Here is a 288,358-nt window from a genome sequence, read left to right on the forward strand (position 1 = left end):
GTTGCGCTGGTGACGCAACTCCAGTAATGCGCCTACTTATACGGCACAGATGTGTGAAGCAGCTGTGCCATTTTCACACCATAGTGCTCCACAATGTGAATGTGTCGCATCCGTGCTGGCATAGCTGTGGTGCACAATGACTGGTGAATCCCTGCTGATAAGCAGGGCTGTGCCAGTTATTGTAAATCTGCCCCCCATGTCAATGACTCTGGAGCACATATCAATTGGACCCCACAACATACCAATCCACAAGTCAATATTGAGGACAATCCAAAGCATGGACAACTACCAGGTGGAATAGTGCCAACTACATTGTGTATGAAAAATGGATGTTGCATTAAATGGCATTAACATTGTCTGTCGCTCACACCCACAGGGCAACGTGTGGAACCGAACCCCAATGGAGAAGATGATTCACAGTCCCAGGCTCTGCAGGACCCTGATCCCACCAACAGCGACACTTCCCACCACTCCACGGATGACCCCGATCGACCTGGCACATCTAGTGCCCCAACCCCTGCAGCACCTGGATCAGGGACATCTGCACAAACCAACACCACCATTCCTGCCTCATCGCAGCCGACAGCTCGGAGCCCTGCACACACTCAAGAACTGAGCCAGTCTGACAATGAAGGACAAGGTTCGGCGGGCACCCATGAGGGGGCAGACAACACCACCACTGCCATCACTCAGGGTTCCCATCGAGCCGATGTGCCTATAACCGCAGGTCAGGCTCGTGTGGCCAGGGGTGGTGGGAGTGCCAGCAGGCGGAGGCGAGAACTTGACCAGCCAGCTGCAGGTCCTGGTATGTCTGAACTCCGCAACATCATGGAGGCATACCGGCGGGACACCAGGGAGTTCAGCCAGGCAGTGGGGGCCCTCACGGAGATCAAAAACCTGCAGGCCGAACAACACGCCAGTCCACAACAACACCAAGGGTGGATGGAGGCAAGACTGGCTGAGCTCCTAGCGGTACAAAGGGACATAAGCCATTCACTCCGTCGTATTTCTGACAACATGCAGCACCCTCCCTGTGTCACCAGGCAAGACACTTCAAGGCAAAGACTGCCACCAGGCACAGGGAGGGAGGAGGAATTGTCCAATGGAGCGTCCCATGCATCGTTAAGGCCTGCATATGAGGGTTCCCCAAGGAAGGTGGGTCGTCCATGGAAGAGACAGTGAGAGGCAGCGGGCCATGAGCATCTCCCAGGTCACCCGGTCTGGCACCTGGACTATGTGTGCAACAGCATCATCTCATAAACTGCAAGGCATCATATCTCCCTCTGTGAACTTTGAATCCCCCCCATTTTTGTACAGCACCCAACACTTACTCACGTTTCCCGCACAAGACCGAAAAATAAACAAAACAAACACAAGTGAAATTGATGTTGCAGACAGGTATGTTTGTTGATGTGGGAGAACTATCTCCCGCATGCAGTTGTACTGTGGATGTGATGAATGGTGCCCAAGGCAAGGTTGGCCTGACGGAGTTGGAGCAATGGGGTGTAGGATGGGAGACATCCATGTTCGTCTTTGGGGCTGGAGTTGTGAAGTGCCACCTGAGTGTGGCTGAGGATTATGAAGGTGATCCTGCTGTTGAGAGTGAGCCCATTGTAGGTATCTCAGGTGGACGGTCATGAGGCTGTGGCAGGGAATGTTGAGGATGAGGTGTGCCGATGCACCCTGGCTGTTGTTCCTACGTAGAGGGTGTTGCTGTAGTTGAGCCGGCTGGTGTCGTGGACCTGGGTGACTGTCTGTCTTGACTAGGAGTGGATCTATCTGAAGATCATTTGCAGCATGCAGAGGGACTTGCAGCATGAGGCAGAGATGGTGTTGAGTTGCATGGTTATTGTGAGTGAGGAGTGTACGATGAGCACCTGCTTGCGTGTGTGGCCAATGTGTGCTTGTGCGATGCCCAGGCCGCTGTGACACAAGGAGTTGTCCCAGCCGTAAGGGGACATTCCTCAGGTGATGAGCTCAGTCTTGTACAAGTCCAGCCTCATGTGGCTGATGTTCATCCATTTGTCAATGTACCTCATTCTTTCTTGAATGTTGGATCTGGGAGTGGCTGGGTCTTTGGTGAGGGTGAGGAGCAGATGGGTATCAATGGCAGAGGACATGAGGATGAGGTCGTGTGCGCATGTGATGTTATAGAGGGGGGTCATGGAGACATTGTAGATTGTCACACTGAGAGATGAGGCCTGGGCCCGATGACATGATGTAGAATACTGTTGAGAGGTCGATGGGGTGAGGGTGGTAGTCTCACCATTGTTGAGCAGGGTCCAAGATGTCGTTGGTAGTGGCAATGAGGGCTGTTGCATTTGGGTGATTACTGTGGAAGATGGTTTGGGGCGGGTTGCCTGGAGATGTTTGCTTGGAGTGAGATGGTCAGTTGCTCGTTGACTGTCTTCTTGATGACATTTGCCGGGTAAGGAAGCAGGGTGATGTTCCAGGAGATCCTGCGGTACTGACGTTCGTCGTCAAAGAAGGGCCTGGGTTCCTGCATGCCTCCAGCTCCCATGGAAAGTGGCATACTCAAAGGAGACATTCATGACGTGCCGGAGGTGGGCTTCAAGGATGGTGTATGCTGTGATTGAGATGTTATGTGTAAAGGGTCTAATGGAGAGCCGGAGTGGATGGTGTACATGAGCCGGGTGGTGTCTTTGCTGCTGACGGGAGTCCAGCACCTGAGGGGGGTATGTCCTGTGGAAAATAGCACTGTCTGCCTCTGTGTGGTGAGGCTGTTGTATACGTCCATGAGCTTGCAGTGGTAGTAAGTTGCAAGGGATCTCCTTGGCCTTGCAAGGGTGGGATGTCTTTTGGATGGAGAGATGGGGTCAGATAGTTCACTCACAATGCCGAAGAGGTCATTCATGTTGTGTGTGTTGGTGCCTAGGCCATACCTGAAGGTTGTCCTCTTGTCCGTGCTGATGATATGGTTATGGTTATGTCTGTGTGGTGTGGGTTTCAGGACTGAAAGGTAACTGATGGTTTGTTTGTTTTACAAGGTATGCACATGAGTACGGCTAGACCTGTATGAGTCCAGTAGGTCTGCCTTATCCCTGGTGGCTTAACTGTTGTTGTGCTTCACAGGAAAGTCTGCCAATATTGCAAGAGTGTTGGATCAGTTGCTGATCCAGTGTGTGCGGTTGCAGGGTGTGGCGGTGTCGTTGGTTGGAGTGTCCTGTGTGAGGGTGCCACACAGCTCGTTTGTGTTGACTTAGGTCAAGCTTTTGGTGGATCTGTAGTGGAGTGTGGTGCAGTGTGTTGTTTTTTGGACAACTGGATGCAAATGTTGATGTACCAATGCAGGATGGTGCTGTGGTTGTCCTCCAGCCAGGAGTTGCTGTCCCCCTGACCCATGTAGTCTGTGTAGGTGAGGGCCTGCATGCTGATGTAGTCGTCCAATGTCTGAGGACCAATCAGTAAAGCCTTTTCCCAGCTCTGTGGTCTCAGCTTTTTACAAAATTTCATAGGAAGCCGCCATCTGGAACCTTTCCTTCAGATTGGACTCTAATCCGAATGTGTGGAAACACGTATTCCTCCTGCCCATCTTAAGGAAAGGCAATATATAGGAGGATATATTTAATCTTTTAATGGATGCTAAACCAGACGCTTTGTTTTTAACTGAAACATGGCTCAACGCCAGCTCGGGCCCAATATTGCTATAGCCCTACCATCAAACTATCTCCTAGTCAGAAGAGATAGGCCAAATCAAACTGGGGGAGGCATAGGCATCATTTTTAAAAAAGAATACACGTGAAAATGGGAAGAGTTATCATTTGCCAACTGTGAAGCCGGACTTTTCAAACTTGCTCTACCTCCGCAGTCCACTTTCTCAGGAATCCTGGTATACAGACCTCCGGGAGTTGCCAGAGATTGGGTGGCAGACTTTCCTGAATTCATTACCCCCTTGCTATTAGAAGTATCAATTTTCACGATTCTAGGAGATTTGAATCTACATTTCGAGGACAATACATGTCCATTGGTTCAGAATTTACTAACTGGACTTGGAAGCCCTTAATGTACATTTATGTAATTCCGGCCCCACTCATTTAGCGGTCCATCAATTAGACCCGATCTTTGCAAACTTTGAGGGCCTTATTTGCGAGCCTGCATTACCTGCCATTTGGTCCGATCACTACATGACCACTTTTTATGTCAGGCTAACAGATAAGAAAGCTATGTGTGGGCACAAGGACTCTTATTTCAGAAGCTGGAAAAGGCTGAAGATAGCTGATCTGAACTCCCAATTACATAGCTTGAAACCCCATCTTACCTTAGATGACCTTAAAGTAAGTGATCAGGACACAATTACACAATGCTTAACCAAAGCGGTAGAGTCAACTATACCACTCTCTAAGAGTAAACAGAACTCAGGTAGACCCCCAGTCCTGTGGTTTTCCGAAAGGCTAAAAATAGAAAAAAGAAAATGTAAAAAACTCGAGAGAAATTGGAGGAAAGATTATGATGTGGAAAAGAAGGAAACCTACAAACAAGCTCTAAAGGCATACCATCTGTTACGTAAAATAACTAAAGGTGATTTTACAAAAAATACTATTCTCGAAGCACAAAATAACTCTGGAAACCTATTTAAAGTTCTAAAGGAGCTAGCGGGGGCCGCTCATCAACTAGAACCACCAACGCTGTCTATATTACAGTGTAACGGCCTTGCACAATTCTTTAGGGACAAAATAGTTGAAATTCACTTATCCTTCGGTAGTGATGAGGTTTCATGCCTCTCCCTGAATAGAATCCCAAGTTCCAGGGTAAGGACAGAGCCTCCCAGGAATCAACTGTCGTGCTGCCAACCACTAGACCAACAGTCATTTGTAGAAACTCTTCACAGTATTAAATCGGGTTCCCCAAATGATCCCATTCCAGCAGGTATATTTAAACAACTTGACCCCGATATACTTAATGTCATCAGAGTATTACTAAATGCATCACTAGAGGAAGCGATAATGCCGGCTGTATGGAAACACGCAATGGTAGTACCATTGATGAAAAAAGCAAATAGCGATCCAGAGATACTGTCTAATTTCAGACCGGTATCACTGCTCCCCTTGTTTTCTAAATTTTTAGAAAAACATGTGAACAAGCAACTGGGGGAATACATAACCACCAACAAGTTATTACATCCATCGCAATCAGGATTTAGAGCAGGGCATTCTACTGAATCCACCTTACTGGGAGTCACAGAAGCAATTCGTTTAACATTAGACAATGGGGGCACGGCGGCGCTCATTCTTTTAGATTTGAGTGCTGCATTTGACACTATATCCCACGAAATATTACTTGAAACCCTAGAGGGAATAGGGATAAAGGGTACAGCACTGAGGTGGCTAGAAAATTTCCTAGCTGACAGGACTTACAGGTATTCTCCAAAAAGAATTACTCCGAGATCTTAACTTCCACACATGGAGTCCCTCAAGGGTCAATCCTGAGCCCCCTACTATTTAATATTTATATTGCCCCTCTTGCGTAAATAGCAGATAGATTTGATCTGACAATCTTTTCATACGCGGATAACACACAATTGGTGTTCTCCTTGTCATCAACTGATAATAAGACTCCCTCTTCCCTTCACTCTGGATTACAGAGCATGGCGCAATGGATGCATTCCAAAAAATTAAAACTGAATGGTGACAAAACCAAACTGCTCATTTTCGGTGACCAGAAAGATCTTTGGGGTCCAGCCCATTGGCCTAGTGAAATGAGGCCTCTCCCGATAGCAGTCACATCAGCTCGTAACTTAGGAGTAATAATAGATGACAAATTGACAATGCATACTCAGGTCACTAAAACAGCATCAGTCTGCTTTGCCATTCTCAAATGGTTGAGAAATATTTTGTGGCAACTCCCAGAAGGGGCACAGAGAACTATAGTGCAAGCATTGATTGGGTCAAGGTTGGACTACGGGAACATCTTGTTCATTGGGGCCAACAAGGAAATTATAGGCCGACTTCAGGTCGTGCAAAATGCGGCAGCTAGGATACTTCTCCATCTACCTAGGCAAGCACATGTGTGAGAACATCTTCGCAAGTTACTTTGGCTCAAGATGGGCAGCAGAATTAAATTTAAGGCACTATGTTTTATGTACAAAATAAATATAGGAGAAGCACCAGATTATCTACGCAAACTGGTTCATAAATACATCCCGACCCGGAACCTACGATCTATCCATCAGGGGAGATTTGAGGTTCCTAGATTTAGGCGAGCAAGACTAGGAGGACGCGCCTTTGGTTACTTGGCGCCGACACTATGGAACTCAATCCCGCTTAATCTGCGCCTTGAACCTAACTATATGAAATTTAGGAAAGGTGTCAAGGCATGGCTTTTCAACCAAGAATGATACCATGAATCTGTGACCCTACGGAATGTTCTGATCCAAGGCGCCAGGAAACCCTCAGGGTAGCTGTTGCGCCATACAAATGGAATAAATAAATAATAAATAAAACGCAGATCCTGAATCTCCTTTCAGTCATAGACCTAACTCTCTTTTACCAGTTCCGGCCAAGATTTAAGTGAAACTTTTCTGGCAGCAACTGATGAAGATAATAGCCTCCTTCACGACTTTCAATCCAGTTTCCATCCCGGATATAGTACGGAGTCGGCCCTCATTGAAATGACAGACTCTATACGCTGTGCGATCGACGGAGTTTCCAAGGCGGTGTTGGTTCTGTTAGACTTGTCGACAGCATTTGACACTGTTGCACATCCCATTCTTCGGAAACGCCTTAAGACCATAGGCGTGGGGGCTCAGTGCTAAACTGGATATCGTCCTTACGATATGACCACATACAGCAGGTCCGGACCTATCCATTCATCTTCACAGTCAAACCACTGAAGTGGGGCGTGCCGCAGGGCTCTGCTCTGAGGCCTCTGATTTTTAATATTTACTTAACCACGCTGGCTGATTCGATTGCCATGTCTGAAGTCAAAATCATATCATATGCTAATGATCTTCAGCTTCTATTCACCTTAAATGCTGTGTTTGCCGCAAATTTTGACCCACTCTAAAATAGTCTCAAGATTATTGCGGCCTGGATGTACCACAATTTCTTGAAACTTAATACAGTGAACACGGAGATCCTATTTTTTAACCACCCTTCTCCCCTCTCTTCAAATCTGTGGTGGGCAGAGGAACTGGCCATTGCACCGGGACACAAGGACTTGGTCAGGAATCTGGGAGTTAGATGGGACAATCAGCTATCCCTTGCCACACAGGTACAAGAGGCGGGTGCTGCTTGTTTTGACAAGATTAAAATCATCAAGAGAATTATTCACTATCTGCACAATGTAACCCGGAAAACGGTGGTTCACACACTGATTACCTCCCATTTAGACTACGCAACAGGCTCATACATGGGTCTCACATTAGGCTTGCTCCGCATACTGCACACGGGCCAAAACGCTGCTACCCGCCTGGTATGTGAAGTCTCACTTTGACAACATATCTCCCCGTATCTTAGACTACTCCATTGGCTGCCAATGGCTACACACATAGAATATTCAAGGCGCTTATACTTGCCTTCTGGGCAGGACAAGGACGTGGTCTGGCCTACCTTATGAGGAGACTCAGTCCCTATTGTCAATCGCGATCTTTACGTTCCAATGACAAGCACTTGCTCATTAGTCCTTGCTTTGCAACACCTAGATCAGGAGATGAAACCTATCAGGTCGGAACCACCCAATGTTGGTCTAAGCTACCTCTTCGTCTGATTCTGTCTGAATGTGAGTCTCGCAAAGCCCTTAACACTTGGATATTTAGCCTGCTTGATTAGTTGCTCCTCCGTATGCTGCCTCATTTTCGGCACACTACAGTGCTGGGACACCCCGTTGGATTAGATGTGCGCTCAATACATGACTATTATTATAATTGTAGATGGCTTAGCAGAATTGTGGGTATAGGCCTGGAGATCTGTAGATGATAGCTAGACTGAGGGTGGTCAGGGGGTTGGTGTGAAACCTGAAGTGCAGATGTTTGACAATGCTGAGTGTGTCCTTGGTTTTTTATGTAACTCTGAGGGGGTACTTTAGAAAGAATTGCAAATCATCGTCCTGGATTGTTGGTGTGGTCCCTGCGCGTGATCTCGTATCCGTCTGTGATGGCAATGTTGATGTAGTGTGCTGAGGATGCGTTCAACCAGGTTGCTGTGATGAAGGCGATGTGTGGGGCTGTTGTGTTGATGAGGTGACAGAGTCCAATGGCGTGCTGGTGGATGTAGCGGGTGTGCAGTAGGAGGCACATGACCTGGTTGTATGGACATGGTCTGTTACGCGGGACAGCGCAGTGTTGGCAGTAGGAGTTGCACACCCAGCCTGCAAAGCTGTAATGGGTGCGCTTAGGGGTTGCCTGATAGCAGGTGGATGATTGTCTGGTGTTCACTGTTTGGAGGATGGCTGGAGCATGAGTCTGTTGTGTTACCTGCATCATGGAAGGACCAGAGGGTCTTGCACTGTGCACGTTGCAGGTGCTGGTGGTCCTGCCTTTGGCACGGAGGTGGCGCAACAGTGGAACGGACAAGCTGCTGCCTGCATTAAGAATGGGTGGAGCGAGGGACGAGCATCTGGGAGGCGTGTGTGTTGCAGAATCAGGGCACTCGGTGGTGCGGTGCCGCAGGGGAGGCAGCAGCAGGAATGAGTGAACACATGACGGCGGAAGGGGTGAGACACCATGCAAAAACTAAGCGTGGAAGGGTATACTCAGATGTGAGTCCCTTGCTCATTGCACCATCAGGATTCAAGCAAGCCGGGCCGAAGAGGCTGAAATGCCAGAAACCGGTCCCCGGTAGCTTGTTTCCTTCCCAGTGTAAGAATTGGCTTTTGTAATTTGGTTTGCCCTGTTCCCATCATGCACTGGGACAGGAACAGACTAATTTGCATACAGCCAGGATCTGAAACTGGGATGGTGCAGTGAGCTAAAAAACGGTGTTGGATCTAGCCCTGATCTCTTGACTGGCCGAGAGTATTCTGTTTAATTCAGAGACTCTGTCCCTCACCACCCCTTGTTGTAAATACCATGCAAAAACTAGCACACAAAGACAAGGAGGTTTCAAAGGCACAATGTAAAATGTGTATGGAAAGGAAGGAGTGTCTGGTTACTCAAGGGTCACAGAACAAAAATGGATGAACAATCACCACAAATTACGGGCACAAGTTCAGGCACCAAAAGGCCAAGCTGTGCACAAGACACACAGCGTCAGCAGGTGTTGCCTGCCCATTGTGGGTAGCAAGCTGCAACAATACATACACAACCATGTACTTCATGCACAATATGGATCATTAGCCATGATAAACTGCATGCATGTTGCCACAGTACACATACTCCCATATGCACAATCTTTGTCAATTATGCCATAGATGACACATGCAAACTGGCAAGAGATCTGCGGTGGCAGTAATGAGGCACATTGTACTGTGGGAACACATTTTCTACACAAATTGATCAAGTTTATGTTGAGGCCATGCTGCTTGAGCCAATGACCGTTGCCAGTGCCATTGCTCAGAAGAAAATAACAGTCATGCAATGAGTTTACCTGTAATGCTGGTGAAACAATGTGAACATGACTGCCTGGCACTGTCAGTTCCTTGAATCCTCAGAAAGGTGCGATGCTCAAAGGGCTCCATCTCCGATAGCCCCTTGGTCTGAGTAGAAATGACTGACTCAAAAGGGTGATCAGGCGAGGGAATGATAGGAAGGGAACAGCAGGGAGGGAGATCTGAAACAAAGGTATACAACCATAAGGATTCAACACTTCTTGCCACTGAGTCACAGAATACCTCAGGAACTATACTGTAGCAGTTACACCTGTAAAGGAAAACAACAGCCACTGTATCCTAGTTGGGATCACAGTAATGAAAATGATACTAGATCTGAGGCTTCAACACGGACACATAAAAGGTAGCAGAGTTTTGCAGCTAAATGAAGGGGGCATAACGCTCTGCAGGCTGCTTCAATGCAAATAGAGCCATGCGATAATCAAGGAAATCACAGTGAATGAAAAAGGCTCCAATGAACAGAAATACTAATGCGCTGCAGTGCTACTCACACAAAGGCAACAATCCGTAGTTACCCCTGGGAATCAGTGAGAGTCAAGAAGGGAAATTACACATCACCCGCAAGAGCCTTAGGAAGCTCATCCAATGAGGGAGGAAATTATGTAAACACAAGGAAGCCCCACAAGAGAGTCATTGGCTTGTCTAACTGGGCTTTAAAATGCCTAACATAACAAGCTGCTGGGCCGGAACCCAACAGAGAGTAATGAGGAGCAATGCCACTAAACCACCCCTACCGTGACCAGGATATGCAGCACGTCACAAGAGAATCCTGGGATTAACATCACCCGACTGGTGCCACAGAAGCGTTTACATTTGCTGCAGCACAACGTTGTGACATCATCAGTGCAACATTCCTGGCATCATGGGAATAGAAAGTTAACATCAACTGACCGAGAAGGCTTGCAAAGCAGTGTTCTCCACCGACCCTGAGGAAGCAACGTGACAGTGACATGACATACTGTCACAAGGGGCAATGCATCCTTAGGAACAGACTCACAGGACACTTGACAGAACATGTGGGACATATGCTGGCCCACACCTTCACAACATGGTTGATTGGAAATTAAACTGTACTGGCACACAAGATTAAGTGGATGAGCCAACCACATCCTGCTGCACACAGTGAGGCTGCAATTCTCCATGGAGCCTGTGGTTGTGATGTCCCACACATAGTCAACCCGTGGTATCAGCAATGTGTCACGGTCAAGGTTGACACACATTGATGCCTTCACCAGAGTCAAAACTCCACCACAGATGACTGTCAAGAAGAGTGACTGTCCTGTCATGGGAGTGGTGCAACATGTAATTTGATCCATGGTGATGAGACATGTATGGATAGTTCTACAACATGCACAGAAACAGTTCCCACACATTCCCAAAACATACCAACCCCAAACAGCCTGTTTGGATCTCTTACCCGAACTGGCATTTACACATGTCCGTGCAGGGAATGCTGATTCAGCCCACGCTGCAATCATCATAAGGAATAGCAGGAGGACTGAGATGACACAAACAGGCAACAGGCACAGCAATCTGGGAATGACAGACACACAAGGGCTCACCATTAAAAATCTTTGCTAAAGACATGGGCATGCACAAAACAGGAACAATGTAGTACACATGTAAATTTCAAGCTAAGTCATCGCACATTTTTGTGTGGCATGACATCAGCACTTGCGTGACACATCAGAACACATATCAAAGTGACTTTGCATACAGTCAGCTGGACACACACATTGCAACACATGCCACTCAATGCTACAAGCTTGCACACTCATTTGCAGTGACTCACAATTATGAGAAGAAGTGGCATATGAGCTGACTCCGGATTTCATCCTCCTCCTCCTCATCACTTGCATCATGACCAAGCCCTTCATCCTCAACGGGTGGATGTTCCTGCTCCTCAGGATCCAGGTTGAGTGGCACTGCCTTGTCAACTGCCATGTTATGCAGCATGCAGCACATAATGAAGATGTTACAGACATTGGCCAGGGAATATGGGAAGTATCCGCCGGTCTTAACGAGACACCGAAATCGGCTCTTCAGGAGGCCAAACGTCCAGTCAATCACTCGCCTGGTCTGTCCGTGTGCATTATTGTACCGCTGATCTGCAGCTGTTCTTGGGTTGCGGAGAGGTGTCATTAGCCATGGCATGTTGGGATATCCAGAGTCAACTACAAATATACATCATGTAAATAAGTGGTTAAGGAGATGCGGTCAGAGCAAAAGACACTGAAACGCACAGGACAAACAGAGTTTACCCACCAACAATACATGCCTGATCGTTGCGCAGCTGCAGCATCATTCGTGGCACCCTGCTACGCCTCATGATGAATGCATCGTGTGCCGATCCTGGAAAACGTGCACAAACATGGGAAATCAGCATGTTAGCAAGACACACCACCAGGGCATTTATTGAATGATAATGTTTCCTGTTGCAGTAAGCCTGCTCCTGAGCCTGTGGTGCCACCAAAGCCACATGTGTCTCATCAATGGACCCAATGACATGTGGCATCCCTCCCAAGGCATAGAATCTACCCTTGTCATCTCTCAACTCTTCAGGAGTTGGAAATTTCATACATTCATCAATGTGCTTCAACATGGCTGCTAAAAAATCACGCAGGAGACGGCTAAACATGGTTTGTGACATTCCACCAACATCAGCTATGGTTAATTGAAACGTACCTGTAGCAAAAAAATGGAGGGCTGCCATCACCCTTAGCTTGGGGTCAGCGCAGTAGGATACCTGTGTTGTGGTTAGAGATGTGGTTCCATCCTGTTCGTCAAGTCCTGAATCAACTGTCGAATGAATCTGTAACGTCGGATGCAGGCAAATTCCCTCATGGTAGCCAAATCTGGAAATGGCCTTGGTAGAGGCGGTGCCCTTCAGGACATATTTGGGAAGAATGGAGAATAACTGTCAGCCAACATCGATATCAATGTACATAGCACATACAAAACTGCTACTACACATCAGGTCACTATGGAGTCTGGCGTGTGCATTACATCCAGGACACATATGCCAGCTTGCTGGCACTCCTACGAAAACCCATATACACCTGTTGATTGACAAATAAACATGACATGCACTCATATGAGCTGTTGGTCTGGTCTGAGTGAACAGCCCGAGATATCACTGGAGTGACACACGTCACCAAACCTGCAGTGGAAGGTTGTCAACCCATATAGACAGCTGACTGCAAGAAACTCGCACAGCTCACATGGAATGGCAAATGTACATATCAAACACATTGAGATTAAGGTCTGCATGTGACAACTAAAAAAACACAGCCATTGTCACCATGCAGACATGTATGCCTAGGGAAAAACGATGTCTGATGCCATCAGACCCAAAAGCCGTGGGAATGCACATGCGGCATGGTGTGCGTACATGTGAAACCATTCCCATCTCAACACAGACCCATGTTACATGCAGCAACAGCAGATGCAGTTTACGGAACACAAACAGCAAGCTCAATGTTTAACATGACACACACCGAACATAGTCACATAGGGTCATGCTGAGTGTGAAATGTCAAGTGACGAAGTGGCCCGGTCGCTGGTATCATGAGACAGGTGCCCGTGGTGATGACTGTGCCATCCCAGTGTTGATGTGCATGACAACATCTGCATAATGATACACATGGGACAAGTGTAGAGGTGATGTGTAACACATAGTGCCCTTTCATACATGACATGTGTCAACAGGTCATCACACATCGATTGTGCAACAAGATCAGATGCCCTGTGCTATGTCACTGCCTGCCACACTTAGGACCTGCACATGTAAGTATGCAATAACAAGAACTTGTGCCTCATTTCACTATTGTAATAGTGCCATACGTGAGCGTGTGAAATGCACCATGTGAAACGCACCGTATCCCTGCATTCACATCTGCGTGTGAAACACACCGTGTGAAACGCACCGTACCCCTGTATTCACATCTGCGTGTGAAATGCACCGTGTGAAACGCACTGTACCCCTGCATTCGCAGCAGCATGTGAAACCCACCGTGTGAAACGCACCGTGCCCCTGCATTGGCATCAGCGTGTGAAATGCACCTTACCCCTGCATTCACATCTGCATGTGAAATGCACTGTGTGAAACGCACCGTACCTCTACATTCGAAGCAGTATGTGAAACGCACTGTGTGAAATGCACTGTACCCCTGCATTGGCATCAGCGTGTGAAACGCACCGTACCCCTGCATTCACATCTGCGTGTGAAATGCACAGTGTAAAACGCACCGTACCCCTGCATTCGCAGCAGTATGTGAAACGCAGCATGTGAAACGCACCATACCCCAGCATTCACATCTGCGTGTGAAACGCACCATACCCCTGCATTCACCGCAGCGTGTGAAATGCACCGTGTGAAACACACCGTACCCCTAGTTTCCATGCATGTGTGCGCATCGTCTCACTATTGTAATCATGCCATACCCGAGCGCATCGTACCCCTACTCTCCGTGCGTGTGTGCTCATCGTCTCACTATTGCAATGGTGCCATACGCTTGCACGTGTGACGCACCATACCCGGACATTCATGGCATGTGTGCAGCTCATATCACTATTGTAATCCTGCCATACGCGAGCGCACCGTACCCCTACTCTCCGTGCGTGTGTGCGCATCGTCTCACTATTGCAATGGTGCCATACTCTAGTACGTGTGATGCACCGTACCCGAACATTCATGGCGTGTATGCGGCTCGTATCACTATTGTAATCATGCCATACGCGAGCGCACCGTACCCCTACTCTCCGTGAGTGTGTGCGCATCGTCTCACTATTGTAATTGTGTCATACGCTAGCGCGTGTGACGCACCGTGCCCCAACATTCAAGGCATGTGTACCGGCTTGTATCACTATTGTAATCGTGCCATACGCGAGCGCACCGTACCCCTACTCTCTGTGTGTGTGTGTGTGTGCATTGTCTCACTATTGCAATGGTGCCATACGCTAGTGCATATGATGCACCGTACCCCAACATTCATGGCGTGTGTGCGGCTCGTCTCACTATTGTCATCATGCCATACGGGAGCGTGTGAAACGCACCGTACATGTGTGTGGATCTCTAAAAAACTTGGGGGACACCTAGGGGGCGAGCAGTAGGCCCTGAATGCATCCTGGTTGTCATGGATACTGAGATTTGAGTGTGTGCTACAGGTGCCCTGCAAAAGTCAGTTGGTCAAAATTATACAATGTTGCAAAATGATTGTTGAGCTGAAGCTCAAATTTTAAACCATGGAAATGTGTCGGAGCCTTATGTTTAAAGGGATTGGAGGAAACATGGGATGCAAAGGAATCTGACCTATCATTCTGTACTCCTCAAACTGAAAGCCCCTCAGCAGCACTGATTTAAGGCAGCATGAAGCCCTGAGAGGGCACTTGCCTGCACAACTTTGGAGTGGACCACACTGCTGCTGTCTCTGCAACCTCTGGTATTTTATGGCTCGTACTATGGACAGGAACCCATCCTTCACTGAGGAGGAAAAGCGGGCTTTGCTGGACAGCCTCCTCCCACAGTACATTTTCAAGAAAAAACTGGGGTTAACCCTGTGTCCCTCAGAACCTGGGTGAATTATGATTGAAGAGAAAGTTGGTTCTGTCGGGTAGTGGAATAACTGATTTGTAAATTTTATTTGCATGTGATATTACCTCCTCCCTCTGACAGGAATACACAACAGGTTCTTACAATAAATGAAAAGAAAAGCCTGTATGGATCTATTTATATCTTTATATTTTCAAGATGCATTCAAAGTGATTCATAAAGGACTGTCAATATCATAGTAAAAAAGTGCAATATGTGGCAATAGTGAATAGTGCTCATGTGACATTAACAATATGTACAATAGTGATTTCCAATATAGACAATTTATACAAATATGCACAAAGTTGACTTTCAAAAAAGGCCGTCCATTAATACAGATTTATAGAATCCCAAGTGTTTCGTGTCAGTTCTATTGGGTTTCTGAAGTATTGGGGGCCAATTGAAAAGATGTTGATGTTTCGACCCTTCGAGTGCCAAGGTGAATAAGGTCGCAGCGGGTCTTTCTCAAGACAGAAGTACCAAGCACGACAGTCTGTAAATAAGTCAGAGGGATATTTTGTCAGAGGAAGGTAATGGGACTCAATAGTTTGACTGGTATTATGGGTGTTAATATTACTCACCCTGGAGTTCAAGTGCAGACGGGTCACCTGGACTGGACTGAAATGAAGTGCTCAAATCTGTAAATTAAGGGGAAGTGTCAATCTCATGTAATACTGCTGCGTATAACATAGCAACTTCAGCTTATAGTGGTTAGCGCTAAATTACAACTACGTGGTTCCCCCATACTGAAGTAAGGGTGTTGGCCTAACTAGCATGGAAGAAAGGCAGCACTATCAGTGTTGTAACATCATGGCACTTACATAATTTACTCAGTGCCTCGTTATAGTTACATCTGTGAAGGATTTCTCACAAACATGTAACAAGGAGTAAATATAGATTTCTCAATACAGTGCTGGCAGTATTACTACCTTTTGGTACATACAGGAATCACTCTGTGCCTCAGTATAAACACATGCGCGATTTGTTATGCAGCCACGCTGACAAGCTACATTGCTGCAATGCTAATAAAATGGAATTAATCCGATCATTTTTGTAAGCTGTTTTTTTAAAGCATCTCGCGTTACTGGCAATTAGTCATTGCATTCTCACAGGGGCGAGTTACAACTTGAGGCATCGGACGTTTCAACTGGTTATAGCCTTGACGTGCATCATGAAATTGATGCAGTATTTCTTATCAGCTACGTTCGAGAAGCAACTCGCATTAATTGCGATCGCGCTCGAACAAGAGCGCGTTGCAACTTCAGGACATCAGACATTTAAATTCGTTACAACATTTAAGAGTCGCCAAATTAACATCATTACGTGGCCATGCTTTTACAAAACCGCTACATTTTAATTATCTTTGGGCACTTACCCGAAGATGCGAAGAAAAACGTCCCTATGATTCACGGCTGTTTTCAGGATTGGTGCAATTACTCAGCTTACCGATATAGCCGGAACCGGAAGGTTTTAAAGGTCACTGATAGCTACCGTCCGAGCGTGACTGATGTCACGTGATGTTTGTTTATAGTTCTCCCTCTTCACTATCAGGAAGTGAATATTCCGGCAACTGTACACTGATTCAAAGTTGTGATGGTTCTACATGATTAGCCGTTTTACCTAAATGTGAACACGGTCTTCAATGGTAAGCCTTAGAGGTTTGAAACAATACATGATCCATTGTGCAAACGAACAAATATTTGTATAAGGTCCTCCTGATCTCGCCACATTAATGTAATACACAGTTTCATAATTGTGAGAAAGTAGCTCATAATCAGAACGGTTTACCTGTTTACATAAATGCATACATAAAAATGCATAAATATGGACGTCAAATGAAAAAGCATTGCAAATGATTATGGAATCACATATGTTATGCCTGATTCAATAGACGCCTATACACAGACACATGCTAGTCAGTCAAACTTTCGGCATAGGTCTTACAGTACAGACATATAAACGCAAACTCTTGGGTATTGATCATACATCACAGAGATCATAAATACAATAGTATGGTTAAAATTGTACTTAAAGGTACCCATGGTGTTTGTGTTCATGGCACGTAGCCTATATCAACAAGGCTTTGGAATGCATAAATGGTGTGTGTATGTATTACAGCTACAGTAGGCCCATTTGTTTTGCAATCTCTTCGTGTTCATTTAAGCCAACAGCTACCGAGTCTAAGGTGTGTATCCATTTGCACTCTTTTTTATTTAGCGCAATTGAAATTGAACCACCTCTTGGGTTAACCGTTATTTTCTCAAGTACTCTCCATCTTAAACTTTCTGCAGGATGGTTATTAGTCGTGAAGTGTTCTACCATTGGGGCCCCTTGTGTTTTCAATCGAATGTGGCTCATATGCTGTAAGATCCTCTGCTTCACTTTTTGAGTTGTCTGACCAATGTACGCCTTATTGCTGGGGCACAGGATGATGGAAATTACATTCAGAGTTGTGCATTCAGATCTGGTCGTTGTGCGTTTATATTCTCTATATCCTCCATGTATTGCCCACTGTTGTTGTTACTCGAAGTGTCTCCCTGGTGTTTTGATCCAACGGGTGCCGTGCATTCTGATTGGAACTTGAGGGTGATTGACTATTCAAATCAGATTGTCGTATGTTCATGTTTACCACTTCATCTGTAGTGCTTGTTGTATTCGCTACTACCGTGGTTGTTGAAGGTGCCTCTCTAATATTCACATTTCCCACTTTATCCGTGGTGCTTGATGTATTTGCTGCTAGTTTGGTTGTTAAAAATCCCACTCTGATATTCTGATCTGATTGGTCCGCTGTCTCTACCATCAATATGTTTGTTTTATTGTAGAGATCTGCCCATGAATCTCTGACGGGAAGAACCTCACTCTTGTTGCACCTCTCTTGGCGCCCCCTCCTCGGTTCCATCTCCTCTGGTTGCCCCAACCTTGAACGGCTGAACCACCTCGGCTGGGTTGGCGGTAGCCCTGGTCTAAAAAATGTTGCTGTTGTTGGTGAGGTTGGAAGGATTGCTTGCTGGTGGAAGGACCCTCATATTCCGAATCTGATCCACTCCCTGCAGAAGAGTGTGAGAATGTATCGTAGCATCTTGAGCCCTGTCTGTTCTTATTGGTCCCTTGTTGGTCTTGTTGGTAATGATCGTCAGATAAGTAGGGGTATGTTAGTTTCTTATCTTAAGTAATAGCTTTATTTCGATATAGTTCATATCATAAAAAGCAATACATGTACATTAAAAAACAGTAAAAGCCAGTGCATGAGTAAAAACATACAATTCAGACAACAAATTGCATGAGAAATTGCATAAAAACAATCTAAGATACATATCAAACAAGGTACGAAAGCCTGTTGGATCTAATACGCCATGCCCAGCCTAAAAATGTCGCCAGGCCACTTGCAAACAGGGGCTGAGGGTCCGTCTTTAAAATTCTTAAGGCCTCCTTATGGGATCTAGTCCCGAGTTCTCTGCAGAGTGGCTTCAGCCATCTGCGGCGAGGGACTACATAGGCCGGGCATTCAAACAATAAATGTGAAACTGACTCTATTCTATTCAAGCAACAGGGACAAAAAGGAGTTTTCTGCGCTGGGACCTTCCAACTGGCAGTGTGTGTCCCCACTGGAAGTACGCCTACCCTGAATTTAAAATATAGAGCCCTGTCCCAAGTAGTTAGGATGATATCCAAATATGGCTCGCAGAAATGCACCTCCTTAACCAAAATAAATTCCAGCGTGGACCTGCACAAGTTGGCATTACTATTCCTGCCATCAATCACCCAACTCCAGAATAGCTTCTTCAATAGTGACTTGGGCGGGGCAGTTCTAGTAATCCAGGCATCTTCAAGGCCTAGGTCTATAAGAAGGCGCTTGACTTCCCTTAACCAATGGATCTTGGCCCAGCCAGGCATTAGGAGGATCTCTTTTAAACCTTCTGCCCCGTAGAGAGCTGCACTGACACCACATGCGACAATCAGTCAATTGTACTAAAAGCAGCTGACAAGGGGGGGGGGGCAATCGTGCTGCAAAACACAAGCGATTACATCAGCGAAATCCAACAACATCTAGGAGTAAGAGAAAGCTACCAGCTAATAACAAGGGATCCAACAAACAGCATTAAGTCCCTCATCAGTACACTGGCGGAAGAAGGTGTAAAAGAAGGTTTCCTTAGCCAATCGGAGAAGGAATTCTTGATTAAAAAAGAGCCCCGAATTCCAACGATATACACCTTACCAAAGATACATAAACGCATGGATAAACCGCCGGGAAGACCGATTATATCCGGTTGTGGCTCAGTGATAGAACCACCTAACCAATTCATAGATTTCTTTCTTCAACCATTGGTATCACAGACCAAGTCATATGTACGAGACAAAACACACATAATACAGCTATTGGAAAATCAGCCATTTGACCCAAATACACATTTATGGTTACCCTTGATGTGTGTTCGCTCTACACGTCAATACCACAAGACAGAGCGATACAAGTAATCAAGGATGCATTGGATAAACGTCCAGCACCACAGTGGGTCCCTACTAATTTCTTAGTGGACTTGTTGGAAATTGCCATGAAGAGAAATTATTTTATATTCCAGCAACAGTTTTACTTCCAGTGCAAGGGAGTTGCAACGGGAGCAACATATGCACCAAGTTTGGCAAACATCTATATGGATAGTTATGAGGAAGAACATCTCTATTCCCAGGATAACCCGTACATCAGTTCTATAGCTGTCTGGAAAAGATATATAGACAATGTGATTATGATTTGGTCTGGGACAGAATCCCATTTAGAAAACTTCTTCATCTGGCTGAACCAAAGGAGTCAAGACATCCAGTTCACCACAACCCACAATCGACATACCATTGATTTTTTGGATTTAACGTTCGACATGGAAGATAACATAATTTACTGCGACCTATTCAGAAAACCAACAGAGAGAAATACTATTCTCAAATATGATTCCTGCCATCCTCGCAACTTGCGTGATAATTTATCCTTCGGCCAATACCTCAGAATGAGGCGCAATTGTACGAGAAGGATTGATTTCTTCAGGGAAACTGACACACTCACCGCACGTTTGCGAGAACGAGGTTACCCGCAGGGCCTACTGAAGCGGGCCAGAAAGAGGGCATGGTATTGCCCAAGAGAAGAACTGCTCAAACAGAAAGAAAAGGAATCAAATGAAAATAATCTTGTCTGTGTCACCACATTCCACTCAAGCAGCAATAACATCAAAAAGATTATCCAAAAATACTGGAACCTTGCGGCATCGGAACTCCAGACTGATGAAGATCCAATATTTGCCTTTAAACGAGGCAGAAATCTCAAAGACAATGTGGTCCAAGCCTATCTAGAACCCCAGAAACAACCCAACTTGAGAGACCAACTTGGATTACCTCCAATATTGGGTCATTACAAATGCTGGATGTGTAAAGTATGCCCATTGTGCTTGGAAGGGCCAGTACTAACTCATGAAAATAAGACCTATAAACTTCCCAGTCTGACCAATTGTAACACTCCGAATGTAATTTACATTATCCTGTGCCCCTGCAATAAGGCGTACATTGGTCAGACAACTCAAAAAGTGAAGCAGAGGATCTTACAGCATATGAGCCACATTCGATGCGAAACACAAGGGGCCCCAATGGTAGAACACTTCACGACTAATAACCATCCTGCAGAAAGTTTAAGATGGAGAGTACTTGAGAAAATAACGGTTAACCCAAGAGGTGGTTCAATTTCAATTGCGCTAAATAAAAAAGGGTGCAAATGGATACAACCCTTAGACTCGGTAGCTGTTGGCTTAAATGAACACGAAGAGATTGCAAAACAAATGGGCCTACTGTAACTGTAATACATACACACACCATTTATGCATTCCAAAGCCTTGTTGATATAGGCTACGTGCCATGAACACAAACACCATGGGTACCTTTAAGTACAATTTTGACCATACTATTGTATTTATGATCTCTGTGATGCATGATCAATACCCAAGAGTTTGCGTTTATATGTCTGTACTGTAAGACCTATGCCAAAAGTTTGACTGACTAGCATGACTAGCATGTGTCTGTGTATAGGCGTGTATTGAATCAGGCATAACATATGCAATGCTTTTTCATTTGACGTCCATATTTATGCATTTTTTGTAATTAATTTGATTTAGCTTAATGAGATAAGGACCTTGCTTATATATATTTATGTAAACAGGTAAACCGTTCTGATTATGAGCTACTTTCTCACAATTGTGAAACTGTGTATTACATTAATGTGGCGAGATCAGGAGGACGTTTTACGAATATTTGTTCGTTTGCACAATGGATCATGTATTGTTTCAAACCTCTAAGGCTTACCATTGAAGACCGTGTTAACATTTAGGTAAAACGGCTAATCATGTAGAACCATCACAACTTTGAATCAATGTACAGTTGCCGGAATATTCACTTCCTGATAGTGAAGAGGGAGAACTATAAACAAACATCACGTGACATCAGTCACGCTCGGACGGTAGCTATCATTGACCTTTAACCCCTTCAGTGCTGCGCGAATTCCGCTGCAGTGCTGAAGGTTCTAAAGAACCTATGGACTCATGACGGAACGGTTCCGTCATGAGCACAGGCCAACCGACGCTCATGACGGAACCGTTCCGTCATGAGCACCGAAGGGGTTAAAACCTTCCAGTTCCGGCTAGATCGGTAAGCTGACTAATTGCAGCAATCCTGAAAACAGCCGTGAATCATAGGGATGTTTTTCTTCGCATCTTCGGGTAAGTGCCCAAAGATAATTAAAATGTAGCGGTTTTGTAAAAGCATGGCCACGTAATGATGTTAATGTGCCGACTTTAAATGTTGTAATGAATTTAAATGTCTGGTGTCCTGATGTTGCAACGCGCCCTTGTTTGAGCGCTATCGCCATTAATGCGAGTTGCTTCTCGAACGTAGCTGATAAGAAATACTGCATCAATTTTATGACGCACGTCAAGGCTATACCCAGTTGAAACGTCTGATGCCTCAAGTTGTAACGCGCCCCTGTGCGCGTGCAATGACTAATTGCCAGTAACGCGAGATGCTTTAAAAAAGCATTGCAACAATGTAGCTTGTCAGCGTGGCTGCATAACAAATCATGCATGTGTTTATACTGAGGCACACAGTGATTCCTGTATGTACCAAAAGGTAGTAATACTGCCAGCACTGTATTGAGAAATATATATTTACTCCTTGTTACATGTTTGTGAGAAATCCTTCACAGATGTGACTATAACGAGGCACTGAGTAAATTATGTAAGTGCCAAGATGTTACAACACTGATAGTGCTCCCTTTCTTCCATGCTAGTTCGGCCAACACCCTTACTTCAGTATGGGGGAACCGCGTAGTTGTAATTTAGCGCTAACCACTATAAGCTGAAGTTGCTATATTATACGCAGCAGTATTACATGAGATTGACACTTCCCCTTAACTTACAGATTTGAGCACTCCATTTCAGTCCAGTCCAGGTGACCCGTCTGCACTTGAACTCCAGGGTGAGTAATATTACCGCCCATAATACCAGTCAAACTATTGAGTCCCATTACCTTCCTCTGACAAAATATTCCTCTGACTTATTTACAGACTTTCGTGCTTGGTACTTCTGTCTTGAGAAAGACCCGCTGCGACCTTATTCACCTTGGCACGCGAAGGATCGAAACATCGACATCTTTTCAATTGGCCATAATACTTCAGAAACCCAATAGAACTGACACGAAACACTTGGGATGCTATAAATCTGTATTAATGGACGGCCTTTTTTGAAAGTCAACTTTGTGTATATTTGTATAAATTGTCTATATTGGAAATCACTATTGTACATATTGTTAATGTCACATGAGCACTATTCACTATTGCCACATATTGCACTTTTTTACTATGATATTGACAGTCATTTATGAATCACTTTGAATGCATCTTGAAAAAATAAAGATATAAATAGTTCCATACAGGCTTTTCTTTTCATTTATTGTAAAAATCTGTTGTGTATTCCTGTCAGAGGGAGGAGGTAATATCACATGCAAATAAAATTTACAAATCGGTTGTTCCACTACCCAAAAGAACCAACTTTCTCATCCCACAGTACAGCAAGCTGTATGGGAGGCCAGGGGAGCAGGTGAGTGCTGACTCCACAACCTTTGACTGTGCACCTGTTGTGTGAGTGTCACAACAGGCATTGTGTATTGGTGGGAGAGACATACAATGTGGTTGTGAGTGAGTCCCGGGGGTATACATGGTGGTGTCTTCCATGCAGAGCATGATGTAGTTCATGTGTGTTCACTCCTCACTTGCATTGTGCTTACTGTAACATTCACTGCAAAGTGAATGACACATTCAGCCGTGCCACACCTTGGTGGCTTTATTCCCAAATGTCCGGAGGTGGAACAGTGTTCGCCATGGAGTGACAGGTGACTGTACTCACAGATGTTTATTACTTATGGGGACCTGTGGTGAGATTGTACAAATGAGGTATTTAACCTCATGGACATTGAAGTGTGAATGCTCCTTGTCATCTGGGTGAGTGTGTATGTGATGTGTTGCACTACTGCTGCATGGCGTATGCAGCAGCTCTAGCCATCGGATGTGACAAGGAAGCAGTGCTGTGTGCCTGACTTGCAAAGTTAGCATGACACCTTTGACACCCCATTGTCAAGTGGCACATGTGCAAAGTGAGAGTTGTATCCGCTGTTGTCAGTGACAGGCGAGTGATCTGTGACAAGGTGTGTCTGTCTGGTCTACTGAGGGTTCTTAAGTGGATTGGTATATGTGACTGCTTGATACGTGCTGTCTCAAACCCTGCAGTTGCATGTGTTGGCCAGTGTGTGCCATGATCAGGGAGTGTGTGGCATCTGTTACGCCTTCTGTTGCCTTTCAATGCCATGTAGTGCATTGGGGTTTTCAGACAGGCCTAATTCACATGGACAATGATACAAGTCCTGTTAGCATCCTATGCCCTGTTGACATTATCAATGGTGTGCAAGTGTGTGTCTCTGGGACATGGAGCAGGTGTAGTGATGTTGTTTCACTTTGTCTTCCTGACAGGTAACGGCCTACAAGAAGGGGGAAATCTGGATGGACATTGTCAGGGCTGTCAGGTCTGAGGGGGGCCATCGCTGGCGGCTGTGCAATGTCCAGAAGAGGTACCAAGACATCCACTGCTGGACCCGGTGTATCGCCCGGGTCCAGCTGAAGCTGTCACCTCCACGCCGGCATGGCGGAAGCCGTCACCGCACCCCCCACATGCTCCGGGTCCTGGCAGTGGTGTTTCCAGACCTCGATAGGCAGTTGCTGGATAGACAGCAGCAAGGAGGGGGTGGATGCATGGCTGTTTGTTGTGTTGTGTGTCACCTGCTTCTTGAGGTGCTCTGAAGCCTGGCTACACTCCCACAGTCAGGGTGTCTGGTCAGACAGGTTATATGTGCAGTGTCTTTTCGATTCTACATAATCACCTAGTGCTTATTTTCATCCCTTCCCCTCCTTCACATGTGCCCCCTGGTCTGTGTGTAACCACATTTCCACATGTTCATCTAGGGTGCAGGATAATTAGACTGCACATTGATTTGCGCATCATTTGGGAGGGTGATCTGTGACATGTGTTGGGACCTTGCCTGTGCCATGACCTGTGCACTGCGTTTGGGCTTCATATTTGTTTGCACTAATGATGAGTCTCAACATAGGAGTGTGAGGTTTCAACTGCACACCCTTTCAGCATGCATGACCCATGTAGTGTTCTCAGACATGATGTACATCAGTTGTGAGATATGCATAGTGCCATGACAGTTACTCATGGTACAGTCAGCTCATTCCAGACCCATGGATCAATGTGCCCATTACAGTCCCCTGAAACACCCTGGCCTCCTAATCATGTGTGTCATCCAACACTGTGCCCATTCTATGTGGGTTCAGCATGTGTCTGCCTCTGTGGCATTGGTCCCTGGCATAGTTTGTATTTTTCTTGTGTCTGCTACATGTATCCACTGGACATGGATACAAGATTTGGCTTGTGCATACTTACACTGGGTAGTGCCTGTGTGCCTATTCACATCAATCTGTTGTTGGTTGTTTGTGACTAATATGTATTGCCTGCCCCATGAGGTGAGCTTGGGTTAGTTTTGGAATTGTTGCTGCACAGTTTTTGTTACCCAGATTCTGAGTTATCACTTCTTGAGCTGTATCAACCACATCGAGTGTGGGATGAGGGTGTTGTGCAAGAGAGGTCTACATGGGCCTGCCTGATTTTGCCTTGCCAGGTCTGACCTGTGGGTGAGAATTGGCTGATCAATGTTTCACCATGAACTGCCCCTGTGATGGTGGCCAGTGCTTTCAGTTTGGGCTTGACAGGCTATGTCATTTGGTTCCAGACATAATTGTGCCTCATACATTTTTGCCACTTGTATGTAGTTCTGATGCAATGCTGTTTGGTCTTAGTGTGCACACTTCTGTGTTGACCTTTTGCCTGGGGATAAGGGTGTGTCCACAATGCAACAATGATTTTGTTCATCACAATTGCAGGCCCATTAGCTTCAGCATTGTCCTGATTTGGGACATGTGGGCCACTTCACATGACAGCCATTAGGTCTTATGTGCAAGAAACTGTGTCATCAGGGAATTGATGCCCCTGTGAGGACTGACATATTTCAAGTTGTCTCACATAAATGATTGTACCTTGGCACTCACAACACTTGTTAAAAGTTGTTCATGTTTTTAATGTGTTAATATGACGAATTGTGTAAAGGACACTTATGTGCCTGCATGATAGTTGTCTCACAGGGTAGTGCACACAAAACAACATTTCCAATTTTTTTTAAGAAGCAGGCAGCTTTTGAAAGAGGCCAGTATTAGTGATTAATGGTGTGCCTTGATCTCTATATACATGTCCCCACAGTGGTCTTGAGGTCTTGAAACTCCTTTGTTGTCAATTGTACACAGTAATGAGTGTCAAGCCATCAAGACCTCAGTTGGACCATGTATATGGCAAATCTGAAAAACCATTTGTTTCTAACAGTGTTTTATCTTAAAGGGTGCCAGCTGTTTCAAAGAATGTGTAAATCTTTTTTGTGTGCATCTCATTGTGAGACATCTGTCATGCAGGCACATACGTGTTGTCTTCACAAGGTGGCGAATTAGCACATTCAATACATGTCGATTGTGTGAAGTGTGGTGAGTCCCAAGATGGCAACATTTATTTACATTCATTTTTTGCCCAATGTACTTACAGGGCTCTGAGTGTGGTGTCACCTTGTGGAGTGATGTGGGTTAGTTTGCCCTGAGGGGCACTGCTACTGTTTATTTCTTTGTGAACTTGAGGTGGCATCACTTCATTGTATTGATCTGCTCGCCTGTAAACAAACAGTAGCTTTTCAGCGTCATTCTCATTCAAGTTGTGGCCTGGTGTGTTCTTTCGATCCTTGTGTCCAAGTACCATTGTGTGTATACCAACTGGGCAGTACAAGTCTCAAATCTGTGCAGAGCTATCTGGCTGTTACTCATGATGCATGCCATGATTTGCAGTGTGATCTACTGATTTTGTGCTCATGTGTCAGATGTGTACAGGTGTCTGATGCATTTCTATTTCTTCTCCTTGCCCACAGCATCATCAACAGAGACAGACGGACACATTAGCACGCACCAAGAGGAGGGACCCAGCCACAGTGCCACCATTGCTGAGGATTCGGAGGGAGCCAGTGGCAAGGAGGGTGAGGGGAGTGAGCCTGCAGACCTCTTGGAAGGCTATACGTCCTACCACGCAGATGGATCCGCTTCTGACTCCCAGGAGGAGGGGGAATACAGCTGCCAACATCACTGTGTTGGGCCCCGCCTCCTCCAGACCCATCTCCATCCTCCCAGTTGCTCCGGTCCCTTCTGTCGTGCTGCCCACTATGTCTCTATCGGCCCGGCACCGCAGCCCCTGCCCCTGTCTCCCCTGCTACCCTCAGTGCGGAGTCTGTGGATCTACTCTGCCAGATTCAGGTTGGTCAAACATCAATGCTGAATGTGCTCCATGGCCAGACTCAAATACTTACCCAGTTGTTGTCGTTCATGGAGGGCATGTCAGCTACGATGTCTGACCAACGTCAGATTCTCACGTCCATGGACTCCTCACTGACAACAGTAGTTGCCCTCCTGCAGCGGTCCGTCCCCCTCCCACCTTCGGACCCATCCACACTCCCCTCTCCCTAACCTGTCAAAGCACACGCAGGAAGGCACGATCACCCACACCAACGGACACAAGCAGCACACCACCAAAAAAGTCTAAGCACACACCTCCTGGCACGCAAACTCTGAGGGCTGCAGGCACACCCACAGGGATTGGGGTCAGACCGCAGACATGCAGCCAGAGTCAACCCTCACAGCCCTCTACCTCCACACCTATAGTGTCCTCGGGTGCACGGGTTGGTCTGGAGGAACTGGCAGCAGTGTGCAGCGCTGAGTATCTTTCCACATTTGGTGCTGCACAAGCCACTGATAAAAATACGTCCTCCCTGCACCCACCACACCTACCCTTCCCACTACTGTCCCTGCGGTGCCTGGCCCTGACCCAGATGATGCCCCCCAAGGATAAACATTATTAACAACAGGGGGTACCCGATAAACCAATAGGCATCTGGGTAAAATATAGGTAACTAAAGACAAGTGATGCTAACGGTATTTTACTTAAAGAATAGTTATTAGCAGGGACAGATACTACTAATCATCTGTCTCAAAATATTATGAATTGTACAGAATCAATCTATTATAACGTTCATTTAGTGGCTATTAACACCAACTGAAAAAAATATACACAAACAGCAGTTATGATTTGTTACTTTCTTTTAAAAGTCCTTTTTCATTTTTTATCATATGTACGAATCAACTAGTCACACAATATTTAATCTTGTGTAAAAACAATCAACAAAATCCAAGAAACAACATTTCTTATTGTTAACCCTTAATCCATGGGTTATGTATGAAGCCCAATTATTTATATACAAGGAAAATACTGGCAATGTCTTTTCTGGCCTTAATTCCTTTTCGAACACCAAAATATCAAGGAGCATAGGAAGCAATAATCAATGTCTTTATGGCTTCTAATCAAATTGTTCTCCTAGGGATTGTGTCCAAGAAATTTCAAAATCAAAAGGGTGTCGAAATTGGTGATAACTGTCGACGCGTTTCGGCCTATCAAGCAGTTTCATGCCTCATCAGGACAATGGGCAACAAAAATCATAATAATTTACCACAGGATAGTTTCACAAATCTCCCAGCCCAGTTCCAGCTATGGTGTCCAGGAGCTATAGTCTTGGTAAAGGATCTTAATCGCTCTAGGCAAACAACGAGTAGGAATTCCTCTGCTAAACACAGCCTGTGCTTGTCTGTATATCCTATGTCTCGCCACACCGGTAATCCAAAAGCCTTGCTCCAAACTCGTATTATTCTTCACGGTATCGCTGTGTTCGCCGGTGGATTAAGACGAAAACACGCAATCCAAAAATGCCCAAGTCTTCTACTGCTCGGTGCTCCTAAATGCTTCCTAAACAGCCCATTAAATCATTCCTGTGCAGGCAAGTTTGGCGTATACGACCTCCCCAACGTCTCCCTAAAAGACATTGTTATGGACTGGCCATTGGCCTTATTTGAGCTGGGACTCATTTTTCACTTCTTTTCATCTAAAGCTGAATAAAGCCTTTTATTTTGCATTCTACACTATTGCATTTCAGGTACTTGCTGTTGGTGCTGAGGGCCCTGGAGTTGGTGTCATGGTAATGTTTTGGGGTTCAGAAAGCTGTCTTTTGATGATGGTCATGAGGTGGACCATGGCATCTGTGTGCCAATACAATGTCTCTGCAATTAATCATTGGCTGTGTGGGTTCAGTTTGGCTACAGACATTGTCCCAAGGAGCGTTCCTTCCTCTGTGACACCTGAGATCTTCACTGCAGACAGTTGTACAATTGTTGTGCTGACATGTGTGCTTATTTCCATTTTTGGTGACAGTTCCCTTCAGCAATGGCCATGCCTGCTCACAGATGTGTACTGCCCATTAGTCTGTGCCATTCGTGCTATTCACTGTACTTGTGTTTTGAGTATGTACAAATGCCTTCATGGACACATTCACCCTTTTTACCACTATGCATGTGTGTTATCACAGCCTACCCCTATGTTAGAAATTGTTCCGCAGGGTATTTGGGCACATGACTCAGAATTTTGAGCATTGTATCTAAGGTTTTTCAACCCTATTCCTTCCAAGAGAGACTACATCTTGGTGGTCTGACCACCACCCAGACATTCATATCAGCCCCTGTTTGGTGGGCTGGTACATGACTATACACTATTGTGTCATGATGGTAGGGTGTGTGTTTCGCCTGCAGCCTCCATGGGTGGGTATGCATGTAGCATTTTACTTCACACCCACACGTGGTGTGTCACACAGTGTGTGACAGTAATCCATCCTCCAGGGAGTCACTGGTGTAAGTGATGTTTTGCTCTGGTACTGTCATTATAGTCACAAGTTAGGGATGTGCACATAGCCTCATGTAGTTGTGATATGCTGATGATGTAACCCCCATATATCTGGGCACTGCTGGTAGTCATATCCCCCCCCCCATACTGTTGGGCACTGCTGGGAGTCCTGTGGACCCACCCCTTACATGTCTGGGCACTGCTTGGAGTCCTGTGCACCCATCCCATACTGGTGGGCACTGCTGGGAGTCCTATCCACCCACTCCCATACTGTTGGACACTACTGGAGTCCACAGCACCTACCCCTCATATGGCTGGGCACTGCTGGGAATCCACTGCACCCACCCCTCATATGTCTGGGCACTGCTGCATCGTCAAAGAATTTACCAACCCCTCAGCCAACTCCAACGACATCACCCCCTCTCAAGCCCTCTGCGACTCCCTAGCTTCGTTCTTCCACAACAAAATTGCAGACATCCACAACAGCTTCGACAACCGACCCGGAGACCAACCCACCCAACCTTCTGCAGGACCTTCACCCCCATTGAACATCCCTAATAGCTGGAACCCAATCTCCACTGAGGACACCATCCGCCTGATGAACTCCATCCACTCAGGATCCCCCACAGACCCTTGCCCTCACCACATCTTCAACAAAGCTTACTCTATCATAGCACCGCACCTCCGAGACGTCATCAACTGCTCCCTCAACTCCGCCACCTTCCCGGAAAGCTGGAAACACGCAGAACTTCGCGCCCTTCTGAAAAAACCCACAGCGGACCCCACCGAACTCAAAAACTACCGCCCCATCTCGCTCCTTCCATTCCCGGCCAAAGTCATCGAGAAAGCTGTTAACAACCAGCTCGCCGCCTTCCTCGAAACCAACAAATCCCTTGACTCCTCACAGTCCGGCTTCCGAGCCAAACACAGCACGGAGACCGCCCTCATCGCAGCAACAGACGACATTCGAACTCTACCAGTAGCGGTCGGCAGTAGGTGTTTCTATAGGGCGGTGACGTGGGCAGGAGAAGGGGCAGGGTGGGGGGAAATAATGTATGGATTACGGAGTTTTACAGGTAAGTAAACATTTAAATACATAAAACGAATTTCGTTGCGCACACTGCATCACCAAATGTGATGCAGTGCGCGCAACGAAATTCGTTTTATGTATTTAAATGTTTACTTACCTGTAAAACTCCGTAATCCATACATTATTTACCCCCACCCTGCCCCTCCTCCTGCCCACGTCACCGCCCTATAGAAACACCTACTGCCGACCGCTACTGAACTCTACTGGACAACGGAGACTCTGTCGCCCTCATCCTCCTTGACCTCTCCGCAGCCTTCGACACAGTCTGCCATAGCACCCTTCTACAGCGCCTCAGAAACATCGGAATCCAAGGAAAAGCACTGGAATGGATCACCTCGTTCCTCACCGGAAGAACCCAGAGAGTCTGCCTCCCACCATTCAAGTCAGAGGCCACTGAAGTCATCTGGGGCGTACCACAAGGATCCTCACTCAGCCCCACCCTCTTCAACGTATACATGAGCCCCCTCGCGGCCATCGTACGCCACAATAACCTCAACATCATCTCCTACGCCGACGACACTCAACTGATCCTCTCACTCACCAAAGACCCTAACACCGCCAAAACTAACCTACATGAAGGAATGAAAGAAGTGGCCGAGTGGATGAAGCACAGCCGTCTGAAACTAAACTCAGACAAAACAGAAGTCCTTATCTTAGGTACCTCCCCCTCCTCCTGGGATGACTCGTGGTGGCCAGAGGCCCTTGGAAAAGCACCCACCCCGACGGACCACGCACGGAACCTGGGCGTCATCCTCGACTCCTCACTCTCCATGAACAGACAAGTCAACGCCGTTTCATCATCTTGCTTCAACATTCTTCGCATGCTCAAAAAAACATTTCGCTGGATCCCCACCGAAACCAGAAAAACGGTCACCCATGCACTGGTTACAAGCCGCCTGGACTACGGAAACACCCTTTACGCCGGTATCACCGCTAAACTCCAGAAAAAACTCCAACGCATCCAGAACGCATCAGCCAGACTCATACTAGACATCCCGCGTAAAGACCACATCTATAGTTACCTGAAAGACCTTCACTGGCTTCCCGTCAATAAGAGGATCACTTTCTGCCTCCTAACCCACGCACACAAAGCACTCTACGAACTTGGACCCGAATGCCTCAACACACGACTTTCCTTCTACACCACCTCCCGCCAGCTACGATCCTCCAACCAAGCCCTTGCTACCGTACCTCGCATCAACAAAACCACCATGGGAGGTAGATCCTTCTCCTACCTCGCAGCTAAAACCTGGAACTCACTCACCACTCACCTTCGTCTCACTCATAACCACCTAGCATTCAGAAAGCAACTTAAAACTTGGATATTCGACAAGTAATTCCCCACCCTCTTCAAGCGCCTTGAGACCCTCGGGTATGTAGTGCGCTATATAAATCTTTTGACTTGACTTGACTTGACTGTGCACCCACCCATCATATGTCTGGGCACAGCTGGGAGTCCTGTGCACCCACCCCCATAATGTTGGGCACTGCTGGGAGTTTTGTGCACCCACTACTCATATGTCTGGGCACTGCTGGGAGTCCTATCCACCCACCCCCATGCTGGTGGGCACTGCTGGGAGTCCACTGCACCACCCCTCATATGTCTGGGCACTGCTGGGAGTCCTGTGCACCCACCCCTCATATGTCTGGGCACTGCTGGGAGTCCTGTGCATTCACCCCATACTGTTGGGCACTGCTGGGAGTCATGTGCACCCACCCCATACTGTTGGGCACTGCTGGGCGTCCTCGGCACCCACCCCTCATATGTCTTGGCACTGCTGGAAGTCCACTGCACCCACCCTCATGTGTCTGGGCACTGATGGGAGTCCTGTGCACCCACACCATACTGTTGGGCACTGCTGGGAGTCCTGTGCACCCACCACTCATATGTCTGGGCACTGCTGGGAGTCCTGGTGTACCCACCCATCATATGTCTGGGCACTGCTGTGAGTCCTGTGCACTCACCCCTCATATGTCTGAGCAGTGCTGGGAGTCCTGTGCATCCACCCCCATACTGTTGGGCACTGCTGGGAGTCCTCTGCACTCACCCCTCATATGTCTGGGCGCTGCTGGGAGTACACTGCACCCACCCCTCATATGTTTGGGCACTGCTGGGAGTCCTGTGCACCCACCCTCATATGTATTGGCACTGCTGGGAGTCCTGTCCACCCACCCCTCATATGTCTGGGCACTGCTGGCAGTCCTCTGCACTCACCTCTCATATGTCTGGGCACTGCTGGGAGTCCTATGCACCCACCCCCATACTGTTGTGTACTGCTGGGTGTCCTGTGCACCCACCCTCATACTGTTGGGCATGCTGGGAGTCCTATCCACCCACCCCCAAACTGTTGGGCACTGCTGGGAGTCCTCTGCACCCACCCCTCATATGTCTGGGCACTGCTGGGAGTCCTGTGCACCCACCCCCATACTGTTGGGTACTGCTGGGAGTCCCGTGCACCCACCCCCATGCTGTTGGGCACTGCTGGGAGTCCTATCCACCCACCCCCATACTGTTGGGCACCTCTGGGTGTCCTCTGCTCCCACCCCTCATATGTCTGGGCACTTCTGGGATTCCACTGCACCCACCCCTCATATGTCTGGGTACTGCTGGGAGTCCTATGCACCCACCCCTCATATGTCTGAGCACTGCTGGGAGTCCTGTCCACCCACCCCCATACTGTTGGGCACTGCTGGGAATCCTGTGCACCCACCCCATATTGATTGGCACTGCTGGGAGTCCTATCCACCCACCCCCATACTGTTGGGCACTGCTGGGAGTCCTATCCACCCACCCCCATACTGTTGGGCACTGCTGGGAGTCATATCCACCCACCCCCATATTTTGGGCACTGCTTGGAGTCATATACACCCACTCCTCATATGTCACACACCATGCCCCACCATTCCTGGCATGTTTGCACATCGTCTCACTATTGCAACGGTGCCATACGCGAGCGTGTGTGACACACCGAACCCCAACTTTCATGGCGTGTGTGCGGCTCGTATCACTACTGCAATGGTGATATATGCGAGAATGTAAAATGCACCGTATAGGTACACTTCCGTTGTTGCGGTATGTTGTTCTCACCGTTTGCGCTGTTGTCGGTTTCTGTGCACCAGGTCGTAAGCGTACAGGACTGGGGTGACATGGACGATGGGGTTCTTGGCGTGTATTTCGCGTACAGGGGTTGCGGTTTGGGCCGGACTCTGCTTTTACAGTCGTTTTCGGGTCCCGTAGAAAAAGGCTTGTACGGAGTGTCGCAGAAACGAATCCTTCTTACTGGTCCGGAAACTGCTGCTTGTTTATGGACAGACTTAATGTACTTCGTGAATCAGATACAAATCGTATGTATTTTTTTGTCGTACGGTGTTTGGTACGATTCGTGCGGAGATCTGCTTTGGGTTTGGATCATACTTGATCGTACATTCGGGGATGTTGAAGGTGTACGATTCGTATGGGAAATACGCTCCGTACAACTATTCGTAGGGGATTTTACCGGATCGGAAGCGACCCCAAAATGTATGTAGGAATTGCTAAATGTATATTCTTACACAATCTGTAATTAGGAGTATAATATTTTGTTATATATCCCTATGGGTATAGAGGGTAATAGCAATCAATGGGAAATTATTTGTACTTTGATAGTACCTATTTTGCTATTGTGTTTTGGTTTGATGTATTTTAAAAGTAATTTTTTTGCTTACAAATGAGGCTATTTTGATAATTGGCTTGTTTGGGACCGGTATTAAGCTTGATGCATGTGCTAATTAGTTTTTATTTTAAAACATTTTGTAATACAAATTAAAAACTTTGAGGCCAATTAGGATGGCGGGCGTACGTTCGTCCGCCCCCCACCCTAGCAGTGCTGGGACCGGTCACCAGTGGTGCGGCGGTCCCACACCTGCATTTGGATGCTACCACCACCATGGCATCCTCGATTCCCAGCATTGTGGTGGGCGTTGCTCACAGCACCTCCCACCACAATGTTGGGAATGCACTGTGAGCATTGTCATGAACAAGGTGACAGGCACCACGCGGTGCCTGCCACCTTGTCCATGACAATGTAGGGGGTGCCATAGATACTCTCCATGTGCACCCCCCGTTTCTGCCACAGAAAGGCTGCTTCCTGTACCCATGCTTAATATGGAAGGCGGTGTCTAGCAGACACCACCACTGCCACCATATCTTGTCCCTTTTCCACCCGGTCGACTGGTCTTTCCATCCGCCGGGGTCCTCCCCGCCATATTAAAATTAAGGGGGGGGGGGGGAATGAGTGACGGGCAGAGGGAAATGTAGGGCGGATTGCCACCGCTATGCGGATGGTGGCGATCCGCCCTACATCATAATCAGCCCCTTACAAGTTTTCGTTGATGAAGTGGTTTTTGTTGATGTTGATGTTTAGTTGAATTTTGTGGCAGCTGTAAAAAGAAAAGTATTTGTTAGCTATGTTTTGTACTTGTTTTCTGTTTCAAAAATCAAAATAATGTAATTTTTTTGTAAGTTAAGTTCTATATTGACTTTGTTATATTTTTAATGATGTGGAGTTAAACAGGTGAAGTATTTATATTTTGTTATAAAGTTTTGTTCTTACCTGTGAAGTAGAACATTCGATTAGTTGTTTATGTAGATCTTCTTTCTTCTCTGTTCTCTCTCTTGCAAAATAAAGCTCTTCCCCCTTATTTGGCCGATATACGGTAACATTGTGTTAATTGATTCCTTGTTCCTATAGCGTTTATTTGATTAGTTAACATTTTCTATTGATTTGTTTTTTGTTTAGTTTAAATTTATTAATCGAGGCACCTTTTTCAAATTTTTGGGCAGTCACGATTTAATTAGTTTAACATGTATATAATGTTTATAATGTTTATTCAATATTTGTATTCATATTATTTATTGTTATTTATTATATATTTGTAAATAAATGTAATTTAAAATATTTATATTTGATATATATTCATTTTAGTTCATTTTCTTTTTATGGGATATTTATTTAATGTTGTATAGTTAATTAATGTATTTATTGGTTTTAAATAAATAAACATGTTTTTATATATCTTGTTATAGTTTATTTTAAGTAATTGGGCTATATAATTTAAATATATAATTTTAAATACTATTTTTAAATTTTAAATGTTCTCTTTGATGTAGTTTATATGTATTTAATCAATATTTGTGTAGTTGATATTGTTATCGATATTTTTGATGTATTTCTTTTATTTTAAATGTTATTGATATTTTTGTTACCTATAGTTATGTTGTCGATATTTTTGTTATCGATTTTTTATAGCCAATATATTTTTATAGATGTTTGTGAAATGTGTTATTTAAATATAGGGTGTCGATATTATTGTTTACTATATTTGTGAGGCAATATTTTTGTAGGTCGAGGATTTAGGATTGGATATTTTATCAGTGATCCGTTCTGTAGGATTCTTTCTAGTACCCACTATTTCAAGCTGTCTATTCGGTGCTGTAGGTGGTTGTAATGTTCAAATAAAGGTGCACCTTGTATCTTACACATATCTGCGAGCAATGTTGCAAGTTTCAGGTTTTAACTTGTTGCCTGGTTTGTCCTACATAACCCTTGGTTCATGTGTATTTGATAATGTAAATAACATCTTTCGAATTGAAGTTGCTGTGATATTTGAGTAAGAAATGTTTCCCTGAATGGCAAAAGTCCTTCTGCTCAACTGTGAGGTTACATGCCTTACAATGGCCACAGTTGCAGTGGCCCATTAGAGGTGGTAACAATAGCTGAGTTCTAAGATCTGGGACAGGTGCATTCATAAAATAGGAGTTAACCACATGATCACAGATGTTTCTACCCCTCTGGAAGGCAAACAGAGGTGATTCTGTAGTACCATTTCCAACCATGATCAGCGACCAATGCTTGTTAATGATTTTTTTTATTTCATTGTTTCTGTTTCCAAAGGTCGACACACAGACTAACCTGTGGTTCATTTTCGCCTGGCCATCTTTAACCTCAAGAAGTGTTTCTCTGTGGCAGTACCAGGCCCTTTTCCTGGCTCTCTTTAGTAGACCTTTGGGGTAACCACAGCCTTTCAGTCACCCTTGTTTGAGAAAGTTATTCCCAAATAGCAATGTTTTTGAACTGTATCCACCCTGGTACTGTCTATTAAAAGGGTTTTTGATTTCTTAGGTTTGAGCCACATACCATAGTGAATGTGTTTGCTTTGTTAATTAACAACTTTCTTCTGGTAATAAAAGCTCCAAAGTTGTTTGTCAGTCGCTGTAAACCAACCGGTGTTCTAGATAGGACCACCGCATCATTTGCGTAAAGCAGACTGGTATAGCTTGACCTGCAACTTGAGTTGCATCCGCTTGCACTGATTTAAGGGCTGTGTCAACCTCGTTTATAAAGAAAGTATAAAGCAATGGAGCTAGGACACAGCCTTGGCGGATGCTGCGTTTGACCTCGAAATTTAGGGTACAATCGCCCTGGGACCGTACCTAACTTGAGATGTTAGTCTCTCATACAGTCTCGCCAGAAAGAAAATTATAGATTCTGGGGCTCCCAGGTTAAGCAAAACTGGCCAAAGAATAGAATGGTCAATGAGATCAAAAGCGCTACTAAGGTCTGCAAACATAAATACAGGCTCCCTTGTTTTGCACACGTATATTTACCTATTAAAAGCGCTAAATTAATACATTGTTCTGTGGTACCTAGCCCTCTTCTAAAACCATATTGTACCAGTAATAAAATTTCATTCTCAGTAACCCACTCCTCCAACCTTACCAATAAAACTCTACTCATCACCTTTACTGCAGAGTCTAGAATCGAGATGGGCGGTAATTTCTGGCTTCCGATTTGTTCCCTTTTTTATAGATAAGTTAATTGTGTTGAATGTCTTTGATTGTCCATTGTTTTAGTACCTGTGTTATTCATGAGGCACATTTTTATATGTCACAAACATTGCTCACAATCTGTACTTTGCCTGGTTCTTTAATTATTTTTTTGCTGTATTAGTACATACGGTATATGATTTTTAAATATATTGATTATTCTTATTCCTTCCGACAAATAGTGTTGTCATTTCAAATGCCTGCCAGTAGTGGGTTTTTATGTATCATTAATTGGAAGTACCCAAAAAATGTTGTGGACAAAATATTGTGGACATACTTTGCTCACAGAAAGTAGTTACCCTTTTCGTGGCAGAACCACTGCTTCTATACTGCTATAAATGAGCATGGCTGCATTATTTTAGCACAACACAGCTTGTGCTCCACAGTGCATATTACCGTACTCATTATTGAGAGGTAATTTTTTTACCCAAAGTGTCTGTTTATTTATACTTACTTGGAAAAGCCTTTAGAAGAAACACAAATCAGGTGTCATTCTGCCTTAATACTTTTCTGCCACACAGTCAGTGCTCTCAAGGCATGTATGGGTAAAACAAAATTATCCTTGTGACTCTCCTAATCATAATCACATCAAATAGCACTTTCTGTAGGGAACCAGCAATGTACTGCTACTATGCCACCCACTAATTTAAAACATGTTCACAGAGCATTATTTACAATGTCTCTTATTTTGTTTTTCTCAATATAGCTACTCCTGCTGGGCCACCAGGCAGGAGATAGCAGCCCCTCTGCCGTGGCAGGGGCTAGAGCATATCCAGCAAGAGTACTTGTGGCTGGTAGTCCTGAAAGTGGAGTGGGAAATAAATGCCTCTCTGTCAGGCCCAAGTTTAGCTGGTCCCCCTCAGCCTCCAACCACCTGGCCATTACATTGTGAGTGCTGCAGCTAGCCAACTGCTGCCACCCCCTCCCACATTGGCACTGGGGATTGATGTGCTGCATCCAGCAGCGCCTGGACACCATCGAGAGCCGGCTCAATGCAATGGAGCAGAGCCTGGGCCAGCTCTGGACCAATATCAATAATAGCCTCTTCTAGCACTTTTTTAAATTGTTTGGTTCAGTGGGAGGGATTTGCTGTGGCTGGGTGGGGAGGGTGGGAAGGGGGTTGTGACCCGGTTTGACTTTCTTTGTACATTTGGGACATTGGGGCTTTAGTCAGTTAAGTTTGTTTGGGGAGAGGGGTGGGCATGTTGTGTGGGTAGAGAGGGTGGTTATCTTTGTAAAACAAAAAAACAAGCGGGAAATTGATAGTTTTGTCTAACTGTATTCCTCAAGTATTTTTTTAACTTTTACTTTGCACTGCTGCCTTCAGCTGTTACACAGCCGTTTTATGTGCTTGTATGAGAGAGTGTACCACTTAGTTATAGAGTTATACCCCTTTAACTATCTTGACCATTGAGGGATGCTGCCATGGCTTATATTGTCAAACAATTTAAATAACTGATTGTAGCAGTTAGTTACTTACTTACTAACTTAACTAGTCACTTCACTCCGTAGAAGTCTTACCAGAATATAGATGAAGCAATAGCAGGGAAGGCATCCCAACTTCAGAAGTGATGTCCCACTTCCAGTTCCACTCAGGTGAGCTCCAACTGTAGGATTAATCAGGATGATTATCCATTGTAGGCAACTGAATGGAAATAAAAAGACTGAGTTGGTGGGTTGCATCAAAGCTTTGCAAAGAATTGACAACAGAGTACTACACATTAATATCACAACAAGAATGTCTGATTGTCAGACCTCCAGATCAGTCAGCAGACATTGTTTGCACTATACTAACCCGCAAAACCTTTAAGAAGAGAAATGGTCAATTAAGGAGGCGCACCTGGAACAGATTATGGCACCAAAGAAATTCCAAGATGGCTGCCGAGCCTTTACACAGATGCACGGTCTAGTTGTTGTCTTGAGCGCCTTGGAATCCAAGTGAAGCGTGTGGTTCCTTTGAAGAGCGCACTTCACTGAAGCAATTTAACTCACCGGAACCTTGTCCCCAGTGCTCCGTTGTTAGCCATCGGGTTTCTTAGTTTTACGATGGTTTAGTTCGCGTTCGGTTTCACCATCCTAGTGCCTGTCGGGTCTAGGTATTTTCTGTCCATTCCAACTTGCAGCCTGCGCATTTAGCCTACAAAAGGAGAGAGGCTTTGTTGAAGTGTCGTCCTCATCAGAACTCCTCCTTTTTTCATTCCTGCATCCATAGTAGCCGTCTCTTGAAGGAGTCGAGCAGTGCCAGTCAGCAGAATTCTCAAGGAAAAAAGGAAATCTCTTGCAGCTAAGTGTTTTGAGCAATTCAGATAGCGAGAATACCAAAATGTATAACCTTAATGTTACAGACATTTAAAAACTGTTGTACAAATGTGTACATAAGAATACTGTTAAGAAAAAGAACCCAAGACTTACCTTGATGTATAACATTTAGAGTCCTTTCTGAAAAGGAAAGAAAAATGACACCTTCTTAAAAGGAAATTGGGAGTGCATTTACAGTTTCAGTGAATCAGAAGAATGTACTTAAAAGAGAAAGATTAGAAAGTCTATAGGAGATAGAGGTAGGTTGTTGTATATAATAAGAGTTAGAATAAAAGCTGACAGGGAAAAGGAAGTATGAAATATAACTATTGTGTGTTTAGTCTCTTTTCAAGCTCACACCTAAAGGTGACACAGAAGAATACTGCATAGCAGTGCAGGAAAATAGTACAGGAATAGAACAGAGGCTCAGTATCCAAGACGTTTGGGTAGGTTAAAGCATTAAGAAAGAACAGGGCTAGTAAGAAGATAGAGTAAAGTAGAATTGGAGTGACAGTAACTCTCGTGTTTTTAGTTTCCTAGGTTTTCCTCTACCACAACACCACTAAGAACGAGTTTTGGAATAGAGGGAGAAAGAATGGGAGCCAGAATTCCAGGACAGTCTCTTCTTTATTTGTTATTTTATCCAATTCCCCCTTCTCCTTTGGGGGGCTGTTGGAGATTAGATTTATATCAGTCTCTGAAGTATCTCTGAGAGGGAGTTGGGAAATAGCAACTTCTGTTCCTATGCAGGTTCCTGGTAAGAGCGCCTATCCCCATTGACACTGATGGGGAGCTAGTAGTAACTTAGTTATGAAATCCTATAGTCATAAAAAATTGACTCAAATGCTGGAGTGGAAAAGCTTAGGCATTTGCAGTTTTACAACACAAGGCCTTAATGATGCTGACGACTGATGTTCTTCATTCTATATCTAACATATGGATCCCTTTTCCTGTGTGGGTGGGTAAATGGGGGCAATATGGGCTACTGCTTAGAAGATCCTCCAATAAGTTGGTGATGCTTTCACCACATCTGCCCACCAAGTGTGTGATGCATTGATGGTGTAAATTAAGCCACAACTAAATGAATCACACAGCCTGAAGGAAGAGGGTTAGGGGTTTAATGAATGTATGGGAAAGGGGATTTGGAAAAAGGTTTGTTAAAACCAAACACTACACAAGGACAGAATTCATCTGGGCAATGAGCAGCACAATATTCATCATCAATCAGTTGTGGAAAGAAACAAATGAATGAGTATGACAGAGTACAGTCAAATCCATTCAAATAGTCCTTCTGTCTCAGAGACCCAACTTACCAGCTATCTAAATGGTTTGTCTTCTAGGTTGGGAGTGAAGTGAATCCACCCACCCAGTTTTCCAAAAGTTAAAAGAAAAGTGATGCTGTATTGCAAAATTAGGTGGTGCATATGCATTCTCCTCTAGAATGCCCATTATTCTTCGGTGCCTGTCTGGACTCGTACAGTAGGTAAGAAGGAGTGTTGAGCTCATCTTTAGCCTTTCATTCATGCAGGAGACTACATTTAAAAGGCCTGCTGATTGTAAAAAACAAACGGTATTTTAGAGTTAAAGAGAAGGACCGAAGGAAGGTAAACTTCATGACGAGTGTATCAAGACGACTCAGAGACAGATTAAAAAAGTAAGTGGGGGACTCAGAGTTTCACTTTTGCCACAAGTCCAACACACACAAACAGCAGTATTTCATAAAACGCACCACTCTTGATTCCACGTAGTTGAGTACTAGGCCTCAGACTCTTGGTTTACCTTTGAACTGCAGTCAATAATGTCTTGTTTCTTGCTGTTGATGAGGTAGTCATGTAGCCCCTGCCCTGAGTTCTTCCATCTTCCTATTGACTCTGAGTAACTCCGTTCCAGACCAGTCATCATGACACAAGCAGGATAACATTTAGTTAACTGATGTAGTGTTGAAGAAGGAGTAGAAAAACAGAATTGCAGTATTTTGCCTAGGCTTTTGTTTGTTAACTAAAGTGAGTGTTCTTGTCACCGAAGAACCAGAAAAAATTAGAGGGTCCTGCATTTAAACTGGTCTAACTGTGAAAGGGCCAATCACATCTTGGGAAAAAAGTATCGCCCATCTCTCAGGCCCTAAACACTGCAAATCAGTCATCTCAAGAAAGTTCACGCATTACAGTTCAACACCCCCTCCCTCACTGTCAGCCACCATATGAATCATTAATCATCACTCACATTTACTCAATAATCAGATCACTCGTTGGTGCAATGGTGACCTGTTCCATTCCAAGCACTGTAGTAGGTACACTACCTCCCCTTTGATGCAAGAAACAGATTGGAAATTGACAGTCTTGTGAATCAAATGATTACTTGGGTTAGCCATCCTTGATGATGAAAAAAACAGAAGCATCATTGGAGAAGACCATACAGGTTAATTAATTTTCGCTAAGCAAGTTTGTAAAGGCCAATCGCCTCCAGGGAAAAAATATCACCCATCATTTAGGCCCCAAACATTGCAAATCAATCATTTCAAGAAAGTTCCCATATTACAGTTCAACACACACTGTCAGCTGTCACATGATGAATCATCAATCATCATCACTCACTCACTGTTGCACTAGTTTAAGTTACCTCTCCCAACACAAGCATGGATAGTTTAGATATAAGGTATTCATCCCTGATGCAGGCAACATATTGGATTTTGACATTGGTAGGCACTCTTGGAAACCAGTGATCTTCTGGGGTAGACCTGCTAGTGCTAAGTGATGTAAAAAGAGACAGGCAGTAGACATGTGAGAGGGGCAGGCATTGTCTTCAATGTCATGAGGGAATTGTGGAGGCTTCTTCAATTCACACTGGTCCAACATCAATCCAGAAATACATGTGACTATAAAATAGTGGGGCAGCATACATCTTACACAAAAATATTAATTTTCAACCAACTATTTTTTTGTCGTTGCAAAGATAAAAGTTTAACGAGAAAGAATTTTAATGTTCTATAGGAACACTGGCATACTCAGTCCGAAAAGTTCATCTTCAATATCAGGTAATTCACCTAGAAGTTGATCAGCTAACCCACTTACTTCAATTTCTGACCAATCATCCTCCTCCTACTGTTCTGTTTCAGGAATTGTGTAATTGTGTGGTATAAAATATTGATTCATTTTGATCATAGTCACTCTCTGCAAGTTCTGAGGCGAGAGACTGGTCATTCTCACTGTAATAACAGCAATAGCTGCACTGAACACACACTCAGCAGACACCCTTGTTACAGGACAAAGCAGATACTTTATTGCCAGTCTGCTGTGCTCTTGCCATTGGCACGTCTTCCCATACCAATACATCAATGCATTTTGATACACAAAGCTCTCTTTTGGATCATCGATATTCCTCCAGCATTCTGGGGATGGTCATTGGTGCTGCCACTTGCTCAACCTGTTCCGCCATTGCCTCTGCACTAGACTTAGGCCTTGCCAATTCAAACCAATACAGTGCAGAGATTGTGTCTGGTCCCTCTAGTGCTGTTGTTGCTGGTGTTCTGGTTGATGGTGTTGTGGGCTGCTGTGAGACAAGACTGCCCTCTGAAAAGTTGAAGATGGCACCCAAAAAATGGAGGTGAGCCTCAAAGTTCCAGCCATTCTTCCTCTTCCAGGTCTCAAACTTTCTCTACAATTCACTTGTATTTTGAAACATCCCCTTTTGAAAAAGGAATGAACGTGGGCAGAATTTTTTGGATCATGGATTAACTAGTGTAGCACAAATGTGCTCTTTGGACGTGATGATATCATGTTGCAGCCTTGCATTTCAAGCCAAGCACAGGATTAAGCTCTAAACCAAGGCTCATGTTTCTGTGTTTTCATTCACACCTGTGGGGGCAAACTTTTCAGCCATCTTCTTTGCCTGGTCCTGTAGAAAAAGCAAGCATGGAATAGCTTGGCCTGTCGTACAGTCCTCCTTGCTAACTTCCCTTAGGAAAATCTCAAAAGGGATTAGCATCTGTGTCAGGCCCTTGAGTAGGACCCATTTGTCCACATCCATGGTCATAGCTTTCTCAACTGCATCCCCTCCTGTTTGAATAACAGAGTCATTGATATGTTTGTACTGCTCAAACAAACATTACAACACGTAATAGGTCGAGTTCCAACATGTTGGCACCTCCTGTATCTGGGCTTTAACTGGTACTCTATAAGTACGCTGAATAAACCCCAACTGCTTCAGAGCTTAAAAAGAATGGCTGAAATAGATGCAGATTCTTCAGCAGGTGGTCAGTATGTTGCTGACTATGTCTTCTTTTTTGAGGATTTCTTGCACCTCCAGGTTTATGCAATGGACCAAACACAGGACCTCGAATTAGCCTCCATCTGACATGTCATTGACTATGTTTTTGCTATTGTATGTGGCAACAAATCCAATTCTGAGATCTTTGAGTCGCAGCTATTCATATACCTTGATTTTAAAATCCTCCAAATTGGTAACAGCTGTATGTGATTTCTCCATGTCGAACATGGCCACTGTTGCATGCCGCCAACCGCTTTTAAAACTTTCTTCAGGGCTAATACCTATAGATATGCGTTGCTTTACACCCACAAAAGAGATGCAGTGTGCATTCATGCACAGTTAATCAGTCACCTGATAACTGGTCCACATATTTGCCGTTAGGTGAATGTATGAGCAACACTTTGCTGCAAAGCTTGTCCAACTAGCTGCATCACAACATGCTGCAGTGGCTGTAGAAGCAACTCTGGCAAAATATGTCAGGCACATATCTGCCATAAAATCTAAGAATCCTACTCCTTCCTCAAACGAAAAATGGAGGAGGTCCAGCGCTAACATTTTCGATAGCTTCGGATTGTACAAATGTGCGGTTGGATTGTTCCACTCATAGGACCCCTCATGCCTAAACATGCTCATAATAGCAGCCTGTACTTTCTTATTTTTTGGTGCCACTACCACAGGTGTCTTTCAAGAAATTGATGGTGGTGGTAGACTCAATGTGCATCGTGATGGAGCTCTCACTGTATGCTGTGGTGCATCCATCTCACTCAGAGTCTTCTGCCACTGTGAAGTCGCCGGGTGGGTGATTCTGCTGGTGCACTAGCGGGGACAGTGCTCTTTTGTTTGAAGATGTCACTCTCCTCTTCCTGATAATCACCTCCCATGTGATTGGACTTGTAGGTGATGTTCCCCGGCTCTCCTCATGACCATATTCAGCAATTTTTTTAAGGTGCTCCTCCCACTAGATTGTGTGGCATTTTTTTCATATGGGTCGTTTGGCCTCCAGTTCCATCATTTGTACCAGTTTACCTAGATGAACATTCATGTGGCAAATGCTGCATACTGCAATGTGCTCCCCCTCTTTGCTAGCCATACGAAATAAGTCCCAAACTGGAGAGAAGTATTTTTTGACTGTGCCATGCCTGAAGAAGAACTGGGGGTAGGTGGGTGTGCCTCTCTGCTTCTTTCAAGTTAGGGGTCAGTGCCGGTCTTAGCTGGGGCTTTGCAAATATGGGAGCTGGTGCCAGTGCTAGCTGTTCCACAACCTTTAAGTAGGTTCAATAGCAATGTCAGACTCCACTGTGCCACCTTCCACAATGACTGCCTCATCATCGTAATGCTGCTCATCATCCCCTTCCATAAGTCTAAATCTTTCAGGAACTTTTACCTTCCCTCTCCTGTTGTCTCCTGGACTCTGCCAGGGTCCACTCAATCTCCCTATCATCATTATCAAAAGTGGTGCTTGGAGAAGGTGGTAGAGTAGTATGCTTCTTTTTCCTTGCTGGTTATCTAGGAGCCAATGATTCTAAAAGAGAAGGTTCTTGTTCGGAAGGAAGCTCAACCTATTCTGCCTCAAGATCAGGAAATGTTACTATTTCTGGCTGTGGCTGCTGTCCACTTTGGTCTGTTTCTTGAAATTATTGTGTACTACTTTGCAAAAGGGAGGAATCAAATTCAATGTTAATACTCGTCGGCGTTGACATGATTGCAGTGGCTGCCTCACTGACAGATATGGTCCTGGGTTTAAGTTGGGGGTGGTACTGTTGATGCAGAAGTGTTGCCCCCAGGTTGCTCCTTGGCGGCCGGTGCAGCAGGCACAAGTTTTCTGAAAAGGTTCTGGGTTGCACTCCAGTGGTGGAAAGTTGCTTCTTCTCACCGGCCATTTTCTTGACAGAATTTTTCTTTGGGGCCATCTTCTTAAAGCTCCCAGTTGGCAGTTGCAAAAAGCTACCCAAGCTGAAGTGATTGGAGGGCAACAGTGTGACTACACGGACCTTCTGTTTGGAAGTACTGTGGGTGATGTCTCTTCTCTTGTATACCTAAAAGCAAACACCAGGAGGCTTTCTACCCGACATGTTAGGTTTAAAGTCCGACCACAATATTAGGATGACAGCGGTCAGAGTTTAAACCAGTGGGAGAAGTCTGACCGATGTATGAGGGTGACGGTCAGTTGGAAAGTCAAAATAATCCCTTAAAGACGGCGTTTCCGCCATCGGGATTATGATGTTGGTTTTCAACAGCCTTTCCATGTCAGCCTTTCTGACATGAAAAGACTGTCAGAAAGTGACACTGGGGGTCCTTAGCAGGACCCTCTTCCCCTGACCCTTCGCATATTGTCCTGAGGGCACCTATGGTGCCCCCCTCAACATCCCTACACCGTGTGTGCCACACAGTGTAGGGATGTTAGAAAACTTCCATTTTTCAAAGGGAACTTGTGCTGTAGACATGTTCAGCCGACTGCGCAAGCTCCCATTGAAAAACTGAAGTTTCCAACAGCACTGTGTGTGGTCACATCCTAATTGGTATTGGGGAACCTTTGAACCATGGTCGGGTGGTTCCTTTACTGCAATGGTCAACATCTTAATCAGGGCCTTATAGTGAAACACACCAATTTTTTGCAGTTTGAATTACTGGAGACAAAGGCACTATTAGTGTGGTTGTTTTGTTAACTTAGGTAACCACTTTAAAGTCAAACCTTACCATAATTCCCCTTCAGAATATCACACACAATATACAGAATATTAGAGCGTATTCCTTTATGTTCAATATATTCTAAAGGAGACACATGTGGCACCCAGAGAACTAAAAGGGTAAATGAAGTAGTAATCTTTTAAAAAATGGAGGTTACTGTATGCCAATGGCAGGCAATGTGGTCCGGGGGAAATGGAATAATAATGATCATCATTACAGAAATGAAAAATGCTAATGTCTATTCTAAAGTGCACCGCAGCCAGGGTGTCCAGAAGGAGATTGAATTATATATATCTAAAATACTTAATGCTGTTGCGCGGCTGTGCCCCTATGGTGGATTGATAGTGTAATGATAGGTCGATTAAGGCAAAATGGAAAAAAATGTACAATGCATTTTTTTAAAGTAGCATTTTAGAGAACTGTAAAAATGTAAATAAAAATGTTTTTTCTAAGAAAAATTGAAAAAGTAAAACATTTAAACTTAAAAAAGTAAAATAATTTTTTTAATTAAAAAATTCAAATTAAACAAGCACTGGCGTTGCCAATAGGTCTCGCAGTAGGAAAGTTTGAGCTATTGGTTGTGTAAATGACAAAGCCCTTTATGTATTCAAAATGATAACAACAGTGAAAGGCATTGTTATTTGCCATTGTAATAGTTCCACCTGTCGTACTGCGAGATCTATTGGCAACGTGTGTGTTTTTCGTGTGTGAGTGGCGTTGTGTGTGTGAGTGGCGTTGCGTGTGTGAGTGGCGTTGCGTGTGTGTGTGGCGTTGCGCGTGTGAGTGGGGTTGCGTGTGTGAGTGGGGTTGCCTGTGTGAGTGGTGTTGCCTGTGTGAGTGGCGTTGCCTGTGTGAGAGGTGTTGCCTGTGTGAGAGGTGTTGCCTGTGTGATTTGTGTTGCCTGTGTGAGTGGCGTTGCCTGTGTAAGTGGCGTTGGCTGTGTGAGTGTGGTTGGCAGTGTGAGTGGCGTTGCATGTGGCAGTGGCGTTGCATGTGTGCGTAGTTGAGTGGCGTTGCGTAGTTGAGTGGCGTTGCATGTGTGAGTGGCGTTGCATGTGTGAGTGGCGTTGCATGTGTGAGTGGCGTTGCATGTGTGAGTGGCGTTGCATGTGTGAGTGGCGTTGCATGTGTGAGTGGCGTTGCATGTGTGAGTGTCGTTGCATGTGTGAGTGGCGTTGCGTAGTTGAGTGGCGTTGCGTAGTTGAGTGGCGTTGCGTAGTTGAGTGGCGTTGCGTAGTTGAGTGGCGTTGCGTAGTTGAGTGGCATTGCGTAGTTGAGTGGCATTGCGTAGTTGAGTGGCGTTGCGTTTGCTATTACTTTATATTTACATCGGAAGGATGAACCGCCCAGCTGACATTACTTGAATTCAGAATTCTAACTGCAGAACGCATGTTGGTCAGTAGCAGCGTTTAACTTTAGCTCGTTGACCAATCTGGGTATTGAAATTATCAACACATTGTCAGCTTGTTGCAGTTTTGGCAATTCCGCCATGCCTTCCTTATAACCCACCCCCGTACTATTCACATTTATTAATGTTTTAATTGTGTGCATTTTTTTTTTATAGCAGCTCAGGTTGGAAGTATTTAGAACTGGATAAATAACGCACAGCTCTACAAATTGCGGCCACTTGAGCGTACATTAGGAGCTGTTAGGAGTGGCGCTGATGACTTCCTTCTCTGCTTGCATGTGCCGTTTCTTTTTTGAGCCCTCATAAAAACTAATCTGCGGTCGGAAGTAGCTCTGAAGTTTTATCGTGATTTACTGAGCCAAGAACCCGATGCTGAGATGGGTCACTTGTAGGTCATGGGTTCGGCTGCGCAGATGAAAAAATGACGCACTTTTTAAGTGGCTCTACGAAAGAAAACAAGCAGTGGCCAATGTAGAGCATGAAAAGAGGTAATTACTAGGCCGTGAGGGATGTTAATTAGGGGGGAGGAGAAGTAAGTGAGGCCGAGCCTGCTGGGGGAAGCAACAGATGGCTTTGGCACATTCCAATGAAGTCTGGTGGGGGGCGGGGGTGGGGAGCAGGCATATGGTGTTTGAGTGAGCAGCCTTTGATGTGCGAGCGAGATGTCTAGCGGAATGCTCCTATAAGAATGCTTCACATTTTAATAAAATCAAAAGGACTGGGCTAACGCCAGGCCATATAATAAAAAATAAGGTCTATTTCCTTGTTTGCTGCTGCTTGCTAATAAATTCCCGCCACATTGCTCGAGGCTCTTAATTATTTTTCAGCACAGAGTTGTATTTTTCGTCCCTTGTTCACATGGCAGGACCTTTCGAAGGCGGAGCCCGGGCACGCCCTCTCAGCACACCTGCCGGCTACCGGCAGGATGTGTGTGGGAGGTTTACGGACAGGCCGTCAGGAGGAAAGATAACGCCGGCTGGATTGCACTGTAGGACATCCCAACATCCAAGTGAGTCAGCCGACAGGGATGTGTGAAGGCCCTGCTGGCGGGGAGTGAGCAGAGGGGGTGGGCGGGGATGACGCGCCAAGCCGAGGGGCTGGGGAATTCTACAGAGGGCACGAGCACAAAGGAATGACGTGCAGTGCAACACGGAAACAAGTATTCCCGCAGCTTCCAGCTTCAACAGGCACTTCGCTCCTTTCTGTCCTGTGTTGATCCTCTGCGGAACACTATGCAGGCCTAGCAGGGCTGACGTGGTTGAGAATCTGGGCGATAATAGGTTTCAGTGTACCTTTGTCCCAGAGAGCGAGGCAGGCAGGAGGGGAAAGAAAGACTTGAGAGGGAAATAGATCACAGATAAAGAAAGAGATTGGAGATAGAGAGAGAGCGTGTTGGAGAGAGATCGAGGGAGAAGCATCATGCAGGGAAAAGGGATCGAAAGAAAGGGAAAGAAAGAGGGAGCATCATGCTGGGAAATGTCCACATTAAAAGAACATGAATGGAAATTTTAAAGCTTGGAAGTGTAAACGGGAGACAGATGTTTTTTGGTTGTTAATAAGTATTAATGGGGTAAATAGCACCTCATATGCAGGTGGGGGTCAAATGGGCAGAGAGTGTTGCGGAGCCATTGTACCTCTTCTACCAGTGGTACCTGCACCCTTGGAAATGTGGGGCAAAGACTTGGGGTGGGAAAGGCCTAAGGGTATGGGTTAAATACAGCAGTGATTTTGTTTGAGTGGATTTGTGTGGGGCCCGGTGCCACTGCACCAGGTGCATAGAAGGAAGGCGTGGAATGGATTAGTAAGTGTTGTTTCATAGGCTACAGGGGGAGAGGGGGGTTCAGGTTTTTTGCCCTGCAAAGGAGGTGATAGATGGAGGTGTTACAACAGCACAGGCACGAAGCACTTTATGTAGTAAGCCACGGAGCCTGGTGCAAAGTGCATGATAGTGCGCAGCGGGGTAGGCAGCGTGTGATGGCCTGTAGTGCTACATGGAGATAGGCTCCTTGGCTAATGTGAGAAATCTGAAATGAAGCAGTAATAGGCGCTCAATAGCTCCCAGCACCGCCAAGGACCTGGTGCAACTGCCCCTCCTACATGAAGTGTGTGTGCCTGCGTGTGTGTGTGTGTGTGCGTGAATGCATGCGTGCATGAATGCGTGTTTGTGTGTGTGTGTGTGCGCAAAGGAGATGGATGGGAGAGGGAGTGGTGTGTTAAAGGGCCCTAGAAGAGTGATGGTGTGTTGTTTCAGAAGGACATGTTCCCATTATTTGTAGGTCACAACGCAGCACCCATCAAATGTTTTACAAAGTGCCTGCTTCATTCAAAGCTGTTGACTGCAGGTTGTCTGAAATTCAACCTAGCTTCCTGTTTGTCTGGGTCTCCAGCTTTATATGTTTTTCCGGAAACACAATGTGTTAGGATGACTTTCAAATATCTTTTTTCCTGGGTAGGCTAATTTGGCTCTGTCCTGTGAAGAGGAGAGTAGGCGGGACTTACAGAAGCTTCTCCTGAATTTTTTAGGATGGAGTATATTCCTATGGAGCTGGTCTTACTGTAACTGCTGTTCACTCACCGGGAGACATGGTCAGACATTGCGGGGAGCTTTGGCACAGGGTCAGCTCGCATAAGTAACTTGATATATACAAGGGCAGACATATGAGAAGATAGACAGATATAGAGGGCTTGGATCAGATGGTGAGACAGTGAAGCTTTTTTGAGGACAGTGTAACGGTTCTGGGCTGCATGGATGATAATCTTACTTCACAAGAACTGATGAAGTGAGAAAGTTGATGCGCACGAGGAGTGAAATGTGGTGCTCACGAACAGAGCGTGAGAAGCTTTGGGCACACGAGCATTCACAGTGAGGAGTATGGAGTACTTGGTAGACAGTGTGAGCAGTGTAGGGTACATGACAGACCGACAGTGGGGGGGAGCTTCTGCACACGTACAAATTGAAGTTTTTCGGGAGCAAGACAACAGCTAGAGGCGCTTAGAACACTTGACCTGATGAAGCAGAAAGATTGATGCGCATGGATAAAAAACACGAGGTCCATGTTACTTAGTCTCAGACATATACATTTAGAGGTGTGTGCACATGGGCAGGCAGTGTGCTAGCTTGGGGCACCTTGAAAGACACTGCAAGGAGCTAATTGCATAAGACAAGAAGTTATGAATTGCTGTGGGTACATGATAGGCCACGGTGAGGTAATTGAGCAAAATGATAGAGAATGTGAGGAGTTTGCAGTGCCACGATCAAGGAATTGGCCTGTAACTCACTGCAACTAGCACTTTTCACAAGTAGCCCCAGGTGACTTTTCTACACGAGTGTAATCTCACGTAAATCATTATTGTGTTTAGTGTGTCTCTTAGATTTCGGGTGCGGGTGCTTGGCTCTCAAATGTAACAAGAAGCCAACATTTTAGAAGGGAGCGGCCGCGCTCGTAAAAAAAAAAAGAGCTGAGGCTGGAAGGGGTTAATATACCACAATGGCTGCATAAAGGTGAGAGGAAGACGGAGCCTCGGTGGGTCCGTAAAGTGCTGGGAGGGCGCTGGAGCAACAAAGCAGCAGGGCGTGTGGTTTGAGGAGGCCTGAGGCAGTATGGGGAGGCAGGGACATCAGACGCTGGGGCTGCCCATTCATACCTGGGTGAGAGGAGCCACAAGGCTGCATCAAACTCTGATTACCACTGAAACTGTTGGAGAGGAAGTAGAAAGCGGCACACACGAGTTTGGTGGGGGGGGGGAGGGGGGTGAATCAGATGTTGAACATGCATTGGCGGCCGCAAAATTAAATTAAAAGCATGCAGGCATGTGTGACTTTCTACGTCATGAGCTGGAGCAGTGCGTTCCTGCGGGGTGCAGAATCAAATCATGTTGCAGAGCTGGTTGGATTCAGCTGCCTAGGAAAGCTAATTATGTAACATGTTATGCAAGTGCATTCTCTGTTGTGGAACATTCTGTGGGATTACTTTGTAGTGCGATTTAGTGCATGGGGAGGGGGCATATTTACAAGGCCAGGAGAGAAAATAAAGAGAAACAAGCGGAAAACGAAAGCCGCCGGGAGAGCCTGGGTCGGGAATGCGAGCGAGGGGAGGCAGGCAGATTACGAGGGAAGCCGGATGGGGGCGGGAGAGCCTGGTGGGGGAGCCTGAGGGGGGAGGAGAGAGTGCGATGCGAGCAGCAGCAGGGAAGGCAATCAAGCGGAAAACGAAAGCCGCCGGGAGAGCCTGGGTCGGGAATGCGAGCGAGGGGAGGCAGGCGGATTGGGAGGGAAGCCTGATGGGGGCGGGAGAGCCTGGTGGGTGGGTGTGAATGCGAGAGAGGGGAGGTGAGCACACAGGAAGGTACCAATGTAAAAAGTAAAAAAATTAAACAGACAAGCGGAAAACGAAAGCCGTGCAAAACTAGATGGGCCGGCCAGCAGTGAAAAAAGTAATGTTTCGGGAGAGCCTGGTGCGGGAATGCGAGCGAGGGGAGGCAGGCAGATTACGAGGGAAGCCGGATGGGGGCGGGAAAGCCTGGTGGGAGGCGTGAACGCCGGATGGGGGCGGGAAAGCCTGGTGGGAGGCGTGAATGCGCGAGGGGAGGCAGGCGGGAGGCAGGCGGATTGGGAGAGAAGCCTGATGGGGGCGGGAGAGCCTGGTGGGTGGGCGTGAATGAGGGGAGGACTGGGCTGGGCTTGCATGCGATGCGCGTGCATGTACACGGGCACTGCATGAAAACCGCGGGGCTGAAAGCCCTTTGGTTTGAAGATGTTTTCGCCACATGAATTCTCGCTACGCTCGATGCGCTTGCGCGCATCGATAGGTCGCGAGACCTAAAAAACATTAAGTCAAATTATAATCAAGGATAATTGTAAAAGTGATAACTCATCCTTCCATGCAAGCCTATGGGAAATACACACTGGCTGGACATGCAAATGTCTGCGAGCCAGTGCCACATGATGAACAGAACACTGAGCAAGAACAAAGAAGACATGCAGGCCTATGCAAAGCACACTGGCTGGCTACACAAAATGGGCTCCAGCCACATGGTCTCACCAACAACCAGCAAGGAGGCATGGCCACAACAAAGAACACATGCAGGCCTATGGCTAAAGAATACTGGTTGCCTCCACAAAATGGCCACAGGCCACATGATCAAACAGAAACCAAGGAGGCATTGTCACAACAAAGATCACATGCAAGTCTATGGTTAAAGCACACTGGCTGACTACGCAAAATGACCGCCAACCACATGGTCACAACAACAAGCAGGTGGCATGGGGAACAAAGACGACATGCAGGCCTATGGCAAAGTACACTGGCTCGCTAAACAAAATGTCCATCAGCCACATGGTTACAACAACAACCAGAAAGGAGGCATGGCACACAACAAAAAGCACATGCAGGCCCATAGCAAAAGCACACTGACTGGCTAAAGAAAACGGCCTCCAGCTACATAGTCACAAAACCAAGCAGGAGACATGGGGAACAAAGAAGACATGCACGCCTATTGCAAAGCACACTGGCTGGCTACACAAAATGGCCTCCAGCCACATGGTCCCAAAAATAACCAGCAAGGAGGCATGACCACAACAAAGAACACATACAGGCCTATGTCAAAAGAATACTGTTTGCCTCCACAAAATGGCCATCAACCACACGATCAAACAGCAAGCAAGGAGGCATGGCCACAACAAAGAATACATGCAGGTCTATGGCAAAAGCACACTGGCTGACTACACAAAAGGGTCACCAACCACATGGTCACAACAACAAGTAGGTGGCATGGGGAAAAAAGAAGACATGCAGGCCTATGGCAAAGCACACTGGCTGGCTTCACAAAATGGCCGTCAACCACATGGTTACAACAACCAAAAAGAAGGCATGGCCACAACAAAGAGCAGATGCAGACCTATAGCAAAAGCACACTAGTTGGCTACACAAAAGGCCACCTCTTTCCTGTCAGAATTTTTTTTTTTTAAAAAGGATTCTCGCATAAAAAAACAACTTTAACAGCCAGTTGGAGAATAAAATGGACACAAAAGTATCTTGAGCGCTCTGTTCACATTATCGGAACTACATTGGCACCATTGCGGCTGTAAGTGGTGCAAATGAGCGTAAAGTATCATGTGAGCTTGCAAGTGGCCCAAGAGACAAAACAAATCAGAGCCTGCTTAAAGAAAAAAAGCTTTGCTTTGTGCCCAGGAAGGCAGAATTCAGCATCTTCATCGTGGAGCCCGGAGTGCTCATATTCTGAAGGCTTCCTGAGCAGAGTTTTAAGACCCAGGCCTAGTGTCAAGAAGTTCATGTGCATTCCTCTTCACACAGCCTGGGGAACAGTAGGCAACATGGCAGCACTGCAAGGTTGGAATCAGGAGCATTATGATCACATTTAAGTAGCCAGAGCTGTTACCAGGATGCAACCTGAATGTTCTACGCAGTCATATATTCATGTGAAGATTCCTGGGGCCTATGTGAAACGCTATTGTATTCCTTTTTTTGCCCAATATTTTTATTAATTCAATCTCACAAGCATCCTGCCATGGAATGTGTTACGGATGCAACACAAACTTAGGGAAGCCCAGGGACAGGCATGGCTCATCCTTACTGAAGTTTATGTGCCACCCAGCTTGCAGATTTACTGGATATTTCAAAAACATATGTTGTATTTCCAATATGGTACGTGATAGTCATGCAGCCATTTATTTGCATACAAAGCTAGGCATGGTCTGCTATGTGATGTAGTGGTAAAGGCACATCAGCACTCAGGGCTATATGTCTAAACCAATATGTGATGCCCCTTCATGCACACAAACATTCATGTCCACAACAGTTGAATCCCTTCTCCATGGTGCAAGTGTACCTGCATAGGATATAGGCAGCTAAAACAGAACTGGCATAGGGGAAAAGGCATGCTTGTATTGTATTCAGTTAAGTTCAGTGCATTAATTTCAATGTCCTTTCACACACAGCCATGCAGTAGAGAGACTACCTGTGCTGCACTATGTGGTTGTGCATATTATGTGCCCCTTCTATTTACAATCCCTGGACATTAGGGAGCTCTACTGTGATCCACATGTGTCAGACTAAACATCATTTTGTGCAGCACACACACTCAGCCATTGCACAATGTCTGGATATACACTTCCATTGGTGCGTTATTGAGTGTCAGAAGGTGAACACAATATTGCAGCACACAATCTCAGCATGTGCACATTGTTCCACATTGCAAGATTTCTGTTGTGTATATCTTGCACAGGCACTTGTGTTCTGCACATGGTGTTAACATACACACTTGTTTTATTAGATGTAATGTTGGGAAGGGGTGGGTGTGTCACACTGCAATAGACCTTTGAAATAGGTGATTAAGCCATTAGTCCTCACTGCAGTGAACCAGATGGACATGGTCTGGTACTCTACTGATGTTCAATGAATGGCACATCTACTCTTAGGTCCAGTCTTTGTGTGGGCCTCTTGGTCCAAGAATACAGCATTCCTTGACCCAGGCCTGTGTGATGGCTCACACTCAAATGCCATTTCCCCATTGGGGTAATACAGGATTAGTGAACCCCTTGATTGTTCCCTTGTGCACTCAGGGCAGGGGTAAACTACTCTAGCATTCTGAGCTAAGTGTGTATCCAAATTCCTCCATCACCCCATGTTCCTTGAATGTATGTGGGTAACCATACAGTTTTGACGGACTTTTCACATGGGCATATCACACTCTTAACATCTCTTTAGTCTTCAAGTGTTGAGATGTTTGCAATAAACATCTCCATTATCATGCGTCTCTATGTAATTACTCACAAAGCAAAGTAATCTGCTCATAGTGTTGTGTTACAGGACTTTGACTCTCATCACATGACTGTGCAAGGCTACTGAGTTGTGCATACTGATCACTGTGGCCTGAAGTGGTAAATATCACAATCTGACCAGGAACTGAGTCATGTGTGAAGTGTTTCTGAAGTTCCACAGACATACATGTATGCATTCTGTAACAACAACTTGTCATCTTGTACTTGTCTTTTGCCCATCACAACTGCCACTCATGATCTGTAAAGGTATGTGCTACAACATTCGCTCCTGCAAAGTGCTTCCACTCTGCATGTTCCCACGTTGGTGAGACACACTTCACTCAGTTGATTCTCTCCGGTATGACCAGATTTGGTGGTTTGTGTTCAAACACTCACTGAGGGCCATCTGAAACAGACTTTGCTGCTGCAGAATACAAGATTACTAGCTGTGTAGCACTGTACTGCTCAAGTGCACGAGGACAGAAATGATCATTTTGGATGTGGATATGTGGCATGCCTGGCCTGTTCCTTTAATGCAGTACACTGATCACATTGCATTCAATCATCGGTGGATTGATTAATGAGATCCCCGGCCCCATGTTGCTCAATGGGTGACAATATGATTGTTACATTTTGAGGCCTAATTCAAATAGAAAAGATGTGAGGGACTTCATGTGTACAGTGACTGTGGATACTATTTCCAAAACAAGGCATGAGTACAAACTTTTATTTACATTTTGGGAAATTCAGTTCATATCAGAGATTTTGTCCATCCACTAAAAGGAAATGTGCGCAAAGAAATTCTGCACAATATGATCGCGTCGCAGAGTACCAGCCTTTGTGTTTCATAACTCCTTCATTCTCAGACTCCTCCATCTTCACCATTGGTTGCTGCTCCTCATGGTCCACGTCCCATGGGACATTTGTCTATACACATATGTTGTGTAGGATGGCACATATAAGGATGATCTTGTACATAGGGGGCGAGTATAGCAATATATCCTGACATGTCCAGGCATCAAAACCAGGACTTCAGCACACCAAGGGTATGGCCCACAGTCTTCCTGGTCTTGGCCAGTACATGGTTGTACTGTCTTTCCAGTTCAGTCTGGGGTTGTGCAATTGAAGAAATGACCCATGGCTGTAGAGCTTAATATTGGTCAGCTGAAATAGAAAAAAAGAAATTCTGTCAATCATTATGGTGATTGTTACAGCCACATTCCTGGGTCTATGTGTGTTATTTGTACTACATTACTTATACACATTTTTTACAGTATTTGACCATTCATGTTACATATACATTTGTCCATTGTATTATACATGTTTCTTCCAGTTCTCTGTGTCATAGCAAAAGATTAGCATGTCCTGATACTTTGGATACTTCTACATGTGGACATTCATGTTTGGCCAATAGCTTACTGTGATAGGTCTTTTGAGAGGTTTTTACCACTCTAAGCTATGTGCACTCACTGCATATGCATATGATGTTGGGCCTCTTAGTTATCCCTAGGTAGGCTGTGACAAAACCAACATGTTTTACACTCACACATACAAATGTCCCTGTGGAACCACTGATATTCTTGGTGCCCTACATGACAAGGACAGAGCCTTTCAATAGATTGTTTACTTTAGCATTTGATTTTGGTGCATACATACTGTGCATTTCTAGCATGTTATATGGATAGTTGTATAATTTATTGTCAGCCTTCAGCTGTTGCTTTTCATCAGAGAATTTGTCATGGCACACTTGGATTGACACATAGGTAATGAGATGTGTGGTGTCACGATTGTTGCACCTTCCACTGCATTTTTAAAACTGAAACATAGAACGCTGCTCCTACCTGCACTTTGTTCCTCTCCCGGGTCTGACACCTGCATCCCGGTCCACCACTGGGTTTCCCGCTTATTATGGAGGGTGCTGGCATGTCAGAGTCCCCGTGTTAGGCAGCTGGAGGCTGTTTAGGGTCGGAGCGAAAGGTTAGCGCTCTAACGACCCCAGCCTATATATCTAGCATACCGTTCTCCTCATGCAGCGGACACACGCAGACACAAGTCAGTTACTGCTGCTAAAACTGATCATATGTTATGTTATGTTATGTTATCAGTTTTGTAAAGCGCAAACAGCTGCCCCCGCAACGGGGCGTCCCGGCGCTGGAACCATAACACAACCAACTGAAACAAGGGGAAGGGAGGGACCTAACAGGGGGGGAAGAGATAGGTTTTAGTTGCTCTGCGGAAAGCTAGGATGTTGTCAATTCATCGAATATTGAGGGGAAGGGAGTTCCATAATTTGGCCCCCAGTAGTTTGAAGGAGCGCCCTCCGATGCGGCAGAACTTAGTGTGGGGTACCATTGCTAGGTGTTGCCCCATGGACCTGAGGTTCCGTTTGGGAGTGTAGGGGGTCAACAGCGAGCGGAGTAGCTCCGGGCCTTCGTTCTTCATGATTTTAAAGGCGAATATGAGGGCCTTGAACTGGATGCGGGCTTCCATGGGTAACCAATGTAATCTGTGAATGGTCGCTCTCGCCGAGCATCTTTTTGGGAGACCTACTATAGCCCTTGCCGCCGAATTTTGTATCCGTTGGAGTCTCTTAACTTCAGTTTTATTCGCTCCTAGCAACAAGACACTCGCGTAGTCCAGTCTGGACAGAATGGTAGATTGTACGATGAGTTGTCGAGTTTTGGAGTCAAAATAGCCTAAGATGGGGGTGAGGCTTCTCAGTAAGCCAATGCAGGTTGCGGCAACTTTTTTTGTGTGCGACTGGAAGCTAAGAGCAGAGTCCAGCCACACTCCCAGGTTTTTAGCTAGAGTCTTTGGGGGGGGGGTGCTGGGCCCAGTGATTGTGGCCACCAGAGGTCATTCCAGTTGTCACTATTTTTCCCCATTATCAGCACCTCTGTTTTGCTGCAGTTGAGTTGAAGGCAATTAGCCGTCATCCATTTAGCAACGGCAGTCAGACCATCCCTGAATCTAGTGGCATCGGGAGAGGGGGCCTGGTTGAGGCTGATGACCAACTGGGTGTCGTCGGCGTACGACACCATTGTGAGGCCCCATTTCTTGGCAACCTCCGCCAGGGGTTGCATGTATAGGTTAAACAAGGAGGGACTGAGGGCAGAGCCCTGTGGAACTCCTTGTCCTATGTTTTGAGGTTGGGAGATAAACGGAGGGGCAGATACCCTAAACGATCTGTTGGTTAGGAATGATCTAAACCATTGAAGTGCCGCGTCTACGATACCTATGTTTTCAAGGCGTTTCAATAGGATGGCATGGGAGACCGTGTCAAAGGCCGCGCTGAGATCGAGTAATATCAGCGCGGCACTTTTGCCGGAGTCCATAATTTCCCGTAAGCTTTCTGTGGAAGTTAGGCGCGCGGATTCCGTGCTATGGCCCGGCCTGAACCCGTGCTGGGAGGGGTCCAGGATGTTGTTTTTCGCCATGTGCTCACTTAGAATTTTGTTAGCGTGAGCTTCCGCAAGTTTCGCGACCCATGGGAGCAGAGAAACGGGCCGGTAGTTCTCAGGTTTAGCGGGGTCTAGGGAGGGTTTTTTTATGATCGGTGTTACCCAGGCCTGTTTCCAGCAGGTGGGGACCGTAGCTGTGGCAAATGAAAGATTAAGGAGTGAGGTCAAGGGTGGGAGGAAGAATTCCAAGGCTTCCAGAAAATGAGTAGGCCTCATCGGATCTGTGGGTGCGCCCGATTTCACCTTCCTACAAAGTTTAGAGAGTTCTTCACCGGAGATGGCGGGTATGCGTGTGAGACTAGAGTCTCCGAGGATGGTAATGGGAGGGTTGATGTCCTCTGGACTATCCTGGGTGAAGGCGTTGTAGATTTTTTTCACTTTATCCGTGAAGAAGGTAGCTAGGTCTTCACATTATTGCGTGGAGGTAATGTGAGAAGCCGGCTTGTTTCCGTTTTGTAGTTTTTGCACGATTTGGAAGATAGTTTTCGTGGGGTTAGGGCTAGCATTTATCTCAGTGGCGTAGAAGGCAGCACGGGCTACCCGGATTGCCTTGTGATACGTTCTGAGAGTGGTCAAATATGCATTTTTGTCCTCCTGCTTGTACTCCTTTCTCCATTGTCGCTCCATTTTTTTACAGACTTTCCTCATTGTTTTGAGGTTCTCATTGTACCAGGGATTGGAAGGGGTGTTACGCCCTTTGGTCCACTTCCCTGGTATAATGGCGTCCAGTCCCTTGGTAATCCAGTTCTGGAAGGACATATATGATTTTTCAATGTCATCTATATCCTCCAGGTTAGGTCTCCCCAAACTAGCTGCTAGGTCACATTGTTGGAGTTTGTGCCAAGGTCGTTTTAGGCAGGAAGTTGGAGACTTTTTTATGGTGGGATGGTTATTAGGGATGGAGAAGGTTACTAGTGAGTGGTCCGTCCAGGCCATGGGTATAGGATCATCCGCTCTGGCCTCTGGAATGTTCGTAAATACTGGGTCCAGCAGATGGCCCGCAACATGTGTTGGGGTTTGGACGAGCTGAATTAGCTGAAGGTACATATATAGGGGGTCGGAGTCTAATGTAAACAAAATGGGAAGAAATCTCACAGTAGTACTTGTTTCCTCAGTGAAAATACTTTCATTCTTATCAAAGGCATCAATGTGGCTCAACAAGCAAAGAAAGAATTCAGTACATTCGGTGCATGTTTATTTAGCACATCTTATGTTTATAAACTGCATGAATTTCAACCCAGAGGGTAGGTGATATTGCAATTAATGCATTGGCAATATAAATTTAGAAACAACACATTTCTAAGTCCTTAAATCTACTCGAAAACATGTCAATGCGCTCGAGGTGCAAAGAGGAAAAGGGTTAATTAGAAGGGATGGGTGAGTGGGGGTGAAGGTGGGGACCGGGTAAAGGTGGTGTGACTGAGTAGAAATCACAGTGAAAAAATGAAAAACCTTTACAGCCTATATCGATCAGAAGGTTCCACAAAAAATCTCAAACATAGGTTACGTAGTCATCCATTATTTAGTCCTATGTTTGGAAACATGAGGGGTAATGCTAGTCGACGTTTCGACCCCTGAAAGGTGCGGGTGATTCAGAACCTCAGGATGGGGTCTTCATCAGGACGTAGGATTTGAACAGGAGCGCCTATAAGTAATGCAAAAGCCATAAATGTATATTGTACTTCTATATATTGATAGGTGCACTCGAAGTTAAACCAAAAAGTTACCTACTTCGCATGAGGCCCATTTGGGCCTGCAGCCTGGGGACCTTCAAGGTTCCTTAGTGATGTGTAAAATCTGTAATTAAGTGAAGGTGGTATCAGTAAAACTTGAGTTGATCCACCTGGGATGAAGCGGACTCACGCTACATCCACAATGGAAAACGATAGTTGGGGAAGACACTTACTGGTAGCTTGTCTCAAGGTTGTTCAAACTTGTGGGGTTCCGTCGTTCACTGGACCAGCCGGTCCGTGATGGAACACCGTGTGTCTCTAGAAATAAAGTATCAAACTGAGTTGGAGGTTGATCTGAAGTACCGCGCCAAAATGTCACAAGGCATTGATACATTAAGAGCGCTGTTGTTAAAAACATGGGCCATCTGTCTATACATGGATCAGCGTTAACATGCTCAATTTTATAAGGGAAGGGTCGACTAGCATTACCCCTCATGTTTCCAAACATAGGACTAAATAATGGATGACTACGTAACCTATGTTTGAGATTTTTTGTGGAACCTTCTGATCGATATAGGCTGTAAAGGTTTTTCATTTTTTCACTGTGATTTCTACTCAGTCACACCACCTTTACCCGGTCCCCACCTTCACCCCCACCCACCCATCCCTTCTAATTAACCCTTTTCCTCTTTGCACCTCGAGCGCATTGACATGTTTTCGAGTAGATTTAAGGACTTAGAAATGTGTTGTTTCTAAATTTATATTGCCAATGCATTAATTGCAATATCACCTACCCTCTGGGTTGAAATTCATGCAGTTTATAAACATAAGATGTGCTAAATAAACATGCACCGAATGTACTGAATTCTTTCTTTGCTTGTTGAGCCACATTGATGCCTTTGATAAGAATGAAAGTATTTTCACTGAGGAAACAAGTACTACTGTGAGATTTCTTCCCATTTTGTTTACATTAGACTCCGACCCCCTATATATGTACCTACTTTAATTGACCTAGGTCAAGGAGTTCTCAGGGTCTACCCCGTTGTAACTCACTACTGAATTAGCTGAAGAGCAGCTAGGTCTGCTGTAAAGTTGCTGATTTTAGCATCCGATGAATTGTCTATATGGAGATTGAGATCTCCTAAGATTGTGAAGTTGGCCGAGTCAGTAATCATAGCGTGAGTTACCTCAATGAGCTCTTCAGTGAATTTCGTGGAAGGCCCCGGCGGTCTGTAGATGAACAGGCCTGAAAAAGTGCAATTTGGATTAGTGGAGATTTTGAAGCGAGCGCATTCACAGTCCGCAATGCTTTCCTTTAGAAAGGAGCAGGTAAAGGAGGATCTGTGGATGGCGGCGATGCCCCCTCCTCTTGAGTCTCTATTGATACAGGTCATAGCGAACCCATCCGGTATAGCTAGATTGGGAATACTGGTTAGGTCATCTTTAAGCCAGGTTTCACTCAGAAACATTATATCTGGGTTCTCATCCATTAATAGCATTCTTACCTCCGCATGGTGTTTGACCAGGGATCTGACATTCAGCTGCATGATGGTAAGTGACGTTTCCTTCCTTTTGTTCTCTTTCTGGCTGATATGGCGTGGTACAGGTAAGACCAGGTTACAGCTTTTACAGTGGAGGGTGGTACGACCAATGCAGCCCTCTAGCTTGTCGCATCTCAGGCCAGGGTTGAGTGACCACAGTGTATTACTGTCGTATACGTATGACTTTTGGGCAGGGGGTCTGGCGAGAGGCGAGGACTTGGCGAGGACGGGCGAAGACGGGCTTGCCTTAGGCGCGCCTTCGGCGCGCGAACGGCGCGCCCGCTGCGCCCGTCCGCTGCGCGTCCGGTGATTGCACATCTTTAAAGGTGGGAGAGGGGGAGGGTGGGCGTGTCCTGCAGGTAGGCGTGGCCTCTGTTCCTCGCCGGCAATGGCGGCAGAACAGTTTGTTTTGGCGGAATCGGTGCAGCGAAGGGGTCTCTGTTTAGGCGTACTTCTAGCCCAAAAGGAGGTGCCTGAAGGGTGAGTGCGCAGTTAAAATGCAATTTTTTATCAAGTGACACAAAATACAAATTTTAAAAATATTCCGTCCTCTCCCGGCTTCCGCCTCAGGAGATTGCGAAGTTCTGGCTAGGTCGCGCTGTCGGCAGCGTTTTATACAAAGGTGAGTGGGCGTGGCCTGCAGGTAGGCGTGGCCTCTGTTCCTGTATCGCTTGAATACTACACTCTCACTTTGATTTTAGCTTTTTGTTTTAATACTAAACTTTTACAATTGATTGTTGCACCTTGCACTGCATTTTTAAAACTGAAACATAGAACCCTGTTCCTACCTGCACTTTGCACTTTGTTCCTATCCCGAGTCTGACGCCTGCATCCCAGTCCACCGTGGCATCTCCCCGCTTGTTGTGGAGGGTGTTGATGTGTCAGAGTCCAGGTGTTAGGCAGCTGGAGGCTGTTGAGGGGCAGAGCTGAAGGTTGGCGCTCTAACGCCCTCAGCCTATATATCTAGCATGCCTTTCTCCTTGCGTAGTGGATGCGCGCAGCAGGCGTGCCGCTGGCGCCAAAGGCATGCCTGTCTGTGCCCGTCTGTGGCCAGCTGGGGCTAGGGGCCAAACACTATACCCAGTTCTTAACCTACTCAGCTTCTGAGATGAAACAGTGGCAAGGTGATTGGCCTATTAACGTCTGTATCAGGTATTTAGCTAATAAGGCAGGGATCCTTACTCACAGGGTCTCCTATCCAGAGCTCTCTGATCAACCTAACCACCGGGAGGTACCTGTCGAGGAAAATGGCCTGTTTGACTCCACCACCTCCAAGCAACAGGAGGTGGGGGGACTCACATTTAGCTATTTAAATACTCGTTCAATGGTGAAACATCAGCTAGAGATTATCCAGCTAATATACTCTGACAACCCGATATCCTACTTCTTTCTGAAACATGGCTTACAGCAGAATCTTCTTCTGATATTCTGGCAGCAGTTCCCAAAGATTGCTATATCCTTCAGGCTAATAGGCCCTCGGGCTGGGCTTGGGGAGGGGTTGCAGCTATCATCCACCAAAAACTCCAGTTTACTCGAATAGGGATTACAGGCATACCCTCGGTCGACAGCCTCATATTAAAATTCGAATCGCCTTAGTCCTCCTTTATTTGCACCTTATTCTACAGACCCCCTATCACATGCATTCACTTGCCCAACTGATAGGTGAAATGATCTCCCAGCTAGTCATCAACCAGGCCAGAATCATTATAATCGGAGATTTCAACTATTGGCCGAATGACAGACAGGAGAGTGCTGGTTCCATTGAATTAACAGATCTCCTCTCTGAAATGAACTGTATCCAGCATGTGAACCCTGCTACCCACATAAAAGGATATCTCAAAGATGCTAATTTCCCCATGTACATGGTCAGACCATCACCTCATTACATTTATCATGGCCTGTGCTCCCCTAACTAAACCTTCCCAGAGGGGAAATCACCTGGCTAGAAACTGGAATCGGGCCAACCTTGGCAAGTTCTGTACATTTTTAGAGGCCACTATGCCTGCAGAGCAGGAGTCCCTCTGAAATCAGGCAATTAGTCTCAAGCAGTGGCTTGAATCTGCCAGCGCCAGCATCACCCCAGTCAACAAAATCAAGATCGAACGCCCCCACGATCCACAACGCTGGTTCTCCGATGACCTAAAATTAAAGAAACTTGCCTTGCCTAAAGGCGGCTGAACGTAGTTTGATATGGGACTATTCCCTAGAAAAAAAAGTCCATCTATGTATCCCAGGTAAAAAAATATCAAAACTCTGTCCTTCAGACTAAAGCAGCTTATTTCGCTTCAAAGATTATGAACTTGGCTAATAAGTCAAAGGACATCTTTTCTATAGTCAATGAGCTCGCACAACCGGATAGAGTGATGGTGAAATTGTTCCCTTGCAACCACTATGCGATTCCCTCAACTCCTACTTTATTGAGAAAATTTCCACCATCAAAGCTAGTATCCCCAGCCCCTCCCATTCATCAACCGTTCCTATCACATCTAAAAACTCACTCTTATTGGAACAAATTCCCCCTATTTCTAGGGAAGAATCCCTTGTCTTTAAGCATGGGCGGAAAATCCGTTTCGCTCGCGGATTTTGCGGATTTTCGGTAAATTATCAATCCGCGAGATTCGCAAATCTCCCGCAAAATCCGCAAATCCGCGAGCAGCTGATTTTATGGCTTGCTCGCACTGTTCGCGTGAGTTCGCGGCTTCCCAGTACAACTTCGCGCCCCGCGAATAAGCGCAAAATTGCAGAAATACGATCTTAGCAAAACTGAAACTACTTACCAGGTTCAAAAGTTCAGGCTCATCATTAGTAGCCATTTCCTGTAGTGCTTCCTGAGGGGCCCCTCCAGAGTTCAGTTGCCAGTTGCAACTATTATGTGACCCTGCTCTGAACCTCAGAATAGTTACACATATGCCACAAAGGTCCTGAATTACAGCTAAGGGAGACAAGCAGGAGCCAGGCTGGAAGTTCAAATCCATTAATCAGCCCCTAATTCATTATTGTCAGTTGGGGCAGGGCAGGTGTTGTAACTAATTTTGCAACAATGAAAGCACTTAGCAAGTGCAAAAGATCACTAATCAGGAAGCACTAAGGAAGCAGGTGCCAGCTAAAAAAATATTCTGTGACACATTAATCAGCCCCAAATTAATTCAGGTCACTTGAGGCAGGGAAGGTGTGCTTGCTTTGCCACAATAATGTACACTGACTGGACAACCAGAGGGTGCTGTGATGAAACAGAGGGTGGCATGGGTGGGCCAGAGGGTGGCATGAGTAGTCAGAGAGTGGCAGTGGTGACAGAGAGTGGCAGTAATGAAGAAGAGTGTCCCAAACAGGCTGGACACGTAGAAACAACAAGTTCGCGAAACTTGCGACCCGACAGGTAAGTTCGCGTTTGCGAAATTGTACAAAACCCTCGCGAACTGGCAGAAACCCGCGCGAACACAAAAAAAAATCCGCAAATTCGCGAGAATTAGCGGATTTTGCGAATTGCGAGTTCGCAAATCCGCAAAATTCGCGAACGCGAGATTCGCAAAATTCGCCCATGCTTACTTGTCTTACTCAAAAAAGTTGGATCTGGCTCCCCCCCGGACTGCAGTCCTCCTCATATATTACAGGCAGCTTTTGGCGCCTGTCCTGATCCCCCCTCTCACTTTTGAATAATTCTCTTAAACTAGGCATAGTTCCTGACACCTTCAAACGTGCAGAAATTGTCCCGATCTTGAAGAAACCCAACTCTGACCCTTTGGTCCTGAGCAAATTTCGTCCAATCTCCTTACTCCCCTATTTAGGCAAAATTCTAAAGGCCCATGTAGCAAACTGTCTTACCTCTTTTATTGAACACTCCCACTTCCTTGACCCCCACCAGGCAGGATTTAGACCAGCTCACTCCGGGGAATCAGTTATCCTAGCAGTCATGGACGAGCTTAGGAGAGGGACCAACAAGGTCCTCACCCAGGCCCTGGTACTCCGACTTGTCGGCTGCGTTTGACACGGTCGATCATGGTCTCCTTATCAACAGTGTCAGCAATGCCAGAATCCAGGGTATGGCACTTAAGGGGATTTCCTCTGTCCTATGTTACAGATTCCAAGCAGTCCACCTCGCCAATTTCTCTTCCAAGAAAATGAAATTGTCTTGTGGGGTCCCCCTGGCCTATTCCATTTCGCCCCTTCCTTTCAACTTGTATTCGCTACCATTGATCTGGGTCTGCGAAAAAGAAGGGTTGCAACCTTTATTTACACTGACGACCTTCAGCTGGTGTTTGATATTGACTCCTCCACCTCTTCAATATCCAACTTTCAATCTACCACAAACTTTATCAGCGAATGGATGTACGCCAATCATTTGAAATTAAACCCCGACAAAACCAAGCTGATTCTCACAGGTGGAACTGTCAACCCGTGGAACCCTCATTTCAGGCCTCCACTGATGGGCAGCCCTCCATGCCCAGCAGGCTCTGTAAAATGTTTAGGGGTCAAATTAGCAACAACCAGATCGGCTCAATGGTCTCCACTTGTGTTTATTTCACCTACGTAGAATCCGTAAGATCAATAGATTCTTGACCACTGAGGCCTTGACTCTAGTCACCTTAGCTCTGCTACTCTCCCAAATTGATTATGCCAACGAGCTATATGTTGGTATTCCATTAAATCAACTTCACCCCTTGCAGTTGGTACAAAACCAAGCAGCTAGGCTAATCTTTCGTCAACCCAGATACCATCATGTCAGTCCTCTGATGAAGAGTCTTCAGTGGCTCCTGGTGGCCTAACCCTGGGCCTTCAAGTTGGGTTGTACCATCTTTAAAGACCTTGCTGGGGACAGCCCAGCATTCATCTCATCAAGGATTTAGCATTATATCCCTCTTTGGGAACTGCGCTCTTCTCACCTGAACCTGCTGACCACTCCCGCCTGCAAACGCAAAAAACATGAAGGACTCAGATTCTCAGTCTTGGCCCCTGAATTCTGGAACTCGCTTCCTGCGGGACTGAGGTCTGTGACTACCTATACTCAGTTCAGAAGACAACTCAAGACCATGCTATTCTCTCAGGCATACGAGTAAGCTAACTGTCCTGTCAACACTGCCTCCCCGCTTATTTCTCAGCTCCATGAAACCGTTTGGTGTACACATGTTTAACTAATATCTTTAACATAGGTAGGACACACTGATGTTGTTGCAAGTGTCTGTATGCCAAGGGCCTGGACACAATACTTTGGTTTTAGCATGTATGGGTATGCCTGTAACTTGTAAGGGATTGTGTTCTTCTTTGCCTTGATTCTTTCACCATTGCTGTGTTGAATGACTGTTGAGATTGGTATCCCTAGAACACTGTAGTGCCTTGTCCAGGTTGCAAAACTGGTGTATGACATGCTTGCCAGCATTGCGTTGCACTTTGTGAGTTTCACATTGGTGGATGTATATACTTTTCATTTGGGCAACTTACACCACAGAGCAGGTGAGCCATTACATTGGTAACAAATATCAATGCAGCTGCAAACCTATGTGAATGTTGTACGTTGACTGAGACATATGCGTGTTTTGTACTGTTGGTGTCACAGTGTTATCTGGTATTGACATTTAAATGTTCTGGGGCCTATACTGACATAGCATGCCACACATGGACTTTCCAAAGACTTCTTTATGTGTTGCTCCTGAAACTTTGGTTATCATACAAGTATACTGCCATGTGTGAAACACACTTAATCATTTCCACATTAATTGTTATCATACCATTGAAATTGTTGAGCGTTGACTGATACTGACAATAGGTACGCCACTGAGGACAAACTCATCTCACATTTATCTCTTTTGTTTCCTTTTTACTCAAATTGATTGTCTGGCATACTATATGGCTTTTATAGTGATTTGTCACTCAGTGCTGATGATCCACTCACACAGAAAGAAATGACACATTACTACTCAAAAACGTTTTGTAGCTACTGCCATTGACAAACTAGTGAGGCTACGTCAATGTGGAGAATCATTGGCTACATGTTGCAGTACCTTGTTCCCACTATGTGCAAATGACACTAGGGCCCACCTATTTGGGAAAGTGGCACTGTGCAGCAAGTCACCCATCTGTGCTGCGCTATGTCACTGAGAATGGACAGTGATGCACAGTATTTAGGCCAAGGGCGTAGTGAACCTGGCACTATACCAGCTAAAGCAGGGTGCTAGTGCAGCAGATTAAAGTGATTTATTGCTCTTCTTGACATTTAACTTTGGCCGATAGGTTAATGCAAGTCAGAAGTTAAAACTAAGTCATTCAGCAAGTAAAACCTGTAAAAACAAAGATGTGAGATATGGGGACCCCCTCTTCACATTCTGAAAGATGGACACTTGGGTAATGGCAACTAAGAATTATGATAAATTAACTAAGCAATGCAGGGGCGCTTCTAACACTGCTTGTTGCACCTTCAAGAGCACTGACATCTCCCCACTTAGCAGAAGAACATCTTCAGAATGTAATGCATTCTAGTTTGTGTGTCTATGGAGCCTGGTGGAAATGCGACTTCTGTTTCCTGTGCTCTCTGGATATTTAATGTATATGCTGTTATTTAATGTTACTGTTATCAAAACCATTTGAGCCATTGTTGGGTAACCAATGCGTTTCACTTTGTCCTTTGACTAGAAAAGGGGCTGCAGAAGCTAAGAACCACAAAAACGAACAAAACACAGTTTAGGCAATTCAGATTTTCCTAATTTTAATAATATCAATACATTTGAGAGAGCACACGTTTTACCTAATTAGGTCTTGGTCCTCAAATTATAGAAGAATGAAAGCCTAAAACGGTGACAGAGAGACAGACAAACTATTAAAATGACAAACTAAAAAAGTTAGCCAATGGAGTTAGACAGCTCAAAGGAAAGTAAGTAAAATGTAAATAATGAAGGACAGAAAAAGGAAGCATTTAGGAAAGAGGGTACAAATGGACATAGCAAATAAGGAAAAAAGGCTTAAAGGAAGAAAAGAAGAAATGAAGATTGGAAACAATAAAAAGAAAGATCAAAGAAATGAAAAGGAAAGGAGAAAAATATAATAAAAAGAACAAAGAAGAAATGTGAGATGAAAGGATGGGCCATTGAAAGAAAGAAGAGAAAGAAAGAATTAACAAATTGAAGGAACACAAAAGCAAAGATGCAAAAACGGTGTTAAAGAATGCCAGGACCCACATAACAGTATGAAGAATGAGAGTAACCTAAAAACAGAAGAATAGGCAAAAAGAAAGAAAGATGGGAAGAAAGAATGAAAAACACATAAAAACAAAAAAGATGATGAAAGAAGAGAAGAAAGAAGCCTACAAAGAAAGAAAGAAGTTGGACAAGATGAATGAGAGAAATAAATCAATACAAGTAAATGCGTAGTTTTTGGACACATTTTATTAAAATCATGCTATAATAGTCATCATTTTGCATCATTTTCAGCAAATTTCCAATGTGGTACCATTTTTTATAACACTTCATAGGAAGGGTTGGGATTGCTCATGTTACTCATGCATTTATTTCTATATATGGGTGAAAGTAGGGCGCATTTTATTTTTCTGGCTCCTCTCCTGATTTAGGTCATACAGCGCATTACAGTCCTTTCACCCTGCACTGCCAGACAACGGGCTGCCAAGCAATAAATAAAGGCACACTTGCAGCATGGTGTCAGGGGTCTGCAGTGCTTGCAGTATTATCTTTGAGCAAGAGTGGGCACCTTTCTGCACATAATGAACACTTACAGGCATGATCTTCTATGTACGTGTGCCACAGTATGCAGTACACATAGGAAACAGGGGTGACTTGGATGACTTAAGTTATTTATTCTTGTTACACATCACCTGGGGGAACAATTGAATTGACTAAATTCCAGATTTACCTGGTGTTATATATGACATGCCTCATGAACCATGGGGGTAGCATGGAGACACCCACACAACGCCAATGGAACCCCATTCTTGCACACAGTGATTCAACACTGCATTTTGTGCAACGTTGCATTGCTCTAGATATTTTCTTCATTCAAAGACACACAAAGCGGACTTTGTGTGTCTGAATGTCTCTCTTAGGGGATTGTATTACATATGATGCACTTATTAGGTGCACTTCTCCTACATATGGCCCTAGCCCCATTGACAGATACTGTGATGGCTATCATGGGAAACTTCTCTTAACCCCTTCGACGCTCATGACGGAACGGTTCCGTCATGAGCGTCGGTTGGCCTGTGCTCATGATGGAACCGTTCCGTCACGAGCCCATTGGCTCATTAGAACCTTCAGCACAGCGCGAGAATTCGCGCCGCGCTGAAGGTGTTAACTGTTGTAGGTGAGTGAAGTAGTTCAGGTTTGCTTGCCAACATGTATGCTATTACCTATTCGCCCATTCCGGAAGAACTTGTTGATGATTCTGTGCCTGAAGATTTAGGCTTCATGCGCGCTCCTTGGGTATTTTTGCTAGCACATTGGTGAATGTTCCCAGATGGTCCACGATGGCCTGGATGTTGATGGAGTAGGTGTTCTTTCGGTTCCGGTACAAGAGTGATGTTTCTGCAGGGAGAACCAGTTGTAAATGTGTGCAATCCATGGCACCAAGCACATAGGGAAATCCCGCGATGGCATAAAAACCTAGCTTGATCTCAAACTTCTGTTTTTGGGTATTGGGGAAGAGGAGGCACTGGGGTATGAGGCTGATAATGGCATCCAGGACAGAGGGTATGACGGCAGTAAATGATGGCTGCAATATTCCTGCCACTCTCTTGTACTCTGGAAGGAACCAGATGCCAGAATGTGGAGGACTGCCATCAGCTTGCCTTGCAGAGGGATGTTAATGAGCGTGGCAGATGGTGGCTGTAGTCTTGGCATTATCTTGTTTAGCAGTTCTTTAATAGAGTCCATTGGGGGTCTGTAATGTCCGCGGACCTCATCCTCTCTGAGGTCAATTAGGGAAATTTCCTGGCAAAAACAGGCTTCCTTCTTCTGCCCTGCCTATGTGGTGGTGGACTCCCCGCGACTCCCAGCTGCAGAATGCCATAGTTGAGCTTGCCAAATTTTTTTGTATAGCTAGTTTTTTTCTGTAGCTCAGCCACTGAGTCATTTCCTATGCCTGGGTTGCCAATGCGCAGAAATCTTTTGGCTTTGTGAGCCACTTGCCAACGATACCTTACACATTGACAAACCCTAAATGTCACTGCATTCATTTTATGTTAGAATTTACGGGGGAATGCTTACCTTGCATATTTTTCTATGTGCGTGGTGCTGCAGGTTTTGCTGTGGGTATTATTTGACGCAGGCCTACAAAAGCAAACAAATTTGGCCACATGCATCAGCTTGCAGATATGTAGTACTGCCTGCGCCAAGTCACAATTAGTGACGCATAGGCAGCACAAGCCTCTCATAAATATGTCCCTAAGTTTCAGAAAGGAGGCAGTAAGAATTCAAAGAATTTCAGGAACTGTTAAAGATGTGGCGGTCATTTTCATTTGCAGTTTCCAAAACGTGCTATGCATTCTATAAAGAATGCAGAAAGTGAGGACATTTTCGCTGTATGTGCAAGAAAGTGGCAAGTTGCAAGTAGTGTCATGGAAGAATTTTAATAAAGCAGACCAGAAGACTGGGTGCTAAGCATGTATCAGGAAGGAAATGATGATGGATGGAGAATAAGACCTAAGGCAAACTTTGGGGTCAATGGCAGGGAAGTTGAGTTGATGGTGGATTTAGGATTCTTTTATGCCATCATTCCAAAAGGCATGTTTGAAAAGTAATGGTCACTTACAAAACTGAGGGGCAAAGACATTGATTCCAGAAGATATCAAGGAGAAAGAATTTAAATATTAGAATATTTTCAGGCATCAATTCAATTTTTGTTGAGAGATTGAAGGCAAGGTGTATGTTGTGGAAGATGGGCCACCGATTCTGGGTTGAGTGCACAAATATGATCTACACATTATAATCAATCCTCAAGCTCCTTGTCAGGTCATGGTTGTAGATGATATTGGTACTGATTAAGTATTGGGAGAGGTAAGTGAAGTTTTTAGGGCGATATTAGGCCAACTGAAGGGATATGTCCACAAAATATTCACAAAAGAAGGGGCTGTTCCAGTGAAACACAGATTGAGAATGGTGCTCGTGGAGGTTAGGAGTGAAGTAAAGAAAATGCTGGAAGAAATGATGAAGAAGGGCATTGTCAAGTCTGTTGAGGTTTCAAGTTGGATTTCCCCAGTTCTGACACAAAAAAAAACCTGATGGCCGTTTGAGATTCTGTGTATATATAAGGAGTTTCAATCAGATATTGTCACTGATACTTTTTTGAACATCAATTATAGGATTTTGTTGCTCAAGGGTGGCAAGTTCTTCCTAAATTGGTCTGAAAGAGTGCTTAGCACCAGATCCACATACATGAAGAATTGAAAGGTGTAATGGCTAGTTGGCTGGGGCAAGGAGCAACAAGATACAGTCAATGAAATTAGTAAGGAAGTGTGTAAGGCAGGCATCTTAGTAAAATGGCTACCCAGTAGGATTCTGTTTTGACGGTAGAGGCAAGAGCTTGTGGTGTGGGGGCTGCCCTATCCCAAATGCTAGGTAGTGTAGAGAAGACTGTGGCCTTTGCATCATGCTCTTGGACTAGTAGTAAGTGCAAATATTCAGTCATAGAGGCAAGGCATTGGCTGCAGCCTGGAGTGTTGAATATTTCAGGACATATCTCTGCAGGTTGAGCTTTGGTCTCCACATTGATAATAAACTTTTGTATAACTTTAAGCTTTGCAGGAAACATTAAGTATGCCTGTGCACCCTTTCCTTGAAACTGAGTTATTATCTGTCTTAGCTGCCATCTAGTCTCAACAGATTGCTTACAGAGATCTGGTCTAACAAAAAATTCACAACCAAGGGCCTTACATTTCTTATCCGGGCGTGCTTTCAGAAATAATACTTCATGAGCTTGGAAGCTATTAAAAGCCACTATAATAGCTCGTGGTTTCTGATCTCGGGTATTGGCCCTAAACGGGAATCTATGGGCCCGTTCCACCTCTCAATCCCAATCCCATTTCTCAGCTTCTGGCACCGCCACTTTTAAGAGCGAGACTATAAAGCCACGTATGTCAGACCCTTCTTTCCCTTCCTCAATCTGTAAAAATCTCAAATTATTCCTCTGGGACCTATTCTCAATGTCCACGAGCTTCCAATTGACATCTTCCTTAACAGCCATGTGCTTTTCTATAGTCTTGCGTTGCTGCGCCACTTCATCTTCTAGTGAGGAAATGCGAGATTCGGCCTCCGTAGCTCTAGTCAGAAATTCAGTGTGTGATTTAACCAGCCTTCTCACAGAATTTTGCAATTTTTTACACGAGTTCTGTACCCTCAGACTATCTTCTCGCGTTTCCTCCTTATGCTGCATCATAGTTTGGTAAATCAGTTCTAATGAAATATCCTCCATTTCCAAATCCAAATCAATGTGGCCAACATCAGCATTTGAAGTCTCTTCTCTCTCCTTGCCACTCGGATTCACTCGGAGTTTACGAACGGTACTGAGCTCTGTCCCATCTTTCTCCATTGCTTCATTCACACTACTATGCCCACTTTCTTCCTCTGGGCAGCCATCCTCCATACTCATACGCATAGCATATAATTCTGCTAGATCCTCGGAGGAGGACATAGAATGTTCTGAGAGGGAGAAAAAATCCGCTGAATCAGTCTCTCCTCCTGTAAATATCACGGTATCAGCATTCAAATTAAGATCACTCAGCACAGTGGAGGCACTAGGAGGAATATCCTCATATTGAAGAGCATTATTGGATACATTTGTAGCAGCACCAGCAACAGTAACTAAATTAGCAGTGGCATTCGGCTCATTTCTCTCTTCGAACTGTCCCAAACCTGACGTGGAAACAGTGATTAATGTAGCAGCTGACTGAACAGGCGCAGACGTTGTCCCCGTCTCTTGAACAACTTCAACTCCAGAGCCACCAACCACGTTCACCAGTTTAGGCTTTGCATTGCCAACCTCCTTATTTTTTGCAAACATGTCCGGTATCTTTTTACGAACACCAGCAACCTCCCCCTCCCGTTCTGAAAGCGTAGCTTCCTCCAATTCGATATTATTACTCACTGTGGGAGGGGGAGAGGTCGTCGCAATGGCCAGTACCGGTGCCGCCGAAGTTTTTGACAGGGGTGTAATCGTCGTGGTCTCCGCTCCAGTTTGATGCTCCATAGCCCCCTGTCCCCGGGCTCTCCTTCCTTTTGGTCCCATGTTTGTATTCCAACAGCCGCTCACTCCACGCAGCTCGCCGCAGTCACCGTTCTCTGCACTGCCTGATTCCGATCTCAAGCCGCGCCCTTCCCAGGTGTACCGGGGCAGCGGCCGAATCAGGTGCTGCCGGTAAACTGCCCAGCGTCCCGCGAGCCGAGTCCAGGCAATAGCCACACGAAACTCGATCATAGGAGGATTTAATTTTAAATGTTTCTAAGTTTCTCGTGTTTTCCAAAGTTAGCAGCGCAGTAGACTATCTAACGCTCGCCCAGTTTCGTTCTTTCACCACGCTTCCCTCAGCTCTGCGTGGTCCGGCAGGAGCAGCAAACTCAAGCGTCCAGCACGGGCGCCATCTTGCCTCTCACCAGATTTTTCATGACGAAAATTGCTACCAAAAAGTTTTTGATGTCCTTATAATTCAGATTTGACATATTTTTAATTGTTAGCTTGCATAAGAGTTTCTTTCACTTAAAATAGAGGGATTATTGTTGTTAGTAATGATTTGAAGGCTCAGCGTAGGGACGGCAGGGGGTCGGGGGCAAACCTACATCACAGGACTATTAGTCCTAAAGCCTCTATGAAGGGAGAAGTTTATGGTGGGCAAGGGTGGGTGCTGAGGGAGGTTTGGTGGCGGAAGGGGTCACGGGGGGTGTAAAACAGGGGGAAAAAAAGAGTTTACAACAAATACATGAAAAAAAAGTGGTAAAAAAGATATTTGAAATGAAGGGTTTCGTATTGCTTATTTTTTGTCTTCGCTGTTCAGCTAACGTTAAATATTTTGATTTAAAATGGGGCGGAAAGCATTAAGAATTTGTTTATTGAATGTATGTCGATTAAACAATTCAGTAAAAAGACATAAAATAGCAGCAGAATTGAAATATATTCAACCTGACATCGTATGTATTGAGGAATCGCACATTCCATGGTCAAAAAGAGAGGTGTTAAAAGACCTAGGATTTATATTAGCTGCCGCCTCTAGACAGACCAGTATGATAAGGGGAGTCGCAATTCTAGTTAAAGACCAATCTACAATTATAGGACGGAAAGCTGTCGACAAAAATGGTCGATGGGCCATTTTGGAATGTAAAAATGGGAATAGACATTTAACGCTGGTTAATATTTATGGAGCTAATCTGGATGACCCCGCTCCTTTGGCAGAAATTAATGTGGAGTTAGCTAATTTTCACAACCGATTGTTATATGTGGGGATATGAATATAAACTTGTCTAACAACGCTTTATTGCAGGGGCATGAAAATTATATAGGCCGGAAACCGAGAGTGTTTAAAGCTTTGGTTAATCTACTAGAAGATCAAGGCTTAGTTTATGTTTGGGGAATGCTCCGGGGAGTGGATAATGGTTTTACTTTTTACTCACATCCTCATAAAAAATTAGTTAGATTGGATTACTTTTTCGTCCCAGAATATTTGCTGTCCTAGAATTACTTCTGATCACTCCCCCATAGTTATTGATATACAGAGTTCAGTAAAGAGGGCAGCTTCTCCCAATTTTTCTTATCATCGGAAACTAGGTTTGAATGAAGAATTCAAAACTCACATGCAAAGTTGGATTCAATTTTTTTTCTTAATAACCATGGTACGGCGAATACTGGCATAGTTTGGGACACTTTTAAAGCGGGCTTCCGGGGAGAGTGTGTTAGCTTCTCATCTTGGCAACGTAAAAGATCAAAAAAAGAGCTTGACTTACTATATGAACTCCTGGATAAGGCCGAGACATTATTAACCAGGGAAGTAGCACAGGGTAAAACTGAGCTCTCCGAGGTTGAAAATGAGGTGGCGAAGGCTAGAACCAACATTCTTGGTTTCTGGGACAAGGAAATTGCTAGGAGATTTTTAACCTCTAGGATGTTAAGTTATGAGTTTGGGAAAAGATTTGGCAAAACCTTGGCAGTCAGATTACGAATGAAGCAGACAGCGTGGTATATTAGCTCAATGAAGGACGTACAGGGTAATTCACATACAGATCCAGAACACATTCTTGGCATATTTCATAGTTTTTATGCCGGACTATATTCTATGGATGACAGTTCAGATCCTAATATGCACTGGCACGATAGAATGTTGGTTGGTTTGAAAATCCTAGAACCCTCAACGGCGCAAGAATTGGATTTACCAATAACTATGTTAGAACTAGAGAAAGCAGTAAAGAGTCTTGCAGTTGGTAAAGCCGCTGGACCTGACAGAATACCTGCTGAGGTATACAAACTGTTTTTTAACATTTTAAAGGATGAACTGCTTCATGTAATTTTGATAGCTCAACAGGGGAATCCTCCTAGTAGTTGGTCGGAGGCCACTATTGCGTTTTTTTGCAAAAAAGACAAACCCCCTGATAATTTTGGGTCTTATCGTCCCATATCGTTATTGAATGTGGACAATAAGATCTACTCAAAGATCTTGGCCAATCGTTTATCCAATGTGGTAACATCCTTAGTCTCACGATATCAACACGGGTTTATTCCCAGAAGAGGAACTGTGGACCACATCAATGAAGTAATTACTTTGTTTGATTTGGCAGCGGTAAATAAACGGAAATTGGCGCTTTTTCTGCTGGACGCAGAAAAAGCGTTTGACCGGGTGAGTTGGGAGTATATGTGGATATTGTTGTCTAAAATGGGCTTCGGACAAAAATATATTAATTCCATACAATCCTTGTATGTCAAACCTATGGCTAAAATCTCAGCTCTGGGAGCGCTTTCTGAATCTTTTAGCATCAATAGAGGGACTCGACAGGGCTGCCCATGCTCTCCGTTATTATTTGCATTATATATTAATCCGTTTATAGAATTATTAAGTCAGAACCCCTTATTTCCCCCTTTTAGAGTTTCTGATTTTTGTTTTTCGGTATTCGCTTATGCGGATGACATTGCGGTGGTTACTGATAGACCTGATACCGCTATTTTAGAGATCGAGAGGTTGGCACTAGAATTTGGAACCATAACTGGTTATAAGCTGAATGCATCTAAGACACAGATTTTATGCTCAGGAGCTACCACTTGGGAAGATGAGAGAGAGGTGGGAGAGGTAACTTATCTTGGTATACGGATTAAGACAAATATGACCGAATTGATTGATGTAAATTGGAACAGGGTATACGATAATATTAAGGCTTCTTTGGAGAGATGGGATCGGTTATTTTTTACTATAATTGGACGAACAAACGTGATAAAAATTAACGTTCTACCAAAAGTGCTCTACCTGTTCCGCTAAATACCCTTGAAATTTCCAAAACCCATGTTAATGGCTTTACAAGCACTGTGTGGAAGATTTATTTGGAGTCCTGGGAAACCTAGAAGGGCTGTGAAATTTTTGATGTTACCGGTTGAAAGGGGTGGGTTAGGAGTACCTGATTTCTTTCTTTATTATATAGTTTGTTTTTTATTAAGAATGAGAGTGCTGACAACAGGTGAATCAACTGAATACATGTACAACCACCCATCTATATTTGAGATTTTGTTGGGAACACAAGTGAAACAAAGCTTTTTCATTGAAATAGATGGGAGCTACTATAAGCGGACATGATTTAAAATACTGATAGGAGCCCATAAGACCTGGAGATGGCTGACATGTACTGTTGGTTTAGGGAAGCTGTCGTATTATACTCCCTTCGGTGCTCCAAGATTATTAACTAACATATTTATGGATGGCATGGCCTTGAAATGGCAAAAAAAGGGAGTGACATGCTTGGGGGATTTTTTCTGGTGGATGGCAAGTGTAAATCTTTTTTGGAGTGGAGTGATCAATTTAGTTTACCTAGAAGTTATTTCTTTAAATTTTTACAAATTAGGGATTTTCTTATAAAACATAAACTTGGTTTACAAAAGCATCAGGTTGTTGAGGCTATAGATCGCCGGGTGAAGATTGGTACAATGTATAGACTGCTTGTGGAGGAGAAACCGGATGACTTGGAGAGAATAAGGGCAAAATGGGCTGATAAGTTAGCGGATACTGAGCTTGATGTAGAAGATTTGATTCTACTTTCTAAAGAAGTCTTAATGTCTGCTAACTTAAAGGCGCAATTTTTTAAATCATTGTTTGACTTATACTACACACCACACCGTATGTCTAAATGGGGAGCCAGCTTTGATGGAAAATGTTTTCGGTGTAAAGCAGATCATGCAGATAGCTTACATATTTTTTTTTCCTGCCCTAGACTAAGAGGGTTCCTATATGATATTGAAAAATTTATGTCTCTGGTTCTTAAAATTCGAGTGGTGATCACTCCCTCAATGTTGATGCTGGGGAACACCCCAAAAGACAATTGTGCTGATGGACTATATCGCTTTCGTTATTTTATCTTCTTCACTATGACTGTTGCACGGATTTGTATTGCCTCAGAATGGCTTCAGGAAAATCCACCTTTATTTCAGCAATGGCGAGCATGAATGTACAAATTATATAAGTTGGAGTGGGGTCTGTTCTCAGTTACCGGGTCCAGAAAAAAATTGGACAGAAAATCTGGGGGGCATTCTCAGATTATTACGAAGATTGAAATTGCCATTCAATGTTATGCAGTCCTATATCGTGCATGTTGTTATGTATATAAATGACATCTGGGGCTTCCTTTTTGGTATGCTTTGTATGAATGAATTAAGGTATTCCCTCTTTCTTTGATTTTGTTGTATAAGGTTTTGAGATGTATTATGTTGTGAACCAATAAAAAATTTTTTTTTAAAAAGATAATAAACTTTTGATCAAAGAATTGTCTCCTGGATGAGCTGAAAAGGATTGTGCAAGGCTGGCCAGATTGACATCCAGGTTACAAGAATATAGATACATGATTGAATACATTCCTGGGTGGCGTAATTCTCAGGCTTACTGTCTTTCACGTCTGTCATTGTATTGGGTTGAGGTTGATAAGTAAGTTGCATGGTTGGCAGAGGTGGAGGAGAGTGGTTATGATGCTAGAGAATGGAGTCACTGTACTGTACAGAAACTGATGGGGTCTTGGAAGTTGTGAAAAGAAGTACAGTTGAGGGTGGACGTAGGGAGAGCACTGTCTTGCCTTCCATGAGACCTTTTATAAAGATTCTGGAGATATTATCTTTGTGTGGCCCGGATGTTATCATAAGCAATGATGAACTTGTTCTGCCTGAGAGGACTTACAAATAAGATCATAGGGACGGTGTATAGGGGACATCTGGGATAGACTCTGACTAGGAGGAGAGTAACAGAACATGTCTAGTGGACAGGACAGGTCACTCAGTGGGTGGAAAAGTGTGGGGCTTGCGTGGAAAGTAAAAAGAGACTTACAAATAGAGTTCAGGCTGACAGTGGTCAAATTGAAGATCTAGGTAGGCCCTGAGCTACAATGCATGTGGATTTTATTGGGCCAATGTCTGGTGTAAGAGGAAAGCATAGAAATGTGTTAGTGATGACTGATGTACATTCCAAATGGGTTGGTGGTCAAACTCATGAGGGATGGCACTGCTAGGAGTACCATTGTGGTTCTAGAGAAAGTGTTCATGGAATAATGATTTTCTTGGGCAGTCATAACAGGCAATGGTACCCAACTCACGTCACATGAGATTAAATCATTCTTGGTACAAGGGGGGATTAGGCATACCGACACAACGTTGTATAATCCCCAAGCAAATGGTTTCGTGAAAGGGGCCTATTATTTGGTCAAGAGTGTGATTTGATTTGGAGGGCTATACAAGGTGGATCCAATGTTGAAGATATGGTGAACAAGATGATCTAGGATCATTGCACTACATGGAATGGAGTGTCTAAGATGTCACCTTTTAAAACCATGAGAGGAGGGAAACCCGGCATGAAATTGATACCTATGTCGTTTTAAAATCTTGATGGTAATGTGAAGGAAGTAAGATTAGGAACGGAAACTAATGGAGTAATTGATTTAGGAGGGCTGGTGAAAGTGAAGCATGGAATAGTGAGTGTGAGTTTGTCAACATTTTGGGGACCTTTCAATGTAACAAGGGTGTATGAGGAGTATACAGAGTTAAAAAATGGAGGTAACTGGAATCATTGCATTGTTGCATTGTATAAAACAAATGGTGGAAGCAAGAACGATTATAGCATCCACTAGAGAAATAGCATTTCATGCTGCCCGAGGATGGTGAATTATTGGGAAACTCTTGTGGTTGGTGTTGAGAGGTGAAAGTGAAGTGGAGATGTGGAAAGTAATGAATTTGGAGAGGGAATGCCACAAGCTAAGGTACAAATTTAGAGATGTTGATACTTGAAAAGACTATCTTCAGAGTAGATTAAGTGTCTTCCAGAGCAATTTCTGCCGGCATTGTTGTTAACTGCTCTTTGCTTTCTTTTGCATTACTTTGTGACATGTTTTGCTTCAAATGTTGATTGTTCAGATATTTTTATGAGGTGTTTATATTATTCAATACAGTAATATAATACAGTAGGCTTTTTTTCTACTACACACATTCAGAGAGATTCATTCATCATCTTAAAAACATTTAGGGGCATATTACCAAGGGCCATTATCGCCGCATTAGCGGGACTTTTTCCCGCTAATGCGGCGATAATTTCATCTCCCTATTACCAAGCTGTCGCTAACACCAGTTAGCGACAGCTTGTAGGCGATAGCGGGCATTTAGGGGCCCACTTTGCATGTCAGCGATAATCATCGCTAATGACATGCAAAGTGGGCGTGCCAAGATGTTAGCGACTGAAAACAGACGCTAACATTGCTATCTACTATTACCAACTTTTGGAAATATTCGCGCTAGGCGCGAATATCTCCATAAGCTAACTCCTGCCCTGAGCAGTTCTTAGCCATGTTATCCAAATTTAGGTGGATAACATGGCTAAGAGCATTAGCTCGGTAATGCATGAATATCGCTGACTTTTCAGCGATATTCATGCATTTCGGCCAATTTTTATCGCTTAGGAGATAAAACTTGATAATAGCAAGGCTCCTAAGCGATAAAAATAGGCGAAGCACAGCGATAAAATTATTGCCGCTAACCAAGCATAGCGATAATTATCGCTTATGCTTGGTAATATGCCCCTCAGTGTTTAGTTGTGTTAATCAGCTGTGGAACTATGATTGTAACAGCCAGGAGTAGCCCGAGCTTGGTAACAGCAAATATTTTGGCCCTCCATTATTGAGCAAATGGAAATGTATAAAGGTAGGAAAAAATTTAAGTTTGGGAAGCCCAGCTTGGAGAGGGTAGAACAAAGAGGTATGTATGAGTGGCCAATATAAATTGGCAACTGAGGGTGTAGAGGCCATACTGGTTGGGGGGGGGGGGGGGGGGCGCGTGAGTAAGTACTGTGAGGCCAGATCCATGCAATACTGTTTAGGGGGCTTTACGTAAGTAGAGTGAGGCCAGATCCACCGCAATATTGGTTAGGTGGCCATGAATAAGTAGTGTGGGCCAGATCAACTGTATGCCCTGTTATTCCCCATCAGACGAGGACACAGGAGGAGTAGACTGATGTGAGGTAGCAGAGGGATACTCTGCCAGAGACTCTTTGAATTGTATTAGCATGGTGTCCCAGGCAATTGCTATGAGATATTTTCTTATTCTTCAGGCTTCGTCCTAGTGCAGTGCAGAAGTTTCTGCTTCACTCCAACAGAGCGAGGCTTGATACCACTCAAGAAAGGATGGGGGCCGTTATGCACGCCAATGCATGGTTAGTATGCGCTTGGCTAAAAGAAGGGCTACATTTTTAAAGCGCACCTTGTCACAAACTGTAGCTTTGTGTTCCCATTCTTCACAGGAGCAGAATGGTGCTAGAACCCAATGCGCCCCTTGAGCCCCCACTAATCTCTAGAATCACCTAAACAGATTACAAAGGTCTCTGGGGGGGAAAGGGGATGGGGATATAGGAAGAGTCTGCCTTGTCTTTTTCTTAGGTCCTCTACGAATCACTTTGCCTGTTGGTCAAGACTACAATATGTTAAGTCAGTATTCTTATATTATGAGGTTTTCTTGGAAGCTCAAAGTTGTTACTGTTGTAATTTGCTGTTCTCTCAAAACATATATGATTATTAATGACTTTCTTATCCTTTGTCTTTTAGGTATACTTGCATGAAGGATATGGTGAGAAACGACTGGACCTTCACAAAGTTTACAGGTTTTAGGTAAGTACCTTTGCGTTCTTCTATTGATATTTCTTATTGTTAGATTTGCTAATGAATACTTTCTGTTTATCACTGAGGAGAATCTTTAAACTTTGACGTACTTTTTTTGTATTTATTAATAAATTCTGGAAACAAGAACCAACGCCCGGAACAGGGTTACTTAAACTGCACATCGAATATGCATAGCAAATACTTTCCCTCAAACACTACTCTAGAGAATACCACGCAGGCATCAGAAAAAGCTGCTATCTCTGGGAATCTCTTCAGTGAAGTGCACCGCTAGTGAAGCTGCACAAGCATTTCACACTTCACTGCTGTGCTCAAAAGCCTGTATCAGCGTTAGACTTCTAGAATGGTAACTTCCTTCATTTATGGCGGCCTCCATCTTGTGAGACCAATTTTGCCATTCTGATCTCTACGATTGGGTTTCTCTTCCTTTAGGCAGCAGCAAAGCTTGTTTTACCTGCTCTTTCTAGCATTGTTCACACACCCTGGGATGCAGAGCTCTGGTTAGTACTAAGATTCCTGACGCGCCCACACCATAAAGCTTTTCCTCCTTGGAAAAATGCCATTCCCATGAGTTGAGTATTGTTAGCTCTGTAACTGTGTTTAATAGGGTTTGCACCGAATGCCAGAAACTGGCAATATATGGGCACGCCCAAAGCCTGTGCCAATGCTTCCGATGTTGGCATAGTCTTTATTATTGTTTGGTGTTTCTTTAAGGGTTTTGTTTTTGTTCACTTTTTGGTCTTTATTAGTTGTACCTATTTTTATTGTTTGCAATATAAAAGGAGGGGATGTGTTATGAGGTACTTTCTTTGTATCTGCACAAATAATCTTTATGCTGTGAAGTTTTAGTCGGTGTGGTTGGTTGGTGCAGGATTTCATTTCTGGAAGTAGTTGTATGGATGGCAGGAGGGTGTCATGCTGGTTCACGCTGTGCATCAATAAAGAGAATACTACTGAGTTTGCTGCCTCCAGACCCTTTACTACAGTGTTCTTCACTCAGTTTAAGAAGGGAAAGATGGCGGGTAGTGTGGACTGGGAAGTACTTGCTAGAGCAAAGGGTATATGCTTTAGTGTTTACAAGTATTGGTACAAACAAAATGGTCCCAGACAGACAGGCGATAAACAAAGTTGTAACAGAAGTAAATACATACACAGGTAATTATAACAACATTGTTTTTAATCACAACGTGTTTTATATAAGAGTCTTTCATAAAAATTGGTACAAGTTAAATCACATATAATGGCCCCTAAGAATCTAACCAGCTATCAGCGGCAGCTAGCAAGAACCTTCCTTTTTCTGGACCGGACTCTGAATCACTCGATCACGTCCCTTCTGAGCTCAACAGGATTCCTAGATCACGCAATCTATCGGCGCTTGGGATATCTGCACCACGCCTATGACTGACCCCCACTGCCTTCAATGGTAACGCTTTGGCTAGATTTTTCTACGGCACACATTCCTGTGAATCATCTCCTCAAAATCGACCGTCCTTCTTTTTTGGCAACAGCCCTTGCCATGGGCAGATTGCTGTCATCTTGAAGTAAGGACCATTGGTTCATTGATCCAGTGCTGTACCCCACCTATTGACACTACCAATTTTGCAGCTGTGATCTACTCTGCCTTTGGCAGAACCCACATAGTACTTTGTGATCCACAATTTAACAGCCCTTCCTGTGAGCGAGTCTTGTGAAAGATCCTTTGCCCCATCCCCCACCACTTCTGTCCTGATGAAGACCCTCTAGCAAGGCTTACACCACGCCTGCATTTCACCTGGGTCGAAACGTCGACACGTTTTCTTGTGGTCAGCCTCTGTCATCATTCATCATTACTGATTTCTTCTGAGGCATGACTGTCAAAAATGATTGATTAAATTTATTATTCCATTGTGTTTTTTTCATATTAATTTTTGTTACATTGTGGTCTTTATGACCTTTTGTTTAGTCCTCATCTTTCACTATCCCAACACTACCCTTCCCTATTTCATTCTTAGGGGCCATTATATGTGATTTAACTTGTACCAATTTTTATGAAAGACTCTTATATAAAACACGTTGTGATTAAAAACAATGTTGTTATAATTACCTGTGTATGTATTTACTTCTGTTACAACTTTGTTTATCGCCTGTCTGTCTGGGACCATTTTGTTTGTACCAATACTCTGCCCAGGTCCCTTTGACTTTTTGGGTTAACCCGTGTTTCTGTAACACATTAGTGTTTACAAGTGACATAACAAAAACACTCCCAGGGTGCAAGGAACAGAACATGAATTCTCTTCTGCAGGAGGGTATACTGCCAAATCAGGAAAACACTAAGAATAGCCACAAGCTTGGCAAGAGCATGTGGTTTTGACTATTTGCTGATTAACAGTACATTAACACAGTCATATGATATCATGCTTTGTTTATTGGTTGCTTACTTGCTTGCCTTTTCTTGGGTTTTCCTTGCATCTTTTTCCTCCCAACTTTGTAAGGAAACTTACTATCTCTCAGTCAGTAGTTTCAATGTCTCCCTTCTGCTTCTATGGCCTACAAAGCTCTCAGGAGTTGTTGAGTGGTTTTGGTGTCCCAGTACACTACATGAGCATCTTGATCTTTGAATGGCTGGTAAGCCAGCATTTACTAACTATATTCTGTATGAATTACAAATGTGCATCTGTAGCATTGTACTAATAATAGGTAGCAGCTTTCACTTTCACAAACAACCTTCATCAATTCTAAACAGACAAGATGACTAACTTAAAGCTATCCCAGTTTTATTTAGAGGGAACTCTGTGGCTATCCTTCCCCCCCAGCTATCTTTAATTTACCCTTCTTTTAATCCCCATTCTTGTAACTAGTGAACAAGGGAAGAGCTAGTAGAAAGTGTTGAAATTACTTATCACCATTGATATTGTTATGTGGATACAAGTAACCTTGACACTATTGACTGCAGTAAAACTGTCTACAATAAACAGATGTAACCAACAACATTTTCTTTAGAACATCTTTCTCTTGGAAGTGTTAATTAGTTAGCATACTCCAGAAGTGTGATAACTATCCAAAAGGTATTATTAATCTCTTCAACTGCTACTGGAAGGAGAGGGCAGCACCACTTGTGGCTATAGCACCCTACACTGTAATCAATAGCGTTCTTAAGGATTCTAACATGAAAGCAGTTTGAGAGAAGGTATGTCAATAAATCATGTCCTCCATTTGAAATGTCACCTGGTACAGCTTTATTACCTGAACTGGGAAAGAAGATAGATGTTGAAGAGAGACAATGAGAGAGGTGACCCTTAAGGAATATAGCAAACACTGGTGTATGACAGTGCCTCTTTTGACATGGTTAGCCCCGACTTTTTGGCTGATGTTATTTCGAAATGTAATTTCACAGGGTCCTTGCTAATCAGGTCCCCAGTGCCAGATCTCTTTCACAGAACCTGTACCATGACTGGCACAAATTCAGTTACCCTTGAAAGTCCCTAGTACATGGTACCCCTGGTACATAGGGCACGGGTACTGAAGAGGGTTCCCTTGGACTGCAGAACGGGTTGTGTGACCCCCCCGAGACCCCTCACCAAGGCTGTGCACTCTCCCATTGCAGGCTGCCTGTCTTGGTGCAGACAAACCTGAAGAGTCAACATGGCACACATCCCCCCTGTGTGCCATGGCAGCATACACTGCATAAGATATAGGTAAGTCACCCCCACTGCAGGCCTTTAGTCCTAAGGTAGGGTGCAATATATCCCATGTGTGGGCATATTGGCATGAGCAGATATTCCCCTACTATTTCCAGTCTATTTTGAGATGTTGTAAGTGCACAGGGAAGCCAAGATGAGTACAAGGGCTGGATAGTTGTCAACACAAGTTTCATAGCTTCATGATGACTTCATTGATTCATAAGGTGTTTGATACCAAAATTATTGTCTTAACAAATCTTCACAGATTCCAGTGGTGGGTTTATTAATAAACTCACACAGGAGACCATTTTAGAGGGTCCCCATAGAACCTACCAAGCAATGGTGTGGTTTCTGACTTGTTTTCACCAGCCTGCCACTTACAGACTTTTCTAACCTTATGAAGTGTGAGAACCAGCCCTCTCAGAGGAGAAATACAAAGCCTGCACTTTTCTGCTCCACTTTTGGTGGGAGGAAATGTGGGAAAATTAGTTAGATTCGGAGGAGGGTCCCTACTTAGCCTATACCACGCCTAGAGTGCGGCAGGCAATGTGAACCCCTCCCATGAAATTCCAACATCTTGGGAGTTGAGGGAAGACATCCTATCAGAGCTAGGGTAGTGACTCTTCCCACAGGAAGTGGCCACTTGAGAGTGCAGATACACTAAAGGTAGGTAGCCCATTGGCTTATATCTTTCTCCCCATGTAATGTCCCTAATTTCAATATTTAGGAAGTATCCTGAGACCTGAACGTCAGGTTTGATAGATAAGAGAAGGCCAGGGCAAAGAAGACTCACTGCACCAAAACTGAAGCCCTGCTGCAGAAAATAGAAGAGCTAAACCCTACCTGCTGCTCCTAGGACTCTACGACCGCTGCTGATATGTCATCTTGAAACTTGAGACAACTCCAAGAACCGCAGAGCACTTCCAGACTTCAAGAAATTGCCAAGAAGCTCCCTTGGGGTGAAGGTATCACTCCTGTACACAACAAGGGCACCAAACCTGTAAAGTCGGGATAGATGACTTGCTGCTCGACAATGACGCCGCATCAAAGCAAGAGACGGTACAACTGTTCTTCAGGGTCATATCTGTCTCCCCACCAAACTTGGAGACACCAAGATTTACTGGAGCTGTAGCGTACCAATACTCGGGGTACCAGACCCCCAAAGGGAAGCACCAATAAGAGTCCCCTCTGGACTCCCAAAGCACCAGAAGCAAGCCCCCGTCAAAGAAGACACCCACGACCCACTTCCTATGTGGCCCATCTGTTCTGAGATTGCCTCCCCAAGTAGTCTGCTCCTGGCCACGAGGACCTCAAGACAGACCACACGTGTTCGCTCTGCACCCGGCTCCGCTGGCCCCAGAACCAGACAACCAGCTCTGCTCCCATGGTCCCCAGGCCCTTGTGACCTCCCCTCTCTAAGGGACCCACTAGACTTACCTGTAAGTACCTCTGTGAAGTGCATTTTCCAGTGGCACCCTTTGTCAGCTTCCAAAACCTCAGCACCCTGTTCCTGGCTGATCCTGGACACTGTTGAATTTCTCCTGCTTGAACTTTGGGCCTGTTCCCAACGTCAACCTAAAATGAGAAGGTGAAAGCATTGCCTGAATTTCAGGGCATTGTTATGCCTTTTCCTCATTGTTTCCTATGATGCTTAATTGGCATTGACATGTTATAATAGTTGAACTTTGCAAAATCGTATCTCCAACAATACTTTCCTTAGATCTGTGTTCTTGGTCTTAAAAATTATATAAAAAACAATATTTTTTTTACAAAATGGTCTCAAATTTATTCTTGAGGGTGTCTCATTCATTGCATCTTTAGGTACAACAAATGCTTAGCACTACCCTCTGAGAAGTTTAATTGCTCACCCACGCTACCACAAAGAGAGAGTTAGTATTATCTACTTCTACCTCTGCATATCCATTGGGGATTCCCCGGACCATCAACGTAATGTATCTCATTTTAGTACACCGTACAGAGACCCAGCTTCCTTCAACTGGTCATGAAGACAATTCAGATTCTTATTTTTTTTGCTGCTATTGATGAAAAATTTAAGGACACACAGGAGGCCAGGAATGGAAATGGATTGTATGTCACACAGTTAAAGTAGATGATGGAAAGTTCAAGATGTTCAAGGGCTGTTATATAGTGCTCCTTCAGGGAGAGGAAGACCTGCTGCCTATGTTAGCTAGGCTGTTTCTATTTTGCTTGATGGGAGATGTAGTTTTCGTTGGCCAATTTACTGTCCAAAGAATATATCTCAGAAAGACCACATTGCCATGCTGAATATTTGTGCTATCTAAATTTCAGTAACATTGCTTAACATATTGTTTCTCTCACATGGAGGATCGTGTACCATATCTCCATTAACCATTTTAGGTGGCGTCTTGGTGCACTGTATGGATATACATCATGATTTAATGCAGAAAGTTCAGCCAATGCAAACATCTTCGTAATTACTTGCAGACCAGTATGCATTTTGGCTTTTCTGAAGACTCCATCAATTAAGGTTAATTGCAATATCAGTTAATGAGACTCACGTATACTTTAGAAAATGGGACCTCAGAGAGCTAGCAGTGTTTTTTTCTACCTCTTTTGTAAGGACATTTTAGATATGGTCCTTTATAGAATGCTGATAGGCCACATTTCCATCACTTTGAAGTGCTTCAAAAATAGTAAATTATCAATCAATATTACCATTTATAACAATAATAGCATGCATACTCGAAAGTCCACTTATGAAGTGTAAAGTTAGTTACATGCATATTAACAGGAGCAAGTCTTATGTGCTGTCATTTGGTTAGGTTGATAAAAACCTTAACCTGTGGGATTTGACTTTATGAAAATAGTTTGCTTTGAAAATTCAGAAATATGCTGAGACCCAGAGAGATCTTACGCTGTATGCGCTTCACTCATCTGTGGTTTACTATAATGTAATGCCTAAAGTGGAACCGGTTTGGGCCTTTGGATGTTAGTATAGCGGCCCTTGCTTGTGATGTAGCGAAACCACATTTTAATTGTAGGGGTGCATTATAATCACACATTTAGAGCGCACCTGCATATAATCCTTTGTCGTGTTAGCATGAAGTGTTAGAAATTCGAAATGCAATAATGTGAAATGTGATGTGTAGGACATTGAATAGTAACATGGTGAATTAACATAGAAAGTGACTGTAACTAGCAGAAAACATTGACGTAAAGAACTTGTGTTGTGCAACTGACAATCGACCATTTATTAAATATGTTCATTAAGTGTGACATTTCATCTTTAGGTAATGTAGCAATCAAGTGTATGTTATTTCCTATGCAATTTCGTTAAGCTCATATGCCATTTTTCTTATGTTAGCTGAATTTGTTCTCTGGATTTCATTTTTTCTCATGTTTTGTTTGCAGGTGGAAGAAGCGCCCTTTTCAGCTAGAATAATGCCTTTATGCCATTAGTCAGGCAAGGAGAGAAGGATATAAATCCTAAGTTGAAGCAGATAAGGGAACATATTGTGTTTTCACACTAGAGAAGGCCTGGGAATCAAGGTCAACATGTTGCAGTTCAGGAACACCGCTATCCTGTGGAAAATTACCTTTGAGATCATGTTCAGAGTGGATGGCGTGACCTGCAAGAGCTGTTAGGAAAAGTACCTGTAATAATGAGGTGTTTGAGTATAATAAGTGCCCACTTCTTTTCTGCCTTCAGAGAGAGAGCCTCTTAGACGGAGCTCTGTCTTGGTAGCTTTACTATACATGACCTTGACAATTGTCTAGAAGAATTAGTGGAATTAGTGAACTCTCCTAAAGATGCGAGGCACGTTCTACTAGGACCTATGGCAAGGAAGGGTATAATAACATCAACTGTAAACAGCAGATATCTTCAGATGGATAAGGACCTACTAAATCAGCAATTTTCTGTGGTGCAGACTCCCTTGAGAATTGAGAGTAGCACTTATGCTACTATGATCTCTGGGAACTATATTACAGTCTTATGGTGGAACGTAGTGGAATGGCTAGAATTTACGACAAGTTTTAGCATTATGAAGTTACAAAAAACATGGGCCATTGAGCCCATTCATCTTTATGACTTTAAGGCCCACATGCATCAAGCATTTTTGGAGTCGCAAACGGTGCGATTCCTTAAAATCGTCCGTTTGCGATTCCAAAAATGCTTTTTTGGATGCATCAAGCAATTTTAGAAATCGCATCATTTTTGCGATTTCTAAAATTGCGATTGCTTTTAAAAAATCACAAATTTGCGATTTCTTAAAAGCAATGCATGATTACTTTCAAAATTGAGAAATCGCAATTAGGGGGTCAAATTTACCGAGTGGTTGAACCACTCGGTAAATTTGAAAAAGTGTTTAAAACGCTGAAAATGCATTTTTTTCAACATTCATGTTACGGACACACATGTCCTTAGGACATGTGTGTGTGAAACATGATGCGAAAAATACATTTATGGGGTGCATGGGGGGTCCTTTGAACCCCCCCCTGCACCCATGAAATGCATTAACAAATTGCGATTTTCAAAGTGAAAATCGCAATTTGCTAATGCCTTCCCATTGCTTCCTATGGGCCAAAAGGCCCATAGGAACCAATGGGAATAGCGAATTCGCAAATTGTATTTCGGTAATTTATGCGACTCGGTAAAAATTGCGATTTTTACCAAATCGCATAAATTTACCGTCCCGTTTTGCGAATTCTAAAATGCGAATCGCTATTTTTTGCACTTTAGAACTCGCAAAATTCCGGGATGATGCATGTGGGCCTAAGACTTTTCATTCTTCAGCCATCCCATCTAAACACGGAAGAACGAAGGGTGGCCTTTGCATATATATATGTCCAACAAATTTGCCTCCACTAAGGTAATTGTTAATTTGTTTATCTTTTTTTTATCAAAAATATTCAGGTATATTTCTCTGCTTCCTTTTCCATAGTTTTAGTTAATTTTTACAATATTGCATGCAAATCACGCAAATTGGATACCTTATGCTGCCTTGATGAGGAGTTGGAAGCAATTATGATATAAAATATAAATGCTAAAATTCTGATATGGGGGTGAATTTAAAATCCAACCCTGTCAACTGTTAGCAAAAAAGATCTGTGACATGATTTCCCCTACTGGGGATGATGTCAGTCACTTCTTCCATTCAGAGTACGAAAAGAAACTTAATGATTTATGGTTTAAATAAGATCAAGGTTTTGGGAACGAATTTGGAGAAAATCCAGTGGAAATTTCCTGTACATTTGATGGTAGTATGGATAAGAGTGTTATTGACTTCCTGCTCCTTACTAAACGTTGTTCTGCCTTAATCAATACATTTTTACTACATGATTTTGCTATGAGTGACCATATCCCCCAGAGTCTAATGCTGGAAACTAGTTCCCTAATTAAGCAAAGGGTAAGGAATCATAACTTGGCTGCAGAGAATATAGAACTCTCCCGTTTGAATGGTTTTACCCTGCGCTGGTCAAAGGTTGACGAGTCTAGTTTAATAGAACTGTTAATTAGCCATCAGAAAAAGGCTTTCAAGGTTTGTCTGGATGAGTCAGCAGACGCTGGTATGGTCATTGAGGTGTTTAAACAAATTAGCAAGGGCATTAAAGCAAGGCTGACCGCTAACCAGAAGAGAGGGGTCAGGAAAACCCAAGGTTGGTTCGATAACACCTGTACTCAGGCCAATAAAAAACTAAAGAGCGCATTGAAAGAGATACCTAGGAATACCATAGAAATACAGAACTGCAGGCGGACCTATAGGCTAGCATTAAAACATTTCAAAAAGCGTCGGGGGCGTGGCTTCGAGGGTGAAGATGGCGGACGCAGCTCTGTAGAGCTCCTGCCGGCCCGATCCTTATCCGCTAATTTATCCTTGCCCTAAACCCTCTTCCCTCGTCTCTACTGGTGCAGGAGTTTGCTGGAGTCCGGTGGAACACGGTGGTGTGGTCGTTGGTGCTTCGGACCTCCGCCGGCACGGCCGTTGGAGACCGTGCCTGCTGGGCCTACTTGCCGCGCGGTGAGCCGGGACCTCGATTTTTGTCCCGCCCGCCGGATGACCCTGGACGCCGGCCGGGCGTCGTATGTCTTGGCCCGCAGGGCTGGAGCAGAGTCGCCGGAGCTGTGGGACGGAGGGCCCGTTGGCCGTATCCTGCGGAGTGGCGTCCCGACGATTCGGCAGAGCAGACCCGAAGTTCATCCTGGCCGGCCTACCCTAACGGACTCGAGGGATCTGCTGCGCTGACTGAGGCGGACGGCCTGGAGGCGCCAATCCGGCGGTTCCTCCCTGGACCCCTGCCTTGTGATATCCGCGCCTTGGTGGAGTGCCTTTCCCGTGGTTCGGGCCTGTGTCCTGACAAGGCTGGGGGCAGACGTGTCCCGAGGGATTGGTGTGCTGTGGACGCCCTGGACCCTGCTCGCTGACCATTCACCCGGGTGCTCCCGTAGCAGGTACATATCACCGAACTACCCCGGCGGCGGTGATGACAAGAGGCAGGGGTGGCCATACTGCCGCCACGATGGGGCCCATCGACAAGTTCACAGCCGGTGGGGGTTAAGCTGCTGGCCCGGACAATGCGGCGCTGCTGACGGCCATCACACAATCTCGTGATATGCTGGATGCGAATATTGGCGCGGTGGGCGCCGATGTGATGCTGCTGCGCCAGGACCTTCGCAACGCGGTCGCTCGCATCACAGAAGCGGAGACCAGGGTCACGACGGTGGAGGGCGACGTCGGCGCCCTGAAGAAGAGAGTCGCCGACCTGGAGCAGACGCAGCGGGGCCTGGCGCTCCGTGTGGAGGATGCTGAAGGACGGGCGCGGCGGAACAACCTGCGCTTTGTCGGCTTCCCGGAGGACTGCGAGAAGGGGCCTATGGATGTTTTCCTATCCCGATGGCTGGAGAGCTGGCTGCCCCCGGACACCCTGTCACGCTGCTTTGTGGTGGAGCGCGCCCACCGCGCCTTGACACAAAAGCCGCCGGCTGGGGAGCGGCCCCGCCCGATCATTGCTCGGATCCTTAACTACCATGATAGGGACGTCATCCTCCGGGAGGCCCGGCTCAAAGACACCCTGCTGTTTGATAACTGTAAAATTATGATCTTCCCGGACTATACCAAACTGGTCCAGCAGCAGAGACATTCCTTACTGGCGGCCAAGGTGCGGGGCCTGAAGATCCAATACTCGCTGCTCTACCCGGCCCGCCTTCGCGTGATCTTCAACTCGAAGACCCACTTTTTCGATTCCCCGGAGGCCGTCTTCGCCTGGACTGACGAGACAGTCAGGCTTCGCCCGCATGCCCAGCCAGGGCTGCACTCCGGTTCCTCACGCAGTTCTTCTCAGGAGCGGAGCGACCAACCGAACAAGGGGAAGCGGCATCGCGAGTCTCGCTCGAGGCGGAGGTCCCTGTCCGGAGACCCCCTCTTGGGGGACACGCAGCCGGAGACGGATCACTCTGGCAGGGGGCCCTGACTACTGTTCACCGACTTTTTGCTCCTTGCTTTTCTTCTGTGGCCGTCCACTGCGGCGACCGCCTGCCAGTCGGCAGTACAGACATAACTTGGTGCAGTATTACCTGGCTCTTTGGCCTTTATTTGGGACTCATGTGAACTGATGCTCTTTATCATGCACCGTTTTTGATTGTGCCTTATGCTGGTGGGGGGGGTTGGGGCATGTTCTGAGGGCTGCCTCCTCCTATTGGGTCTGGGGGGTGGTGTTGGGAGTGTGCTTGGTTGGTGGTAGGGGGGTTGTTTGGGATCCTTTGGCATGTCTGACTTTTGGCGCTATGTTTTGGGCCTGAAGTACCATATGCCGCGACAGATACTTCATTGTTTCTTGAGGTATTGGGGTGGGGGAGGGGGGTCTTGGGATGTTGGGTGGCTAGATGGGGCGGGTCTGCTTTTCGGGGGTTGTGGGTTTTGGGGTCCTGTTTTCTGGGGTGCACGTGGTCTTTGTGAATTTTGCAACTGTGGGGTCTGGGGCCTGGGCCGGGAGCCGGGGATTGTGGGGCTGGGTGCATTGTGATAATGGCTGATGTCCCCCTCTTCGCGCCCTCTGGCGCTTCCATGTGTGTTCTTAGCTGGAATGTTCGGGACTATTGGACAAGATTAAGCGGGGGGCGGTGCTTAGCTGGGCTACGAGGGACCTGGCGGATGTGCTCCTTCTTCAAGAAACGCACATGCTAGGTACAAAGACCCCGAGTCTGCAGCGCTTTGGCTTTCATCAAGTGTTCCATGCCGGGTTTACTAGGGGCTCCAGGGGGGTGGCCATTCTTATTCATAGACGGCTGGCGTACGTTCACGAGCGTCAATGGATCGACCCCCAGGGACGCTTTGTGTTTGTTCAAGGGAAGGTTGGTGCGGAGCCTGTGGTGTTTGGCTGTGTGTATGCCCCCCCCCCCTGCAATGGGCCTTAGCTGAACGATTGTTTGCCTTATGGACTGAACTCCCCCACTCCTTGGCTGTGATTGGTGGCGACTGGAACGATGTGTTGGATGTGGCTTTGGACCGGCAGAGGAGGCCCGGGGTGGTGCTTGTGTCCTCCCCTACACGGTTGGGGGCTATGGTTGATGGTCTGGGTTGGGTGGATGTGTGGAGACACTTGCATGCGGAGCGGTGAGAGTACACCTATGTTTCGGCTGTCCATGGCTCCCTTTCGCGCTTGGATTGTGTGTTTGTTCCGAGGGCTTTCCTTGATAGAGTGAAGGGGGCGGCGATTCGGCCTCGCGGGCTCTCTGATCATTCCCCTGTGGCAGTCCAAATTGACTTGTGCAAAGCGCGCCAACCTTTCAGATGGCGGATGTCCACGTGGCATCTGCAGCGCCCTGATTACTCCCAACATCTTCGTGGCGCGATCGCCCACTATTGGCAGGACAACCTTACCGGGGGAATGGACGCGGTGACCGTCTGGGAGGCTATGAAGCCCACCCTGCGGGGAATAGATATTGCTTGGTGTGCGTCTGCTCGCCGGACTCGGCTGGAAAGCATTGTTGCTGCTGCAGCGCGGGTAGAGGAACTTGAGGCTCGCCACAGTGAGGCACCTGATGATGTCACGCTGCGGCTGCTCCTGCAGGCGCAGCAGTCTTACTCCTCGGTCTTATTAGACGAGGCTCGCCAGGCGTGGTTGGCCACCCGTAGCGGGGTGTACCAGTGGGGCGACAAGTCTTGCACTATGCTCCATAGGCTTTGCCAACAGAACTTGCAGCCTATTACACTGCCGGGCCTTGTTGATGGCGCAGGAGTGGCGATCACGGACCCGGCAACTCTTGCAACTAGCTTTGCGCGCTATTATGGGCGTCAATATGCCTCCCGGGAGACTCTCTCCCCTGCCGATATCGCATATTACCTTGCGTCGGTTCCCCCATCTGCAGTGTCCGATGAGGTGCGCGATGCCCTGGACCTTCCCCTGACGGCTGAGGAGCTGGGTGACGCGCTGGGTCAACTGAATGTGGGCAAGGCGCCGGGGCCGAGCGGATTCCCCAGTGAATTCTATAAGAAGTTCCATCTGCAGCTCGGGCCGCATTACTTGCGGGCCCTGGAGCAGGCGCGAGAACATGGCCGCCTCCCACCGGATTGGCGCCATGCCGAAATCGTGGTGTTCCTGAAGCCGGGTAGGCCCCCTGATCGCCATGAATCTTCTCGCCCCATATCCCTTATTAACTTCGAGGCCAAGCTCCTGGCCAAGGCGCTTGCGAACCGCTTGCTTCCACACATCTCGGCCCTTGTTCACCCAGATCAGGCAGGTTTTATGCCGCGCCGGGCAACGAGGCACAATATACGGCGGGCGCAGGCTGCGATAGAGGCGATCGGGTCTTCGGAGGATCAGGCGGCGCTGCTGTTGGCCGATATCGATAGTGCCTTTGATTCGGTCAGCTGGACCTTTCTTTTTACCCTGTTGCCGCTGCTGAACCTCGGCCCGGTCTTCCTTTCCTATATCAGGCTGCTTTATACCGAGGTCACCGCCTCGGTGCGTATCTCAGGGGCAGCATCGGCTCGTTTCCCGGTGACCAGGGGCACGCGTCAAGGGTGTCCGCTCTCCCCTTACCTCTTCGCGCTGGCCATGGAGCCACTGGCCACCAGGGTATGCCATGATGTGCTCTACCGTGGCTTCGTGTGGGGTGTGGATCACTCGGACCGCATAGCTCTATATGCGGATGATGTGCTGTTTTTCATGACCGGCCTGCAGCGTACGGGCCCTGGTGTCCTGGAACTGATGCAGGAGTTTGGTCGGGCGTCGGGGCTTTTCCTTAACCCGCGCAAGTCGACCCTATGGGTGATGGGGGGTGGCGCGGTGGACTGTCCTTGGGCTGCATCCCTTCAGGTGGCTGTGGAGGGTGTGAAGTACCTGGGTGTTTTCCTCTCTGCTTCGCCCGCAGTGGCGTGGGACCGGAACGTCCAGCCAGTGTGGGATCGGGTCCAGATGGACGTCAAGACATGGACGCGTATGCCTCTTAACATCTACGGCCGGTCGGCCATCTTTAAGATGGTGGCCTTGCCCCGTCTCCTCTACCAACTCCAGAATCATCCCTTTCAGATTGACCCGCAGTGGTTCCGTACTGTTAACTCTGTGCTGGGCCGGTTTCTGTGGGCTGGGGGTGCCTCCAGGTTGGCGCTACGCACATGCTTCCTCTCTACCTACTGCGGCGGCTTGGCGACCGCGGATATTTTGTCTTACTATCAGGCCTCCCATCTCCTTGTGCTTAACGAGTGGTGGTATGGGGACCGTAGTGATCTGGCCTATGCCCTGGAGCACTCTCTGATGGGTGGCGCCTCCCTCCACACCTTGCTGTATTCGGCCAGGCGGAGGCGACTGCTTCCACGGGTTACCCAGGTGGTTTTCGCGGTCTGGCGGCGGGCCCTGCACCGTATGGGTTGGTGGGGTAGGCTGACGGCCGAGACTCCTTTATGGCGTAATGGCCTGCTACCGGCGTTGGCGTCTTTGTCCGGGTTCGACGGCTGGGACGCGATCGGGATCTCATCCCTCGGCCATGTCCTCTCTGGTACTACCCTTAAGTCCTTTCAGGACCTCAGTTCTGAATTTAGCATGCCCAGGTCCCAGTTCTTCCGCTACCTCCAATTTCGCCACGCTCTTACTCCTAGCCTGGTGGGCTTGGAGCAGCTCCCTGACTTTAGTCCCATTGAGGCAAAACTTTTTATGGGAGACCTTGGTGACAAGAAGGTCTCTCAGATATACCGTTCTCTGGTCACACACTGCTCCCCGTCGCTCTCAACGCTGAAGGCCTCTTGGGAGGGTGATGTTGGTCCCCTGGATGAAGACGACTGGCGCGAGGCCCTTGAATCTCCCTGTGGTGCTGCTATAGCTATCCGCCTCCGCTTCATCCAGTTCAAATACCTCCACCGAGCTTATTATACTAGAGATTGTCTATGGCGGGCGGGCCTTATTGCAACTCCGGAGTGCCTGAGGTGTGGTTCTGAAAGGGGCACCCTTTTTCATACTGTGTGGTCCTGTGAGAGACTGACTCGATTCTGGGCGGGGGTTTGGGACTGCTTGTCCGAGGTGTTGGGGTGGGACCTGCCCCGTACCCCTAGGCTGGGCCTTCTTCATGTTCTAGAAAACGTTGGGGGCAATATTTACAAACGCCATCTGTTGTTGCTGGGGCTTGTGGTGGCGAAGAGAGATCTGGCGCAGGCCTGGAAGAGCAAGCGCGCCCCCCCACTCGGTGCCTGGAAGGCGGGCCTGGACTTCCTCATGGGTCTGGAGCAGCCTGTTTTCAAAGCCCGGGGGTGTCCCCGCAAACATTACAAAATTTGGAAACGGTGGGCGGACTACAGGGGCCTGTCCCTCGACCCCCCCATAGACGTTGATGATGCACTACCACTGGATGTGGATCCCGCACCCTAGGCTGCTGGCCGGCTCCACCTTTGTAGGCCATCTCATGTTGCTGAACTGTGATCACGTGCGCTGGGTTAGGGTGGGATAAGGGGTGGGTAGCCGCGGGCGGGGTTGGTTGGTGTTCTTGGGGTTGGGTGGGCGGGGGTAGTTCGACATCTCTCATTCTGTAACACTGGGTTCAATGCTGTATCAATGCTGTGTCTTTTCCTATCTGTCGTTGACGGTCTCCTCCTGACTGTGGAGGGCTGTACTGAAATTTGCTTGAACTCATAATAAAACTGGTTTTGAAAAAAAAAAACATTTCAAAAAGGGCCTAAAAGAGGAGGCGTGGGATAACCTCTATGAGGCAGGTCTTAATAAAGACATTATAGCATTATGGCGTGTCATAAACTCTCCATTTTCAAGCGATGATGATAAGCCCAGACTTTAGAACCTAATAACGGAAGATGACTGGGTAGAGCATTTTGTTAAAATTGTACACAGGCTCAAGCGAAAATGGTCAAAATAGTGCACGGTCCGGGCCCGGAGACATCCCCTATAAGTCTACATTCCTGCCGAAATATTTTGAGTTTAATTTTACATCGGGGAAGGTGAACCTGGCTCTGGGATCAAGAAAGGGAGGTAAAGCACCAAGTCCGGATGGGATCCTAATTGATATTTTAAATATAAAACTGACCTGTGGGGTCCGCTTCTGACCTTGATTTTTAGGTCCTGCCAGAGTGCTGGATTCCCAAGCTCCCGGTTCGAATCGCATATTGTGCCAACATTTAAAAAGGAAACGATTGGGGTGGGGTGGATCTGCACACCATGTATTTGCAAGTTAATAAATGTCTTTTGTCGCCTTTGTTAGTTTTAGCGTGCACTCTAGTTGATAGGGTGTGTGCCCAACTCCCTATATGTTAACAAAAGTGTAATTACGAGCCCGAGGGAAACCTCGGACTACTAGAGGCACTGCAAATGGGCCAGAGGCCTTTTGAAAATTCCAAACATATATTTAAATCTCTGATTCTGCTATGTTTATCAATCACATTTATTTCTGATATGTTCACTTCGTTTAAATTCTTTTCAAAAACATGAGACAAAAAAATGCATACATTATTCCATATCTGTATATTGTACATACATGACTAATTGAAAATATTCCCTTGCCATATCCCCAAGTCACATATTTTTTGCACTCCAAAATGAATGAATAAATCACATGTGTTTCAATTCAAAGAGGGACTTGAAGAAGTGAATTCTTTGGTCATCAACATCTCGTCCAAACATTTTACAAAAGAAGAAATACAGGTACTCAATAAAGGAACATCTTTCGTTCCATCCTACTCTTCCAATGCATTAGAGACGGAAGTGGCTCTTTTTAAATTTAGGCGCAAATTGAGATTAAGGTGGTTCTTTACCATCAACCCAAGCACAGAGGAACTAACAGAGGAACAGAAGAAATTTAGACCTAAGAGCAGATTTCTTTCACCAATTTCACATAAGACATTAGACAACTTCGAGACACTTGTCAAAAAAGATCTAGAAAGGATAAAATATGGTGAAATACAGCATCATAACTTCAGCTCTAAGGAACAACGGATCTTAAACAAACTCAGACAGGATCCCACAATAACGTTTCACCCGGCTGACAAGGGGGGAGCCCTGGTAATACTTGATACAGAGTTTTACAACCAGAGTGTGTGTGAACATGTACAGGAAACAGACACCCATCTCCTCATGGAACAAGATCCTACCAATGAATTATTGAGAACACTGGGCGACTTCCTTCAAAGAGCTTTTGAATCAGGTATCATCGATGAAAATACCAAAAAATTTCTTTTCAATTCCTCACCCAAGGTTCCAACACTATATATGCTTCCTAAGGTGCACAGGTATTTGGAACAAGGGAACCCGTATAGGTGGCAAAGGACCCCGGGTAGTACTAGTTTTTAGTTTAACAATGGTCCTTTAGCTTGAGAAAATTGAACAAGAATAAGCACATGCTAAAAATGAAGATTGTGTATTTTCTTCAGTGTCCAGCCAGACAAGGAAGCATTTATTTAGAAGAATTAGTGAATTAGCACTTTTGAGGTGAAACATGTCACACAGAAATATAACTGGGCACAAGCATGTACCAAGTCAAGAAAGGACAATACATGGGGGAAAGTAACAGGCAAACAAACAGGAGAAATGGCGGCTTACAATGCAAATAAAATTATAAGTAAGCTCTATCCCACAGTAACTGCGACATAAATCATAAATCGAAAAAGCAGCAGTACTATGTTAAACAGACACACAGGTCAAAGTATTAAACTAAGAAGCAATACAGACTGTACTACAGAAGGAGTCATATATGCAATCAAATGCCCATGCGGCTTGGTTTATGTAGGATGGACTGGTAGAAAAATCAAAACCAGAATAGTGGAACATAAAAGTCGCATTAGGAACCAAAATACCACTTCTCCACTAGCCAAACATTGGACAGAAGCGAAACACACCATTCCCCAATTAAGATACACAGTCTTAGAAAAAGTGGAAAGTATTCAAGGAATACATTTCAACACTCTCCTGGCTAGGAGAGAAACTCATTGGATAAAGTTGTTAGGCACTGTTTTTCCTGCAGGACTTAACGATCATTATGAATTATTATGTTTTCTTTAAACGCTAGACTGTTTCTTTTAGATTGTAAGGGAGTACCCATTCACGAACTTGAATTACATACCTTGACATGCTTCAGCACCTTTTCACTACTCTTACTAATTATAGCCTTGTCCTCATTTCTTTCACAGTCTCTTTTACAGTCTTTTTTGCACAGTCTTTTTTTCACAGTCTTTGGTTTGCACGTCTGCTGGTAGGCTTATCACTCATTATAAGTCCTATACCTCATCGTTTTGAAATAACTCATAAAGAAGGAAACGGATATTGTTTCTATTTGAATAGAATCGTTCACTTTCAAGAGGGTGTTCCATCCTCGGGTACCTTTTTTATATTTTGGACAATCAGCCTTTATAGCCTTCTGCTCGGACTATATGTGGGTTTTATACAGTAGAGCGGGGCGCTACAGTCAGTACGCATCAAGGCTTCCTTCAACACAGAAAGTCCTCTTTCTGTTTTGTACTTTTTCAATAGATACGGGCGAGTTCCGCACCATGTGACCTGATGGGCGGACTCGCGTTCATTGAGGGATTCTAGATGTCGGCGTCGATAACCACAGGTTAGTGCACGGACTTTTGCCCGTCTAGTAGATTATTTTTTAACTTATTTAGACTATTTTAGTCACCTATACTACATTTTCACAGGGTATACTTGACGAAGAGGCCAATTACGGTTTGAGCTCGCCGGTTGCATAGGCGGTGAGCGAGTTGATTAGGTTAGCATTTCGATTTCTGAGTTGAGCACGGGTTGGCACGATTAATTTTCTTATCACAGCACGGGTTCCTACTTTCAATCAATCAATCAATCAATCAAAGCATTTATATAGCGCACTACTCACCCAGAGGGTCTCAAGGCGCTGGGGGAGGGGGGTCCGTTACTGCTCGAACAGCCAGGTCTTGAGTTGCTTCCTGAAGGCGAGGTGGTCTTGGGTCAGGCGGAGGTGGGTCGGGAGGGAGTTCCATGTCTTGGCGGCGAGGTAGGGGAAGGACCGTCCCCCTGTGGTGGCTCTTTGGATGCGGGGGATGGCGGCGAGGGCGTGGCCGGTCGATCGAAGCTGGCGTTTGGGAGCGTAGAAGTTGAGGCGGCTGTTGAGGTATCCTGGGCCTTGGTTGTGTAGGGCTTTGTGTGCGTGGGTGAGGATTCTCTTGTTGACCGGGAGCCAGTGCAGGTCTCTCAGGTGTCCGGAGATGTGGCTGCGACGGGGGATGTCCAGGATGAGTCATGCTGAGGCGTTCTGGATCCGCTGGAGTCTCTTCTGGAGTTTGGCGGTGGTTCCGGCGTAGAGGGAGTTGCCGTAGTCCAGACGGCTGGTGACGAGGGCCTGGGTGACCGTCTTCCTGGTCTCGGTTAGGATCCACCGGAAGATCTTACGTAGCATGCGCAGGATGTTGAAGCACGACGAGAAGACGGCGTTGACTTGTCTGGTCATGGAGAGGGAGGAGTCCAGGATGAAGCCCAGGTTGCGTGCGTGGTCTGTTGGTTTGGGTGGGCTGCCTAGGGCGGGGGCCCACCAGGAGTCGTCCCAGGCGGAGGGTGAGGATCCCAGGATGAGGACTTTCGTCTTGTTCGAGTTCAGTTTCAGGCGGCTGTTCTTCATCCATTCGGCTACCTCTTTCATCCTTTCGTGAAGGTTGGCTCTGGCGGTGGCGGGGTCGTTGGTGAGGGAGAGAATCAGCTGGGTGTTGTCGGCGTAGGAGATGATGTTGAGGTTGTGCTGGCGTGCGATGTCTACGAGGGGGCTCATGTAGATGTTGAAGAGGGTTGGACTGAGCGAGGAGCCTTGAGGAACGCCGCAGATGACTTCGGTGGCTCCAGATCTAAACGGGGGAGGCGGACTCTCTGTGTCCTTCCGGCTAGGAAGGAGATGATCCATTCCAGTGCCTTCTCCTGGATTCCGACGTTGCTGAGTCGCTGCACTAGTGTACGGTGGCAGACACTGTCGAAGGCCGCAGAGAGGTCTAGGTGGATGAGGGCTGCTGTTTCTCCGTTGTCAAGCAGTGCTCGGATGTCATCGGTGGCTGCGATCAGGGCGGTCTCGGTGCTGTGGTTGGCCCGGGAGCCAGACTGCGAGAGGTCGAGGGATCCGTTAGTCTCGAGGAAGGTGGCCAGCTGCTTGTTGACGGTCTTCTTGATGACTTTTGCAGGAAACGGGAGCAGTGAGATGGGGCGGTAGTTCTTGAGGTCGGTGGGGTCGGCTGATGGCTTCTTTAGTAGAGCGTTGAGTTCGACGTGCTTCCAGGTCTCCGGGAAGGTAGCGGTGTCGAAGGAGGTGTTGATGATGTCCCGCAGGCGGGGTGCGATGACAGCGTCTGCCTTGTTGAAGACGTGGTGAGGGCAGGGGTCGGTAGGAGATCCGGAGTGGATGGAGTTCATCGTGCGGACGGTGTCTTCGGTGCTGATCGGGGTCCAAGCACGGAGGGTGGTGGTGGGGGGCGGTGGTTCGGTCGAGGCGTGCGTCGGTTGAGTGCTGAAGCTGTTGTGTATGTCCGCGATCTTGTTGTGGAAGTAGGAGGCGAGGGAGTTGCAGAGGTCTTGCGAAGGGGTGATGTCGTTGTTTCCGGCGTTGGGGTTGGAGAGCTCTTTAACTATGTTGAAGAGTTTCTTGCTGTTGTGTGCGTTGTTTCCAGTCGTTCCTTGAATGCAGTTTTCTTGGTGGCGTGGATGAGTTGGTGGTGTTTTCGGGTGGCGAGCTTGAGGGCAGTCATGTTGTCCGGTGTTGGGTCTCTGCGCCATGTTCTCTCGAGGGCTCGGCAGTTCTTCTTGGAGCTCTTGAGTTCGTCGGTGAACCATGGCGCTTTCTTGCTACCGGGTCTGCTAGGCGGGGTCTTCAGAGGGGCGAGGTCGTCTGCGCAGTTGCTGATCCACTTCGCGAGGTTGGTGGCCGCCTGGCTTGGGTTTGTTGCGCTGGTGGGAGGGTTCATGCTCAGGGAGGTCACGAGCTGGTCGGCTGTGATCTTGTTCCAGCTTCTGCGTGCAATCTGTTGCTGGTGGTGGTGGATCGTGGTCCTTCTGAAGCTGAAGTGGACGCAGCTGTGGTCCGGCCAGTGGAGTCCGGTGGCGTGGCTGAAGGCAATATCCTTGCTGGATGAGAAGACGGGGTCAAGTGTGTGTCCGGCGTAGTGGGTGGGGGTGGTGACCAGCTGCTTGAGTCCCAGGTTTGCGAGGTTGTCCAGCAGGGTGGTGGTGTTGAGGTCGTTGTTGTTCTCCAGGTGGAAGTTGAGGTCCCCGAGGAGGATGTAGTCAACGGAGAGGAGGGCGTACGGGCTGATGAAGTCGGCGATGTCTTCGCTGAATTGTGTGCATGGTCCCGGGGGTCTGTAGATGAGGGTGCCTCTGAGGGTGGTCTTGGGGTTGATGTGGACCTGGAAGTGCAGGTGCTCGGCGGGTGCGAGGGTGTCGTCGGTGTTGGTCGTGATGCGGATGGTGTTCCTGTGGATGATGGCGATGCCTCCTCCGGTCTGGTTGATGCGGTCCCTTCGGATGATCTTGTAGCCGTCTGGGATGGCGATGTCGGGCGCTGAAGAGGCGTTCATCCAGGTTTCCGTAAGGAAGGCGACGTCTGGTGAGGTTGTGTCGAGCAGGTTCCAGAGCTCGATGGCGTGTCTGTGGACGGAGCAGGTGTTGAGCAGGATGCATTTCAGGTGGCTGCTGCTGTTGCTCGTCTTGGTCTTGGTTGGTGCTGGAGTAGTGCTGGTCGGGATGCAGGTGAACTTTCAGGCGTTGCAGCAGAAGGGTCCGTGGGTGCGTCTCGGGGTGGCTCGGTAGCATCCTGGGATTCGGCCGGCGTTGAGTGCGTTGAGGGTGGCGGCGTCGTACGTCCGGCGGGTGGGCTGGGGTCTGCGGGGGCCAGGGGTCCTGGCGCAGGGTGTGGTCCAGGCGCGGAAGGGCGCAGACGGGCTTATGGTACCTTCTCATGGTACCTTTCACTGCTATATCTTATTTATTCGAATTCGCTTGGTTTTTCACTCGTATCACTTAAAGAATGCCCTACTCCTTTTTTCTCACGGAAAGGCTACAGTGGTTATTTTTCATAGGCATGTTTTTTCCTTTTCCTTTTCTGAGGGAACTCCCAGTGGCACTGCCCAGCTTTGTGATTATGTACATAATATTTTCTATGTGAACATCAGAAACAGTTTTTGCTTTGTTGCTGTTTTATAGATCCCGTATATTTTGAACCACAGGACGCTGATACTCACAAGACATTTGAATCTTCATCTACATATTGTTAATCCCCTGGCGAAGGGTTGAATGTGCAACCCGAAATGCATTGGGACTCTGACATTAATATTTTTTATTGAAACACATGCGATCTATTCATTCATTTTGGAGTGCTAAAAATATGTGACTTGGGAATATGGCAAGGGAATATTTTCAATTAGTCATGTATGTACAATATACAGATATGGAATAATGTATGCATTTTTTGTCTCATGTTTTTGAAAAGAATTTAAACGAAGTGAACATATCAGAAATAAATGTGATTGATAAACATAGCAGAATCAGAGATTTAAATATATGTTTGGAATTTTCAAAAGGCCTCTGGCCCATTTGCAGTGCCTCTAGTAGTCCGAGGTTTCCCTCAGGCTCGTAATTAAACATTTAAAAAGGGCCACCGAAATTGTCCTGCACATCATAGACCCATGTCCTGGCGGGATTCCCTAGTCAAGGTGGTTGGCTGTATACTTTTAAGTCGATTGCAGGAGTGGGCAGACTGTAACAACATCATGTCTGACTTTCAACATGGTTTTCGCCAGGGAATTGGGACTACCGAGCAGGCCAATAACCTGAATTTACTGGTGAGCAAATATACACATATAAAGGGGGGCAATTTGTTATTGGTGTTTGTGGACTTGACCTTCTCATTCGACTGTGTTGTCCATGACAAACTCTGGTCCATTATGAGCTCCATGGATGTTGACCGAGCCATTGTTAATTTATTAAGTATTTATGCTCATTCAGTTCTGCTATGATTCGTTTTGGTACAAGAGGTGAATGTAGAAGATCTGTTGATATCCAAAAAGGAGTACGCCAAGGGTGCCTACTCGCCATATTTTTATTTCATCTATGCATTATCAATTTGGGTTGCACCCTTGCAGATAAATGTATCGATGGGCCCCAAATCAGCCACTGGCCAATACCAGTTCTGGTATATGCAGACGATGCAGTCCTTATGGCCTGCACCAACATGGCCCTGCAGCATCTTTTAGACAATGTTGTTTATTTTATGGAGAATTTGGGGTTATCAATCAATATAAGTAAAACTTATGTTATGAAAACGAGTAGAAAATTTTATATGAGACGTAACATTTTAATAGGAGATACCATTTTACCTCAAACAGACACCTTCTTGTACTTGGGAATTTTCTTTGATGGCATGGGTAACTTTAGAAGCGCAGTAAAATCGAGAAGATGCAGTTTCATGAATCAACTATGTGTCTATGTAATTTCTCAAGGAAACCTGGCTGTAAACACCCTAAAGAAATGTTGACCATTCATAACGCTAAATGTAGGTCAATTGTGATGTACAGCTCCAAGCTGTGGGGGCATGTAAATGTAGACTCATTCCAGTTGTTAGAAAATGGGTTTCTTCAAAATTCGGCTCCCAAGCAAAAAACACAGTTGATGGACAGAATGCAGAACAATGTCTTACATTCACCCCAGTACAAAGATCTGGGCCTAAATCCATCGTTTTTTGCACTCCACACCACCCTAGGTCAGACAATGGCTATATGCAAATCAGCCTTGACACTGTGCCTCATGGGAACAGTCCAGCCCGAACTACCAAGTCATGTCTTTCCTAGACCGGAATCAAGCATCCAAGGACTGGTTTCTGGCTATCAGCCTTCTTCAGCCTGAATAGCTTGACTCCAGTGATGTGGAGAGCCTGGGACTCACGTCTGAGCATACCCAGCCCACTTGGGGTGAAAATTGCAAAAAACACAGTTGATGGACAGTATGCAGAACAATGTCTTACATTCACCCCAGTAGAAAGATCTGGGCTTAAAATCCATCGGTTTTTTGCACTCCACACCACCCTAGGTCAGACAATGGCTATATGCAAATCAGCCTTGACCCTGTGCCTCATGGGAACAGTCCAGCCCGAACTACCAAGCCATGTCTTTCCTAGACCGGAATCAAGCATCCAAGGAGCAGTTTATGGCTATCCGCCTTCTTCAGCCTGGATAGCTTGACTCCAGTGATGTGGAGAGCCTGGGACTCACGTCTGAGCATACCCAGCCCACTCGGGGTGAAAATTGCAAAAAACACAGTTGATGGACAGAATGCAGAACAATGACTTACATTCACCCCAGTACAAAGATCTGGGCCTTAAATCCATCTTTTTTTGCACTCCACACCACCCTAGGTCAGACAATGGCTATATGCAAATCAGCCTTGACCATGTGCCTCATGGGAACAGTCCAGCCCGAACTACCAAGCCATGTCTTTCCTAGACCGGAATCAAGCATCCAAGGACCGGTTTCTGGCTATCAGCCTTCTTCAGCCTGGATAGCTTGACTCCAGTGATGTGGAGAGCCTGGGACTCACGTCTGAGCATACCCAGCCCACTCAGGTGAAAATTGCAAAAAACACAGTTGATGGGCATAATGCGGAACAATGTCTTACATTCACGCCAGTACAAAGATCTGGGCCTAAATCCATCGTTTTTTTGCACTCCACACCACCCTAGGTCAGACAATGGCTATATGCAAATCAGCCTTGACCCTGTGCCTCATGGGAACAGTCCAGCCCGAACTACCAAGCCATGTCTTTCCTAGACCGGAATCAAGCATTCAAGGACCGGTTTCTGGCTATCAGCCTTCTTCAGCCTGGATAGCTTGACTCCAGTGACGTGGAGAGCCTGGGACTCACGTCTGATCATACCCAGTCCACTCGGGGTGAAAATTGCAAAAAACACAGTTGATGGACAGAATGCAGAACAATGTCTTACATTCACCCCAGTACAAAGATCTGGGCCTAAATCCATCGTTTTTTTGCACTCCACACCACCCTAGGTCAGACAATGGCTATATGCAAATCAGCCTTGACCCTGTGCCTCATGGGAACAGTCCAGCCCGAACTACCAGGCCATGTCTTTCCTAGACCGGAATCAAGCATCCAAGGACCAGTTTCTGGCTATCAGCCTTCTTAAGCCTGGATAGCTTGACTCCAGTGACGTGGAGAGCCTGGGACTCGCGTCTGATCATACCCAGTCCACTCGGGGTGAAAATTGCAAAAAACACAGTTGATGGACAGAATGCAGAACAATGTCTTACATTCACCCCAGTACAAAGATCCGGGCCTAAATCCATCGTTTTTTTGCACTCCACACCACCCTAGGTCAGACAATGGCTATATGCAAATCTGCCTTGACCCTGTGCCTCATGGGAACAGTCCAGCCCGAACTACCAAGCTATGTCTTTCCTAGACCGGAATCAAGCATCCAATGACCGGTTTCTGGCTATCAGCCTTCTTCAGCCTGGATAGCTTGACTCCAGTGATGTGGAGAGCCTGGGACTCACGTCTGAGCATACCCAGCCCACTCGGGGTGAAAATGGCAAAAAACACAGTTGATGGACAGAATGCAGAACAATGTCTTACATTCACTCCTGTACAAAGATCTGGGCCTAAATCCATCGTTTTTTTGCACTCCACACCACCCTAGGTCAGACAATGGCTATATGCAAATCAGCCTTGACCCTGTGCCTCATGGGAACAGTCCAGCCCGAACTACCAAGCTATGTCTTTCCTAGACCGGAATCAAGCATCCAATGACCGGTTTCTGGCTATCAGCCTTCTTCAGCCTGGATAGCTTGACTCCAGTGATGTGGAGAGCCTGGGACTCACGTCTGAGCATTCCCAGCCCACTCGGGGTGAAAATGGCAAAAAACACAGTTGATGGACAGAATGCAGAACAATGTCTTACATTCACTCCTGTACAAAGATCTGGGCCTAAATCCATCGTTTTTTTTGCACTCCACACCACCCTAGGTCAGACAATGGCTATATGCAAATCAGCCTTGACCCTGTGCCTCATGGGAACAGTCCAGCCCGAACTACCAAGCTATGTCTTTCCTAGACCGGAATCAAGCATCCAATGACCGGTTTCTGTCTATCAGCCTTCTTCAGCCTGGATAGCTTGACTCCAGTGACGTGGAGAGCCTGGGACTCACGTCTGATCATACCCAGCCCACTCGGGTGAAAATAGCAAAAAACACAGTTGATGGACAGAATGCAGAACAATGTCTTACATTCACCCCAGTACAAAGATCTGGGCTTAAATCCATCGTTTTTTTTGCACTCCACACCACCGTAGGTCAGACAATGGCTATATGCAAATCAGCCTTGACCCTGTGCCTCATGGGAACAGTCCAGCCGAACTACCAAGCTATGTCTTTCCTAGACCGGAAGAACAAGTTACTTACCTTCGGTAACGATATATCTGTAAGAAACATTAGTTAGTGTTAGATTCCTTACCTTAGAATATCCCCAGGCGTCAGTCTGGATCCGGAAACTTTTGCGTAGCAGTACCCCTGCGCGTCGGTAGGCGTCGTCTGCAGGCGTCCCCTGCGGCTCCGCGTCCGTCGTCGGCGTCGTGCGCCGTGATGACGTCGCTGGAGTATATAGACGCCGCCTCCGCGCGCTGGCGTCAGTTCTTTGTACACAGCTTTTCCGCGCCAGAAAACGCAGAGCCATAAGAGAACCAACACTGGTGCCATTTGAAACTAGGGCCCTGAAAGGAATGTCCTTAACCCTAGGTATCAGTTCGCAGAACGGGGAGGATGGGTGGGTTCGGTAAGGAATCTAACACTAACTAATGTTTCTTACAGATATATCGTTTCCGAAGGTAAGTAACTTGTTCATCTGAAAGAAACACGTTAGTGTTAGATTCCTTACCTTAGAATAGATACCCCAGCAATACCAACCCCGGTGGAGGGTCTGCGAACCAATACATTCCTACACCAGAAAGTCCTGGAGGACAGAACGGCCAAAGAAGCCATCCCTCCGGACTTGACTGTCCAGGCAGTAGTGCCTCGCAAAGGTGTGCAGCGAGGCCCACGTAGCCACCTGGCAAATGTCCTGCACAGGGACTCCCCGGCCCAGGGCAGTAGTAGCCGCCGTGGCCCGAGTGGAATGGGCCCTCAGCCCAACAGGAGGCTCCTTCCGAGCCAAAGAGTAGCACGCTTTGATGCACAGAACGACCCACCGAGAGATGATTCGTTTACACACCGCCCGTCCCTTCTTCGCACCCACGTAGCCAACAAACAGTTGGTCATCCACCCGGAACTGGCGTGTGCGATCCATATAAAATGAAAGCGCACGTTTTGGGTCCAGACGATGGAGCCGCTCTTCATCCTTTGAAGGATGCGGAGGCGGGAAGTAGGAAGGGAGGGTGATGGACTGCCCGATGTGAAAAGCAGAAACTACTTTGGGCAGGAAAGAAGGTCTAGTCCTAAGAACCACTTTGTCAGGATGAATGGACAGGAAAGGGGGTTGGACAGAAATAGCCTGGAGCTCACTCACTCTCCTGGCAGAGGTGATGGCAACCAGGAAAGCCGTCTTTAAAGTCAGGAGACGGAGAGGACAAGAATGAAGGGGCTCAAAGGGAGCACACATCAAAAAGGTTAGAACCAGGTTCAAGTCCCACTGAGGCATCACAAACGGAACAGGAGGATACATGTGTGTGATGCCCTTCAAGAATCTCGTTACAATTGGGGACTTGAACAAAGAAGGCTGATCAGGAAGCCTTAGAAAGGCGGAAAGGGCCGAAAGGTAGCCCTTGATAGTGCCCAGAGCAGAGCCCTGCTGGGCAAGAGAAAGAAGAAACAGAAGAACCTCTGAAAGAGGGGCAGAAAGAGGATCCACAGCCTTTGCTGTGCACCATGCCACAAATCTGTTCCACCGACAGGCGTATACCGACTTAGTGGAGGGACGCCTGGCTGCCAGAATTACATCACAGACTTCAGGAGGCAAGTCAAATGGCCTCAACTGCCGCCGCTCAATCTCCAAGCATGGAGGTGGAGACTGGACAGGTTCGGGTGGAGGACCGTCCCCTGCTGCTGCGACAGAAGGTCCTCCTGAAGGGGCAGGCGGATCGGGGGACCGACTGACATGCTGAGTAGCTCGGAATACCAGTACCTTCGAGCCCAGTCCGGAGCCACAAGGATAACTTGGGCCCGGTCGCGCCTGATCTTCTTCAGCACTCTGGGCAGAAGTGGTATAGGCGGAAAGGCGTATAACAGACTGCAACTCCACTCGCGCCGAAAGGCGTCGCCGTGCGAGTGCCGTCTTGGAAACTCCAACGCGCAGAACTGATGACATTGCACGTTCTCGTCTGTGGCGAATAGATCTAACCAAGGCTCTCCCCATTGCAGAAAGAGGCCTTGCGCCACGTCCGAGTTCAGACGCCATTCGTGATCCATCGAGCACCGACGGCTGAGTTCGTCCGCCCTGGCGTTCAGAGAACCTGCCAGGTGTTGAACCGTCAAAGTCACGCCCTGACGTTCCAGCCACTGCCAGAGGCGCAGAGCCTCCTGGCAAAGGGTCCACGACCCCACTCCGCCCTGTTTGTTGCAGTACCACATGGCGGTGGTGTTGTCGGTGAACACCTGCACTACACTCCCGTTGACAAAGGGGAGGAATGCCTTCAGTGCTAGACGAATCGCCCGTAGCTCCAACAGGTTGATATGGAGCCGGGACTCCGCCGGAGACCAGATGCCTCTGATCTCTGCCTCTCCCAAGTGGCCACCCCAGCCCTGGAGGGACGCGTCCGTCACGACAACGTGCTCCGGTTGGGGAAGGGAGAGGCGGTCCATAAGCCACCACTGCAGTTGTCTCGCAGTGCCCTCCGAGATCAAGACGTGGTTGGACAAGTTGCCCTGTTGCTGGGCCCACTGAAACTTCAGGTCCCACTGCAGAGCCCGCATCCGCCACCGGGCGTGATGCACCAGAAGGATGCAGGAAGCCATCAGCCCCAGCAGCCGCAGCGTCAACCTGACCGAAACCCAGGATAGCGGCTGAAAGATGGGAATCAAAGCCAGTATATCCCGGACCCGCCGTTCCGGAGGATAAACCCGAAACTGCGCCGAGTCCAGAACCGCTCCGATGAAAAGGAGCTTTTGAGAGGGACACAGGTGTGATTTCGGCACATTGATGGAGAACCCCAGGTCATGCAAGAGGTCTGCCGTCATCTGAGGGTGGTGGACGACTGTCTGGGGCAAGCCCGCCTTCAACAACCAGTCGTCTAGGTAGGGGAAGACTGAAACCCCTAACCTGCGCAGATGGGCTGCGACCACCGCCATCACCTTTGTGAACACCCGTGGGGCGCTGGTAAGGCCGAAGGGGAGCACGATAAACTGAAAGTGCTCCTGGCCTACCGTGAACCGCAGGTAACGCCGGTGGGCCGGCAGGACGGGGATGTGAAAATACGCATCCTGCAAGTCCAATGCTACCATCCAGTCTTGCGGGTCTAGAGCAGCCAAGACCTGAGCCAAAGTCAACATCTTGAACTTCTCCTTCAGGAGGAAGCCGTTGACGTTCCGTAGATCCAAGATCGGACGTAGGCCCCCCTTGTCCTTCTTGGGTACCAGAAAGTAGTGGGAATAGCAACCACACCCTACTTCTGGCCCAGGAACGCGCTCGATGGCCCCCTTGGCCAAGAGGGCCGAAACTTCCTCCTGCAGAAGTGTCAAGTGGTCCCCCGACACACGGTGGTTCTGCGGTGGCATGGCTGGAGGAGTAGTCTCGAAGGGGAGGGAGTAGCCCCTTCGGACGAGTTGCAGCACCCACCTGTCCGACGTAATTGTGCGCCAGTGAGCGTGGTGATGGCGAACCCTGCCACCCACTGGCGTCACATGGGGCCGAAAGCACGGACTAGGAGGATTTGGAGGCAGATGCTGCGGGGGGAGGTGTGGCCTGACCCCGCCGTTGACCCCGACCGCCGCCACGGCGGTTTCCACGGCCGCCACCGCGTTGAAAGGATTGTTGCGGCGCATGGCTGGCAGCACGTGTGGGGACGCCCCTTCCTTGGCCACGAAAGGAGCGAAACGAACCCGTTTGCTGGCGCTGGGTCGAAAGACCCAAGGACTTGGCCGTGACCCTGGAGTCCTTGAAGCGTTCCAGCGCGTGGTCCGCCTTGTCACCAAAGAGGCGACAGCCATCGAACGGCATGTCCATCAAGGCATTTTGGATGTCTGCCGAGAAGTTGGCGGATCTCAGCCAGGCGTGGCGACAAATCGCCACCGTCGTTGACATAGCTCTGCCCAGCGAGTCGGTCGTATCAAGACCACACCGTATGGAATATTTAGCTGCGTCTCGGCCCTCAGCCACAGCCTTGCCGAGCTTCGCCCGCACCTCCATGGGGCATTCTGGCAGCAGTTCCGCGACAGTGTCCCACACAGAGTGGGTGTAGCGGCCCAAGAGGCATGCGGTGTTGCAAGACCGCAGTCCCAGACTCAGGGACGAGAAGACCTTCTTACCATACTGGTCATACCTGTTGGATTCCCGATCGGGCGGGGCCGACGGGAATGCGGTCTGGGAGGTAGAGGCCTGGATCACCAGACTCTCGGGGGTGGGATGGGTGGACAGGAATTTGGGGTCGTCCGGGCAAGGACGGTGGCGTCTGGCCACGTTCCGATCAACAGGCGAACCTGAAGCGGGCCTGGACCACGTGCCCAACAGAACGTCTGACAAGGCTTCGTTAAACTGCAGCAGTGGCTCCTGTGGGCATGACTGCGGTTTGAAGACCTCAGTGAGGATGTTAGGCCTCACGGCCGCGACGGGGAGCTCAAGGTGTAAGGCCTTGGCAGCCCTCATCAGCACCACTGAATATGCAGCTCCCTCCTCCGACGCCACGGAAGGAGGAGAGACAAAGCCAGGGTTAGGAGAGTCGTCCAGACCACTGGCATCCCCCAAATCACCTGTCCAGTCCGGGTCATACTGGCACTCACGTGACAGAGGGTCCTCAGACCCCTCCCAACCTTCCCCGTACTCTTCATCATCTCCATACTCGGAGTCAACGATGTAGGCCGGCTCCTCGGGGTTCACAGGCCCCATCGGCGTCGAGCCCGGCGTCGATCGACACCAGTCCGACTCCCCGTCCGGATTCGGGGAGGGAATGGGGACGCCGCCGCCCGGAGCCGGCGCCGGAGCCCCGGCGCCGGCCGAAGCCGGCACAGGAGAACCGGCGCCGCGCGGGGGCGGCGTCGGAGGTAACCAAGATGGAATCGGCGCCGGACCAGCCGGTAGGCCAGCCGGCGTCGACCCCGAAGGCCCTTGCGGCGCCGGGGTCCGAGCCGTCGGCGACACCCGACCCGCCAGGGCCCCCGGACGGTAGCACTGGGCCCGAAGGCGCCGTAGGCCCCGTCGGAGAACTGAGCGCCCTCATGGCCATGAGGAACGCCTCAATCTCCTCAGGCGTCGCACCGTGCCCAGGGACCGGAGGGTATGGGGCAGACCGCGCCGGCGACTCTCGCGGAGCCGCGGGGTTGGGGTCACCCGAACCCCCGGCCGCGTCGCGCGAGCGTCGGGGGGAGTCGGGGGTACGATGACGACGCCCCGACTTCTTGTGTTTCTTTCCTGATGAGCCCGACGAATGGTGACGACTTCCGGAGCGCTCGGCGCGGCTCCGCGACCGCTCCCTCGAACGCTCCCTGGACCTCCGGCCGGACCGAGACCGCTCCCGACGCGGGGCCGACACACGGAGCTCCAGCAGCTTGCGGGACCGCTCCCGTCTAGCCTTGTTAGTGAGAGCCCGGCAGTCGACGCAGGCGTCCACGTCGTGGTCAGGGCCCAGGCACCGGAGACAGAGTCGGTGATGGTCCGTGACCAACATCGTGCGGTCACACCCGTCACAATTCTTGAAACCGGGCATCCTACTAGGCACCAAAAAGAGATAGAAGTTTAACAAAGTTGGTCAAAAGACCGGAGTACTGCTCTTCGGATCTGTGCTTACTGGCGCGGAAAAAAGAAGAACTGACGTCAGCGCGCGGAGGCGGCGTCTATATACTCCAGCGACGTCATCACGGCGCACGACGCCGACGACGGACGCGGAGCCGCAGGGGACGCCTGCAGACGACGCCTACCGACGCGCAGGGGTACTGCTACGCAAAAGTTTCCGGATCCAGACTGACGCCTGGGGATATTCTAAGGTAAGGAATCTAACACTAACGTGTTTCTTTCAGATTCAAGCATCCAATGACCAGTTTCTGGCTATCAGCCGTCTTCAGCCTGGATAGCTTGACTCCAGTGATGTGGAGAGCCTGGGACTCATGTCTGAGCATACCCAGCCCACTCGGGGTGAAAATTGCAAAAAACACAGTTGATGGACAGAATGCAGAGCAATGTCTTACATTCACCCCAGTACAAAGATCTGGGCCCTAAATCCATCTTTTTTTGCACTCCACACCACCCTAGGTCAGACAATGGCTATATGCAAATCAGCCTTGACCCTGTGCCTCATGGGAACAGTCCAGCCTGAACTACCAGGCCATGTCTTTCCTAGACCGGAATCAAGCATCCAAGGACCAGTTTTTGGCTATCAGCCTTCTTAAGCCTGGATAGCTTGACTCCAGTGACGTGGAGAGCCTGAGACTCGCGTCTGATCATACCCAGTCCACTCGGGGTGAAAATTGCAAAAAACACAGTTGATGGACAGAATGCAGAACAATGTCTTACATTCACCCCAGTACAAAGATCTGGGCCTAAATCCATTGTTTGTTTGCACTCCACACCACCCTAGGTCAGACAATGGCTATATGCAAATCAGCCTTGACCCTGTGCCTCATGGGAACAGTCCAGCCCGAACTACCAAGCTATGTCTTTCCTAGACCAGAATCAAGCATACAAGGACCAGTTTCTGGCTATCAGCCTTCTTCAGCCTGGATAGCTTGACTCCAGTGATGTGGAGAGCCTGGGACTCACGTCTGAGCATACCCAGCCCTCTCGGGGTGAAACTGGCAAAAAACACAGTTGATGGACAGAATGCAGAACAATGTCTTACATTCACCCCAGTACAAAGATCTGGGCCTAAATCCATCGTTTTTTTGCACTCCACACCACCCTAGGTCAGACAATGGCTATATGCAAATCAGCCTTGACCCTGTGCCTCATGGGAACAGTCCAGCCCAAACTACCAAGCTATGTCTTTCCTAGACCGGAATCAAGCATCCAATGACCGGTTTCTGGCTATCAGCCTTCTTCAGCCTGGATAGCTTGACTCCAGTGATGTCGAGAGCCTGGGACTCACGACTGAGCATACCCAGCCCACTCAGGTGAAAATTGCAAAAAACAGTTGATGGACAGAATGCAGAACAATGTCTTACATTCACCCCAGTACAAAGATCTGGGCCTACATCCATTGTTTTTTTGCACTCCACACCACCCTAGGTCAGACAATGGCTATATGCAAATCAGCCTTGACCCTGTGCCTCATGGGAACTTTCCAGCCCGAACTACCAAGCCATGTCTTTCCTAGACCGGAATCAAGCATCCAAGGACCGGTTTCTGGCTATCAGCCTTCTTCAGCCTGGATAGCTTGACTCCAGTGATGTGGAGAGCCAGGGACTCACATCTGAGCATACCCAGCCCACTTGGGGTGAAAATTGCAAAAAACACAGTTGATGGACAGAATGCAGAACAATGTCTTACATTCACCCCAGTACAGAGATCTGGGCCTAAATCCATCGTTTTTTTGCACTCCGCACCATCGTAGGTCAGACAATGGCTATATGCAAATCAGCCTTGACCCTGTGCCTCATGGGAACAGTCCAGCCCGAACTACCAAGCCATGTCTTTCCTAGACCGGAATCAAGCATCCAAGGACCAGTTTATGGCTCTTAGCCTTCTTCAGCCTGGATAGCTTGACTCCAGTGATGTGGAGAGCCTGGGACACACGTCTGAGCATACCCAGCCCACTCGGGTCAAAATTGCAAAAAACGCAGTTGATGGACAGAATGCAGAACAATGTCTTACATTCACCCCAGTACAAAGATCTGGGCCTTAAATCCATCTTTTTTTGCACTCCACACCACCCTAGGTCAGACAATGTGTATATGCAAAGCAGCCTTGACCCTGTGCTTAATGGGAACAGACCAACCCGAACTACCAAGCCATGTCTTTCCTAGACCGGAATCAAGCATCCAAGGACCGGTTTCTGGCTATCAGCCTTGTTCAGCCTGGATAGCTTGACTCCAGTGATGTGGAGAGCCTGGGACTCACGTCTGAGCATACCCAGCCCACTCAGGTGAAAATTGCAAAAAACACAGTAGATGGGCATTATGCAGAACAATGTCTTACATTCACCCCAGTACAAAGATCTGGGCCTACATCAATCGTTTTTTGCACTCCACACCACCCTAGGTCAGACAATGGCTATATGCAAATCAGCCTTGACCCTGTGCCTCATGGGAACAGTCCAGCCCGAACTACCAAGCTATGTCTTTCCTAGACCGGAATCAAGCATTCAATGACCGGTTTCTGGCTATCAGCCTTCTTCAGCCTGGATAGCTTGACTCCAGTGATGTGGAGAGCCTGGGACTCACGTCTGAGCATACCCAGCCCACTCGGGGTGAAAATTACAAAAAACACGGTTGATGGACAGAATGCAGAACAATGTCTTACATTCACCCCAGTACAAAGATCTGGGCCTAAATCCATCGTTTTTTTGCACTCCACACTACCCTAGGTCAGACAATGGCTATATGCAAATCAGCCTTGACCCTGTGCCTCATGGGAACAGTCCAGCCCAAACTACCAAGCTATGTCTTTCCTAGACCGGAATCAAGCATCCAATGACCGGTTTCTGGCTATCAACCTTCTTCAGCCTGGATAGCTTGACTCCAGTGATGTCGAGAGCCTGGGACTCACGACTGAGCATACCCAGCCCACTCAGGTGAAAATTGCAAAAAACAGTTGATGGACAGAATGCAGAACAGTGGGCCCGATTCACAGAATGAACTTACTACTTTTGGCATTCACAGAATGCACTTACTACTTTTGGTATTCACAGAATGAACTTACTCATTTCGGTATTCACAGAAGTTAGGACTACTAACTTTAGGACTCCTAAATGCCTTCTGTGAATACCGAAAGTCTTAAAATTAGGATTTTTCTCAATTTAGTAGTAGTAAAGTTAGGACTCCTAACTTTAGGATGCCTAAATGCCTTCTGTGAATACCGAAAGTCTTAAAATTAGGATTTTTCTCTATTTAGTAGTAGTAAAGTTAGGACTACTAACTTTAGGACACCTAAATGCCTTCTGTGACTACCGAAAGTCTTAAAATTATGATTTTTCTCAATTTAGTAGTAGTAAAGTTAGGACTACTAACTTTAGGATGCCTAAATGCCTTCTGTGAATACCGAAAGTCTTAAAATTACGATTTTTCTCAATTTAGTAGTAGTAAAGTTAGTAGTCCTAACTTTACTACTACTAAATTGAGAAAAATCCTAATTTTAAGACTTTCGGTATTCACAGAAGGCATTTAGGCATCCTAAAGTTAGGAGTCCTAACTTTACTACTACTAAATAGAGAAAAATCCTAATTTTAAGACTTTCGGTATTCACAGAAGGCATTTAGGAGTCCTAAAGTTAGTAGTCCTAACTTCTGTGAATACCGAAATGAGTAAGTTCATTCTGTGAATACCAAAAGTAGTAAGTGCATTCTGTGAATGCCAAAAGTAGTAAGTTCATTCTGTGAATCGGGCCCAATGTCTTACATTCACCCCAGTACAAAGATCTGGGCCTACATCCATCGTTTTTTTGCACTCCACACCACCCTAGGTCAGACAATGGCTATATGCAAATCAGCCTTGACCCTGTGCCTCATGGGAACTTTCCAGCCCGAACTACCAAGCCATGTCTTTCCTAGAACGGAATCAAGCATCCATGGACCGGTTTCTGGCTATCAGCCTTCTTCAGCCTGGATAGCTTGACTCCAGTGATGTGGAGAGCCAGGGACTCACATCTGAGCATACCCAGCCCACTTGGGGTGAAAATTGCAAAAAACACAGTTGATGGACATAATGCAGAACAATGTCTTACATTCACCCCAGTACAGAGATCTGGGCCTAAATCCATCGTTTATTTGCACTCCACACCATCGTAGGTCAGACAATGGCTATATGCAAATCCGCCTTGACCCTGTGCCTCATGGGAACAGTCCAGCCCGAACTACCAAGCCATGTCTTTCCTAGACCGGAATCAAGCATCCAAGGACCAGTTTATGGCTATTAGCCTTCTTCAGCCTGGATAGCTTGACTCCAGTGATGTGGAGAGCCTGGGACACACGTCTGAGCATACCCAGCCCACTCGGGTCAAAATTGCAAAAAACACAGTTGATGGACAGAATGCAGAACAATGTCTTACATTCACCCCAGTACAAAGATCTGGGCCTACATCCATCGTTTTTTTGCACTCCACACCACCCTAGGTCAGACAATGGCTATATGCAAATCAGCCTTGACCTTATGCCTCATGGGAACAGTCCAGCCCGAACTACCAAGCCATGTCTTTCCTAGACCGGAATCAAGCATCCAAGGACCGGTTTCTGGCTATCAGCCTTCTTCAGCCTGGATAGCTTGACTCCAGTGATGTGGAGAGCCTGGGACTCACGTCTGAGCATACCCAGCCCACTCAGGGTGAAAATTGCAAAAAACACAGTTGATGGACAGAATGCAGAACAATGTCTTACATTCACCCCAGTACAAACATCTGGGCCTAAATCCATCCTAATTTTGTGTGTCACGTGGAACTGGTAGTAACCTATCTAGCAGATCTGATAAGGGTACAGCCAGTTCTCCTCTGGCGCAAACTTTGGACATCGGACAGTACGTATTTTAATCGCACAATTGTACTGGATTGTTGTGGCTCTGAGCACATTTTGAAAATACCGTGGCTAAAATATTTTAGGAATTTTATGATTGACATTAACCACTCTGAATATTATGACAATCCGGAACTGGTCAAGCCAACTGTACATCACAACCAAATGGTTTTGACCAGTTTTTCGATGCAACCATATTTAATTAATGTTCTTAATTCCCAACAAAGGTTTATTTTGAGGCGTTTCAGGCTAGAGATATTGCAGCATTTGACGAGCTTCCCTAACATAAATAATTGGTCATGTCAACTAATAAGTTGTCCCTACAGTAAGAAGTCTAGCCAATCGACCATTCACGTATTGATTTTCTGTAAATTTTATAGTGATCTAAGAACAATTTTTATTAAGCCTCTATTTAAATCCCTAAAGTTTAATGTATTTAAATGTGTGGTATTAGCATGATATCTGAGGGCTGTGATTACTAGAAGAAAGACATTAACTAAAATATGTTAAATTCAGTTTTTATGGTATCTATTTTTACATTGTGATTCAATTTTTTATATTGCAATGCATGCTTATATGATTCTTTATCTTGAATTGAATAAAGATGATTGATTGATTGATATACATGACCCATTTTTGTGGAGAGACTTCTTTGGTAGACTCCACAGACTGAAACCTTTTATCTTTTGGCCCTGAAGATGTTTAAGTAGGGATGTCATTCTAATGTTAGAGTAGGGATAGATAGATTATTTATCTTCATTAAACCTCAATGTAGGGAAACCTGGACTCATGCTTTCTGATCCTCTGCATTCTGTTTCTTGAATTTGTTGTTTTGTTTATGTTACACCACCCCAACTTTAATGCAGGTTTGGCTTTATGCGGATTCCGATGTATTTCTACACTTTCATCTTAAGGTGTCACTATGTTCAGCTATTTTTGGCTTTGTAGTAACCTAACTAACCTAACATAGTCGGCTGTGATTACTATGTGTCCAGCTAAATTTTTGTTGAATTGATTGGCATTAATACCAACTTTCTCCCCTCTATGCTTACCTTCTGATAAAAAGAACAATATGATTGTGATTCTAGAACAGGTTCAGAACTTATGGGCCCGGCCCGTTCACCTGATATTGGTTTTATACAGTGCATAGGTCTTCAAATTTTACTCACCTGTTCACTTTATTCAGCTCAGGATTTTAGTGTATGATTGATGAATTCTGACACGTTTAACAAGAGGCTCATTTTGAAGGCCTGATTTTGTGATATTTGCTACAGTAAGTTGTTTATCTGGTGTCTAGTATTGAATGATTAAAGATCTGCTCAGTTTCAAACTATAGCTAATGTCATTTTCTAGGCGGATTCCATAAAATATGGAGTCAAAAGCACTATTTAGCAGTACATTCACTTCTCAAGTGCTTGTAGTCATTTATTGCTCTCAGAGTTTTCACTGATGTTTTCCAACGCGCTGCAACGTTTTTTTCCTCTTCCTTTTTCTATTCTATCTGTTGCTACTTTCAAGCATGAACACTTACCTATTCAGCCTTGCCTATTTTATAATGGGGTACAAAAGGGGGTGGTGACGGACTGAGCATCTGAACCAATCAAGCACTCACACCCAGTCAACACATCTGGGTTTAATCCATCATCGCTCTTTAGCCCACTCTGCCTTTCCAGTTCAGACATGGCCATATGCAAATCAGACTGACCCTGTGCCTCATGGGAACAGTCCAGCCTGACATGCCAAGCCATGCCTTCCCTGGACCGGAAACAAGATTCCTAGGACCGGTTTCTGACATTACAGCCGTCTTCAGCCAGGCTTGCTTGAATCCAGTGGCAAAGTGAGCAAGGGACTCACGTCTGAGCATACCCTGCCAACTTATGGCGAACAAAGCGGTACAAAAGGGGGTGGTGATGGACGGAGCATCTGAACCAATCAAACACTCACACCCAGTCAACAGATGTGGGTTTAATTCATCACCATTCTTTAGCCCACTCTGCCACCCCAGTTCAGACATGGCCATATACAAATCAGTCTGACCCTGTGCCTCATGGGAACAGTCCGGTCGAACTGCCAAGCCATGCCTTCCCTGGACCGGAAACAAGCTTCCTAGGACCGGTTTCTGGCATTACAGCCGTATTCAGCCAGGCTTGCTTGAATCCAGTGGCAAAGTGAGCAAGGGACACAAGTCTGAGCATACCCTGCCAACGTATGGCAAACAAAGCGTTACAAAAGGGGGTGGTGATGGACGGAGCATCTGAACCAATCAAACACTCACACCCAGTCAACAGATCTGGGTTTAATCCATCACTGTTCTTTAGCCCACTCTGCCACCCCAGTTCAGACATGGCCATATGCAAATCAGTCTGACCCTGTGCCTCAGGGGAACAGTCCAACCTGAACTGCCAAGCCATGCCTTCCCTGGGCCAGAAACAAGCTTCCTAGAACTGGTTTCTAGCATTACAGCCGTCTTCAGCCAGGCTTGCTTGAATCCAGTGGCAAAGTGAGCAAGGGACTCAAGTCTGAGCATACCCTGCCAACGTATGGCGAACAAAGCGGTACAAAAGGGGATGGTGACGGACGGAGCATCCGAACCAATCAAACACTCACACCCAGTCAACAGATCTGGGTTTAATCCATCACCGTTCTTTAGCCCACTCTGCCACCCCAGTTCATTCATGCCCATATGCAAATCAGTCTGACCCTGTGCCTCATGGGAACAGTCCAGCCTGAACTGCCAAGCCATGCCTTCCATGGACCAGAAACAAGCTTCCTAGGACCGGTTTCTGGCATTACAGGCGTCTTCAGCCAGGCTTGCTTGAATCCAGTGGCAAAGTGAGCAAGGGACTCACGTCTGAGCACACCCTGCCAACTTATGGCAAACAAAGCGGTACAAAAGGGGGTGGTGATGGACGGAGCATCTGAACCAATCAAACACTCACACCCAGTCAACAGATCTGGGTTTAATTCATCACCGTTCTTTAGCCCACTCTGCCATCACCACCCACTTGTGTATTTTATAATGGCACCTTGTGATTAACTGAGCTCTCATCTTCTACTATTTACTACATATGGGTGCCTCATACTCCACTTCTTTCTGCAATGTCTATGTTTGCTGAGCACTTTTTTCTTAGAGCAAGAAGGAGTCAGAGAATGCTCTTTCTGATTAACTAACATTCCTCCTGCGTCCTTGTCTATCCTTGCAGAGTGCCTATTTAGCATGTGGGCAGTTTGAGATCTCCATCCAAGGTTCTTCATCTTCCTTCTCGACATTTCGCAATGGCTAGTGAAATTCCAACTCCTGTAGTAGCTTCATCTTCTGGTACTAAACCCAAGAGGGCTAAAAATGACCCCCTCTACCATTTTGTCATCTCAAAATCCTGTTCTTGATACCATTCTGGATGGAGTAAGGGGGCTGGAATCTTTGATGTCCTCTACTAATGAGAAGCTCCAACAAATTGACGACAGGTGGATTAGTTTGGAAGTTAATTGTTATATATTTAACAACGCATCAGCAATATACATGATTTTTCTACCAAGATTCCTATTTTAGAACAGGAAATCCAAAGTCTCAAGCTTCATACTGAAGATCTTGAAAATCGTAACAGACGTAATAGCCTTCATCTATATGAATTAACAGAGAATAATCTGAAGGGCCTGAACCCCTTCTTTTCCTCAAGAGGATCCTACCAGAACTTTTAAATCTTCAACTAGAACCTTCATTAAATATCCAACGTGCGCATCGTCTTGGACGTTTTCATCCAAACTCTTCGAGACCTAGAGGAATTATAATGTTATTTCAGGAATTTATAGATCTCACGAGTGTTCTTAAAGCAGCAAAAGTGAAACGTTGCCTCATATGGTCACAGAATCTCCCCAATGACACTAATGAAAGAAGAAAGGAATTTTTGGCTCTCAGCCCTCAGATGACACAGTTGCATATTCGCTTTGGCATTTTGCACCCTTGCCTGTGTAAAATTACTCATGAGGGTTCTACTCCTTCATTTGATTTTCCTGTTAAATTGAAGTCTTTTCTTCAGAATATTTCATTGAGTTCTGTTTGTGGTTCTATTCAACGTCCTTAATTTTTCTTGTTGTTTTGCATTATTCTATACTTGGCTCCTTATGGCTGTTCATTTTCTTACTTTTTAATCTTTTTTTCTCAGTCATTCCGTCTGTTTTTGGTGCTGTTGCGCCCAATGCTCAGTTTGTTTACTCTTCATCTTAGATCTGGATTGCTTTCCTTGATCTATCCTTTTTTTCTTACTACTTCCTTTTCTCTATCTTTCCTTCATTGGTTTTTCTTTCTTTAAATTTTTAATGATGCCTGTGCTCATTTACATCATTTGTTGTTGTGTATATTGTCTTTCCTATCTCATTAATAAATGGTGTTTTTTTGTTTCCTGCTGTCATCCACACACACCCTCCCCTCGGATCGGTAAGGCAGTTTCTACCACCCCTGACTTCTCAACCTGACCACATGTGACACAGGTACCAAACTCTGGAAGCAGGGCGGGGGACAAATGTACTGAACACAATTATCAAATGACACTCTTCAGGAGAAGCAATAATGGAACTTCACCAAAAACACAATAATCCCCAAAAATGTGGTCATCTAAAATGCAGAGCTTTGTAGTGGCCAGTTGCCACTGTGGTACAACGCAAACACAAATCCTTATCCTCACCGCTTGCCGCCAATGTTAGAACCGGGACCCTGGCCGGCCAAGACTCGCGTCGAGGTCAGTCAGGGATCGCCAGTTCTAGGTGTCAGGGCAAGGGAGTCACACGCCAAGATAACCCCTCACTCGCCCTCTAGGTAACATGGCGCGAGCAGTCAAGGCTAAACTTGGAGGCGATGTAAGTTAAGTGTTTGCGCACGCACCCCAGCAACAACACCCAGGGCCCACCACAAAGAAACACTCCACACAAGGTTATGTAAAAATAGCCTTTGTATTATAATAAATATACATCAGATAAAACACACATCTTGTTACACTGTGCCAACAGGCACGGGCGGAATTTACAGGGGATATTTGTACAGGACAGGGCCACTTGAACCACTGTCAAGGGTATCAACACTTTTAGCAGCAATACTTTCAGTAATAAAGCAATACTTTCAGTAATAGCACCTTAGCAATACCTTCAGTAATAAAGCAATACTTTCAGTAATAGCACTTTAGCAATACCTTCAGTAATAAAGCAATACTTTCAGTAATAGCACCTTAGCAATACCTTCAGTAATAAAGCAATACTTTCAGTAATAGCACTTTAGCAATACCTTCAGTAATAAAGCAATACTTTCAGTAATAGCAATACTTTCAGTAGTAGCATACAACCAGTAATTACTGGTAACAGGGCCTCACTAGCACAACCTGTACTAGGGAGAAAACAACCACCTACACGTCACACTACCTGTAGGGGTGCAAAAGCAACACACATGATGTCGTAACATTCAGAGGTGTAAAAGGACAAAGAGAACACATGATGAATAATCTACCCATTCAGAGGTGTAAGCAAAACACATGATGCCGTAACATTCAGAGGTGTAAAAGGACAAAGAGAACACATGATGAATAATCTACCCATTCAGAGGTGTAAGCAAAACACATGATGCCGTAACATTCAGAGGTGCAGAATCAATAACACTTTCCCCAAACTCACCAGTCACCACCTGTGACTGTCCCGGTGTCCCAATGTCAGGGCCTAAACGTGGCAGTTGTCCACTAAGTGCTGGACAACTGGAGCAGGGAAAGTTAGCACAAAGTTGGAGCCTCTCTGGGCTCAAAGAACCACCACTGTGGCACTGCGGAGCCTCTCTCAGGCTCTCAGACAAGGGATGATCCCCTCAGAGCCTCTCTCAGGCTCTCAGACAAGAGGGGCACTCGAGCCTCTCAGGGCTCGCAAAGCAACAGGCAGGCTGGAGCCTCTCTGGACTCCCAGCCAATGGTGCAGCCTCGCTGGGCTGTGGGGTCCCTCTCTCTGGGGACCCGGGGTACAGACAAATGCTCCTCAAGAGCCTCGCAGGCTCTCGGCCGAAATGCCCCTCAGAGCCTCTCTGGGCTCTCCGTAGATGTGCTCATGAGCCTCTCTGGCTCGCTAAACAAGGAATGTGCGGGACGTTGGCGCCTCTCTGGGCTCTTCAATACACAATGCCCCCGAGCCCTCAGGCTCCAAAAACACAAAGGCGCGAGGTCGCGCTACAGAGAGGGGGCGGGGCGGACACCGGCAATGTGTCCCGACGCTCCCCCCCTCCTCTGCAGGCACCTACCGGGTTGCGCTGGTCTCTCCAGCGGAGGCGGGTCTCTCCCGCTGGTCCCGGGGCTCTCCTTTCCTCTCGGGGAGCCTCGGCAGGCTCTCTCGCGGCTCGGCGAGGGAGGCGGGACTTCCGGTCGGCCTTTCCGGGGCCGCGCTCTGATTGGCCGGCCGGCCGGAACACTTCCGGGTCGTCGCGGGCAGCGCGGCGGCCCGTTTTAGGCAGGCAGGCGGCTTCCCAGGATCCGAGGAGTGGGCTCCCTCGTGAATCCAATAAATCACGGACCTGGGCAAAACAATACGGCCATGAGCGGGGTGGCACCCGCGCCGTCAAACCACCACACGGGGCGATCGGAGGCCGGGTGGGCACCGGCCTCTGCAGACCACAGCGCTCCCAAGCGCTGCAGGCACAAATAAGCGCTCGTAAGCGCTAAACAGCAGCAAAAAGCGCTCCCAGGCGCTAGGGGTAAAATCCAGCGTTTCCAAGCGCTAGGCAGGCGATCTCAGCGCTCCTAGCGCTGAAGGGCAGAGAGCAGCGCTCTCAGGCTGTAGACAACGAAGTCCTCAGTGCTCCCCAGCACTGGAGGACAGGACAGGGCTCCAGCAGGGCTGGAGGCAGGCAGGGGGGGGCAAGGCTGGGCCAGAGCCAGCACACTGGGTCTCCAGGCAGGGAGACTCCCCAAGTGGCGGTCCTTCTGGCCCCAGCAGCGGCAAAAGCCCCCTCTGGCAGGATTCCAAAGTAGAACATTTTCAGTGGGGACACAGCCCCTTCTTATACCAACAAATCCTTTGTTACAATGTGCAGGGTGGGGGGAAAACCAGTCGCAGCTGGTTCTGGAGCACTCTTGATGGCCCAACCACCCATTCCTTTCACTGGGGAGGCTAGGGTCATTAGACACACCACAGGGGGGCGGAGCCAGCATTGTGTGGGGAAAACCCAGCCCATCCAGGACCCAGGTACACTCCTCCCACACATCACTCATGCTAATCTCCCACTCACCACCGGGCAGACCCATCCAGACTTCCTGGAGCCTGGCATGCCAGCCAGCTCCAGCCAATCACGCTCCAGCACCCTCACTGTACACATATCTCAATGTCCAGAAGTAGCACTTCCCAACTAGACACATACATGCCGCAGACACCATCTTGCAGCATTCACTCTCACGAGTTCAGGCATACCAAACTCGAGCCTGCACTCCCCACGCATCAGGAACTACCAGGGATACACACATTCCCCATGCATTCCTATGGGAGGGCAGGCCAGCCATACTACACGCACGCACTTTCACTCTGGGACTCAGGGGAAAGTGCGCAGAGACCCAAAAATCACTAACACAGGGTCACAAATAAGGCAAAAAGTCTAGGGGTGAACCTGCCCTGCGGGCCAAGTCCAACACTGCTGTATTCCTGAAGTGTATCCTCTCCATTCATGCACTTCCTACCCCTCCTCCCAATATGTGTAGTGTTGTCACATGGAACGTTTGTGGTCTGGGACACCCCATTAAAAGACAAAAGGTACTCTCTCATTTGTCTAGATTGAATTCTCATGTTGCGTACATACAAGAAACTCATTGTAATGATGTAGAATCTCTTAAACTAAAAAGACAATGAGTGGGTCGAGTTGTTTATTCTCCAGCTTCTAATCATAAAGGTGGTGTTGCCATTCTTTTTCATAAGTCTTCACAGGTACAAATTTTATCTACACAGTGCGATGCTGATGGACGCTGGGTAATGGCTAAGGTGGTCATTCACAATAAAGAACTTGTTTTACCTAATATTTATGGGCCTTTTAAACCAGATATAGACTTTTGGAATAGTATTAGGATTTTACTTTCCTCCATTGATAACCCCAACATTATTGTTGCTGGTGATTTTAACCAATGGTTAGACCGATTTTCTGGTATACAGTCTTAATGCAAATTTAATCCCGATTAATCCCACAGATCATTCCAATCTGCTGTTGCCTGGCGTCCATTATTTGATGTTTGAAAGACCTGTAACCCTGATTCCTTTGACTTTAATTTTTTTTCCTAATGTCCATCACACTCGTTCTAGAATTGATTATAATTTAGTTAGTAAATCCTTACTCCCTTCCATCCAATCTTCCGAGATTGAGTCTATTTTTATTTCTGATCATGCTACTGTCCTTTCCGTTTTTGACCTGTCCTTGAACACTCCAAAATTTGGTCGTTGGAAATGTAATCATTTTTTGTTGTCAGATGGTAACTTCATTTCTGAGGCCACTGGATTTCCCAATGAGTTTTTTAAATTTTATTAACTCTTTGGAAACTTTTTTCCTAACACCTGAGATGCCTTTAAGGCTTCTTTCCATGCCTTCATTGTTGTGTACTTAGCCAGAAAGAAGAAAACCGCCAAGGCCAAATATACTACTCTACTGCAACAACTCAAGTTACTGGAACACACTTACTTTACTTCTAAATCCCCCCTGACTCTTCGTGCAATATTAAGGTCAAATCTACTCTTAACAAACTTGCCACAGTTGATGCTTGCAATGTCCTCCTTAAAATTAAGTCCAAATATCATGGAGGCCAAAATAAAGCTGGCAAAATGTTGGCCAATTTTTTTAAAATTAAATCTGAATGTAAAAATATTGGTCCTATCCTCAATGAATTTACCAACAAATTGGTGTCCTCTGATGAAGATATTTCTAATACATTTCAAGATTATTACCAGTCACTCTATTCTGATGACACGAATTCCTCTAGTCAAAATGTACAAACTTTTTTTAATGGCCTTCCTTCATCTTTCTCTGACACATTTGATTAATTAGAAGATGCGATTACTATTCAAGAAATAATGGATGCCATTAAATCTTTAAAAAAATCTAAAGCACCTTGTCCCGATGGCCTCTCAGCTGAATTTCTTTCTACTTTTTCTTCTGTTGTTGCTCCTAAACTTCTTGCTCTATTTAACTCTTTTCTTGAATATTCTAAGGCATCTGGTTCCTTTACGGAAGCCTTGATTGTTTTTATTCCTGATAAAGAACACACCCTATTTAAAAATGATCGCCCTATTTCTTTAATTAACTATGACTGCAAGATATTTGCTAAAATCCTTTCCTCTCGACGAGAGTGTTGTCCCTTTATTAGTTAAAACTGATCAATCTGGTTTTGTTAAGGGCAGATTGGCTGCAGTCAATGATCAAATGTTTCCCAATGTTATCTCCTTTAGAAAAAAGTACCAGTCCCCTCTTGCAGCATTGTCCCTAGATGCCGAGAAGGCTTTCGATCATATCAATTGGCAATGCATGTTTAGCACCCTTCAATAGTATGGTTTTGGTCGGAAATGTACTTCTTATATTAAATTGTTATATTCTGCCCCTCGTGCCAGTATTTTTGTGAATAACCATTTCTCCAAATACTTTCCCTTGTATAGAGGTACTTGTCAGAGTTGTCCTCTTTCACCCCTGTTATTTGTCCTGTGTTTAGAGCCTTTGTTTCTTCATGAGTACCTCTGACTATCAGATGCAGTACAGCTCTATTTAACAATTAATAATTTCCCCTTAACCTCTCCCTCACTTATACCTACCACTCCCATTTATAGTATTGCTTATGACCTTATACCTAAAGCTGCTTCTATTTATAAGATGTTGTTAACACCTGTTACTGCACGTTCTAAATCACACCCTGAATTACTTCGGGAAGCAGACTTATCGTTATCTCTTCCTATTCCCTCATGGGATACATTTTGGCTCATATTATTTACAACCTTTGGTGCTGCCCATATCACTCAATCTTTATATTTTATGTATAGTAGAGTTCTCATTATTTCTGTGTGTATATACACGTTTTCCCCTTCCTCCTCTTCCTTTTGCTGGTCATGTTCTACGTCCACTGGGACCTTAATTCACCAATGATATGAATGTCCTAATGTATTTAAGTTTTGGCAATCTATTTGGTCCAAATGCATGAAAATATTTCAATGTAATATTCCATTATCAATGCAAAGGTTTTTGTGGTTACTGCCTCACTGGCTCTTGATGTTTCTTCTCCCATTTTTTTGTTGCTTGATCTTTTTATTGCCCTAGCATTTAGAGTAAATTTGTCCTGCTGGAAAGATAATTCTAAATTATCTTTGTTAACATGGTGGAATTATATTTGTGAGGACACAGAATTGCTAATGTTTCTGCTCTTTCCCTAGCTCAGAAAATTAAATCTGATCTACTGTGGTTACATTTTACTTCCTTCCTCTCCACAGATGCACCTGCATCTTAGTCTATATCTTAATCTTTGTATATTATTTCTCTTTCGTTTTTATACATTCATTTCATATTTTGGGCCTTTCTCCTTCCTTTTCTTTTTCATTCTCTTTTATTTTATTTTCATTTCTTCCTCTTTCTTTTCTCTTTTTTCTTAAACTATTCACACATGACTTTCTTCCTTATATTATCGTTATATCATATATTTATAATGTGTTCATTTGTTTGATAATGTTTTTCATTCTCTAAAATTCAATAGAAAATTATTAAACAAGAAAAGTATTTATAGTTGTAATTCAACAAATATTAATATAAAATGAACATTCCAAATGTAACAATGCACAGGTTATGATTAAGACATGTCATGGAGCCCAACACCATTTCATTTTCATTAGGGTGTTGTAAAATAGTAGGAACTGAGGAAAATGGGGGAGGGTATAATCTACCTACTTTTACTTTCACAATTTCTTCTAACCGTGTCACTGACTGATCATGTACCCTGGGACTCTATGTTCAGTGGCGCCAAACAATGATCACTACAGGCCACAGTTTATAGAGCCTTAGCACCCAAGTAATGGAAGTAGCACACTCAGGTGATTTTTCCCTGCTGACAGCATGGAGTGAAGCAACGAGTGACTCCCCATATGAGGCAGAAGAGGGGAGCAGTGGTGAGCGGTTATAGGCGATCTTCAATCGAATGGGCCTGAAATCTCTAAAACCCATATAGCTCCTATTTTCATAGATTGCTACAGCTAAAGTGGACTTGCAACAACATAAATCTCAGCCAGTATCCAATTAACTTTGCATAACACCTTCCAATCTGCATTATACCATCCTCCACTCTTTCTAACTGCTACCTCACCAATGATCGTATATTACATCCCAATAATGCATGGGCTCAGGGGCTGCCCTCAGTTGGCTTCTTTGCTGAAGAACATCAGGAACGCCTTGCAGTCTGTAATTACTCTGTCCTATCAATATTTAGTCAAGGGGTCTGCATCAGTATTGCTGCAACCAACATTAATGATATTGCAGGCCTCAGAATGCAGGAATACTGTGGTATACACGTATTTTTCTAAGGGTCCCAATAAAAGTATGAAATTACAGTTAAACACTTCACCTAACTCCTGTGGTAATTGCCCATCATTCACCCACAGATTTCACCTACTTTAAGCTACTGAAATATGTAGGCGGCCATAACTACAGGACACATGATATTCTAATTTTCATTTTCATTTTCAAGTTCAGGGCGAATTGGACACTACCCATGACCAGCGAAGGGTGGGGTAGGGGAGGGGGGAATGATTCTTCTATTCGGATAGTTTGCCTTACTGCAATACATAACATATTAATACAATTCATAAATGCAGTTCAAAGGACCTTGAGTCTTCCAGACAAAAAACTCTCTTACATGGTTCCACGAAAAAGGATGAGCAGCCTTTCCAACAATTTGCAGCTCGTGTCTCACCTTTCAAAGGTGAATCAATTTGCAATGTTGCACTTTGAAGGAAACCTCACCTTTTCACCCAAATGCTGCGAAGTAAGCATATAAATTCTACCTTCAGCTCTCTTTTTAAAAACATATGCGTATGAACAGTTTATTGAAACGCTGCTCCTTGATCTCACCTGCCTAATCGCGCTTAATCGTGTCTCGCAAACCTAATGTTTTCCTCTCCAATGAAAGTAGTTAATTATGTGTAAGAAACGCTCTATTAAATGAAACTATAACCACCCCATTATAGTAAATCCCGCCCTCTTACCTCACGCTGGAAAGAATATTTGCAGAAAGCATTTGGAGAATTGAATTACTACGCTGCAGGCCTGGTAAAAACGCAGTAGCTTGGAATAAACCTCACTATTGTATGATCTGTTGTATTCGATTGACTACAGACAAAACGGAAATGTTACAGGGACAGTTCAATGTTGTGGAGATGCCAGTGTGCACAAGATGTCGATTAACCAATGCATGAAAGGGGTGGATATGTACTGTCAACCGAAAATACTGATGGAATTCGGTCTCTCCTTTTTTAAACATTCATGGTTGCCTTTTCTGTGTCCACAGCTTGATTCTTCTTCTTGATTGCCTCTCTGCCCTCTACAGCCAGAAACCACTCCAGTGTATCACCAACATTAATATCCTTCCGGAAATCATTTCATTTCTACCATTCTTCAGTCCCTGCGGCATCTAGGATGAAATCACCTGTGAAAGTTATAAGATTCCCATGGAAGATGTATGCAAGTCCAAATGGGCAATCTTCCAGAATGTAGAAGATTCCCCCCAAAAAATGCTCCATGAAGTAGCAGGAAATAGACATTTAATAAATACTCAAGATTACAAGTTTGAAAACAGGCTGGGTCTGGAAGTCATCTTCACCGAACATCTAATTACAATTTGCTCAAATGTGCAGAAGGTCTTACTCACGGCCGTTTTGGGACTACCAAAATAAGATACAGCAAGGAGGGGAGTGATGCAGCACACCATTGGAAGGAGGACTGTAGAGCTAGTGTTCCACCTTTAATACTTTTAATGTCATGGAGGTACTTGCCATCATAGCTAAACCCTAGTGTGCCATGCAATGTATTTGGACTTAAGTGCTCTCCACCAGATTTCCCAGTTTTGAGTCCAAAAATTGTTGCGTCCTATCTATGCAAATGAACATATGCATTCATCATAGGCTGCAGAGCTACATCGCCAGACTGTTTTTATGCACACTTCAATATTTTTGTTTTTCATATTTTCGTCCAACAGAGAAAATGAATGAATGAATGAATTGGCTCTTGTAGAGCGCATGGCTACCAGAAGGCCTCCCAGTGCTTAGGAACAGAGCCTTCACAACAGACATTAAACAATAGGGAATAAAAGGTTTTTAGCTGTCTTCAGAAAGACAGATCATCCTTTTCAAGGCGGATATATTTGGGAAGTTGGTTCCAACGTTTGGATGTGTTGTAGGAGAACGGTCGTCCCCCGCTCCTAGACCTATATATCCTTGGGACTGCTGGCAGGTGCTTCTTCCCAGAACGCAAAGATCTAGTGGGACAGTAAATTGGTGGGCCCTTTGAGGATAGAGTCTTGTGTACGATGCATAGAGCCTTAAACTTAACTCTCTCCGCGACCGGAAGCCAATGGAGGGAAGCTATTGATGATCACGTGGATTCCCTATTGGAGTCTGTAGAAGGAGACGAGCTGCACAGTTTTGAACAGTCAGTAGCTTCCTAATCATTGAGCACAGAGAGCCTGAATAGAGTGCATTGGTGTAATCAAGGCGTGAGAGAATCAGAGCTTGAACCAACAATCTCTTGGCATTGAAATGCAACAGGGGGAGGATTTTCCTAATCATCGTTAGTATTCCATAGCAGGTCCCTGCTACCTTCCGAGATTTCTCCTTCATGTTTAGATTGTGGTCCAGCCAAATGCCAAGGCTTTTGATTTGCTCTTTTGGAGGAGGCATGACCCCCAAACACTTGGGCCAAAAAGAGCTGGAGTCCAGTGGGAGGGTTTGCCCAAGAACATCAGATCAGTTTTAGCTGCATTCAGTTTTGGATATGAGCCATCCATCAATGTGGACACTTTCTCCAGACAGCCGGCCAGATTAGTTGTCCCATTCTCCGATTGGTTTAAGGATCAATTTGGTGTCATCCACATAGGAAACATAATCTGTATGCCAAAGGGCTTGACGACCTCGGCCAGGGGGCTCATAGAAGTATTGAAAAGCGTGGGGCTAAGGGACAAGCCCTGAGGGACCCTGCAACTCAGCGGCATACTTTTGGAGGAGGAGTTATCCTCAAAGACTTGAAATGATGTTTTGCTGTTCACCCTATGTGGGAAGGGTATGTCCAGACGTGGGTCCCGTGCTCACTACGCCACTGGAGTCAAGCTATCCTGGCTGAAGACGGCTCATAGCCAGAAACCAGTCCTAGGATGCTTGACTCCGGTCTAGGGAAGGCATGGCTTGGCAGTTCGGTCTGGGCTGTTCCCATGAGGCACAGGATCAAGACTGATTTGCATATGGCCTTGCATGAACTGGGGTGGCTTGGTGAGCAAAATAAAAATGGATTAAATCCAGATCTGTGACTGGGGGTGAATATTTTGCCATTATGCAACATTCCGTCCATTGTCTTGTGTGTTTTGCTGTTCACCCTATGTGGGAAGGGTATGCCCAGATCTGGGTCCCGTGCACACTACGCCACTGGAATAAAGCTATCCTGGCTGAAGACGGCTGATAGCCAGAAACCGGTCCTAGGATGCATTACACGCAGGGTCAGTCGCTCCACTCACCGCACGGCCCCGTGTCCCCTGGTCACCGCTGTTGATTCTTCTCTCGCCACCACTCCTGCCGCCTGCCTCCCTGTGTCTCTCCCTGCTCAGCACCCTCTCTGCTTGGGCCACTCCTTCTGCTAATTGCTGCTTCTTTTTGCCTCTACCCTCGAGGCTTGACCCCTCTTGCCGCTACCCCCGTGTCTGGTTTCCTGCTCTCGCTACCCCCGTGATTGTTCCCGCTCTTGTCTCCCCCCGCCACTGCATCCCTGCGGCCCCGCTCCCTTTCCTCCTCCCGATCCCCATTTGCCACCCCGTTCCCTCCTCCCAGCGGTCACGCGCAGCGTTCACGCGCAGCGAGTGCACCAATTGCTCACCAAAGGCAAGCCCGTCTATGCCCGTCCACACCTGTACTGCGCCCAGCGCTAGAACCCCTGGACCCCGCCGGAGCCAGCCCACCCGACGGAGATATGACGCCACCACCCTCCACGCACTCAACACCGGCCGACAGGCAGCCTGTTACCAAGCCACCCCGAAACGCATCCACGGAGCATTCACCTGCTGCGCCTGCAAATTCACCTGCCCGGGGTCCTGCTCCGTGCCCGCCAGAACCGGCGCCAACAACAACAACCTTGAATGCATCCTGCTCAACACCCGCTCCATCCACAAACACGCCATCGAACTCTGGGACCTCCTCGACACTGCAGCGCCGGACGTCGCCTTCCTCAAGGAAACCTGGATGAACGCCTCCTCAGCCCCTGACATCGCCACAGCCATCCCGGACGGCTACAAGATCATAAAGAGGGACCGCGTCAACCAAACCGGAGGGGGCATCGCCATTGTCCACAGAAACACCATCCGCATCACAACCGACAACAACGGCACCCTCGCCGAGCACCTCCGCCTCCAGATACACACCGACCCCAAGACCACCCTCAGAGGCACCCTCATCTACAGACCCCCGGGACCACGCACTCGCTTCAGCGAAACCATCGCAGACTTCGTCAGCCCGCTCGCTCTCGCCTCATCAGACTACATCCTCCGAGGGGACTGTAATATGGACTGCGCCGAGAACTCCAAGATGGCGCCCGGCTGGGCGCCCGACAACGCAACACTCAGCGGTCTAGCGTTTCAGGAAGACGGGGGAGAGAATGACGGTTATCTCAGGTGGAAGAGATCGGGATCATCAGGAGGAGCGCGGGAAGCAACGAAGGAGGGAGACGAAGAGAGGAGAACGAAGGAGGAGGCATCGGAGGGTCCCCAGACGCGAGAGGAGGCGAAATGAACCCCAAAATACACAGCGCTAGTATCCGGTAGTTCCCTGAAGGCACAGGACGCCGAGATACCGACTGCTACGGTCACCAGGGACCATAGCCCCAGGCAAGTGAAGGGGAAAGAAGGGTGGAAACAGAGGTTGGAGGCAAAGGGGTGGTGGGGGTTTTGGCGCAAATAAGTGCATGAAATGATTCTCACCCTCCTTGTTACCTCCATCCATTCAACCCACTATTTTCCCTACCTCACTTGTGGTGATCCTAGAAAGCTGGTGAAGGGGAGCACCTTAGAGAATATAAGTAATTAGGACAGATAAGTGTCTGTATTGTCCTTTCTTTTCTCGGTTTGCCTTGCCTCTTGGGAAGTACCGGCCTGAGTAGCAGAGTGAAAGCAGCGTGGACGACGGAGTTAGCTCATCCTGAAAGACTGTTACTTAAAAGGAAACTACTGGATTAAGTAGTTTATTCTTCGTGGTGAACATTGCTGCACTCCAACTGTCTGTTCTGAAATAAATAGCCAATACTGACTAATTTATAGAGAACCATGTCTCAATGCAAGGCCATAAGCCCATTCTCTATCTGTCTTACTTTGGATAAAGTGGTAAAACCATCACAGTGGTTTCAGAAGTGGGATACTGTTGTCTGAAACAAGATGACTCAACCTGTAACAGTACAGGATATGATAACCCAATTGGCAGAGGGACAGAGACATTTGCAATTGGTATTTGAACAGCAGAATGAAAATGCCCGAAAAGAAAAAGAGTCTTTTCAAACCGCAATGAAAGAACAGGCTGCTCTACTAACTAATAATCAGAAAGTTCAGGATACAGCCATTCTTCGACTCGCAGATGTCATTTCTAATACCCGCGTACAACCCAACATACCCGGGAGTGTGTTACAGAAGTTTCAGGAAGGAGAAGATCCTGACTTCTTCTTCACTAACTTTGAGCGGGTAGCTGCCACTGCTACGTGGCCCCCTGAGGGGTGGGGCCAATATATAGCACCCCTCCTTTCGGGAGAATTACAAGCAGCATATCAAGCGGCTAACCCAGCTGGAGTGACCCCCTATCAGGACATAAAGAAAGCAATATTAGAAAGATTGGGTTGTGACCATGAGTATTATCGGTCCCGCTTTCGAAAGGAAAAGTGGGTTACCAGAGATAATCCCTGAGCCTTGTATTATAGAGTCCGAGACCTGGGAAATCGGTGGTGAAACCTCATGCTTCCTCAATGGAAGAGGTCACTGAACACATCTACCTTGAGCAATATCTGGAAGCCTTGCCCACTAATACCAGAGCGTGGCTAAAGCAGCATCCAGGACTGACAACTCAATCAGCCATTGAGCTGGCTTGTGCATACCATCGGTCCCCAGATTTTAAGGCTCCCCGAGGCAGAGTATCTATTGCTTTTCCCAAACCTACCCCGAGAGCCTCCACTGAGAGCGGAGAGAAACGTCCCATTTTTACACCCAAAATCAGTCCAAAACCCTTTCCAAAAGTCAATAATCCAGTTAACATGAGTCCCCAATGTTTCAGATGTGCCGAGTGGGGGCACATTTCACGTAATTGTCCTTTGAATAATGACGGTATCGAACCCATGGAGGTGGGGTGGGCCCGACGCAGAGTACTAGTCACTGGGGTCCCTAGAAGAAGATACAAAAAGACCATTCGTCTTAATGGTAAAACCATTGAAGCCCTATTGGACACCGGTTGCCATCAAACCGTAGTATTGCAAGATTTAGTACCCTTACAATCTATTTGTGAGGAGGAAACAGTTTTAGTTTCTTGCGTACATGGGGACGTTAAAGAGTATCCTTTAGCAGAGGTATTGTTGGAAATAGATGGAGATCCCCAAGTAAGGAAGGTAGGAGTGGTTCCCACATTACCCGAAACTATTCTGTTAGGTACTGACCTACCCAGGTTTGATGAGTATCTGACGGCGGTATCCAATCAAGAGGTAGGAACGGAGTGGTTACAGGAAGCTCCGTTTTCCAGTGAAAATATAACTAGTCCTCAAGATAGGGAAAAGAAATCTAAAAATGAAAAGAAAAGAGACAAAGAAAGATATACTTCTGCCTGTCAAAATTTTGCCTCATGTCTGCTCTCTTCTCCAGAACATGGAAATACTCCGGCTTGGAGTTTTTGTGCAGACCAGAAGCATGACAGTACTCTCACGAATGCCTGGAGTCAAGTGCAGGAGTTTGAAGCAGAAAAGGTAGGACCATATTTCTTTGTAAAAAGTGGATTGTTGTACAGAGTCAGTGAAGGAAAAGGAGTTAAGACGGAGCAGTTACTGGTACCCATGGCCTTCAGAGAACAGGTACTGCAGTTAGCTCATAACCAGGCAGGGGGAGGACACTATGGACAGGAGCTGACATTGAGGTACTTGTTAGAGAAGTTCTATTGGCCAGGGGTGTATCGAGAGACCGCAAGATTTTGTGCCACTTGTCCCAAATGTCAGTTAGTCAACCCCTCCACAGACAAAAGAGTACCTTTACAACCATTACCCATTATTGATGTTCCATTTCAACGGGTCGGGATGGATCTAGTGGGACCTTTACTTCCATCTGCTAGGGGACACCAATACATACTAGTCCTGGTAGACCACGCCACAAGATACCCTGAGGCCATTCCTCTAACAAGTATGACTATGATGGCAGTCGCCCAAGCTATGGTGTCTTTCTTTTCTCGAGTAGGGTTTCCTTCAGAGTTGTTGACAGACCAGGGTACTCCTTTTATGGCTAAGCTAATGAAGGAGGTATGTAGGGTTCTAGGAATTCAGCAAATTCGGACGGCGGTATATCACCCCCAGACAGATGGGCTAGCAGAAAGGTACAATAAGACTATTAAAACTACACTCAAGAAGCTAATAGGAGAATCAGGAAAAGATTGGGACCGAAAGTTGCCCTTAGTGTTATTTGCAATTCGAACACATGAACAAAGGTCCACTGGTTTTTCCCCGTTTGAACTCTTGTTTGGGAGAAAACCCCGCACGCTATTAGATATGGCAGCAGAACAGTGGATAGAAGAGGAAGATGACAGCAAACCTCTATTGGGTTACATACAAACTTTGAAAGAGACCTTAGCTACACTGTGGGGCGCATTTCACCAGAACATGGAAAAGGCACAAGATAGACAGAAAACTCAGTATGACCGCTCTGCCCGCATGAGAGAACTAGCAGTAGGGGACAAAGTTCTAATACTCCTTCCCTCCTCAGACAAGAAATTGTTAGCAACATGGCAGGGACCCTATACTGTAGTCCAGAAAGTAACTCCAGTTTCCTACAGGGTTGCTGTACCTCATACCAATACAATAGGGCAAACTTATCACATTAACCGCATCCGTGCGGCGCGAATTCCCCGCCCATGCTGACTCCGCCTTGTGCGGGCGGAGTCATGACGGAACAGTTCCGTCATCAGCACAGCTCAACCGACGCTGATGACGGAACCGTTCCGTCATCAGCATCGAAAGGGTTAACTTACTCAAGAAATGGGAAGAGCCCGATGTTATCAATACGGACCAGAGACCAGTCCAAACAATCAGTCAGGTGACCATTCATAAAAAGCTAGACTTACACCAAAGCTTTGAAGTTATTGGGAAAGACGACAAACCGACCATGGGACCTAAGCTGTCTGTTGAACAAAAACAGCAGTTAGAACAACTGTTGAACCAATACCAAGGGCTTAGTTCAGGCAACCCGGGGTTCACATCTTTAGTCACTCATGACATCATCACTCCGCCTGGAAAGGTGGTGAATATCAAACCGTACCGTATTCCTGAGGCTAGAAGAGAGGCAGTAGAACAGGAAGTGGAAAAGATGTTACAAGCTGGTATAATCGAACCATCCAAGAGTAACTGGCGTTCTCCCATTGTGTTAGTGCCCAAACCGGATGGAAGAATCCGTTTTTGCATAGACTTCCGCCAAGTGAATGCTAACTCTAAATTCAACAATTATCCCATGCCCAGAGTAGATGAATTGATAGAGAGAGGAGACGCTTCGCCTGAGAACTAAGGCGCAACGTTGGGGGGAAGAAAAACTTACTTTGCAGGTGCACTGAGGCCCAGGAGACGCAGGGCCAACACCGGAACGAGGCTCCGCCCCCTTTTCACCGGGGCATTTCAAAACTGCTTGCTTCGCCTGAGAACTGAGGCGCAACGTTGGGGGGAAGAAAAACTTACTTTGCTGGTGCAATGAGGCCCAGGAGACGCAGGGCCAACACCGGAACGAGGCTCCGCCCCCTTTTCACCGGGGCATTTCAAAACTGCTCGCTTCTCCCGCTCCTCGGGAGACGCTTCGCCTGAGAACTAAGGCGCAGCGTTGGGGGGAAGAAAAACTTACTTTGCAGGTGCACTGAGGCCCAGGAGACGCAGGGCCAACACCGGAACGAGGCTCGGCCCCCTTTTCACCGGGGCATTTCAAAACTGCTCGCTTCTCCCGCTACTCGGGAGACGCTTCGCCTGAGAACTAAGGCGCAATGTTGGGGGGGAAGAAAAACTTACTTTGCAGGTGCACTGAGGCCCAGGAGACGCAGGGCCAACACCGGAACGAGGCTCCGCCCCCTTTTCACCCGGGCATTTCAAAACTGCTCGCTTCTCCCGCTCCTCGGGAGACGCTTCGCCTGAGAACTAAGGCGCAACGTTGGGGGGAAGAAAAACTTACTTTGCAAGTGCACTGAGGCCAAGGAGACGCAGGGCCAACACCGGAACGAGGCTCCGCCCCCTTTTCACCGGGGCATTTCAAAACTGCTCGCTTCTCCCGCTCCTCGGGAGACGCTTCGCCTGAGAACTAAGGCGCAACGTTGGGGGGAAGAAAAACTTACTTTGCAGGTGCACTGAGGCCCAGGAGACGCAGGGCCAACACCGGAACGAGGCTCCGCCCCCTTTTTACCGGGGCATTTCAAAACTACTCGCTTCTCCCGCTCCTCGGAAGACGCTTCGCCTGAGAACTAAGGCGCAACGTTGGGGGGAAGAAAAACTTACTTTGCAGGTGCACTGAGGCCCAGGAGACGCAGGGCCAACACCGGAACGAGGCTCCGCCCCCTTTTCACCGGGGCATTTCAAAACTGCTCGCTTCTCCCGCTCCTCGGGAGACGCTTCGCCTGAGAACTAAGGCGCAACGTTGGGGGGAAGAAAAACTTACTTTGCAGGTGCACTGAGGCCCAGGAGACGCAGGGCCAACACCGGAACGAGGCTCCGCCCCCTTTTCACCGGGGCATTTCAAAACTGCTCGCTTCTCCCGCTCCTCGGGAGACGCTTCGCCTGAGAACTAAGGCGCAACGTTGGGGGGAAGAAAAACTTACTTTGCAGGTGCACTGAGGCCCAGGAGACGCAGGGCCAACACCGGAACGAGGCTCCGCCCCCTTTTCACCGGGGCATTTCAAAACTGCTCGCTTCTCCCGCTCCTCGGGAGACGCTTCGCCTGAGAACTAAGGCGCAACGTTGGGGGGAAGAAAAACTTACTTTGCAGGTGCACTGAGGCCCAGGAGACACAGGGCCAACACCGGAACGAGGCTCCACCCCCTTTTTACCGGGGCATTTCAAAACTGCTCGCTTCTCCCGCTCCTCGGGAGACGCTTCGCCTGAGAACTAAGGCGCAACGTTGGGGGGAAGAAAAACTTACTTTACAGGTGCACTGAGGCCCAGGAGACGCAGGGCCAACACCGTAACGAGGCTCCGCCCCCTTTTCACCGGGGCATTTCAAAACTGCTCGCTTCTCCCGCTCCTCGGGAGACGCTTCGCCTGAGAACTAAGGCGCAACGTTGGGGGGAAGAAAAACTTACTTTGCAGGTGCACTGAGGCCCAGGAGACGCAGGGCCAACACCGGAACGAGGCTCCGCCCCCTTTTTACCGGGGCATTTCAAAACTGCTCGCTTCTCCCGCTCCTCGGGAGACGCTTCGCCTGAGAACTAAGGCGCAACGTTGGGGGGAAGAAAAACTTACTTTGCAGGTGCACTGAGGCCCAGGAGACGCAGGGCCAACACCGGAACGAGGCTCCGCCCCCTTTTCACCGGGGCATTTCAAAACTGCTCGCTTCTCCCGCTCCTCGGGAGACGCTTCGCCTGAGAACTAAGGCGCAACGTTGGGGGGAAGAAAAACTTACTTTGCAGGTGCACTGAGGCCCAGGAGACGCAGGGCCAACACCGGAACGAGGCTCCGCCCCCTTTTCACCGGGGCATTTCAAAACTGCTCGCTTCTCCCGCTCCTCGGGAGACGCTTCGCCTGAGAACTAAGGCGCAACGTTGGGGGAAAGAAAAACTTACTTTGCAGGTGCACTGAGGCCCAGGAGACGCAGGGTCAACACCGGAACGAGGCTCCGCCCCCTTTTCACCGGGGCATTTCAAAACTGCTCGCTTCTCCCGCTCCTCGGGAGACGCTTCGCCTGAGAACTAAGGCGCAACGTTGGGGGGAAGAAAAACTTACTTTGCAGGTGCACTGAGGCCCAGGAGACGCAGGGCCAACACCGGAACGAGGCTCCGCCCCCTTTTCACCGGGGCATTTCAAAACTGCTCGCTTCTCCCGCTCCTCGGGAGACGCTTCGCCTGAGAACTAAGGCGCAACGTTGGGGGGAAGAAAAACTTACTTTGCAGGTGCACTGAGGCCCAGGAGACACAGGGCCAACACCGGAACGAGGCTCCGCCCCCTTTTTACCAGGGCATTTCAAAACTGCTCGCTTCTCCCGCTCCTCGGGAGACGCTTCGCCTGAGAACTAAGGCGCAACGTTGGGGGGAAGAAAAACTTACTTTACAGGTGCACTGAGGCCCAGGAGACGCAGGGCCAACACCGTAACGAGGCTCCGCCCCCTTTTCACCGGGGCATTTCAAAACTGCTCGCTTCTCCCGCTCCTCGGGAGACGCTTCGCCTGAGAACTAAGGCGCAACGTTGGGGGGAAGAAAAACTTACTTTGCAGGTGCACTGAGGCCCAGGAGACGCAGGGCCAACACCGGAACGAGGCTCCACCCCCTTTTCACCGGGGCATTTCAAAGCTGCTCGCTTCTCCCGCTCCTCGGGAGACGCTTCGCCTGAGAACTAAGGCGCAACGTTGGGGGGAAGAAAAACTTACTTTGCAGGTGCACTGAGGCCCAGGAGACGCAGGGCCAACACCGGAACGAGGCTCCGCCCCCTTTTTACCGGGGCATTTCAAAACTGCTCGCTTCTCCCGCTCCTCGGGAGACGCTTCGCCTGAGAACTAAGGCGCAACGTTGGGGGGAAGAAAAACTTACTTTGCAGGTGCACTGAGGCCCAGGAGACGCAGGGCCAACACCGGAACGAGGCTCCGCCCCCTTTTCACCGGGGCATTTCAAAACTGCTCGCTTCTCCCGCTCCTCGGGAGACGCTTCGCCTGAGAACTAAGGCGCAACATTGGGGGGAAGAAAAACTTACTTTGCAGGTGCACTGAGGCCCAGGAGACGCAGGGCCAACACCGGAATGAGGCTCCGCCCCCTTTTCACCGGGGCATTTCAAAACTGCTCGCTTCTCCCGCTCCTCGGGAGACGCTTCGCCTGAGAACTAAGGCGCAACGTTGGGGGAAAGAAAAACTTACTTTGCAGGTGCACTGAGGCCCAGGAGACGCAGGGTCAACGCCGGAACGAGGCTCCGCCCCCTTTTCACCGGGGCATTTCAAAACTGCTCGCTTCTCCCGCTCCTCGGGAGACGCTTCGCCTGAGAACAAAGGCGCAACGTTGGGGGGAAGAAAAACTTACTTTGCAGGTGCACTGAGGCCCAGGAGATGCAGGGCCAACACCGGAACGAGGCTCCGCCCCCTTATCGTCACTTCCTCATAGATAACAATATCCTCCCGCATCGCGGGACGCGCCCGGGCTAAGCCCGGGCAAAGGGCGGGCCCTCTTAGGCCCTCAAAGGCCGGATAAGGACGGGACGGGCCACCCCCCTTGGCTGCCACATTGTAGGTCATTAAGAAGGTAAAGACCTTTGCTCTATATTTATGGTGTTGCTGACTTATCGCTGCCTTATATCCCTTTATCATCATGACTTCTAAAGTGGATTACTTAGACAGCGTAGCAGGTACTGAACAAAAATTCTCTTGGTTAGACGAGTTAAACTTCTTATGTCAAACCACCTATGCTATATCAGAAACTCCCCTTCCGCCCGAAAGCGATATCATACAATCAGATAAGGCCACACTCACAGAGTACCCCACTTTATCCAACAAAACTTGCAGTTTGAACACTCCAGGTATTCCACCCCCTCAGGTCTCATCTGTGAAAAGGAATCAAACACCGTGCCCAAGCTCACTCACTGTTAATTCCCCAATGATTCCATCAATTGTTGAGCTTCCAGATGCCTTAACCCCTCCTCCACACCTGCATATACTACCGCTCATTGAACAACTGCTTAGTTCTCTGATAGCCCCGTTGTTGGAAAAAATTAACATGTTAGGGGAGAGGCTTACTGGAATAGAGTCAGCCATCAAGTTAAACCTGTTAGCTGACAAACGCTGTGACACATTTAACCGCCCAAAGTCACCTCCTACTCATCAAGGCTCTAAACCATCTGTGCGGGACAAAAGCTGCCAAATACAATTAACTGGCCCTAGTACAGTGGGGCAAAAAGTAACTAAACACCCTCCCAAAGTCTCCTCTCCCCAGTTGACCGCACCTAGAGTAGTTCATAACAAGGCTAACTCTATCCATTTACCACCAGAAGCGGCCCCATACGTATGCATTCTTGCGGGCGTCCCTGCTCTTCCACCTGGAAAAACTGAGAGTCAACATGACTTAGTTAATAAAACCAAAGTTTGGCTGTCAAAAAATAGGCCACTGCCTCGTCACTTATATGGAGCAATAAGGAGCGTCAGGAGGGTGGACTGGTTGGGTTCCCTTCCTAAGGATGTTCCTGGGGACCTGGTACTTGTTAGATTTAGAGCCAGAAACATTGTCCCTTACTTGAAATCCTGGCCGCCTCAAGAGAGAGACGGCCCAATATCTATATGGGACTTATATGACTTTTATCCCTCAATTCCTTGTTTTCCCCCTTTTCAGAAATCATACTTTACATGGTCGGACTCATAAAATAGATCATGACCTTTTTGGGAAACACTGGGATTTGTAATAACTAACTTTAACCCCTATGTTACCATCTCAACCCTGGGGTGGAAAATAACTATTTATGTTTGGGATCCTGCCTTACTGTATTTGGTTGTTTGTAATGCTGTATATACTGATGTCTTTTTTTTAAATGCTCCTTATTTTGCTTATTGTATTTGTTAGCTGACAAATTGATGGTTTTAAATTGAAATGATATGTTCCTTAAAATTATTGATATTTTTTTAATTTATTGCTATGTATGCTTATATGATATTTCTTTTTGAATATCGAATAAAGCTTATTTTGAACCTTGAACCTTTGATAGAGAGATTAGGAACAGCTAGGGTCATGTCTACTATCGACTTGACCAAAGGGTATTGGCAAATACCCGTAACCCAGTCGGCTCAGGAGAAGACAGCCTTCTCGACAGCCTCAGGGTTATATCAGTTTTGAGTCATGCCATTTGGACTACATGGGGCTCCAGCTACTTTTCAGAGACTTATGGATGTTCTACTACGAACACACCAGAAATATGCCGTTGCATATTTGGATGATATCGTAGTGTACAGCCCAGACTGGGAAACTCATTTGGAACACCGTAGGAACTTATTTGACACTTTGACTCAGGCAGGACTCACTATGAATCCAAAGAAAACCACACTGGGGACACATCAAATTGACTATTTAGGATACACTATCAGTGAGGGCACCCTGAAACCCCAAATAAACAAGTTAGAAGCCATTCAAAAGATTCCTAAACCTACCACTCGAAGGGAAGTGAGGGCTTTTCTAGGATTAGTGGGGTATTATAGAAGATTTATTCCCCAATTGTCAGAGGTAGCAAGCCCCCTTACGGATCTGTTAAGAAACAAACCATCCAGGGCCAAGATTCAATGGAGTCAAGCACAAGAAAAGAGTTTTGAGAATTTAAAAGCCTTATTATGCCAAGCTCCAATATTAACCTGTCCTGATTATAAGAATTAGTTTGTTCTCAAAACTGATGCCTCAGACAGAGGGCTAGGAGCAGTCTTGTCACAACCAGATTCCCAAGGTCTGCTTAAACCAGTGCTATTCTTAAGTCGAAAACTATTTCCACGAGAAACCCGATATGGCACAATGGAGAAGGAATGTCTTGCCATTAAGTGGGCCATGGAATCATTGCAGTACTATTTGTTAGGACGCACTTTCTTCCTGGTAACAGATCATGCCCCATTGACATGGTTAGCCACTAACAAGGACACCAATGCAAAGGTTTTACGCTGGTTCCTGGCCTTACAACCTTTTTCATTTCACACTTTACACATGCCCTGGAAAATAACAAGGAAATGTGGACTACTTATCCAGGTTCCCTGTGTCAGAATGGCCCGACCGTCCATCCCAAGAAGAGAGGCAATGTAATATGGACTGCGCCGAGAACTCCAAGATGGCGCCCGGCTGGGCGCCCGACAACGCAACACTCAGCAGTCTAGCGTCTCAGGAAGACGGGGAGAGAACAACGGTTATCTCAGGTGGAGGAGATCAGGATCATCAGGAGGAGCGTGGGAAGCAGCGGAGGAGGGAGATGAAGAGAGGAGAACGAAGGAGGAGGCGTCAGAGGGTCCCCAGACGCGAGAGGAGGCGAAAAGAACCCCAAAATACACCACGCTAGTATCTGGTAGTTCCCTGAAGGCACAGGACGCCGAGATACCGACTGCTACGGTCATCAGGGACCGTAGCCCCAGGCGAGTGACGGTGAAAGAAGGGTGGAAACAGAGGTTGGAGGCAAAGGGGTGGTGGGGGTTTTGGCGCAAATAAGTGCATGGAATGATTCTCACCCTCCTTGCTACCTCCATCCATTCAACCCACTACCTTCCCTACCTCACTTGTGGTGATCCTAGAAAGCTGGTGAAGGGGAGCACCTTAGCGAATATAAGTAATTAGGACAGATAAGGGACTGTAGTGTCCTTTCTTTTCTCGGTTTGCCTTGCCTCTTGGGAAGTACCGGCCTGAGTAGCAGAGTGAAAGCAGCGTGGATGACGGAGTTAGCTCATCCTGAAAGACCGTTACTTAAAAGGAAACTACTGGATTAAGTAGTTAATTCTTCGTGGTGAACATTGCTGCACTCCAACTGTCTGTTCTGAAATAAATAGCCAATACTGACTAATTTATAGAGAACCGGGTCTCAATGCAAGGCCATAAGCCCATTCTCTATCTGTCTTACTTTGGTTAAAGTGGTAAAACCATCAAAGGGACCTAAACTTCCTCCTGGAGAACAACAAGGACAACAACACCACCTCCCTGCTAGACAACCTCGCCAACCTCGGACTCAAGCAGCTGGTCAACACCCCCACCCACCGAGCTGGCCACACGCTCGACCCCGTCTTCTCCTCCAGCAACCACATCTCCTTCAGCCACACCACCGAACTTCACTGGACCGACCAGAGCTGCGTACACTTCAACTTCAGGAAAACAACGACCCACCACCGCCCGTAACAAGCCCCCTGAAGATGCTGGAGCAAGATCACCACCAACCAGCTCACCACCTTCCTGAGCCAAAACCCACCTAGGAACACCAGGGACCCCAACGTAGCAGCCCGCAACCTCACACAGTGGATCGCTGACTGCGCCGATGCCCTCACACCACTGAAGAACGCCCTAAGCAACCCCAACAGCTAAAAAGCCTCATGGTTCACCAACGATCTCAAAGACTCCAAGAAATCCTGCCGAGTCCTCGAGAAAGCATGGCACCACGACCAATCAGCGAAAACGCCATCCACAAACTCCACCAGCTGATCCGCACTACCAAAAGGTCATCTTTCAAAGAACGACTGGACAACAACGCCCACAACAGCAAGGAACTCTTTAGCATCGTGAAAGAGCTCTCCAGCCCCAACGCCAGCAACAATGACATCACGCCATCACAGGACCTCTGCAACTCCCTCGCCACTTTCTTCCACCGCAAGATCGCCGACATACACAACAGCTTCGGCGCTCAGACCAAAGACCATACCGCCGAACCAGCGCCCCCAACCACCACCCTCTGCACCTGGACCCCCGTCAACAAGGAAGACACCACCTTCACAATGAACACCATCCACTCAGGCTCCCCGGCCGATCCCTGCCCACACCACATATTCAACAAAGCAGACTCCATCATCGCGCCCCAGCTCCGGGACATCATCAACAACTCCTTCTCATCCGCCACCTTCCTGGAGAGCTGAAAACATACGGAGATCAACGCCCTCCTGAAGAAACCCACTGCAGACCCCACAGACCTCAAGAACATCCACCCCATTTTGCTCCTCCCCTTCCCCGCAAAAGTCATCGAGAAAACCGTCAACAAGCAGCTGACCTCCTCAAGACGAACGGCTTCCTCGACCCATCGCAGGCTGGATTCTGAGCGACCACAGCACCGAGACCGCCCTCATCGCAGCCACCGACGACATCAGGACCATGATGGACAACGGAGATACTGTCGCATTCACCTCCTCGACCTATCGGGTGCTTTCGACACGGTCTACCACCGCACCCTGAAAACCCGACTTCACCACGCCGGAATCCAAGGAAAGGCCCTGGAATGGATCACCTCCTTCCTCTCCGACAGAACCCAAAGAGTCCGGCACCCGCCGTTCCGCGCAGCTGCCACCAAGATCATCTGCGGTGTACCCCAAGGCTCCTCGCTCAGTTCTACCCTCTTCAATGTCTACATGAGCCCCCTTGCAGCCATCGCACGCAAGCACAACCTCAACATCATCTCCTACGCCGACGACATCCAACTGATCCTCTCACTCACCAACGACCCCGCCACCGCCAAAGCCAGCTTCCAGGAAGGTATGAAAGACGTCACAGAATGGATGAAGCTCAGCCGTCTGAAACTGAACTCAGACAAGGCGGAAGTCCTCATCCTCGGCCCCATTAAGACGCTCACATTTTGTGAACACCCGATCAGGACCGGGTTGGAAGTATCACCGTTCCACTGACCCCGCTCCTCATGACCTATTAACAGCCCTGAAGAGTCACGGGTTAACTCCCTGCTTGACGAAACACGTCGGCTGGTTTCATGTTCTCAATATATGCATTCCAATAAAAAAACGACACAAAAAAAACACATCTGTGTTACTCCATCCTTATCATTTGTTGGTGATCATTCATATCACACTGATTTGTTGTGTGCATCGGATTTTGCTTACAAACTTCAGAAAAGACTTCAGCGCATACAGAACGCATCTGCACGCCTCGTCCTTGACATCCCCCGACACAGCCACATCTCCGCCCACCTGAGAGACCTGCACTGGCTCCCCGTAAGCAAGAGGATCACTTTCAGACTTCTCACACAAGGCTCTCCACGACATGGGTCCCGAATACCTGAACAACCGCCTCACGTTCTACACACCCACCCGCAAGCTCCGTTCCGCCATCCTCGCCCTCTCCGCCGTGCCATGGATCTGCAGAACCACCACCGGAGGAAGATCCTTCACCTACCTGGCGGCCAAGACATGGAACTCCCTACCCACCCACCTACGTCTGACCTAGGACCACCTCTCCTTCAGGAAGCACCTCAAGACCTGGCTTTTCGAGCAGTAGCAGTCGTCCCCCCCCCACCCCCCCCAGCGCCTTGAGACCCTGAGAAGGGTGAGTAGCGCGCTCTACAAATGTGCTTGATTGATTGATTGATTGATTGATTGATTGATTCCAGTCCAGGGAAGACATGGCTTGGCAGTTCGGTCTGGACTGTTCCCATGAGGCACAGGGTCAAGACTGAATTGCATATGGCCATGTCTGAACTGGGGTTGCTTGGTGAGCACAATAACGATGGATTGAACCCAGATGTGTGACTGGGGTGAATATTTTGCCATTCTGCAACATTCTGTCCATAATCTTGTGTGTTTTGCTGCACACCCTATGTGGGAAGTGTATGCCCAGATGTGGGTCCCGTGCTCCCTACGCTACTGGAATCAAGCTATCCTGGCTGAAGACGGCTGATAGCCAAAAACCGGTCCTAGGATGCTTGATTCCGGTCCACGGTAGACATGGCTTGGCAGTTCGGTCTGGACTGTTCCCATGAGGCACAGGGTCAAGACTGATTTGCATATGGCCATGTCTGAACTGGGGTGGCTTGGTGAGCAAAATAACGATGGATTAAACCCAGATCTGTGACTGAGGGTGAATGATTTGCCATTGCGCAACATTCTGTCCATCATCTTGTGTGTTTTGACATGCTTGAAGTCGGCAGATTGGTGTCTGAAGGTTGAACAGGCATCAAGGTCTTGGGTGAAGGTGTCCAAAAGTTCTGGAATATGCGGAATTCGCTTTTGATAAGTAGAGACTTACTTTGGAGGGGCATGCGACTTGTTCCTCCATTATCTCTCAGAGAGAAAATTGTCCACTTGGCTCACCAAGGACACCAAGGCATTCGGTGGCCAGGCACCAATATTCTTGTGGAGCGCATGGTGAGAGACTGCACGGAGTGTAATGCCTGTGACAAATTTTGCAAAACTAGGGTCCAACCTATCATAATACGAGAAGCTCCCACAGGGTGTTGGCAACATGTAGTCTTGCATCTCTTAGGGCCTAGCTCCACCAGGGTTGGTCAATCCTATGTCCTTATTGACATGTACTCTAGTGGCCTGAAGTTAAGGTGACACAGAGTGTAGTGACCAGGGATGCTACACACTTTTTGGAGGATATTTTCTGCAGAGGCGGTCTTCCAGAATCCCTTCTAACTGACAGAGTTGGAAGAGATGGAAGAGTTTCTGGCCAAGAAAGGGGTTGAACACAAACGTTGTTCTCTCTATCATCCCGAATGTAACGGAATGGTAGAGAGGTTCAACCATGTACTGAAGGAGTCAATCCAACTGGCCAAGGAACAAGGCAGAGACTGGAGGTCTTTAATACTTGAGAGACTTATGGTTTACTGCTTGACTCCTCACTCCACCACTGAGAAAGTTCCCTTTGAGTTGTTTAGGGGCTGTACTCCTAAAACTTACATGTTTCATAATTGGATGAGAGGGAAAGGTATTGAATCTGAGGTCCATGAGGATGCTCAATGGCGGGCTCTACAGGACCTCAAGTCAGCCAAGAGAAAAGCCAACTTTGATACCAGACATGTGGCCTCTCGGCCATGGTTCATGCAGATGACCGTGTGAGAGTACGTTTTACCCAGAAGTGCTCTGGTGCAAAATTCTCTCCTCCCTTTAAGGTGGCCAAGCTTTTTCACCATACTGTTAAACTTGATGATGGGCGCATTTGGAATTTGGGTAGGATTGCTCCTTTACTTTCCTTTGTTTCTTTAGGTAGGCATAACCAATTGGTTGCCTCCAAAGTTGTTTCTCCTCTGCGCAGGAGTACTCACACTCCCAAAGCTCCAGTGAACTTACGCAACTATGTTTTGAAGTAATTATGAATCTTTGTTCTCTTAACTCACAATGTCATATTCCTTGGTAGCTTACCTATGTTTCTTTACTTCATTGTTTTTTCCTTGTGTAGGTTTGGGGGAAGGTGTGTGTGGTAGTTACCCCATGTGCAGCTGCGGTGACCTAGTCATCATTCCACGTAGAACATTCTTTTCATCTAGATCTAGAATGTCGAGTGTGCTTAGTCTCTTTTACTAGGTACTGAGAAGCAGTTGCTGTGGGGTGGCTGTGGGTAGGATGTTAATTTACTTCAAGCCTCAATTTAAAGAAGTTCATCTAAAGAAGCATCCTGCCTCCTAGTACTTCTTCACAGTTAGCTCCTTTCATCCAATGGAAACCGAACATCCGATGGTGTTTTCAACTTTCGATGCTTCTTCCCAGATTCCCATGGGAAACAATCTTGCCGATATAGTGTAAAACATTGCTTCAGGTCTTTGTTACATGGAGGAATGTTCTCATGAGAACCTTCTTACCTAAGCTAAAAAATGCGCTCTATCTCCATCAAGTTGGATATTATGGGGCAAACTAGCGATAATATTCTGGGAAACATTCATAAAATATATCTAAAACGATATGTGTTCAAGCAGTCAAAGCAAAGATCTTTGTATTAAGGTAGATAATCTAACATGGTGTGGTTAGTCTAAGGAAACATGAGTTTGAAGAGAGCACATTCTTAAGCAAGTTGCTTGTGATAGGATACATTTTCTAAATAAGAAAATATCCATCAAGATATGAGCATGAGTCAAGATAAAAGGCTTTTAGAGATAAATAAAGGGGAACATTTAAGAATTATAGGTTAGTACAATAAAGTCTTAACATTATTTCGTGTGCCTACAAGAAAACACATATTCTCTACAAGTTACCTATTTATCAGTTATTTTGTGATTATTATTAATAAATTAAAAGGAATCTGTCATGCTATAAAGCAGGCACAATTTCCCACTAGTCATTTTACATGTAGAAACATTCTAAGGTGTAATTCTAATATGGTCTGTAAGTCGAATGTTCATTGTCGAAATAGTTCCTCCACTATCAAGACAGCCAAAACATCACACCACCTGCAATTAATTTTGAATGCACATTGTGAAACCTCAAATGTTTATAAAATAATCTCCAAAATTCATGACCAAACTAAATCTGACTCTGTGACAGGCTCTCGGGAGCTCTGCAACCCACAGGTGAACCACTTCATAGAAAAAGCTAACACTCTTGAGACTTATTTTTAATCTGAATTGTTCGGCAACATCCCCCTGCCTTTCAAATTGAATATTGTCCCCACATTTATGCAGCATACACCCTGTTTATTCAACAAACTTTCCTTCAAAGTAACTACTAAATTAATGAGGGCAGTCACATCACTCCATCACCAACTGAGGTGCAATCAAATATATTCAAATAAATAATGTTGGCATTGTCTGCAGCTACGGCTATCATCAGTCATTTCTCTCAACAAATAACGTTCCCAACATACTAAAACATTCTTTACTACTAAGCCAATAGTAAAGAAGCATGGACTTGATCAGAGAAAGGGTGCATTTGCAATCAGAAAAAGGCGTTTAATACTTGCCTGTAGTTTTGTTGGGTCTGGTCCATGTTCTTGAACAAAATGACCTCTTCTAAGACAAACATGCCAGATTCTATCCCAGAAGAGGCCCTAGGTCTGCACCAACTGCAATATGGAATTACCTTTAGAGCATCATATGTTCTAATTGTGCTGCCCTTCTCCATGTCGTTCTGTCACCACCCTTAGAAATTGTCGATCATCAACTCCTACTCCAACAAATAAGTGTACCTGAATCATTCTAAGACTAGAAAAGTATTTAGACCTGGCATAAGGAGGCTAATTAGTCCGTAACTACAAGCACTAGAAACCTGGTTGTTTCAGAAAAACAAAGTTCACTTATCCAGAAAAATGAGGGTCCTCACTTGTGGAATGTAAGTACCCAAAGGTGAATATTAGTTCCTACCTCGCAACACTAACATCAGATAAACCAAAAGACCATAAAGGCATTTTTCACCACAAGACTCCTACACCAGGTCTTCTCGCATCAGGATTTTTCTCACAGAATTTATCCCTTCTGAACTCTAGCACAGTGACATCTTGACAATGCCAATAGGCTCTTTTTAAAAATGTATGTATTTTTGATAAGCGAACGAGATGTGGAGCAACTTACACGCCACTACCAGTCGCAGTGCTGCACTGCGCATATTTAGCGCCGTATCACATTTTCAACCGCCTCCTCAATATTAATCAATGTAATCCATAATTTTCACTTTTTCCACTTCTATTCAATCCACATGCAGGAACTTGATGCCATTTCCAATGTTTTCCCATGTTACTGTAGTGCCCATCCGAGCCTCTTTCAAAAACACGAGCTGATGCATGATTTGTTCCAAGACAGTGTTTAATAAAACCCAATGCATTTCAGGCTACTTAGAGCCCTTCTTCATGGGGTCACTAAAAATAACAATAAAACATAAATCATTGATACAGTCTTCATTTTAAATCTTCATTATCAATCTTAATGTAGTAGTAGATAAGCTTTATTTCGATATAAAAACATATCATAAAAGCTGCATTTTTACAATAATAAAAAGCAATGTTTAGCACATACAATACAGTAACAACATTTTCACAATATACAGTATAAAAACAATCTAAGTAGTCAATTTGGAATTTTTAAACGGGGGAAAAGAGGAGGTGGAAAGCATACTATTGTATCAACAGTTTTTTTGCAGTTCTTATGCGCCAGGCCCAGCCTAAAAATTTTGCCAAACAGCAGGCAAAGAAGGGTCTTGCGTCAGTGCACAATATGCGCAAGGCTTCTACATGCGATCTTGTTCCCAGGCTCCTACATAATGGTCTCAACCACAACTTCCTGGGTGCAACGTAGGTGTTACATTCGAACAACATATGTGCAACAGATTCAACCCTCATTTCGCAGAAGGGACAATATGGCACAGTTTGTAGAGGCGGTTTCCAGGATGAGGTAAATTGACATAGAGGGAGTACACCTAACCTGAATTTTATGTACAATGCTCTGTCTCCAGAGTTGTGGATGGAGTCCAGATAGAGTTCCCTAAAAGGGAGCTCTTTAATTAACAGGAACTGGACGACAGTTTTACAGTGATTAGAATTGCACAGTCTTTCATTGTCCACCCACGACCAGAAGGCTTTTTTTATTACTTGTTTTGAGGGCGAGGTTTTACTATCCCATGCATCTCCTAGCCCCAATTTAAAGAGAAGGGATTTTACATCTCTAAGCCAAGTGATCTTGTGGCATCCTGTAAGGGACAAAAGATCTTCCAGGACCTCTGCATAACTGTGGAGTTCAGGGACATTCCAGATTCTAGACCATAGTAATAGCGGGCGTAGTTTTGCTTGGTCACATATTGGGCGAGAACCCGCATCAAGCAGAATGGGGATTGTAGGAGTGCTGTGGGGCAGCCTCAAGAGATCTTTATGAAAATTATTATCAAGGGAGGCCAAGGTATCAATTTTCTGTGAGCCCCACAGTTCCGCGCCGTATAATGCCGCGCTTACAACCCTTGCCCTGTAAATGTCTAGAACTGCCCCGATGGGTTTCAATGGCGAAGCTCGCTGTTGTTTGAGCAAGGCTCCAGCTACCCTCTTGTGGGCAAGAAACACCTTCTGATGATGTGACCTCCAACTCATAGAGTCGGATAACCGAATACCCAGGTAGTCGAATTCCTTGACTCTCTCTAGATGAACAGAGTCTAGGACAGGGGTAACAACTGTTTTTTTAGGGGGGTTGAGGACAAGGAATTTGGTCTTTGCTATATTAATGGCCAGGCCTTTGTCATCACAAAAAGACTTGAAGCTGGATAGCAATTTTTGGATACCCACTGGGGTCTTAGAAATTAGAAGGGTGTCGTCCGCGAACAGGAGCGTTGGAATTTTCTTCCCCGCCAGGGTCGGCGCATCGGATGGATCTTGTAAGAGATGCTCCACCACTCCGTTAACATAAAGAGAAAACAGAGTGGGGGCAAGCACACAACCCTGGCGGACGCCCCTGTTGACCGGAATGCGAGATGTTTTTTCGCCCTGTGAACCCCATCTAATTTGGGCAAAGTTGCTATCGTGGAATTTTATCAGTAGGGCTAACAGGTAGGGTGGTAAGCCTAACTCATTAAGAACATTCCAAAGTGATGCTCGTGGGACCAAATCAAAAGCTGTGCGTAGATCAATAAAGACCAAATACAAACTCCCCCCCCCCAACACCACCACTTTCCAGTAGAGAATAAGGAGGCGAAATGTCTGCTCAATAGTGCCAGTCCCCTTTCTGAAACCTGCTTGGAGGTTGGACAGTATCTGGTTTTCCTCTGCCCACTGCAATATCCTAGTTAGGACAACTTTGCCCGCCACTTTTTGGGTTGAGTCCAGCAGGCTGATGGGGCGGTAATTCGCCGGGTTGTCTCTGGAGCCTTTCTTAAAAATAGGGACCACTTCCGCACCCCTCCAGGAGTCAGGAAAGGAGCCTCCTAGCAGGGCCTCATTTAGAAGGGAAGTGATCAGTCTGCTCCACCACGCCGGGTAAGCTTTTAATAGATCGCCCGGGATCCCGTCGGGGCCAGCAGCTTTGTTGGAAACAATGCCCTTGATTGCATTTTCTACCTCCTGTCTGGAAAAAGGGCCGCCACTGCTCATGGGAACTAATGTAGGGCGAAGCAAAGGAGCCAGAATATGATCACAAACCCCCAGTGGGATGGAATACAGCTTGGAGAAATGTTCCAACCATACGGCACCGGAGATGTTACAGGTTATTTGCTGATCAATAGGCTTTTCCCTGGCTCTCAGCAGATCCCAAAACTCCTTGGCGTTTTTCTTTTTACTTGCTTCAGCCAAGTCCCGCCAGAAGTTTAGATCGTGTGCTTCTTTTGCTTGGGTTACAACTCTTTTGTAAATCTTCCTTGCAGCCCTTACTTTATCTGGCTCCTTGTTTTTTACTGCCGAGATAAGAGCCCCCTTTGCTTCCCGGCATTTCGAGGTGTACCACTTTGTTCTGGACGAGTAAGCACCATTACGGGCCGCCTTGGAGCTCGGCTGGGAAACAAACAGATCACTCAAAGCCTCCATTGTCTTTACAAACAGGGGCAAAGTCCTTCCGTCCGTAGGGGTCAATGCATCTAGCCTGGAATCAGCCTCTAACAGAATAGACGCAGCTTGTAATAGCCTCTCTTCGTCCGCCGAGACTCTTGCCCACTTCAAGCGCCTACTACAGTTAGAGGGAACGATTTCACGGGAGGTTTTCCACTTGTGGTCTGAGCTAGCAAAGGTCCCCTCTTGCCATGGGCTAGTGATCAAAGTAGAAAGTGGGTTATGGTCACTGTCACTGGATACAATGACCTCCATGTCTTGGAGGAAAGTCCACAGATTAAAATTGAGCATGAGATAATCGATTCTTGAGGTTCGCCCAATTCTGTTATAAGTATGGGCTCCCTTGGGGTCCGATTTGGAACGGCCGTTGACTGATCTCAGATTGTGTTCCAGGCAAAGGGCATTGATATCTATTGCACTTTGAGTCCATTTGGGAATCGGATCGATGGTTAGGATAGGGATACCTCTCCTAGAGTCCTCTTCAAAGGTATCCAAAATGTCATCCCTAGACAATGGCTCAAAACAGCAGTTAAAATCACCCGCCAGCAGGACATAAGAATCAATATTACAAGAGGCTAGTTCATTGCTTAGGCCTGTTGATGATAATCGTGAAGGCCCACCATTAGAGCCCCTCAGGTAGATGTTAAAGATTTCAAGGGTCCTCCCTCCTTTGTGATGCAATGATAGCCATTGTAGGTCAGGGGATTTAGTAGACCTTTGGGCAACACCTAGCCTTAGCGAGATACTAATCCAAATCAATAGACCGCCTGAAGGGCGACCTTTAGAGCCAGGTTGTTGTACGGCTGGGACAAAGTAGGTCGTGAACCCCACTCTGTGCCTTGGTTCTTGGCACCAGGTTTCCTGAAAGAGGCAGATGCTATATGGTTCTAGGAAGGCAGTCCAGTCTGGATTATCAAGATTGCGATCAAGCCCAGCCACATTCCAGCTCAAGAACTTTATTAGCGATGTATCAGAGGTATGCTGTGAAGAGGGAAAAATAGACGGAAAAGTTTCGAGTACAACCTCTCTGGAGACATTTGGACTGGATTTAGAATGCTGCGGAGAGGGAGTCTTGATTGTGTCAGTCCCATTCACCTCTGCAGCACTCCCTAGGCTTAGTGGTTGAGAAGTCGTAAAGGATGGAACTGTGCAGCCTTCCCAGATAAGTGGGTCGGAAGTAGCAAGAGGCGTCAACCCTTCCTTAGTGTCTAAGCCATTGGTGTATCCCACTGGGACCGCTGGGAGATCTGGGGGTACGTGCTCTAATGGGCTTCGGGTGAAAAAGGCAAAAGACTTTTCGGAGTTATGTTGAGAATATTGGCTAGAAAGTCAATCCACCTCCTCCAGGCCACCATATCTGTTTGAGGTAGGAAAGCCGTTCCAAAGTGATTGGGATTGATTATAAGCTTTAGGGTGGCTTTTCCAAGGTTGGTGTTGAACTATGGACCAATCATCCACCGGGATATGCTGGATACGGGGTGGATAAAAGAAAGACAGGGGTCTGGGTATAACAGGGGACCCTTCAGAACCAGGCCAGGAGCAGATGAATTGTGCCGTATGCGGGTCCTCGAAGGTCACCACTATACAATCCCCTGGGCTAGATTTCTTTGTTGGGCCCACCCAGCGAGTTCTACGAACCATCAGTACTCTGCTTTTCCGGCCATTGGGGATAGGTCTGTTATTATTTAACCAATACATTATTTTATTTTTTAACGACCAGTGGTTCTCATGCTGGTCTACACCAATCTGGGGGACACCCGTTAATACCACCACATAGTCGTTGGCCTCAGGGGGAAGGTCAATATACCCCCCTCTGAAGTTGGCCTTTGAGGGCGGGTCCTGTACAGTACCAAGGGTAGATTTGGGCTGAGCGCCAGATTTAGGCTTACCTAATTGAGAGTCTGGGGCTCGTTGGGGAGCTTTAGTTTTAGTGGCAGGAGGAATTTGGTTCACTGCCACAGACCTTGGCTTGGGTATCGGTCGAGAGGGGAGTGGGGCTGGGGGTGGGACATCCTGACGTAGTGTGGCAGGGTTTTGGGGTGGGACATCCTGTGTTTGAGTTGTGGGAATTGATGGTGTCATATCTGGCACAAGGTGCCCCTGATTTTCAAGAGTTTTCAGGCCAAGAGTGGCCAGAGCGATAATACTTTTTTCCATCTCGAGCAAGTTATTCTCTATTCTCGAGAGTCTAAGGTCAAGAGGGGAAAGAAGTTTCTTTAGGGTTGCCCAAACCAAATCTATAAATGCCCTTTCGTTATTGCCTAACCCTTCAATCTGCAAGCCCTCAGTCTCTTGGTCCATACTAGGTGGAATGACTTCGGAAACCACTGTACCACCCTCCCTAGGGATTTGTGACCCCGTACTTTTTTCTTGGGAATCATTAGATGGCGCGTTAGATGATAGTGCTCTTGTTAAGATTAGGTTTTGGGGAAGCACAATTTTCGCTTTTTTGCGTGCATAAGCAGTGCCTGCTCGACGCTTCCTTTTGGGTGGTTTGCTAGTAATGGGGTTTGAGGATAACTGAGGGTTAGAAGTCGGGGTCTGGGCGCAAAATGCAGATGCAGATGGGGGTTTGGCTTCCTCTACGTTGGAATATCGCTCTAGGGATGGGGAGGGGGTGGAGTTAATTGAGATCCGATGGACAACAGCCTGTGTGACTACACATTTAGGGACAACAGGGCGTTCTGGAGTAGCCGCGGTGGCTATGTGGCCTAGAGAGGATTTTTTTGAGTGCGCTATCACTTGTGACAATCGTCTAGCAGCATCCAGTTCTAAGGACACCCGGGTTTGCAATTTGGAAATTTCATTGTCAATGGCGATGTTAGTACGGGTGATAAAATCGTCCATAGGGCCGCTAATTTGCGCAGCTGCCTTGGAGGTCTTGCTCCGAGTTGCCCTGGTACTCATTTCTTATGGAGCAAGTGAATGAATGCCTGTAGGAAAAAAAAAAAGCGATGGGGAATGGGCCAGTCCAGTCCTCTGCCGTCCTCGAACGGCCTAAAACGGCCCGCTCTTTGCCCGGTCTTCGCCCCGGTCGCTCCCGCGCGCTCCCGCGCAGCGTGGGCGATCTGTATTTGTTGGTCCAGGAGCCAATGAACAGGGTGAAAGGGGGTGGGGCGAGGCGGTCAGGGAGAGCGGGGCCAGGTGACTCGGCCACACGCACACCGGGACTCCTGGGAATGCGAGTACCGGATGCCGCTCGCAGCCCTTCTACCTTCCTCTAGCCTCCACGAAGACACCAGGCACAGGAGATCCGAAGCGGGACCCGCGGAGCGGGTTCCGCGAGGCGTGGGTGGGTGAGCGGTCCTTCCCAACAACAAAGTACGCCGTCCAACAGGTGAGAGGAGTGTCCCAGGGAGCTTCAGGTCCAAGCACCTTTTACTGCTGCTGATGGGGGTGGGGCGAGGCGGTCAGGGAGAGCGGGGCCAGGTGACTCGGCCACACGCACACCGGGACTCCTGGGAATGCGAGTCCCGGATGCCGCTCGCAGCCCTTCTACCTTCCTCTAGCCTCCACGAAGACACCAGGCACAGGAGATCCGAAGCGGGACCCGCGGAGCGGGTTCCGCGAGGCGTGGGTGGGTGAGCGGTCCTTCCCAACAACAAAGTACGCCGTCCAACAGGTGAGAGGAGTGTCCCAGGGAGCTTCAGGTCCAAGCCCCTTTTACTGCTGCTGATGGGGGTGGGGCGAGGCGGTCAGGGAGAGCGGGGCCAGGTGACTCGGCCACACGCACACCGGGACTCCTGGGAATGCGAGTCCCGGATGCCGCTCGCAGCCCTTCTACCTTCCTCTAGCCTCCACGAAGACACCAGGCACAGGAGATCCGAAGCGGGACCCGCGGAGCGGGTTCCGCGAGGCGTGGGTGGGTGAGCGGTCCTTCCCAACAACAAAGTACGCCGTCCAACAGGTGAGAGGAGTGTCCCAGGGAGCTTCAGGTCCAAGCCCCTCTTAATGAAAACTAATCACATGTTTCTTTTTTTTGCATGCAGCAAAGTCAGTTCCAAAACAAGTTTAGATCATGCATGATCCCGTACGTTTCACCGCTAATGAATCAGGAATACACTGCCACTGCTTAGACCGTACCACTCTTTTGTCACTTCTATCCATCCAATGTATTTTATCACCTCTATCTTCCCTCATCTTTCTGTCTGCTACTTTCGCTAGTCGCCACGATCATGATGTCCCTCAGACTCTCTCTCTAGCGTACTCGTGTATACACTGTCCCCTCGAATGTGACAAACTTTTTTTGCACCCTACTTACCCACACTCACATCCACCACTGTCAACGCACGCAACTATCATCCATTCAATACAAACACTTTCATTATGTATTTTTGATAAGCCAATACTTTAAAGAACAACAGATTTCAGCAAGCAAACAGTTCCGGAGTCAGAAGGAGGGAGAGAAAGAAAAAAAGGCAAATAACAAATATATACTTATTGAGATTATATACAGTTGTACTGTTCTATACTTCGTCATTTCTATAGGCAACAGAAATACATATATATCAATTCACAAGTAATAAAAGAAAAGAGGGCACAAGGAAGGATATGAAAAAATGTACGCCCACATAGCAAGCTAAGTCGTAGCAAGCGCCATATGATCGCCTAATGTGCTCCATATCTCTTTACCCAATCTCCATTTTCGCAGCCCCTTAAGAGTGTATAGGCTATGCTCTAAACTACACATGGCATATAACCTTCCTCTCCACATTTCAAATGATGGTGGTGCTTTCTGCTGCCACAATGATGCTATACATAATCTAGCCAATGGCACTGCTATAAATAATAAATACCTGAATTTATACATCTTGTGATTAACCATTAAATCTTCAAGTACCCCCTAAAGCATAATACTGGGTGTAGGCTGTGCGGCGGTAACCTCTGTTAAGAAGACCTCCATCCTGCTTATCAGTTGTTTCAGCTCTGGACACGTGAAAAATATATGCAGACTGTCGGCCTGATCCATTTCACACCATGTGCATTTGCCATCATTTAACCTGTCCCATCGTACAATTTTAAAAGGAATATAGTATAAGTTAAACATAGTCTTGTAATGCTGTGTTTTGAGACTGGAGGATACGAGGAGCTTTTCAGCCAAAGCAGTCGAGCAGTCAGAGCGGTCTCCTCAATCAGGCATCCCTCCTGTTTGGTACTCTTTCCTTTTCTGGAGGGCAGAAAAATCGCAGGGATTGTTTTCTTTCCCGGAATGGCAGACTGGCTGTTCTTGTGTCCCGAACCATTTCCACTATCTGCAGCTGCTCCATGTCCTAGTTTCTCCTGGGTCATATCCAGGACTTTCACTGAGCCGGAGAGATCTCCGATTGCACGTGTCTTGGCCCCACGGTTATTTTTCGGCGACATAATTATTGCAGCTACTGCGCACTGACTCTCAGCTCGACAGCAACCCCGAGGGAGTCATCACACCAGCCGGGCAAACGGGACCGCAGACCAGCGAACAGTGACTATATCCCGCAGCATTCCTTACAAACTTGGGTGGAGATCGGTTGTGTATTCCAAATATCGAAGTTAATTGTAGATCAAAAAGCTCATCACCGTGCTCAAGTGGGTAGAGGAGAGAATGAACGCTCACTCAGCCACTGAGGCGGCCGCCATTTTGCCTTCCTCAAAAAAGCTCATGCCAATAGGCTCTATGTCAGGCTCCAATGACATCTACTCACCTCTCTACCATGGAACCAAAATGTTGCAGCTAAGCAAGTACTTAATTTGAGCTTATGTACCCACTTCGTCCTTGCACTCAAAGGTCGGTACTGTGGTGACGGTCTAGTGTTTCTCCCAGACGGGAAGACCGGAACCGGAAGGGCGGCCATTTTAGATAGCGGCCGAGCCCGATGTGAATAGAGCGTTTTCCCGGCGCTCTGAGAATAAAGAGAGTTAATCAACTACACCTTGGCTCCAGCGTAATTTATTCTATATAAAAGCTTGGTTTTCACAATGGCGACAAGGCGGGATGCACAGGAAGCGTGACGACCCACAGAAAAAACCACACGGTGATAGAAAAGTGAAAACGAAGGAGAAAGGGGAGCCAACCCACGTGCACAACCAGTTCTCGGAGCGTGGCAGAGGATTTGCTGAGAGCAGGCCATCGGGCAAAGGTACAAAAAGGATATAAAGCACCTTACACACACCTGTTGGTGCAAACAGAGCAGGCGGAGGGGGCACCAATAGCGCCTAAAGACCGCGGAGCAACCCTATTACCCGAGCCCAGAAGTGAGAAGTCTGAGGCTGAGGAGGAGAAAAGGCAACCAAAGCCAGGCTACGACCCCACTCTCAGAGTCACGAGAGTAACCGTGGGCGGCCGCACAAAAGGCGGAAACAGAGGCATGCGGCAGAAATACGCGCCGCTTGCGACGCCGACACGAGGAAGAGCCTGCTCCACTCCTGAGGAGTCAGGAATAAAGCAAACCTGGACGCCCGAGAATAGGCAGATAGCGACAACAGCAGCCATACTCAGGAAGGTTTGAGAGAGGAAGGGCAAGCGCCGGGGAGTCCACCCAATAACAACGGGCAAGCTCTAGTTCCACCAAGGGGCAACGACAGGACGGCGACTCCCTCCAATTCACTCACCAGCATGGTGCCGTTCCTGCCCAAGAGAGGTGACCCCATGATGCCATGGGAAGATTGGAAGAGGTACTTTCTCAACTACCTATCGGCATTAGAAGAGGAAGGTGATGCGGAATTCTCCAGTCCAAGGAGGAAGAAGATTCTCCTGCACAACTTGGGACAGGAAGGACTAAGAGTGTAAGATAACATAGTCAAGATCACTAGGCCGGCCATGGACACAGATGTCTTCCAACACGCGATAGAAGATATAGATGCGCACTTCAGACCGGTCGTATGTGTGGCCATAGACAGATGCAATTTCTTCAAGAGGAAACAGGAGAGCGGTGAGACGATTGATGAATATGTCGCAGCACTATAAAAACTGGCACTGACATGCAAGTTCGGAGACGTACATGACGAACTGGTGAGAGACCAAATCATTATGCACACATCGAACGCAGCGGTGCAAGAAAAATTATGGGTGAATGGTGAAGCACCCCTCAAAGAAGTGTGGGCCTTGGTGAAGAAGGCAGAATTGTCCAAGCGATGTGCGGAAGCAGCAAGGAAGGAGCAAGGGAGCAAACAAACGGTGTGCAGAGTGATGGTGAACAGCAAAGGAGAGAGACCAAAACAAGGGGGTCCATCCAGAAACCAATACTCGGAAAGGAACCAGCCAAACGCAGGTGCGCAACAGAAGGCGAGCAGCACCTCACACGTGGGCAATGACAAGGTATGCCCAGCATTCAGGGGGAAATGCTCGTATTGCGGCATATTTGGCCACTACGAGAAGGTCTGCAGGAGGAAGCCCTGAGGGGATGCAGTCCGGTATGTCGATCAGATCAGTGCCGACGAAGAAGAAGGGCAAGGAGGCGAGGATGACCTGGAGGAATTCCTCTACATAGCGGACCAAGTGCTAGATGTGGACTGCAAAGGGTCCAACAAACCGGTGCTGAAAATGAACATTGGTGGAGTGGAAATCGACATAGTGGCGGACTCGGGATCACCCATCACGATTGTGCAAAGGAAGATATGGGAAGAAGAATTTCTGGCAACAATAGGAAAGGAACTGCACCCCATGGATTTGAGACCGGTTACCTACACAGGACAGAGAATACCGATGTGGGGTTATTGTCCCCTGATGTTTGAATTCCAAGGTAGACAAGCCTACTGCAAGTTGTGCGTATCGGAGAAGGGCCCCTCAGTGCTCGGATGGAAAGACCAAGGAGCACTGGGCATACAACTCAATCCAGGAGGGATAGAGAAAGTGTTGCTTACGGAAACTGAGCAGGTGTACGAAGGAGAAGCATGGAAGAAAGAATTCCCGGAAGTGTTCAACGGTGAGATAGGGAGATTGACAAAATTCACTCACACGATAAAATTGAAAGAAGGAGCAAAACCTGTAAGCCACAAGGCCCGGAACATACCGTTCAGAAGCAGAGAGGCAGTACAAGAAGAACTAGAGAGATTGGAGAAAGCGGGAGTAATAAAGGCAATAGAAAGTGCTGAATAGCTATCGCCATTGGAGGTTGCTCAAAAGCCCAATGGAAAGGTGAGGCTGTGTGAAGAACATACTGGTTGACAAGTTCCCATTGCCATGCGTAAGTGAGATGCTCACGAAAACTAAGGACATAAAATGGTTCTCCACGGTGGACTTGTCCTCAGCATACCACCAGGTAGCGCTGCACCCGGCATGCAGTCACCTCACCTCATTCATTACACCATTTGAGTGTTACAAATTCGTGAGGATGCCATGTGGACTGGTGTCTGCGGCAGCTGCATTCCAAAAACTGATGCATAAGTTGTTCAGGAAAGAGGATGGAGTGCAGTACTTCCAGGATGATATTCTGGTGATGGGGAAATCTAAACATGAGCACAATGACAAACTACATGCAGTTATGGAGATACTAAAGAACAACGGACTCACAGCAGAGTGGGGAAAATGCAAATTTTGAGTACCATCGGTAACATACTTGGGGCACGAAATCAGTGAAAAAGGGATTGAGCCCAAGAAAGCCAATCTCGCAGCCATAAGAGAAGCGCCAGCCCCGTCCAAAAAGGAAAATGTAAGATCGTTCCTCGGAATGGCTGAATTCTGCAGCGAATTCATCCTGCACTTTGCCATGAAAACCCACCACCTGAGACAACTACTGTAGGAAAGGAACGGGTTCAAATGGGACAAGGAGGAGCAAGAAGAATTTGAGACACTAAAAAGGGAGATGACGAAGCCATACCGCTCAAAGGCTTTGATCAAGCTGCAGCGTCCATATTGACCACGGACGCCAGTGACAGAGGGCTCGGAGCAGTGCTGATGCAGAAACTGGACAATGGAGAAGTCTCTACTATCTCATTCGCGTCAAGATCTTTGGCGCCCAATGAAGAAAAGTTCAGTGTAATTGAAAAAGAGATGTTGGCCGTGGTATGGGCGATGGAACGGTTCCGCCAATTCCTATGGGGGGCCAAGTTCTTAGTACGAACGGACCACAAACCTTTAGTAAAGGTACTGACCTCGACCGGACATGCCCACGCAACACTGCGCATAGCCAAGATGACGCTGAGGCTGTTAGACTATGTATATGAGGTAGAATACATCCCGGGACCCAGAAACAGGGTGGCGGATTTTCTAAGCAGGGCCACAGCAAAGGAAAGTGCGGAGGAGCAGGAACCTCCGGGATTTGAAGGATACATGGTAGCTACCATGCAGGATATGGAACAGGTCATCAGTGAACAGGAATGGACAGAAGTTTACAGCCAAGATGAAACCTTGGAATCGATTAAAGGATATGTCACGCACGGATGGCCGGATAAAAGACACCTGGACAGCCATATGAGGAAGTATTGGGAAGTGAGAGAAGAGCTGTCAATTGGAGAGAATTCCACATTCCTGCTGAGGGGGGACAAGGTCATTCCGCCCCAGAAGTTAATTGAACATTTATTGGCCATTCTTCACGAAGGGCATCAAGGTATTCCGAAAACCAAGGCATTGGCCAAGTAGGCATACTGGTGGCCTGTGATCGACGCTCAAGTGGAAAGGTATGTAAGGATGTGTGAATCGTGTGCCAAAGCAGACAAATCACAGACATTGGTAAGACCACCGTTGGGACGATTTCCAATGCCCAGCAGCCCGTGGGAAATGGTATCCATAGACATCATAGGACCCATTCTCTACAGGGAAGGAGTACAGAAGTATGCCATTGTCATGGTGGACAGGTACTCGAAGTGGCCAGAAGTAGAAGTGGCAGAAACTGTAGAAACAGATGCAATATTGAGCTTTCTGAACGCGATTTTCGTGAAGGAAGGCATACCAAAAGTGATAACTTGTGACAATGGACCGCAATTCGTGTCCGCCAAATGGGAGGCGTTCATGGCCCGGAACGGGATAGAGATAAAACACACTCCCATATACCACCCAGCAGGTAATGGATTGGCTGAACAGTTTAACAGGGTTATCATGAGGAATATTCAAGCAGCGATCAGTGCCGGCCAAGACTGGGAGAAAGAACTACCCAAAATGCTGTGGGCATATCGCATCACACCCGGGAGTACAGGATACAGTCCCTTCAAAATATTAAGAGGTAGAGAACCGTTCACCAAGGACAACATGGCCTGGAAACACTTACAGCCTGATTCATCAAAGATCCGTTTTGCGAGTCTATAATAGCGATTCATAAGGAATCGCTATTACAGACTCGCAAAACGGGATTCATGTAGGAATCGCAAAAAGAATTGCGATTCCTACACATTCCTTATTTGCGATTAGCAAATTGCTAATCGCAAATAAGGAATAACTCCCCATTCATTCCTATGGGCCAAAAGGCCCATAGGAATGAATGCGGAGTAATCCTTCTTTGCGATTAGCAATTAGCTAATCGCAAATAAGATAGCGATTTAAAGGGTGCCGGGGGTGTCCAAAGGACACCCTGTAGTACCCCTTAAATGAAAATTGAAACAGGTGTTGCGCACACACATGTCCAAAGGACATGTGTGTGTGCAACATGCAACTTAGAAAAATGCTTTTAAAAGCATTTTTCTAAGTTTTCGCTATTTACCACGAGGTTTGACCTCGCGGTAAATAGCGGGCCGAAATTGCGAATTCGCAATTTTTAAATGGATGATGAATTGCATTTAAGGAATCTCAAATAGAGATTCCTTAAATGTAATTCCTCGCAAAATAGCGAAATCGCTATTACCGATTTTTGCATTTGGGATGATGAATCCCAAATGCAAAAATAGCGCTCGCAAAGGGCCAGATTCTCAGAATCTGGCCCTTTGCGAGCCGATTTCGGCTTGATGAATCAGACTGTATGTGGTACAAAGCAAATGGTCACCGGCAATAGTGAAGAGAAACCAGGAGAGAGCACAGGAAGTGTACACTGAACACTACAACAAGAGGCGAAAGGTTAAAGAGGTGACTTTAGAGAAAGGAGACTGGGTGAGGGTGAAGACAGCAACGTTGAAAAGGAAGGGAGAAAGTAAGTTCACGCCGCCCCTCAAGGTCATCGAACCGTACGCCCGTTCTGCTCTGTTGAGTGACGGGAAGGTGTGGTCACAGGACAGGATGGCCAAGTGCAACAAGATACTAAAGTGGGAGACTGCGACCGAAGAAGGGACAAACCAGGAAGTAGAAGAGGATGAGCGAGGAAGTGAAGACAGAGCAAGGGAACAAGGAGAAGAAAATGAGATAGGAAATACGTGGGAAGGAAAGGATAATGTGATAGGAGGAGAAAGTAACATGAGACAAGTGGTGAAGGAGACGGACAGGAGTACAAGTGAACGAGAGCAGGGAAACGGTGGTGATAGACAGACTCATTTCCACCGAGATAGCGGTGGAGCAGGAGAGAAAGAAGCAGTGAGAACAAGAGCTGGCAGGCTTGTAAGAGCTCCCAAGAAATTTGAAGACTTTACAATGAGCATCAAGTAAGACTGAGACGTTGAATTTTCTATATGGGGTGGTACTAAAGGTGGGAGATATGTGGTGACGGTCTAGTGTATCTCCCGGATGGGAAGACCGGAACAGGAAGGGCGGCCATTTTAGATAGCGGTCGAGCCCGATGTGAATAGAGCGTTTTCCCGGCGCTCCGAGAATAAAGAGAGTTAATCAACTACACCTTGGTTCCAGCGTAATTTATTCTATATACAAGCTTGGCTTTCACAGGTACTGCCTACAGGTGCCACTAAATCCATGAGACAAGATTATTTTATTGTCAAAAAAAGGAACATCAAGGCACTCTGTAAAAGCATGGCATAGAAGGAAGCAGTAATAACGACAATAACACATAGATACAATCTGTATAATTCCAGGTCATGGCATGTACAGATTTAAAATATGTGACCTTACTACTAATGGGCCCTGTTCTAGCAAATAGTCCTTTTTGATCTCATACTCTAGGCATCTTCGATTAAACCCCCATATGGAGTCACATTTCTGCAGGGATCAAAGTCTGCTTGATCTAGCCAGGGCCTTCTCCCTTTCAAAGGTTTCTCTCACAATTGCCCACCATTCGGCTACTTAAGGAGGCTTAGATGAAATCCAGGCCCTGGCTATAGCAAGTAGAGCTGCCGCCAGCATTATTGAGAGAATAAATCTGTGACCATGGCTATCCTTTTTGTAGGCCAACATGATTTCAGCCACCAAGAGAGTGTAGTCAACCCCTGATCTAAGCTTCATGGCATATGTTATCTTCTGCCAGAATGTTTCTAAGTCAGGAGAAGTAGTGAACATGTGCACAATAGTGGCTGTGTACAAGTCGAATTTGTGGCATTTACAGTGGTCCCCTCATTGCCACCCACCTTGTCCTCCCCCCATTCAAGCCCATCTAGCAATCCTCTCTGGGGTATAGTATAGTTTGCAAATTGTGGAGAACTGCTGCAATCTAAGACTGACAGAATGTATTGATCACTCTATTGCACCAAACGTTGTCTTGATTTCTTCAGAGGTGACATTTATCCCCAGAGTCTCTCTCCATCTTGCTGCTAGTTTTTCACAACCATTTACCATTTACTCTATACTGCCACAAGCATTGGTACATCATACTAATTGCTGAACTCCAATTCTCCCCGTGCAGACATTCCCATACCGCAGAGCTTGATACTGTTAGAAGTGTGTGGTGGTATTAAAAAGAGCATCTGACGGGGAATATCACATGCGAGTTGCATGCTTTCAAATGACCGAAAGCCATTATGGTCATATAACTGGCCCAGATGGTCAATGCCATATCTTGCTCACCACCGCGAGGCCACATCTCCGCTGCTTTGAAAGCCCTGTATTGGTTACCGGTTGCCAGAAGATCAACGTGCAAGCTGCTTTGTGTCACCCACAAAGCAATACATGGAATAGGACCACTCTTCATCAGGAATAAAATCGCCCAACACATTCAACAAAGGAACCTCCGCTCTAAAGAAGCATCTCACCTCAAAATCCCATCATTCAAGAAAAAAACCATGGGTGGCACATCCTTCTCTGTTCAAGCAGCCAAACTATGGAACTCTTTACCCCCCAACATAAGGTCTACCGACAACCACCTTGTCTTCAGAAAACTACTCAAGATTTGGCTCTTCCCCACATAAGCACCATACGCAAACAGAAATTTACAGCATATCCCTCTGTATACAAGCATTTTTTTCACTATAGATATGTACCTATATTTGTGTATTACTTTGTATAAACATGTAAAATAATTATGTTGTTGAGAAAATAATAATAATAATAATAAATAAATAAAAATCATCTTTGGTCTACATGTACATAATTCCATTGTGTATCTATGTACCTTCTATGTACTTGAATCGTGTGTCTGTTAATTTTCTCCTGAAAAAGCACATGCAATGCACTACCCTATTTCTCATCCTGTGTCTCTATCAATATAGTTAATCTACATATACTAACCTCCTTTATGTATCTATATTCTTTCAATGTAATTATGGATCTATGTATTTATCACTTTCTTCTAATTTAGCATTTCCAATGCACTATCCTATTTCTCAGCCTATACTTCGCTCAATATATCTTCTAGCCCAACCTTCTGACTCATCTCAAAGTTCTTCCACTACTCCTTCCAATGCACTACACTATCTCTCATCCTATACATCTATCAATATATCCTCTACATCCACTATCTCATTTATACCAAACCCCATACCACTACTATGATTGCCAAAATAACCCTTTCTAGACTCTCTCCTACTCTACCCCTCCTTGCATCATCCGACACCTCTTTTACTATTCTGATCCCCTAAAACAAACCTTTCTAAACTCTTCCCTCTGAGTCCTCCCCTCCAAAACTCCTTTTTACTCATCCAAAAGCCTCCTCCTACTGCTAAGACCTAAAAAAAATCATTCACTCTTTTATCCCTCCACTATCCTTTTCAATCAAAATTAACCGACGTACATGTTCACTTCTCAAATTCCATATTAAACTATACTAATATACTACCCAAATAACTGAATAACATATCCACTACTCAAATTACTTCTTATTTTTTTTTTGTTTTTTACTATACTCATTTTCAATAGTAATCCTTTATGGGTTCTGGATTGGGGTGCTACTCACTAGAAAAACGCTTCAAAACCCATCAGGGGTAACAAGTGCTATATGAATGCAAATCTTTCTTCCCCTTTTATCCCTCCACTATCCTTCTCACGCCAAGTAACTGACTAATTTGCACCACTGAAATTACTTCATATTTCACCACTAATCCTTTGTAGGCTTCCTGAATAGCGTGCGTCAACAAGCGCTATATAAATACAAACCTTTGTCCTCCTCTATCCTTCTGCTATCATTCCAAATCCAATTAACTGACTAACCTATCCACCACTTAAAATGTACTAGCATGTTTCACTATACTAATTCAACACTAATCCTCTATGGGTCCTGGAGTTGCGTGCTACTCGCCAAAAAAGGGCTTCAACGTCTCATCAGGGGTAGTAAGTGCTATATAAATACAATTACAATACAATTAACCAGAGAGAAGACCAAATGTATTTGCTTCCATTTCAATAGCTTCTATCGCAGATACTGGTGCACTGGTAAAAACAGCTATGATGTCAGCATATGCGGCGACTATCAGCCGCCCTATGGTCAAAGTGAGTATCTGTGCATTACCATGCAGCGCCTTAATGAATGGTTCAATATATAGTGCAGAGAGGAGAGGAGAAAGAGGACAGCATTTTCTGGTGCCACACTGAATTGGGAACAGAGCCGTTTCCAAGCTGTCATAATACAATTTAGCCCGAGGTCTACTATACAGAGCTTGTACCCATTTACAGTGTCTTCCTCTTAATCCAAATTATGTACGTGTTGCCCATAAGAACTCCCAAGCCACTTGGCATCTAACAAGACAATCCCCAAGACCAGTGCTGACTTCCCAGCAACGTCAAAAGACCAAGCAGCGGTGTTAACATTAGCGGTGGTATTTCTGCCCTGTATAAAGCCATGCTGCTGGCCAGAAACTAAGCCTGGCATCATGTGAGACAACCGGGTGGCCATGATTTTAGCAAATATCTTGTCATCCTCATTTATGAGGGATAGCTGCGGGTAAAAGTTGCAGTCACCAGAAAGTTTGTCCTTTTTCAAGAAAAATACTCTATTCATAATATTCCTTGACTCAGGAGCCCGGCCTATTGATCCTATAAGTTGAATAACCTCTCCCAGTAGGGGAACCAAAACACTCTTACAGGCTTTGTAAAACTCGGCTGGGATTGAATCTTCTCCAGCTGCTTTCCCCAATGGTGACTCAAGGATTGCTTCACTGATTTCCGCATGCTTAATTTTTTGCTCCAAGAAGGCTGAGTCCTCCTCCCTCAAAAGCGAGAGCTTACTCCAGATTAAATATTCCTGAATAACTGTCTCATCCCACACCACCTTTTCTGTATAAAGTTTCTGATAGAAGCTGGAGAATTGCTCGACTATAGCTTGGGGATGCTTCTGTAGTATGGTGTTCTTCCCTTTGATGAACTTTATCGGTGTCTTAGCTTGATTGTCTGCTAGCTGATGGGAAAACACCTTCCCTATTCGATCCCCGTACTCATATTGTAATGGCCTGTGCTTGTTGTATCTCACAGCAACTTTCTCCCTGAAAATCCTGCTTATAGCTAGTCGCTCGTCTATTAGGGAGGTATACAATTGGTCCTGATCTAGTGAGACTTCTTGGTCGGTGGATAGTGTAGGGTAATCCATCATGATGTGGTATAGTAAAACCACTCTTTGGGCTCTAAGTGAGTCCCTCTTGCCAGCAACCAAGTCTTTGCTGGCGCAAATGCAAACCCACTGTTCAATAGCAGGGCTGCATCTGGCGTGTTCTGCGGATTTCTGACTTATACACACAAGATCCACACTTTAGAAAATAATTCTGGAATACACTAAATCTTAGACACAGTAATCGCTGTTGCCCATTACTGTGCAAATATCACTGGAGTACTAGAACCCATTCCGGGTCGGAAATACAACCGGAACTGAGGATCCATACCAACAGATTAGAGCCCTGAAGAAGAGGCTGTGCACATCAATTAAGCACGATAAAACACGTGTTGGCTAAGGATCTCAAGATTAAACTGAAGTGACTGTTTCAACTGAGGTTTTTTTTTATTATTGTCAATGATACATAATATATACTGTTGGCGTGTGCAAGGAATTGTTGTTTAGGTCCTGATCTAGGGTGCCTCGTCGAATTGCATCTGCATGGCAAAGTTCACTGGCTAGTAGAATTTGAAGAGCAGCTCTATCTGCAGTCTCTCGCTCCCTGTTTTACTGCCATATGCACTGCTGGGTATCTCCACTAGAATACGCCTTCATCGCACCCCACAATATACAAGGAGAAACCGAGCCACGTTATTCTCAAGGAACTCTGCTAATTTCTTATGAATAAGACCTAAGTAGTCATCATTGGTGAGTAAGTAGTGCGGGAATGAAAAGAGCAGAGGTGTGTTAAGCCTTGCCCTAACCTGAAAAGATAGCAATATGGGGTTATGATCAGATGCGATCCTAGGGCATACTTCCATGTCAGCAGCTGACAAAGTATTGTCAGAGACCCAAGCCATGTCTATTCTAGAATATTGTTGATGTGGGGCAGAGTAGTAAGTTTACTCCGGAGAAGATGGATAGAGTGAGCACCAAGTATCCCTTAAAGAGTGCAGCCGCCCCAGTTCAAGGGTTAAAGCTTTCACTTTCACCATTCTAGGAGTGGCCACCCGGTTTTTGGAATCAATGGCATATTTCCCTTTGCAGTTAAAATCACCCATGATTAGTCGCTCCCCTTACCAGTCTAGTAACTCCAAGCTCATAAAGTCAAAGACAGCAGGTTTGTCGACATTGAGGCAATATGTTGCCGAAAACACGTACTTCATATCCTGAATTTTTAATTGCGCCAGTGCCCATCCCCCCTTTGATCAGCCATGGTCTTAACGACTCTGTAATCAAGACCCTTACTCACCAGTATAGTAGCACCCCTTAAAGACACGTTCTGAGATGTGTAGATAATTATTTGTACCCAAGATGCTTAAGAAAGCCTTGGTCTTTATAAGCTAAAGACCTCATATTGTCCTTCTCTGTGAGAAGGACAATATGAGGTCTATACGCTTTAATACATTAATCAGTGCCATAAGACTTGGCAATCTCTGCTGCTACCGTATATTTTACGTTTGGACCCAATATTTATCCTCAAGTCATCTTTATGTTCCCTAATCCTGCCCCCTGGTACCCTCCTTCCCCACTCATGTGTGCCCCTATTGACATTTTCATTAGCAACCCCACCCCGCCCCCTTATCCGCTTTCACCCTTCCCCCGCTCCCCCAGAATCATGAAGAAGGAATTATCCTCCTTATAGGTTGCCATTTGAATTGGCAGCAATCAGCCAGCAGTACACCAACAGCTGCCCTCCATCCACCCATCACCTGCCACCAAAGTGCCCTGTGAAAAAGAAAGGTAGAGCCATCCCAGAATCAAGATAAAAGTGAGAAGAGGGAGAAAACAGACATCAATGTATTGATTGGCCTCATTTGAAAACTAAAGCACTTAGGGCCTAGATGTAGGTAATTTAATTTTACCACTTCATATATACCGAATTGTACCAATTCGGTATTTAAGAAGTGGTAAAATAGAGGGGGGGGGGGATGTAGGTATTACAGAATCGGTAAATACCGAATCATTAAGATTCGGTATTTACCGATTCTGTAAATACTGCTTTGGTAATGCCCATTGATTCCTATGGGCATTGAAACCCATAGGAATCAATGGCCATTACTGAATCGGTATTTACAGAATCGGTAAATACCAATTCCAGCAAGGGTGCAGGGGGTGTCTCTTTTACACCCTCTAGCACCCCAAATACAGGCATGTGTGCCATGTGGCACACAGACATGCCCTAAGGGCATGTCTGTCTGTCACATGGCATAGGTGTGCATGCACACATGTGCATGCACACCTGGATTCGGTATTTTACCACCCAATTGGATTGGGTAGTAAATACTGAATCTTAAAGGCCTTTGGGACTCAGAAGAGTCCCACCTACATCTGGAAGTTACCGAATCGGTAAAAATACCTATTCGGTATTTTACCGAATCGGTAAATTTACCGATTCGGTAAAATTGGCCCCCTACATCCCAAAAACCCATTTACTGGTCGGTAACGGCCGAAATCGGCTGTTACCGGCCGGTAAATGGCCACCTACATCTGGACCCTATTGTCTTTAGGCTTCTAGGTCTTATTAGGAGCCCTCTCTAGCTGCCATTGGCTTTAGGCTTGCTTAGCCCCCCAGTCCATGAGAAAGAACTGCGGGTGTCTATTTTTTATGACCCTTAGTCGGGCTGGCTCTTGCAAAATCACCAGGGCGCATTACGCCTTTATAGGGTCAATAAGTTGTCTCATCTTCCAACGTCTGTCCATGGTGGCTCTGCATAGGTCTGATCTAGCATAGATAGAGAGGGAGTTAAACCCTACTGAGGTACTTGGCCTAGCTTTAATAGATATCACCTGCCTTAATAAAAAGTTGCCAAAAAAATCTGAAAAGGCCCGGGATAACTAGAGTTTGGTTTGTGCAGTTATAGACAGTCTATCTGCTTGCTAGACTTGACAATCCCAGTCCCAGTCCCAGTCCGGCAGTTCAGGGAAAGCCCTTTGGAATTGCTGAACCATATAGGCACGAGGGTGAGAGGCCTCCTTGTCTTCAAGGACCCCGAAAGCCTTAAGTTGTAACGGCGTTGCTGGTTCTCCAGATCCACTATTTTAGTTTGCATGGCTAGTATTTGCTAGTCATGAGATTGTAAAATTCTAGTGGTTGCTGTGGAAGCCTCTTCTGTCTCAGTGACCCATGTTTTCAGCTCAGTGATGTCTCTCGTTAGTACCCCCACCATGCTGGTCACCTCATTTAAGGACTGATGGATACCGAGATTGTCTTCCCTAGCCTGTGCATAGTGATCTTGTGCCTCCAGCCTTTGCTCCTGGAATGCCTGCGGGATTAGAGAGAGTGATGGCTCTTTAGTGCTTGAGGAGCAAGTGTCAATTGTTTCCCAGCAGCATCCTCCCCTTCACTGACAATGTTGGGATTTAATGGAGACTCAGGTGGTTCGGCGGTATACGCTTGGTAGGCAGGCATAGCCGATGCATCTGGCTGGAGGCCGATGAGTAAGTAGAGTGAGTCCCTTCCAGAGACTGCTGGAGCCTTAGGATCCAGCCCAGATCTTGTGCCTGAGCTTGATAACTGAGAGACCAGAGATTTCACTAACTCTTCGATTGAACCCATTTACGAAGGGGGCTACCCTCTGGAGTGACCTTTGTACGAGTGCTAGAGCTATTGTATTTATTAGTTCTGTACAAATCTGTACCTTTCTTCTCCAATCTGCTCAGTTTGGGTTTCTCTAGCTTACTCCCAGGGAATGGAGTGGACCCCATCCTTGTGCCGGCTTTTGGTTTTACTGTCCCCAAAGAGGGTGGCCTCCCGGATCTTGCCTCCATGGCTGATGTTGAACAGTTGCTGGCCTCCTGTACCTCGTAATCAGTAAGCCCCTCATGTCCTCCTTCATTGGTCTGAGTTCATTTCTGAGGTGCTGTTTGAGTGAAAGAATCAGGGCTATTACTAGGTGAGGTAAACCTCACATTACCCCCTTCCCATCCATCATGAGCCATTAGTGCTGCCTCTCTCAAGCCACCCAAATCCAAGGCAGGTCTCTCTATCCCAGCAGAACATAATGCAGGTGCAAGTCCCTCTGTTAAATCCCTCCCCTCAGCCTGCGAGTCATTACAGTTGCGACCAGCATTGTCTGCAGTGTTGTTGGCTCCCTCTGCAAGCGCGTCAATTGGATACATTGTGTTTCGAGTTTTAACATCCTTCCGTGTGTGGCCTTCACCCCCTGCTCGCTCAGCACCCTCTGTAAACCTGAGACAGAGGGTGCACCCCTTGTGGCTCCCCATTGTGCCTGTATGGGCTGCCAGTAGTGCACCCATTAGTGTGTTAATCATTTTAGTTCCCTCAGTCTGCTCTGTAACATCGGTAGCTCAGAACAAATCTGCCGCCTTTCTCGATTGTAGCAGCCACATCACTGGCTTACCAACACGTGATGAGTCTCCTCTTACTGCAACTCCCCTCGGCGCTCTCGTTCCTGGATACGGAGCCCTCCACCTCGCTGGCAGCTTTCCAGCGGCTGCACAAGGCCCCTTATTTCAGCTCCTTACCTCTGTTGTCTGCCAGCTGAGGAGAACTGCCGACCGGACTGAACTGCGGGCGGGTAAGATGACGGCCGCCAGACTCTAGCTCGGAGCTAATACCCGCGCCGCGAGAAACCTCCCAGTCAAACTGTGTGCAAAAGGACTATAGCGGGAAATATCTGATTCCATATGCCGCTATAGAAAATTTTGTTGTGAGCAGTGAAGCTAAGCTCGTTGTAAGCTAATTAAGCGCGAGGCAGCGTTCGACTATACCAAGAGGGCGGCGGACAGTTAACGACTAGCAGAGACTACTCGTACTGAAATAAACATTGTGAGCCCTGATGCCTAACGCTGTCATGAACTGCACACGGTGCTAAACTCTGTATCTCTGTGCTGCTGTGGAGGCAAGCTGCATACTAAAGTCGCACGTCCCAGAGAATCCCAGACCTGTAAAACTGCACTAAGATGGCGGCGCTGGCGGGTTTGAAAACATCGGCAAATTGGCGCGAATGCACACCGTAAATGATTCTACAAACAAGTCTAAGTGGGAAGATACGCTGAAGTGCATAACTATCCCAAACAATACGGTACATGGTCAACCAAGATGAAGACGGTGTACGGCACACATACTAGCCACACCACACTAAAATGACCTTTCTAACCAAGTACACAGAGTGCTAATAATGTCAATGCTGACAGCAAGTTCGGTGACTGGTGTATTCGCGACTCCACCTTGCCAGAAGCGGTTATGACTACCGTTTTTACATAGCAAAAGCACACTCACAGGCGCAGATTCTGCTGTGCCCTCCTCCGCACATGCCAAGACGGATACCAGAGACTATTAACGTGGTAAGAGGCCCCCGCATTTATTTCATTTGTGAGGGTTCTGGACCTCTGGCTCATGCGGTCCGTCTAGCTGGAGTGTTCACTGGTTCGGGGCGCCGCCATCTTGGTTTGGGCTACCTCACTGAACATTGCACGCGTGCATATGGCTGCATCGCGGCTCCTAAGCCCCTCGGACTGTGGCGACACTGTCAGCCCTGTATTCTGAGACTGCGATACCTATCTAACACAGCCAGCTCCTCCCGGCCGCATTAAATCTACTGTGCATATGGGAAATAGGTGCACGGAACAGAACCACACCAGTGCTATCCACGGCAGCTCACGCGAGATGCGTGAGCTTTGGTAGGGGCCGTCCATTTCTCCCGTTCGGAGCGCACAGGAGCGCTACGAAGCGTTCACCTGCCCCAAACTTGCTTAAAGTAGCAGAAACGCGGGGAAAAGTAATTTAAAGGACAACAACATTTGCCAGATTGACACGCTTGGAACTGAGGTGCCAGCGCTTTGATCCTAAAATGGCGGCTGCAATCTGAGGATGAGAGATGCCCGTCGGTTCAACAGCAAGTAAAATTAATCGAGTGTCTTGGGTAAGCGCGTAACCATTTGATTTGGTGTGATTGTAATGAGCGGCTGAGCACAAAGGTTGAAACAGACACCAGACCCAGCTGTGCTCTCAGCCTACTACCTATGCCTGACCCCGTCATGGCTGCCAAGTAAGACCTAGGTTAGCATTGTTTCTTGAGCGTCGGATCGGCGATGAAGTCCTGGTGAACTTGTTGGGCACAGCGCTTGAGTGATAAAACCCTCGCTGCCAATCTACTGCTTTGGACAAGCTTAGCCAAATGGCTGTCGGAAACAGTTTTCATTCCAGTGCCAGATGCACCAATTATACCTTCTACAGCTGCGCAGCAAGTAGTGCCAGCTGCACCGTTTAGGCCTTTTACAGCTGCGTAGCAAGCAGTGCCAGCTGCGTCGTTTAGGCCTTTTCACAGCTGTGCAGCAAGTAGTGCCAGCTGCACCGTTTAGGCCTTTTCAGCTTTTTCAGCTGCGCAGCAAGTAGTGCCAGCTGCTTAGTTTAGGCCGTGAACAGATGTGCAGCAAGCAGAGCTGTTTACAGCTGCACTGTTTTTGACCCTTTTCAGCTGTGCCGCTATTAGCCCACTGTTTTTGACCCTTTTCAGCTGTGCGGCTATTAGCCCATCTGCACCCATTTTTAGTTGCTTCTCCTTGGGGTCAGATCTGAATAAGATGGAATCCTGCTGCAGGGACAGCACCATTTACATTATGGTTTTAGGGCATTTGAGTCCCCATCCGAGATGGCCAGTTGGACAAGGAGTCTGCAAGACTTGTAGGGCGCCAGGCCAGTAGATATATGTTGGTGCTAAAAATTGCTTTTCTTGTAGTATGTTCTCCGCACCCTGCTCTGAGCACCTCTACTGATAGTCTTAAGATGTTGATGGCTGTTGTGCATACCTAGGCTTTGCTAGTCCCAAACGGCACATTAGCTCTGATATCCTCACATTAACGTCTGGATTATGTGCCCCCTTTATGCCCTTCTATTTCTCTTCTCCACCGCTTTCCCAGTAACACCTTCCTCTTATCCCCCCCCCACACTCCTTCGGCCCATTTTACCATCATGGCCACCCCTCGAGTTAAGGCTGGAACTAATTGCTACGAAATCATTTATCCTCCCAGCCTGTCTAAAGCTGCAACTAAACGATGGAAACATAACACTATTGAACGTTTCCCAGATTCCCTTTATGTTGATCAATTTTACAATAGTCGTTTTGGGAGGCTTAAAATGATTTCATTTCTTCACTCACGACATCCCCTATTGGTCCAACAGTTTTTACTATTCCCTTAACGTCACCTCCTCCTGCTCCATCCCCCATGGGAAAAAACTAAAAATTTCACCCTCTGCGTGCTTCAAAGGTAACCTCACTATCTCACTCCATAATAACGGTACTGTCTTGATCCAAGGCAAAGACAACTGCCTCTCGCTCTTTGACCGCCTCTTCCCCTCCTTACTCCCCTCCTCTGCAACCTGGCTTCCCCCTGACTCTCCTTCCAGCTCCACCCATTACTCCCTTTCTCCTCCACCGACACCACCTCACTCCAATTGGCTGCTCTCTCGAGAAGCACAGGTCAGCCCCCTTCCCTCCCCCTCCCTTGTGACCTCCCCTCCTAATCCTCCCCCCTCACAGTATGTCCCTTCACACATCACTTCAGCCTTACCACTAGCCAATACGCTCCTCGTCCCATCTGCACCATCCCGATTCTCCAATCTCTTCTCCTCCCCATATTCCTTCCCATCACCCCCCTTTTTAGTCCACCTCTCCTCCAACACTCTCCTCTAGTGAACTTTCCCTATGCCCCCTTTATCCCTTCCATCCCTCCTCCCCACCCCCTCCTCCCCTCGTTATTCACCCCGTTTTCTCCACAATCCCACTGCATCTCTCTCCTCCCTCCTACTCCTCCAGTAATGCTTCACTACTCCCCTTCCCCACCCAGTAACCCCTTCCACTTCCCTCCCTTGGGCCCTGCAGAACCACTTCCTTTCCTCAACTTCCCTTTCTCCCAACCCCCCTCACTCTGCCAGATGCCAGTTCCCTCACAGCCACCTCTCCTAGCTGACAGGTCCTCCACAACCTCCGCACCTCTTTTCCTCCCAAACCTCCTATTTTCTCATCACTCCACATAGGCCTCCCCTCTCCTTCTACCCTACCGCAGTGTTCCGCACCCTTCTCCCCATAAATTAGTCCTTAATTCCTCTCCCTCTTGCAACACCAACAAAGACAACTCTCCCTTAAACTCTGATTCACTAACTCCCGCTATCAACCTCCACCCTTCCCCACTTATGAACCCCACACCCCAAATTACCTCCTGTCCTGCCACCTCTCTCTGCCTTCCACCACCAATTCCACCCCCCTTGTTTCAATCGAGCCACCCAACTTTCCGTGCTCTGCCTCATTCTCACTGGAAAACACGCTAGGTGCTCTTACCACCTCCATCTCATAGCTTACAGCTGCCATTTCACTTTTATGCTCTAAGATTGCCACCCCTTCTTGCAAGGCTACTCCTTACCAGCTTCCCACGAGATGCACCTCGCCCCCTCACCCCAGTACAGCCAAGCTCAACCTGTTGTCTGAAAACTCTGTTAACTCACTCAAGCCCTTGAACGCCACCCTTCCTCAACCGGCATATCCTAGCAACCCCACTATCTACACCATTCCGATCATCACCTCTGTCAGAACAAAGCATCCACCTAAACCCTCCCGAACACCCCCTCATAAGTACAATATCCCGATCACCCTTCAGAGCCCTAGTGCCCCCGTCACCAAAACAGTCTTGACAGAGCTGCACTGCATGCTTCACAATTGCAGATCTGCAGTAAAACACAAACTTGAAATCTCCGATACCATCACCCTTCACAATATTGACATGCTCTTCCTCACAGAGACCTGGTTCAAAGATACATCTCACTCTATATTTGATCTCCTATTACCCACAGGCTATTCTTTATTTAGGAGTGACAGAACTGACAACACGGGGGGAGGTGTTGCAGTCATCTTTAGAAACGCCCTCCAACTTAAGGTCTCTCCTAACAGCTCCTCCAAAACCTTTGAATGCCTTTCTCTTGAGCTTCAATTGCAACACCGTTCATCCCTCAGATTCCATGTCATCTACCGCCCGCCTCGTAGTGGCCCTTCGTTTATGGATGAACTCATTGACTTCATCAGCGAGCAATACTCGCGAAGTGACAATCAGACCTATGTTGGTGACTTCAATCTCCACTGGGGTGTACCGCAAGACTCCTCTGCAAACTCACTGGCCACTTTCCTCTATGCAAACGATCTTATCCAACACTGCACTGAATCAACAAACTCTAAGGGCGCAATCCTGGACCTTGTTATTTCTAAAGCAGGCTTGCTTTCTACCACCACCCCAATTCATGTAGATTGGTCTGACCACCTCCTCATCCCATTCTTTCTTCAACTTTCACACTCTATAACTCTGGGCCAACCCAAGAGGGCCATCACATGGTTCCGTGATGCCAAAAATATTGATGTTGGTCCCCTCTTGAATCAGCTTTGTTATCACTTCCAAGGCTAGACCCGAACCTAGATGTTGACGAACTCACCTCCCAATGCCTCATAGTTCTTGCAGCTGAAATTAATAACGTCGCTCCACTCTAAAGCAAAAGGTTAAGGCCCACTCCCTCAGCACCTTGGTTCAACAAATCCCTTTATGAGGAAAGGAAGCAGCTAAGATTCCTGGAGAAACAATGGAGGCAAGTGCCCTCCACCGACAATTTGGCCATGCTTCGCTCAGCAAGATCCAAGTACCACAAGCACATCTTCCTTGGGAAAGCGGCGCACTTCAAAACCCTCCTTGACTCCGCCAAAAATAGACCCAAAAAACTATTCGATCTCATCAAAATGCCTAACTGCTCTCCCCCAACCTCCAAGGTGGATGATTCTACAAAGAGAGCAGCGGATTTCGCTATTTTCTTTGATGAAAAAGTGAAATCACTTGTGGATCAGGTCGCTCATCCTACCCCTCCAGAGGAGCGCAAATCCTTAGCCATTTGGCAGAGCTTTGACCCCATATCTGTAGATGCCCTTCTCAAGTGCATACGAGAAACGAAACCCTCCAACCATTCTCTCGACCCTATCCCCAGTGCCATTGCCATTGACTTCTATACCCATTCCCTCTCCTATTGGACCACTCTGATCAACCTCTCCCTCCGACAAGGCTCCCTTCCTGCCTCCTTCAAAACTGGGCAGGTCACCCCTCTTCTTAAAAAACCCACTGCTGATGCGAATGACCTCAACAACTTCCGCCCCATCACTAACCTTCCCTTTCTTGCGAAGATCACAGAAAGATGTGTAGCAAAACAACTCTCTCGTCATATCAAGGACAATGATCTTCTTGACAACTGTCAGTCCGGCTTCATCCAAAACTGCAGCACTGAAACAGCCCTACTGCAAGTGATTGATGACGTGTTGAGGATTCTCGATTCAGGGGGGTCCTGTCTTCTAATTCTCCTTGACCTTTCCGCAGCTTTTTACACTGTCAATCACAACACCCTCCTCAATATTCTTAAACAGAGAATGGGCATGGAGGGCACTGTGCTTAAATGGTTTGCATCCTTCCTTTCTGACAGATCCCAAATGATCAAAATAGCGAGCAGTCTTTCACCTCCTGTGGCGGTAGGTCAAGGTAGGTAGGCAGGTAGGCAGGTATCGAAGCCCAAGGCTCGATACCTGCTCCCACATTGTTCAATCTCTATTTAGAACCACTGGGAAATCTCCTAAGTAAATCCGGGATTCACTATCATCTCTATGCTGACGACACTCAACTCTACCTCAAGATTGCCTCTATGCACGATCTCTCTATCCTAAGCTCCACTCTCGACTCCATTCAAAACTGGATGTCATCTCATCAACTGATTCTGAATCCCTCCAAAACTGAATTCCTCCTATTCTCCTCCTCACTCTCTCCTCCCCCGGTTCAATCATGGATGGATCAGATGAATCTACTAAACAATAAACCCACCATTGTCGACAGCGCCAAATCCCTTGGTGTCATACTAGACAAAAAACTCAATCTAATTCCCGACATCAATTCCATTGCAAAATCTGCTCGATACCAACTGCGCCTTCTTTGGGGAATCCGTCGCTTCTTCCCGGAGCGGGACCTTATAACCCTGGTGCAATCACTGGTCCTCTCCAGACTCGACTACTGCATTTCTCTTCTTACTGGCCTCCCCAAATCCCACTTGTCCCCACTTAAGTCTGTTTTCCACTGAGCAGCTTGTTTCATTTATGGGGCCAAAAGAAGCGATCACATCACAACGATGTTATCTACCCTCCGCTGGCTTCCCTTTGAGGCTAGAGCTATCTACAAGACCGCTTGTATCACCCACAAAGCCTTGCACTCCTCCTCTCCTCGCTACCTGGCAAATAAACTGAAACTCTCTGGAGGCTCTAGACCTTCACGCAATGCAGAGAATCTACTGCTTGAACCTCCCACTTTCAAGAAGGAAAGAACGTTGGCCCAATCCTTTTCAGGCAACGCAGTGAGAATCTGGAACTCATTCCCCCCTCAGCTCCGGACCACCGCCTCCTCCCAGGCCTTTAAAAGGGACCTCAAAGTTCTCCTCCTCCAGAGACACCTCCAAAAGTAACTCACGTCCTCTCTTTTATCTGAAGGAAGACCTCCCACTACTGAAGATTTCTACTTTCCATGACCATGGAAGTGCCTTCCCAGTGTGTTCTTGTGGTTAGAGTGTTTGCCTTTTATTGCAGTATTATCCATGTACTTGTGTTTGGTACCCTCTTGCAACTTGCACACACCACTTTGCCCCTGTAACACACGGTTTGCTTCCTCTTACATGTTTTTTACCTTTGAGACTTGCACAAGTGCCACCTTTGCCTACGTAACGTTTGTTCTTGTGCCTGAGTGTCTAGCATATATTGCAGTATTATACCTCAAATTATACTTTGTTTTCTCTTGTAGCCTGCACACTTGTCACTTTTTCCTCCTGCGCACTTTTTACTACCTCATGTATTTTTGGTTGCTCACAATTTTTTCTACCTCATGTATTTTTGCTTACTCACAATTATCACTTTACCGTATGTAACGTAATGTTTGCTTTTGCAATCTTTTGTTCGTGTAATGTTCTCAGTTTGTATCATTTCTGTTCCTATTGTGAAGCGCTCTGACGCCTTCGGGTAAAGTCCGCGCTATAAAAAATTGCATAAATAAATAAAAATAAACAAGCCAGCAGGCTAGTTGAGATCAAAGCCAGAGCCATTGAGTACCCTTCGTTGCTGAGAATAGTATTTACTCGTGTAGCCAGTGGTAAGTCCGCCTTATTTAATTTCCTTTTTTTTCCCTATTTCTTCCTCGCATCTGTACTCCCCTGTACTCTGCTCTCTCTCTTCTCTCGCGCACCTCCATCACATTCTTATTCCAGCTGCATGTGGAGGACAGGAACCACTCTTAGTGCCTGCGAGCCGTGGTGGCTTCAGTCCGCCATCTTACTTCCACTGCCCACTGTCATTAAGTGGAATCTCAGATTTAGAACAGCTCCCTTATTAATTATCACCCCTTTCAAGTAAACATGATTGAGTGAGCATCCTTCTCTGTACAAACATAGAAACTTTGAAATACCCTCTTAGAAAATAAACATAATCAAAGATTTTCTAGAATTTACAAAGGAAATAATGACTTTGCAGTTTCCTGCAAGATAATTTCAACTATGTGCAGTTCACAAGAACTACTGGACAGTTTATCTAAACTGTGATCCTACCTCTCAAACTCTTAGGGCCCACTTACAAGTCCATTGCTCTGCTGTTGAATCACTTTTGCTGACGCCCTGGCAAACGCAATAGGCTTCACCATATTTACAGGACTATGTAAAGGCACCCTGCATGACGTTTCATGGCCTTGTAAATATGTTTCCCTTTCAAGCATAACACTGCTGTTTGCACTCTGGCGCTGAGGAGAAGGACAGGAATGCGCCATATCATGTAGATACGGCGCATTCATGCCCTTTTATTTTGACGCACAGCAGCGCAGCAGGAAGGCTTGCTGCTCTGCGTGCGCCAAAATATTGTAAAAGAGGCTCCTAATTCATTACTTGAACAAATTATCAGGCTGTGACATGTAAATTGCAACATGATTAGAGAGCAATTCTAATCCTCATCCTAGAAATCAATACAGGTCTCTCATGGGCAAAAAATGTCAGGAAACATTATTTTAATCTTGCATAAGAAATGGAGCAGATACTCAATCACCCACCTCAAAAGCATTAGTGGTCTTAATGGGTTAAAAAGCACTATATAATCGTCAATACGATACCATGGGGATAATATACAAAAACAACACTATGGCTCACCCAGTGTGAAAAATCATCAGAGGATTTTCATTGACTATTTGCTGTAGTGTTTAGATTTCAATATTCTTTCCCACAAATTCCTGTTAATACGTTCTATTCCTTTCGATTCTTATTTTATATTCATATATAAATAGGTCTGCTGCATGAAAGGCATGGAAGACATTAAGCACCCATTACATGACGTGCACATAACCATTTACAAGAACACAGTATACACATAATTACAGACCAACTGAAAGAGGTTAAGACGGTATGACTGAGAGCTTACCATTCAGCAGATAAGATCCGCACGCAGGACTGTTTGAATAGCACAATTATTTCCAGATTTTGCAACAAGAATAGAAATTATATGTTTTGAGAACTGAATAGTATTTACCTTTTTGAAGTGTTTTCACAAAGCAAAGCCTTGAAGATGAGCATTAAAATAATTCTTAGAAAATCTATTAAAGGTTGGATACACTTTTGTTGGGGGCCTTCACTGTTATGTGTATAAAAGAAAGGTTTGGACTTCCCAAGGGCTTATCTTGCCAGGTCGACATGGTAGTTCAAACTGCAAACAGAGCCTCTGCAATGGCAGGTCTGATTCATGTTTAAAGGGCTACTTAAGTGGATGGAACAATCAGTGCTCCAGGCCATCTTGTAGCATGAAATTTACAAGCCCTGTGCACATGGAGTGCACTTTACTAGGGACTAAATGAAATGTGCGTTTGGGCATGAGCCAATGTTACTATGTTTTTGGTAAAGAGTACAAACACTTTAGCACTGGTTAGAATGGTAAAGTGTGCAGAGTCCAACGGCCAGCAAAAACGAAGTCAACAAAAACAGGAGGTCTGAAGGAAAACAGTTAGGGGGAAACCTTGCCCAGTATGCCAAGTCTAACGGACAATTATGCTGTACTAGGAACCGGTACACTGGGTGCTTCCTCAGCGACGACAGACTCCAACCAGGAGGTCATTAAAGAAGACAAGAAAGAAAGGGAACCATTCCTGAAAGACATCATAAAGGTGATACATGAAGTTAAATCCACAAAGGAGCTTAACCCTTTGTGTGCTCGTGATGGAACCGTTCCGTCACGACCTCGGGTGGGCTGTGCTGGTGACAGAATGGTTCCGTCACGGCCCGCTCGCCGCACCTGCGCTGCACGAATTCTGCGCCTGCGCTGACGTTCTAAAGAGCGGGCGGACGGAATAGCCGCCGCAGCTAAGGGGTTAAAGCAGACTTTGGTTGTGGTTGTTAAGGTGATGATGAATGAAAGAGTCTCTAATACAGAACAGTAACTTGATTTAATGAAAGGATAAACCATGGTGCTATGAGAAACAGTTGACCAACTCCAGAAAAAAGATGAACTTATGTAAGCAAAACTTGATGATCAGGAGGAATAATGTAAGAGTTGGGGGTTGCCTCCAAACCATAATAGCTCACACTTCAAACATCGATTTCACTCTCAGGCAGCCAAATGTCAGGAACAAATGCAGTACAAGAATACACAATTAAGGATCATTCTAGGCTTTAATCTGAACGTAGAAAGACTGAAACGCAATTTTGGAGATGTTAAGAGACTGTTGCAAGGAAGAAACATAAAATACATACTGCTATTCTTTGTGAGACTGCTTCTCAAGACTGCAAGCCTTAACTTCATGATGCCTTTACGAAGTATATGAGAATACATAAAGGGATGGAGACCAGCTGGGAGGAGGTGTACAACGGTGAAACAGAAAACAAGCTTTGGCATAGCCAATAGGTCTCGCCTTTGGGACCTTACAAGTGTTTAGTTATCCTGCACAATATCCTTGGTGCAACAACATCACTGTTGCATGGCTAAATACTTATAAGTTCCCAAAGGCGAGACCTAATGGCTATGCCAAAGCTTGTTCTTTTTGCTCCTTTCATCTCTGCATGGGGACTTCTCAAACAAACGGAGAAGCAGCCCTCAAAGCTTCAGACAGTCCGCTCCCAACCTCTCAATGTTCCCAGTTGCCAAATCCTGAACAGTTTTTGCTAATCAGGGATGCAATATTCTTAGCAGGGTGCACTTGTTGATCACCTGAGGTGCAAATAAAGCAAGGTGTCTACTTTCAGGGCTTGTTTGCTTCATTTCCATGGCCTGTTGAAGGTATTTCAAGTACCCAGAGCAGGGCACCCTATTCCTCGGCTATTTTTATCTCTCAATCTTAGTGCACCGGAGTAAATACAGTGCAGTGGCTACGACTGTCCATCACTAGAGGTTTCACCAATCCCAGGGTCCAGCCCAGGGCTGAGGCATCTCAAGGGGTGTCAGTTGCCCCAAAGCTTTGCTTAACCCGGAGGCTCGAGGTGTCCATCACAAGGGGATGTCGATCGTCCCTGGCACGTGAGACCTGGACGTTGCCAGGCGAATAGCAGGCCCATTCCAGCATCCAGCACGCCGCCATGTTCTATTCAAGTCGCAGAGCCAGATAGGCATATTTCAGGGGCGGTCTCCGCATACTAGCCTGGAACGGAGCAAAAAGGAAGGCGACAGATGCTGCGAGGGCACGCAGGTGAAGATGCAGTCTTATTATGAAAAATATGGCGTGCTCTGACAGGAACGCGCAACAGCAGGTGCCAATTAAAATGGCTGCTCAGGACGATTTGTGAATGAAGACACGTGTTTCTGTTCTTGTGCCTGGCTTACAAGCAGCAGTGGGGCAGGAAAAAAGCAGCGATTGCCGGGGTAAATGTGACATTCCTGATGCATGACTAGATGGGACAGAGTCCAGGCAGCGATGACCTGCCCGCTCGCCTCTTATCCTGAGGATAAACGAGGCAGTAGCAGGTAAAAGCTCAGAAAGAACCGCGTGGTTAAAAGGAGGAGCGTGGAGCATGACAAGATGGCGCTCTTCACACCTGCCCTTACATAAAATTTGTTGTCACTAGCAGAGCCGGGGTGGCCAGTCTGCTACGCTGGCTTTTCCCAGTGGCTGTAGACCAGGGGGCAGCTTGCAGAGCACAATGGGGTACCATGGGCCAAGCCGTGCATGAATACCTGCAGTAAACTCCTCCTACACGATATGGCTGCCTTCAAACTTCCTAAACTAGTTTTCCAATCCGGCCCTAGCTAGGGTGAGAAGCATGGCACTAGGAACATAGGTGTAAGGCTGGGGAGTAAAACTAGTGGGTCTGACAGGGTGTGGAATGGAACTACTGGAGCTCAGAAAAAAGGTGTCAGTGTGGGGACTTAGCGGAGGGAATAACTGGAGCCTTGAGGAGGCACAAGTTGGGAATGGAACTACTGGATCTGGGAGAAAATGTGCCTAAAGTGGGGAATGCAACAGCGTTTGTTCAGAGGCAGAGTGAGGAATGGAGGTCCAGGAGCTTCTTAAAGAGATGCAAGAGAGTGGAATAAAATCACTGGAATTGGGAAAGGAGACGCAAGGATGAAGATTAGAAATACTAGAGCTGGGAAAAGAGATGCGGGCAAAGAAAAGAGCAACTGGAGCTCAGAAGAGGGTGCAAAAGGCAGGGATGGAACTGCCGGGGCACGGGAGGGAATTGCAACAGTTGAATACAGAACTAGGGGAGCTGGTTGAGGGCAGGAAATTGAACTACTGAAACAGGGAATGAGGTGCTAAAAGCAGGAAATGGAGGGTTATAATACTTTTAAAAACCCTCAGCTTGTGGAGGAGAAAAACAGGAAGCATTGAGAGTCCTGGAGAGGGTAGAGGAAAGGGGGCATGGCAGAGCTTGTCACTTGAGGGCATGGTATAAGGTCTGACAACCCTTTCTGATGTTTAAAACAGCATCTTGGAGGGGGCGGCAATACTTTAATACTCTGACACGTGTCCTGGATGACCCGAGGGAGTCGTGGCACGAGCGTTAGGAGGAGAGGAAGCTTTGTTGCGCCCAGACCCGGCCTGCAGTAACAGGCCTAAAGCACGTGAGCGAATCAAAACAAAAGACCATCTTGAGACAGCAACAAAAGACAAGCACGGCCGCGCTGACGCGCAAAAACAGATGGCCCAGTCAGCTCTTTCCAAGCACTCGTGCTTGTCGCGGCATCCACCATGCGGGAGCAGGCATACGCGCTCACAGGCACGCTAATTGGAAACTGATGGCCCGTGCGCACATCTTCTCGTTCCCGCGAGGTGGATGCCGCTACAAGCACAAGTGCTTGGAAAGAGCTGACCGATTGCAAAAGGTCATTTCCTAGGGCAGCGCATGCACGCTGACTAAGCGAGACCTAAAAAGGAGAGGTGCCCTTGGAGGTCACCGGAAGAAGCAGGGCATTTTAGAGATCATCCTCATAGAAACAGTAGTTCCCTTTCATCTAATTCCCTGAGGTTGAACAGATAAAACTGGAAGATGGAATAGACAACCACTGGATTGAGGGGGATGGAAAGAAACAGCATGTTGGAGTCCCTCCTTCTAAGATCTAGAGGCGGGGAGACTTCAACGACTAGTGCATGATGTGAGTATGAAACCAGGTTATAAATGGCTAGTTTAAACAAATACAAGGGACCCCGTAGGTAGCTAAGGACCTTGAGTAGCAGTTTCAGTAACAACAGTGATCCTTAGAAAAAGGTATAGGAATATACAGATAAAATATAGCCTTCAATGAGTCCTATATTCATTGGTGTCCAGCCGGACACAAATTTAATTAGTTAAATAAGAGTAATAAATGATCAAAGGAATAAACAAACAATACAGTGGGACACAATCCTGCATCCGATTTACAAGAAAATCATACAGGAAAAAAAAGGTTTGTTTAGGGCAAACATGAAGTTGTTCAAGCATCAAGTCGACAGGAGCTTAGGTCAATGATAATGCAAAAAGAATCTATCCCTGATAGTTAAAAAACTGGTAGAATACATTGGTTGACTGTGTGCAACTATACAAGTGGTCGACGGCGGTTTGATCCCTTTCAACATATATTGGGATCATCATCAGGACTTTTGGATATCACATGCCTGAATTGTAATTTTGCCTGTTGTGAAAATAGAGGATTTAAATTGGCAGAAGAAGGTTTGAAAGCAGGATAAGAACACAGCTTGTCAGGACCATGCATCAGAACCCATGCAATGATCTTTTAGAGTCATGCATGGTGGCGCAGTTTATTGTGAGTATGGGAGCAAAGCAAAAAGGGTTTGTGACAGAATATTGCACATATAGCAATGCAGCTGACTTTCAAAGGTGTGCCTAATAAGGCTTCAGTATTCCGGAGGGGAACCACTGGACTGAAACATATAGGCTGTGATTAGAGGAGCGTCAGAAACAAGTGTTACGCGGTCGGGCCGATGAAGTGGGTGATACGACAGGTGAAACAATTGGCCCTCCGTCGTGTTGGAACTCAAATAGTGTATACCGCAGTGCAAGGTGTTTGTGGACAACAGTAAAGCCGGTTTTGCGCGCCAAAACACATGTGAGCGTAGGATCGCCTATGGTGTATCAGCCGTGGGCCGAAATAATAAGTGGTGCAGCTGATGTGCCTTGGGCGGACATGGCCTTGAAAGGTAATTGCACTGCTGCAAATTGCGAGAAGAAGGATTTACCGAGTCCGTGAAGCCCGGACATAAACGCGTGAAGTGGCAGGTGGTCCCTGCTTGCATAAGATTGACGACATCGTAAAAGTAGTTCCGGCCAAGTGGCATGTGAAAAGCTAGAGGTTGCCAGGTGTAAAACTACAGAGACCAATTATTTATAGCGCTGGTGAAAAGCATATGCTATCCTAACTGTACTGTCCCATTGAAAAGTGCTGTGTGAACACTTCATGAGTGCGAGATGGACAGAATCAAAGGGCATGATTCCACAAATGGTGATCACTGATGTACCAAATTGCTCCATGGAAAATCATCATTTACCCCATTTATATGGGTTTTTAATTAGAACACCTATATCTGTTCCCTTTGTAATAAGGCTGATTGATCAGTGTCACACACATACACTTTCAAGATGATCCACTCCATATCATCAGGGGTGTGGTTCATCTCCAGGATCATCTTTGTAGTTATTTTTTTGCATATGATCCAGCTCCTATGTTCATTAATGCATGTTATCATCCCTGTGGATTTTAATTTGCAGGGGAATATGATCATACATACACAGTTCTTCACTTTGCAGTTAGTGTGCTTGTAGAGGGATAGGTTTGTTTCTTCATCCCTCTAGTTTGTTTAGTCAGACTACAAACACTGCATTTCCTAAATGGAAAATGACCAATTATGGGTGATAATCCCCAAGCATGTTGTGAACGAGCATATCTCTAAGGTTCTTAGTGCATTTAATGTAAAATGGAGACAATTAAAATTAAGTGAGCCGCAATTAACAATGTTCCACATTTAATTTCTTTAATTAATAATTTTTGTGACCTTTTTGAATTAGGAGTAAATGTCGTCACTCAGGTTAATGTTTTTGTCAGCTCTTGCGATCTGTATTCTAATAATGCATACCGGATGTTGTTCCTCTGTTTTTTTACGTGCCTTATTGATGATGTTCAGGGGTATTTTCTATTCATCAATTTTTCTTTGTATGTACTGGATTGTTGATCAAACTCCTTTAGGTTGCTACAACTTCTTCTTATCATAAGAATTGTCCTGATGGCTGGTTATTCCTTAGTGACCTAGGGTGATGGCTGTGAAAGAGTAGTAAACTGTTGTGGTCTGTAGTTTTTTTTGTCAGGTTTTAGCTTTTAACAGGCCATTGTGGATGGTGATCCTTAGGTCCAGAAAAGAAAGTTACTTATCGGATAGGCACAGTGTAAACCTCAAATCTCGGTTAAGAGAGTTATTCCATAATGTGAATTCTTCATGTTTCTCATTGGCGTTTCCCCACTATAAGGATGTCATCAATGTGTCATTGTCACAAGTGGATATTGTTTCTATAAGGATTGTTGTCACGTAAACATTTTCAACATTGAACATATACAGACAGGCCAGGCTGGGGGCAAATGTGCTCCTCATCAAAGAGCCTTGTATCTGTAAGTACATTTTTACCTCAAATTGAATAAATGTCTTTTTCAATGCTATTGATGCACCTTCAGTGATGAAACGTATAGGTGTAGAGGAGGTGAATTGCTAGTTCTCAATATTTTCTCAATTACTTCAAGGCTCACATCCTGAGGGATATTAGTATATAATTAAAAACCTATAATAAGGCGATGTGTCAAGACCAAACGCCTTACAGACTGAGCTCTATAAAGGCATGACTAGCATACTCTCTGCCTATATCTTATGACAGCCTTGATTGAAGCCACAAATTGCATTTGAACAGTACTCGACAAAGACAAGATGGCCGTCCTCATTCTACCAAAACTCTCTGCAGCCTTCAACACTGACTCACACCACACCCTCATCCAAACACTCCACCAGATCAGAATCACATGCAAGGCACTCAAGTGTATAGAGTCCTTCCTCACAGGAGGCATCCATAAAGTTCAACTCCCCCTTTCTTTTTGCCCCCTAAACATATCATCTCCAGAGTACCACAAGGCTCCTCCATGAGCCCCAACCTCTTCAAAATCTGCATGACACCTCTTGCAGACATCATCAGATCACACACAATCAACATTGTTTTCTACATTAATAACACCCAGCTCATCATCTCACTATCAATGAACCCCACGGAGACAAAAATCAACTTCCAAAAATGCATGCAAAATATTACAACATGGATGAGAGACAGCTGCCTCACATAAAACACAAACAAAACAAGTTCTGGTCTTCCACAGAGACAACACCCTTTGGAACAACTCCTTGTGGGCCTCAAGGCTTGGACACACCCCCATACCCAAAGGTCACGCACCCAACTTAGGCATCATTCTGGAGAACAAACTCACTATGAAATGCCAGATAAACACAGTTGCCTCAGCCAGCTTCCACACAATACACCTACTCCGCAAGAACTTCAGATGGCTCCCCACAAGCACAATGAAAAGAGTCATTCAAGCCTTCATCACCAGATGACTTGATTACAGCAATGCAATGCAGGCACCTCCACCAAGTCCATGGAAACGGATTGATTGACTGATTGATTGACTGTATGTCAACATGCAGGGCCAATTGCCATAAGACCAACACCATGTCACAATAGTGGCAATACTGAAAGAAGGCAAACATCCTGATGATTTTACCTCATACAATTCCATTTCTTTGCTGAATGCAGAGGTGAAAACGTTTACAAAAGTATTAGCAACTTGACTGACGTGGGTATTTGCCATCTGTATGCATCCTAATCGGTCTGACTCTACCATTCCAATCAAAAGCGAGGCCTTTTAATATTTTTGTCCTCTTCCTTCCGAGAATCATAATCTATTGTGATTTTCAGGTGAAGTATTTACTGGGTCGACTGTTCACATTACAGATCTACATACCCATGGGGCCATGGTATCACATGGTTGTGGATATACTCTCTGTTTTTAGGACGAGCCTGGCCAGCGCATGCGCTGCTCTACGAGGCAGGCTGTATTGAGGTAGGTAATCGAAGCTCCACCCACATTTCTCTTTGACTGGTGTCATTGTCCACTGTAAACTGTGGCTGTTTATGATCAAAAGGCTTAGTAGTCCCTCCTAGGTACTGCCTTGTCCAATTTTGTAACCTCCCATGGTGACACTCCCTGTTACATGTGTTGATGCTCGGTAGTCTTTAGTTAAAGTCTCTGAGCACTATTTTCTATAGTTCTCCTGACTGCTGTTGTAGGTAGGACACGCTCTCTCCTAATGCTTTTTTTTAGTTTTTACTTTTTTTTTGCACTCATTTGCAATGCAATAGCTCTTGCATTTGCGAGAGTTTAAGCTATTGGCATTGTAAACGACAATGCCTTTTATTTATCTGTTTTAAAAAACAACACATTAATAAAAGGCTTTATCATTTACAATGCCAATAGCTCAAACTCTCATAAATTTGAGACCTACTGCATTGCAAATGTTTGCTATACATGCTGCGTAAACAAAACCAGGCAGACTATTGTTAACTTGAAGAATACTCAAAAACCACAAAGTGGCGAAAAACGATTCTATTCCATAATCCAAAAATATGAGTATTTGCTGTGCAGCCAAACTTAGCGGTCAACATTTTGCTCCAAGAGAATAGGCATGTCTTCAACAATAAAAATTAGCAACTGGAGGTGGTAATATATGCAAGCTGTAATCTGACAACATTTTAATTTGTGAACGAGACCTTTAATTAAAATATGCAGCAGAGAAAGTATATTCTGTGAGAAAACATTAGGAAAAACTGCTGAGCCTTTTGCTGAAAAAAAGCAACTGTGAAGTAGGAGAGTGATATAAATTTATCACGTGCAAACAGGCAGATGCCAGTGTTGTTTGCAATGATCAAACTTAAGAAAAGAAAAGTAAAGAAAAAAACTGTTTGAGGCTTATCTAGAGCTTTACCTAAACTAAATTGGAGGGAAATACCAAACGCAGCCTATCGGCCACATTGCTTTCAATCATGTACTCTAAATAATCAATCATTCATTTTTCAGGTTATCTTCAGTAATCTCTCAATCCATCATCTTTCTTTAGTGTATAAAAATTCATATCAAGACTCTTTTGGCATATGTTTTTCAGATCATTACCTACTATCTACACTGTGACAGTGAGCAACAACCAATCTGAACGGCTAACACTGAAACAAGCAGAAGGAACAAATTTAATTTCCTCCGTCAATAAATTGTCACACTGTAACAATGCAAAATTTCTAACAAGCACATGCATGTATACATGCACTCCTATACTCGCAGCTGCAAGGGAAACTAGAATGATGTACAATCTCAATGCATGATGTTTAGGATAATTTCAAATTAACAGCAAGTGTAACCAGAGGAGGCTGTAAACAAAAAATTGGACTTGGCAAACATGTTTAAACTGGCTCCACATTCATGAGAGCCGGTTCTGCTCTATAAGCAGCCACCTAGGGCCTCATTTATGAAAGCCTTGCGCCACCGATGCGTCACTTTTTCCCATGTTAAAAGTGACGCATCGGCAGCGCAAGGCCTTCATAAATAAGGCCCCTAGACTGCAGCCCACCAGGAAAATGCCAGAGTGGCAGTATGACCAATCCTGCACGATTTACCTACATAAAAAGTGTTGCATAAGCATATTACACTGGACAAAGTCTAAAGTATGAACTGACAAAAGAATCAACAACATCACAAACTCTGAAGTGTCAAACCCCAACAGCGAAGTAAACAAAACATGTGCCAATACAGTTTCTTGCTCTCTACAGTCAACTAGAAACCATATGAATGAAACGTACCAGTCTGTGTAGTATAACGTCACTAGTTTAACGGTTTATTTATTCCACTAGTTTGAAATTATTTTAAACTTTTTTTTAGACAAGAACTTTTTTTGTACATATACAAAAGTATACAGTTGAATACGATCTATAACAATAACAAACAATCACTATACATATTTACAACTCATCCTCTCTAAATTTACAGTCGGATGCATTCATTCTACAATCATACCGTCCTCACACACAAAAAGAAACAATAAAATGTGGCTTTGTGTAAAAACAAAAACGTTATTCTTGATGTGCCCTAGAGGCCGTTTCAGTGCAACCATGTTACATACAAATGTTCAATTGGAAAAAATATCCTAAATTTTTTCGTAATGGCGTCCTTCTAATCCTTATTAATGACACTAAACCACCTACAGTCGACACGTTTCGAACTCCCTAATTGCGGAGTTCTCCTCAGGACCATATAATTCTATAAGACAAGAGACAATAAGATTTAGTCACCTATTCCAATGTATCTGATTTTAGAAAAAAAACATGCCGCCACCGGCCAACTACAGTCCGCCTACCTTATTGCTAACAGGGTACAAATCCCAATTTGGATGTCGTATGGTGAGGTAACCCAATTCTAAACACAAAGGAGACATTTATATATACATAAGACTTTACTCACATATTGACATTAAACCGCTTAAAATAACAGAAGTCGGCAGTTTTTTTCGGGGACTGACCTTTTAAACGTAGTATGATGGCAATAGTCTGGATGGAAGGAGAACGAATGGAAGTTAATGGGGGCAGTTGTAGGGGTAGGTCACATAAGTTATGTGTGCATTTCCGACTGACCTTTTTCCAAGTTCGTAGCCCCGGTGCCTGAAAACAAACCATGGTGCCATCACTAGTAATAAAAACTTTGCTATGAAAACCTGTTTCCTCGACGATGGGAGTTCATGACTTACCCGGTATCATTCGCCGCAAACGTTGCCCGAGCTTTAAGGTTTTTCCGGCGGCCGCTATTTCCTATAATCCTACGGGGTAAAGAGCGGAAGAGATGGTTACTTCTTTGATTGTGCCGGGGGGAGAACAAAAAGGTTCTAGCGATGTCCTGTCACTTTTCATATTCCTTACATTCAGCCATAGTTTCCCATCAGTAAACAGGTCCGAGCGTTTTCCTGCTAGTGAGGCACGTCTTCCATTTCTACCTAAACTCCCCGGTCATGTGATCATCTTCCTCTTAAAGGTTCAGAGTCCATAAGGCATTGTGAAACTTTATTGATTCGGTGTAATTATGGTGTAAACACAAAAGTCCTCCATATTTTAGCGATGCAGATGAATGTAATGCATCTAAAGATTTTTTACACAAATCGAATCTTTAAAAACACCATTTCACAGGTGAGTTTCTTAGAAAGGCTCGGGCTGCATTGTGGTCTAAATATTCATGGAGAATCAACATAGTATTTCCTGCTTGAATTGGACACTTATGGAATATTCCTAAACATTTCCGAAATCTCATTTAGGCCATTTATAGCAGTGTTATACTTCATTATCAATAAGGCTTCTCTTTGCCCCAGCCGTGCCTCTATGTCACCTCCTCGTGGGTCATGGTCAATCTTTGAGATTATAGTCCAGCGTAGGTCATCCTCTTTATGTTTCCTCAATTGCCAATGTTGGACCAATGGCGCATTGGGAACTCCTCTCCTCAGTCGCGATTTATGTTGTGTAATGCGCTGTCGTGCCTCTTGTGTGGTTTTTCCAATGTACAATTTTGGGCACGGGCAGACTATCCCGTAGACCACATTCTTAGTTAGGCAGTTCGTGAATTTGTCGTGTCTCCAATGTATCCCATTAAAAGAAAAAACGGCTCCTTCCTCTGTTTGCTAACAGCATGTGCAATTACCACACTTATGATGTCTCAATATTTGAGGCAGTCCTAGCATTCCTCTCAGAGTGGGTTTAGTTTCACGAGGTAGGGCTGCCCGAACTACATGATTCGCCAAACTTTTTTCTTTTTTATAGGCAAACAGTGGTGGTTCCTGTAAGTCACAGTGAAGATGTTTGACCAAGTGCCAATTTTGCATCACCATTTTCCGCAGTCGGTGTGTACTGGGACCGAATGTCGTGACACACACAATCCTTTTAGAGTCAGCATGTTCCCTTTTCTGTAGTAGAGTTTCCCGTGGGACACACCATGCTCTTCCTAATGAGTTTTTTATTAATTTCTTTGGATAGCCTCTTTCTAGCAACCTTCCCATCAGTCCATTTGCATGTTTGAAGTACTCATCTTTGTTGGAACAATTTCTTTTTGTTCTTGAAAATTGCCCAAATGGCAAATTTTGCTTAAGACTTCTAGGGTGATGGCTTGTAAAGTGAAGTGCTTTGTTTCTATCAGTTGGTTTGCGAAACAATGTTGTCCCTAATGTGCCTTCCGTGGCATAAACATCCACATCTAGAAAGGTAATACTTTTATTCGATGCTGTATGACTGAATTTTATATCTTCAGTCCTTAGGTTAAGCAATGCCACAAACTCATTCAGTCTTTCTTGGGTAGATGAAAAATACATCATCAATGTATTGCATGTATTTGGTAATGGACTCTGCAAATGGGTTATTATTATAAATGAATCTGTTCTCATATAGACCCATGAATAATACGGCTAATTCTGGTGAAAAGGGGCAGCCCATTGCTACCCCTTTAGTCTGATAAAAGAATTCCGTGTCGAACTGAAAATAGTTTTTTTGTAGGGCAAATTTAGCTAGTTTGACTATAAAACTTGTTGGAACTCTAGTTGGTCGCTCCCTTTTATCCAGGAAAAATGTCAAAGTTTCTAATGCCTGTTTACCTGGGGGATTTGGGTATACAACGAGACAACGTCCATCGTGACCATTAACTGGTTTGTCTCATCGAACTGAACAGATGATATTGCATTAAGGAATGCTGTCGTGTCCTTAAGGTGTGCCAGTACTTCTATGATAAATGGTTTTCAAAACAAGTCAATGTACTTCGACACCGGTTCCATCAGTGATTCGCAGCCCGATATATCGGGGCGACCTGGAGGGGTTTCCGCGTCTTTGTGCATTTTCGGGAGTACATAAAAAACTGGTATCCTAGGGTTCTTATTCTGAAGGAAGCACAATTCCTTTGGTCCTAGGATACCTACATCATGACCCTCCTAGAGAATTGAGAAAAGCTCATTCTGTAGTTCCTTCGTGGGGTTACTGCCAATCTTTTTATAGCAGATTGGGTCCTCTAGTTGGCGTCTCACTTCTTCCTTGTATTTATTGATGTCCCAGAGAACCACCGCTCCCCCTTTATCCGCCTGTTTGATTACTAACGTCTTGTCATTTTTTAAGGAACTAATGGCGTCCTTCTCCATTTTTGTTAGATTGAAATTAACATATTGTTTTCTCTTCTCCAGCTCTGATATTCCTGATAGTATAGTCTTTTCAAAAGTAATCACCTATTTTAGGGTCTTGGATACCGGTGGACAGAATCGCGATTTTTTCCAGAATCCGGTAACTTCCGTGTTGTAAGTCTCAGGTATGTCTTTGAAAAATGTTTTCAGACGTATTTTCCGGCAAAATTTAATCGCTTCTAGTTTCATCTTTACTAAATCTGTGGGTCTGACTGGGACGAACGAAAGCCCCTTTTCCAAGATAGTTGTTTCTGAAGTAGTTAACAAACGGTCTGACAGGTTAAATAGTGGTGATAATTTTAGCTCCTGTAGTGCTGTCGTCTGGTTCTCATTTCCCATGGTTGGTAATTGGGACGTGACCGGCCTCTTGTTCGCTGCTGGCCTCGGCCTAAAAAAGACTGGGGATTTTGTTGTTGGTTATGTTGATTGCCCCTATAGCCTGAGTTGCTCCTTGACTCACTTGTATCTGTGTCTCCACCTGAAGAGGAGGAGGTATCCGAGAAGGTTAAGAATTTGTTCCTAGATCGGCCCTGGTTGTCCTGAAAGAACCGTCTTTGATTAGGTCGTGTAAAAAAATCTTGTTGAAGGTATGGGTATACTAACTCTAAGGAAAAATTATTTTGATCTAAATCGAACTTGTTTTCTTTCTGAGTTACAGAATAGTCCTTGAATTCTAATATTTCTTTCTCGATTTTCTCAAGGAGTCCCTTGGCGTCCTTAATAAGTTGATTATTTTGGATTTCAGTTTCCAGAGCTGAGATTTCTTCCAATTGTTTTAAGGAAATTCTGTGTGCTGTTTCAACAGTTAGGACCATAAGGTCCCTACTGCACTTAGTCTCAATTCCACTGAATCCTTTTTTATAATCTGGATCATTCACAAATACCATAGGAGTATTTCTGATTTGCAATCCTGAAGGGATCGTGCCTGCCCCCAGGTGCTGAAGCAAGAAATGCCCGTGTAGATCTGTTCTGATCTGTTTTTTACGGAGCCTAATTAATCTGTCAGACTCGTTTTGGGTTTTTGCTGTTAGGCTCAAAGTCGCAGACGCAAAAAACGGTGGCGCACAGATTCGTTTTTAAATATGTTCTTCGCTATATGCGAATGTATCCCTCTCTGACATATTCTTGACAATCAACACTTAGGACAAACACAACTTGGACAATATGCACACAAACACAAGACAACACTTAGTACAAGATTCCCCTAAATGTATAAGGTCTAATTCCACCCTAAACAAGACCTCGCGAGCCGGTGCTCGCCCTATAACCAATTGAACAAAACAGGGTCTTGGCTCCTACCACAGCAAGGTTAAGCCAGATGTATGAAGTAAACAAAACATGTACCAATACAGTTTCTTGCTCTCTACAGTCAACTAGAAACCATATGAATGAAACATACCGGTCTGTTTAGGATAACGTCACTAGTTTAATGGTTTATTTATTCCACTAGTTTGTAATTATTTTTAACTTTTTTTTTGAGACAAAATCTTTTTTTGTGCATATACAAAAGTATACAGTTGAATACGATCTATAACAATAACAAACAATCACTATACATATTGACAACTCATCCTCTCTAAATTTACAGTCTAATGCATTCATTCTACAATCATACCGTCCTCACACACAAAATGAAATAAAATGTGGCTTTGTGTCAAAACAAACGTTATTCTTAACACTTGATGTGCCCTAGAGGCCGTTTCAGTGTAACCATGTTACATACAAATGTTCAATTGGAAAAAATATCCTACATTTTTTCGTAACAGCGTCCTTCTAATCCTTATTAATGACACTAAACCACCTACAGTTGACGCGTTTCGAACTCCCTAATTGCGGAGTTCTCCTCAGGACCATATAATCCTATAAGACAAGAGACAATAAGATTTAGTCACCTATTCCAATGCATCTGATTTTAGAAAAACAACATGCCGCCACCGGCCAACTACAGTCCGCCTACCTTATTGCTAACAGGGTACAAATCCCAATTTGGATGTCGTATGGTGAGGTAACCCAATTCTAAACACAAAGGAGACATTTATATATACATAAGACTTTACTCACATATCGCTGGTTTTTCAGCGATATTCATGCATTTCGGGCGTTTTTTATCGCTTAGGAGATAAACCTTGATAATAGCAAGGCTCCTAAGTGATAAAAATAGGCGAAGCACGGCGATAAAATTATTGCAGCTAACCAAGCATAGTGATAATTATCGCTTATGCTTGGTAATATACCCCCTTGATCTCCTAAAGCAGTTCCTGGATAATTGTAAAGAAGATTAAATGGAAGTTGCCTGTTTATCTGCTAATTAAATATCTTGTTAAAATTGTAATTATATATATATATATTTTCTTCTTATGTTTTACTATTGTCCTATGGTATTTCTTTATAATGTATTCTCTTTTTCTCATGTTAGGTGCGGTCTTCATGGTTTCTCATGGCGTGATTGTTATTTCATCTGGTTGATGTCTTCTCCTCCTGCTTTCATCCTGGAGTTTCCTAGTTGGTTGTGCTGTCTTCCTTATGTGGCTCCACCACCCCCGTTTCATTGTATATCTTTGGTATGTCTTTTAGTTTATTCCTTATATTTTTTCTGCCCTGATCTTTTCCATTTTCTTTTTCCGATTCTATGTTTTTGTTATGACTCACTTTCTAGATTCTTCATGTATATATTATATATTTCTCATCTCTTTGTTTCTGACTCCTTTTTCGTTTATGTTTCACCCCTTTTCTCTTAATGTACTAAATATTTTAAATTTTTCATCACACACCTTTCTCTCATATACTATCCACATCTTCTGTTATATTACTGTTTCTTCTGTGTTAAATCTTATTGCTTATATGATATTAATGCATTTTGCTTATTGTTGTTATTTGCATAACATTTTAGATGTATTATTGAGAATATAGGTGGCTTTAGGGTTTCTATCTTGGAACGTTAAAGGATCAAGATCACCTATAAAACGTCAAAGGGTTTTATAACATGTTTCTGGTTTGAAAGGTGACATTGTTTCATTACAAGTAATTCATGTAACCCTGAAAGACATATTTAAACTTAAGCGCCAAGGGTTTGGTCATATTTTTGCTTCTTCTCGTTCGGGGAAACGTATAGGTGCAGCAATTCTGTGTCACAAATGCTCAGATTTTAAAATTATAGGTCAAGATGCTTATACTGAAGGTAGATGGGTCTTAGCCTCCATATTAGTCAATAAAATAACTTTGACTATTTTTAATTTATATGCCCCTACTAACCCTGATAGATTGTTCGGGCTACAAGTTTTATCAAAACTAATGATGTAAGGTGATGATTATCTATTAGTTGATGGAGACTGTCACATGGTTTTGACCTCAATATTGATAGATGTTCTAAATCAAAATGTATTCCCTCGCATGTACAGTCTTAATTTACATCTGCTATACATTAAAGATCTTTTGTTTATTCTTGGATATTATGTAACCCCACCCTTCAAGAATACACTTTTTTCTCCCCTGTTCATTCTTCTCAATCTCAAATTGATTACTTGTTTATTTCTAAAGCCCTTATACAACATGTATCCCACTCTGATATAGGTTTCATATTAATTTCAGACCATGCTCCCATCTCGTTGGACTTAGATATACTTCCACCTATTGAGGGAATTAAGAGATGAAGATTCAACAACTCTCTTCTTTTGGATCCTAACTTCACTCATGGTTCGCAGACACATTTGTTCTAGAAAATGAAACCACAGAGAGTTCTCCTCAAATTATTTGGGACATCTTTAAAACTGCCTCTAGAGATTTAATTATTTCGTTTGTAGCCCAGAAAAAAAGTCCTCTTCTAAAACTATACAATTACTTAAATCCCATAGCAAACAATTAGAGACCCTTTTTATTCTACCAAATCTAAATCTGGCCTTGGAGAACTTATCAAAGCCAAATTTGCTTTTAATAGACTTTCCTCTGAAATCGCTCATTTGTATTTGCCTAAATCCAGTGCTAAATATTATGGCGATAGGAATAGTGCAGGGAAGCTTCTTGCTAATTATGTGAAGATTAAAAACGATCGTACTAAGATTGAGTCACTTCTAACCACTACAAATATTATTTTATTATTTATTATTTTGAAGTTTTGTATAGCGCTAGCTGGACCCGGGGGTATCAGAGCACTTCACAACAGGTACAATTATGAGCAGCTTTTGGCACAGACAAACAACTGCACTTTACCAACTTAAAGCATTAGGAAACAAAATTACAGTGTTGATCTTCGGGCTGAGGGGTAGCAGGAAGAGGAGTTAGTTACCCTTCCCAAAGTCATTTGTGGGTTTCTTGTTATGGTCGGGAGCGCTCTAGGAAAAGGGCTTTGAGTAGGATCTTGAATTTTGGGAAGGAGGTGGTCATTCTGATGTGGGGGTAATGGAGTTCCAGATCTTGGGTGCATTACCTGCAAAGGATTTATCTGCGGTGTTGTGTTTCGAGATTTCAGTGGTATGAGTAGAAGTGTGTTGGAGCTTCTGAGGTTCCTGGTCTGGCCAGCCTTTTTGAGTTTTGCGACCAGGTATTCTGGTTTACCTGTGTGCAGGGCTTTGTGCGTGAGACTGGCTGTATGGAAGCTGGCTCGTTGATCAATGGGGAGGCACTTCAGTTCCATGAGTGCCAGGGAAATGTGTTCGAATTTCTTAGTTCCTGTGACCATTCTTGCTGCTGCATTGAGGGTAGAGGTCAGGGAACTTAGGTGGGATTTTGCTGTTCCGGTCAGGGTTGCGATTCCATAGTCAATTCTGGAGAGCACCAGTGCCTGAGTGACTTGTTTAAGATCTTTTGGGGGGAGGAAGGCCTTATTTTGTATAACAGTTTCAGATTTAGGGACGCGCTTTGGCGGTCTTTGCAATGTATATTTTCATGTCCAGTTTGGGGTCAAGGGTAATGCCTAGAGATTTCACAGAGTCCGTTGGCGCAAGGGCTCCATTAAGGGTGTCAATGGCTTTGAGCCATTCTTCGATTTGGGGGTTTTCATCTCTGTTCGAGATGAGGAGGACTTCTGTTTTCTCTTGGTTGAGTTTAAGGTGGTTCGCTGAGAGCCAGTGTTGGATCTTTTTGAGCGAGACATTTCGTCTGTGTATGTCTGTGACCAAGGTGGTTTCCAGATAAAGTTGTGTGTCGTCTGCATAGAGGTGGAATGGGATGTTTGAGTTCCTGAAAAGTGTGGTGAGGGGTTCCATGTAGATGTTGAAAAGTTGGGGAGAAAGTACTGACCCTTGTGGAACTCCTCTGATGATGGGAAGGGGGTCTGATTCGACATTATTGATTTTTATTCTTTGCGTACCGTTGTGAAGGACAGAGGAGAACCAGTTTAGTACCGTCATTTCAATGCCAGCTCTTTCCTGGAGGACTTTGAGGAGTAGGGTGTGATTAACTGTGTCGAACGCAGCCGATAAATCTAGGAGAATGAGAAGGTTGCATTTGTCCGAGTCAAGTGACTTGTGAAGATCATCTAAGACGTTTAAGATTGCGGTTTCGGTGCTGCATCCCTTCCAGAATCCTGATTGATGAGGGTCTAGTAGCTCGATATTCTCAAGGTGTTGGGTGAGCTGTGGAAGAACACATCTTTCTAGGATTTTGGACAAAAGAGGAAGGTTTTATACCGGTCTGAAGTTGTTCATGTCCTCAGTGTCGAGCCCGGGTTTTTTTAGTAACGGCGTGACTTGCCCTACTTTGAGGCAGTCTGGAATGATTCCCGAGCTCAGTGAACTATTGATGATCTTGCACCAAATCGGGGCTAGGGTCAGCTTCAAGTCTTTAGCCAGGCTCAAGGGCAGCTGATCTAGGGAGTGGGATGGGGGTTTAGTGGAGGCGATCAAACTGACTATCTTCTTGGATGAGGCGGACCAGTGAGTAGGTATGTTCCCTGGGGTGGAGCCATATGTTGCTATCATTAACAAAAAATTAGGATGCTCTTTTGGAATTTACTGAGTACTTTCAAAATCTCTATACTCCTGAATCTCACCCTTGTTTGGAAGATATTCTTCAATACTTCTCCTCCATCACTCCTCCCTCCTCTCTCACTGTGCATTTTTCTCCATTAGATGATGACATTAAAATTAGTGATATTCCTATGGCTATTCATACTATAAAGAAGGGAAAGGCTCCAGTTCACTGTAGAGTTGTATACAGATTTCTCTAAAATCCTTATTCCTAAACTACAACAGTTATTTCTCTACTTCATCTCAACTCAGAAATGTGGTGGATTCTTTCAAGAGGCTTTAATTTGTTTTCTCCCTAAATAAAATAAAGATCAGAACTTGTGTAAAAACTACAGGCAGATTTCTTTAGTCAATTTGGACTATGAAATATTAGCAAAAATACTTGCCCTTCTTTTTTTTTTTTTTTTGTCCTCATATATGCCACCAGTAGATGTTAGCTCTAAATGGGCGTACTTCAGGCCACTGACACAAACTTTCCTTTCCTGCCCTTGTGTTTGTGGATAGCCAGTGAAGGTTGCCCAGAGGTAGGGTTGTTTCCAGTCCAACTCCCTCTCGCGATGTTACTTGCTACATAGGGAGGACAGGACCACCTAACCTCTGGCATAATCATTGGACTTTTGTTATTATCTCTCGCTCCATGTTTTTAAGGCAGACCAAAGCTTAACAGACTTTACCCCTCCACATAATGTATCTAATCTACTCACCACCATGATGTTTTTGAGACAGTCAGCAAATTTTGGAGGGAGTTCTGACTTCCACTCTTTACAAATCTCTCTTCTGGCCATCACAACCACATAAAAAATAAACTGTGATATATAGATGTTAATGTCATAATCAGATTGAACATATGATTGGTAATAACAATACCTCTTCCAGAAAACCACACACCTGTCTCCAATAGTTACCTATTTCAGGGCATTCGACAAACATATGTGCATCATCTGCTGCTGGAAGCTTACATCTAGGACAAGAATATTGTACCGTTGAAATTTTTGAGAGTTTCGCCGGGGTCCAATAAGCCCTATAGAATTTAAATAAGTGGTTTCTTCTCAAATTCGATGGTTTAATAATTTTTTGAGACATTATGAAAGAGCCTGTCCAAACTTTTATTATGTTATCTGAAATCTGAACTGTGGAGGTATCCCATAATTTAATAATTTCTGCCTCCAGATTATCTTTACTTTCCACTAAGATTCTGTACCACTCAGCAATCTCACCCTTCCATCCCTTCTTCCTACTATTAGTTCAAACGGAGGGCTCTCTTCTTCTGTATTCCAATTTTGACTCCCCCACCAGGCAGACAGTTGGTAGAACTTGAATCTTGTAATGGTACCCTCTGTTAAGCTTACTAGGGTTTCCCAACTTAATAATGTCGAAGCATCACAAAGGATCCATTAAGCATTACAGAGTGCCAGGGGAGTCCCAAATTGGGGCTTGAGAGTGGTAGTAAGGGATGCCTAAAATTTTCCGTATCTGTTGCCAATTACCTAGGGCTGTCCGTAGGAGCTTCAGGCGAATTTTAAAAAAAAACTTTTGATCACCAAACTTAAACAAAAAAAAGTCTGCACTATATGGGAGGTCTAATAGCATAGCCTGAAAAAGTCTGCCGTGTGAAGTAGAGTCCTGCTTATTAGCTAGAAGTCTAAAATGTTTGAATTGGAAGGCGTAGCAATAAAGAAGTAAGTCTGGAAGTGCCAAACCGCCGAGTTTTAGTCCTCTCCTCAACTTCTTCCAAGCTATTCTGGGAGACTTTGTAGCCCAAATAAAAGAACCTATCCTACCTTGCAGGTTAAAGATATCTTTTTTATTAAAGATTAAGGGAATGGAATTGAATAGAAACGTTACCTTTGGCAAGATTATCATTTTAACTAGATTCACCCTACCGTAGATGTTTAAAGGTAGGGTGTTCCATCTAGTCAGGAGTTTTTTGACCTCTTTTTCCACGATTAACCAGCTGGTCTTAGGAGTATCTTCCAAATTTTGAGTAAGATGAATCCCGAGATATCTGATTTTGGATTTTGCTTCTGGGATAGGAACAGGGTTATTCCAGCTCATTATATCAGTTTTGTCTCTGTTGATACTATACCCAGATACTGTACCAAAATCCTCGGCCAATTTAAATAATCTTGGTATTGCTTCCTCTGGATTAGATGTATAGAGGAGGAGGTCATCTGCATACAGGGCTGTCTTGAGTACTAAGTCTCCTATTTTAAATGGTTTGATTTCTGGATCTTGTCTTAGGGAACATACAAAGGGCTCAATATATATATCAAATAAAAGAGAAGACAGGGGGCAACCCTGCCTTGTCCCTCTAAAAATGCTCAGCCATTCGGACAGACTGCCATTAACCAGAATCTTGGCTCTAGGGCCCCTATACAAAGTTTCAATTCCCCTACCGAAGATCTCTGGGAAGCCAAATTTTATTATTGACTTCCATAAAAAGAGCCAGTTCACTTGATCAAACGCTTTAGCCGCGTCTATTGCTACGATGGTAAGCGGCACCTTCTTTTCAATTGCAATATCTATTGCTCCGATGACTTGAAAAGTAAGTTCATTCAATTGACGGCCTGGTATAAATCCCCTCTGGTCTGGGTGGACAATTGATTTTATAACTTTAGCAAGCCTGGACGCCAAGATACCCGAGTCTATTTTTGAATCTGAATTTAAAAGAGAGATAGGGAGGTATGACTATCTTTTCCGGGTCTTTGTTCGGTTTAGCTATCAAAGAAATTGTGGCATCTAGCCAGGAAGACGGAATTTGCTCTCCTTGGATGAATATTTTATTAAAGAGTCTCTGTAATGGGGCTAAAGTTTCTTCCACCATATCTTTGTAGACCTCTGTCGGGAGTCCATCAGGGCCGGAGGCCTTATTTCTGGTCATCTTTTTCAGTTGTGACCTAATCTCTCCCTCTGTTATCTTCGCGACCAAGAAAGCTTTATCTGTATCACTCAACTGTGGCAACTCTCTTAAAGTCCACCAATTATCCAATTCTCCCACCGACCGATTGATCTTCTCCTGATATCATTCTTCATAGAAAGTTCTGGCTTCCCTTTTGATCTCTGTATCCTCTGTTAAGAACACTCCAGTCCCACGCTGTATTAAGGATTTAATATTGTTCCTGCTCCTCTCCGTCCTAGCCTTCCATGCTAACAGTGACCCACATTTCTCACCGTATTCAAAGTTGCGTAGCTTACTTACTTTCCTTTTATCTTTGAGTATTTTTTCCGCTCTTGTTCTAAAGTCTGTTTGCAATTCTAGTATTTCCTTCTCAAGTCTTGGAATACTAGTTCTATCATCCAAGGCAGCGGATTGAAGTTGCTGTTATTTTATTTTAATTAAGTTGAGCTCTTGAATATCTCTTTCTTTTTTAAGCTTCCTGTTTAAAATCATTTGGGAGCCATATATTCCTCTTATGTAAGACTTAAATGTGTCCCATATAATATGATCTGAGGCGGTGTTCTCATTAAACCTGAAAAATTCCACTGAACTTTCCTTAATTTTAATTCTAAACTCATCATTTAATAGGATGGTCCTGTCTAGTGTCCACCTGTATTCTGAGATATTGTTTTTGAAAGTTATTTTTAACTCGACCACAGAGTGGTCTGACAGGCCCACCGGGATGTAGGAAACAGAAGTAATATTAGCTAAAAAAGACTGATCTAACAAAAAAAATCTATTCTTGAGAACTGGCGATATTTTTTGCTATAAAAAGAGTATTCTCTTAATTTACCATGTTTGACTCTCCAAGCATCTCGTAATGTGTAATCTTTCATGATATTTTTTAAGGCTAGAAGGGATTTTTTTGGAGGGTTATATTTGGCTTTCGAAGTGCGATCCACTTGGGGATCTAACAATAGATTGAAGTCACCCCCTAATATGACTGGAATTGTATGCTGTAACATATTTTTCTAGCTTTTGCAGGAAGCAAGTATTGTCTTCGTTAGGATCATAGTATACCCTACACAAAAATATAGTATCACCAATTGAAACAACTGCGGACAGCCACCTTCCTGACTGGTCTGTACTCCAGTCATGGACCCTAATCCCTTTATTAGCACTTACTACCATTGCTACCCCTCTAGTAACACCAGTTTGTGTCGAGCACAGAATTTCCTGAACCCAATTATGCCTTACAAATATTTTCCTACATTCTTCTGCTTCCAAGTGAGTTTCCTGTAAAAGAGATATACATGCTTCAGTGTTTTTCAAAAACTCGCTGACATTTTGTTGTTTCTTACGGCTCCCCAAACCGTTCAAGTTCCAGGAAAGGATTTTACTACTAGACGAGGCCATCATGTGATATAGCTACCCCTTCACCTAGAACCAATAGTGTCCTGTAATTACATTTGAACTTAAAAGAATAAAGATTTATGGCATATGAGGACATTTTTATCTGTTTTTTCTCCTCTCCCCTGTGAACCCTCCCAACAATCCCCCCAAGGAACCCATCCCTCCTGTTTGGCGTAGATACGCCTTTAGAGGCCCTATACCCTTAACACCCCCATTACTTGTAGCTAAACATTGGTCTTCTTCTTTTTTTTTTTAAATTTAACGGTGATTACTGCTATTTCTTATGTAGTTCTCTCTAACCTCTATTTTTATTTGATCCCCTCCCTTTTTTCCCTTTCCCTTTTTCTCCCCCCCTTTCTTCATTTTATTCTATTCTTTTTTTGCCCTTATTTCCCTTCCTTTCCCTCTCTTACCCCCTCTCTTTTTTTGTTTTTGTTTTTTTCCCTTTCTTTCTCTCCCCACCCTCCTTTTCCCATTTTTCCTTTATTTTCCTTTTTTCTCCTCCTGCCCTTTTCCCTTCCTTTTCTTCTCTCTTTTTTTCCCCTCTTTTTCCCCTTTTCCCCTTCCTTCCTTTCTTTTCCCTTTTCCCCCTCTCTCCCCCATTGTGTTATTTAAACACTCTCTAGGGAATTAGTTTAAAAGGGATTGAAAAAAAAAGTACTAATCCTAATCCTTCATTTTAGCTAATATCTCATCAACTTCTTCTGGGAAGTGACAGGTAAACATTTTATTATTTCACATTATTTTGAGGAGAGCTGGGAACTTTATTTGTACCTGCGCTCCCATTGAACGCAATTCTGGCATCCTAGAGCCAAGCTCCCACTGTCATTGAGCGGTTTTTCCCCCTATATCTGATCTTATCTGATAGGGGTTAGCCCGAAAATGTAGAGAGGTGCGTGACAGACATCTATTAAGGATCAGCTCTTTGACACTATATGTTTGGAAATACACCAGAATCTTCCTGGGTGCTTTACGGTCAGGGTGTAGCCTAAATGGATCCCTATGTACTCGCTGGATCTCAGCTTCCAGGTTAATATCCGGTCGGTCCTTTAAGATATCCACACGGAGCAGTCTTCACACGAACCCCTTTATATCTTCCACTTCTACTCCTTCAGGAATTTTGAGGATCCTCAGATTATTGCGTCGACTTTGGGTTTCCAATCTTTCCAGATCCATTGTTAAGGTACGATTCTGCGCTTTTAAGGCTTCTATATCTTTAGAGTTTCCTTTAGAGGTCTCTGAGAGTGCCGTCACTTTACCCTCCAAGATGCTAGTTCTAGCATTGATACCTTCAATTTTAGCCTCCAGGAGGTCAAATCTATCATGTAGACCGCTCTGATTTTTCTCAGAAATCTCGAACTTTCCCAGCAAATCATCCCTCAGTGTATGAAATATAGAACCAAGTCTATCCTCCTCTTTTTCCATCCCAGATAATCCAACTGCCCCGTCAAGATGAGGGATTGTGCCATGTATATCCAAGGCTGGGTGAGGTAGAGATATTTTAGCACTACTGTTTAGGGGAATTTCAACAAGATTTAAAGTCTCTGACTCTTCCAATGAAGGAGGGACAGTTTGTACAACGTTCAATGGGATGTCTGCGTCCGATTCCAGATTCTGTCTTGAGATGTTCTGCGTAACTACCTCTAAGCCCTCCCCACCAGTAGTTAAATCCAATATAGCATACTTATTGCTTAAAGGTAATGTAGAATGGAGTGAGGGAGCAGATACTTTAATGGACTTAGTATTTTCATCTATTGTGGGGATCTTAGCTACATTAGAGCCTGTATCAGCCGCCACAATTCCTGTGGCACTCTCCTTAGAGTTCATCGCCTGTTCCATTATTTTAAAGTAGCTTTTAACGAAGGAATCCCTCTGGGTACTTGCGTTTGCTTTGTCCCTTTGGCTGACCTACCTCTTTTGACCCCCCCTTTCCTGTTTTTTTTGTGGGGCGAAATGGGTATCGGACCACTTCTCTCAGCGGTATCAGTGAGATTCCAAACCCCTTGTTTCCTAAGGTCTTTTTTTGATCTCAATAGATAACGGCTCCTTACTTCTCCCAATTTTTCTTTAACAGTGGTGTCCTGTTTTATGCCTTGTTTTATGAAATGATCAGCAGAAGCGGCCCCCTATGTAATTTCACTTTTCTTAGTATCTTCTATTGCACTAACACTCTCACTTTGGGGGACTATTATACATCTGTCTGCCTCCATACAGTCTTCCCCTCTGAATGCCACCTTTCCGCTTTTAAACACTGCTGTGCAAATCTCACGGCATACTGGAGCTCTTACTCGAAACGGAAGTGCTAACATGGAACGCAGCCATAGATCGCAACAGCTTACCCGAAGTCCACTGGATTCAGTTTTCCCCTCTGTAAAGCGGCTGCTACTGCTGACCTGTTTCCGTGACTCGCCGCTCTCACCGCTCGAGATTCGAAACAGCTGTCCTGTCTCTGACTCCGCTGCGTACCGCCGTTCACGCATCCCAGCAGGGTCCTAGCGCTTCCGTGTTTGCCTCCACAGTCCCGACCTCCAAAGCAAGAAACTGGAGAAAACTCAGCGGCACACACAGAAAATCTATAGAAGAGGTACTCATCCGCCTCACCGTGTGTTTAGACGTAATCGTCCATAGTTTCAATGTAAAAAGACCGGCCAAAACATTCGTCTCGGGGTGCTCAGGTGCAGAGCCTCGCGGCAGCCGTTAGCCTGCCGCTGCCATGTTCCTCCCCCGCCCCACCTTAAGCACTTAACGTGCCCTTCATTTGGACTCTTTATTGTCTCACTTGCATGGCCAGGAGCAATGTGGTTTTATTAAGGGTAGACATGTATCTGATAATACTAGATTATTTTGTAATGTCTTAAATAAATCTAATGTTTGACGCACTGTTCTCTCGAGAAAAGTGTCTCCCCAGAGCACTCGATGCCAAATGTTCAATAAAAATTCAAAAGCGTGTAAATAGGTTCAAGAAATCTTCTTTAATTGTTCATTTTAGTTTCATTTCATGATTCGTCTCATGATTTATAAATTTTCAACTTGTTGGCCCAATGCATTTCGGGCTAAGCCCTTCTTCGGGGGTCCTGTACAATTCTTCAAAGATAGTTGGGTACAGTTTCAAAAGCAAAATTCGTAATCATGTCATGTTATGCAATTTTAAACATTTATCAACTCTTGTGAACATGCAACGGAGGAGGGATTTCAGTGTAAGTATTAGTTGAAAGGGGACGCTTAAGGTAATAGAAAGGTGTTTTCTATAAACTCTAGGTGTGTACCACATGGGTGTGGATAGAAGGAGTGCGGTGGTGAGGGGTGTCGACAACTGCGGTGCTTAAAAAGTGCTCTAAACAACGTGTTAATCAAACCTGTAGTAGCGCTTTGTTCACCGCACTAATCTTGGGAAAAAAAGTCTGCCACATAAAAATAGAAAACGTCAAGTGACGTGTCTACACGGTAGCGTATGACAGTTTGGTCTGTCTGTGATCGCTTCGTGTCACTAAAGCTAAGGGGCTTACCGGGTAAAGTGTTCTCGGCGTGTCCTCGAAGGAGTCCGAATGAAGAGTAAGCGCTCAACCGGTGTTCCGCGTTCTAAATGCGAGTCTGGAGTCACGTGACTCGTATAATGTAAAGGCGATGCTGATTCGCGAAGGAGGCATGGTACGCGGCGATTCTTAGTAGGGTGAATGCTATAGGCTGACACGTAGTCACGTGTCATAACAATCGGCTTACCGGGAGAATTTGTATTCAATGTTTATGCTAACTGTTAAACACTGACGGTCTAATACATCTCGTTAAATGCCCCTAATCACTTGCATCATAGGAATATAACACAGAGTGTGATGCGAGATAGTGTTCCGATATTGGACATTCATTGTAAAAAATTCCTATTGGCTGACGCGTGATCACAGGTCTAGACATGTTCGGATCACTATACCATGATGATGATGGTATACGAGGGGCGGTTAATTGTAGTGTGTATAAAGAACATTCAAATATGTAATGAGATTGTGTGCGGTAGAGGTGGGTGACAGAAAAACTGGTGTATAAAGAGTTCATGGTGAGAAAAAAAATGGTAACCAAAAACCTGTATGGATAATGTGAACACATTACAAAATTCTTAACATTGTAAACGTGAACATGAAATACGGGTAGTAATTTTCCATCTGGTGACTGTATGATTCATCTATGAATGTAAGTCTATAGGTAACAACTGAATTCCAAGCGTTCATTAAGCCCTCTCGGAGCTGTCGATGACAGTTTATTAATCCAGTAAAGTTCTCGTCTTAGAAGGTATTGGTCATTGTCTCTTCCTGGAAGTAGTGGTACCATTTCTAAAATACAGAACTTGAGTTGATTGGGGTTGTGTTGATGGTCGTTAAAGTGTACTGCTACAGTGGATTTGGTGGATTTAAGTCAGATGTTGCTGCGATGTTCTGTTAATCTGGTTTTTATTTTTCTGGAGGTTTTGCCCACATAGAGGAGTCCGCATGGACATTTCAACATGTAAACTAAGTTAGTACTATCGCAAGTACCATTCACTTTATGTTTGATTTTGCTTCCACTCGATGGATGATTGATTTCATTCCCTTTGATGATTGAATTGCAGTTTCCACAATTGTAGCAAGCTAATGTACCTTTGTATGATGTTGAGGGCTCTGTGGGTTTGGGTTTCAACAGTTCCTTTAGATTTTTCGTTCTTTCATATGCAAATCTGGGATTTGAGGAAAAAATTCCCTTAAAGTCTTCTTCAAGGGCCAGTAACGGCCAATGTTTTAAAATGTTTTTTTTGATATTGTAGCTTCTTGTGGAGTATTTTGAGATGAACACTGATCTCTGCTCCTCCCTTGAAATGGATGGTCTCAAAAGTTGTTGTCTGTTCATTTGTTTTATCCTGTCTACAGCTGGTTCCAGTACGGCTTCTGGGTATCCTCGATCCTTGAATTTCTTGATCATATGTTCCTTTTGTTCTTCATATAGTTTCTGAGAGGAGGCAATGCGCTTTACGCGTAGCAATTGAGAGTATGGAAGGTGATTTTTTTTAATGAAGGTTGGTGAAAACTTCGATAGTGCAGTAGATTATTTTTGTCAGTTGATTTCTGGAATACTGTGGTAAGTAATTTATCGTGATCCTTGATAATTAGTACATCCAGGAATGATAACTGTTTATTGTTGATGTTGTGTGTGAATTGGATTCGGTCATTGACGTTGTTGAGTTCTTGAATAGCTGACATTAGTTGATTAGTTGATCCTTTCCATAATAGGAAAATGTCATCTATATATCTCTCGTACAGTATGAGATTGTCTTTCCATGTTTGATTGGTTAGGATGTGCTCTGTTTCAAAGTGATGCATAAAAATGTTGGCATATGCCGGAGCGGCACAGTTTCCCATGGAAGTTCCGTTGCATTGTGCGAAGAATTCATTCTTCCACTGGAAATAACTGTGGAATAATGTAAAGTGCATTAGTTCCATGATCAACAATTTCAAATCTTCTTCTGATTCACTGTTTAGTAGGATGTTCTCTAGCGCTGTTAGTCCCAAATCATGAGGAATCGAAGTGTATAATGACTTCACATCAATGCTGGTTAGGATCATCTCGGTGGTGAATGAAGTCTTGTGTTCTTCCAGAATGTTCAAAAAATGGGTGGTGTCCTTTATGTACGTAGGAATCTGTTGTACAAGTGGTTGTAGATGTTTATCGATGAATTTTCCTACAGGTTCATGAATTGTATTGATTGTGGAAACGATCGGCCCGAATGGGGGAACTGTGGGGTGTTTGTGTATTTTCTGAATCATGTAGATGTAGGGTATGGATGGATTTTGTTTGATCAAGTATTCTTTTTCTTTGTTGCCAATAGTTCCTGAGTCAATGGCTTTTTCGATGATTGTCGTCAAGATTTTCTTGTATTCGTTTGTGGGGTCTCCCCTCAATCTCATGTAGGTGTTAACATCATTGACATGCTCATTGACGTTTTTGTCGTAAAACTCAGTGTCCATGATTATAAGGGCACCGCCCTTGTCTGCCTGTCGTATTGTTATGTTTTTGTTTTCCCCCAAGCTTTGGATGGCCTGCCTCTCTTTTTGAGTGATATTGGTTCTTTTTGGTCTAGGAACTTTGAAGATCTTTATGATGTCTTGATTAACAACTTTTTCAAAAGCATCAAGTACCTTGTGACTCACTGGTGATATAAAACGGCTAGGGTTCCTTAGTCCCATCAGTTTGTCTGATTCTGTGTCTATAATTGGTCTCTCTACTACGTTTGAGAAGAAATGTCTGAGTCGTAAATTTCTTAGAAATTTGTACACGCAAATTTGTATTTCTAACACGTTGGAATGGTAAGTGGGGACAAATGATGTACCCTTCTGTAAGGTTTTCAATTGAAACTTGTCGATGTTATGACTGGAAATATTGATCACCAAGTCCTGTGACTCCTGGTGTTTTGTGCTACACTTTCTGGTTGTTGACCTTTTGTTGTTCCTACTTCTCCCCCTCCTGGTTCTTTTGAGCGTCCATGGCCTCTCTCTAAAAAAGGAGTCGCTGTGGTGGAAGAAGTTGCTGCTTGTTGTCCGTTGGAGTCTAGTGTTTGATTTTCATCTCTTGATCTTGGAGCATTTCTTGAAGTGGTAGGAACTCTCCTGTTTGATTGTGAATCGTCTGATGCTGTTTCGTCTGATGATTTGTACTGGGGTTTTTGTTGGCGCCTAACGGCGTATATTTCTGCCCAATTGTATACCTCTCCTGTACGGTAATCTGTAGTGTCCCTCTTGAACTTTCGGATTTTGCGGTCATTTATCTCTTTGGTGTAAGCATCCAATTGGTAGTTAATGTCTGTTATTACTTCATCCCATTCCTCCTTGGATAACATGGTGTTCAATTCATCTTTCAGTAGAGCCGTCTCTTTGTTTAAGTCTTCAATAAGTTTTGCTAGTTCTTCGATAATGAGCAGAATTAGGTCTAAGGAACACTTATTAAGTATTGCGAACCATTTCTCTGTGAAACGTGCGTTGTTCTTGCACAAAGTTGATTTTAGTGATATCTGTAGGCCTCGTGGAATTCGCTGTGCCTTGTGATATTTTATTAGGGTACTTGCATGTAGACGTTGATTGACTATCCGTTTGGACATGTAAATTAGTTGTTTGATGTTTGCTTGTGTTGAACCTGTACTGGTACCAGGGCTTTCATCCTCCTGAATTAGAGCATAAATGCGTTTAGAATCATCTTCAGTGAATGCCAGAGTTTCGGCTCTTTGATCTGTTGGGTGTATCATGTCGTCGAATTGCATTTTGTTGTTTGGGTGCTGTATCTGATGTTTTTGTACAGAAGTTTGATAAATTGCCAATCCAATTCCGGTAGTTGGGATACGTATCCCAACTACCGGAATCGGATTGGCAATTAAATAAATCTAAGACATATAAAATGTGTTGGCAGCAGTTGTCATTAGATTCTGAGAAAGCTTTTAATAGAGTTAGTTCTCCCTTTATTCTTTCCACACTTTCCTGGTTTGGTTTTGGTTTTGGTTTGAAATGTATTAATTATGTTTCTCTGCTATATTCTTCTACCAAATCCTCTATTTTAGCTAATGGACTTGTGTCTTCATTGTTTTCAATTCACAGAGGAGTCAGACAAGATTGCCCCTTGTCTCGTCTATTGTTTATTCTTGCCCTGTAAGCCTTTTTAATCAAAATTTAGCTGAACACAGATATTAAAGGTTTTCCTTATGACAACAAACATTTACAATGTTCAGTTTATGTGGATTACATTGTACTTGTTATCTCACAACCACAGACTTATTTACAGAATTTTTGAAAGAAGTGGATAACGTTGCTCTCGTTTCAGGTTACAAGCTAAATGTTGATAAGTGTGAAATTCTCCCTTAAATAAATTATTTTTCATGCAGATTTAATTTCTTCTTCGTTTAATTAGAACACTGATACAAATGTAATATCTTGGGCTATGGTTCATTGCCTCTATTAAAGAAACAGTTACTTTAAATCTGAAAGAGTTACAATTAATATTAATGTTGTCTACATCTCAATGGCACTCCTTGTATTTATTATGGTGGGGTTGTTTAGATATTATAAAAAATATGTTAGTTCCTATAATATTGTTCTATTTATCCAACATTCCGATCAGTATTCCTAGATCTTATCAAGGTTTTTATGGCATAATAAAAAGGCTAGAATATCTATCTGTAAACTCAAAAAGCCTAAATACATAGGAGGGGTTAACTTTCAGGATTTCCATTCTTATCATACTGCTTTCTTTCTTAAACAATCTTCCTTTATTTTATCAGAAAATGACTCTTTAAACTACCCTTTATGGGTAGATCTTTAGAAATCTTTGTTTCATCCTTTTTCTTTTGAAGAGTATATCGCCCTGCCTCATACTCCCTTAGCATTTTCTTTTCCTATTCTTAAGAATACTCGTAAAGTCTTCCAGCCCCTATTCATTTCTTCTCAAGATGAGCATACACAGTTTTTAAATTCATCAATGTGGTATAATAAATAGATTATGATCAATCACAAGTTTGTTTTTTTGGAAAAGATTGGTTAGCCAAAAGACTGAGACAGACCCATCAACTTTTTCAAGATGGGAACTGTGTTCCCTTTTTTGGTAGCTCAATCTCGTTTTTCTCTTCCTCCCTCATTTAAATCCAAATATTTGTCCTTAATTGCAGCGGTTCAATCCTCTTATAATCAATTATCCTCTAATCTTACACTTAATCCCTCACTACCTGATTTAAAGTCAATCTTACATAACTCTCCTTCTGCATCTCAAATTTATAAACATTTAACTTCCTCTTCCATTACTTGAGATAATTCAGATGTGGAGGGTTATTGGGCGTCTGATTTGCAAACTTCTTTCTCAATTTTGGTATGGGATAAAATTTGGACTAAAATAAGGAAATCTTCTAGAGCAGCAAACACCTGTCAAACTTTGTTTTTTATTTATAACAAACTCTTGATTACCCCAGCCAAATTACATAGAATTGCCCCCAATGTTCCTTCTACATGTTGGTCATGTACCGTTTTTCCAGCAGATTTTTAACCTATGCTATTTGACTGTCCCTATATTCATACTTTTTGGATAGTAATCTGGCAACAGATAAACACTATTTTTCACACACACGTCCCCTTTTTCTTGAATTCATATTTTCCTGGGGAGCATTTCCGAGGCTTGGTCATCCTGATTCAGTGACTTTACTCCTTGCTATTGCCTTTCAACAGATTACCAAGTCATGGAAAGACTCATATCCTCTATCCTTTCAGGCGTGGTGGTATGGAGTCTGTTACAGTCACAAATTAGATAAAGCATATGTACACCTTGTTCCTCTTGCTAATAAAAGGGTTCTTCTCTGGTTACCTATAACTAATTTCTTAAATTCTTCTGCTAGAAAGACATACTCACATAACCCTTATATTGAAGTATCCCAGCTTCCATAAATTTTATGCATTTTACTGTCTAATCATTGTATTCTATTGGTTCATTCTCATATTTACGCATTTAGAAATATTAATATATATTGATGTTTTGCATTGTTTGATGGTACATATTTTTTTATTTCTCCCTTCCCCTTTCTTTTTTAGTTTTTATCTCTTATGTCTTCACATTACCACTTTACTCTTATTGATTATGTCCTATCTTCTTGTAATATGTACAGAGTATCTACCAAATAAAAGTCTCTTTAAAATCTTTTTTTAAAAGGCGTTTCTTGTTCTAATGCATATCACAGGAAAATTGGATTAATAATAGCGCAAAAAATAGGTAATGTAGGATTTGAAATACTGTAATTTAAAGACAGATATCAAGCACACAAGGACGATTCCAAAAATAAAAGGGTAACAAACAGAAAGAAGAACACATTGGCAAATTAGAGTATTGGTTTGCCAGCCCTGTTTTTCAAGTAAACTTTTCAGACAGAAGTGCACTTAATTTTATGTTGTGATCAGGAATAATGCTGACATTCACAGGCCCAGGTGTCATGATCCTAGGCTCGTGCTCAGTTGATGAATGGAACAAAGACGTACTCCGAAACTTCTTTGGTGCTTGAATTCTCCATTATGGAGGTTGTCAGCAGTACATGTTAAATATGAGCATCACTTGGTGTGAAGCTTCATTGCTGTGATGGTAGCACTACATGAAATGCACCAGTCCGAACCGAACTGGGAATCAAAAGCCACCCAGGCAAATTTTGTCAGACCAGCTCTCCAACTCCATATAGTGAGGGAGAGCCTCACCACAGCAATGGGGTTTTCGGGGATTGCTCCCCAAAATATTTCTTTTAAAAGCATGTTTTTCATTGTAGAACTTTGTCTAGTCATTGAATTGATAGATAAAGATTGGAGGTTGGATACTTCTGCATGCGATGATATTACACTGGTTTGCATGATCTCTAAGGCAGATGTAGCCTGCATAAGCCATGGGCTACATCGTTACAGCAATGACTCATCTGAGTTTGAATTTTGACAATGCACCTAGAAAAACAGTTAGTAGCCTGTGCCAGATGGTTGGCGGAAAGGCCTAATGCATCAAACCTCAAAATGTGCTGGTGATATCTATGTGTTTGTGCTGAGTGATGCTCTTGCATGGTTGTAACAACTCTATATGAATAACTGAGTCTTGCAAACCTATTTCTCATCATGATCTGACCATCCTCAACTGTTTTCCTAAGACTCTATTGTCTATTGAGCAATTGTGAAATTGTGAGATTGATACATGTAAGTTTTTGATTTACATTTGTAATATTTTTGGTCTGCAGCCACTGCACAGAGAGCATAGAGGCCTCTAAATACCAAACAACAGAGATATCTCAGAAGCATTTTCCACAGCAAGGAGACCCGCATTATGAGAAGCTATGGCATGAGGATGCCTCTGACAAGACCTGCAACGCATCTGTCTGTCTCTCAAAGGTGCCCCAGTGCTTTCCCTGGCTGGAGTTGGTTCATCTGCTACATCTGGAAAATCAGGGGGCCTCATTTATGAGGCCCCTTGCGCCATCGGAACTTCACTTTTCATGAAGTTCCGTGGCGCAGAAGCCTGCGTGGTATTTATCAGGCAGCAGTACGCCAGTTTTTGTGGCGTACTGCTGCCTGATAAATATCAGTCCCTTTAACGCAGTGTTCTGCGTTAAAGGGGCGTGCAATGGGTGTTGCTGGGGGCGTTCCCAGCAACATCCATGGCCTTTTGACACTGCCCCAGATTTATGAGAAATCGTAACTCTGAAGCAGTGCCAAAAGCTTACGCCTCCCCAGGGGAGGCGTAAGGGAGGCGCAACAGGAAGAAATGTCTTTATTTCTCCTCGTATTTCCTTTTTCTATGTGTGCTGCATTCTACAGCACACATAGAAAGAGGAAAAGCCTCTTGTGATTATTTTTGTACAGAAAGGTTTCCCTTCCTGTACAAAAATAATCATCCCCGCAACGCAGGCACCCTTGCACCATTGTGCAAGGGTGCGTGCGCTGGCGCAGGCAGCCCATTGTGCGCCGGCGCAGGGAAAAAGGACAGGAATGCGCCGTATCTTATAGATACGGCGCATTTCTGCCCTTTTATTTTGCCGTAGGGAAGCGCAGCAGGAAGGCCTGCTGCGCTTCCCTACGGCAAAAAGTCATAAATGAGGCCCAGGGAGTGGTGAAACTGTGGCTCTTCTGGCTGTTACTTGCTCTGTCTGTGTGACAGGTATGTCTGTGGATTGCTCAATTTAACAAGGACTTTCATAAGTGCTATCTTGCTCTGTGTCACGCTTTATCTCCTGTGATACAGCTGAGAAAAATATATAGTTGTTCTTTGCTGCTTTTTTACATGAAAATAGAGGAATTTATGTAACTCTAAGTACCCTTTTTCTCAATATTAGCTTTGTTTAATTACAATGCTTTTGGGAGCAAGCCAATTTACATATGTTACTCTATATATGATAAATTGATGATTTTTGTTACAATAACTCCCACAATGCATTTGAAAGTTGAAAAGGCAATTTTTCCTATTGGCAATTTCCTAATACCGATTTGCAGATTTTGCGATTCTGTATTTGGAAATCGCAAAATAGGGATTGAGACTCTTATCGAATTGCTAATTGTAGTAGCTGTACTTTTAACATTTTCAAATAGTGATTTGGATCGGATTCCATTTTTGGAAATTGCTAAACAGAATATATATACATCTAGGGCCAGATGTAGATCGCCAATTACTGGTCGGTAACGGCCGATTTCGGCCGTTACCGACCGGTAATTGGTTTTTGAGATGTAGGGGGCTGAAATTTTACCGAATCTGTATATTTACTGATTCGGTAAGATTACAGATTCGGTAAAATACCGACTCGGTATATTTACCGAATCGGAAATTCCAGATGTAGGTGGCACAGTTTGCACTGCCACAGGCCCTTAGGAATTCTTATTTTACCACCCAATGCTATTGGGTGGTAAAATACCTAATTCCAGTGTACATGCACATCTGGGCATGTACACCTATGCCATGTGACACACAGACATGCCCTTAGGGCATGTATGTGTGCCACATGGCACACAAGCCTGCAATTGGGGTGCTACATGGTGTCAAAGTGACACCCCGTTACCCCTGCCAGGATTCGGTATTTACCGAATCGGTAAATACCGATTCGGTATTTACCATTGATTCCTATGGCCTTCAAGGCCCATAGGAATCAATGGGAAATACCGATTCGGTATTTACCGATTCGGTAAATACCGAATCTTACAGAATCGGTAATTGGAAAATAAAAATTACCTTCATCTGCCTACTTCCAATTTACCTACTCTTAAATACCGAATCGGTATGAATCGGTATTTAAGAGTAGGTAAATCGGAATTACCTACATCTGGCCCCTAGTGCTTTGACTCTTACTAACTATGACTGGAATCATCCTGTCCAAGATTTACTAATCTGATCCTCTTAGAGTCTGCAGCTGAATAGTATAAATAATCTTTGCAGGCATCAGGAGTCGAGACACCCGGACCCAAGACATGAAGCCCTTCCATCAAGTACCCTCTCTTTCCCTCCGCAGCCACCGATAGCTGTAGAGCGAGAAGAGCCAGAATCGGGGCTGGAGCCAAGCTACAGCTGGCCCTTTAAAGAAGGCGGATATCTACCCGGATGACGAGCAGGGAGGCGTCCACTACCGGAAGGGAGAAGCCGCTTCCAGCCCAGCCCACGAGGACTCTGAAGGGAGCCTGCCTGATAGCCGGAGCGGAGGCCACCGTTATTGAGGAGGAGGACGCTGCGCCCCGCCACGGCCCAGGAGGGTAGTGGCTACAACAGGTGCGTGACCGGTTGTGGGGACCCGGGTGTGGGGTGGGTGCACCGACGTCCGCTCTATCTCACAAGCCTTGCACCACGCTGAGTCCGTGACTTCTGGAGACCGGCTGGGCGTGTGTTTTGTTGTGTGCCTTCCTTTTTCCCCCTGGTGACGGATAGCCCCACTCCACAAAGCCTTCCTGACGCCGGTGATACGTCCTGCACTTCCCTTCCCTTTTTGTTCTGGTCCACAAACGTTGCACTAATATCAGTGCTTATCTTTTGTTTTCTTTGAGTGACTCGAGGGTGTCCCTCATCAAGGAGCGGAGCACAAGAGGCCTCAGCTTCCGGATACCGTCCCGAACTTTGGCCAATTAGCCGGTGTTAGACGGACCGGGAGGGTCGGCCGAGGATAAGGGGAGAGGTCTCCGGGGAGAGCCGTCTCCGACGATCGTACAGACAAGTAACTTCCCCCCCACAGACGGACACCACACAAGGGCAAAGTTCAACGATACTTTATAGGCAATTCTTTAGGTACGATGAATGGTACAAGGAGGTCTGGACTCAGGGGTCCCCTCGATTCTGGTCTCTGGTTTGGGAGAAGGGTAGCGGGACAGTCTTGTTACCAAAAGGTGGAAATAGCTCTCAATCCTCGAGCTCGGCGTTCTAGATGATCGGGCCGCGGCGGAGCCAGCAGGTCCCGAGATGGACGAAGGAAGCGACGGTCCGCGGCGGAGCCAGCAGGTCCCGATGAAGATGGTAGTTACAAACGGTCCGCGGCCACGCCAGCAGGTCCCGACGACGATGAAGGATTACGAAGGTTGCGAAGGTTGCGGCAGCGCCAGCAGGCAGGACGATGATGCGCAAGGCAGAGCTACGGCAGCGCCAGTAGTCCGTCAAGGATGAGTTCTTCTCTGCGTCTCTCGACTCCAGGATACAACTGCCTTCCTGCTCTGGAGCTGCCCCAGTTATAGGGCTGGTGCCCTTTGATGTCCGGACCCTCGCACTTGGAGGTCGGGAGGTCCGGGATGAGGGAGTCCAGACACCCAGCAGGGGGGTGGAGCCAGCGCCCGGGGAGGCGATGGGCGAGCGGCACTTGGCGGGGGAGAGCCATCGACGCCTCTTTCTCCCATTGACTTGCCAAGTAGCCCGCTCACCTCCTGGGTTGATGGTGGTGCCGGGATGTCTGAGGCCTGGCTAGGCCCAGGGTTGAGGTCGATCGGGGGCCAGGCGGCCTCGTGGTGGAGTGTCCAAGATGGCGCCCAGGCTGGGCGCGTGGGCCAGTAGTGGGTCGGGCCCACGAGGTCGATATGTTCAGGGGCCGGTGTCCCGGAGGGGACGGAAGACGAGCAGTGGTGGTGTGTGGCACTTGTGTGACCGGGCTCGGGCCTGGTCGGGCCGAGGGGGGAGCGGCCCTTCATGTGGCCTGTCCAACATGCGTCCCCCCCAGCTGAAGGCGGGGAGAGTCACCCATCCTCTTGGGGACTCTCCTCGTCGAGGCGGAAAAACCGGGACAGGCCATCCGCGTTGGCGTGATCTGGCCCAGGCCGGTGCTCAACAGTGAAGTCCATCCCTTGTAGGGAGATGGACCAACGTAGTAGTTTCGGGTTTTCCCCCCGCATCTGCATCAGCCACTGCAGGGGTCGATGGTCGGTCTGCACCCGAAAGTGTGTGCCAAAGAGGTAGGGCCGGAGCTTTTTGAGGGCCCATACCACAGCGAAGGCCTCCCTCTCTATGGTGCTCCAGCGTTGTTCTCGGGGTAGGAGTCGCCTGCTGATGAAGGCCACTGGCTGATCAAGGCCTTCGGTGTTCATTTGAGACAGGACTGCCCCAATGCCATGGTCGGAGGCATCCGTCTGGACGACGAACTCCCGGCTGTAGTCGGGGGCCTGGAGCACAGGGGCGGAGCACATGGCGGCCTTCAATTGTTCGAAGGCTGTTTGACAATCCGGGGTCCAGTTGACCTTCTTGGGTTGATTTTTGGACGTGAGTTCTGTGAGGGGCCCCACTATGGTACCATAGTCTTTCACGAACCTTCGGTAATAGCCCGTGAGGCCCAGGAAGGCGCGTACCTCGGTCTGGGTGATGGGGGGCTGCCAGGACTGGATGGCGGCAATCTTGAGCTGCAGAGGGGCCACCAGGCCGCTTCCCACCTGGTGTCCGAGGTAGGTTACGGACCCCTGACCAATTTGGCATTTGCTGGCCTTGATCGTGAGGCCAGCCCGCTGGAGGGCCTGTAGCACCGCTCGGAGGTGGTGGAGGTGCTCGGGCCAATGGTGGCTGTATACAGCGATGTCGTCTAGGTAGGCGGCGCTGAATCCTTCGAGCCCTGCCAGGACCTGGTTGACGAGTCGCTGAAATGTTGCTGGAGCATTCTTCATGCCAAAGGGCATGACCTTGAAATGGTAATGGCCATCAGGGGTGGAAAAGGCAGAACGTTCTTGGGCCCGGGGTGTGAGGCCGATCTGCCAGTAGCCCGCCGTCAGGTCGAAAATACTGAGGTAGCGGGCAGCTCCCATGCGGTCGATTAGTTCGTCTGCCCGGGGGATGGGATGTGCGTCTGTTCGGGTGACCGCATTCAAGCCCCGGTAGTCGACGCAGAACCGGAGTTCTGGTGTGGTGCCGGGAGCGGCTGCTTTGGGGACCAGTACTACAGGGCTGGCCCAGGGGCTGTCTGAGGGCTCGATGACCCCGAGCGTGAGCATTTTGGTTACTTCTTCCTGGATGCAGGCCCGTACCCGATCTGGCACGCGGTAGGCCCGGTGGCGGATAGGGGGGTTGTCCCCCGTGTCCACGTCGTGCACACACCAGGAAGTGACACCTGGGGTGAGGGAAAATAGGCTGGCGAACTGCAACAGAAGGTCTCGACACTCCTGGCGTTGTTCCCGGGTGAGGGCCTCCGAGAGTCGGACCCCATCCACGGAGCCGTCTTTCTCCCGAGTCCGTAGGAGGTCAGGGAGGGGTTCGGAGTCTTCTTCGGCTCCATTGTCTGTGGCCATCAGGAGGCTGAGTTCTGAACGCACAAAGTGGGGTTTCAGTCTATTGGCGTGGAGGACCCGGAGGGGGTTCCGGGCAGATTCCATGTCGATGAGATAGGTGGCAGGGCCCTTGCGCTCGACTACTTTGAAGGGCCCCGTCCATTTGTCTTGCAGGGCGCAGGGTTCGGTGGGGGACATCACCCATACCTGTTGCCCAGGTTCAAATTCGATGGAGGAGGCATTCCGGTCATACCACTTTTTCATGTCCTCTTGACTGGCCTCTAGGTTGGCTTTTGCCAGCTCTCGGAACCGCCGGGTCTGGTTGCGGAGGGTTAGGAGGTATCGGAAGACATCTGGGGGGTTCTTTAGAGGGGGCATCTCCCAGCCTTCCTTGACTAGGCTGAGCGGCCCCCGTACTGGATGTCCATACAGCAGTTCAAACGGGCTGAAGCCGAGGGACTTCTGGGGGACCTCCCGATATGCGAAGAGGAGGCACGGCAGCAGCACATCCCACTGGCGACGGAGGGGCTCTTCCAACCCCCCAATCATCCCTTTGAGCGTGCGGTTGAACCGCTCAACGAGTCCGTTTCCTTGAGGGTGATAGGGGGTCGTGAATCGGTAGGTAACCCCACACTGTTGCCAGAGGGACTTCATATATTTGGAAATAAAGTTCGTGCCTCTGTCACTGACGACTTCTCGGGGGAAGCCCACACGGGAGAAGATTCCCATCAGAGCCCAGCCGACTACCGGGGCTGTCACAGTCCGCAGGGGAACAGCCTCGGGGTAGCGGGTGGCGTGGTCCACTAGCACCAGGATGAACCTATGGCCTTGTTTTGTACGCGGGTCCAGGGGCCCCACAATGTCTATCCCGACCCTCTCGAACGGGGTGGTGACCACGGGAAAAGGTTGCAGGGGGGCTTTTAGTTTGCGGCCGCTCTTTCCACTGGCTTGGCACGTGGGGCAAGATCGGCAATGCTGGTGGACATCGTCCCTCATTTTAGGCCAGAAGAAGTGGGTCACCAGGCGGCTGTAGGTTTTATCTTGACCCAGGTGTCCAGCCAGGGGGACATCGTGGGCCAGGTTTAGCAGAAAGTCTCTAAAACGGAGGGGCACCACTAGCACTCGGCTGGCCCCCAACTCCGCGATTCTTTGTTCACTGTATAGCAGATCATTGTCCCAGTAGATCCAATGTGTTCCGGAGGTATCCCCTGCGCTTTGGGCGAGGGCTTGTTGGCGGAGTCCCTCGAGGGAGGGACAGGTCTTCTGTTCTTGGCGAAACTGTTCTTGCGTGGGCCCCCCCTCTTGAGGCCACTGGTCGAGGTTAGCGAGGTCTGGAGGTTGAGCTGGTTCTGGGGGGACGTCACGGTCGGTGGTTTCGGCTGGGGCGACCGGAGGCGGAGGCGCCGGCCATTCGGGTTCCTCGGGTCGGGGTTTGGTACGGGCGGCCATGGACCGGGTGGTGACGCATGCCCAGTCCGGGATGCCTAACATCCCCAGGTGTTCTCGTCGTTCTACGGCTGCCCACGGAGAGCTTTCAAGGTCATTCCCCAGGAGGCAGTCTACGGGGGCATCGTCTCGGACCGTTACTTTCAACATGCCGGAGACCCCTCCCCATTCGAAAGGGACGCAGGCCATCCGACACAGACTCTCTGAGTTATCGGCTGAACGGACAGGGCAGAGAATGTTTGGTAGGAACTGTTCTGGGGCCACCAGGTGACAGCGGACGGCTGTCACACTGGCCCCGGTGTCACGGAGGGCTTCGGCCCGGCGTCCATTGATGCTTACCCATTGGCTGTACTTCTGGGTGTTAGCGGGTAGGGGGACCCGCAGGACCATGTCTTTCCCCCCTAAGCAGGCTAGAGCCATGGCGGCTGGCTCCCATTCTTGATGCTCCTGCTCATATTCTTCTTGTTCCTCTGAGATCTGTTCCTCCCCCAGAGCAGCAGCGGCTACTTGGCGGGGCCTTGGGCTCTGATACTGGGGGCAGTTTGGGTCGTTTGCATAGTGGCCGACTCGTTGGCATCGATGGCACGTAACATTGGCTCGATATCCCGGTCGCGCCGGGGTGCTGCCCCGGTTGGCCGGGGGGGTGGTGCTGGTAGCGGGGGCGACCGGAGCGTTGTCTCTTCCGCGTCCTTGGCCTCCTCCTCCTCCTCGGGGACGGTGCTGACCGTTGTTGTTCCGGCTCTGTTCATAGGACCCATTCCGGCCCACTCTGGTGATTTCCCACCGGTCAGCTTCGGCTGCGAGCTGCCGGGGATCGGTCAATTTGCTGTCGAGGAGGTGCTGGCGGAGCTCAATGAAGCAATTGTTCGATAGATGCTCCCATACCATGAGATTGAAGAGTTGTTCGTAAGTTGTGACCTTGCTTCCTTTGATCCAGCCCTCGAAGGCTCGGCTAAAATAGTTTACATAGTCCACCCAAGTTGTACCCGGGATGCGGGTGCAGTCTCGGAACCTCTGACGGTACATCTCGGGTGTGAGGCCATAGCGGGTGAGGAGTGCAGCTTTCATATGGTCATAGGAGGTCATCTGGTGGTCCGGGAGCTGTAGCAGGGCGTCGCGGCCCTCATTGAGGAATCTCCCCCATAGACCGGCTCCCCAGTCGCTTCTATCGATCCGGTGGGCGGTCATAGCGATTTCGTAGGCCTTAAACCATTGCTGGATGTCGTCCTCTCGGAAGTATTCTCGAACGACATCCTTGGGGATGTGTACCTTTTTCTCTGTTGCCCCTGGGGTGTGGGGTTGCTCGGGCACCCCTCCTTCTTTATTCTGCTTGCGTAGGTCGATCTCCGCTAATTTTCGCTCGTGTTCATATGCCAATTTCTTCTCCTCGAGCTCCCTTTGTCTCTGTTTTTCCTCTCTTTCTTCTCGGAGACGCAGGTGCTCTAAGTTTATTTTTTGTTCGGCCAACTTAAGTTCAACATCCATTTTGAGCCGGGCCATTTCCAGCTCGTGTAGTCGGGTTTTTTCTCGTTCCTGGATCTCGTCTTGCGAGAGACCCGTTCTTCGCTCCTCAGGGGCCGTGGTGTTTTTTTCTATTGCTGCGATGTTTTGATCGGGGGTTCCGGCAGCCCCGGTTTCTGCCCAAGACTCTAGGGCATGCTTGAAATCGTCTTTGGTACTTAGACCGGTGGTAGCGATACCTAGTTCGATGCAGAATTGTTTTAATTCACGATGGCTGTACTCGTCCAATTTCTCCATCTGAAATTTCTCGGTGGATCCGCTTTCTTTGTTTGACATCGTGATTTGGTCGTGGGGTGAGCTACTCTCTGTACGATTATGCGGTGATTCGGATCGCGCCGCTGGCCACCAATGTTAGACGGACCGGGAGGGTCGGCCGAGGATAAGGGGAGAGGTCTCCGGGGAGAGCCGTCTCCGACGATCGTACAGACAAGTAACTTCCCCCCCACAGACGGACACCACACAAGGGCAAAGTTCAACGATACTTTATAGGCAATTCTTTAGGTACGATGAATGGTACAAGGAGGTCTGGACTCAGGGGTCCCCTCGATTCTGGTCTCTGGTTTGGGAGAAGGGTAGCGGGACAGTCTTGTTACCAAAAGGTGGAAATAGCTCTCAATCCTCGAGCTCGGCGTTCTAGATGATCGGGCCGCAGCGGAGCCAGCAGGTCCCGAGATGGACGAAGGAAGCGACGGTCCGCGGCGGAGCCAGCAGGTCCCGATGAAGATGGTAGTTACAAACGGTCCGCGGCCACGCCAGCAGGTCCCGACGACGATGAAGGATTACGAAGGTTGCGAAGGTTGCGGCAGCGCCAGCAGGCAGGACGATGATGCGCAAGGCAGAGCTACGGCAGCGCCAGTAGTCCGTCAAGGATGAGTTCTTCTCTGCGTCTCTCGACTCCAGGATACAACTGCCTTCCTGCTCTGGAGCTGCCCCAGTTATAGGGCTGGTGCCCTTTGATGTCCGGACCCTCGCACTTGGAGGTCGGGAGGTCCGGGATGAGGGAGTCCAGACACCCAGCAGGGGGGTGGAGCCAGCGCCCGGGGAGGCGATGGGCGAGCGGCACTTGGCGGGGGAGAGCCATCGACGCCTCTTTCTCCCATTGACTTGCCAAGTAGCCCGCTCACCTCCTGGGTGGATGGTGGTGCCGGGATGTCTGAGGCCTGGCTAGGCCCAGGGTTGAGGTCGATCGGGGCCAGGCGGCCTCGTGGTGGAGTGTCCAAGATGGCGCCCAGGCTGGGCGCGTGGGCCAGTAGTGGGTCGGGCCCATGAGGTCGATATGTTCAGGGGCCGGTGTCCCGGAGGGGACGGAAGACGAGCAGTGGTGGTGTGTGGCACTTGTGTGACCGGGCTCGGGCCTGGTCGGGCCGAGGGGGGAGCGGCCCTTCATGTGGCCTGTCCAACAGCCGGATACCTTTTCTTTTATTTTGTTAATTGCAAGAAATAAACCCCTATTGTGAAGCATTCCAACAAGTTGTTTCTGGGCTCTCATTGGCGAACGCCGACAGCAGGGTATGCAGAGACAGGGCTCTCTTGCTCACTTTGCCACTGAATTCAAGCTAGCCTGGCTGATTAAGAGTGAAACCTTGAAACTGGAACCAGGGTGCTTGTTTCCAGTCCAGGGTAGACATGACTTGGTAGTTCGGGCTGGGCTGTTCCCATGAGTAACAGGCTCAAGACGGATTTGCATATAGCTGTTGATATGGGTATGATATCTGTGAACTAGAACATGAATGCTCATCACAAACTATTGATTCAATTCCCTATGTTGATTCATAGGCTGGGAAATCTCAAGTCCAATTACACAGTAAGGAAGATGTCCATCCTATTGCTCAAAGACACAACCTAATAGCTTTTTACTTTCAGGAAGCTGTTGAAACAGAACTTGAATCCTTACTCACACACAATATCATTGAACGTTTCACTGGTCCAACTCCATGGGACAGTGAAGGATCAGTATACATCTGCGTGGATATGCATCAAGCGAATGAGGCACTTGAAAGAGACCAACATCCAGGTCAGCACATTACCGATATGATAACATGTGTTGAAGGATGGACAGGTATTCCCTTGCCTTGTTCTGAATAATGGATATCATCAGCTGGAACTTGAGGAGGATTGCAGGTTCATTACAACATTTTCTATACACATTGGTCCGTTCAGTTACAAAAGACTATGCATTGGTGTGTCATCAGCTGCAGAGCTATTTCAAGATGTCACTTCATACAGCCTGTCATTAATGCTTTCAATTATAGTGATGACAAGGTCGTTTTTGGAGCTAAACAGAATCAGCACGACAAAGCTCTCCTGCACATGTGTCATTTGCTCGCTGATGCCAGTTTAACTTTAAATGCCGAGAAATGTGAGTCCATGAGGCAAAGTTAGAATTCTTTGGCCATATCTTTTCTGATTGGGGAATGACACCTAATCAAGCTAAAGTGCAAGCTCTGTCCACTGCCAGTCCCCCCACAAGATGTTTCCATGTTACATCAATTCTCTGGCATAGTCAGTTATTGCTCTAGATACATATGAAGTTTAGCTACTGTCAGTTTGCCAATAAGAGGCTTGAAAAAAAGAATGCTTCTTTTCTGTGATTACATGAATGCAAGCAAAGTTTTCAGAAAATCAAACAAGCAATTGAGAATGGTACTGAAATGGCATCCAACGCTTCATACTGATGTTGTTGATGCTAGCCCTGTCTGGTTAGGTGCCATCCTTGCACAGCACAGCAGACAGCCAAGTGTTTGAAGACGTATTGTGGCATATGCAGGTCAAAGTTTGTCCCAAACTGAACATGTTTATACACAACCTGAGAAAGTGGTGTGGGCTTGTGAACATTTTCACGTATTCTTGTGGGAGGTCCTTTTCTCTGTGACAGATCATCGAGCATTGTTGACTATCTTTGGCAATGCGAGGCAAAAAATGGCTCCTTGCATTGAATGTTGAGTCTGCGATTGCAAGACCACAACTACACCATTGTGCATCAAAGAGGAAAGGTCACAACCCTGATGAATACTTTTCAAAAGTGCCTTTACAGTGCCCTGGGACCCATTCTAAGATGACTAAAGCCTACATATATTTCATCATGAAATCAAGAACCCCAGCTGCCATTTCATTGGAACAAATTGTCAGTTCCACAAGTCAAGATAGTGACATGCTCAAGGACATTTTTATACATCAGTCTTAGTACCAACACTCGGGACCTCTTACCAGTGACAGTGAATACCAGACATTTAAAAATGTCAAGATTAATTGTCCAATACTAAGGAAGGTATTATTCTAAGTGGTTTAAGAATTGGCATTCCAGATAGCCTGCAACAACAGACATTTGAAATGACCCATGATGGACATAGTGGAATTGCTACTGCCAAAAAAGCTCTCTGAGACAGTTTCTGGTTTCTACATTTTGACAAGAGATTTGACAAAGAATTGAAGGTCTGTCATACATGCAACTGCCTGTCATCGAAAACCACTCAACACTCCTGAAACATGTCAGGGTTGCCAACTTATGCATGGGAAAGAATTGCTGTTGATTTCTTCAGTCCTCTTGACAACGGACAACACCTGATAGTCATCGTGATGAATACTCCTGTTTTCCATTGCTAGATGATCTCTCATCTATCACTCAAGAACGAGCCATTAACTCCTCCCATGCTCGTGACGGAACCGTTCCGTCACGAGACTCGGGTGGGCTGTGCTGGTGACGGAACGGTTCCGTCATGGCCCGCTCGCCGAGCCTGAGCGGCGCGAATTCCGCGCCTGCGCTGGACGTTCTGAAGAGCGGGCGGGGCCATGACGGAACATTCCGTCACAAGCACAGCTCACCCGCGGGCCGTGACGGAGCGGTTCCATCACAAGCACGGGACCGCCGCGCGGCCCCGCCTCCCCCTTAGTGCTGTGGCGGAATAGCAGCCGCAGCGAAGGGGTTAAGAGATTAGACAGCATGTTCGTGACATAGGGTGTTCCTGACAACAGCCCTTCTTTCAACAGTCGAGAATTTATAGACTTTCTCAGTCAGTCATCTTAATGTGAAGCATTTGAAGAGCACACCTCTCTGGCCATAGGCCAATGACCTTGTCAAACCCTGGTCTGCCTTTAACTGCTTTCAATTGTACTTTGTGCCTCTGTCTGTTAATTAGTATTTGTTTGTATTTGCACTGTTTTTCCTGTTGTCCCGGTCGTTAGCTCCCCTGGTCTGACCCCCCCCTCCGCTCCCCGCTTCCCACCGCCATGACATCGCGGCCCGCCCCCTTTTCTTTTCTGTCCTACCCCCTCCCGCCTCCCAGCTGCTCCTCCCTCCCACTTCGCCTTAAATGGAGACCGCGCCGTACGCGCAGCGGTCACGCGAAGCGGGCGCACCGATTGTGTGCCAAAGGCAAGCCTGTCCGCGCCTGGACCGGGCCCAGCGCCAGAACCCCTGGTCCGCACTGGTGCCAGCGCACCCGGAGAATCTACGACGCCGCAACACTCCACGCACTCAATACCGGCCGGAACCCCGCCTGCTACCGAGCCACCCCAAAACGCACCCACGGACCATTCACCTACCAAGCCTACAAATTCACCTGCCTCCGGACCTGCACCGCACCTGCCAAGCCAAGCACCAGCAGCAACCACCTCAAGTGCATCCTGCTCAACACCCGCTCCATCCACAGACACGCCGTCGAACTCTGGAACCTCCTCGACACAACATCATCAGACGTCGCCTTCCTCACGGAAACCTGGATGAACGCCTCCTCAGCGCCCGACATCGCCATTGCCATCCCGGACGGATACAAGATCACCCGGAGGGACCGCGTCAACCAGACTGGAGGAGGCATCGCCATCATACACAAGAACACCATCCGCATCACGACCAACTCCAACGACACCTTCACCGCCACCGAACACCTCCACTTCCACATACACACCGACCCCAAGACCACATTCAGAGGCACTCTCATCTACAGACCCCCGGGACCACGCACACAATTCAGTGAAGACATCACAGACTTCATCAGCCCGCACGCCATCTCCTCCGCTGACTACATCCTCCTAGGGGACCTCAACTTCCACCTGGAGAACAACAAGGACAACAACACCACCACCCTGCTGGACAACCTCGCCACCCTCGGACTCAAGCAACTGGTGAACACCCCCACCCACTACGCCAGCCACGCGCTTGACCCAGTGTTCTCCTCCAGCAAATACATCTCCTTCAGCCATTCCACCAGACTTCATTGGGCTGATCAGAGCTGCGTCCACTTCAGCTTCAAAAGAACAACGACCCACCACCACCCGCAACAGGTACCTCGCAGGAGCTGGAGCAAGATCACCGCTGACCAGCTGACCACCTCCCTCAGCCAGAAGCCTCCCGCCAGCACAACGGACCCCATCGTGGCAGCCAACAACCTCACACAGTGGATCACCAACTCCGCAGACGACCTCGCACCACTAAAGACCCCTCCCAGTGGACAGGGCAGCAAGAAAGCCTCTTGGTTCACAGATGAACTTAGGGACTCTAAGAAGAACTGCCGCTCCCTCGAGAAAGCCTTGCGCGATGACCAGACCACAGACAACATGACAGCCCTGAAGCACGCCACCCGCAAACACCACCAGCTGATCCGCACCACCAAGAAGACAGCATTCAAAGAACGACTGGACAACAAAGCCCACAACAGCAAGGCACTCTTCGGCATCATCGAAGAGCTCTCCAACCCCAGCGCCGGTTGCAACGACATGACTCCCTCGCAAGACCTCTGTGACTCACTCACCTCGTTCTTCCACCGCAAGATCGCCAAGATACACCACAGCTTCGGCGCACCAACCACGCACCCAAATACCGAACCAACGCTCCCCACCACCACCCTCTGTGCCTGGACTCCGGTCAGCACCGAAGACACCACCCGCACGATGAACACCATCCACTCCGGATCCCCTACCGACCCCTGCCCCCACAACGTCTTCAACAAGGCCAACTACATCATCGCACCCCAACTCCGGGATGTCATCAATGCCTCCTTCAACACCGCCACTTTCCTGGAAAGCTGGAAGCACGCCGAGCTCAGCGCCCTCCTGAAGAAACCAACAGCAGATCCAACCACCTCAAGAACTTCCGCCCCATCTCGCTCCTCCCTTTTCCTGCCAAAGTCATCGAGAAGATCGTCAACAGGCAGCTGGCCGCCTTCCTCGAGACAAATGGATCCCTCGACCACTCGCAATCCGGCTTCCGAGCCAACCACAGCACCGAGACCGCCCTCATCGCAGCCACTGACGACATCAGATCCCTGCTCGACAATGGGGAAACAGCGGCCCTCATCCTCCTAGACCTCTGCGCGGCGTTCGACACTGTCTGCCACCGCACCCTAGTGCAGCGCCTCAGCAACATCCGAATCCAAGAGAAGGCACTGGGGTGGATCATCTCGTTCCTCACGGGTAGAACACAGAGAGTCCGCCTCCCCCCATTCAGATCCGAGGCCACAGAAGTCATCTGCGGTGTACCACAGGGATCATCACTCAGCCCCACTCTCTTCAACATCTACCAGAGCCCCCTCAAAGCCATCACACACCAACACAGCCTCAACATCATCTCCTACGCCGACGACACCCAGCTGATCCTCTCCCTTTACCAACGACCCAGCCACCGCCAGAACCAGCCTACACGAAGGGATGAGAGACGTCGCCGAATGGATGAAGAACAGCCGCCTGAAACTGAACTCAGACAAGCGGAAGTCCTCATCCTGGGGTCATCGCCATCCACCTGGGACGACTCCTGGTGGCCCCGGGCCTTGGCACCGCACCCAAGCCAACGGACCATGCACACAACCTGGGCTTCATCCTGGACTCTTCCCTCACGATGACCAGACAAGTCAACGCCGTCTCATCATTGTGCTTCAACACCCTGCGCACGCTCCGAAAGATCTTCTGATGGATCCTCACCGAAACCAGGAAGGCGGTCACCCAGGCACTCGTCACCAGCCGACTGGACTACGGCAACTCCCTCTATGCCGGAACCACAGCCAAACTCCAGAAAAGACTCCAACGCATCCAGAACGCCTCCGCACGACTCATCCTGGACATCCCCCGACACAGCCACATCTCCGGCCACCTGAGAGACCTGCACGTTCAGACTCCTCACCCACGCACACAAGGCTCTCCACGATCAAGGCCCCAAGTACCTCAACAACCGGCTGACCTTCTGCAGGCCCACCCACCAGCTACGGTCGACCAGCCTCGCCCTCGCCGCCGTTCCACGCATCCGCAGAGCCACCGCCAGAGGAAGATCCTTCTCATTCTTGGCAGCCAAGACATGGAACTCCCTCCCCATCCACCTTCGGCGAACCCAGGACCATCTCTCCTTCAGGAAGGTACTCAAGACCTGGCTTTTCGAGCAGTAGCAGACCCCTTCCCCCAGCGCCTTGAGACCCTTCCAGGTGAGTAGCGCGCTATACAAATGCCATGATTGATTGATTGATTGGTTCGAACGTTTCATGAGTACTCCTAAGAAAGCTATCGAGCTTAACCATAAAACTGTCTTAAATTCGACTCTTCAAACTAACCTTTTGACCCCTCACTTAAACACAGAGAAAGCCCTGCAACTTTGATGTTCGGGTGAGCATTGATGACCAAGTTACCTCAATGGAGCTACAGAAGACCAAATACTGAGGAAGAAACCAGAATGAAAGACTTGGATTGTGAGAGGAAAATGCAGGACTATGCAGACAAGTGTAGACATGCAAAGGACATTACGTTCACTAGAGGAGATTGAGAGTGTGTTCGTCAGCATAGAAAACAATAGTCTGATGCTCCTTTCGATACTGAACAATTTTGTGTTGGGACCAGCAAAGCCCACATGGTGACTGTCCTGCATCCTGGGAAGTCCATCATGCGAGAACCCTTGCATTTTCGACATGTGACTCATCACTCGTCAGGCACTGATGTTAATGAAGAGACTGGGTCTGAAAGGACTAGTAAAGACCCCTGACTACTGTTGTCTCTACATCGCCAACACAGGTCTTGGACACTTTTAATGTCTGTCCTCAGTTTCTGAAGACACGGTCAGGATGTGTGATCAGAACTCCACGAAGACTCATTGAAGGGCTGTCATTGTCTATATATTTGTAAAAAATGATATATTTTTATTTAACAGAGGGGGAGATGAGATGTAGTGTCATGTGATTTCGTAATGATGGAACGCTTGTGGCTCATGATGGACTCTGTAGAACTGTGATATAAGCATTCCTTGGTGCATTGCACCCTCTCGATGCAGGTTGTGTTAAAGAAAAAACTGCAGCCATATTCTTACCGGTATTAATACGACACCTTTGCCTCTGTGATGAACAGAGCTCCTTCCGGCGTGGTCTTGTATTAATACCGGCAAGGATATGGCTGCCGGTTATTTTCTTTAACACAACCTGCATTGAGAGGTTGCAATGTACCACTGATTTTTTTTATTCATGCCTAAATAAACTTGCACTACCACTGGAAGTCGCTGCGCACAACCGTAAGTGTGACGAAACACTGGTTGGCTAAGGCTGTTGTAAATAAACTGAAGCGCATATTACAGTAAAGACTCAAGCTTTTGTCACACTGTTACTGATATAATTGATATACTGTTAGAGTGTCCAGGGGGCTGTTGTTCCACTTTTCCTGAGGTGTATATATAACTTATTATAAAAAGTGCAGTATTAAAAAATACTGTCTGGTCTCAAAGTGCAAATAAGTAAGGTAGAGCAAGTTTGTAGTCCCTAATTTTCTGTGCAAGAACATTTGGTTTAAGATAATATCCCCTCAAATTCTCATAGAAACCACAGATAATATAAAGTGCTGAGTTAGTTGTTTTGACAGGCCGTCACAAGGGCAAGGAGTCATATCTGGTGATCATTTCCTCATTTTTGGGGAAGTTGATTAAATGGTGTACTGTACACAGTCGCAACCTAGTTAAGAGAAAATGATGCTGGATGTTATCCACTCAAGACAGAAAATGTTAACGTCCCTCCTGCGGCTCATTTACTATATATGCCCAATGGACTTCCTCAAGTTTTTCACGCATTCTATAATTCTTGTCCATAATTTAAGAAAGAAGCCTTAATTACACCTTTATCAAGGGATAAGTTTCTAAGGGGGGGTCGTGTAATATGGCTATATTATACAGTCATTTATAAATATCCTTAATATAAGAAAGCCAGGGGATTTTGAAAGCATGATCTAGAGCTAAGCAATGTAAAATAACTGATGTGGGAAAACAAAAGCACTAAATCTTTCAATAAAAGCAAATCTCCCAGAAATTGCAACATGCCTCTTTATGCACAATGTAAGCTCTTTAACGGGGAGACTACCAAGTGTACGAGAGAACCTAAAAATTCCCTCAGAAACCCGACTCAATCGAGCATTAAAATTCTGTGTTGGACCATGTGCCATTGCTTAAAAATAAAATCCCTAAGTAACAAAATGAACTTACTCTTGGAATAGGTGAGTCCTAAATATAAAAGGACCCACACATTTGCGTACTCATTGGTGAGTACCTTGGGATCGGGAGGATGCTAAAAAGGTATGAGTAGGAGGCTCAGAGACAGAGGCCTAGAGACATAGTCACATAAGGGGTTAGGAGTGAGAGCAGTGCAATAGGCACTTGCAGCATCAGGTTGAGAGTTGCCTGGCACAGATGTGACTGGTTTCATAGCCAATACAGCTTCCTCTTTTTAGAGTCCCCCACTTCAACCTTGCGCTGTTACCGGCCTCCACCCCATGTCTTCACCTAATTTAACTTCAAGTGCATCAAAACCACTCTGGCTTAACTCTAATCCAATTCTGGATACATCTTAGACTGGTATAGACTAGTATAAATGGACATAAACAAGGTATAGCAGCATCACTCACCAGTAACAAATCTGGAAACCGTAAACTATTGAAATTGAGATAGGCAGGCAGTTTCATTGTATTCCTGTTTCCGCCTGTCCATTGGTATATAATTTGAAGGACTGGTTCTTTTTGTGAAATACTTTTTATGTTTCAATTTGCATTGTATGTAGTAATTTGCTTTTTGGTGTCCTGAACTTTGAGTATCCATTGTGAACATTTTCTACACATGTATATATTGCGCACATAAATGTCTGTTGTTGATTCGACTGTTTTGACAAATATGCCTTTGAAGACATACGGAAAAATCAATGAAATTAAATAAAAAATGAAAATATATTTTCTTTAAAACAAACTTGTGGTTCACGCAGCACAGATTGGCTGGGTGTGTCCTAAATAATTATAAAGCAAACCTGATTAGCCACTTTGTTCTGTTTAGCGACAAGTGAGGGGGAGGCGCTTCCATCGCACTACAGAGCACAGCCTCTCCCCCCGCGGCGCGGGACGGGCTTCTACCGAAGGGGGCCCGTTGCCCTCTGTCTTTGAGGAGAAAACTCTCTGGTGGGAGCATAAGCCCAGGGACTTTCATCTATACTGCCAAGTTCTTCCCTGCAGCAGATACCGGGACTGTCATCCGCCCTGGTGGGACTACGAGTCCCAGGGTGCAACATGGGATACATCACCCTCACTCCAGCTGAAACAGGTAAGGGGGAGGCACTTCCATTGCGCAGCCTCTACCCCACGGAACGTTACGCATGCGGGCTGCGGTCGGGCGAAGCCCGTGCCAAGGGTGGGCCTGTCTGAGCCCGTCAGAGACCGGACGAGGCTGGGCCACCCCCCTTGAATTTTTTTTTTTTAAGTTCGGGACAACGTGATTCAGGGGGCAAGTACATTTTTCGATGCTCAGCTGACCTTTAAAATACTATTTGCTGGTGCATTATTGGAAAAATTTTATAATTCTTGAGCGACTAGCTAAAGAGGCATTTCATTGCTTTTATAACGCTTTATCTAAGTAGTAATTTAGAGGGACAGGGACTAACTTGGGAAAAGAAATTTACCAGCCAATATTACTGTGGAACACTCTAGCAAGCCTAAGGATGCTGAAATGACCCTGCTAAATTACCTTACGGGGCTGTAGGTGCTATCGAAAAGCAGATATCCATTGTGGAAGAATCTTTAAATATAGACCCACAGGGGATACTTAGTAATACTAAGGAAATACCTTTACCAGTATTAGAAACAGGTGAAGTTTGCTTCCCGGGAACTTCTAATGCGGGAACTTCAAACCTGGAGCAATTGAAAAACAGGTATATCCAGATAACTCCAGATGACAGCTCTGTTAATGAGCTGGATACTGAAACATCACCCCCATCAGAAAGACCTTGTAATTCAAGATCAGCTGAGTCATTGGATAGCTCCCCCCGAGTAATTTCTATGGCCCCCACTGAGAATAGACCATCTAAAAATAACCCGAAAAAACAGCAAGGGAAAAAAAGCAACGCCCAGCTGCAAAAAGGCAAAGAAACTGAACCCCGATTAAAAAACAAAGGAAATTATCCCCCCCAATGATAACCAGAAATTGTCTAAACTAATCATCGACCTATCAGAGTATGTGAAACAGTCAGTCAGCACTATGGAAGGCAGATTAGAAAAAATTGAACTAGGCCTGGAGAAAGTTGTGAAAAGGACTCTTTATGTTGGTTAAAAGTAACACAAGGCATAAAACCAAATTCGCTCGTAGCATTTGACAATAAAGATAAGTTTGGGTCAGAAATACATACAGGGACGAAATACGAATGTGAATGACTAATAAAAACTCGACCTATCAAGCCTGATATACATGATATATTTTGCAGCCGACCCAATCTAAATTTACCTCCAGCAGCTACCCCTTTTACTGTGATTTTAGCTAACGTCCTTGCCTCCCGTATAGGGGAAGAGGAGACATGGATATCATTAAGGAACAAACCAATTCCCGTTTTAGGGAATAGAACTGGACTGACTAGGGAAATGTTCAAGGAATTTAAAAGGGTTAGACGTGTACCTTGGGACGGTAATAGTATTAAAAGTTTTAAGGGAGACTGCGTTGTTCTTTCTTTTGGTGTTCCCTCTCTGGTAAGGGAAATTTTACTTAGAGTCAGGGACAGAAACATATTTGACTCAGGTATAAATGTTCTGCCTTTGGGCTACTTTTATCAGCCAAGACTTTTCGCCCAACAAGTAGGAACACAACCCCCTACCCAGCCAATCGGCTATCCCTCTTATAATCTGGAGGTGGCTAATATATTTGTGCCTCTCAAATCCTTGGACGCAAACGACTGACTACCCAGTCCAAAGAACAGAGTAACACAGTAAAGGATATGAAGAAAAGATTAGTCAACGTAGTTAGTAACAATTCCCTGAGTACGGATTTGATGCTCAACAGGACCTAAGCGGGAGTAGCCCTGGGGCTTGACTCTGCTATTAGGGATATTGTAAATAAAAGTATTCCGAGTGATCCCATACAGTCCGAGCAATCTAGGCCGTAATTAAGCTATCAGACAGAATCAGCCCATTGGTTAAATTCCTTTAAAAAAGTAAGTGTTCTATTTTGACACATAGCAGGTTTATGTAATAAAGTTAATAGCCTAGCATGGTTTGAGTTTATTGATAAATTTGACATCCTGTGTTTACAGGAGACTTGGGCAATAGACGAATTCCATCTAAATGGATTTAAGACCTACCATACCCCGGCAATTCATTCAATTTACGGGAGGCCAAAAGGAGGGATATGTGTGTATATCTCTAATTTGCTGAGTGTATTAAAGATTGAAATGATAAATTCTGATAATTATTATCAAACAATTCTGATTTTTATAGACTCTAGCTACACCTTGGCTGTCGTTAATTTTTATAATAATGCAGAAAAGAGTCAATTGGGCCCCATTTTGAAACAACTTAGCAAGGATTTAGGCAATTTAAGGGCAAATACTAGTTCAGAAATAATTATTGTTTGGGGAGGGGATTTTAACGTTAATGTGTGTCAGCGAGCTGGGCAGGGATCTGTGGGATGGAGGTAGAAGATGATGTATTTCCCATTCACTTTGCCCAAACTACCAAGAGGGAGATGTTCAACGAAATTTTGTTTTCTCATGATGATGGGTTTGCAAACTGTTTGTGCTCCCCAAATGTGGAGTTTGATTACACTTTTATTGGCAGGGGACTACGTTCTATAATTGATTTTATCATTGCTCCTAATTGCTATGCTAACCTTATTGCAAACTACAGCTTACATTCAAATGTACTGAGTGACGACCTGCTCTTGAGTATTAATATTCATTTGCCCTCAGCTGATAAATTACATCTAAAAAACTGCCATGGATCAAAGATATCTCTCTTGTACGTTTAAATGGATATAACTTACGCTGGTCCAGCCATAACTTGGTTGAATTGAATAAACAAATTATAACAATGGCTTACGATTTATTTTAACGTGTCTGCAGGAAAATACATCCTATGATAATACTTTGTGAGCTTTTTCAGAAATCACCCAGATTATCCAAAATCTGCTAACAGTGGAATCAAACGGCTCACGATCTTGAAATAACGGCTGGTTTGACCCGCATTGTGCAAAAACGTACACGCGTCTTAAAGAGGCTTTATATAGGGCGTGAGAGATCAGGAGGAAATCCGAGACTGTAGCAGGAAGTATAATTTGGGCAGAAAGACCAGGAAGAAAGAGCTAAACGACCTAGCCTAGGATGCTCTATATGAAGCACCTTGGAGCAAAGATAGCTCATCATTCTGGACGGCAGTTAATGCTCCATTCTTTACCAAGACTGACATTGCGACATTAGCGGACGCAATAGATGAGAATACTTGGATAGATATCTTCTCAAATGTGCATAAATTACAGGATAGTGTAGATAGTACCGCAGACATTGAGAATAGCCAGGTGGGTGACCTGTCTATTTTTTTGCAAATTGAACTTAGCTTTACTTATGAAGAGGTTATTGGTGCAATTAACGCAAGCAAGGGTGGTAAGGCTCCCGGCCCGACGGGGTCCCTATTGACTTGTTTAAGCTAACACCTTTATAATGGGCCCCCCTATTAACACGGGTTCTTTAAGCTTGCTGTAAGAACGGTTTTATTAAAACTTGGTCCGAATCGTAATTGGAGGACAGGGAAAACCCAGAATGGTACCGCCCGATATCCCGACTTGACGCCCTGATGAAGGCAGCAGGAAGGATAGTATTAGAAAAAATGTAAACCTGGGCAGAGGAGAATAAAATTTTAAGTGATATCCAATATGGTTTTAGAGAGGGCCTAGGAACAAATGTGCAGGTTTTAAATTTAAATGTAGGAAAATACACCCAGGAAAAGGCTCGGAAATTATACGTGGCATTTGTAGACCTCACAGCAGCCTTTGACTGTGTTTTACACAGTAAATTATGGGATATCTTGGCGGACATGAAGGGCGACCAGGTTTTGGTCCAGTGTTTAAGACAATTATATTCGAGGGCCACTGCTAAGGTGCGGTATGGAAACAATGGAGAATGTACTGCATCGTTCAAAGTGAAGAAGGGAGTGAGACAAGGCTGTGTCTTGGCGCCGTTCCTGTTCAACTTATATAAAAACTCCTTGGAACAGGAACTGGCTGGTAATGCTAGAGACCCTCCATATGTGAACAAACGCCCGATTGTCTCCCTTCTCTACGCAGAAGATGCAGTACTTATGGCCCGCACGCAGCTTGGTTTGCAGAAGGCCCTTGCTTCGTACACCAGTTTTATGGACAATCTGGAGCTCAAATTAAATACCAAAAAAACTTTTATTTTGACCTGTGGGTGGGGGAGGAAAGAATTTAGCAGTATCCTATCGGGAGATAGCAGGGTTTCCTCCACCAACATCTTCACATACCTTGGTGTTGTGTTCGAGCAGCCTGGTTCATGGGGGCCAGCAGTTAAGGCGAGGAGCCTTCTTTTTATGAAGTTGACTGTGGCCCTGGTAAACTTTTTAAGGAATACCAGCAAAAGTCCTCCGGGGATCCTCCTAAAGATCTATCAAGCAAAATGTGTGAACATCGCGACATTTGGGGTGGGAGTTTGGGGCTTTTATGGCATATCCTCTATACAGCGCGTGGAAAATGCATTTTTAAGGTATATTGTAGCAGTACCTGTAAGTTCCCCACTTTTGAACTGTCACAGCGAGTTGGGTATTTCTTATATTACAGATGTGATTAAAGTACACCCGGTGCTTCTTTGGCACTGTGTTTGGACCTCAAGTATTACTGGCCTGAAGAGGGAAATTATCAAGGACTCAATGAAATTGGATCATGCAACTAAGATGAATTGGTTCAAATATGTCAAAAATGTCATGTTTTATTAGGGGCATCAAGAATATTATACTGCCCCATAGTGAATGAATGCCATACCAAGACAGATATTTAAAGTAATTTGCATGTCCCCTCTGGAGCCGCTTAGAATGGCTGTTGAGATTAATAAACGTATGGTCGTCCAACAGCAAATGACCTTGATTACTTAGGAAATACAACTGTATCTTTTATGTTGTACTGAGGGATATGATAGATATCTTTTAACACATTTTAGGTTTGGTATCTTTCATTGTTTAATCAGCTACCCAACGATGAATGATTGGTCTAGTAATGACCTTGTCCTTGTGACAATATTACCCCCCATTTACCATCCACGCAATTTTATTTTCTGAATACTATGGTAAGGAAAGATCAAGATGGATTGTGCCCCTATTAAAGATGGGGGGATGGAGGCAATGTTGTCTTTTATACCTGCAGTTGCTGGATAGTGTGTATTGTATTGGTGTCATGATCGGTTTTCTAAAGAGCATCTTAAAAGCTAGGAAAAGCATAAATAGCTAACATTTAAATGTAGATGAATTTGTCTGTTCTATTAGTTGATGGATTTCCCTGTTGTTAATGTATTAATATGATCAGTTTAGCATTGTTTTTATTTAATGAACTGTGAAATATTTGTATATCTGTATTTTATCTGTCTGCTTTTGTGATTTTTTTGGTTAAAATCGAATAAAGCATATTTTGATTTGATTTAAACACCTTAATTATTTTAATCAGAATTTTTGGAGGATGCTGATTAGGCTAGTCTTACTATAATGAAACCAACAACCAGATGCCGGATCAAGGGCCCCCTAAATTAGTTTATAAAGGAGTTAATGGAGTGTGCTCAGGTTTATAAAACCAAAGCCCAATCTTCCAAGGAAGATAATTGCCCCTTAGAGAGATCAATCCAAACAACCTAACCCAAACACTAAAGTCAGGCCTAGTTAAAGGCAAATAGAACACAAATTTCAGCAGAAGTAAACAATTCACTAGAACCTGAGAAACCGCCGAGCACTCATGGATAAGCTTGCTTCAAAATGAGGCAGTACACAAGATTCAGTGGTTTTCTCAATGAATGGGACCACTATAAATTGCCAGTTATCTTTGATAAAAAATGTAAATTTAGGAGTACACCAGAAGTAATAAAAGACTAGTGTGTGTGGGCCGGCCATTGCAGTAAAACAAAGGAGTTGGCTGATGGCGGGGTGTCAGATTCCTATAACCATGGAGAAAAAGAAAAGATAGGACCAGGCTTAGTACTAACGCAAAGTGCAAGTGAAGTATGTTGTGTGAACGTCATAATTCGATAAAGAAAAATAAGAAAGTCATTGCTATTTTCAAAACACGACCAACCCCGATCCTTGAGGTAGAGGAAGTGGTTATAGCAAAAATGATCAAAGTGAGCACTTGTGACCAGGGGCATAATGAAGGCATGAACAGCGGTAATAGAGGGTACAAGGATGCTCTTCAAAATAATTAACCACTCTGTACTGTGAATACAGGCAGATGGCCATCCAGAACCACAAGAATTTGCAATAAATAATGAAGACAGTAATGAAGAAGAGTGCCAGAGTAAGTTATGGGCACAAGGGCAATTGAGTATAAAGCCCTTTGGGAGTGAGAATGCAAAGGAATCTCAGCTTATACCAAAAACATGTTAAGGACAAACTGAAGAGAGAGGGGCTAAAGCTGGCATAAGGAGAGGGGATATAAAGGGGGAAGTTGAATTTGATGAATCAGTTAAAACATCATCTATGGTAGTGCGACATTGCCATTATTTAAATGAAGTAACCCCCACCTAAGCAGGAAGACTTGAACCTTGATGACATATGCTCTAAGCCACAGAAATTGGAATCAAATAGACTCAGGGCCTGATTTAGATCTCGGCGGACGGGTTACTCCATCACAATCATGACGGGTATCCCGCCTGTCATAATACAATTCCCATTATAACCTATGGGATTTGTACTTCGACGGACGGGACATCCATCACAGTTGTGACAGAGTAATCTGTCTTCCGAAATCTAATTCAGGCTTAAAGTGATAAATCCATGCTTGAAATCGTACAAGGGGGACTCCAAACTAAAAAGCTAATGGACATGACATGTTGTTCAATGTTGTCAGGGCCATTTGAATTGTTGGAATTAAATAATACACCCAGCCTGATTAGGTGCTGACCTTTTACCTAGTTAGGTGCTGCATAAATGTTGTGTGGTTTTCTCTGAAAACTAGCCTCATTGATCATGCATGAGGATGTCAGAATCATAGTAGGATTGCCATCTTCTGCATAATAACTCTGTATAAGTTTCATCCTATCATCATCCTCGGCCGACATGACACAGCAATTTAAAACCCCTGAGGGTACCTTTTGGGTCTATAGGCACCATATATTTGCTGTGGCAAGGAGAGGAGAAAGACTTCCATGCTGACATGCTGATGCGAGACGCTAGTGTCCCTGCACACAGATACTCCAGTGCGCAGTGGTTTGACATCCCTTATGGGGTGTCCATCTCGAGACCACGATGGGGTCGTTCGCTCTCCCACATCAGGGGTTGGCTCTACCCTAAGGGGATTCTTGGCTATACACCTACATACATGCTAGGTAAACGTAGGTACATCTAGTTAGGTTTTGCATCATAGAAGTACGCATTATTACTTTTATGTACATATATGCCTGTATATATTCATTGTTTTAGCACTATGGTAGAATTCTACTATCTATTTACTCTGTTATTGCTTACAACCATATATATCTGTTTCTGTTTTATGGCTATTGCAGCACAAGTATTTTGTACTAGAATGATGCTGGTTCAATACTCATTGAAAACTTCCCCACCGTTTATTCTGTGTATCTCTCTGAGAGAAAGTGAGCATGAGTGACTTAGCGAAATGTACTGTACTGTTTTCATGATACCTGAGGGCTCAGTGCTGTCATGTTCGATAGTTGCCAGAAACTATTTTCTCCTTGGTGAGAAGGGTTCATAGTAGCACTGTGAGGTAGCTGGTCTACAGACTAACATATCCTTTGGGGTGCTGGTATCAGTCGGACACCAATCCATCAGTTTATGTTGTCTAAACATGCAGATCCTACATAGATTTGTAGGACCTACATGACTGTGGGGCAGGTGTTAAACCATTCATGGGATCATTATTGATGGAAGCTAGTCAATGTATTTTGGAATCCATGTTACATCTTTTAAATATGTGTTAGATGATTCAGATCACAATATTGAAGTCATGTCAGCCAAGTGTTCAACTGAAGCAAAGGCTAACATGGTCCAAAAAGGAAATACCAAGGCTGAGAATGAAGCAAAGGTAAATAGAGATACACAACCTATAGGGGTTGCGCATGATATGCAGAAGGCAAAGTCAGAAAATTCAACTCAAACTAATTTAGTTATGGATGGAAATAGATTTAAGGTGAGCATTCTTGAAATAAAGGGGAAATACTTGGAGCCTAGTTTAAAAAATGATGTGGGTGTGGATGGAAATCTAGTGATAAAGGAGAAGGTAGCTTCAAAATATATTTTCCAAATAATCCAAACAAATAAACAGAGGAAATGATGTGCTAGACAAATGACAAGGAAAAATAGGAGAATATAAAAACAAGTGAATGGGCACTCATGTTTTCCCGAAATTAATAAGGCAGCATTTGAGGAACTCTTTCAGACAGAGGTTTTTGTAGATCAATTGTAAGTAGGACAGGGGCATAAGAATAAGACTGAGTCCCTTAGGATGATGCCACAAGGTAATCAACAGCATGTAACAAACAAGGTAGACGTGAAAGATCCCTATCATGTGGGAGCTTTGCTAGAACAGGATCATATAGGAAGAGGGGGGCCCCATTGATGAAATAAAACAGTGTACTAAGGAAATCATTATGGGGTCACAAGGCACTGTGAATGAAAGGGAAAGTGATATTTCAGAACTGTAGATAATGGTGGAAAAAGTGGTAGATGTTTACAATTATACGGGAACCAAATATTACCACAGAAGAAGTCAATAGGCAAGGATGTTCAAAAGTGTTTAGTTAAGTGAGGGGCTACTAAAAGGAATTCTTGCTCCAATGCACAAGTAAGTGTGAATGAGGGATTATTGTCTTTAAGAATAACTGGTATTTTTGTGAACTGGGCCCCTAATCCATTTATGAATAGGTCTAAAGACCTGACAATCTTTAGTTCCATCTGATCAGTAACTACGATTACATCAAAGGAAATATCATTGGTATTGCTACCTCAAGACAGTCTAGGTACAGGAGGATTGCCATATGCAATAATTTTCCCTTCATTTAAGGTTAATGTATGAATTGATTTTAAAAGTCACAGATGATTTAGGACGTGTCAGTTGTGACAATATATATATGAAGAAACGTAAAGGAGGTTCAAGCATAATGGAGAGATTGATGGTGTCAATAATTTATTGCAGCAAAATCCACATGGTGTGAGTATTGGTACATAGCAAGAGTTTTGATTTGAAAGGTTGCAAATGACCACATCATCTGCAGGGTGTGAGATATTTACAGAAACTCAAGACGTAGATAAGGGGGAATTTAACTTCCAAGAATAGAGATGGGTGGCAGTTGAATATGCTCTAAGGGCCTTATTACGACTTTGGCAGTCCCCCAGCGGATGGTGCAGTGTAGGACCGCCAAAACCCTGGTGTGACTGACTGCCATATTACGAATCAAATCCTGGTCTGGCAGGAGGTCCTGTGGCTGTCTGACAGCGGTGGTCTATGAGGCTCGTAGACAATCCTCACATGCAGACCGCAGCTGCCAGAGCGCCGACTGCCCTTTCCTGCATGGTGTGACCTACAAGCCACACCATGCGTGGAAGGGGGTGTAAATACAGGGGGGTACCACACAATCAATCAATGAATCAGAACATTTGTAAAGTGCAATACTCACCCATGAGGGTCTCAAGGCGCTGGGGGGGGGGGAGGGGGGGTGATGCTACTGCTCGAAAAGCCAGGTCTTGATTAGTCACCTGAAGGCTAGCAGGTTCTGGGTCTGCCGTAGGAGGATGGGGAGGGTGTTCCAGGTCTTGGCGGCAAGGTGGGAGAACGATCTGCCGCCGAAGGTCGCTCTTCGGATGCGGGGGACGGTGGCGAGGTGAGGTCGGCAGAGCGGAGTTGGCGGTTGGGGGTGTAGAAGGTGAGCCGTCTGTTGAGGTATGCTGGTCCGGTGTTGTGAAGTGCCTTGCGTGCATGGGTGAGGAGCTTGAAGGTGATCCTCTTAATGATGGGGAGCCAGTGCAGGTCTCTCGAGTGGGGTGTGCTGTGGCTGCGGCGAGGGATGTTGAGGATCAGGCGTGCAGAGGCATTCTGAATACGTTGTAGTTGTTTCAAGAGTTTGGTCGAGGTTCCTGAGTAGAGGGCATTTCCGTAGTCCAACCTGCTGCTGACGAGGGCCTGAGTGACCGTTCTTCTTGTCTCGTGAGGATCCACCTGTAGATCTTGCGGAGCATGAGGAGGGTGTTCAAGCAGGAGGACGAGATGGCATTGACCTGCTTTGTCATGGAGAGAGTAGAGTCGAGGATAAACCACAGGTTGCGTGCATGGTCAGTGGGTGTCGGTGCTGTTCCCAGTGCGGTCGGCCACCAGGAGTCGTTCCAGGCTGAGGTGGTGGAGCCGAGGAAGAGGACCTTTGTCTTGTCCGTGTTCAGCTTCAGATGGCTGTTCTTCATCCACTCGGCGACGGCTTTCATTCCTCCGTGGAGGTTGGTTTTGGGGGTGAGAGGGTCTTTGGTGAGGGATAGTATCAGCTGGGTGTCGTCGGCATAGGAGATGATGTTGAGGTTGTGTAGTCGGGCGACGTGGGTGAGCGGTGCCATGTAGATGTTGAACAGCTGAGGGATGAGCCCTGGGGTATGCCGCAGATGATCTCGTGGCTTTGGAGAGGAAAGGGGGAGGCGGACGCTCTGGGTTCTGCCGGAGAGGAAGGAGGTGGTCCAGTTCAGAGCCTTGTCTCGGATCCCAGTGTCGTGGAGGAGTGTGCGCAGGGTGTGGTCGCAGACAGTGTCGAAGGCGGCTGACAGGTCCAGGAGGATGAGGGCTACGGTTTCATTGTTGTCCAGCAGGGCCCTGATGTCATCGGTGGCAGCGATGAGGGCGGTTTTGGTGCTGTAGTTGCTGCGGAACCCGGACTGGGACGGGTCCAAGATGCTGTTCTCCTCGAAGTAGCGGGTCGGTTGACGGTCTTCTCGATGACCATCACCAGGAATGGGAGCAGAGAGATGGGCCGGAAGATCTTGAGGTCTTTGGGGTCAGCCTTGGGTTTTTTGAGTAAGGCGTTGATCTTGGCGTGTTTACAGCTCTCTGGGAAGGTCACTGTTTCGAAGGAGATGTTGATGATTTTCCGGAGATGGGGGGTGATGGTGGTGTTGGCTTTGTTGAAGATCTGGTGTGGGCATGGGTCTGACCGAGATCCAGGGTGGATGGTGTTCATGATTTTTTTGGTGTTGTCGTCGCTTATGTTGGTCCAGGAGAGCAGGGGTTCGGTGCAGATGGTGGCCGTGGGGACGGAGGTCTCAGTGGTTGTCAGGGCGGATGTGACATTGAATCATGCCTGGATGTCCGCTTCAAGGCTCAAGCTCAATGGCTCGAAAACTGAGCTCATGCTGTTGGGAAATAAAATATCTTCTCTTCCATCCGCCATGTGGCCAGCATGCTTAGGCCCCCTCCCTCAACCCAAGACTGAATTAAAAAGTCTGGGTTTCTGGCTCGAACAGGACCTATCCCTCAAAACGCAAGCGAAAAAAACAGCTGGCACATGTGTGGGGCTACTGCGTTCCACCAGAAAGATCCTCCCTTTACTTCCAGGACCTTCACAGAAATTGCTCGTGCAAGGTCTAGTCTTATCAAGACTAGATTACTGCAATGCTCTCTTTCTTGCTGCCCCAGAATCCACGATCAACATTCTTCAAAGAACACAGAATGCTGCAGCTAGGATTCTTACTGGGACCTCTCGCAGAGTCTCAGCCAAACCCGCCCTTAAGGCACTACATTGGCTGCCGATCCGCGAAAGGGTCAAATTCAAGGCCCTTTGCACGGCCCATAAAGCTTTGCAAAATCAAGGGCCCTCAATGCTAAAAGACATGATCTTTCCATACAGACCCAATAGGCCCCTACGCTCAGCTCAAGGTCATCTGGCCACAGTCCACAAAATCAGAAAAGCCCGAACTGGAGGACGCCGTTTCTCGGTTACAGCGGCCACCTCCTGGAATGCTTTGCCATTTCATCTTCGTTCTGAGACCAATCTTCTGAAATTTCGTAAGCTTCTAAAAACTCACCTTTTCCCGCAATAACTTCCTCACTCTCCCCGACTTCACCCTCAGAAGTTCTGCAATTTCAGCGCTGGGACGCTCACGGGCAGCCATGCGCTATATAAGACCTAAATTTCATTTCATTTCATTTCAAGCTGTTGTGGATGTCTACCATCTTGCGATGGAAGAAGGTGGCAAGGGAGTCACACAGGTCTTGCGAAGGTGGAATGTCATTAGTGTTGGAGCTGGGGTTGGAGACTTCCTTCACGATGTTGAGGAGCTCTTTGCTGTTGTGTGCGTTGTCGTCTAGGCGGTTCTATTGGCGGATCTGATGAGGTGATGGTGTCTGCGGGTTGCGTTCTTGTGGGCTGCGTAGTTGTCCGGTGTCAGTTCACGGCGCCATTTCTTCTCTAGTTTTCTGCATGTTTTCTTGGAGGCCTGGATGTTCCTGTTGAACCAGCTGGTTTTCTTGCTGGTGTATCTGAGGTTTCTTGATAGGGGTAAGTATGTTGGTGCAGTCGTTGATCCACTGTCTGAGGTTGTGGGCGGCGGTGTCAGTGTCGTTGGGATCGGTGGGTGGGCTCCAGGCATGGGTGGTGGTTAGTTGGTCCTCGGGATCTGTTGGGTGTGGTGGTGTGCGGTGGGTTTCTGGAAGGTGAAGTGAATGCCGCGATGGTCGGTCCAGTGGACTTCGATGGTGTGGCTGAAGGAGGCGTGGGAGCTTGCAGAGAAGATGGGGTCAAGCGTGTGGCCGGCGGAGTGGGTGGGTGTTGTGACGAGCTGCCTGAGTACAAGGTTGGTGAGGTTGTTGATTAGGGTGGTGGAGTTGGTGTTGTTGTTGTTGTTCTCGAGGTGGAAGTCCAGGTCCCCGAGGAGGATGTAGTTTGTGGAGGCAAGGGCGTGTGTGCTGACGAAGTCGCCGATGGAGTCTCTGAACTGTGGCCGGGGTCCGGGGGGTCCGTAGACGAGGTTCCTCTGAGGGTGGTGTTTGGTCAGTGTGGATCTGGAAGTGCAGGTGTTCGGCCATGCTGAGGGTGTTGTGGGTGTTGGTCCAGACTCTGAAAGTGTTCCTGTGGGCAATGGCGATTCCTAATCCTGTTACGTTGGTGCGGGCGATCTTGTAGCCGTCCGGGATGGCTATGGCAATGTCGGGTGCTGAGGAGGGGTTCATCCAGGTCTCCGTCAGGCAGGCGGAATCTGGGGAGGTTGAGTCGAGTAGGTCCCAGAATTCAACGGGATGTTTGTAGGTGGAGCCGGTGTTGAGAAGAATGCATCTGAGGTGGTTGCATTCTTTCCTGGTGGGAGGGTTAACAGGACAGATGCTGTTGAAGCTGCAGTTCAGGCAGGAGACCAGCAGAGAGTGAGGGCAGCACCAGCCGAAAGCAGTGATTATGCGGTGATCGGCCCTCGATGAGAGGAGACCAGGGCAGGCTCGAACCCTGCGCAGAAAGCTGGCTGGGCATGAGGCGGCGCAGAGCACCGCTGAGCTGCTGGAGAACTGGTGGGGGGAGTGAGATCCTTGGACCAAGGTCTGAGGACTCATGCGCGCCCTCCCCTGCAGCGGTTGAATGCACCCCCAGGTCCAGATCTGGCTCCCTTTGTTGCCCTTTCACACCCTTTTCATGGTGGGTTTACTGCTATGAAAAGGGTGGTTAAATGACAACTCAGAATATGCTTTGCTGTGCCGGCTGCTGCACTGCTAGCATATTCCTGCCGGTGAAAGACCGCTGACCCTTCACTCAGAACCTACACCATCTGTCAGTGAGGTGGAAAAATGAATCAACAGCTTAAAGAAATGAAGACCACAAGGACCGGGTGGACTTGAAAATGAAATGAAATGAAAATAAATTTATTGAGCGCGATTGCTGCCCGGGGGCGTCCAAGCGCTGAGTTGAGCTGAGGCGGAGTGACCAAGAACGGAAGAATTAAGACACGAAGGATTTAGCAAACAGTAGTGTCTTCAAGTTTTTCCGGAATGAAAGCAGATTTGGATTAGATCGGAGTGAGAGGGGAAGGGCATTCCAGAGTTTGGCAGTGTTGAGAGAGAACAGCCTGCCACCCGACCTGGCTCTCTTCACTCTGGGAACGACAGCAAGGAAGGCTTCCATCGACCTAAGATTCCTGTTTGGGTGATAGGGGATAACAAGGTCGTTGTTAATAGGTGGGCCTGTTTTCCAAAAGGCGTGATGTGCCATGCATAACGCCTTGAATGCTACTCTCTGCCTCACTGGCAGCCAGTGGAGACTCTTCAGAGCAGGTCTGGCTGACTGGGATCGTGGAATCTGTAGCAGGGTGCGTGCTGCACAGTTTTGCACGATCTGTAATATCCGGAGGGTCATTTCGGGAGCCCCAACATACAGGGCATTGTTCGAATCCAAACGGGACTGAATGAGGCCTTGTACCGCCACCTTTCTAGCTTCTAAAGGTAGAAGCGGAAGGATCTTTCTAAGAATTCTTAGTAGGCCAAAGCATGTGGCGGACAACTTAGTGGCCTGGGTGGAGAACGAGAGTTTGTTATCCAGCCACACTCCTAGGCTCTTAACACTTTCCTTGGGGGTGGGAGAGGGGCCCAAAGTACAGGGCCATAAGGAGGTGAAAGGCACTGGAGAGGTTGGGCCTAGGAGCATTAGCTCTGTCTTGTCCCCGTTCAGTTTTAGGGAGGAGGTGGTCATCCATCCCTTGACATCCTCTAAGCATTTTAGCAGATCTGCCGGGCGTTGCCTGTTATTACCAGCGGCCAATGAGACCACTAGTTGAGTGTCGTCGGCGTATGACACAATTTTGATGCCATACGGTTCGACGACACCCGCCAGCGGCCTCATGTATACGTTGAACAGCACAGGGCTCAGGGAAGAGCCCTGTGGTACTCCGCAGCTGAGGGTTTTCCTAGAGGACATTGTCTCGCCATCAAAGATCCGAAAGGATCTCTCAGACAGGAAAGACTCAAACCACCTTAGTGCGTCGCCAGATACTCCGATGTCATGGAGACGGTTCAGCAAGGTGGTATGGCTGACCGTATCGAATGCGGCACTTAGATCAAGGAGGATCACTGCCACTGATCCCCCCTGATCCAGTACCCTTCGAGATTCTTCTGTGACTGCTAGCAAGGCGGTTTCAGTTCCGTGCTTCGGTCTGAAGCCTGTCTGGGATGTGTGTAGCAGAGGGTGGTTCTCTAGGAACTGAACGAGTTGGGCGTTTATAAACTTCTCCAGAACCTTGCTGACCCAAGGGAGAAGTGAGATGGGCGGTAGCTAGCATGATCATCGGGATCTAAGCTAGGTTTTTTTAGCAGCGCCCGCACCATGGCTTGCTTCCATGCCATGGGGACTACGCACGCAGAGATGGACGAATTGAGAAGTTCCAGCATTATTGGCAGGGTGGTTTTAGATGCCTGCAACAGGACATCTGGGGGGGCAGGGTCACATGGGGAGCCTGATTTAACTTGGCGTGCCACCTTGTCTAAGGTGTCGAGATCCAAAGGAAGGAAGTGCTCAAGGGAGGGCTGCTCGGGATGAAGGTGCGATCTAGGGGGGGGTGAGGCAGTCGCGTCCCGATTTGTGGCTACTGTTGGGAATGTAGAGTAGATTTTTACGACTTTATCATGGAAAAAGTTCGCAAGCTCGTTACATTGGTCCTGGGTTTTATTAGGCGGGGTTGCAGTATTGGGGCTGGTGCATAGCTTTATTATACTAAAGATTTCCTTCGGCTTAGATTTAGCTTCAAGAATTTTATCTGAGTAATAGGTTGCCTGGGCGAGCCTAATTCCTTTTTTGTAAGCTTTAATCGCCTCTTTGTAGGCGGCCTTTTTGTCCGAGAGGAAATCTAGTCACCAGGCTCTCTCTCGTTGCCTGCAAAGGCGTTTTAGTTCCCTTAGGGAGTCGGAGAACCAGGGTGCAGATTTGTGTATTACTTTCGACCTTGATTCTACAGTCAAACCCCATATTATTGTCTAAGGTTTCAACTCCCCTACATGGGGCTGCAATAAAAGAAAATAGAATTCCAGAGTCTTGGTGTGGAACTATTTGAGTTACCAGACATAACAAGGGTGCAAGAGAGATTCCTTAAAATCATAGGATGATCGCCCTGCTAGATATGCCAAGCAAGATCTATGGTATCCTGTTGCTCAAACATTTAGAGGATTGGGTGGAAGAAAATGTATATTTTACCTATTATGCAGATTAGCTTTAGGAAGTCTCATTCTACAATTCATGGATGTCTCACTTTGTTAGAAGAGAAACACTTACAATACATGCAGCAGTGGCTATATGTAACATGTATTGCCATCTGCCTTTGGTACTTTAAAAAGGCAAAAATTGTAGATGACATGGTAGATTAGGCTAAACCAGATGGCTAACTTGCTTTGATAATGAAGCTGCATGAAAATTCATGGACTAAATAAAGTTGGTTAGTAATGGAGCCCTCTCCAAGAAGACTGAAACTCCAAATAGGCTACAGCAAGGGTGTATACTCACTCCTCTGTTGTTTCCTATTTATATAGCAGATATCCCAGAGTATTTGATGGTAGTGAGGCTCTTCACACCAAAGCTGGGCCAAGTGGAAATACAGTACCTGTTTTATGCAGATGATACAAATATTATGGATCTTACAATTGTAGGTATGCAGAGATTATTATTTGGCTTTTGTTGATTATTTTGTCAAGAATGACCTAATAATCAATGTTGCAGAAACTAAAGCCATGTCTTTCGCGATAAAACGGCCCAAAACGCTAAAGCATAAGCTGTCGCTAAATGGGCAAAGGGTTGAGTTTGTTCAAGATTATATGTATCGGGCCATGACATTTCGAGGAATCACAGCTTTCAAAATTATTTTAGATTGCAGGAACAGAGGAGCAAAGGGGTGGCAAGTGTATTGGGTAGTACACAGGGAACTTGGACATAACTCGGTGGAGGTTTTAAGTGTCACAAGCAACCTAATAATCAGAAATGTATTGCTATATGGGACAGAAATATTAGTAGAGAGTAATATAGAACGCTTGAAAGTAATTGAAATGAATATTTGGAAGTTGTGGCTGGCCTTCCAAGACGATCAGTTAACTTTGTGCTTTGCTTAAAAAGTGGGTTTTATAAATATAAAATATAAATGCTATCAGAGATTCCGATATTATCGGGACTCTGTCAACAAGGATTCTATTCCCCCCGCCCACCTACTGTGTCCCCAGATGTTCCAAAAATCTCAGAAAAAAGGAGCAGGGATAGATCACGAGCCCACAACGCCGGGTCCTGAGATCAGACTCGTTGTCCGACACTCCCCCCCATTGCCCTCATCCCCCACTTATGATTCTGTAGGCAACCTTGAGCCCTCAATCCTCTGTACGAATCGTTTTGACACACTGGCTAGGGAGTCTGATATTTGTGGTGAAGCTCATACTCCACAGCCTATACCCACCAGTAATAAGAGCTTGAATGATGTAGTCTCCACTTGTTCTATTTTTACGCAGACCCTTACTCAGATGGTTATCTCACTAAAGGAGGAGGTTGGGTCATTAAAAGCAACGATTGAGGTTCTTGTGGGTACAGTTAAAATGCAAGTTCATAATAATACACTACATATGCCAGCAGTTCCACCATCCTGTAATCCAAAAGAGTCATCGAAAGCAGGAGACCCCACAACTAGTTGCCAGCTACATGCTTTTTTAATTCTATCTAGACGAGCCACTAAGGCTTCAACTTCCATGCAGACAGACCCCCTTGAAGTTCACCCTTGTAACACCTCGCAAAAGCAACTTTATTCTCAAGTTGCCAGAAATTGTGATAGGCCTACAAATGTTTTAATAGATCCACTAATCTGTATCAATGTCCCAGCCCAACAGAACAAACAACCTACTTGCCCCCCTATTCAGGCACAGACGATTTTCCTGGTTAATGTCCCTAAGGTTGCCCTCAGTAACAGCTTTGAGAACGCTGAGTCTTTGAAAAATAAATCTATCCATTGGCTACGTCATGTCAGTGGTTGCCGTTCGCTGATCAGGGAAGACATCATCAGGGCACGGAGATGCACGTCCAAAAATAATCCTAGAGACTGCATCGAATTAACCCTGACCAGCTCTGACCTGGCAGAAAATCTTTTGGCATTAGAGTACAGGTCCTGCCCTCCGGACTCTTCATCTATCCAGATTAGGCATTTCCAAACAATCACTGCAGCAAGGGCTTAAGACAACATGCTACCACTGCCTATACCTAGAGGGTATTCACTCGAGGTGGTTGATTGACTATGTCACGATTTACACCCATGGCAGGTATTTGAACCTAGTCCAACCGTTAACATCCCGAATCCCCACATCATCGTTCAATCACGTTCTGTCTCTGAACAACCCCTATTCAGGGCAACAGCCAATAAAAACAGTAGCCACCCTGTTTGTAGTATCAGGGACCATGGAGTGGCAGGAATTTGTAATACTTCTGTTCCATCTTTTTCCCTACCCCCCTTGGTCCAACAAACCCCTTTGGGAAATGGAGTCTCAACTTCACAGCTTAAGATCTTCTCCTGGAATGTGGCGGGACTCCAAAATAAAATGTATTTACCTGATTGGAATAATTTGATTGAGGAACACCACATCTGTATATTCCATGAAACATGGAGCCTAGCACCACTATATAAGTCTGACTACACTTGCTTCTTTACCCCTGCTGTTCAATCGGGTGGAGGGCATCCTTCCGGAGGACTTATTGTTTGGGCTAAGATCGATATGAGCTGTGAAATAAGGGAACGTCAATGTGCGAGCCCGGATATTATGTGGCTTTCGGTCAAGGGAACTAGTGTTGGTGAAATCCTGGAGTTGTTTAATGTCTATATAAGGGGGACCCCAGGGTGCAAAGTATTAAATATTGTTATGTTGCTGGAACAGGAGTTATCCAGCTGCCCACCAGATGTTATGATTGCTGGGGATTTTAATTGTACGTTCAAGCCTTTAGCTCTGAAGATTTGCTGGGGGTGGATGAAGATGATGCCAAGTAGGGTGTCCCATTGTTAAATATACCCCCTATCAAGAAAAGGTCCCAGGTAGCAATCCAGATCAGTGCTCTCACTTTAGAAGCTGGATTAGGGGCTGTGAATGGTAGAACCCCCTCTGATGACATAGGGGCAAACACGTATAATAGAGCGTCTTGCCCCTCACAAATTGATTATATATTAATCAACGTTAGATTTTGGAGATCCATAATAGATATGGAAGTGGTTCCCTCTACTGATAGTGACCATAATACACTAAGCTTGACTATGGAATCACCCTGGGCTCTTTCTATTCCCTTAGCCCAGGCTGCAGGACCCCCCATGAGGACAAAAGAATTGGTCCCCTCAAACTGTAGGAGGTATCTTAAATGGCCAAGAGTTGCGGCTCAAGAATCTCAAATGGTTGAGATAAGGCGCATACTCAGCGAAAGTACATTTAAATTGCAAGAGGCCTTGAGTGGAAAGGACGGTCTGTCGAGGGTCCCAGAGTTATATGGAAGTATGATGACTCAGCTAGGGTCTCTATTTGTCAGAGAGATTCATGCTGGTAAACGAGTCATACATCGTAAAAAACATCAGACCTGGTATAATGCAGATTATAGACAGAAGAAAAAGGCTTTGATATTAGCAATAAAAAACAAACACTGTCCCTTAGTCAGGAAAACCAGAAAGGACTACAAAACTGCTCTCATCCAAGCAAAGTGTGAGTGGGATGAGACACACTGGCAGAATCAAAAGGATGCAAGTGTAGCTAAGGAACCCAACCTTTTTTGGGATATTGGTCAGGCGGTCAGGTAATAAAGACCCTGATTTGATTCCTAACCATATCACAAATCAAGATTGGTTTAACCACTTTGGGAAACTTTATTCGGATCCCGTTCAATCCCCCAAGTTGGGTCAGATGGCTACTCTAGCAGCTGCTCCACTCTGGATGTCATTTATCCCTTTAATGTAAAAGAAATAGAGGCGGCTATTAGGAAAATAGTCCCAGCAAAAGCTTCAGGCCCGGATGGTCTTCAGGGAGATCTTTTTCTTGCAGACCCTCCCAATTGGGAAAATTACATTATGCTTTTAATTAACTCCATTGCAAAGGGTAGCGCAGTACCTGATTCATGGAAAGGTGCAGAGGTGGTACCTATTTTTAAAAAAGGTGCTAGGGATGACCCTGACAACTACCGCTCAATTAGTTTGATCGATGCCATGCAGAAAGTAGTTGACAGGGTGTTGCTCCTAAGAATTGCTAGGGATGACCCTGCCAACTACCGCTCAATTAGTTTGATCGATGCCATGCAGAAAGTAGTTGACAGGGTGTTGCTCCAAAGAATTAACCTTTGGATAGTCGATAAGGATGTTCTCTCCCAGTATCAAGCAGGTTTCAGGGTGTATACAGGGACAGTGGACCAATTATTTAGATTGCTTTTAATTTACTGGAAGGTTGTATTAATTGGCTAGGACAGTCTTTACTTGGCCTTTATTGACCTGAAGACTGCCTTTGACCTAGTACTCCGTGACCGGATTTGGCAACTACTAGGCGCATATGGGGATCCCTCTGATGATTCTGAATTTGCTCATTCGCCTTCACGATGGCAAATATGCCCAAGTGAGGTGGGGAGCTCAGGACCAGAAGACACACAGGATCCCTGTAAACAGAGTGTTTGTCTTTCCCTTTTCCGTGGTTGCTGACCTGTTTCATGGCCCCAGCCCCGGCTCTTCGTTCACGGCTGGCTGGCCCCGCCTGCCTCCCTTTCCTGACTCCTCGCCTGCTCTGAGCGCCGGACATCAGGATCACAGGATGTTCACAGAAACCAGCAGAAGCTTTTCGTCTCGATGGTGTGTGTAGTCAGCAGTCAACGCAGCCAACACCCTGGAACTGTGGTGAAAGTATCAGGGGGGAGGGGCAGCATTATTTCGATTAAGGATACAGTCGAGACCACAATTCAGGTTACAAGTGAGGTATATGTGCCAGTTTCTGCACAAGTACAAGCGCAAGACCTTGGGTGGAAGCGCGAGAGCTGGCTTTTTGGTCGCGCTAAAACTTGGTACAATTTTAGACTGGTGCTTGCTAGGGCTAATTACCACGTTTTTGCAGGAGCACGCCCTTCAAAGACAACAAAGACAGGGGGAAGCGGTGTCTCGGGGGGTCTTGGGGAGTTTAACTGTCAACCATTAAAGGGGATGAGCTCAGATATTCCGCAATTTTCAAGTTCAAGTTTACTGTATTCAGCTCAGCTTGAGATAGGAGGGGGCCCCTCGCATGCACCAGAGAGAAACTGCAAGGAACCTGAAAGGATATCCTCGGTCTCCAAAGTCTCCAACGCCTCTGCCGCCCCTAGAGTGGAGGGCATCAGGAACAGATACCAGCTCAGATCGAACTCAGAGCTTTGGAAGGTGGGTTTACAAGCAGGGGGCGCCCAGTCTGAAGCTGGGATAGTCGCTTCTTCACTTAAGGGGCGGAAAAGGGAGAAGAAAGGGAAAAGCTTAAAAGCGGGATCTGGGGAGCCTAAACAGAGGTTGCAGAAGAACTTACCTCTCCGAGGTAAACCAACTCCCTCGCTAAAATCGTATTTTAAAATATTGGGGCAGGTTATGGACCAAAAGGGAGGTAACTCACCCTCTATATCCCCCCCTTCTAATTCTACACCAAAGCCTACATCAAAGTCTACACCTAAGGGTTCTTCGAGCCCCATACAACCTGTGGTTAAACCATCCGAGGGTCAAACCTCGGGTGTGCAAACCTCCGCCGACACGGTGTGGGGGGTGATACCTCTAACTAATAGCTACTCTGTTTTGGGACAAGATTTGGCAACAGAAAGGGTTCCACCTGTGCTCGAGGAGGCTCCACAGGTGACAATGGACAGCTCAGCGGGGCCTAGCCTCTCACAATTAGAATCTTTACTACTCACCATGAAGGAGGACTTACTGTCTAAATTTGAAATATCTGAGGCAAATCAGAAAAACATACATGAACAATGTGCAAATTTAGAGGCCAAACTGGATGAAGTGTCTAAGCGTACTGGAGCACTGGAAGAGGAAGTGTCCCTGCTAACGGGGGCTTCCCAGCGTCATGAGAGAGACTTAGAGGCTCTTAGAGCGCAAAATAAAGACCTCCAAATGGATATCGAAAGGCTCGAGATACATTCCAGAAGGAATATTTTGAAATTTCTAAAGATTCCTGAGGGAGCCGAGAAGGGGGACGTTAAACTATTCATTTGTAGCCTTCTTAGAGAGGGGATATTAAAGGACAGGCCGGACATCGATCTCGAGGCCGAAATTCAGAGAGCCCACAGGGATCCCTACAGGCTCCACAAGGAGAGGAAGGCTCCTAGGAAAATCCCGGTGAATTTCCTCACCTATACAGTGAAGGAGCTAATCTTGAGTAGAGCATTATCTGACACAACTCTCCAGGTTGATTCGACTAAATACCTGATTAGATCTGATGTAGGGAAGGCCACAGCACAAAGGCAGTGGGAGTTGGGAAACAGAATGCCCGACCTAAGGAGTCTCGGAGCCCAGGTTCAAATGAAATTTCCTGCTTTTTTAAAAGTCGTCTGGAGAAATAAAACCCACAACTTCATGTCGCCACATGAAGTCGATTCTTTCATGACTTTAATGAGAGAGAATCCGTAGTAGAACCAGTGGGCTGGTACTTCCTAGTGGAAGTTTAAAGAGAGATTGAAGAGCAGGAGAGGAGACGTTCACCTGAAAGTGTTTAGGGGGGAAGTTTAGGAAAAAGAATAATGGTAACAGGGAAAGGAAGGGGGGGAAAGGAAAGGAAAAAAAAGAGGAAAAGAAGAAAAAAAAGGGGGAATAGAATAGATAATAATGAACTTGTTCATATACACACATTTTTTTTTTTTGATCGTTAATTTATTAGTTACGATAAATCACGATAAGCTATGCATCCTGTATATAGGTGCATACGGTGCCTTTCTCTTTTTCACAGTAACCAGTGGGAGTGACCCAGGTCAGATCACAGGAGCCCCAATTGGCGACAGGATCGCCAGAGTAGGTATGGGAGGGGTTCCTCAGGGGGGGGGGTGGCACTTAGGGTGGTGGGGGAAAAAGGGGAAAAAAAAAATTCTCATATACTTATTGAAGAACACATTGGATATGGAAGGGAGCAGGTTTTGGGGATACAGTCAGTATGGCCAACATGAATAATAAAATTAAGTTCATCAGTTGGAACGTGAATGGCCTAAGAGATAGAAGGAAACTTTCATGGGTTAAGGAATATTTATTCAACACAGGGGCTCAGGTTTGCTTGTTAGAAGAGACTCACTTAGAGAGACGGGAGTGTGAGGTTGGGTTGGGAAAATGTAGGTGGGTTCAGGACATCCTATGTTCCAACCAGAATGGAAATACGAGAGGGGTGGCAATTTTGATTAGAGCCAATGCTGGTATCAGGGTTGTTAAATACGAAACTGATCAGTCGGGTAGGTGGTTGGTGGCATCACTACAGTGTCAGAGTATTCCATTGTATGTGCTGTATACTATGGCCCCAATCAAGATCTGCCGGGAGCACTCCTGAAACTTAGAGCAACTCTTTTAGACTATTCAGGGCCTGTTATTCTAGGGGGCGATTTTAATTTGATTTTTGATGATAGGCTAGATCGTACTTCCAGGGTTAAATTTACGCCCCCAGTAAAATCCCGGAGGGAGCTTAGGAATATAGTTAAGGATTATAACCTGATAGATGTCTGGAGAGTTGGAAACAGCATAAGGAGGGACTTCTCTTTTTATAGTCGTAGACATGGCCACCATACTAGAATCGATTTCTTCCTTATCGATCAGTCGTTACTTGCCTCCGTGGATTCAACCGCATATACCCCAGCCATTCTGTCGGACCATTCGACGGTGGAATTAGTGATTAATTTTAAAGTAAAAGAACAGCAAAGGAGATGGACTCTGGATAGAGCTTTGTTACAAGAGGAGGAAATGAGAATGGAATTGATAACTCTGACTGAAGACTTTTTTAAAAACAACAGCGGCTCAGCTACCCAGCAAGTGGTCTGGGACACATATAAAGCCTTCTTACGAGGTATGTTGACCACTTTGTCAATCGGGAAGAACAAGATGAATAAAAAGAAGAAGGAAGAAGAGCTTAGTAAAATTAAACTAAAGGAGTCAGAACTTCAGGCCGCCTCAGTTAATTAATCCAGTACTAAATCCCGCCTACAAAAAGAACTAGATGGGCTGCGGGCAGACTATCAGGCTGGCTTGGACAAGGTTCTTAAGAGCAGATGGGACGCCAGCAAGCTCCAAAATTTCTCCTATGGGGAGAAATGTGGTCGGCTCCTCGCATGGAAGACTCGAATGGATAGGAACAAGAATCAGATCAGTAGTTTACACCTGGGATCTACTGGTATAATCTCAAGCGATGATGGGCAAATTAGGGAGGAGGCTGAATCTTTTTTCCAAACGTTATATACCGCCAAAGTACATCAATCTCCCCAGCTGTTAGAAGACTGGCTCAGCAAAATACGGCTTCCCTGTTTGTCCGAGGAGAACAAGATCTTCCTCTCTTCAGAAATAAAAGAAGGTGAGGTTAGAACCCAGCTGATGAGAATGGTGAAAGGGAAGGCAGCTGGTCCTGACGGACTTCCTGTAGAGATCTATAGGATAACAATAGATCAAATAGTCCCTGTCCTCACAATTTTATGTAATAAAATCTTTATAGCAGGGGAGAGCGCCCCAGATTCCTGGGCAGAAGCTACTGTAACCTTAATCCCAAAACCAAATAAGGACCCCTCAAGAATTGAATCTTACAGGCCAATCTCGCTGTTAAATACCGATTATAAGGTTTTTACTGGGGTGCTGGCAGCAAGATTGGCCAAGACAGCTAAAACAATTATCCATCAAGATCAACGGGGCTTCATACCAGATAGACAGCTAAATGAGCTGACATTTCAGGTAATCGCAGCAATAGACGTTGCCGTCAGTAAGAAGCTCCCTTTAACCTTGGCGGCAGTAGATGCCGCCAAGGCATTTGATCAGGTGGATTGGCTATATCTATGGAGGGTTTTGTCTGCTTTTGGTTTTCCTAGTAACTTCATAACCACTATGAGGTCTCTATATTGCTCCCCTCGCGCAAAAATATTAATTAATGGCCTCTTAACTAAGTGGGTACCAATTGCTCGCGGGACTAGGCAGGGCTGTCCATTGTCCCCTTTGTTGTTTGATTTATACATGGAGCCTTTTGTTTGTTTACTTAGATCTGATTTGGCATTTAAACCCTTTAAGATTTTTAATTTAGAATTGAAATTTGCATTATACGCGGATGATCTTCTTATGTATACCTCAGATCCGGGGGTTGCCCTGCCTAGAATGGTATCTTTAGCGGAATAATTTGGTGAGGTTTCCGGTTACTCCATAAACAAAGATAAAACCGAGATCATGGAGTGGAACCAAGAGGTGAGCACAGCGGGAGCCAAGTAAAAAATGAGGTACTTAGGGGTCCTGTTGGCCCATAAGATTGAGGATATCACTAAAATTAACCTGGATAAAGTATCCAAGGATGTTTGTGCCCTTCTGCAAAGATGGTCATCCCTCCCTTTAAACATCTTTGGGAGGGTCAATCTGATTAAGATGATTATCCTTCCTAAACTCACTTTCTTATTTAACTCTATCCCCTTATCTTTTCATGCTTTATCGATTAAAAAACTGCAAGGGAAACTAGGTTCCTTTATTTGGAATTCAAAAGCACCAAGGGTATCCTGGAAAAAGCTCAGGAGGACTTTAAGAACAGGAGGTTTGGCTTTCCCCGATTTACTCGTGTATTGTCACGCGTTTCACTTTAAAAACTTTAGATTTCTGGCAGGAAAGATAGAGGCAACGTGTTTAGGTTTGTTATTTTTAGCGCTATTGGAGGAGATACCACAGGGCCAATCACATTTCCTTTTTAAGTATGGGGATCCTAAATTCTTTAAAAAAATAAGACTTAAGATTATGGGGACAGCTATAAGAAATTGGGTCTTTGTGAGGCAGAAACTTGATATTCCTTACTTTGCAGAGCAGGCTCCGATTTGGGAATCACCTGGAACTCCGGCCTGCCTCCAAGACCAGTTATATCGTCCTCTAAGGGCGGCTGGGCTGGAGTGTTGGGGGGATCTCCAGGAAGATTCACAGCTTCTCAGCTGGGATGTATTATACAGTCTGACTGGAGGAACCCTCACGAGGTTTAAATATCATCAGCTGTCCAGATGGTGGGTAACCAAACCCTGGAATCTTAATAAACCCAACCCTAAATTTGACTTGATATTCAGAAGAGATAGGTGGAAAAATCAAATTTCGTACTGGTATAAAGCTATGCTAGAAGCTGAGAACATCTCCGAACCTGAGTTACAAAAACTGTGGAATAATACACCAATACTAGATAATGAAATTTCTGTGGGTTTATGGACTGATTCATTCACCATCTTGCAGGCTGTGGTTAAGCCGGCCACTCTAAAACGGAACCATTTATATACCATGTATAGGGCATACATATCTCCCAATAAACTTATGAAATTCTCCAATCTAGAATATTATTGCCCGAGATGCAGATTTTTGGCTGCCGACGATGTGCATATGCTGGCTGCTTGCCCAGAAATAAGGAATTATTGGAATTTGGTTCAGGGTTTCCTGGAAGAAGTCCTCCAAATATCGATAGATATAACTACTAGTACTATTCTTTTTGGCTTGGGAGCTGCCTATAACATAAATGATCTTAATACAAGGTTAATTTTCTATGTTATACTTCTTGCCAGACGCGAAATATGCAGAGCTTGGAAGGATCCAATACCTCCTGCCTTTTCTAATTGCCTTAAACACGTTGTTCTCACCAGCAAATCAGATATGGCATGCGATCCCACAAGCATTGATAAGATCTGGAAGCCCCTGGTGGCATGGCAAGACAGGTAAACGGTAAACCCGGTTTCCTATGATTTATCCTGGGCCCTGCCGGTCCCTTTTTCTCCCAGGTCACGATGGGTGCCAGTTACGGCGTGAACAGGAGTGGATTGGGGAAGCAGTGGCAACTTGAGGGACCGGGCTTTGTTTCTTCCGAATTTGATCATTTCACATCAGGGCCGGACAGGTTTGACCTCTCTCTGTTTGAGCTGCCTAAGTTCCCTTCAAGAATTCCATAATGGTATATGAGGAAACAAAAAAAAAATTTACAAAAGGGTCTCTATTTGTCAGAGAGATTCATGCTGGTAAACGAGTCATACATCGTAAAAAAACATCAGACCTGGTATAATGCAGATTATAGACAGAAGAAAAAGGCTTTGATTTTAGCAATAAAAAACAAACACTGTCCCTTAGTCAGGAAAACCAGAAAGGACTACAAAACTGCTCTCATCCAAGCAAAGTGTGAGTGGGATGAGACACACTGGCAGAATCAAAAGGATGCAAGTGTAGCTAAGGAACCCAACCTTTTTTGGGATATGGTCAGGCGGTCAGGTAATAAAGACCCTGATTTGATTCCTAACCATATCACAAATCTAGATTGGTTTAACCACTTTGGGAAACTTTATTCGGATCCCGTTCAATCCCCCAAGTTGGGTCAGATGGCTACTCTAGCAGCTGCTCCACTCTGGATGTCATTTATCCCTTTAATGTAAAAGAAATAGAGGCGGCTATTAGGAAAATAGTCCCAGCAAAAGCTTCAGGCCCGGATGGTCTTCAGGGAGATCTTTTTCTTGCAGACCCTCCCAATTGGGAAAATTACATTATGCTTTTAATTAACTCCATTGCAAAGGGTAGCGCAGTACCCGATTCATGGAAAGGTGCAGAGGTGGTACCTATTTTTAAAAAAGGTGCTAGGGATGACCCTGACAACTACCGCTCAATAGTTTGATCGATGCCATGCAGAAAGTAGTTGACAGGGTGTTGCTCCTAAGAATTGCTACGGATGACCCTGCCAACTACCGCTCAATTAGTTTGATCAATGCCATGCAGAAAGTAGTTGACAGGGTGTTGCTCCAAAGAATTAACCTTTGGATAGACGATAAGGATGTTCTCTCCCAGTATCAAGCAGGTTTCAGGGTGTATACAGGGACAGTGGACCAATTATTTAGATTGCTTTTAATTTACTGGAAGGTTGTATTAATTGGCAAGGGCAGTCTTTACTTGGCCTTTATTGACCTGAAGACAACCTTTGACCGAGTACTCCGTGACCGGATTTGGCAACTACTAGGCGCATATGGGGATCCCTCTGATGATCCTGAATTTGCTCATTCGCCTTCACGACGGCAAATATGCCCAAGTGAGGTGGGGAGCTCAGGACCAGTAGATACACAGGATCCCTGTAAACAAAGTGCGCCAGGGCTCTGTAATGACGCCCACCCTATTTTCCCTATTCATCAATGGGGTGGTTAGTTCTTTACAAGAATTTCCATCGGATGCCCCTTCCCTGGCAGGAGATAGGTTTCCGACCCTGCTCTTCGTGGATGACACTCTCCTCTTGTCTAAAACTCCGGCTGGGCTACAGAAGCTTTTAGACAGATTCCATCTCTTCTGTGAGTCCAGGGGACTGGTTGTTAACACCTCAAAACTAAGCTTACGGCGTTTAATCCCTACAGGCCATATAAAGGTAATTTTACACTAGATGGAACATGCTTAGAGCGAGTCGCAACGTTCGACTATTTAGGTATTCGGCTTGCTGAGAAAATGCATTGGCGGCATCACATCGATAAAATGCTTTTGAGCTACAAGCATGTGGTAGGAACACTACCCAGAGAACATCGCTCCTCACAGAGCAGACCTGTGGCTCCTGCTCTTACGATCTATGCTGCCAAAGCAGTTAGCTCAGCCCTCTATGGTGCTGAACTATGGGGCTTTGATAATGTGGATCGAATCAGTAGATCTGAGTACAAATTCCTTAGAGATCTAGTGATGTTTCCCAGCAAGGTACCATTAAAACCTTTGATGAGCGACATGGGTAGGCGCTCTTTTAAAGATATAGCCAGGCTACATCCCCTGTTATTCTGGGCCCGCCTGCGTTGGAGCCCTAAGCTTGCTAGCTATGCCTCCGTGCTCACAGAGCTGATGGTCCTGGATGACAACTAAAGAATTAGCTGACTCCTCAATCTAAAAAAGTTGATTTTAGCGCTCTGCTTGAAGGATTTGTTGGAAACCCAAACCCCACCTAATAAGGCTGACATTAAAAAGCGCTACTGTGCTTGGATAGATGCACAAGAGCACAGTAACTCGAGATTGGGAAGGCTTACAGAGGAATTTTATTCACACAAGCAGCGCATATTTTTAGAACCGTACTTAGATTGTATCCAGACGCCATGAGACAGGGCACTTTCTATTCAGTTCAGGGTAGGCACACTCCCAATACGTGAATTAACTGCAAAGTGGAATGCCCCGCATCAGTCATCAGCAGACTGCCCCTGCTGTATGGCTCCAACTGAAAGCATGGCTCATTTTATGTTTGCCTGCCCTGCCTACAAGAAGGCAAGAATGAGATGGCTAAAACCTATCTGTAGTCTACTGGGCACCCAAGTACACAATGTTGCCTTGCGCATTCTGAAAACCGATGCACGGACCATCCTGGCCTGTGGCGTGGCCAAATACCTTGGCCGTGCATGGCTAGTAAGGTTTAAATCTCTATGTGTTCCACTTTAAATGAACTACTGTGTTTTTATATTTTTAACTGCTCTGCGCATTTTTTATTGTACTGTCACTTTATATCCTCTTAACTAAATAAGCTGGAACAGTTCTAATTGACCAGCAGGAGGAGCTAGAGTTTACCCTGGAGGAGGTGTGTCATGCGATAGGGAAACTTCCAGTGGGAAAGGCCCCGGGTCTTGACAAACTCCTGGGAGACCTCTTTAGGCATCAACCCAGGATTTGGGTCCCTTATCTGCACATTGTCTTTAATGCAGCTTTGAGAGGTATGGAGGTACCCTGTACTTGGCTGGGAGCGGAGATAGTCCCGATCTATAAGAAGGGTTCTCCTCTGCTCCCGGTCAACTACAGGCCCATCAGCCTCATTGACGTTCCGCAAAAAAAATGTGCGAGGCTCGTCCTGGATCGCCTGATGGCATGGATGGAGGAACACGAAGTCCTCAGCCCGTTTCAGGCGGGGTTCAGGAGGAACACTTCCACCATGGATCAGATCTTTCGCCTAATTCTATTGTATTGGAAAACTGCAAATATTGAGGGTGGCAGCCTCTACATGGTGTTCGTGGACCTGCGGTCTGCCTTTGATCTAATGCCCTGGGGGAAACTGTGGCTGGTGCTTCGGGAATTGGGTGTTCCTCCCCAAATCTTGAATGTGTTGATGAGGTTACATGAGGGGAACTATGCGCAAGTAAGATGTGGGAGGAATGGGACTATGTCACCCAGGTTTCCAGTTGCCAGGGGGGTGAGGAAGGGGTGCGTTTTGGCCCGACCCTGTTTTGTCTCTATGTAAATGGCGTAATCTCACATCTGGATTATTTCCCCAATAATGATGCGCCTAGGTTGGCTGGCAGGAGGGTGCCGGCGATTAGGCTCGCTGATGACACCCTCCTGCTTTCCAAGTCCCCTAAGGGGATCCAACGAATATTGGATGGCTTTGGGGATTTTTGACGAAGCCGTGGCCTGTAGATAAATGTTGACAAAACAAAATGTATGATATTTAATCCTCCGGCATCCACGCGTCCTAATCCTACCCTGGGTACTGTGAGATTGGAAAGGGTTACGACTTTCCAGTACCTAGGGGTTATACTGCATGAAAATCTGTCTTTGGGACCGCAACAAGTAAAATCGCAAATGAAATTGTCCCAGCTGGCGGAGGGTTTTCTCAAATTTTCCAACACATCAACATTTAAGCCAGTGAGCCCTGCACTGGAGATTTATAAGACTCAAGCGAGGGCCGCGGCCCTCCATGGTGGGGAGTTATGGAGGCATTCTTGTAGACCCCAAATCCCCAAAACGGAAACAAAATGTATTAGGCAGCTACTCACACTCCCGCAAAGCACCCCGCTTTTCCCCTTAAGGCTAGACTTGGGGCTGAGACTCATAGAAGATGAGCTAGCACTAAAACCCCTCATGTTCTGGTGTAGGCCCTGGACAACGCCAGATCTGCTGAATTATAGGCAAGAGCTCAAGCAAATACTAAGCTACAATAGTGCAGAAAAAAATCCCTGGCTTTTGTTCATAAAACATGAATTTCTAAGATTGGGATTATCTGCTCTGTGGCAGGATCCGGAAAGGGGCTGCCGCGAGGTCTCGCGCAAGTCCCTTACTAGGATTTTTATGGATAAAAAATGTAATTCCGTTCTGTATGACTCGCATGCTGGCACCCTGACCAACTCCTTTTTAGCATTCAAAGTTTCATACTTTTTTGAGGATTTTATGGACCTAGTCTTTCTGATTTTAGCTAGGAAACTTTTTATATAGTGGAGATACGGCACTTTACCCTTAAGGGCTTTTATAAGCAAATAGTCAGCCTCAACTAACAAGTCATGTCCAGGATGTAACTGTGATGCAGAGGATGAACTTCATGTGCTCTTCTTCTGTCCAGCTTATAGCAAATCCAGGAAGCATTGGCTAGTGCCTCTATGTAAAAATTTGGGGTTTATACACTGTATACACTCTTTTAGAATTCTAAAAACTGATACCTCTAGGCACATCGTATTTGCACTTTCTAAGTACTTGCCAGCCATGTGGTTTAAACGACGACGCCTAACCGACAATGAATGTTAAGGATCAAATATTTACAAGTTATTGTACTGTAAAAATGTGTCTTTACGCTGTATGAAGCTTACCATCTACTGTGTCCATTGAAATTAATTCTATGCATAATCTCCTTTTAATCTATGTTTTATCTCTGTACTCTTTTATGGTAAGAACTGCCTAAATAAAGATGTAAAAGAAAAGAAAGATTTATCTTATGGCTGCACCAAGTTTCTCCCTGAAATAGTCTGCTTGTAGTTTCCTATGGAAATTTGAATTTACTGTTTTTATGGACTGTATATCTTTTATTTTTAGATCATGGATCATGGCTCATCTGATAACTTGTATTTTTATGTTGATTGTATGTGTGTTATTACTTTTAAGATACTTGCTATCGAATAAAGTTACTTTTTGACTTTTTTTGACTTGACTATGTGGACTGCAGATAACATTCCAAACTTTTGGGCACTTTGGAATCAGTGAGGTAAAATGCAGCAATACTTAAAGGATATAAAACTAAGGGCCCCCAGAAGATGGATGATGAAGCTTAGATTGAGTCAGGTGCCACAGTTTATTGTATGGATGGATTGGATTGTGAAAATGTACTACTATATTCAGAGTCCGTTAGAACCTGTCTATTCTGTACAGATGGAAAGTGGTCACTGAGCCATTTACTGGCCTTCTGCAGGGTTTTTTTTATCAAGAAAGAAGGGATATGTTATTATCACTCTTTAATGCCTTGGGGGTTAGGACTATAGCCACTTTACTTAGTACGGTAGGATAACGTGAAAAAATAAAGTTGTGTTACAAATTAGGTAATCTTTTGGCTAAAACAACATCTAGGATTAAAATAAAGGAAGCATGTATTGATGCTAAGAGAGAAACACAACAAGCATTTACAATGCAATGGTCTCGGCATTATTAAAGGTAGAGCTATTGGCATTGCTCATGCCATCTTTTTTTATCATAAATAAATAGCATTGTCATTTACATTGCCAATAGCTTAATCGTTAAATAAATGGCAGTCATTTACAATGCCAATAGCTTAATTGCTCGTATATGCATGAGCTATTGCATTTGCACCCACACAGAGCCACCTACACACATATATAGAGCCACCCACACAGAGTCATTCACATAGAGCCACCTACACACACAGAGCCACCTACACAGAGCCACCCTCACACAGAAAGAGCCACCCACACATAGAGCCACCTACAAAAAAAGCTATCCATACAGAGCCACACACATACACAGAGCCACAGACAGAGCCACACACACAGACAGAGCCACACACACAGACAGAGCCACACACACAGACATGCTGCACACCACTCCTGATGCTGTGTCACACACGCCAACCTAGGTTATTCTGCAGGGATGCATGTATGCCCCAGTGCAACGGAGTCCTCGACCTAAAAAGGGGGCACACACACGAGAATTCATTATTCCAGCCAGTTTAATGAGGTTAGGTCCCACCACACACTGCAGAAAAATCACTGAGACACGTTTCGGCTGTGAACAGCCTTTATCAATCAGCGAGTCATCAGATTAAACACTGCTTTTAAAACCACCCTGATCATGAAAATAAAAACCGTACTAACATTGATTTCACCGAATGAAAATAATGAACAGGAGGTGTAAAAATGTATACACTTTGCCATCATGCGCTTTAAAATTTTGCCCTGCATGTATATTGTAATACTGATTTTGAGCCACAGTGACCTTTCAATGAAATACTGTTGCCTAACGTGTAGCACAATTGCAATAAACTCAATCCTGCCAATACTACAGTCCAAATGATCTAGATATATACAAACGGAAGATTTGTTATTACAGTCTGTTCGTGTGGCGTGTTCCACCAAAATTTGAAAAGTATTGAACATATATTTGCGCTCTTTCAAATGAATGTTTCTGTTGCGTGAAACGCAAGTTGCAAGTTACACAAACACTTCTTAGTACCTATGCATTGAAGCGCTATGCGGGAATAACTGAGAGTAACATAATGTTGCCACATTGTTGCCAATAGGATGCGAAGTTCTCAGAGAACACCAAATGCTGATCACAGCAAAGGAACAAACAGTAATATGTGGCATATGGTCTAACAGGAAGGGAGCTATTGAAGTCTTATGCCGGGCATGGAGGCACAGTCACCAACAGTATCGAAGCCGACCATGAGCACACGAGGGAGTGAGCAACACGAAGTGTGGTGGTGAAGCAGATAGAGAGCAGCACACGAGGGAGAGAACTACATGAAGTGGGGTGGGGGAGAAGCAGATAGAGAGCAGCACACGAGGGAGAGACCAACATGAAGTGTGGCGGGGAGAAGCAGATAGAGAGCAGCACACGAGGGAGAGAGCATCAAGAAGTGTGGTAGGGAGGAGAAGCAGATAGAGAGCCACACACAAGGGAGGGAGCATCATGAAGTGTGGTGTTGGCGGTGAAGCAGATAGAGAGCAGCACACGAGGGAGAGAGCAACTTGAAGTGTGGTGGTGGAGGAGAAGCAGATAGAGAGCAGCACACGAGGGAGAGAGCAACATGAAGTGTGTTGGTGGAGGAGAAGCAGATAGAGAGCAGCACACGAGGGAGAGAGCAATATGGAATGCAGGTGTATGGAGAGAGCCACATAAGAAAGACCTGCACAAGAGGGAGAGAGCAACACAGAGCGCAAGCGCCGAGGGTGGGGGGGGTTGTTTGGATGAGGAAAGCAGCTCACAACCAAGGGAGCTAGAAAGCACATGGACACCCATGGAGCACTGAAAGAAAAAAAAAGTAGTTGTCCTACTGTGAGCAGTGGAAGGATACAAGAAATTAAATCAAGAGGATGAGGAAGAGACTGTGGACATGGGGAGGTAGAAGCAGAAGAATGAGAATGCAAGCCATGATCAAGGAAGAAGCGAGCAACTGAGAGTGACAATAAAGCCAACCAAGGAAAGAACACAATAGGTCTTTTGCAACCAGGTAGGTGCGCTGTGTGGACGGCGATACCTAAAAAGAGAGTCCTTTAAGTACACAGTGAAAAGATACACGTCATCCAATCACAACACTGGAAGACCAGAATGCTCCTGGCCCAGGCACACACATGTATAGAGAGGAAAACCATGGATCAAGAGCAACAACTCAGACAGGCCCAAGGTCCACTCTAAGTATATATTTTGCGTTGGCAATAATAGGTATGCCTACAGTCAGCTCGAGCCAAAACTCTCTGTAGCAGAGACCTAAAGACAGATAAACAACAAACGGCTCCAACACATACTAACATTAAAGTATCAAAATGAAAACACAAAGGCTTTAAGAAATACAGCAGGCAAACACAGACACCCACAGAAATGATACACCAATGGACAAAAACGGACACAAGCACTTATGCAGATATCGCTACTGTACACACTCACTGTCAGCAGGGCCCTACTTCGAGTATCACCAGCCCCCCCCCCCCCGCCTCTCCCTACACACACAGGTAGACCGACAGAGGCGCCTATAGGCACAAAACACAGGTATGCCGTGAAAGACACTGTCGAGGACAGAGCCGCACTCTTGTACAGTCGCCATGGGCGCAGCCAGGTTAGGCCGAAGAACCATTACCAGTAAATGAGGGAGAGACCGTCAAAGCGCTCGAGCTGGCGTCCAGGCGCTTTAAGATAGGACATCTCATGCGGGGACCAGCCAGAACGTCCTCTTCATCGCATGCAAAGCTATCGAGGGAGTGTGGTGGTCCGCCTATCTCGCTCTGTCTTCGGGCACAGGGCGACCGCTCCAAAGGGCCTCATTTAGCCACGTCCAGAAACAGGGCACTGCCAACCACAGAGGTCTCTCGCTAGCAGAAAGGCCTACCGCAGAGCGGCTAGCTGGAGCCAAGGACACTTGGGGTTTGCCAAGATGGAGGTCAGAAGAGAAGAAGGAGCTGGGCTTGCAGAGACCCAAATGGAGATAACATTGAGTGGCCTCTTGACTTCATGTTCCGCGAGACTCCCGCAGCCCGCGTCGCTACCGCAGCCCTGTGCGGCTGCCGTAAGCAGCAGATGTTGCCACACCAGACTTAATCCTAAATGGCAGGGCCGGCAAGGGCAGCCTCGGCGGCCAAGGGCTTTCGCGAGCTCTGCATATCTAGACACAAGGGGAGTAGGCGGGTGGGGCGAGGGAGCGAGAGCGCGTCTCTCCACTCCAGGGATCCGTGTGTACCCCGAGGGCTCGAGCTGCTCCAGTCCGAGTTCTGCAGCTCACTATGGATTAGGATACTGTTAGCAGCAGACGTCATGCAAGTTACAAATTCAAAACCCTGACCAGACAACTGTCCGCCGTGCGGTATTAAGGACGCGTTTGCACATATTGTCCCATGTGTTCATTAAACTGCTTTCTGACAATTTATGATAAGGGCTGCTTATTAATCCTACACTGAAGCACATGAACGATTTTCTTCTGCGTTCAGTCTACCCTCTCTGAAAACTGGCCCTTGTGCTATCTTTACCAGAACAGAACTTATAAACCGGGAAAGTCCCAGTAAATCACCTACACAAGTGTCACAGACACACCTACAGACAACATCTCATACACTAACACACGTCATTGACACACAGCTACACAACATAGTGCTACTGAAACCGATACAACAATATGCTTCCAGCGTAACACACAATAACAGAACTCGCATGGTATTATACCTGAGCAGTAACACAGGCGCAGCATCCCCGACAAAGACACACAACACAGTACATTACACAACCACACAGTTACAGAACAGGACACAACAGAACAGCCTCTTTGATACAAACACACCTGCACACTCACTGTATCGCTAACAGTGCCACAAACTGCACACAGAGCAGAACCGAGGAAAACAAGCACACTAACACATCCTCAAGTGACACAAGGCACAAAACACCAGCTGCATCTCCGACGGTAAGGCAGTCGCCATTCATACCTCTTCCCTGACAGCAACAGACACACCAAAGTATCACAGGCTGCAACACTAACAAAACACACGTAGCATTCCTATCATTAACACGCACGCACAGTAACAGACATGCTAGCGCACATACATTGCTACGAAGACACAGACTCACACATAGACAGCAACAAGCCAAATGCTGTACTGCCAGCGCTAGGAACCCGGGCACAGTTTAAAACCCCATTTATGGCATCACTGAATAGCACAGACATTCATCAACACATACGCGGCACCATTGACAGGAGCAGCAACACGCTCAGGCACGCTGGTGCACACAAATCAACAGAAGCAGCCACAAAGACCCCACAATACACCTCCTCATACATCACTGCTAATCGCACAGGAGTATTCCCTACACTGACGCACACATACAGTAGCAATGGCAGTAAACACCAATCAGTACAACACCATTAAGATAACTAGTCGCCCTTACATGCATATGTGCATACCAGCACCTGCACAGCATCATTGACAGTTACACACACACGCCAACACCCGAAGCACCTCAAATAGAGACACACGGGCAGCAACGCACGTCCGCCGTAGCATAAACTCGCAATAAAATATGTCATGGCAGAAGAATACATGACTACACGTGCTGACACGCTTGAGTGGATAAGGAGGCAGGCACTGGAAGGCACACGTGTGCATGAGGCTGCGCGTACACGCGTCCCTTGGACTGCACTCACATGGCAACCACACACAGCCTCAGGCAGACATAGTAATACAACCACATAGAAGCGCGCACATTCAGGCGTCCAATATGACAGGTGCACAGTGAGTGAAACTTTAATCCTCATTTCAGTCGCAGTTGAACATAAAAAAACCAAACTATCACTATCCCACTCGAAGCAAAGAGAACTCCCCAGTGACGCTCAATCCGCTTCAACAACACAATCGCATCCTCGAGTCCACCCCACATGCACTGATGCGACCGCAGAAGTAGCTTTACCCACGCGGCACGCCGCGACACTAGTGGGCAAACCTCACTTGGCAGCAGCCAAATAAATCAACATCTATTAGGGACGTTGGGTTATATTTTGGGGGGAGGGGGCGGCAAGGCACGGGGTACTTATTGGATCAGCGAAGGTGTAACCTACTGATTTATTTTTCCGTTCCGACCGCTTACCTCGTTTCCCCGTCGCCAAATGTCTATATCCTACGTCTTCTGCAAGGCACCAGATCCTTCGAGCTCAGGGTATGTCTGGACCCCTCCCACCCCCCTAAACAGCATAGGTGTCTCCCTTTCTCTGCCCGTGGCTCGACTGTAGCGAGACGACTGCAGGGGCGAGGGCTGCACAGGACCAGAAAATTGAAAAGCACGCTGTCAGCAACCACGAGAAAAGTGCCAAATGATTACATGGGGAGATGCAGGAATAAAAAAATTACAGGTTGTGGTTCGTGAGGGTCCTGTTCTACCTGTCGTGTCCTCAGGTGCGGGGGGTGTAAACAGCCTCTGCCCCCTCCCCGGAGCCCGGGCACCGCTTGGGTGTATTTAGGCTCCCGCTGAGCAGGCCTAAGGCGAAGGCAGGCCTGTGATTGTAAGTCCAGCTGGGCCTGCTGAATGGTAGCGCTGCCGTGACTGCTTGGCCCGGCTGGGAAGAGGGGGGTCCCCGGGGCGGCTGAATGGGTTCCTGGGGGGATAATGGGGCCCGGGACAAAAGGGGATTCCAGGTAATGAGAGGGACCCCACAGGCCTGTAATGATTCAAAAGGGAGCGATGATAGCTGCGGGCGGAGGGAGGGGGGGGAGCGGGACGAAGGAGAGCTGCGGGCGGAGGGAGGGGGGGAGCGGGACACCCGATACTAGCCTAGTTGCCCCCAAGACATGGCGGGAAGTGGATTCTGCCTCCATCATTACACAGCATTAATCACTGCTGCCGGTGGCCGACAGAGCCAAAACTGCTGCCCCCTACGCCAGACCCGGAAACTATGGGCTGCTACAGCGGGCGCCAAGGATCAGGGAAATGGTGAAGGAGGAGCAGCCGAGGCGCTCAAATACACGGAGAGCGGGAAACAGACAGGGGGAAGAAGGCACAAACAGACACGGACAGCGAAAATACACGGAGAGCGGGAGGGGGGCGGGAAACAGACGGGGGCGGGAAACAGATAGGGGGAAGAAGGCACGGAGGGAAACAGACACGATCTTACCTTCACTGCGAAGGATCGAAAATGGCGGACACAAGCTCCGAGATTTTTTCGGATTTGGGGGCGTGGTTTTGATGTTCTGAGTGACGGACAACGTCACTGTCTCAAGAACATCAAAAATTACGCCCCCAAATCTGAAAAGGACGGGGCTACATCGGAGTGACTGATCTCTCCTCCAATGGCTGGCCTCCGTTTAGGAAGCCAGCCAATGAAGGAGAGACAGGGCAGGGAGGCGGGACCTTCTGCGCTACTCAGAGTCATTAAATCTCAGACCTAAGTCTGCGCAAGCGCAGCCTTTTAGGCCTTCGACCTAAAAAGGGAAACAAGGAATTTTCAGCAAGCTACTGAGTTATACCACTGCATCTAAAGCTAGGATCTACTATGTAATGTTCAAGGTTTATTAATGTTTTTTACAAATTGGAGTTCAAAGGATGGGTCTTCTACCTAATGTCTGTTTATCAATAATGCACTCTATATGTATGAGCCCATGTTTCCTTTTATATTACATCTGTTAATATTTGTTATATAAGGGGATTGGAACTAAAACGAAATGCTGATTGATTTTGAATGTACTGTATAGCATATTTGCACATTTTACTAAATTTTACTCTGATAGAGTTTTGTATGCTTTGTGGTCGGAGCCCCTTTATGAACTATGTAGGGAGGATAGTAATAATGTATTTTAAAAAGAATGCATTAGCTAATTTATGCATTACTCGGTACGGTTGATAGGATCTGATTTGACTGTTGGGTTATGGTATGTGGATGGTTGCGGGGATTCAGAGACAAGAGGGTGGGGATTAGTGAGTGATGTATTGTTTTCTTTAAAATCATTGAACACGTGTAAATTGCATAGGAGGACTATATTTTTTTAGCTTGGTTTTGTCATGTCGGCATGAAATCAAATTTAATGAACTAAACTAAACTGAACGAAATAAACCTAAACTAAACTAAACTAGCCTAGGCATGCCAAGAACTTTTAATACAAAATAGGCAATCTCTCCTAAACAGGGAACATGTATCCAACCTAGATTATACCAACTTTGTCTACACTAGTCAGAAAGTCTGGGGCCATTGTTAGGCGTCAAAAGATCAGTTACTTAGTAGCCATATGGATCTATGTTCTTAGGAATGCTGTCCATGTTACAAGGAATGGCCAAATTGCATTGGCTCCCAACTAAGGGCAGAGTCAAGGTTAAGGTTCTATTTATGGCTCAACAGGGAAAAGGACCCCGTTATTTGAGAGCTTCATTTAAGAATTATAGGCCGACAGGCCACTGAGACAGGCTCCTTGAGATGTATCCTCTCAAGATGAAAAGAGAAACTAAGCAGCAGGAGAGCCGTGGCGAGCGCTGATAACCTACAACGGTGTCAATGCTCCCTTAAGATAGATATTAAGGTGTTAAGTTAAAAAAAAATAACAATAAGTCTTTCTTTTCCAATTATAGAAATAATTGACAAAGAGCAAAATGCCTCCCCTTTTTAGTGTGTGGCTGTTTGTTGGATACGGACCATTTCTTTCCATTCTTTCTCAAGAGAGGGCTTTACCCTCAAGAAATGATCTGATTTGTAGTTGGAAGCTCTTTGTATGCATTGTTCGGGGCCAGCTTGTTTCAAGAGTTATTGTCCGCAGTTCAGAGACGTAAAAAGATGCAATGCAGCTTATGCGTCCCCAGGGCAGCTGCTTTCATACCACTGTGGTTGTATTTTACCTAACAACACTCTCCAGATATTCGCCACTCTGCGGTCCATTTTTTAGTGTCCTGTAACGTATTTTATTTTCCTATATCACTCGTATGTATTTCTTCCAGTTTTCATTTATGTTCTGGAGTGACCTCCAGGGGAGGGTACCACAGTCTGAACAGAAATTGCACTGAAACCGAATAGGCCTTCAGCCTTTTTATCTCCTTTAGTTAATTTCCCGTGTGTAGCGATTTTATGATCGTTGTGCGATGCCTTCCTGCAACGGGTTCTGCCTACACAACCATTAAATAAGTAAGTAATAATAAACAGAGGAATAAAACGAGAAATGCTGCAAGAGGTTTAGGATGGGCAGGGAGCACATTAAATAACACATTAAAGAAGAAAGAAAGGAAGGCAGTGTAGAAAGAAGACAGGTGAAAGTCAAGACACCTGGATGAATGAGCTGAAAAGAGAGCGTGGTAGGAGGAAATCAAGAAGAGAAAATAGATGGGAGCAAGGAACGCAGCAAAGGAGAGAGAGAAGAGGAGTGGGAAAGATGAATGGGAAAAGGGGTAAAGAAAACACAACCTACAAAGAAAGGGAGGGGGAAAGTTGGAACAAACGAAAAAAGCAGTAATTAAAGAAGGAATGAGGTCGGATTAAAGTATTGAAAGCCGGTGTGAAGAAGTAACGGAAGAATAAAGTATAGATGGAAGTAAAAAAAAGTGCTGAACGTAATAAGGAGGAAAGAAAAGATGGGCGAATGAATGGAATGTACATGGTGGAGAAAACAAACAATTGAAGGGAGAGGGAGGTGGAAGAGGCAAAAGAGGGAAACGAGCGGAAATAGAAGGAAGGAAACATTTAAACAATAGGTGCACGGGAATGAGATTAGGTGGACAGGATAGAGCAGCAGAAAGAGGAAAAACAGGGGAGGAAGAGGAAAGGAGGAATACCGAAAACGAACGAGGGAACAAAGTAAGGGGGTGGAGGATGAAGGGTAGAATGAGAAAAGGTAGGAGAAAATAAACAAAAGAATGGGTCGAGGAAAAATAGTAAACAGGATTAATCAGCATCAACAGAAAGAGAAAGGGTGAAAGAGAAGTGAAGTTGAGTAAATAAAAATTAAAAGAAGAATGGAGCGAGGAATCAGTAATAAATAAATAGGTGATGGAGGATGTGAGGACTGACGGAAGCCAAGAAGAAAAGTGGGTGCATATATGGAGGGAAATTTTGATTTATGGAAAGAAACGCGACGAAAATCAAAGCCGAAACACGTGTTGATTAATTAAAAAATAAAAAATAAAGAAGGGGTGAATTGGTGGGAGAAAGCAACGCAATCTTTATCCTGCAGTTAGGATACCGAGCTGTGAAGAGGAGCACTTGCAGACAGCTCCACAAAAATGCAGTGGATTTCACATGGGTGTAGGAGACCAAATTAACACCCACGTTTGTGAGGATAATAGGATTTTATTAGCTGCTAGTTTACCAGCATGGTGTCCGCAACGGAGCGAGTCGATTTTGAGCTACCACTGATGGCATGGCAAGCTGAGACGAAGTGGGAAAGCCCCTGCCAAGACTGTAATTTCACTCGATCTGACCACATGTCTCTTATGTCTCCAGATGAGAGGGGTTTATCTCACTAACAAGACACAAAAGAAACCGAGACAAGCAATTGCAGAGACAATACCTCTTCCCTCCACTATAATCCTAGCACCCCCCAAGGCACAAGATTGAGGTTTCAGGGGGAAGCTGGAATGGTAACAAAGCAATTTATGTTTTCAAGCTATGACTAGAGACGTTTTCTCTATGTAAATTTGAGATACCTACCAGAAGTGCAATTCCAGTGTACCTTTGGCCTCGCAAACAAAAATACTCATTAAAAGAAAAATAAATAGAGCAAGACACAGTCGTCCTCATGAAGGAAAACAGGCTATTTTGTTTGTCAATTTTTTACTTTTTTCCTGATTGAAAAAAACACTCATATTTCTTTTTACAGATTCTTTAGATCTCAGTTTGTTCAGCTAGGTCGGAATCATCGGCTTTGAAGAATGCCCTTTCCTTGGCTCTGATCTTAGGGCGTTTTGTAATTTTACCTGTTTAGTCCTAAAAGCAAGTGTTTTCAATTACAGCACGCTACCGAGTAGGGGTTTTCGGCCTTTTACTTTTGATGTTCCCGGCGCCAATCTACTATGGACCCTGAACACCTGGGCCAAGTACATCTTCTGCGTTTGCCTCTCAGTAGCAACATGCTAGAGCAGTCCAAGGATCCCTCAAGGGGAAAAGTGGATAAAGGGTAGCGAATACAGGCTCACAACTCAAATTGCGCATAGGAACAACAATACATCATTGTCTAGCCAAATACTCACTCATATGTAAAAAGAGAAGTATTTTATTTCTACTGCTCACCATCCCAAAGGAAAAATACAACATTCACAAACTACACCTGACTTCTCCAACGAGTAACTCTTGAGTCTCGGGTAGCGCTCCAGCTACCTGTATGTAGCTCTCCTGAGTGCCTCGCAGGCTACTAAATCAGAACCTTTTGTTGGGTTGAATTAATATATTGATGTCAACACTGTGTATTCAGGGCAAAATTGTGTGTATTTGCAGAACACCTAAGCTGATGTGTGAAAACAATGGTTGAATTTCCAAAAGGTATTTAAAGCTGATTTTTGAGTGATAAATAATGTAGGGACACTTATTGCTAATATTATAATTTTCATGCCAGGAGCACTGCAGCTGTGGGTGATATGTATTATCTACATAGAGGCATTCCAAACTGACAAAAAAGTTTTTTTAATTACTGCTGGCAACACAGACAGATGTACTGAGATGATCACATCACTGCTGGTACTCCAGCATTTGGTTGCTGTAGCGTCGTGTGAGTTAACAATGATGGAATCCTTTTGGCTCCCGATGAACTCCATAGAGCTGTGAAGTAATGGATAGAGTGCATTGCAGTGAAGTGTGCTTTAGAATGGAGAGTTTGCAGTTACTTACAGATGAATAAAGACATGTGATACTAAGCTCCCTGAGTGGCGGAGTCATTTATGGGTGTCAGGACTGGGAAGACTGTACAAATGGTGACAAGATATGGACTGAGTAACCAGAAGATTGACAGTGGTCTCTCTGAGAGTTTGAGGGTTTAATCAAAAAGAGACTAGCTAAGGTTGAGGGAGGATTAACAAGATTTAGTATTTAAATCTAAGTGACTCAGTTTTGTTTCGTCAAGGGGTAGTGACACCTGGTAGGTGTGCTCATGAAGCCCTCACCCACCAACCTAGTTGGTGGCATGCTTCATCATCGGGCCCACCCAGTGACACCTAGCGTGTCCCGGGTGTGCTTTGACGCCTGATTACAGCGGAGCAGGTATGTCGCTGAGTGTGCGGTGAAGGGTGCTTTGAATGTGAATTTAAAACGGCTTGGCGGAGGTCCCAGTACCCGAAGGTGAATTAAACTTTAATACCTGGGCCACCGTCAGCGGTTAAAAATAAGGCTGTGGGATGTTAGAGGCGAGTTACGACCTCCCACATCCTTTGATGGGTCAACATGTTTCAGCCAGTGCCTTATGAATATGCTCATCACCACCCCCTTTTCTGAATCGTTTTTGGCCACTATAGGTGTGGCAGGGTATACTTAGACATGAGTCCCTTTCTCACTGCTCCATCAGGATTCAAGCAAGCCGGGCCGAAGACGGCTGAAATGCCAGAAACCGGTCCCCGGTAGCTTGTCTCCTTTCTGGTGAAGAATTGGCTTGGTAGTTTAGTCTGCCCTGTTCCCATGATGCACTGGGCCAGGGACAGACTGATTTGCATATAGCCAGGTTCTGAGCTGGGATGGGGCAGTGAGATTAATAACGGTGATGGATCAAGCCCTGATCTTTGGACTGGGTAAGAGTGGTCTGCTTAATTCAGACACTCTGTTCATCACCACCCCCTTTTCTGAATCGTTTATGAATATGCTGGCTTTCTTCAGGACAGATTAAAAGCTGTGTGCAATTAAAACTAGTGGGTGTGTGATTCAGACTATGTGTCTACACGCCCTAAAGTGTTTATCTATGTGTGAGAGGGGGATTCCCTTCTCAAAAACACGCTAGTTATAAGGAGTTTTTGCTTCAAGGTTTTGAAGTGGCAAGGGGTTGGCCAGCATTTCTGGCCAGAGCCTGCTTTGGACCTGTAGTGCCTCCTTTAGCTAGTCTCTTTTTGATTAAACTCTATATAATTTGGGGATACGGACTAGCTATCTGGTCCTCTCTCTCCCTCTTGATACACAATCTCTCTGAGAGTTTGCCATGGTACAGTCAAACTGCTCATGTGAGTCACATGTGCCGTCGTCGAAGTACAGAATTGATGATGAACACATGTCAAGTCAAAGCACAGCTAAAAATAAAAGCATTTGCAGAGAATTTACACATTGTTGGTCGGGAAGCTATAGGTCAGGCCATGCATGATGGTACCGCACTACAATGCAACATAGAGCCTTAACTAGAAGGGAGTGATAACGTTGGGATTACAAGGGCTGCCAATGCTGGTCAGCAGTACAACTCCACAGGTCATTGAAAAGTGGAAGTCAGCATGGGGCTTTGAATAGTTGCAGGTTGTTGTTCCGATGCAAATCAAGAAAAAAATCACATTTCCAGTTATCATCATGGACGATCCAGAGGACAGTACATCACAAGGTCTCAGAGAGAATGAGCTAGAAACAGTGGCTAAAAGAACGCCACATCCTGCCTCAGTAAGTTCCACACTGGTCTACAAATCTGCCGCTTTCTTGAAACCACCATCATCATTTGACACTGCAATAAAGAAAAATATTGGCAACCGATGGACTACATGGTTAGACACATTTAAAGATTTAATTGATGCACTCGAAGAGACTGATAACAAAAAGATTGTCAAATACCTTAAAAATCTTGCTGGTGATGGTGTAAAGGAAGTCATAAAGAACATGCCCAAACTGACAAATCATATATCATCAGATTAAAGAAACCATGAATATCAAGTTAAATCCAAATGCCCAATGTTGACTACGAAAGATATTTTTCAAATCAAGAATGACAGAGAAGTTGATGAAACCATCAATGAATTGGTGGAACACTCATTGAACATTTTAAGTTCAATGTATTTAATGATGAAGAGCCATACTTCTTTAGGTCATTGTTGGATGCTTGTCCAATTCATTCAGACATCGAATGCTGGGATAAACTCTGAGTCTGGAATGAGTGTTAATGGCTGCTAGAGCTGAAGAGCATGCTGATCAACAAGCTGCTGACATGGAGCGAGTGTAAGTCAAAGCAAAAGACTAAAGGATGCAAGGAGATGTCTACACGTACAAAGAAGTTATGTTTTTGTTTCCACACTACTACAAATGTCCCACTATTGTACAGATATGTAAGGGCTGTGGGAAGGAGAGCCATTTTGTGATGGTGTGCAAAGCATAGGGAAAAGAAGGGTGCACCATGACACGAAGGTAAAATGGCAGCCGGAACGCTCCAGAACCAACATTTGACGCACATCCACAAGGCCCAGTGGAGAAGTCAAGTACGACAAATCGACACAGAACGAACTTGATAGTCATCTCAATCATCGTCAAACAGTTCACATGTTGGACTGACCGCATGTGAAGAAAAATGTCCGTCAAAGAAAAGTTGACATGGCAAAGTTCCAAAGTCATTCAAACATTGTCCGAAAATTACATTGAAAGTAAATGATTGTTCGATACCTTTCATCATCGACAGTGGTGCTTAAATAAACATTATGCCTTAGGAGAAATAGCATGAATTGCATCCCTTACCACAGCCTATACTGTCAAAAACCAAAGTGTATACATGGGCTGCATCAACTCCTTTAAAAATTCAAGGTTAATTTGTAGCAATGATGAAATACAAGAAAACGCAAGTGGACACAACCATCCTTGTGATTTAATGAACAGCGCCAAGTGCATGTCTACTCAGCTTCAGCGCAGCTGCTGATAAGGGACTGGTTTCTGTGAATGCTCACTATGAAATAGTAAGTCAGTTCCCTTCGCTGTTTAATGGTTTGAGAAATCTTAAGACTATGAAAGTAAAAGTGCATATTAAAGACGTTGTCCATCCTGTTGCTCAGAGACAAAGGCTAATTGTTTTTCATTTACAAAAGCTGTTGAAAAAGAACTTGAATTGTTACTTAAGCATGATATCAATGAGCATTCTACAGGTCCAACGCCATGGGTTTCTCCAAAAAGGACAGTGAAGTTGTGGTACGCATATATAAGGCAATTAAACGAGAAAGACATCTAGGTCCACGCTTTGCTGATATGCTAACACAACTAAATGATGCAAAGATTTTCTCTCACCTTGATTTGAATGCAGGTTATCATCAATTGTAACTTAAAGACAACTGCATTTACATCAACGCCATTGTGTTTAAGCATTTGATCATTATATGCTTAATGACAATTTGTTCAAATACATGAAATGAGTTTTTACAAAAATGATTATGAGATCAAATCTTTGTAAAGGCTAATTCTTTTAGTCATTTTTTGATTATGTGAATTGTTTTTTGCACCCTTGTCTTATGCTATATATTTATTATATAAATTAATACAGAAAAAAATACACCCTTTTGTCCTAGTCTGTTTTGACTTCGTGAAATCTTGATTTTGTTTTACTCTGTAGTTTGTTTGTTTAGTTCTGCTTCAATCTTGTTTTTATTACGTCTTTTGTATAAAAAAAATCCAATAATTAAGTTTAAACAATTTAGTTGATTTGAGGCCACTTTTTGGGTTCTCTCAAACTATCTATTAGACAATTAATAGATCTGTGTATATAAAAAACTACCTTGTAGGCACCCTCACCTGACAAGAATTTTTACACAAGCCTGCAAGGGTCTATTGGGTTGTCCAATCTTCGAGCAGTATTCAAGGTCATGGCACTCCATCTAAGTCAGCTGAAGCTTATATCAACTTTATCTTAAAATCAAACGCACCAACTGCCCTTTCGTTAGCACAGATCATCACTGCCACAAGCCATAATAGTGACCTGCTAAAGTTGAAAGATATAGTTACACATCAGTCATGGAACCAGCACACTGGACCTCTTACCTGCAAGGGTGAATATCAAAAATACAGAAATGTCAAAGATGAACTCTGCATAACTCAAGGAGGAGTTATATTATGAAGGTCAAGAAACTTGATTCCAGAGAGTAGGTGGCAGAAAATAATTGCAGTGGCCCATAAAGGACATAGTGGAATCGTTGCAACAAAATTAGCTCTCTGAGACTGAGTTTGGTTTCCATATCTCAACGAGCGGGTTGAGAAGGAATTAAAGGCCCACCATCTATAAAACTGCCTATCTACAAGAGTTGCTCAACATACCCTAAATATGTCAGAACTCCCAAAGCATGCCAGGGAGAGAATAGACATTGATTTTTTCGGTCCACTCGACAATGGACATCCATGACCTAATGGTGATTGTGGTTGAGTACTCACGATTTCCATTAATTGACGATCTATTATCCACCACTCATGATTGAATCATTGAGAGACTGGAAGGCATCTTTGAGACCTGGGGTGTTCCAGCCATACTAAAACCTGAAAATGGCCCACCTTTTAATAGTCTAGAGTTCAAAGACATCTTAGACCATCTGAATAAAAAGCATCAAATAAGTACTCTCTGTGGCCGCAGGACAATGGACTGGTTGAAATATTCCTTAGCACGTTAAAAAAAGCTGTCAGCGTGCAACCCTGTGTTAAAATCTACATTGAGAGTTTACAGTTCAAGACCTCACTCAAACATGGGTGATAGTACGGTGATATTGATGTTTGGGAGAGTAATGACAACCAAGATACCTCAGTGGGCCAATTAGAGAGAAAGAGATGAGAATGCAACTCATATTAGGGACTTACTTACAAAACAAAAGATGAAGACATATGCTGACCAAAGAATACATGCGGAAAACATTGTCTTCCAGAAAGGAGACAGAGTGCTTGCACGTGTAATGTGGAAAATAAAATCTGATGCTCCATTTGATGCTGAACATTTTCAAGTGGTGTTTTATCTCTTCTCGCTATCAGTGTTTGATTAATTGTTCACCAGATCTCCATGGTGGAGAAGGGGCTGATTTTGAAACAGCAGTAACTGCTACTGACTTTTCACCGTCATGGCAGATTTTTGAGCATGATGGTGGCAGGTTTCACCTTCACACAACATGGTTAGTTGAACAATTACAGCTCCAAAGATATCAATTCTAGAGATTTAAATATATATAATTGTATTTATTTTGTAAAGTTGGTACGTTTTCATTTAACAGAGGGGAAGTTGTAGTGTCTTGTGAGGTAACAATGATGAGACCCTGTTGGCTCTTGATGATCTCCGTAGTGCTGTGACAATGGATAGAGTGTATTGTAGTGAAGGTTGCTTTAGAATGGTAAGTTTGCGGTTACACACAGATGAATGAAGCCATGTGAAATTAAGCTCAATGTGTGGTATAATCATTTAAGGGTACCCCAGCTGGGAGGACGCTACAGTTACCACTAATGCAAATTTGTCTGATGTGCAGACTATTAAAACACTAACAATAGTAGCTCACAATGATTTTCATTGAACATAAGTAACTTTTACTACACAAAAAAGCTGAAGCCATCTGAACTACTCCAACCCCCAAAGTTGGGGCTACACAATCCCCCAAGGTTTTGGCTCTAGTGCTTCCTTGGCAGTTCCTGTTCCCACTTCCTCCACACTCTAGTAAGAATGATGATTTCCTATTTACTATTGGCAACAGCTAGGTTATGCCACACTAGGAGTTTGAGTCTAAAGACTCCGCTCTGGCTTTGTTCTAAAGTCAAATGGTGTTTTATTGCGGATGTACAATCTAGTCAGTAAGCTCCACTGGGAGTGACTGGTGAAGGACTGGGTTCTTTTGGACCCAGCGGTGCCAGGGCACAACACCTGAAACCTTCGTGGGTAACCTGCTCCGGCGTACAAGTCACAGAGACACGGGACACTTCCTTTGACGTCAAAGATTCAAGGTTTATTTGCTGCAGGGAACACAGAGATCACGACAAGAACACAGCGTGCA

General features: G+C 45.9%; 1 long non-coding RNA gene across 1 annotated transcript; it reads right to left on the reverse strand.

Moving 5' to 3' along the window:
* Window positions 1–56,496: 56,496 nt before the first annotated feature.
* On the reverse strand, window positions 56,497–196,825 carry LOC147711388 (uncharacterized). Its single transcript, XR_015295696.1, has 7 exons — window positions 196,741–196,825; window positions 196,572–196,640; window positions 196,459–196,485; window positions 196,347–196,374; window positions 196,185–196,243; window positions 88,083–88,220; window positions 56,497–57,160 (listed from the first exon to the last, which is right to left on the reverse strand). It is a non-coding gene; the product is annotated as an uncharacterized LOC147711388 (long non-coding RNA).
* Between the last annotated feature and the right edge of the window lie 91,533 nt (window positions 196,826–288,358).

This window comes from Lissotriton vulgaris, chromosome 5, assembly GCF_964263255.1.
Source record: "Lissotriton vulgaris chromosome 5, aLisVul1.2, whole genome shotgun sequence".
NCBI lineage: Eukaryota > Metazoa > Chordata > Amphibia > Caudata > Salamandridae > Lissotriton > Lissotriton vulgaris.